Source organism: Cricetulus griseus, chromosome 7, assembly GCF_003668045.3.
Source record: "Cricetulus griseus strain 17A/GY chromosome 7, alternate assembly CriGri-PICRH-1.0, whole genome shotgun sequence".
NCBI classification, from domain to species: domain Eukaryota; kingdom Metazoa; phylum Chordata; class Mammalia; order Rodentia; family Cricetidae; genus Cricetulus; species Cricetulus griseus.
Window position 1 is genome coordinate 96,445,470 of NC_048600.1, and position 284,581 is coordinate 96,730,050.

The 284,581-nt window shown below is 44.1% G+C and overlaps 11 protein-coding genes, 2 long non-coding RNA genes and 2 other non-coding genes across 28 annotated transcripts in view; 9 read left to right on the forward strand and 6 right to left on the reverse strand.

Annotated features, from left to right (window-relative positions):
* Positions 1-5,607: 5,607 nt before the first annotated feature.
* LOC100751393 (schlafen family member 12-like) lies at positions 5,608-11,366 on the reverse strand. The gene is made up of 2 exons (XM_027426469.2): positions 10,311-11,366; positions 5,608-7,084 (listed from the first exon to the last, which is right to left on the reverse strand). The coding sequence occupies exons 1-2, from the start codon at positions 10,358-10,360 to the stop codon at positions 5,980-5,982; spliced, it is 1,155 nt and encodes a 384-aa protein (XP_027282270.1). The 5' UTR covers positions 10,361-11,366; the 3' UTR covers positions 5,608-5,979.
* Positions 11,367-20,329: 8,963 nt separating this feature from the next.
* On the forward strand, positions 20,330-29,158 carry LOC100753152 (schlafen family member 12-like). Of its 2 annotated transcripts, XM_027426470.2 has the most exons (3): positions 20,330-20,396; positions 20,522-20,595; positions 25,168-29,158. In XM_027426470.2, exon 3 carries the CDS (start codon positions 25,192-25,194, stop codon positions 26,302-26,304), a length of 1,113 nt encoding a protein of 370 aa, XP_027282271.1. In that variant the 5' UTR covers positions 20,330-20,396; positions 20,522-20,595; positions 25,168-25,191; the 3' UTR covers positions 26,305-29,158. The 2 variants fall into 2 exon arrangements, with proteins under 2 accessions (XP_027282271.1, XP_035303861.1); XM_035447970.1 differs by lacking the exons at positions 20,330-20,396; positions 20,522-20,595 and adding an exon at positions 24,073-24,206.
* Positions 29,159-45,057: 15,899 nt separating this feature from the next.
* Positions 45,058-51,984, forward strand: LOC100752852 (schlafen family member 12). The gene is made up of 4 exons (XM_035447969.1): positions 45,058-45,225; positions 46,320-47,374; positions 49,041-49,157; positions 49,981-51,984. Exons 1-4 carry the CDS (start codon positions 45,089-45,091, stop codon positions 50,619-50,621), a joined length of 1,950 nt encoding a protein of 649 aa, XP_035303860.1. The 5' UTR covers positions 45,058-45,088; the 3' UTR covers positions 50,622-51,984.
* LOC103164303 lies at positions 46,062-56,734 on the reverse strand. Of its 7 annotated transcripts, none has more exons than XR_004770833.1 (5): positions 56,504-56,734; positions 55,621-55,708; positions 55,063-55,399; positions 48,509-49,742; positions 46,062-46,425 (listed from the first exon to the last, which is right to left on the reverse strand). It is a non-coding gene; the product is annotated as an uncharacterized LOC103164303 (long non-coding RNA). The 7 variants fall into 7 exon arrangements; XR_004770829.1 differs by having other exon boundaries at positions 49,912-55,399; XR_004770831.1 differs by having other exon boundaries at positions 48,509-48,588; positions 49,512-55,399; positions 56,504-56,733.
* Positions 56,735-56,854: 120 nt separating this feature from the next.
* LOC113836853 lies at positions 56,855-57,045 on the forward strand. The gene has a single exon (XR_003487373.1). It is a non-coding gene; the product is annotated as a U2 spliceosomal RNA (small nuclear RNA).
* A 4,506-nt stretch (positions 57,046-61,551) lies between these two features.
* Positions 61,552-69,930, reverse strand: Slfn14 (schlafen family member 14). The gene is made up of 4 exons (XM_035448134.1): positions 68,904-69,930; positions 66,898-67,029; positions 64,603-65,317; positions 61,552-62,371 (listed from the first exon to the last, which is right to left on the reverse strand). Exons 1-4 carry the CDS (start codon positions 69,928-69,930, stop codon positions 61,552-61,554), a joined length of 2,694 nt encoding a protein of 897 aa, XP_035304025.1.
* A 10,404-nt stretch (positions 69,931-80,334) lies between these two features.
* LOC103159477 lies at positions 80,335-83,449 on the forward strand. The gene is made up of 2 exons (XR_003487248.2): positions 80,335-80,709; positions 83,336-83,449. It is a non-coding gene; the product is annotated as an uncharacterized LOC103159477 (long non-coding RNA).
* On the forward strand, positions 83,120-83,216 carry LOC113836833. The gene has a single exon (XR_003487354.1). It is a non-coding gene; the product is annotated as a Z30 small nucleolar RNA (small nucleolar RNA).
* Positions 83,450-83,874: 425 nt separating the features above from the next.
* Positions 83,875-88,485, reverse strand: Pex12 (peroxisomal biogenesis factor 12). The gene is made up of 3 exons (XM_027426465.2): positions 87,792-88,485; positions 86,974-87,527; positions 83,875-85,513 (listed from the first exon to the last, which is right to left on the reverse strand). The coding sequence occupies exons 1-3, from the start codon at positions 87,915-87,917 to the stop codon at positions 85,114-85,116; spliced, it is 1,080 nt and encodes a 359-aa protein (XP_027282266.1). The 5' UTR covers positions 87,918-88,485; the 3' UTR covers positions 83,875-85,113.
* A 3,202-nt stretch (positions 88,486-91,687) lies between these two features.
* Positions 91,688-203,886, forward strand: Ap2b1 (adaptor related protein complex 2 subunit beta 1). 3 transcript variants are annotated; one of them, XM_027426463.2, is made up of 23 exons: positions 91,690-91,825; positions 93,973-94,022; positions 97,846-97,905; positions 105,815-105,920; positions 110,293-110,428; positions 114,077-114,322; positions 123,479-123,669; positions 125,829-126,050; positions 126,808-126,928; positions 127,049-127,144; positions 129,927-130,042; positions 132,462-132,627; positions 133,828-133,926; positions 137,909-138,168; positions 140,855-141,047; positions 154,991-155,032; positions 155,746-155,892; positions 159,065-159,210; positions 161,200-161,329; positions 186,814-186,898; positions 187,776-187,862; positions 195,284-195,438; positions 202,480-203,886. In XM_027426463.2, exons 3-23 carry the CDS (start codon positions 97,869-97,871, stop codon positions 202,552-202,554), a joined length of 2,856 nt encoding a protein of 951 aa, XP_027282264.1. In that variant the 5' UTR covers positions 91,690-91,825; positions 93,973-94,022; positions 97,846-97,868; the 3' UTR covers positions 202,555-203,886. The 3 variants fall into 3 exon arrangements, with proteins under 3 accessions (XP_027282263.1, XP_027282265.1, XP_027282264.1); XM_027426462.2 differs by lacking the exon at positions 93,973-94,022 and having other exon boundaries at positions 91,688-91,825; XM_027426464.2 differs by lacking the exons at positions 93,973-94,022; positions 154,991-155,032 and having other exon boundaries at positions 91,688-91,825.
* Positions 203,887-212,149: 8,263 nt separating this feature from the next.
* Positions 212,150-222,175, forward strand: Rasl10b (RAS like family 10 member B). The gene is made up of 3 exons (XM_035448027.1): positions 212,150-212,697; positions 218,122-218,246; positions 218,766-222,175. The coding sequence occupies exons 1-3, from the start codon at positions 212,482-212,484 to the stop codon at positions 219,034-219,036; spliced, it is 612 nt and encodes a 203-aa protein (XP_035303918.1). The 5' UTR covers positions 212,150-212,481; the 3' UTR covers positions 219,037-222,175.
* Gas2l2 (growth arrest specific 2 like 2) lies at positions 222,063-229,498 on the reverse strand. The gene is made up of 6 exons (XM_027426458.2): positions 229,114-229,498; positions 227,343-227,584; positions 226,426-226,533; positions 225,068-225,164; positions 224,247-224,499; positions 222,063-223,548 (listed from the first exon to the last, which is right to left on the reverse strand). The coding sequence occupies exons 1-6, from the start codon at positions 229,496-229,498 to the stop codon at positions 222,063-222,065; spliced, it is 2,571 nt and encodes an 856-aa protein (XP_027282259.1).
* Positions 229,499-240,660: 11,162 nt separating this feature from the next.
* On the reverse strand, positions 240,661-266,146 carry Mmp28 (matrix metallopeptidase 28). 4 transcript variants are annotated; one of them, XM_027426452.2, is made up of 8 exons: positions 265,829-266,144; positions 253,328-253,407; positions 253,043-253,230; positions 248,547-248,771; positions 245,575-245,820; positions 244,972-245,121; positions 244,498-244,665; positions 240,661-243,651 (listed from the first exon to the last, which is right to left on the reverse strand). In XM_027426452.2, the coding sequence occupies exons 1-8, from the start codon at positions 265,946-265,948 to the stop codon at positions 243,257-243,259; spliced, it is 1,572 nt and encodes a 523-aa protein (XP_027282253.1). In that variant the 5' UTR covers positions 265,949-266,144; the 3' UTR covers positions 240,661-243,256. The 4 variants fall into 4 exon arrangements, with proteins under 4 accessions (XP_027282253.1, XP_027282255.1, XP_035303643.1 ...); XM_035447752.1 differs by lacking the exon at positions 240,661-243,651 and adding an exon at positions 243,694-244,314; XM_027426454.2 differs by lacking the exon at positions 248,547-248,771.
* Positions 240,846-241,724, forward strand: CUNH17orf50 (chromosome unknown C17orf50 homolog). The gene is made up of 2 exons (XM_027426456.2): positions 240,846-241,366; positions 241,446-241,724. Exons 1-2 carry the CDS (start codon positions 240,846-240,848, stop codon positions 241,690-241,692), a joined length of 768 nt encoding a protein of 255 aa, XP_027282257.1. The 3' UTR covers positions 241,693-241,724.
* A 10,046-nt stretch (positions 266,147-276,192) lies between the features above and the next one.
* Positions 276,193-284,581, forward strand: part of Taf15 (TATA-box binding protein associated factor 15) — a 32,219-nt gene continuing 23,830 nt past the window's right edge. For both annotated transcript variants that reach the window (XM_027426451.2, XM_035447398.1), the window contains exons 1-2: positions 276,193-276,340; positions 283,556-283,595. In XM_027426451.2, coding sequence (XP_027282252.1) covers positions 276,334-276,340; positions 283,556-283,595 — 47 coding nt within the window. In that variant the 5' untranslated portion in view covers positions 276,193-276,333. The remainder of the gene's footprint in view (positions 276,341-283,555; positions 283,596-284,581) is intronic.

Below are 284,581 nucleotides of genomic sequence, written 5' to 3' on the forward strand. Positions count from 1 at the left end.
GAAATGGTGCCCAAGGTCTTGAACCTAAACTTGATCTACCAAGGCAAACTTGTGTCCAGGTGCCCATGTGCCCTTGATGGACAGGCTTTCCAAATCTGACAGTGACAGAATTTGTCACTGTCCTGACTCATTGAAATTTCAGCTTTCATCTCACATGTTGCCAAACATTTATTGGGTTCATATATGTTAAATATGTAGTCTATGCATACTCAGACATACATTGTGGAATGTCATTCAGATGTAGAAAAATATAATTATGTCATTTGCAGGATGGAAAACAGAAAGGTCTAGAAAAAAATCATCACGGTGAATAAAATAAGTCAGACCCAGAAATGTAAATATTTCTTATTTCCTCACCTGTGTGGAACTCCACTTCATGTTGAGTGAGGACCATGTCTAAAAGTGGGAGGAAGAGAAGTGAGAGACCATGGAGAGGGCCAAAGAATGATAAGTGTTAGATGTTTTCTCTCATTTGCAGAATCCACTTCCATATAGAGACATATATATGGGCACCACAGGGGACTGTGGGACTAGTAAGGTGACCATCAGGAGAGAGGAGGAGTTAGGAAGGAGGATAATGGGGAGATGAATGTGGGTGATGAACAATGGCATGTAGGTGTGAACACATTGCTTTATATGTTGACTAAAAAATAATTTAAACACAAACAAACATGGCTATCCCAGCTCCTCCAGATCTTCAACAGCAGGAGGCATGTCTGAGGGCTCAAAAGGGTTGCTGGTCACCTTGAAAAACATCTGCCACAGCAGATAACAGCCCCATCCTTAAGGCAGTGGATGTTGACAGAAAGCGTGGGGCTGATTGTCAAACCCCACATGTGTCAGCCAGGTTGATGGCTCCAGTGCCACATAAAGAGTGTTGGCAGCCTGCAGCACCACTATGGTCACTGGCATCTCTGCAGGAACAATGAGCTCCAAAGTCAACATCCAATCACACATGGATTAGAGTCTAACGCACTACCTCATGAGACCTTAGAGATCTGAGCATCCAAGGCCAGACAGGAGCATCCTGGGAGACCCTAAGGAACATTAGCAGAGGGAATATTCCTTAATACTGTGGCCCTTACTGGAGGGTGATCCAGGCCTGAAGGTTAGAAGAAACTCCAAGTGACCTCATGGAACTTTACCACAATGAAACCTTGAGCCTTATGCAGAAATGGGCTGGCATGGAGGAGATGAACTCACATGGATCTTAAGCATGGGTTAAAGCATCCAGGAGACCATGGAGCCAAGTCAGACCTGCACCTCCGGACGGAAAAGCACCAGAAAGTGCCTCTGGAAGGGCTAATGGCACTGCCCTGAGTGTTCCAAGCTAATTCATCAACATTTATTTGGCCTTCCCATCATTTCTCTCATCTCTGTGCTCTTGGTAGCCAGCTGCATGGTACCACTCATGAAGACTCAGAACAGAATGCTCGGTACTCTGTTCCTTGGGGCAATGGGTGCCTTTCTCTCCAAGCCCTTGGTGGCCTGCTTCACCTACATGATATGGTTCTTCTTGTTGTTAATATGATACTGACACAGCAAGTCATTGTCCAAATGTCGCCATGTACTTGCATTGGGAGTTTGTAACATAATTACTTAAGTTTTTTTTTTTTTACTACAGGGCAGCTGAGAGAGTGTTTGCATCTAGAATAATCATGTTTTTTCCAAGACATGCAATAGAAGCAGTATTTTTCAATTTTTTTAAAAACTTTTTTTAAGATTTTTATTTATTCTTTATGTATACAACATTCTGCTTCACACCAGAAGAGGGCACCAGATCTCATTACAGATGGTTGTGAGCCACCATGTGGTTGCTGGGAATCGAACTCAGGACCTCTGGAAGAGCAGTCAGTGCTCCCAACCTTTGAGCCATCTTGCCAGCCCCTTTTTATCTAGAAAGATTTTTAACAAAAATTTCAGATAGGTTTTACTTAGTATGATTTGTTTTGATGTGGACATCTCAAATAGACGCTAACACAAAGCAACAATCTGCAACATACTGAAGAGAAACCAAGACTGGCTTGAAGGAGAACCACATATATACACAATGACAATCCCTTACACACAAATAGATACATTTAATCTAAAAACCTTAAGAGTTTCCTTTTTTTCTTCTTTTTTTTTTAATTAGAAACAAGATTGTTTTACATATCAATCCCAATTCCCTCTCCCTCCCCTCCTCCCCTGCCTCCCAGAACTAAATCTCTACCTATCCCATACCCTTTCTGCTCCCCAGGGAGGGTGAGGCCTTCCACAGGGGGTCTACAGAGTCTGTCATAACCTTTGGAATAGGGCCTAGGCCCACCATTGTGTGTCTAGGCTCAGGGAGTATTTCTCTGTGAGGAATGGGCTACCAAAGTCCATTCTTATGCTATAAGAGGCCCCATAGATTTCTGAGGTCTCCTCATGGACACCCACATTCGTGGGGTCTGGATCAGTCCCATGCTGGTTTCCCAGCTATCAGTCTGGGGACCAAGAGCTCTCCCTTGTTCAAGTCAGTTTTTTCTGTGGATTACACCAGCCTGGTCTTGACCCCTTTGCTCATCACTCCTCGTTCTCTGCAACAGGATTCCAGTTCAGTTCATTGGTTAGCTGTGAGTGTCTGCTTCTACTTCCACCAGCTGCTGGATGAAGGCTACAGGATGGCATATAAGTTAATCATCAATCTCATTATCAGTGGAGGGCATTTAAGGTGGCCTCTCCTCTGTTGCTTAGATTGTTAGTTGGTGACACCTTTGTAGATCTCTAGACATTTTCCTAGTGTCTGATTTCTCTTTAAACCTATAATGGCTCCCTCTATTATGGTATCTCTTATAATGCTCTCCTCTATTCTTCCCCCAACTCAGCCTTCCTGCTCCCTCAAGTCCTCCTCATCCCTCCTCTTCTCCCATTTTTATTCTCCTATCTCCTTCCCCCACCATCCCCCCATGCTCCCAATTTGCTCAGGAGAGGAAATAAACTCAGGGTAGCACATCCCAACATGCTTTTGTCCACTGAGCTACACCTTGAGTCTAGATTGACATAGCAAAGTCAGTCAGTGTGTTTAGTTAGAAGAATAAACATTGCACTGCCTCCTTAGTCTTCTTTGTTGCAGTAGGAGATACCAGAGACTGGGTGTCCTAACAGAAATTCATTTCCCACAGTTCCTGTGGTTAGGGATTCCAGGACCAAGATTAAGCAAAGCAGGGTTCATTCAGAGGCCCCTTAATTAGCTGCCAGTCATCCTGTGCTCTCATGGCCACCTGCACATAAGGACAGGGAAGCAAGCACTCTGGCATGAAACATCACTAGTCCATGTGATGTTTCACCCTCAGGACATTGTTTAAACTTGCTCAATTCCTTAGTAGCAACATGTCCACACAAGGGCTTCAAAATACGAATGTGGTGGGTGAAGATGACACATTCTGTTTATAACACTGGCCCACTTGATTATAAAAGAAAGAGGGAAATTACTGTTCTAGAAGAACTTAAATTCATATGATGGTGACTAATATCCAATGTCAAACTGATTACACTTAGAAGTTTCTAGGATACACAACTCTGCTTTTTTCAGTGAGAAAGTTTCCAGGAAGATGTAGCTAGGAGGGAAGGCCCACCCTGGTATGGGGTGTCTATCCCATGGCCTGGTATCCTGGGATGAATAAACAGGGAAGTGCACCAGGAAACTAGCACTCACTTCTCTGTGACTCCTCAGTTTGCACACAGTATGACCTGTCACCTCATACTCCATCCCTCATAACTAGTGGCCCTCTTGCCACCACTCCTGACATGATGGACTCTGCCCTCAGGATGTTGTCATAGCAACCAGAAATCTAAACAAACTGTTCTTCAGAGTGCAATGAGCAGAACTAAGCTGTAAATGTGTAATAGACATTGATTGGCTTTGGTGGGGCTGGATTGATTCATAGTGATCCAACTTAGGTCATCTTAGTTACACCCTCAGCAAACACTTTTATATTTTATTTAAGACAAGATTTTGAATGTAGCTTACCCTGATTCTTGAACCTTATATAGCCTCTTGTTAAGCTCTTAATTCTGCTGCCTTATCCTCCTAGTGCTGTATTCATGTGTCATCAACCCCTGCTGAACTAGATTAAAATATTTAGATTCATCTGTTTTATATCATGTGTATGAGTGTTCTCTTTGCATGCATGTCTGTGTGTCATGCATGTCTGTGTGCACCGTGCCTGCAGAGACTGGGATCTGACCTCAGTTTTCTATGAGAGCAACAAGTGCTGGTCAGCACTGAACCATCTCCCTACCCCACTAAACTTATTGACTTTTAAGCTCCCCCTTCTGTCACCGCCCCCCCCCCAGGGCTTTTATACACTGTGAGAAACTCTCTCTCAAAAAACAAAGAAAACCTTGCTCCTGTCAGTCTGTCCCATACCCCCACAGCCACAGCCTCACCCACCCCCCATGATACCACCCATCTCACTCCACCACTGAGACCACAGCCTGTGGGCTACAGTATGAATTTCCTCATAGATGTTACACTAAGCATGTGTCTTAGTTAGGGTTTCTATTGCTGCATGGACACACCCTGACCAAAAAGCAAGTTTTGGAGGAAAGGGTTTACTTGGCTTACACTTCCACAGTGTAGTCCGCATTGAAGGAAACCTGGACAAGAACTCAAACCACTCAGGAACATGGAGGGAGAAGCTTATGCAGAGGCTGGGCTCTCCCACACCAATGACTTGTTAAGAAAATGTCCTGTGCAGCTCTCCTGGGCAGCAGAGCCTGAAGGCTAGCCCAGCCCATGACCAGCTGTGGCAGGCACTCAGGTGAGCTGGTCCTGCCACTCACAGGGGCAGTGTGCAGAGCTGGGCCTGGTGGCACAGGTGCAGGAAAGTGGCCTGGCTGAGCAACTCAGCTACCACTCAGGCCCAGATCCACAGAAATAAGTTGGCTCACGCCAGCATCCATCCCATCTGTGAACTTCTGGAACATGTGAAGGGGTTGGTCCTGCATAGTTGCAGGATCTCCATGACACAGGATATCTGACATAGGATATCTGAAAAGGTCCAGGGCAGGATCCAGTATGGACAGTGTAGCAGAAGCCAGAAGCTTGGAACTAGACCAATATCTCATGGAAATAAACATTTGCAAGTAAAGATGTTTGAGAAAACGAGTTTATTGTGTACTATAATGTGACAAACCATAGCTTCCATGGTGAGATTTTTTTCATTGTAAATCTTTATTTAGTTTTTTATTTTTTTCTTTTTCATTAGAGGTTGCAGGGGCAGAGGGCAGTTACGGAGGGATGGGGAGATGACTGGAATTGGGATGCAATCTACAGAGAATCAATACAACAAAGTTAAAAAAAGAAAGAAAAGTCCTGCAGGCTTAGCTGAAGCCTGACCCTTTGTTTTTTTTTTTTTTTTAAGATTTTATTTATTATGTATACAGCATTCTGCCTCCATGTATATCACACCAGAAGAGGGCACCAGGTCTCATAACAGATTGTTGTGAGCCATCATATGGTTGCTGGGAATTGAACTCAGGACCTCTGGAAGAGCAGTCAGTGCTCTTAACCTCTGAGCCGTCTCTCCAGCCCAAGCCTGATCTTTTTTTTTTTTTTTTTCTCTCTTTTTTTTTTTTTTCTGATGCCAATTTCTCTGTGGCTTTGGAGGCTGTCCTGGAACTAGCTCTTGTAGACCAGGCTGGTCTCAAATTCAAAGATCTGCCTGTCTCTACCTCCCGATGGGATTAAAGGGGTATGCTATCATGGCCCGGCTGAAGCCTGATCTTATGGAAAGCATTTCCTTGTCTCAGTTGAGGTCCACAGGAGGGAATGGTTGGTTGGCAGCAGATCTCCACTGGGAAATCCTTTCCAGTTACAGAGACTTGCAGGCTTGGCCCACTTGTGGCCATGAAGTCCTTCAACTGTAACAGGGCAAAAGGATGGCATTGTTGAAGACTCCAGGTGCTCCTTGAGAGCATCAGCTAATACATGTCCAGTGGACATGTGTGAACTCACGCACCAATGCTACCAGAGCCTGGCTTGTCAGCCATCAAGCTGTTGACCCATTCCTCTGTGGTAAACCTCTTCACACAGCTGCCTTCCACGCGCCAAGAATTGGGCTCTGCAGCAAACACAGCACAGCAGAATCTCTCCACTCTGAGCGCACAGACATATGAACACACAGTTCCCTGTCTGTGGACTGGGATGAATTTGCATGTGTACTTTATCTTCTCCTGCTCCTCACAGAAGTGAATGACAGGCAGCTGCCGGATGCACTCCTCTATTTCACTCTCTAGGTGCCCAAGATCACTCTCATCTGCTTCAAAACCAAGTATTTGTTGTTTCTTTCCATCCAAACCAATGAACAAATATCCCCCTTCAGTGTTTGCAAATGCAGAAACTGTTCGAGAGATGAGCTCTTTAGTGTGTTTTTGCAGCTGTTTCCCTGAAAGCAATGTCACTTCAGCATAGGTTGACCTGGTGAAGGGGAAGTCTTCCTGGTACTGAAATTGGGTCTTGTTGAAAACTGCAGCAGCCAGGTCCTCTAGGAGACTTTCTTCTTCTACTCCAGGGCAGGCTCTACCTACAGGAGGCTCTGGTCTGACACAGGATCTCCCTCCATTTTCCTCCAGTTCTTGGAGGAACTCAAGAGCATCAGAGGCAACCACTTCAACTGAGGACGACCAGGTTCTTACGTACAAATTGGTTCTCAGGGTGCCAATCGGCAGCCCAAAGATGTCTGCACTCCAAGATTTCACAAAGATGTAAAAGTATCCTCCCTGCTCCATGAAGTCTAGGTGCCTCCCCACAAATGGCAGACATTTACAAAGAGAGGCTTCCAAATCCAGTCCCAGGCCATCCCTGTTGAAGCTATAATTTTCATTTTCAATTTTAACCTTGATCGCTCCACCTCCAGAGTTGAGGAGAGCACACACAGCTCGAGAAATATTTTCACTCTCCCGTTTTCTGAGGAGAGGGTTCTGCATTTTCTTTCTATTCTTCTCCCCAAGTGTGATGGCTCCTAAATATAGAACCAGCTCAGCATAGTCTGTTTCCAGATCAACAGTGATGGACATTTCCCCAGCAGCCTTTGCATTTTCAAGCTGAATTTCTTTCCTGTAAAACACACAGAGCCTTTAGAATGAGAAAAACCCTGGAGAGAGCAAGTTCTGTACTGTGAAGCTCACAGCATAATCCTTGGCTATGTATGTTCCACAGGACCGGTCACTGTGCAGGTAGAGAAGTGGTTCTTTCCCTCAGCCTTTGCACTCAGTAGCTGAACTTATATGCCTACTGGGTTTTCAGATGTGATGTTACAAGTGTAGTTAAACCCTTCCAATTTTCAATCTTATTTTAATCTTCCCTTATCATTTTCCAGTATTTAATATTGTATTCAGCCTCCTCTAAATAAACCCTCAGTGGAATCTGTGTGGTTTTCATCTTTTATGTATCATGGGCTTTAGTTACACCAGTTTTTAGACTTAGTTACTTTATGTGTACTGGTATTTTGCCTGCATGTATGTCTGGATGTCACATGCATGCAGTAGCCTGGAGGCCAGAAGATATCATCAGATCCTTAGAACTGGAGTTACAGGTGGTTGAAAGCCCCATGCTGGTGTTCTGGAAGAGCAGCCAGTGCCCCTACCATTTCTGAGCCATTTCTTTAGCCCAGCTTTGAAATGATTTATGATTAGCATCCATTTTGTCCATTTTGTAATTAGGCTATTTGTTTACATTTGGCTAAGTGCATTATCCACTGGGATATTAATCAATCCATTATCAGACTGTGTTACAAATCTTTTCTCCCTCTGTAGATTGTCTCTGTTTATTGCTTCCTTTGCTGCGCAGGAACATTCTAGTTTGATAGAATCACAGGTCTACATTGGGATTTTTTTTTTTCTTCCTTGCTTGTGGTTTAGGAAACCTCTGCACTCGTTTCCTCTCTGTTGCTGTGACAAATATCCTGACCATAAGCAACTTTGGGATAAAACATGTTTATTTACAAATGCATCCAGATCACCATCCACCCCTGAGGGATGTCAAAGCAGGAACTTGAAGACAGGCCTGCTGCTATTCCACACAACATTACCTATGAGCAAAGAACTCACTTCACAGCCAAAGAAATATACCAGGGACCCTGGAGGATGTTGCTGGCTGGCTGGCTTTCTTCTGCTGTTTGATTCTCCCTGCCTAGGGTATGGGGCTGCCCAAAGTAGTGTGGGCCTCCTACATCAATTATCAAGACAATCTCATACATGTGGTTACAGGCCAATCAGATATAGGCAATCCTTCAGTTGATGTACTTTTCCCAGATAATTCTAGGTTCTATTACATTGACAGCAAAGCCAATCAAGGCAACATCCAAATGACCTTTGCCAAAGCCAATGTCACAGAACTCCTCTTCTGTGTCTTCTGTTAGCAGCTTTTCTATTTCTTATATTTCTTTCCTGGTCTTACCTTTACATGTTCAATTCATTTTGTAGTTGGCTTGTGTAATGTGGTGTGAGAAAAGTTCTAATTTCATTTTCAACAAGTGGACATCACCTCAAATGCATGAACGACTTTGTCTACTGCCTAGGGTCTTTCTCGGAAGCCCATGTGCTTCCTGCTTTTGTATGGGCCATGATTTGCTGTTATTCATGAGTTTTGGTTGAAAACTGGATGGTTAAGAAAGTCACTCGCTCTGCTAATCTTCCAGAGCTCCTTCATGCCTGTCTTTGCTGATGAGCTGGGCAGGCCCTCAGCCTCAGCATGAAGTCATATTTAAGGTCTGTGTGGCTGGGGAGGTGGCTCTGTAGGAAAAGTGCTTGTTGTGCAAGCATGAGGACAGGAGGTTGGATTCCAGCACCCACATCAAAAGCTGAGAATGACTTCGTGTGTCTAACACCCCCAATGTTGGTAGGCAAAGAGGGGGACCCCTGGGTCTAACTAACCAGGTAGTTCCTTCTTCTCAAATTATAGCCCTGACTCTGGGGAAATTCTCTCAGAAGGGAACTTGGGGTTCAGGGTGTCTATCTTTGGCAGGAAACAGGACGACATTCAGATATCCTTACTCTGCCACAGTAACAGGTTGCTAAGAAGAAGTCACAGAAAGAGGGGACAGGTGTGATCGAGCCACTCAGATGTGGGCCCATTTCCCCTAATGCCCTGCCAGAGATCATCATCTCCACCCAAAGGGCTGCAAAGACCTAGCATGGTGTTGGCCCTGGGAGCCTGTTGTGGGCATTGTGAGCTACATGGCGAATTACAGGACACCCTGGGGTTCACACCAAGACCCTGTATGCCTCCCTCCCCTCTAAAATACTAAAAGAAAACCACAGGAAAAGCAAACTGGATCTAAAGCAGCCTGTACTGCCGAGAAGGGAGAGAAGCGAGCAGCTCCCTTTCAGCCCAGTTAATAGTTAAAGCTGCAGCCCCACCCTGATCTTTGTCCTGCTGAGCAGTTTCAGTTCCTCATTCCTTCCCAGGCCCTCCGGTCCAGCACCCTCCTTATCAGGCCCTGTTCTAAGCCAGCACACCTGGTTCACTGTCCACATGAAAAGGGGACAAAAGTCTCACACCAAAGTGCCAAAGAACAATACTCAAGTCCCCAGGAAATTTGGAACTCAAGGGGGATACAATATAGTCATATTTAAGAGTTGTGTGCTAGCCTGGGACACTGACCATCTCATTCTTAACACCTGTGACTAGGTTAAATTTTCCATGGTTCAAAATTCCCTTCTTTTAAACACGTATCTGGGACACAGTCCTTCAGAAACAAACAGGACAGACATGTGAGCCACAATTCCAGTCATGTAAATTCATTAACCTCACTGAATCTTTAGGTCTGGTTTACAAATGGATTCCCCACCCCCAAACCCACCCCAAAAGTGTGCACTGGGGAAAATTCTCTGAGATTTTGACTTGGGAATTTAAGGAGTCTTGTTAGCTGTCTTCAGAGGGGAAGAACATGGCATTCAGATGCCAGCACTGTTTACTGGCAGGAAAACAGACTGGGACGGAAGCAGGACTCAGGCTCAGACCAAGCAGAAAGAGCTCTCTCCCTGAACTCTTAAGCCCTCCCCCCACCCCAGCAGACAAAGGCATTTGCCCTCACCCACAGCTCACCAGGTCCTCAAGTCCTCCACAGCCTGTACTTTGTCAAAATGAGCTATGAAGACACCAAAAGCCAATGTTCCAAGTAGGAAAATAAACTAACCAAGGTCCCCTGAGAGACAGTGTTTGTACTGACGACCCCCAGATGATCCTAGTGCCACTAGATTGTACCCGGAGACGGAAAAGAGGGACAGAAAGGACAGAAGGGGTTGGGACTTGAGTAGGCTGTAATGAAGTGGTCACTTACCCATGAGCTCTGCTGTTGCCTAGCTGTGCTGTTTGAAGTCCAGGGCTCATACCTGCTCCCAGTCAGACTCTTGGTGAAGTGAGGCAGTCTGGAGTCACCTGAGGAACAACACCCCACTGCTACAAAACCTGTCCGGGGAATGTCTTCCAGGATGGGCTCCGTCTCTTGGCGAGTCCTAGCCACAGCCCAGGTTGTGCCTTAGCCTCTAAGCCTATCCTAGTCCTTTCTTCTTTGCTGCACCTAATCTTTGAGCAGATTGCTCCTGCCTCAGTGCTGGCGTCCGACTGGGAACAAGAGAGCTACGTGCGAGTCTTTAACCACCCCACCCCCAATCCAGGAAGTGAAATCACGAACTGGAAGCCGGGAGGCGCCCAGGGCGTTTTCTCTTGCTCGCAATGAAAAACAGGCTCAGGGTTGAGTAACCTAACCTTTACATCGCCTACTGCAACTGGCGTTCCCTGAGCAACAGGGCTGTCCCTTTGCTCAAAAGGTGCCGGTTAATGCCCCGGGAGTCACTTCAGCACAGGGCTTAATGCTCCAGGGGAAATGCAGATGGGTCAGAGGCCCCTCTCCATGCCCCCAGGATCCTAGAGCCCTCTGTGGGATTCCCAGAGCTATCCTATGGTGACCACCCCACTTGCCACTTGGTTATAGTAATATTTCCAACGTTGTTGCATCGAAACCTGCCCTAAGAAACTGATTCTGGTTTTGAGCACATACGAATTGCGCAATATATTCGGGTTCCTTGTTAGGTTTTCATAACGTGCTTTGATCATGCTCCGCCCACCGTCACCCTCCCTTATTCTCTTTTTCCTAAGAAACAGCAGCCTTGGAAAGGCAAGGACTCCGGAAATGTTCAGCTCACTAGGGCGTCTCTGCAGGGAACTGCTTTGTCTGAGAGCGCCACCAAACCCCACCCCTGACTCTCCACGGCCTGCTGGAAGATGTGCAGCCCAGAATTCCTCTGTCCCTCCACTAGTGGTCCAGAACCAGGGTTCATCCACGTAGGCTGAACTTCGTCTCCTGTCACCACTAGGCCAGATCTGAGGAAATCGCTCCACAGACTTTAACAGTCTTTTCTTTAATCTTTAACGTAAGAAATCACAGGGCGGTGGGAGTTTCCTGGGGTGGCAGGAAGCAATGAAGAAGAAACCACATGCAAATTCAGAGGGAGGATATTTGGATCGGGCAGGGATGGAAATCCCCCTCTGTGTTCAGGGTGTCAGGAGGTCCGGCAGGAAGTCGCTACGGGGAGTGAGTCAGCGAGCCCAGTCCAGTGGGCCACCCTCCCCCTCACACCAAGCGAGAGCCTTGTGGGTACAAAAGCACCCTTCCCCCTTCTTAGGGAAAAACCTAGGATTAGCATGAGGGCCAGGGCAAGCCAATACCCTGGGGCTTTAGAGGATCACTGGGAGGAAGGGAAGAGGGTAAAAAAACTGGCAGAACCGGGGAGGAGCAGCATCTAGAGGCCGCTGAAAAAGCCTTGCCAGTGCCTGTGGTCTGTGTGCCTGCACACTGTCCAACTGAGACTCTCCTGCTCCCCCCTGTTATTCTTTTGCTTAAATTAGAAAGAAGAGCGCCAGGTGAGACATGAGACATATTAACCAGTTTATTATAGGCCTGGGAAAGCTGGTGAGAGAGAAAGAGAAGGACAGAGAGTGAGGAAGAGAGAGCGTGAAGAAGCAAAGAGAGCAAAGCAGGGAAGTTGGAACTTTTAAAGGGAAGACTGCGCATGTGCACTGAGGTTCCACGCATGCCCAGAGTCCTCATGCAGGGCAGGCCGGAATGCAGAATGCATGCGGGTGATGTGGCAATGGCTCGTCCCTGGGACGGGGGTCTGTCTCTTAAAGAGGTAGAGCCGGTCAGCATTAAAGCCTGAACCTTACACACACACACACACACACACACACACACACACACACACACACACACACACACACACACTCCCCCTTCCTCCTAGCTTCTCCTTCAATCATTCCTCAGAGCCCTGGTTCGTACCAAAGCCAGCAAAACTGAATTCAACTACAAAGTTCAGGGTGTGGAAGAGACTTCAGATTAGGACTGCAGCAAACTTTTCAATGTCCTGATGAAGTCCAAAGGACAAAGCCCAGGCTCAAGGAAGAAGCCATCAAGGAGAGCTTTCGGCAGAACAAACTCTGCCCAACATTGTTGCATAAGAGATCAAAAGTGGATGATGGAAGCAGAGGCAGACACCCACAGATATACACTGAACTGAACTCTGGAACCTAGTTGCAGAGAGGGAGGAATGAAGATCAAAGGGGTTGGTACCAAGCTGGTGAAACCCACAGAAACAGCTGGCCTGAACAAGGGGGAGCACATCGACCCCAGACTGCTGTCTGGGAGGCCTTCACGGACCGATCCAGACCCCTGAACATGGATGTCAATGAGGAGGCCTCTGCACTCTAGGGGGCCCCTGGTAGTGGATTAGTATTTTTTCCTGGTGTAAGAAGGGACTTTGAGCCAGGCGTTGGTGGCACATGCCTTTATTCCCAGCACTCGGGAGGCAGAAGCAGGTGGATCTCTGTGAGTTTGAGACAACCCTGGTCTACAAGAGCTAGTGAAGGGACCAGCTTCCCTTTCGGCAGCCAAAACAGCCGAACACGTGCTTGCCACAAACTTGCCTTGGTCACTTAGAGGTCAGATGCCTGCCTTGTGACAAGGAACCAATCAGAAGTTAGTCACTAGAAAGTCAGATGCCTGCCTCTTGACAAGGAAACAATCAAAAGTTAGTCACTAGAAAGTCAGATGCCTGTCTCGTGACAAGGAGCCAATCAGAAGTTAGCTGGCAGCGCTATGCTTATGGCTCTGGGTGTGCTTTACGGACAAGCGCACAGCAATGATGCGCAGAGCATAGCAACCACCCTGGGAGGGCCTATGGGCCATAACAACCAGTTGACCAATCAACACAGGGCAAACCCTCCAAGCCTGGAGGCACACCAATCCTGAGCCTGTGCATACCCCTAGACACTCACCTTATGATGCCCTATAAAGATCTGTATGCAGCGGCTTCGAACTGTCTTTGCTAGCCATCCGCCATGGTGGGTGGGTCAAAGACCCGAGCTAACAAGGGGTTAGCTCGTTAAACTGCAATAAAGCCTCATGCAATTTTCATCAAGCTTTCGCCTCCATTTTGTGATTGGGGTGGTCGAGGTGCTGGGCTAAGATTCTGGAAGCCTCGGCTTTCCGAGGGTCTTACACTAGTTCCAGGACAGCCGCCAAAGCTACAGAGAAGCCCTGTCTCAAAAAACCAAAATGGACTTTGAGAGTCCATCCCATGTCTCACATCTCGGCCTAGACACATGGGAGAGGGCCTAGGCCCGGCCCAGGATGATGTGGTGGACTTTGGGGAGCCCCGTCGAGGGCCCTACCCAGCCTGGGGAGTGGAGGGTGGATGGGGTGGGGGATAGGTGGGAGGTTGGGGGGAAAGAGGTTGGGGGGAGGGGAAGGAGAGTGAGGAGGGATTGACATGTGAAGCAAACTTGTTCCTAATTTGAACTAATAAAAAAAATTACAAAAAAAAAAAGAAAGATCAAAAGTGATTTCCAAGACCTCAGTTGTAGGGCAACAAAGTTTGTCAGCCATGCACAAGTGGGTTCAGGATGTTTAGGGGTTGCCCAGTGTGGTGGTTCACACCTTTATTTCATTTTATTTTTTAGATTTCCTTATTTATTATGTATATAGTGTTCTGTGTGCACATATGCCTGCAGGCCAGAAGAGGGCATCGGATCCTACTAGGGATGGTTGTGAGCCACCATGTGATTTTTGGGAATTGAACTCAGGACCTCTGGAAGAGCAGTCAGTGCTCTTAACCTCTGAGCCATCTCTCCAGCCTGATTCACACCTTTAATCCCAGCACTTGGGAGGCAGAAGCATGTGGGTCTCTGTGAGTTCAAGGCCAGCCTGGTCTATAAAGAGTGAGTTCCAAGACAACCAGAACAGTTACAAAGAGAAACCCTGTTTCGAAAAACAAACAAACAAAAGATATTTAGAGTTTATTTTGAAAACATATTTTCTTTGACACGTTTAATTGCAGTCTTTAAAGGACATCCTTAAAATTTAATATAACACAGTGTGTGTGTGTGTGTGTGTGTGTGTGTGTGTGTGTGTGTGTTGTGTGTGTGTGTGCATGTTGAGGGAAGTGCACAGATGTGTGCACATGCTTGTGGAGACCTGAGGCCAATATCAGGTGTCATCCTTTGAGATAGGATCTTTCTTTGACCTGGAGCTCAGCAATCAGGCTAAGCTGGCCAGTGAGTAGTCTTCCCTTCTCCACTTTCCCAACACTGGAATTACAATCATGGAATTTTATGTGTGTTTTGGGTATCAAGTTCAGGTCTTCCTGTGTGCAGGGCAAGCCTTGGGTGGTCATAATCAACCAGGAGCTGCCCTTCCGCATAGGCCTGCAGTCAGTTGACAGGAATTAGCCATAGAGTGTATGGAGAAGCCAGGAAGATGGATATAGTTGTATCTCATGGAGTGGGGAGGGACTTGGAGTTTTTGCAATCTTTCTTGGTTTAGGATGGCTGGTGATATGCTCTCTTTCTTGCTGGGTCTGCAGCCAAAAGGGAAGGTCAGCAGGTTGTTTCTCAGTCTCTCTGAAGTAGCAGATTTTCACCTCAACATCTGACTCCTAACTCTTTATTGGTAAATATAATGATAGACACTTGGTTATAAACTACATTTGTGGCAGAGCAGAGCTGGTTTGAGTTCTTGTCCAGGCTTCCTTCAATGCGGACTACACTGTGGAAGTGTAAGCCAAGTAAACCCTTTCCTCCAAAACTTGCTTTTTGGTCAGGGTGTGTCCATGGAGCAATAGAAACCGAAACTAAGACACAAGCTTAGTGTAACTCTATGAGGAAATGCTTATTGTAGCCCACTTGCTGTGGGCTCAGTGGTGGAGTGAGGAGGGTGGTATCATGGGGGTGGGTGAAGCCATGGCTGTGGGGGTATGGGACAGACTGACAGGAGCAAGGTTTTCTTTGTTTTTTGAGAGAGAGTTTCTCACAGTGTATAAAAGCCCTGGGGGGGGTGACAGAGGGGGAGCTTAAAAGTCAGTGAGTTTAGTGGGGTAGGGAGATGGTTCAATGGTTACCAGCACCTATTGCTCTTATAGAAAACTGAGGTGAGATCCCAGCCTCTGCAGGCACCATGCACACAGTGACACACAGACATGCATGCAAAGAGAACACTCATACACATGATATAAAACAGATGAATCTAAATATTTTAATTTAGTTCAGCAGGGGTTGATGACACATGAATACAGCACTAGGAGGATAAGGCAGCAGAATTAAGAGCTTAACAAGAGGCTATATAAGGTTCAAGAGTCAGGGTAAGCTACATTCAAAATCTTGTCTTAAACAAAATATAAAAGTGTTTGCTGAGGTTGTAACTAAGATGACCTAAGTTGGATCACTATGAATTAATCCAGCCCCACCAAAGCCAATCAATGTCTATTACACATTTACAGCTTAGTTCTGCTCTTTGCCCTCTGAAGAACAATTTGTTTAGATTTCTGGTTGCTATGACAACATCCTGAGGGCAGAGTCCATCATGTCAGGGATGGAGTGGTGGCAAGAGGGCCACTAGTTATGAAGGATGGAGTATGAGGTGACAGGTCATACTGTGTGCAAACTGAGGAGTCAGAGAGAAGTGAATGCTAGTTTCCTGGTGCACTTCCCTGTTTATTCATCCCAGGATACCAGGCCATGGGATAGACACCCCATACCAGGGTGGGCCTTCCCTCCTAGCTACATCTTCCTGGAAACTTTCTCACTGAAAAAAGCAGAGTTGTGTATCCTAGAAACTTCTAAGTGTAATCAGTTTGACATTGGATATTAGTCACCATCATATGAATTTAAGTTCTTCTAGAACAGTAATTTCCCTCTTTCTTTTATAATCAAGTGGGCCAGTGTTATAAACAGAATGTGTCATCTTCACCCACCACATTCGTATTTTGAAGCCCTTGTGTGGACATGGTGCTACTAAGGAATTGAGCAAGTTTAAACAATGTCCTGAGGGTGAAACATCACATGGACTAGTGTCCTTATGAGGTGGCATGACAGAGTGCTTGCTTCCCTGTCCTTATGTGCAGGTGGCCATGAGAGCACAGGATGACTGGCAGGTAATTAAGGGGCCTCTGAATAAACCCTGCTCTGCTCAATCTTGGTCCTGGAATCCCTAACCACAGGAACTGTGGGAAATGAATTTCTGTTAAGACACCCAGTCTCTGGTATCTTCTACTGCAACAAAGAAGACTAAGGAGGCAGTGCAATGTTTATTCTTCTAACTAAACACACTGACTGACTTTGCTATGTCAAAGCTAGACTCAAGGTGTAGCTCAGTGGACAAAAGCATGTTGGGATGTGCTACCCTGAGTTTATTTAGCCTCTCCTGAGCAAATTGGGAGCATGGGGGGATGGTGGAGGAAGGAGATAGGAGAATAAGAAGGGGTGAAGAGGAGGGATGAGGAGGACGTGAGGGAGCAGGAAGGCTGAGTTGGGGGAAGAATAGAGGAGAGCATTATAAGAGATACCATAATAGAGGGAGCCATTATAGGTTTAAAGAGAAATCAGACACTAGGAAAATGTCTGGAGATCTAAAAGGTGTCACCAACTAACAATCTAAGCAACAGAGGAGAGGCCACCTTAAATGCCCGCCACTGATAATGAGATTGATGATTAACTTATATGCCATCTGTAGCCTTCATCCAGCAGCTGGTGGAAGTAGAAGCAGACACTCACAGCTAACCAATGAACTGAACTGGAATCCTGTTGCAGAGAACGAGGAGTGATGAGCAAAGGGGTCAAGACCAGGCTGGTGTAACCCACAGAAAAAACTGACTTGAACAAGGGAGAGCTCTTGGTCCCCAGACTGATAGCTGGAAAACCAGCATGGGACTGATCCAGACCCCACGAATATGGGTGTCCATGAAGAGACCTCAGAAATCTATGGGGTCTCTTATAGCATAAGAATGGACTTTGGTAGCCCATTCCTCACAGAGAAATACTCCCTGAGCCTAGACACACGATGGTGGGCCTAGGCCCTATTCCAAAGGTTATGACAGACTCTGAAGACCCCCTGTGGAAGGCCTCACCCTCCCTGGGGAGCAGAAAGGGTATGGGATAGGTAGTGTTTCAGTTCGGGGAGGAGGAGAGGAACAGGGAATTGGGATTGATATGTAAAACAACCTTGTTTCTAATTCAAATAAAAATGGAGAAAAAAGGAAACTCTTAAGGTTTTTAGATTAAATGTATCTATTTGTGTGTAAGGGATTGTCATTTTGTATATATGTGGTTCTTCTTCAAGCTAGTCTGGGTTTCTCTTCAGTATGTTGCAGATTGTTGCTTTGTGTTAGCGTCTATTTGAGATGTCCACACCAAAGCAAATCATACTAAGTAAAACCTATCTGAAATTTTTGTGAAAAATCTTTCTAGATAAAAATTGAAAAATACTGCTTCTATTGCATGTCTTGGAAAAAAACATGATTATTCTAGATGCAAACACTCTCTCAGCTGCCTTGTAGTAAAAAAAACTTAAGTAATTATGTTAAAAACTCCCAATGCAAGTACATGGCGACATTTGGACAATGGCTTGCTGTGTCAGTACCATATTAACAACAAGAAGAACCATATCATGTAGGTGAAGCAGGCCACCAAGGGCTTGGAGAGAAAGGCACCCATTGCCCCAAGGAACACAGTACTGAGCATTCTTTTCTGAGTCTTCATGAATGGTACCATGCAGCTGGCTACCAAGAGCACAGAGATGAGAGAAATGATGGGAAGGCCAAATAAATGTTGATGAATTAGCTTGGAACACTCAGGGCAGTGCCATTAGCCCTTCCAGAGGCACTTTCTGGTGCTTTTCCGTCCGGAGGTGCAGGTCTGACTTGGCTCCATGGTCTCCTGGATGCTTCAACCCATGCTTAAGATCCATGTGAGTTCATCTCCTCCATGCCAGCCCATTTCTGCATAAGGCTCAAGGTTTCATTGTGGTAAAGTTCCATGAGGTCACTTGGAGTTTCTTCTAACCTTCAGGCCTGGATCACCCTCCAGTAAGGGCCACAGTATTAAGGAATATTCCCTCTGCTAATGTTCCTTAGGGTCTCCCAGGATGCTCCTGTCTGGCCCTGGATGCTCAGATCTCTTAGGTCTCATGAGGTAGTGCGTTAGACTCTAATCCATGTGTGATTGGATGTTGACTTTGGAGCTCATTGTTCCTGCAGAGATGCCAGTGACCATAGTGGTGCTGCAGGCTGCCAACACTCTTTATGTGGCACTGGAGCCATCAACCTGGCTGACACATGTGGGGTTTGACAATCAGCCCCATGCTTTCTGTCAACATCCACTGCCTTAAGGATGGGGCTGTTATCTGCTGTGGCAGATGTTTTTCAAGGTGACCAGCAACCCTTCTGAGCCCTCAGACATGCCTCCTGCTGTTGAAGATCTGGAGGAGCTGGGATAGCCATGTTTGTTTGTGTTTAAATTATTTTTTAGTCAACATATAAAGCAATGTGTTCACACCTACATGCCATTGTTCATCACCCACATTCATCTCCCCATTATCCTCCTTCCTAACTCCTCCTCTCTCCTGATGGTCACCTTACTAGTCCCACAGTCCCCTGTGGTGCCCATATATATGTCTCTATATGGAAGTGGATTCTGCAAATGAGAGAAAACATCTAACACTTATCATTCTTTGGCCCTCTCCATAGTCTCTCACTTCTCTTCCTCCCACTTTTAGACATGGTCCTCACTCAACATGAAGTGGAGTTCCACACAGGTGAGGAAATAAGAAATATTTACATTTCTGGGTCTGACTTATTTTATTCACCGTGATGATTTTTTTCTAGTCCTGTCTGTTTTCCATCCTGCAAATGACATAATTATATTTTTCTACATCTGAATGACATTCCACAATGTATGTCTGAGTATGCATAGACTACATATTTAACATATATGAACCCAATAAATGTTTGGCAACATGTGAGATGAAAGCTGAAATTTCAATGAGTCAGGACAGTGACAAATTCTGTCACTGTCAGATTTGGAAAGCCTGTCCATCAAGGGCACATGGGCACCTGGACACAAGTTTGCCTTGGTAGATCAAGTTTAGGTTCAAGACCTTGGGCACCATTTCCTCTGAGGATCCAGCAGCACAGGAACATTCCAGTGATGGAAAAGCCAGAAGACAGCAGAATGCATGCAGCATTGTTGCAGTAACTGCAGGTCTGCAACAAATGAGCCAAACCCTGCCATAAGAATTAACATTTATTCTACTTACAGGTTTCATGGTGGGGGAGGAGCACGGGAGAGACTGCAGAAGCCTTGCTCCTGATCCATTAGCCTGCAACTGGGGTGTTTTGAGCACCCACAGGCTCTTTTACCTGCCTGAGGTTGATGGTGGAGAAGCACCCATAGCTGGGGATTCTGGGGACCCTGTCTCCTGCCCTCCTCGCTTTCCCTTTTGCCTAGCCTCTTGCCATCCTCCTCACTTTCTCTATTTTCTTACTTCTCACCCCTCCTCTCAACTCTACAGCCTGACCTGTCTCCTCACACCTTGTTTGTGGAGCTTAAATGCAGTCAAACTTGTGTTACCATAATTATCCTAAGAGAGGGCACAAAGAAAAAGTGGTACCTGAAACTTCTCTGTCTACAGCAGCCCTTGGAGTCTCCCACAGAAACCCATCTTCCCAAAGAGCTAGGAGATGCAGCTTGCACCTTCTGAGTCATCAGCCCAGTCTGCCTCTCCTGGATCATTCTCCCTCTCTATGCTCCTTCCCTGTAAGTTATGACAGGCATTCTTGCCTGTCCCTAGTGTCATCTGCTTTGTCTGAGGGCAGAGACAGCTTTACCCTGTGCATCTGGGTAAAGTTGTGAAGGCTGAATTCCCAGGTCTAGGAGCCCAACTTTTCAATTTGGACAGGCTGAATGACAATCAGTGAAAGGGATCAAAGAGCTCTGGGTGAGTCTTCACACTTCCTGGATTGACGCTGACCAATGAAACTCAGGTTCTCCAGAAACGAAATCAGTACTGAGAGTGGAGTAATCAGTCCACCCCACAGAGGTACATATACAAAGAGGAAAGGGTAGAGTGACCACAAGCACTGTAGCTTTGCCTTCTCAATTCAGTTGCTGAGGATATCTGGTGGGAGTCTGCCCAAGGTTGAACTTTCCTGTTTTGTCCAGCAGGTGTCTACAGCACAGCCAGCCAACTCACAGTAAGCTTCAAGCCCCAGCCTGAGTTTCATTGGAGCAGCTCTTAGGTAAGTGAGCCATACTCCATGGCAGCAACCTCCATCTCAACAACTTTAGCTCTCTTTCTCCATGCCACCCAGAATTTACTCTGCTAGATATGGGATTAGGTGGGGGAGGGTTGGGTGGGAGCTCCCAGTACAACTCAAAGCCTAGAGAGGAACCTGGATGCTTTGTCTCCTTTCTGGGAACCTTGGCTCTTGGTACCACCTTAGCCTCCTCACAGCTGCTAATGGCTTGGAAGCTTCAGGAGCATGGGATGAGAGTGAAATCCCTAGGTCTGCTTGGGTTGGATGCTTGCAGATCCCTAACAGAGGGAGCCTGGGTACTGATGGTCAAGGTGGGGCAAGTGAGGCAGGGAGAAGATTATGCATAGGTCAGGATTGTGTAGGTCTCCAATCCCTTTTGAGGGTGCTCTATCTTCTTGGAGACATAACTCTGTGGGAAGTTAGGAGAAATTTGCCACTGAGGCAGGGAGAAACTGCGTAAACAAACTAAAGAGATCTAAGACCCTGAGAGCCCTGGAGGGTTGAATGAAGGCATTACTCTCCCAAGTGAGAGGCAAAGCATCATCCTTGCAGGGAATGATCCAGGGTTATTTGTTTTCCAAGAGACAGCTGCTTTCACTCCTGTACCCCTTATCTCATCTGTGCCTTTCTGTCATCCTTGCACTGATTGCAGAACTAGGGGTATCTGCCTGTGCCACCCATTTCCTGCTAAAGACAACAACTGACAAAACCCTGAGTTCAGGACTTTTCTCCAGTGAACACTCTAAAGAATTTTAAAAGAGACAACTATTGTTTAAACCAATGCAAATCTTGTGGGAGATCAGCGAGTTTCATTCAGGGGTCAGAATTAGTGGGCTCCAGAGTCCAACTTAGTAGTTAAAGACTGTTTTCCAAATAGATGCCCAAGGGAGATAGTTTAAATCATAGAAAATTTTCATAGTCACAGAGGTTGAAGTGAGATAGCTCTCGTCCCAGATTAGCCCACAGATTCTCAATAAGATGATACTTCTACAATTCCCTCAAGTTCCAAATTTGCCGAGGACATGAGCATTCTCCTTCAGGATTTTGGGATGAGTTGTGGTTCCTGTCTCCTTTAGGTATTGGCAAGGTAACCAGGTGTGCTGGCTTCAGACAGGGGCTGATTCAGGGGGTGCTGAATGGGAGGGCCTGGGAGGAAATGAGGAACAGATACTGCTCAGCAATGCATAGAACTGGGTGGGGCTGTAGCTTCTAACTGGGCAGAAATGAAACTGTATTTCCCGTGGCCTTACTACACTTTCAGTTTTGTTTTTGTCTGGTTTCCCCATCTCCTCCCTTCCTATACCCCCACCCTAATGCCTACCCTGCAAGCAGACTGTGGCAGACAGAATCTTGCTAAAATATAGTACAGGTTGTCTTCAAACTCAGCTTTGCAAGTGCTAAGATGACAGGGGTCCCCCCACCCCCCCTGCTACCCTCCAACCCAGCTCCCTGCTTCCTTTTCTGTGAGGGTAAAGGTATCTTCTGGCAGGCCTTCAGGGAAAATGGTCCCAAGTGTGGGGCAGCCCTCCCATGGAGGAAATAGGAGCCAGGCAACATGAACTTGCTATAATAAGGAGAAGAAAGATCAGCACAACAAAAGCAGAGAGATCATCTCTCGATGCTGTCTTGGCACAGCATTGTCACACTGAAACTATTGTGGAGCTTTGAACTTAACACAGGTGGCTGTGTCTGCCTGGCTCCATTGTTGTTCCTCTGCCAGGAGTCAGGACCTCAGCCTCAGCCTCACTTCCTCTAGAATGTCTTGAGGTCAGGTTCAAAAGCTTTCTCCCCTGAGGGCCTCTTTGAATGAAGATCTGTTAAGAAAGCACCTTCAAGTTCCTAGGCAACCCTGAGGGATGCTGGGCATGATGTGGTTTGTTCTAGGTTTGCAGTCACAGTGTGCTCTCCTAAAGGTATTAGATGGAGCCCTGTAGACTTGCCAAAGATAAAACTGGTAAAGAAGCATTTGCTAGTTAATTTCCAAATCCTCAGCTGTCTCATCACTTGAACCAGTAACCCTGACCTCAGACGCCTCTCTCTCCATGCACACAGATGTATGAGCTCAGATGTTGCTTAGCTAGTTTACATACCTGAGGCAGAAGGCCCACTATGGTCTCATGGTTTAGCCTAAGTCTTCATTTCTAGAAATTCTAACTCCTTCATCACATGATTTTACTCATTCAGGGTTCCATTCCAAACTGGAGTCTGGTTCCATTCATTCTGTCTACCTGTTCTGGCTTCCCACCTCATTCCAGCATATTTTTATAGATGCCTGAACTATACTGAGTAAAGGACTGGGACTCCATGAGGAAACTCTTGAGTTTAGTGAAAATCAGATGTGGATAGCATGCCCAAGCCTTAGTCACACTGGACCATGATACTAGTGTAGTTACGGTAACAGGGCACTCCTTTACTAATGCATGGATACTACATGTGGGATTATGCTGCAAGTTAGAGTCGTTTTAAAAACAGTTAACTATAATTATACAAACTGATTGTGAATAATATGCGATCCCATGGAAAAGCAAGATTTCAAATTTTCCCCTTCAGTTTCTGAGAGGATACCAAACCAAGATGAGTTCATGTTCGTAAAATGTTGAATCCATATAATATTTTACTTTATGTATACATTGGGGATTGACATATGAGGGTGCAGTACATATCAGGCAAGTGTCCTTTCACTGAGTTTCCCCCCCAATCGGCAAGTGCCATTTTATGATGCTGTTTTACATGTGACACAATCATACACACATAACAATAGGGGGAAGAACCTATGGATGCAAACTTTAAAACAAATACCAGAAAATTAACTTTAGTGCTAGCGAACAGAATAATAAGATGTTTCTATGGTCACAGTTATACAGCAGAGTGAGGCAGGACGATTGCTTAGGAATTAGAGCCCACACATGGCAGGAAGAAAGGACAGCCCTCCTGAGTTCTCTTTCTTCCACAGAAACATTAAAAATCCAGAAACCCACTGAATTAAAAGTCAGAGGTTGAGCCGGGAATTGGTGGTGCACGCCTTTAATCCCAGCACTCGGGAGGCAGAGGCAAGCGGATCTCTGTGAGTTCGAGGCCAGCCTGGTTTCCAGAGCAAGTGCCAGGATAGGCTCCAAAGCTACACAGAGAAACCCTGTCTCGAAAAACCAAAAAAAAAAAAAAAAAAAAAAGTCAGAGGTTGATGGCAACAATATGTGTGCCCAGTCAAGAAGCCACATTCCAAACTGGGAGATCTCAGGCTAGAAAGATGGCTCAGTGATTAAGAGCACTGGCTACTCTTGCAAAGGATGGGGGAATCTGTTCCCAGCACCCGCCTGCAGGCTAACATCCTGTCTCAGAAGATCTGAATCTGGCTTCTGGTTTCTGTGAACACCACACACATGGAAAAAGATACACATATATGCAAAACACCCATAAGCAAAAATAGCACCAACAAAACTAGTTGACAAATATCACATCCTTTTAGTTCTCTGTCTGCAGGAAAAATGGACCCTGATGGCTCTTAAAAGGAAAACACCAGCAGATGAGATTCACAAAGACTGAAGCAGCTGCCTGCGTCATTCTGCCTGATATGACAAAGTGACACAGGCTTGGTGGGTTATGGATAATAGACATTTTATTATTGCTGTGTAGAGGGCAGAAGTGCAAAATGAAAATGCCATCATGCTCAGCATCTAGAGACAACCTGTTTTCTTTGAAGACTGCCAGTGTCTCACGGTGACATGATGTAGTGTAGGTGAGCTTAGTTGTCCTCAGTACCTTTTATCAGGACTCTGGGTCCATTAGATGACTCTACCTTCATAACCTATAACCTTCCAGAGGCCTCATCACCACAAGAGTAGGAATTAGAACATGAATTTTGAAAGGAAGGAAGCATTGGAGCCTAGTGATTCTGTGTTAACCGTAAGAACCCCGTCTTACTGGAAATATGTGGATGTCTAATAGGAAGAAAGGACCACAACCCAGTCTGTACTCTTCAAGATCAATGGTCAAAGTTTGTGAATGAAATTTATTCCCAGAAAGAAGAAAGATAATTTCATCTGCCCTATTGTTCTGTCCCTCAATCCCCAGGGGCAATTTTGCTAAGAGACTCTCCATGAAAGTAGACAACTGATGTATGAACATCTGAAATTATTCAAAAAAAAGTATAAGTGGTTTTGTGATAAGTCTCTACTTCAAAAAAAAAACCCATAGGTAAATTGTTCTTGCAGTTTATTGGGGGAAAAAAGACACAGAATTCAAGTTATATTATATTGAATAAAAGGAGATAAATCGCTGATAACATGAGGTTAAAATACAGAAGGATCATAATGATGCACAGCAAAAAGCAAAATATGTAAGAAATATATATATATATATATATATATATATATATATATATATATTATCATGGCCTAAAATTCTGCCCCCAAATAACCTATCTCCCCCGCCCTGCCCTGCACACTGACCAGTTGCATGGAACACATCCAGCAAATAATTTTGCTGTTAGCTTCTCAGTACAGAATTTGCTCTGTCCTCTTCAGCCTTATTCTAATGACTCTGTCGGTCTTACAGGAAGAATTTCAGCTTGGGGACAGAATGGCTGCTGAGAAAATGAACATCACTGTTGATCGTGAAAGCCCTTCTGCTGAGGTGGTTCTAGATGTAGGAGAAGTCACTCTTGGGATAAAAAGTAGGAAGGAAATGCAGGATTCTCAGAGGAAACAACAGAATACAAATATTTTAACAGCTGTGTGTGCTCTGCTGAATTCTAGAGGGGGAGTGGTCAAGGCTCATATTGAAAATCAGGACTATAATTTCAACAAACATGGACTAGGGGAAGATTTGGATACCTCTTTCAAGGCTATTCTGCCACTTGCTCAGAACCACCTAGACTTCAAGCAAGAAGAATACTTCTTTTTCATCTCTGTGAAATCACACAGTCTGGATATCTCTGGTTTGCAGCTTGCCACCATTGCAACCAATTTGTATATGAGAAATGGAGCCTCCTGTGTTCAAATGGACTTGGATACTGCTCTGCAATTCTTCATAGACATAGCCAACCCTGGATTAAGATCTCCAATAAAAACAAGTTTGCTTGACAAAAGGCCTGGTGAAGACATGCAAGATCTCCACGTGCAAGAAGAGCTGCACGTGCGAGAGCTGGCTGCTGCTTTTTTTGACCAAACAGTACTCACAGAAATGGCAGAATTCTCCTTTAGCGAATCCAAAAATGTTGAATATAAATCATTTGAAACAGATAAGTTGGTACAACGAGTTAAAGAGATTCTCCCTCTAATTGTCTCTGCATTTGCCAACACGGACGGAGGATATCTGTTTATTGGTTTGAATGAAAAGAAAAAACAAATAATTGGCTTTAAAGCAGATGAGAGAAAACTTGAGGTGCTAAGGAGTGAAATAGAGAAGTGCATTGGACACCTGCCTGTCACTCACTTCTGTGAGGAGGAGGAGAAGATAAAGTACACATGCAAATTCATCCAAGTCCACAGACAAGGAACTGTGTGTTCATATGTCTGTGCTCTCAGAGTGGAGAGATTTTGCTGTGCTGTGTTTGCTGCCGAGCCCAATTCCTGGCACGTGGAAGGCAGCCGTGTGGAGAGATTTACCTCAGAGAAATGGGTGAAGCTCCAGGTGGCTGGCAGGTTAAGGTCAGGAGGGAAATTAACATCTAGAATACATTTAGCCAGTTAAGTTGGAAGACTTTCTCTGGGTTTTGGAGCAATATCATTAGTCCTGACTTTACTTGGTGATCCACAGTGGAACCCTGAAGTCTCAGCTGCTTCTGCCATCTCCCTGGGGCATGGATCACTCTCATCCTGGATATTACTTCAGGGTGTAGGCTCTGTCCCAGGTAGTAGGCATTTCTTCAGCCATCCTTGCCTCATTTGTTTGCTGTTTCCCTCCCCACCCCTTTCCCGTTGACTTTTCTCCCTGAACCCTCTTCCCTTTCAGTAACATTATTAGACAATAGACAGCCCTAGAGTTCATGATGAGAAATGTGCCTTGCTGGTGTGTCAGGTTTGCAAAAGAAAAGCCTCTAATGAGGCCAGACCAGCACCAGTAACTCCGAGTCTGCGCTGTTCCCAGCAGCTGCTGCCATTTCCTCCCAGCTCACCACTGCTTCACTGGCCTCCCATCTTGTGTTTTCCACAGCTTTTCAATAAATAGATAAACAAATAAAAGCTCACAGTTTTCACTTTAAATGACAAACCCCCTATGGGAAACCATGGCGCTACTAAATCCAACCAAAATGATTTCTCTTAAGTACTAAAAACTTTTCTCTAAAACCTAACATTTACTCAAGTGACTTACATAGCACGAGTTGTTTAGAGAAATGCATTATCTACACTAAGAAATTTAAAAACATAATTGTCACCAAAAATTCTATAGGACCGCTCTACAGAAAGATTAAAAAGTAGAGAACCATGAAAGAAAACCCATTCTTGTTCTGCCTAAGCCAACAGGACAAACAGCAGTTGTTTTTCATTTTACTTGTCTCTATATCCAGATGCATTTGGGCTGAGTTGTCACTCCGCCCGTTGCCCATTTGGGCTGATGTTCCACAGGCCCTGCCCACTCTGCAGTCTCCCAGATGGTAGACAAAGCATCTTCCAGGTCACAGCCTAGGCACAGCAGGTCCTTGGTGCCTATGAGCAGGGAGGGGCTGGCAGTGCAGCATGTCCTCTGTGCCACAGCCTGAGCTCAGGCCTGTGGGAGAGGAAGAGGGTGTGGGTTAACATTTCACTTCATAAAGTCTTAAAGCCCAGGGCCAGGGAGCGTTCCAGCACTTCAGGGGACTTGACCGCAGAGCAAAGCAAGATAGAAATATTCTTCCCTCATTTCCCCCATGGGTCACTGTGAGAAGATGGCATGGGTGACGATTATGTCTTCCATGAAGAGCGAAGTTGCCAGGTGCAGAATCCAGGAGATGTAAGCAGATCCCGGCTTGCCCAATGTTTCTAGACGGTGGTCGCATATGCCACCCCAATGTATGCTGTTTTATTTGAGTTAAATAAAGGCAGCTAAAAAGCTGCAGATGCAAGAGGAACAATCTCATTCTTTCTCCTCCTGCAAACAGGAGAGGAAAACTGCCTCGTGCAAGATGCCCTCCTTGTAGCAAAGAAACATGCTTCCGTGGGAATCTCGGGGAAGAGCATTCTATAGCAATCACCTTTCTTATTTATATTCCCTCTCTCGCCCCATCTTCCCTTTGCCCCTTCCTTCATAGTCTCCCATCCCACGTCCTTTTCTCCCTCCTCTTCTTATTCTCTTTTCCTCCTTTCCCCTCAGTCCCCTCCTTTCTTCCTTCCACATAAATCTGGTTTCTTCATGAGAGAAAATCACCCATATTTCTCATTCCAGGACTGGTTTATTTCTTATTTCTTATTTTTTTTTCTTTTTTGGTTTTTTGAGACAGGGTTTCTCTGTGGCTTTGGAGGCTGTCCTGGAACTAGCTCTTATAGACCAGGCTGGTCTCAAACTCACAGAGATCCACCTGCCTCTGCCTCCCGAGTGTTGGGATTAAAGGCGTGCGCCACCAAGCCGGCTAAGACTGGCTTATTTCACTCAACACGAGGATCTCAAGTTACAGCCTCTCTCTCGGGAAAGACGACATCACTTCATTTTCATGTGGTTAAGTTAACCCTCATTGTAAACAAAGTCACAGTTTCTTCATCTATTCCTCTGTTGATGGGCAAGTGTCCTATTTCCTCATCTGGTCTACTGTGAACAATTCTCCAGGTGACATGGATGTGCCTGTGTCCCTGCCATCTACTGACTTGGATTCCTCCAGGCTTGGACACAGGATTAGTGCAGACTCATCCTGTGGTAGGTATTTTGTTTTGTTTTTCAGTAATCTCCACACAGTTTTGTTTCATGATTGCCCTAATTTACACATACAGTAAACTGTTATTATCCTCCAGGGAATGGATCAGGGCAAGAAAATGAAGAGATGAATATTTCTGTTGTTGTTATTCTAGTATTTGTTAAAAAATAATTTTTATATTTCTTAACAATTTTATACATTGGACAATGTATCTTGAGCATATCAAACTCCAACTGCTCCTGAGATGTGTCCTTCCCATCTTCCCCTCATCATTTTAAAACATAATCCACTAAGACCAGTAACTGTTGCCCACTTAAGCATGGGCAAGCTAGCAGGAGCCACATCTCTGAACAAAAGTGATTGCCCCTTGTGCTGGATAGTTTTATGTCAGCCTGATACCAGCTAGTTATCTGAGAGACGAGAACCTCAATTAAGAAAATGTCTCTTAACATAAGATTGGGCTGTCAGTTTTCCTGTAGGACATTTTCTTAATTTGTGATTGATGGAGGAGGGCCGGCCATCCCTGCACTGGTGGTCCTGGGTTCCATAACAAAGCAGGCTGAGCAGCCATAGGGAGCAAGCCAGGAAGCAGCACTCTGCTATGACTCTGCCTCGGCTCCTGCCTCCAGGTTCCTGCCCTGTTTGAGTTCCTATCCTAATTTCCTTCAATTACGGATTACAATGTGGAAGTGTAAGCCAAATAAACCCTTTCCTCCCCAATTTGCTTTGGTCATGGTGTTTCATCACAGCAATAGAAACCCTAAGACACTGCCTCCAGAAGCCATCAGTTGCCAGTAGCTTCTCTAGGATGGAGGCTCATGGTTCCTTCCCAATCCACACTGGAATTATTCACTGGCTTGACCTTGAGCAGGGGTTAAGGAGATGCTCACAGTTACTCTGGGTTCATGAGTACAGCAGCCCTGTTATGTCTCGAAATGGCATTTCACAGAACTGGGAGGGGGTATTTTAAAACAATTTCAGACTTTGACTCACTGTGTAGGTCAGGCTAGCCTTAAAATCACTTTGTAGCCCAGAATGACCTCCAACAGGCACCAATCCCTGTAGCTCAGCCTCCCAGACTGCTGCTGGGACTGAAGGAGAGAGCCTCCACACTAGGGTGGTTGGGGGAGTTACCTTTTGTGTCCAATAATTCTGAGTGCCTCAAGAAGTGTTTTTTAGTAAGGAAATGGAAAAAGTAAACAAAACAAAGCAAAACTAAGAAGAAAGGACAAAAAGTCAGGTCATCTCCTTGTCTACTTACCCTTTCTAGTAACCTCCATGACCCTGAGAACTGTAGTTGGAGCCCAGCTGAAGTTCTTACTGGACCTCCACTTACAGATATGTCTCTTTTTGTTGTTGTTGTTGTTGTTTTTCTTTTTGTTTTGAATTTTCGAGACAAGGTTTCTCTGTATTGCTTTGGAACCTGTCCTGGAACTCGCTCTGTAGAGCAGGGTGGCCTGAAACTCACAGAGATCCACCTGCCTCTGCCTCCTGAGTGTTGGGATTAAAAGTGTGTACCACCAACTCCTGGCTCCCATGTGGCTCTTAATACTGTGGCATCACTGTGAGTTTCTGCCCCTGGCCACAGTGACTAGCTGCTCCCTCCACAGCCACACTAGTCTCCACTCTTTTGACATCTTTTGGTTTCTGTCTATAAGGATGAAGAGAATTTCTCCAGAACAGATTAGCAAATCAATTTGTAAGGCAGGACAATTTGTGGCATGTCATGGGAGCTGGGTCAGAGCTGCCACGGAGCAGATTAGTCCCCAGCCTCAGGTCCCAGATGGAATCTTTGGCTATTTTACAAAGGAGCAGTTCCCAGGCTACTCTCCAGACACCTGTGACTCCTACTGTGAGATGCTGCTGTGAGATCATCCGAATGTCCCATAGAGGTCACACAAGTGCAGAGCACTAAACCCCTCCCTTCCAATTGTAATTGGTAGAAATGCAGACACAGGGCCTACTCATGAGAGTGTTGGTGTTCATTTTTCTTTATGAATATTTTCTCTTTTAATCTTCTTCCCCATGGTGACATTAAGGCATCCCTTTGCAGCTTGCAAACAATCCCTCCAGTGGCTTGGGATGGGGTTCAGTATTAGAGTGAGCTCTGAACATCGGAGAGGTCTTTGGATTCTTTTCTTTGCCCCTACGTTCCCCAATCCCCCTACTTTAAAAGACCAAAAGTTCACAGGTAAATTTGTTTTAATTGTATCTCAAAATCAGTACTTTTTATTGATTGAAAATGATATTTTTGCCTGCCATGGTGGCTCTCACCTTTAATACTAGTGTTTGGGAGACAGGAGAAGGATCTCTGTGAGTTTGAGACCAGGCTGGTCTACAGTGGTGAATTCTAGGATAGACAGGGCTGCACAGCGAAATCCTGTTTTTTGTTTTTTGTTTTTTGTTTGTTTTTTTTTAAATAAAGATCAAGAACAAAACAAACCCATGAAACAACAAAATTTGTTCCTTTTTAAATAAAAATTTCCAATAATTTATTTATTTTTATTTTTTGTTCATTGATGGTTTTGCCTGCTTGGATGTCTGTGTGAGGGTATCAGACCCCTTGGAACTGGAGTTTCAGACATCTATGAGCTGCCATGTGGCTACTGGGAACTGAACCCTGGTCTTCTGGAAGAGGAGAAAGTGCTCTTCAGGACTCAGTCATCTCTCCAACCCACAAAAAAAGCTCTTAATACTTGGCCACAGATGTGAGAAGCGACCACAAGAGTGTACAAGCTGAGGAAGATGCAGCCCTGACAAGATTCAGAAAGTTCTCTCCCAGAGTTAGTGAATGAGAGCTGAAGCTGTGCCTTGCACTCTGCTTGGTGCTGGAATCCCAGCACTCTGAAACTCGAGGCAGGAGAATTGCTGTGAACTGCAAGCCTATTAGAGCAAAGAATAAGAAGGAACTTTTGTTTTGTTTATGATACAGTGTTTCTCAATGTAGCCTTGCCTGCCCTGTAGACAAGACTGACCTGGAACACACAGAGATCAGCCTGCCTCTGCCTCCTGAGTGCCAGGAAGAGAGAATTTTTAAAGCCCAGGGGTAAGTGGGGGGGACAGAGAGACAGAGAGTCAGACACAGACAGACAGACAGACAGACAGACAGACAGACAGACAGACAGACAGACATTGAGAATTAAGACCACTATCACAAGTTACCAGGATAGGGTGTGTAAAGTCATAATCTTCTAATTCAGTGGTTCTCAGTCTCCGTAACACTGTGACCCTTTAATACAGTTCCTCATGTTGTGGTGACCCCAACCATAAAATTATATTCATTATTACTTCCTATGTGTAGTTTTGCTACTACTGGGCATCACAATGTAAACATCTGTATTTGCTGAGGGTCTTAGGCCACCTCTTTGAAAGGGTCCTCCAACTCCCAAAAGGGTTGAGAGCCATAGCTTGAGAACTGCTGTTGCAAGGAAATGTGAAATTCCTCCATGAGTCACAGACCCACTGGCCTGTGGCACCCTAGGGAAGAAAACATGAGGACAAGAGGTTTATACACATTGCTAGATACTGAAGTGAAGCTGACAAAACCTGTGTGGCCTGGGATGGCTCCTAAAGAGGCACTCACACTAAGAGACATCTTAGTCAATTTTTGTCTTGAAGCCATTTGGAGTCAGCACTTGCTCTCCCTGGCTGCTTGAGACCGAGAGAGAATGTTCTGGGATGTGGCAATATCTTGATTGTGTTCTAACAGATAAAGAATGCATGACGATCAGAGGGTGGAGCTAGCAACTAACTAACCAATGAAGTGACAGGAAGTCATATTGCTGGGTGGAGAGAGGAATGTTGGCGGGAGAAAAAAGGAAGTCGCCCTCTTTTCGGCTTGGACACTGAGGAGTTAAGGTGGGACTGTGATTTGCTCTTTTATCTCTCTGATCTTTCAGCATCTTCCCCTATATCTGACTCCAGGCTCTTCTTATTAAGACCTATTAGAACTCATGCTACACTGGGAATGTAAAACAAAATGAAATATAAGTAATATTCTGTTTGTAACAATATTACAAAAGGGACAGAAAGTAAGCAGAGACTATTCCAGGGGAGGCTGTGAATCACACCCACAAACAAATTCATGAAAGTCATGCGGAAGAACCAGATCTCTCATTCCGTTTCTTGTCTGTCTCTCTGTCTCTCTCTCTCTGTCTCTGTCTGTCTGTCTCTCTGTCTCTCTGTCGCTGTCTCTGTCTGTCTCTGTGTCTCTGTCTCTGTCTCTGTCTCTGTCTCTCTCTCTCTCTCTCTCTCTCTCTCTCTCTCGTGTGTGTGTGTGTGTGTGTGTGTGTGTGTGTGTGTGTGTGTGTGTTTAGAGAACGACACCAGACCTTCATATTGGGCTCCATCCCTAATCAGAGCAGAAAGTTTTTGACAGAGTCCTTGCAGATTCCATTGTAAAATGATGAGTTGAAAAACGGGAAACTGAAATATTTACAAAGTAGTTAATCACGACGGGCAAATGTAGAGATTAAATTAAACTGTGCGTGGAAGCAAAGACAGAAATTACTTGAGAGATGGAGCTGTAAAGTACAGTGATAGGATGTGTGCTTAACATGAAATGTACAAACACACAGAGACACAGATCTCTTTCTCTCTCTCTCTCTCTCTCTCTCTCTCTCTCTCTCTCACACACACACACACACACACAGAGAGAGAGAGAGAGAGAGAGAGAGAGAGAGAGAGAGAGAGAGGAAAAAGAGGGTGAGGCAGAAGAGACTAACAAGAAGGGGGAAAAGAAACCATCACAGCTGTATCATATATGAAAAGCAGATTAACATGTGTCATATGGAGGGAGAAGGAGGTAAATTAGGAAACGAATGGGGGAGGGGACAGACATAAGGGAGGAGAGAGGGCAAGGGACAAAGCTATATACCTATGGAAACTGCAGAAGCATTCCTTCATTTTGAACATTACCATAAAAGGATTAATGATTAAAAAAATGAAAAAAAACTGAGATAAAAATCAGTCAGACCTGGTGGCACATGCTTTTGATCCCAAAACTTGGAACCAGGGTGGAGGTAGGGGGCAGAAGGATCAGAAGTTCCATGTCCTGCCAGGAAACACACAGTCCAAGGACAGCAAGGGCTACATGAGACAAAGAAACTGCTGAACACAGTTGGTGTCCATCCAAACGTTTTTTTTTTTTTCCCTCCGTTACTCTGCCAGGGACTCAGTGAGTGGTTCTTCTGATACAGTTTCTTCAGTCTCAAGCTGGAGTTCATGAACGTCACACTGACTGGAAAGCTGTGACTATTGCCCAACAGGAAGTAGTCTTTGCTTCTTGAGGTTAGAAGGGTGGAGACAGGAGGCCTGAGAACTGTGTTTTCATTTTCTAAGAAACGGAACCTTGGAAAAATGGGGAAGTGGAAAGAAGGCCTTTTGCCTGGACTTGCCTTACCTCGAAGGGACAGAAGGATCTGTGTCCTTCTCAAGCCTTGGGCCTGCATCAGACAGCGACTGACCCTTGATGAATCAGGGCTTCTGGAGACTTCTTCTCTTCCAACAATCCAACACTGTGAACTTTTTTTTAATTCCCCGTGCAAGTTTCTTGCTCAAATGCTCTTGGAGCTGGGAAACATATTGATATATAATTACAAATAATTAATTCATCCAAAAGGAGTTGTTGACATTTTCTCTCTCTGCTATAGCAGTGACTGGAGCATACTCACTCATTTTCTTACCCAGGCAGCCCCTACCTGTTCCTGACAGTCAAAGTCTAGGCTGAACCCCTACCAGCAGGCAGTTGAGGCAGGAGTGAAGCTAGGGTGGTGCTCCACAGACCAAACAATGCACCCCTATAGAGTCTCCAGTGAGCTGGACATTTTGTCCCCTGTGTATCCAAACCCAAGGTCTCTGTTGGCACTGGAAGTGACAGAGCTAAAAGGGATAAGTATGACCAAAGCATGTCATTTGTGTGTAGGAAAATGTCACAGGAAAGCCCAATCTTTGTAAAATGTGTATGCACTAAAATATACCCCACCTCCAACAAAACCCCTAAAAACAAAGAAACAACAACAAAACAAAATAAAACCTTGGGTTTTCCTGAGATTACTCACTGGGGCAAAGAGCTAGAAAACCATGTGTTGATGCATTGCTGCATTTAGTATAAAAAGAGCCCTAAAGAAAACAAAGCAGTAGGAGCCTTGAAACTGCTTAGGGCCACTGGGGCCTTTTCTTGCAGTACCAAGTGTGTGTTGTTGGGCGCCCTCTGCCTGCACTGGTGCCATAGCCCTCTGCATGCCCTTCCTCCCCAGGATGTCACTGCTCTCCTCCTCCCATCCCTCCAGCACCTGCTCTAGAAGCCCTGGGACTTAGGCTGCAGATGGAAGGCTGGACCTCCTGCTAAGACACTACAACCACTTCATTTCTCTTTTAAATTAAATCAAATTTCTTTCATACAGGTATTTACCATATATGGAAAATGTCCCTTAACCTCTACCTGTGTTGGCCCTTCTCCTTCCATCTTTGCCCAAATTTTCACCATGTAGTTTCACGTCTGTTTGGGTATTATTGTTTTTTGAACTTGTTTTCGTCCATTTCAATGAGAATTACACAAAGCACTGAAGCTCCCCATCATAATTCCTGGAGTGGCTAAATGCTCAAAGTCCAAGAGTAACACCGTTTAATTCATAAAACTAGTCCACTTCACATCATCAAGCATTCACATCTTGGCTGTATGTTGGCCAGCTGCTCTCCATTTCCGGACACCCAGATCACACTGCCTGTCTAACTGGATAACTGAACTGGATAACTGGATAACTGGATAACTGGAAGCATTCCAGTATTCTGAGCTTCAAGGAACTCAGCTTCTAGGACACAGAGTAAGTGAAGCCGGTCCCCTGCAGCATCCTCGACTCCACCCCCGTCATCTTTCTCGTTCTTTCCCCACCGAATGTCGGGTCCTGTCTACTCAATGCTTTCGGGTGGATGTGGGGTGGAGGAGTTGACAGCACAACTCATCCCTCTCAGGTAAACCCAACCTGGTTTCCTTGTAGGAATCTTGGCTCCTTGGCATCTTCAGAGTCTCTTCTATCAAAGCACAGGCTGCCGAGGACTTGGAGTCACCGGAGCTGTGGTGAGAGCAAATGGCTTCCTCTCTGTGAGAGAAAAGGAAAGGGAGGGCTTAAGGTTGCAGGAAGAGAACCCATTATGTTTGTTCTGACGGTGGTTTGTGAGGTAAGAAGAGGGGGGTCAGGATGGGGTATGAATGCCAGGCTTGTGTGGATCTACAGAATCCCTTGAGGGTTCCCTATCCTCTTAGAGACCTGACCTTGTTACATGGTAAGAAAACATGGGTCCCTGGAGGGAAGCAGCAGAACACTAGAGCCAGAAAGAAATCAGCCCCTATGGAATTTGTAATCTAGAAGATGAGAACTTTGCTTTGCCAAAGGAAATGTACAGTGCCAACCCAGGAGAGAAAGAGTGGTCTAGCCTTGGGTTGTTTTGCTTTGTTCCACAGACAGTAGGTCCTTCCTCTCCTGGCCCCTCTTTCTGTGCTTTCTTTCCAACCTGCAATTGTGGCAAAGTAACAACATACTCTTGAATGTCATTCTCTTTCCCAGCAAAAAAACAGTTGCTTAGACACCTTGAACCCCCAGTTCCTTTCTGAGAGAATTTCCCCAAAGTCAGTGCTACAATTTGAGAAAAAGGATCTACCTGGTAAATTAGACCCAAGGCTGCAGGAGTTCAGTGAGCTTTACTTCAGTCTTGGAATTTGGTGAGCTCTGGTGTCTACCTTGGTTTTTAAGGACTGTGTCTCAGCTGTGTGACTGAAGGTAGTGAGTATGAACCACAGACAGTTTTGATAGCTGGGGTCTTGATTTGAGATGACCAGTGTCCCAGGCTAGCCAACAGCTCCTCTAAATATGACTGCACTGTAGGACTCTTGAGTTTTAATAATCTCAGGGGCATTGTCCTTTTGCACTTTGGTGTGAGATGAGACTTCTGTCCCCTTTCCATGTGGATACTGATACCGAGTTGCTGTCTTAGGACAGGGCCTGATAAGGAGGGTGTTGGAGAGGAGAGACAGGGAAGGAAGAGGAACAGACAGTTCAGTAGGGTGGGGCTGCAGCCGTAACTATTAACTGGGCAGAAAGGAAACTGCTCTCTCTCCACAGTACAGGCTGTTCAGAATACCGTTTACTTTGGTTGAGGTTTTGCTTGATTATTTTAGAGTGGAGGGCGGAAGAGGGAGGCAGACAGGGTCTTGATGTGTACCCCAGGCTGGCCTGTAATTCACTGTGGATGTTCTGCATGCCTCAAGCTCACAATGACCACAACAGGCTCCCAGGGGCAACTCCACAGGTTGGTCTCCTTGCAGCCTTTTGGTTGGAGATGAAGCTCTCTAGCAGGGCTCATTTCCGGGGCAGACCTCCTGTGTAGAAATATGTAATGACTGGCACTAATGCACATTAATTAGCTCTCCGATGAAGCAGAATGCTCATCAAGGTGGGAACACACATCTTCCTGAGGGTTTCTTGCAGAGTTAATTCGCATTAACACCATGGTTAAGCTTTCAGTTTAAATCAGTGACTACATTTATCTGACTTCATGTTGTTCATCTCCTGGGAGTCCAGACTTCTTCCTGGAGCCTGACTTTCAGCAACGTGTTCACTTGCTTTCCTTTAGCTGTGACCTATTTGAATCCATGGCCAGTCTGAACTTATCTTGGGACAGTGTCTTTCTCCTTGCCCAGCTCTGGGAGCTTGGGAAAAATAAAGGGAAAGTGTTGGTTTATAATAGATATGGACCCCTGGGTCTGAATCCTCTCAGGTGTTGAGTGTGCCTCCACAGACCTGCCCAAGATAAAGTTGCTGAGAAAAAATCCCAATGGTGACTATTACACATATAAGCAATTTTACCACTTGACCTAGTAATTCAGTTTCTGGAAACCTAGCATGTCTATGATTTTGCATTCTTAGACAATATTGCCTTCTTGTAAAATGAGTTATGAATTCAGGCCCACACTCATGTTTTAGTCAGAATTCAATTCCTAGAGTCAAACTTCTTTACCACAGGGTTTTTTTCTTTTCTTTTTTTACTTCAGGATTCTATTTCTTAATTTCTGAGATTTAGTTATATTTTTGTGTATCTTCTCAGGATTCCCACCTCCCATTCTAATATATCTTTATATTCCTGAACCTATCTACTTGTCGACTAGAGGAGCTTTATGAGAGAGCTCTTGGTCCTAATGAAATTCAGTAGCTGGAGCCAAGAGGCTGTCACATGCCTTTAATGCCAGCACTCAGGATGTACACTCAGGCAGATCCCTGTGAGTTAGGGGCCAGCCTGATGCATACATAGTGGGTCAATGCCAGCCAAGGGGACATAGAAATATCCTATCTCAAAAAGCATAAATAGTCGGGCATTGGTGGCACACGCCTTTAATCCCAACACTCTGGAGGCAGAGGCAGGCGAATCTCTGTGAGTTCAAGGCCAGCCTAATCTCCAGAGCGAGTGCTAGGATAGGCTCCAAAGCTACACAGAGAAACCCTGTCTCAAAAAACAAAACAAAACAAAAAGTATAAATAAAAATAGTAAAAATGAAATACAAATAAATAAAAAATCAGTAGCTGTGAATAGTATTCTCAAGACTCAGTTTGAATGACACTCCATACTCATATATATTGCTCTAAGCCTTCAGAAGCCATCTCTAATCTCAGCTGTCATGATATCATGAAGCACTGGTGCATTAAGATGAATATGAAATTAAGTAGCAGTTTGCTGGAACTGGGGAATTGGTGCAGAGGCTCAGAGCACTTGTTGCTCTTGCAGAGGGCCTGGGTTTAGTTCCCAGCATGGTGGTTCACCAACATCCCTAACTACAGTGCCAGGGGACCCCTCTTCAGAACTCCATGGGCACCATGTACATGTGTGGTACACATACATACATGAGGCAAAACACTCATTTAAAGAAGCTGCAGCTTACAGGGTTTTGACTGAAGCTGTTAATCATTATTTTACAAACTAATTATAAATGAGATGTGATGTCAAGGAAAAATAAAATTCCAAACTTTCTACTCTGATTTCTGCCAGGATGGCAGATCATGATGAACTCTGCCACGAGGGAAAGAAAGCTCGTCATGTCTGTGAAATGGTCATTCCTTTAGTTGTACTTTAATGCATGTGCTGCACAGGGGTTGTATCCTCAACTGTCCACACATCAGGGCAGAGCTTTGTCACTCATTTTGTCGCGAGGCTGTAAACTGACACCAGCATCTTTCAACCATGATGCTAGAAGAACATGAGATGCAGAAGCTTAACTCAAACATTAGCAGATTGGATTCTGTCCTAGACTCTGACGTCATACAGACTGATGGGCTGTGCCATATTCATGGCCACTTGGGAGGCTGAGGTGAGAAGAAGATTAGAGACTAGAATTCAGGTAACTCTGGCAAGAGAGAGAAGGAAGACAAAGGAACAAGATTGTTTTATTCCCTCTAGGGAAGCATTAAACAAACAACAGTGACTAAATAAAACCAGAACTCATGAAGGTTAAATATTTATCTAGGAGAAGTCACATTCAGCACTGAAGGAACTCTCATCTTTGCAGGTCTCCTGCTCTGGAGGAGGCTACACAATGTGAAATTCCCTCTCTTGAGTGTATGATTAAGATCTCTTTATTCCAGAAGACACCAAGGTAAAACACAGGCCAGAGCTAGGTTATAGAACCCAGCAAGCGCGGCCAGAACAAAAGGGGCCAGGTCCCCATGTGCAGCCCCTTAAGAAGCTCCCTTATGTCACCCCGGCTTTCCTTCACCACGCCCTTATGGGCGAGTCCTGGGTCCACCTGGTACCTGTCCCAGGACTATTGGGCGGGGCTAGGGTGTCTCCCTACACTTGAGCACAAAGGACTTCAAGCAACTCAGATTCCTGCACAAGGGTGGGTGAGCCAGGTGTATACCAGCATCCTGCAGACCCATTTTCTTTCTCTTTCTGTCCCCATCCCAACAATAGGTCCTGGCTATTGATCTGGGATAAATAGGAGTTGATGGTTCAACCCACTGTCTCATGTAAACCCTGGAGAGTTTCTGTTCCTCCTAGAATCTTTGGCTGCTTGGCATCTTCACAGCCTCTTCTCCCAAAGCACGGGCTGCTGAGGACCTGGATGCTGCAGGAGTTTGGCGAGAGCAAATGCTTTCATTTGTTTGTGGGATGGAGGGAGGTTAAGGGAGCTGAATTATGGTTGGTCAACAACAGAGTTCCTCGGACCTGGCTTTAGCCTTCAGTGCCACAAACAGGAAGTCTTACCTTGGTAGCTCTGTGTACTGCCAAATTAAGCTTGGTCTAAGTCTGGCTGCTGAGGCAGGGGAAGAGGGGTTTGTGTAGACCACCAGAGCCCGTTGAGGATGCCCCATCGTCTTCGAGACCCGACCCTACAGCTGAAACAGACGAAAGATCTCTACACAGAGAAGAATGAAGTTAGATCTCACCCTAAATATACAGGAAACTAAAAACAGACTAAAGAGATAAATTTCAGAACCCACAGCTGGGGTACTGAAAGAGAAGCCCCAGAAGCCCTCATCTCTTCAGGGTCAAAGGCTGGATAGAGGTTAAGGGACACATTCACAGCAGATTCACAAATGCAAGAGAGGCTTTTGACAAAAAATGTTAATGTCCCTAATTATTGAAATGCAAGAAGCACAGTGAAATATGATTTGGTCTTGTCAGAATGACTGATTATTTTATTCCTTTCATCATTATTGTTTTATTATTATTGACGTTTGCCTGCCCCTGTATGTACACCAGGTGTGTGCCTGGAGCTCTGTAGAGATAAAGAGGGTGACAGATTGCCTGAAACTGGAATTACAGAAGGCTGAGAGTCATCATGTGGGTGCTGGAGATTGAACCAGGGTCCTCTGGAGGAGCAGCCAGTGCTCTTCACTGCTGAACTATCCCTTCAGCACCATGACTTTTTAAATTTTACTTTATGTGCATATATGGAACTTGGGTCTTGTGCAATAGCAGCATGTGATCATAACCACTGAGCCTCTCTCTCTGGCTCCTTATCCTGCAATTACTGTTATCAGAAAGATGAAAGATGCCAGGCATTGGGTGGTGCACACCGTTAGTGTCAGCACTCGGGAGGCAGAGGTAGTTGGATCTCTGTGATTTCGAGGCCAGCCTGATCTACAGAGCAAATGCCAGGACAGGCTCCAAAGCAATACAGAGAAACACTGTCTCGAAAAACCAAAAGAAAAAAAAAAGAGAGAAAGATAAAAGATAAATGTTGTGGATGTGGAGTAAAGGGAAACCTGTACGTTGTGCAGTGTTGGGGACAGTATGAATTAGAATGCATTTTTTGGAAAACATAGAGGCACCTCAACAAGTGAGAAGCACTACTAGGTTGGTTCAAGGGGAAATGAAGTCTTTATGCCAGATAGACAGCTGTATGTCCCTGGCCATTGCTGCATTTTTGAAAAAATAAAAATATTAAATCATGGGTGGATGAGAAGCAAAGAATATTTAGTACACACACAGTGGGCTGATATGGAGCCTTAAAAGGAAGGACATATAGTCATTTGTGAATCAGGGAAGAACCTGAATGACAATATGTTATGTAAAATATGCCAGGCACATAAGAGCAAATCCTGTATAAATTCACTTATATAAGGAATTGTTGCAAGTGATCCTGTTCAGACACCCCTTGTGGGAAGGTGTGAGTAGGCCCAACACCAATGACACAGGCCCTGGGAGTCAGTGAGTAGCAGAGCATGCTGCAGAACCTTTATTAAGGAAGTTAGACCTGTCTTTATGCCCCCTCCCAAGGTCCCATTGGCTCAGGCAGCTTGCTCTGCTGCATTGTCCTTTTCTCATTGGTGTCTCGAGGTCAGGTGACTCTTCCTCAGCAGTCTCTGGGCATAGAGGCAGGCTTTGCTCAGGGAGGAAGTGCCTGCCACACATGCTCATGCAGGCTGGCCTAGACACATAGGCAGGGCAATTGCGACTTGGGTAGGCTGGCTGGCAGTTTCTCCTACAAGGAATCTAAAAAAAAAAAACAAACAAACAAGAAACTGATATGATGGGAGTAGACGTTAGAATAGTATGGAATAGGAAGTGAGCAAGCTAGCATGCTAAAAGACTATAAAATGTCTTTAATGTAAAAGGGGCGTTGCGGAACAGGATGCCTACAGCAAACAACAGTGTGTTCTACTTTGAAAGCTACCAAAATTAAAATTCGTATCTTGTGGTACTGAGGGTTGAAGCTTGGGCTGAGGACACACTGGGCAAGTGCTCTTCATTTAAACTCTATCTCCAGCTCACTGGTTACTTTTTATTTGCTAGGTTATTCAGGCTGTCCTTGAATTCACCCTGCATTCCAAGCTTGACTTTGAACTTGTGAACTTTCTGCCTCAGCCTCCTGGGTACTGGCTTATAGGATGCACCACCAGAACTAGCTCTAGAAGCAGGTGTTTAGTGTTCTTCACACAAAAATGACAGCTTTATCATTTTGTATAAAGTTATTCTCATGTCAATTAACTTAATGTAGCCATCCCATAATAGGTGCATATTTCACATGTGTATTCTGCACTCTGAATACACTGAATTTATGTTAGCAAAAAAGGAAAGGAAGAATGGAAAGAAGACAGACAGACAAGCATAGATGGCTTAGTAATTCACAACACTGGCTGCTCTTCTAGAAGTCCTGGATTCCATTCCTAGCACCACAGAGAAGCTCACAACCATTTGTAACTCCAGTTAGTTATTCTAATGTCATCTTCTGGCTGCCAAAGACACCAGGGACACATGTGGTTCACAGACAAAAACACAGGAAAAAAAACAATTCAAATATATTAAACTATAACCATACACAGCATACTTAAACATGTCCAAAGAGTTAAAAATCTACAGGGCAGTTGGGTGGTAGCGGTGCCTGCCTTTAATCCCAGCACTCGGGAGGCAGAGGCAGGCGGATCTCTGTAAGTTTGAGACCAGCCTGGTCTACAAGAGCTAGTTCCAGGACAGCCTCCAAAGCCACGGAGAAACCCTGCCTCGGGAAAAAGAAAAATCTATAAGGCATAAAAGACTCCTGAGCATCCACACTGAGATGGCCACGTCAGCCCCAGTGGCACTCACCAACTCAGTTCCCCCGAATCAAATGAGTTCAGTGGGGTTTACCCCTCAGCAATGGAAGGCATGAAAAGTTGCATTTACTTGATATTGGCCAAGGCACTGAAATGCCCCATCTTAGCCTCCCACATCTCTACAGCTCCTCTTGTATAAGGCTGTGTCTTTGCCATCATTCCGCACGTGAGTGCCCCCTAGTGTCAGGACAGCAAAGTCAGCTGCAGTTCAAAACAACCTCCCACAGAAAATTAGTCTGAGAAAATTGATTTGGTGGTGGTGGTGATGTTTTCCATTCACACGAGCCTCTTTCTTATTTATTGGTATTATTTTACTGAACAAAGGGTTTCACTATGTCACTGTCACCCACAAGATGACCTATGACCCTAGGACCCCTCTTTACTCTCTCTTCTCCCCTTCCCACTCCTGCTCCTCTTCCCACACAGCCTCCCTTGTACTTTAATACCTTTTAGAAGCTTTATTCTGCATGTGAGAGTCAACACACAGTTCTGTCTTTCTGCATCACTTCACTTACTCGCTCTTCGGTTCCATCCATTCTCCTGCAATGGTGCATTTCATTCACCTTTATGGCCAAATAAACCCTCAGGATAGAGTGAGGCTGCAGTACCCTGGACTGTGCATACACGCCATGTGCTCCTCATCCACTCACCTGCTGATAGGCACCTTTGCTTCAGTAACTCCGCTGTTATGAAGAGAAAGGTGACATGCATGAGTGTGTGTGTGTGTGTGTGTGTGTGTGTGTGTGTGTGTGTGTGTGTGACCTTCAGGATGACTTAGAGTCTTTAGGTCGTGTACTCAGGAGGGCAACTTCCGTGGTTTTTATTTTATTATCTTTAGTAGTATATCTTTTGTTTATTCTTGGATAATTTCATATGTGTAACAATGTATCCTAATCATATACACCTCTTCTCCCCTTGTCCACTCCTAGTCCTTTCCTGCCTTTAATTTTCTCTCTTATTAATTAATTAATTAATTGTGACCCACCGAGTCCAGTGAATGTGGCCTGTTGAACACAGAGTGGCCTTGTTGGCTTGATCTTGTGCATGTACTGACTCTACAGTGAGTTCATGGAGACAGTGGCCTTGGCACTGCCACAAGACAACACTTCTCAGTAGTCCTCTCCATCCTCCAGCTTTTGTGTGTGTGTGTGTGTGTGTGTGTGTGTGTGTGTGTGTGTAGGTATACAAGGTGTGTGCTTAGTGCCCTCAGAAGTCAGAAGAAGATTCTATTCTTTGGAATTGGATTTGCAGATGGTAGTGAGCTGCCAGTCAGTGCAGTGAAGCAAACCTTAGTCCTCTGGAAAAACAGCAATGTCTCTTAACCAGGGACCCATTTCTCCAGCTACCAGCTCTCAGTTCTGACAGTTTTCATGTCCTGTCTTCTGCATTGTTCCCTGAGCTTGACAGGAAGAACACTCAGTCACTACTTCTCAACACTTTTGAGCAGTGAAGAGTCTCTGTATCAATTTCTGATCACTGCAGAGAGAAGCTCTTCAGGCCAAGCTTGAGAGTAGCAGTAATCCAAGTATATAACCATCATGGGAACGTTTTAAAATAAGTTTTAACTTATTTATTTTGTATGAATTGCTGTTTTGTCTGCGTGCATGTCTTTGTACCACATGTCTGAGCCACCATTTAGGTACTGGGAATTGAACATGGGTCCTCTGGAGTAGCAGCCAGTGCTCTTTACTGCTAAGCCATCTCTCTAGCCATGTTGGAAACTGCTGACATCAGGACACACTGTCCTAGTGTGGAAGGGTGGCTGCTTTTCCTGTAGTCTGTCATGTCAAATGGGGAACGCAAAGCTCTACTGAAAGTTGGAGTTGCCCTGGCTGGGATTCTGAGGACTAGACTAAGGATAGGTGCAAACCATGATGGTAACTTTGGGCAATAAATTTATTAATTAAACATCATATAAAGGAATCAAACAGAAATTTTAATACTACACTAATTGAATTTTTTAAATATTTGGAAAGGGCCAATACATAGTGAGTAGACAGGGAAAAAAAATCTGTAAACTGAAGAAAGACCAATGAAACCACAAACCCAGGGGGAATTGATAGGATCTGTTGTTTTAAACTAAATCTCAATCATTCGATTTTACCAAGAAAGACTCTGGAGTCAGATACAGGGGTGAGAGCCTGCTTTCTCCTACATTTTCTCAAACTCCTCCAAATGAGTGCTGCCCCTTTATACTTCCTGTGCATCTCTTTCTCTGTCCTCCTGACTCCCTCTTAGTTTCTATGATTTTTCCTGTTAATTGGTTGCTTGATCTATGGTTGACTTTATTTAATCCTGTTTGCAATGTTCAAGCAGAAAGCTCTTGGATTAAAAGTGTGTGCTAGGGCTGAGCCACACTAAAACTATAAAAGGGTTTGCCAATAAATAAAGCAATCTTGGGTTTGACATAGTGATCAAATATCCTGAAACTAGGAACTGAAAAATAAAAAACAAAACAAAGCCCAACATTACATGGATCGCTATCAGAAAGGTTAATGTGGTAATTGCTTTTGTCTCCAGAACCTGAGGTCAGAAAGGAGGTGAGAAGTTATTTGAAGAAATAATGCCTGGAAACTCGCCAGTGTTGGTGGAAGATGTGGATCCACAGACATTCACAGAGCCATCTGGTCAACTGCAGTGTCCAGGGGATATTCTCCAGGGCAGACAGCATGCCAAGCCAGGACCTTTGAAAGAATCAAAGTATGTGAACTAGATGATTGTCATATGGGAAGGAATGAACTAGTAAGCTGCCCAGAAGCAAAGTCAGAAGCACAGAGGGTCCTAGGACAGGAACAAAGTGCTCCTAAACAATGACACAAATAAGACTTCATATGATTAGAAAAGAATGTCCTGAGAAAATGAGGAGAGGAAATCAAGACACCAGAGCATAGAAGCCACACCGTGAGGGCGAGTTAAGAGTGGGGAACACCTACATTAAAGGACCAAAGGGGCTGTGGTGTGTCTCCTGGAGAATGCTCACCTGACAAATGCCAAGCCCTGAGTGTCACCCCAACCACTGTGAGGAATAGAGACCATGGGACATGCTCACACTCAGTGTATCAACCCAGTCTCAGAAAGACTAATCTCAGATATTTCCTCTCAGTTGTTTCCCAGAGTTTATAGATTATACATCCATAAAACCATGTGTGTGTGTGTAAGACATGAAAGAAGTGGTGAAATTGTATAAGGGAACATAGGGGACAGATGGGACGGTGACATCAAAGAAAGGTCAGACAACACATACTTAGTGTGCAGCACACACTTTCTGTAGAGGTTGGAGAGTTGGCTCAGGGCTTAAGAGAAGTTGTAGCCCTTGCAGAGGACCTGGGTCAGATTGCCAGCACTTATGTGGTGGTTCACAACCACCAGCAACTCCAGTCTTGAGGGATCCAACACCCTCTTCTGACCTCCATGACCGCCAAGCATTCCTGTGGTGCACATACATACATGCAGACAAAACACTCATGCACATAAAGTAATAAAACAAATAAGACTACCCAATTTTATATGTCCCTTATATAGCCCAGTGCCATGAATGATGAATATACACAAAGAAGTTTATTTGTTCAAAACTACTAGAAAGGATCAAATATGATTGTGACAATGAATTTAAAAATTTAGCAATTGAGTATTGTATTGTATTTAGAATTGGCCCAACAGCCCCTAAACAAAACATCATGTCTGACAATCACACTTAATCACCCAGAGCAGGTCAGACAATTTTGCTGTGTCTTGTAAAGCAAAGCTGGGTCTCACTGGTTACGTCTTCTGTAACGCCTCTGTCTGTTTTACAGGAAGCCACGTCATCTTGGAAACAGAGCCAGTGCTTGCAAAATGAGCATCAGCCTTGATCAGGAGACAGACTATGCAGAGCTGGTTCTCTCTGTAGGAGAAATCACACTGGGAGAGATGAATAGGAAGTTAATGAAAGATACTCAACTAAGAAAACGACAGGCCAAAATTATCTCACAGGCTGTATGCACTCTTCTGAATTCTGGAGGGGGCGTGGTCAAGGCTCACATTAAGAATTCCAATTACATCTTCACCAGAGATGGAATAGGACTGGAAAATTCTTTTTGTGATATTCTTCCACTTCCTCAGAAATACCTAGACTACATGCAGAACAAAGACTACTTTTTAATTTTTGTGAAACCATGGAACCCAGATATCTCTGGTCTGCGTGTCATCACCTTGAAAACCAATTTCTACCTGAGAAGTTTATCATCGTCACATGAACTTAAAGCTCCTGATGCAGTGAAGTTCCTCAAAGAAAGGAAGGATACTAAAGGGAGATCAAGACAAAGTCGGCCTGGATCATTTGACTCTGATGAATTACAACCAGAAAGTCTTGTCATGTTTTTTAACATGGAAAAGCTTATCTACGAGGAGACATTCTGTTTCACTAAATCCAAACATGCTGAAGTTAAAATGTCCCCTAAAGAAAAGATTAAAGAAAAGATTTTAGAGATTCTCCCTCAGACTGTCTCTGCATTTGCGAACACTGAAGGGGGATATTTGTTCATTGGTTTAGATTTGGAAAAAGAACAAATAATTGGTTTTGAAGCAGATGAGAGTGACCTCGTGGAGCTAAAGAGTGAAATAGAGAAGTGCATCGGACAGCTGCCTGTCACTCACTTCTGTGAGGAGCAGGAGAAGATAAAGTACACATGCAAATTCATCCCAGTCCACAGACAGGGAACTGTGTGTTCATATGTCTGTGCGCTCAGAGTGGAGAGATTCTGCTGTGCTGTGTTCGCTGCAGAGCCTGATTCCTGGCACGTGGAAGGCAGCTGTGTGAAGAGGTTTACCACAGAGGAATGGGTGAAGCTCCAGATGGACACCACACCAGGTTGAAAAGGGGGACTGCAGTCACTTTACATTTGGGACAGGGGGTTGGAAGATTTGTGGGACTGGGGAATGTCGAGACTCCTTATGTCTCAACAGCTAATTTACTGACCTCTGCTAGATACAATCCTGAGTTGACAACCTCCTGTTTCCTTCTGCCCTCCTTAAGAGATTCCCGATAGAAAGTACCTTAGCTGTTTTCAGAAATGCTATGAGCTATTCCCTTCACAATGGCCAACTGTGATACAGCCTGCATTTCTGGTGGCCAGGACTGAAGCAAGAAGAGGAAGGGGCCCCAACTCATAATTCCCCTCGACGGTGTTCTCACCTCTCACAGGGGGTTAAACTGACATCTCTGCCAAGACATAGGCCATGGACAAAATGCAGCCCAAAGTTTTGCCACAGAAAACTGAAAGTGGTCCTTAGTCAGGCCTCCCTGGCGGTTCCATTTCCATCAGAAGGCTGGTCAGCCGAGCCTTTCATGGTCACTGTCCTATCTGCTTCCTGCGCTTCTGCTCATCCCCCCAGAGCTGCCTATAAGTTCTCCTTGCCTCTTTCCAGACTATGTCTAGAGTGTTTGTAAAATTCCCTGCAATGGCTGTTGTAGCCCATCCCCAAGGACCCACTGCACTGATCTCGTTTCTCATTGTCCAATTTCTGTGTCAGTTGTCTTTCACTAACCGTGACAAATGCTTTAGAAAATCAAGTTATGGCCGGGCGTTAATGGCACACACCTTTAATCCCAGGAAGGCGGATCTCTGTGAGTTCGAGGCCAGCCTGGTCTCCAGAGTGAGCACCAAGATAGGCTCCAAAGCTACACAGAGAAACCCTGTTTTGGGAAAAAAAAAAAAAAAGGGAATTCCCTTTGTTTGGGCATTTGCATGTGCTAGCCCACCATGTATTGTCTCCTTTGCTTTGGTGCCTGTGATGACCTGTGTTCATTTCAGAAACCCCACCATCTAATCTGTTGTCCCTTACCTCTTTATTCCTATCTGCCCCTCTGCTGAACACTCCCTCCTTCCTCTCACATTTGTGTACAAAATGGAACTATACATTTTTCTCCGAAGAGAAGGAAATGGTGTCCTTATATCTCCTTTGGAATAGGAAGCCTTAGTTGAATCAAAAACCAGAAACTTACACCATCTGAAAATCAGAGTTTCCTCATCTCTGCCCAAACTCACTTCTTCACCAGGCTTCCTTCCTTCTGGAGTTAACTGCCTTTAAAAGAAAGCAAAGCTGGGGACATTTATGAGATGATAGAGTACTTGCCTACCATCTAGAAGCCCTGGCTTCAATTGCCTTCATTTTGTAAAATCATAAAACAGGGAATAGTGATGCACTGTGGCCCAAGGTCCACATAGTGGGTTTGTGGCCAGCATGGTCTTGAGAATGCCAGTCTCTATTTAAAAATGCAGGAAGTAAAACAGACCCATGTAATTGTTAATACATTTCACTACTATAGTGCACTTTCTGTTCTTATGTTTTCTGTAAGTGTAGTGTGGAGCTCACTATCATCAAAGCTTCATTTTGCAAATTGTATTTGACCTCAAAATCTAACCCCATTTCCTCTTAGGAAGACACAGCTCACCTGAGACTTTTAACACACGTTAAACTAGTTGCTGAACAGTATGACCTGTGGAAAATTTAAAATTGCCTATATGTCTTCTCAGGGTCTTCCAAGGAAAATGATAAACAGACCCTTCAATCAAGCATCCCACCACTCTGGGCCTGTAGCTGTTTTGCTCATGACATCCCGGAAGTTCAGCAACAGAGGGCTCATCTTCCAGGTAGTGTCACTGTGGCTTCCTAGGTTGGTTGCTATGACTATGTTCAAGCCTCCTTGCCCCATCAGGGCTCCATGTTGAAATCTGTCTCTAGGCTTCCTGCACTGGCATTGATACTTGTTTTCAGGTCCCACACCACCCTGCCCATGCCAAGCACACACACAGAATAGCACCTGGCTACATGTCACGTTCTGACATAGAAGGACTGTAGACACAATGTACTTCCTCTCCAATGCTAACTGGCCAGGTAGAAGGTGAGAATGCCATTCAAATCCCTGTACTGGATACAAAGCTTTCAAGAACTATGGGTTTACACTGTGATTGCCAGTCTATGCTTACCAGGGAAGCCTGGTCTACCTTGTGGTGTCCTCTGAGGCATCCTCTCTCCATCCCTGGATCTCTGGGAATGTGTTCTGCTCTCTCCTTTGCTTTATGGAATCTTCCTGTTTCTCTACACTTTCCTCCTGTCTCATCACCTCTTTGATGCTTACTGATGCCTGACATTTCTGTCTTCAGCATCAGGTCTGTCCTTTGCTCCCCTGACTCTTCTCAGTCATGGAGTTGCCCAGAGAAAGCTTCTGATGCACCCTGTTATGGAAAAGGTGGGGGTGTGAGTGTTCATCCACTTCCCAGGCTCCCCCTTGGCAGAGTCTGTGTTTCTAAGACCCCCTTGTAACTGCAGCCCTCCTGTTCTTGAATTATTATTGTTTGGTATCATGTGTGTTCACCTTCTGGTGATGCAAAGTGGGGAACTCACTAGCTGCTTGGTGATGGTTCACTCCTGGCAGTTTTCTTTTTAATTTGATATGTTCATTTATTTTTCTAGTGGTGTTTAGAAAGGTGACATGCTCTCCAGAAGCCCTCTTCATGGAACAGTTCTCAGAATATGAGCGATATGAGCGGTTACTTTGGACAGAGCTGGGCTCACTTCGTCAAGGAATGCTGGTCATCTCTAAGACCTGGACTTTGGATCCTGGCTCACAGGAGAAGCAGGAAGTCATCTTGGATATGCTTCATATTTCCCAGGACAGACTCCTGACCCTGCACAGCTTTGTCCTGGGAGATGGGGAGCTGGAAGACGACAGCACTGTTCTGAGGGAACTAGGTGCTAAGTTAAAGAACTATTGTAAACAAACGGCACTAACTTTAAAGCAGATGCTGGTAAATCATGCTGGTTACACAGGGAAAATAGGCGTTGTGATAAAGATAACGTACTTGGGTCATAGGGCCATGTCTCTATATGATTCAAGCTCAATAATAAGTTACCCTAGTAACTACTATCTGACAACCAAGACAGTAAGGAACTTAAAGAAGGCTCTTGATGAGGTCATACGGACAGTGTGTCGACATAAAACTACAGTGATCAGTTTACCTCTAAAATTTGAACATATAAAATTAGATACCTTAATTTTTGTGGAATGTCGTAGATCATTCTGCGACTCCTTGACATGGGAAAATGGACTATGATGCAATGATAGTTCTGAAGGTGATAATGTTCTCTCATTCCATAAATATATGGAAAATGTATCTTTGAATAACTTCACAGGAATAGAAACGAAATTCTGGGAAAGGGATTAGTTATTGAATAAAGAAATGATAAAACAGGGCTTTAAAAATGTGTCCCTGAGCCGGGGATGTAGCCCATACCTTTAATTCCATCACTTGGAGGAAGGCTGGTCATCTTAGTCTACATAGGGTGTTCCAGGACAGTCAGGGTTGTGAAAAGAGACCATGCCTCGAAATAAATACAGAAGTTAAAAAAAAAAAAAAAAACCTGTCTGACGAAATGCATGCTGCCTTTAATTATGGAAGACACTCTTCTGGAAAAGCCAGCAAAGAAAATGGTGAAGAAGGCACTAACTACATGCAACACTTTTTTACATTGTTGCTGCTCAGCTGCTGCCTGTGTCACTGCTGTTACATCTGCGATTTGTGTGTGACAAGTCCAGCAAGGACTTTCCACATGTCCAATATCACTGAGTCAAGGCCCAGTGTATTCAAAAAGTAAATGCAGACTGCTCACAGCAGCATACAGTCAATACGGATCGTTTCCAAAAAGGTGAAAGACACATAGACAGGAATATAATTGTTTGTTCTAACTTGAAGAAAACAATGTATCCGTTGCTGTAAGACTTCAAAAAGTCAACTTGCCATGCAAGTATTCTCTATGGGGCTATAGCATACGCTCCAGTTCCCATTTGTAACATTGTTCCCTTTTGAAGTCTTGATAGCATGGTTTTATTCGTGCGATATCATTCTTTTATGGTTTGATGTGTATATGTTTTATATTCGAATTCTAGTATTGTTTGTGCTGTAGATTAACACCTGTAAGGGTATTTACAGCATTGAGTTTATATGCGAGTATTGTGCATTAATTTGAAATGTTGGTGGTCCCTTCATAAAGGAAGCAATGTCCTTCTGGTACATCTTCATTTGTGAAGGATAAAATTTCCAACATTTGGACCTTAGGAGTGATGATATATGCAGTGGTACCTGTTGCGACTTTTGATGGAGCTCATCAAAAGCCAGGTTGACCATCAATCATGAGAACTCCTATGACAGGGGCTTTAGGCTGAGGGCTCACAGATGCCAGTCATCCTATGCCATATTCTCTGTTTTCATCAATACAATTTATTTTTAAAATCTACTTGATTTTTCATCTAATTTTTTCTGATATCTGGATCTTTCTGAATACAATTATTTTGTTTGTATCATTCTTTGATGAAGTTTCGTTGTAATATCTGGGAAGGTACAATTACCAAAATTTGAATGCCAACAAAATGTTCTGGCAACTTTTTATGTTTCTAAAATAAATGATCATTTCAAAACATCATCGATGTCTTTTAAATAATTCTCATTGTCTTTCCAGAATAATAGTTCTAGATTTTAGATGTTTTGATTACTTGGGATTGTGGTTTTCAGTATTGTGGCTCAAACTTGTGTAGACCATGGAAGTAAGATGACATGTCAGTATGGCAAAGTGTACCCTGTCCTTGAGATACCTTGTCCAAGCAACAGTCCTAGAGGACACCCTACCACTCTGCACAAGCAGCCCTGAGTCTGAATGAGGTGCATTAGAATCGTTTGGAGATGGAGGCAAGATCTAGTGTGAACTCATGAAAGTAGGTCAGGGAACACCACGATGGTCTGGAAATTGCTGTACTGCCAAGGTTGTGGGAACTTCTGGGAGGTTCATTAACAGAGAATTTGGTAAAAAGCAGCTCTCTATTTAATGACAGCCTCTTTGAGTGACAGGATGGGGGCTGGATTAATCTAGGCAAATGGGAAGCCGGAAACAAAGTAAAGGATGGCTCTAATTGTATGGGGAAGAGAAGTAGACTGGGAAATGACAGTGGAAGTGGTAGTGATGACATGCTTGACTGAAGGGTCAGGTTTTCAGGCAAATTGGAAAAACCTCAACAATTGAATGATATGGCGGGGGAGACAGTGATGGCTCATTGGATCTGCCACCTTGACTGAGGACCTGAGCCTCAATCCAAGGGATCTAGTGCCTGGAAAGAAGATTGACTCCTGTAATTCGTCCTCTGACCTCCACATGGTGCTGTGGTACATGAACACCCATCCCAACATCTACATACAAACAGATACATTTATTCACTGCTAATTTTTTTTTAAAGAGGCCCATTTTAGGGCTTGAAGTGATGTCTCGGCAGTTAAAAGGACTGGCTACTCTTGCAGACAACCTGCACTGTATTCCCAGCACCCACGTGGTGACTCACAATCGTCTGTAATTCCAGCTCCAGGGGATCCATTACACTCTTCTGTCCTGGGGAGAGCCTGAGGCTCTGGGTGTGGGTCAGATACATACATGTAGCACTCATATACCTAGTGTCAAAATAAGTTAACATATTTTTGGTCTTTTTAATATATTTGTATAAATTCTATTTCATTTAGAATTTACCTCTCCAGTCCTGCAATTCTATCTCTTAAAAAGGAAAAAAACAAAAAACAAAAAACAAAAAAACAGTCCATTTCAAGTTGAATATAGGGAAGACCTCCAACTAACTGGTACATAACATATAACATCTCCTTAAATCTGACTGCTTTCCTAAAAGAAGCCAGGCCTTAATTATTGTTGTTAGATTCCTAGGTCTGAAGTAAATTGTAAAATTAACATTTGAGGGTCCTGCAATGTTCTACACTTGAAAGGCAACAGTGAGAATGAACAAACAGCAGTGAGCACATTGATGAAATATTTACATATTAGTCAAGAGTTTGTTGGAAGAGCACTTACAATCAGGATAGAGGAGGTTGGTAAAGGAAACTGGGGAGATGATGGAAGCAGATACAGGCATCTGCAGTCACTGGTTGGATGTTGTTGATTCATAGTTTCCCTGCCTTTAATTCTTTAACTGGCAGAGAAAGGGAACTCCATAACTCCCCTAAACTGTAATATAACTAGAGGTACTCTGGGTGAACTATCGGGGGTGGGGGTGAGGGGGGGGGTGGGGGCTGGAGGGTGAAGGGGTGGGGGTGTGGGGACTGTGCCCCAGGTAGGAGGTGGAAGCAGTTGAGACTTCAAGGCTCTTGGTGCTGTATTAAATGTGTTTTCTTCTGTGAGATGATATCAACTTTTGGGACTTGGGGTAAACTGCTATAGTTTGCATCCTGAGCGTCACTCAAGCTTCCACTTCATAAAAGTCTGGTCCTCCCATGTAGAGGGCCGTAGGGGTATACAGCAGATGACAACTAGTGTTCAGCAAGCTGACCCATCAAATGTACAATTCTCTGATGGGGAGCCCCACCTGGGAAGGTTATAAGGTCATTGTCTGTAGATAACTGTCTGTCTAATTTCTCTTGTGAGCCACTTCATTTCTTCCTTAAGAACAACTTTGGGTATATTCCTACTGCTTGTGTATCTCATGAATATATTCCAGCTATTTGAGCACACATAGCTGAGGATGATCAGGAAGATGATTTCTGCTTAACTGTATAAGTCTGATGAATAGAAATAATACTAAGACATTCTACATTACTCAGAGTGACATAGGATTCTCTGTCACAAAGACAGCCTTTTACACACACAGCTAATTTTAGACTTCAGAACAAATTTAAAGCAGGCTCGTTGCCCTTGGAGACAAATACACAAGGTCATTATCCCAGGTGTGGCTTGTTGCTGATTCAAAGTTGTGATAGAAGCAACCTTAACAGACATAAATCTTCTGCAGTAATTAACTTTTGCACATAGTCCCAGTCTCACTCTCAAGGCTCAGCCAATTGTTTACTGTCTGGGAACCCTCACCCACTTAGAGAGACCTGGGTAGCCAAGCGTTACTTACTGGCCAGTCAATGTGACATCGCTAGCCTAAGAGAAACTATGTGAGTTATCTTGTGTTATGAGAATGGGCTGGGTTCTGAAAATGTGACATAGAAATGCCCTGAATTTGACCAAGACAGAAGCGGTGGTGGAGACAAGGAAACTGTGTAGAGCTATGTAAGTGCTATGCAAAATGGGAGTGAAGTCTCTGTGTGTGTGTGTGTGTGTGTGTGCTGAGTGAGAGAGTGAGTGGTGTTGAAGACTTATATGTGCTGTAACTGTGAACCAGAGTAGAGGAAGGATGGAGAGAGAGAGAGAGAGAGCGAGAGAGAGAGAGAGAGAGAGAGACGTAGAGCTAGTCAGAGAATCTGCTGAGTGGAGCAATAGAAGGGATGTCCACCTAATTAGGAAGCTGTGAAGAGAGATTTTTCATAGAGGATTTTTTTCAAGATGAAGTAAAGAAAAAGTTACCATCAGAAAGCATCTGTGTTTTCTCATTTTTCCCCTTCAGATAGAAAAAGTCTAACCTTTAGATAGATAAGAACTTTTCCTAAGCCTTCGCTGCAGTTTCTTGAAAACCCTGGTGCTGACTTGGGAACTGCACTCCCTCCCCAAGTCAGTCATACTTACAGTGATGCTAATTGGGGTTCGTAGGATCATTAGGGGATGTTCCTAACGACTCTGAGGAAAATCCCATACTAGTATAAACAGCATACAGGAGCTTGTTGTGTGGTCTCACAAGATCTTGAAGGGACTTAGGGGTCTCTGGCTTCCACACCCTCACTGCCCCATGTGCTGCCTCCAAAAGCACAGCGTCCTCTGGTCAGACAGGGACCTTCAAAGCTGCAGGCCTACACAACTGCCCCCCTCTATATTCACGATCTCAGAGACTTGCCACTGTGACAGAGAGCTGAAGATCGCACACAGGCTACTGGGAGGAGTTCACACGCTTCCTGTGTAGCATCATCTGGGTGGGAGAGACAAGAGGTCATGAACTCTTGATGGCATCCACTGGTGATCACTGCCTTACTAAAATCAGGACTGATGATCTTGACCCAAATTCCAAGGTGAAACCCTTCAAACTGATATCAGAAGGGGGCCTATGTGGATGGAAGAAACTGACCAGTGGAAGAGGAAAAATGTACCAGGGGTCCCTGAGAGCAAGAGAAAAGGAAAACAGAAATTTACCATGAGGGCTGGGCAATGTCCTGGAATGATGTGACCTTCACTACATCCTTCTGCATCCCCTCCTGTACTTAGTAACCCTTCCTGGATGCTGTCAGGACAAGAAAAGAAGACCACCATGTGGTTTAGTCTGACCAAATGCTCCTATTAGATCTTGCTATATCCTCTAAGAGACTTTCCCTTCCTCCACACCCAAGCTGTCTTGAAAACTGAATCTCAAAATTTTAAAATAGCCAGGTGGGGTGGTAATAAACACTTTTAATCCCCTGGGCAGACATATCCTTTCACTTTGGAGCTTGGAGCAGCCTGGAACACTGGGTCCTATGGACCAGCCTATGGAGTTGATTACAGGTCTGCACCATAAAGCCCAACCCAAAGTGAGTTTTGGTCTGTTTTTAAAAAGAAAGGAATGGTGTCGGGTGTGGTAGTCCACACTTTTAGGGTGGCAGGGTCAGGCGTATCTCTGAGTTTGAAGCCTGTCTGGTCGACATTGTAAGTTCTGGACTAGCAAGGCTGAGATGGGAAGATCACCGAAATTCCAGGTCAGTCTGGGTTTCATAGGCTGGAGACTGCAAGCAAAAACAAGACTTACAAGGAAATGAATCAACAAAAGGGCGGGGATAGGGGGAGCACCGGAGCAATAGTTACAGCAAAACCGCTGAAATTCCAAGGGCCCATCTTCCAAGGCTCAATCCGCCCCTTCAGAGATCAGAACGTGTCCATATCCGTCCCCTGTCTCCCCGGTAGTCCCCCCCACCCCCCCACCCCCATCCCACTCTGGGAGGGTACTAGCCCCCTCTGCTCAGTCATTGATGTCTCTCAGAGACAGATGCAATGCAAAAGTGGGCTGGTATAAGAGGATGAGTGTGTGGGTGAGGAACGGAACCTTTTTGTGGTGGATGTTGTCAAGTCTGTATCTGGAAATTGTGAAGAAAAACCTGAGACAACCGCTGTAGTTCCTTCAGCCATCTTGAAGCTCTCCTCGTAGCGGAAACCAAAAGCGCTCTAGGCGGGGCATGTAAATGATGACTGGCCCGGTCACCTCTGGGAACGAAAAGTGCAAGGAAAACTTACGCCGTCCTTGGATCTCCCAGACTTTTTTATAGAGTAAACGTCATGACCACGATAAAAAAATAGGTCGGTGTTATGTCGTGTTTGTTTGTACGAGCATGTTTGTAACCGTGAAATTAAAGTGGGTGTGCGTGTTAGTGGAGTTGGAGTGTGGTAACTTAACGGTATCGCTTCTCGGCCTTTTGGCTAAGATCAAGTGTAGTATCTGTTCTTATCAGTTTAATATCTGATACGTCCTCTATCCGAGGACTATATATTAAATGGATTTTTGCAAATAGGAGTTGGAAGAGGAGCTTGCTCCGTCCACTCCACGCATCGACCTGGTATTGCAGTACTTCCAGGAACGGTGCATCCCTATTGGGGAATAACTCTCTTGTTTCAAAAAAAGCTTGTTGCTATGCGTCTAGTTTTGTCTCTCGGTATATATCGCTGAGTCGGTAGGTTAGTGCTCTTATCTGATGGTGTATTATGTTTTCAGCTTAGGGTGTTTATTTTATTGTGTTGCTTTTAGTTCTGTGCAGGTTATAGCTACTTTCTTGGTTTAATACTCCTGACAATTAGATCTTAAAAAGAAACTACAAACTTGAGGTAGTTGGGCATGTATGCTCTTAAGTTCCAGAAGTATCTTGAAAAACTTAAAATTAAAAGGTTTTTAAAAGATGCTAAGTTCCTATGTATGGTAGTAACGCAGAAAGTTATACACAGAGGTCTTGAGCGAAGATCATCTGCCTCCCCAGTGCTGGTATAAAAGGTGTTTGCCACCACGTCCCTGTCGTGAACAGGCACCAGAGGAGTGTGCTTATGAAGACAACTCAGCAAACGCATATCTAACAATGTGCTAGCACTGGAAATGAAAGAGCAGAAATGAAAAACAACTGGGGGTGTTGTGAAAATAAGAATTAGGTTTTGTATTTGTTTTTTGTTTTTGTTCTGTGTGTTCCATTATAATACATCATTTTTATAGAAAATATACTACTTACACATTTCCTAAATCATTTGAACAAAATTTAGAGTAAGCTATGCCTGGTGCCGTAGGCCTGTGATCCTAGCTACTCCCGGAGCTGAGGCAGGAGGATCACAAGTTGAAAGTCAGCCTGGGTAACTTAGTGAGGCCTGGTCTCAAAATTTTTATTTATTTATTTTATTTTAACTAGTCTGGGGCTATAGCTTAATGATTTGAACCCAAGTCTTCTGGAAGAAGAACAATTGTCTTAACCGCTGAACCATCTCTCCAGCTCCTGTAGCTTGGTGTTCCAGCCTTGTCTAGAAGATACAAGGCTTTGACCCTCAGCATGAACACTGCATATACATCATTCCTATCCTCCCTACCCCACTCAAGTTCATGATCATCATCTTTTTTAAAAATTGTTACTGTTATATGTATACACTTATGTGTATGTATACATATGTACATGTGTATATGTAACATATTGAGTCCATTTAGCTTTGCTTGTATGTACATGCATTCAGGCTGACCTTGGGATTCGACACCCTATGTGGGAGCTGGTCTCTGGAAGCAACCAATTCTCTCTGTCTCAGTAGCCGTTGACCTCCTGCAGCTTTTTGTCTAGGGGTGGGACCATGTGGACTTTCCCCTCTCCCCATTAGCAAGTGTGTCCACTGATAATGTCATTATGCTGGTCATATTGAGAGTTTGGGAGTGCAGCTTCCCTGTTGTGTCTAGGAGATTCGATCTAGCAGCAGGGGTCATGGTACTATAGTTCTCACAAACTTTCTTCCCCACTTTTCCATGGTTTTCCCTGAGCCTTAGATTTAGGGGTTGTGTTGCAGATGTATCAGATAGGGTTGGCTCCCCCAGTCATGGATTACCTGCATTTTGATCAGTCATGGGTCTCTGTGACAGTCTCCATCCGTGGTAAAAAGAAGCTTCTCTGATGAGGGGTGAGAGCTCCACTCACCTGTATAAGCATAGTTACTGAGAAAACAAATCTTACTGCTTTAGGGAAGTAGCAGTAGTAAATTCTCCTCTCTGGTTTATGTCCTCTCTAGCCATGGGGAGTTGACTGGGTTTACAGTACTAGACATGAATTCCTCCTGTTGAGCAGAGCTTCCTTCCAATCAGACTGTTGTTGGTAACCAAAAATAAAGGTGCCACTGTTTCACCATTGTGGCTATCTTGCCAGGCCAGTCAGTGTTGTGACTCTTGGGCTGTACAGTGGGGTAGGACTACCAAATGCATCTCTCTCTTGGCAGCTTCCATAGACTCTTCTGGTACTATGAGAGCCAGACATCAGGGAGGAGGCTCCAAGGCCAGTTCCAGATCATGTCCTGGGTCTGAAGTGTGTGACTTCTTTAGCAATAGTGTCTTACCTTCAAATCTGGGAGGCAACCAAGGGCAACAGCAGTAGTCTATATTGTTTTGATTGGGGGTCTCTTGGACTACTCTGACCAACAACTCAAGAGAACTCATGATTCTCATACATGGTACTGGGGGTTTTGCAAGTTCATGGCTCATTCAGGGAGCATTACCACCCGGAATGTGGTAACTTCTTTAAACTACACATCTGAATATATACACACACATGCACGCATATATTACATGTAATTTTAGGTAAGTGTAAAATCATACAGTCTATATGTTTTATGAAACATTCTCAGTGTTATTTATCACCCCTCTGTATTGCTCACCTTTCCCCCTCCCATGTGAAAGCCCCTCTATTTACCCCATTTTCTGCTTCATAGCACTGTGACCTACCATCCCCCAACCTAGAGCTCCCCTGACTTGGTCCCTTTTGACTTGCCTGATTTCTGGGGTTTCTCATGTCTAAAGACTCTGAGCTAAGAACCACAGACAGGAAAGAACATGTGGCATTTGTCTTTCTGGGTCTGGATCACTTCACTCGGTATATAGTCTAGTTCCATCCATTCACCTGCAAAATGCGTGGATTCATTTTTCTTTGCAGTCGAGTAGAATTCCTTTGTATACATGAGCCTTTTCATTATCCCTTCAGTTCTGAAGGTCATTTAGGTTGTTTCCACTTCCTAGCTGTTGTGAATACCATGGCAATGAGCATGGCTGAGCACATTCATTGTGGACTATGACGTCAAATCCTTTGAGAACATGCCCAGGAGTGGTTAGCTGGTAGATTTATTTTTAGCTAGTTGAGAATTCTCCACACTGGTTTCCAGAGTGGAACCGGTTTTCAATATCTAGCTCTACTGTTGGGATATGCAAAGGGTAGACCTAAGGACAGATGTGAAGCGATGGCACTGTGACAATGACACTGTGACAATGACACTGTGACAATGACACTGTGACAATGCTTTGCAAAAAGGTAAATGGAAGAAGCAGCCGTATAGAATGTAAAGTTGACTTCAGAACTTGCAATGTGTGTAAAACATCAAAAGGGAATGAAAATAAGCAAAAATTAAAGAAAATACACTGAGGTCAAGAGATGCTCAGGCGCTTTTTATTTTTCTTTTTCCTTCTCTCAAGCTGACACAATCATATTCTATTGTCCTCTTTTAACAATATTTTAGCAGCTTCACACAACAAGCAACTCTTTATCTCTGTTATTTTATTACACTAATTGCATTATCTATCAGATTAAGGGGGAAAAGAGGAGAGAGAGAGAGAGAGAGAGAGAGAGAGAGAACATAGCTGGCTACTAGGTTCAAGCTGTTCCTCTAGCTATTCTTTTTGTTTGTTTGTTTGTTTGGCTTGGGGGCTGGGTTTTTTTGTTTTTGTTTTTGTTTTTGTTTTTGAGACAGGGTTTCTCTGTAGCTTTGGAGCCTGTCCTGGAACTCTCTCTATAGACCAAGCTGGCCTCCAACTCACAGAGATCCACCTACGTCTGCTTCCCAAGTTCTGGGATCAAAGGCGTGTGCCACTACTTTCCCCGATGCTCTAGCTTTTTTTTTTTTTTTTTTTTTTTTTTTTTTTTTTTTTTTTTTTGGTTTTTCGAGACAGAGTTTCTCTGTGTAGCTTTGGAGCCTATCCTGGCACTCGCTCTGGAGACCAGGCTGGCCTCGAACTCATAGAGATCCACCTACCTCTGCCTCCCAAGTGTTGGGATTAAAGGCGTGCGCCACCAATGCCTGGTGCTCTAGCTATTCTTACTATAAAGCTCTTCTCACATCATTTGGTATCCTGTGCTCTTGATGAATGTACAAATAAGCAAAACACCCTTAGACCACTGGTTAATATAGTTCACACTCTAAACTGAGTGGCATTTTCATTCATGTGCTTTGTCTTCTGTGACCTTGGTTAGCAGAAAGTCAACCCCAAGAGATTAATCTAGACTGTGAAAACAGGAAGTCAAGTTTGGACCTTTGAAGCTTGAGACCTGCAGACAGCCTGAGATGCTAGACTAGGTGTTGCCCTCAAGACACCCAGTCCAAGTAATTGGTCTAACGGCTGTCCCACCATTACTCTCACCATAGCTACAAGCCTGGAGTGCATTAGAAACACTGGGAGATGGAGGCATGATCCAGGATGGAATCAGGAGAGGAAACAAGCACCATAGAAGCCTTGGAAACTCACTCCATCCACAGGCTGCTGGGACTCCTTGGAGCAGAGAATTTCATAAAATCTGCTTTCTATTTTAGGATATTTGGATGACAGAATAAATGATGGATTGAGTTAGGAAAAGTGGAGGCAGAGAACTAATTGTACTTATCTTGTCACTGTCCAGGAAAAAGAAGTGGACTGAGCAAAGGACACAGCCACCACTAGTAGAGTGACCCATCCTCCCCCTCCCCCAAAAAAACCATTGCTGTGGCCCCAGGCCATAACAATGTGCCTTCATGGCTTCACTTGTAATATTAAAGAGGAAGTAGCTACCACCCATCTGGGATGAGAGATTGCTCTTGTTTAGCTTCCTGTGTTATTTACAATAGTCATTAGGAGGCTGTCTTCCTACTATACAGCAAGTAGAGATGTTTAATGGCTCTGGAGGCAAAACAGAGTTTATGAGCCCCCTCTGACTGCATGCATTCAGGACTAAGCCCAAACACAATATTCCTTACCATGCCTGAAAACTGCTGAACGCTGTCTAAAACGATGCCATCACTACAAACATCCGCAGCACTGCTGAATGCAACCTCTGTTGTTCTCTGGACCATTGTTCTGAGCAACACATCCTTATACTGCCTTCTGTCTTCCCTTCTGTACAGAATTGCAATGTCTTTGGGCAGATAACCCTCGTGGAACAGGCTGTGACATTTTTCTGCAACATAGTTGGCTATTTGTTCTAGTGTCAGGTTAGCCTTGATTTCACACACACCAGGCAGAGCCTGGGCACACATTGCTTCCTCATAGGGAGCCTCCTGGAACATTGCCAGAATGTCTGGAGATATGTTGGGGGGTGGACTTTCTTGGATCCTCTTCATTTCTTCTTTCATTACGTTTGCAATTTCCACAGCACAGTGGATCTCGTTGGTGATCACTTTTCGAGGAAACTGAGCAGAAAGGGCAGGAAGGCCACTAACATCTGCATGATGGGTTTGGAAAGGATCCAGAAAAAGCCAGAGGATCCCATGGTGAAGGTTTTCACTTGCAGCCCCCTTCACTTTTGGGTGGGTGATGCTCTTAGCCTTCATGTACCAGTCATCATATCTCCTACAGAAATCCTCAGTCTCATCCATCACGATGTGTTTAATTTTTGGGAACTCTTCTCTCATGAAGGTCCTCTGGGTCACAATTTGGCAGGTGACTTGTTGGCTGTAACCATGAAAGAATAAACAGGGTTTCAGGCATAAAAACAAAAATAGCGGAAGCTTTCCTTACTCTTTGTGTTGGAAACAGAGGCTGATTCCCCTTTGCAGACGGATTCATTAATGGAGGCAGTGCAGTAAAACCACCCCACTTCCAAGGTACCCACAGATAGAATATGAGTTTGGAGATTGTTTGGTTAAATCTCCATGTGAAATTTTACTGTGAAGTAGTTAGACAGTTGGGTGGTTTGTGTCTATAATCCCATCACTTAGGAGGCTGGGGATCCTGAGTCCAGGGCCAGCCTGGACGACATAATGACTAGAGGCCAACCTAGCCTACACAGCAATAATTGGTCTCAAAAAATAGTAACTTAGGAAAGCTGGCTGCTTCTACTGGTCCAGCTGTGATGCTTGGCAGTAGAAGACAAGATCAATACAGTTAAAGAAAATCCTAAAAGTAACTCATGCCTGTTCCTACTCCTTTAACTTGTCCTTTTACTAGGATTAGAGAACAGTCTCCAACAAGCATATCGTAATCTATACATGAAAAGAGATATGTGCTATTTCAAATTTCATCTAAAGCAAGGCATGTTTCTTTACTTGTCTTACAAAAATCAGAAACTCATTTGGGTTTTGGTAAGAAAAACACCACTTTCTGAGTTCCTTCAAGAAGACTTAAACAAAGAAACCCCCCACATGTCTTCCTCTTTCTGGTCCATTTCCCTTTGTGGTACATTGTAGCATGCATATAAACTACACAAACATACTTCACAGATCTGGTTGCTTCTTGTCTCCTCTAAGGATTCAATAGGTTGACCTCACAGACTTTTTGTACACAGTTCCTGGGGCTTACTCTCTGCCTTGACTTGTAACTACACTCATTCTCTTCTAGCTTGGTCTGCGTGGCTCTTGAAGGAAAGCACCAATTTTTAGCTGACCCCATACCTTCCTCACATTAGGGCCTTGATAGGTATTTGGCAATTGGGGTTTTAACTGGGACATTCTAAAATTTTTCCTACAGAGCTCCATAATGTTCCTGGCCCCTAGCAGTTTCCTCCATAATCTAACATCTGTAGACATTCCAGCATCACCGTTTTTTCATAGGTCCACACTCTGGTTGGACTCCAGTTACATCTCGCTCCTCACTGCCTTTGACCTTGCTGTGCCCTATGCCTGGGAGGCCCCCCCCATCTCATTCACTTCTCCTACTGTTTATCCTTTGCTTTTTTTTTTTTTTTTTTGTATTGCTTTTATATAGGGTCGCATTGTGTAGGCCAAGCTGGTCTTCCCAGTGCTGGAATTCCAGGTATGCATTGTCACACCTGACTTCCTAACAATTTAGTACAGTCAAGAGTCTCCTTCCCTGAAGTATATTTGCCAACCAACCTTCAGCCTATGAGGCCGACCTTATAATACTAATGCATTGTTTATTCTGTCAAGTCTGTCAATTTGTTTACTACACTGAAAGCTAGTGGTTTCAATCAGAATTAAATTTACATGTTTTCTAAAATTACTGGTGCAGAATAACTCAAATATGTGAATATGTTTTATAAACAAAGTTAAAGTGTATTTAAATTCCTGTTAGATATAGTGACTAATTGTAATACCCAAAACATTAATTATCCAGCAAAAAGTTATTTAAAGTAAGGCAGGTTCATTTCTTTCTTTCTTGTTTTTTTTTTTTTTTTTTTTTTTTGGTTTTTTGAGACAGGGTTTCTCTGTGTAGCTTTGGAACTTATCCTGGCACTCACTCTGGAAATGAGGCTGATCTCGAACTCACAGAGATCTGCCTTCCTCTGCCTCTCGAGTGCTGGGATTAAAGCCTTGCGCCACCAACACCCAGCTAGGCAGGTTCATTTCTACTTTTCTTAAATCTAAGGACACGGATTTTGGGGAAATGTTTCTGTTATAAATAGAGGCACAGTTGGGCATGGCAGTGTATGTATCTCTATACTCTTAATGCTCAGGAAGCTGATGCAGGAGGATTGAGTTTAAGGAGAAAGACTATCTCAAAAAACAAACAACTGACAAGCATCCTTCGCCTGTTTGGGGTTGAATATAAGTTACCCATTCTAGAGCTCAACCACATTTGGAAATTTGTGTTAACTCAGGCTTTTGCACTTGCAAGTGAAAGAGCATTGTTAAATCTTCAACTCAAATAAATTACTTTTGTGACTGTGCTGAAAGCCTCCTCCCATTCCCGCTCCCCACCCGAAGTTTAGATGGTAAAATTCTCACATCACAAAATCCCTGAGGGAGTCATTTCCACAGACATAGAGGATCTCTTTTGGTTTGCAGTGGAATACATCCTTGATTTTCTCCGTGATCTTTATGGCTAGAGCTGTCTTCCTGGTTCCTGGAAAACAGTGGATGAACAATTCCCGGGTTTCCTGAAGGCTCTGGGAGAGTGAGTTGCATTGCTCTTCTACACGAAGCTTGAAAAACTCACAGCCCAGCTGGTCACTCAGCACTGACCTGGAGCACACTGAGACTCCCACAAGGGCTTGCAGCACACCTTCCACTTCCGTTTTGCTAGACAGTGTGTAGGATCGGGGGTAGCACACAAGGGACTGTTCAGGTCTGGGCCCTCTTCTGGTCAGGTATATCTGCCTTGGAATGACACACACTTTCCCTGAGTAGCCGCCAAGAGTTTGTAGCTGCTGCTTTAACTGAAGGGCGGTGTTGTGTGTATAGTTAGAGCCTCCATTCCAACTTTGGTCTGGTAAGATCGTATAGAGTATCAGAGGGCTGTTGACTGCTACCAGGAGAGCATCACACAGGACCTTCTGCTCTTTCGTTAAACCAATATCACCAGCCCAGCTTCTAGAAACTATCACAATCCCATGAGAACAAGGATGTATCTGTGCCTTCAGTAAGCCCTCCAGTCCGTTGTGATCTGAGAACAGCTTTTTACAGAGGGATTCTGGCTGAAATTGCAGGCTTGCCTGTGTCACTGAAAATTGAAGGAATAGAAGTTAGCAAAACTTAAAGAAAGAAAGAAAGAAAGAAAGAAAGAAAGAAAGAAAGAAAGAAAGAAAGCACAGAGCTGCTCTTGCAACCTGATAGAAAAGGACTACTTTAGCCTCGGAACCATGGTTTTCCTGTTGCAAAGAGAACATCCCGAGGCTGAGATGAGAGGCTCCCCACCTGGCATCCCACGCCCAGCAACTCTAGCAGGGGAGAAGCTGTCAGGAATTTTCCCGGTCCCGGACACACACACACACACACACACACACACACACACACACACACAGCTGCTGGAAAGGCATCCCTTCCTGCTAAGGGCTTTCTGTGGAGCTGGTGCTTTGGGGGAAAGTAAGAGTCCTCTTTAGGCTGCACAGTGGGGGTGCTCGGGAAACAGAGGCAGGCTGGTCTCTGAGTTCAAGGCCAGCCTGGTCTACAGTCAGTTTCATGACAAAGTTACACAGAGAAACGCTGTGTTGGAAAAAAAAGAAAAAGCAGGGGTTGGGGGGTGTCATCTTTTAGGAAAGTAATTTTTTTGTTGTTGGTTTGCTTTTTGAGACAGGGTTTCTCTGTGTAGCACTGGCTGTCCTGAACTCACTCTATAGACCAGGTTGGCCTCGAACTCAGAGATATTCCTGCCTCTGTCTCCCTACTACTGGGATTAAAGGTGTGTACTACCACAGCCAGGCAGAATAGTAACTCTTAACAGAGTTCTGAAGACATTTTATTTTACTATTACATGTGTGTGAGTGTGTGTGTGTGTGAGATGTGTTCAGTATATGTGGAGGTCAGAAGACAACTTCCAGGTTCTCCCACCATTGGGGCCCAGAGATTAAACTCAGGTTCTCAAACCTGGTGGCAGCTGTCTTTTACCCATCAAGCCATCTCACCAGCTGAGACAATGTCTGGGGACTTTTTGATTATCACAACTGGAGGGAGGCTACTGGCATCTAATGAAGCTAGGGATACAACTAAACCTCATATAAGGGACAGAGCACTCCCTCTGTGGTATGACTTAAATGTCAGTAGTGCTAAAGCTGAAGAAATTTTCCTTCAGAAGGCATTTGTGTAGCCGTCTGACCCCCCTCTATATTAAAAATGACATAGTTCTCTTATGATAGAGACCCAAGGAACTCCAGCACTTTCCATTTTGAAGACTAAAAGACACAGGTGGTTGGAATTCAATGCATATAGAAGTTTGATGGAGATTGAGAACTAGGATTTAAGACTCCCCCCTCCTGTGTGTGTGTGTGTGTGTGTGTGTGTGTGTGTGTGTGTGTGTGTAATTGTAGGACCATTATGTCTGCTAATATCTTACATTTGACACTCCCTAAGAAAAAAGATTTGTATTGCTTTCTATTAATTCCCCCCAACTTAATTCTTTTTTCATTGCTGGGTATCACACTCAGGACCTTGTTAGGCAAATTCATTTTACCACTGAGCTATGCTTTATTGTATAAAAACAATCTCCTCAGACGTGATGAAGAGGGAATATACAAACCTGGACTGGGCTGCATAGTGAGATGCTGTCTCAAAAGTCAAACAAAACCAAAACTGAGATGGGTGTACCTGGAAACAAACGGCGCTGCAGAGTTCCCTTATATCCCAGGACTTTTGTGAGATATGCTGGCCTTCTTGGTGCAGGCAAAGCTGGTGAAATCGGATGAGCACTGTAATCAGTGGTGGGCAAGCTGGAAGGATCTAAACAAATATATAGAAAGAGGCTTCGGATAAAACGAAAAATCATACATGGCAGAACTCTGTGACTGTTCTTTCTACAGGAAACAGGAGAGACGTCCTGCACTGCCTCACACAGCTGTGCATGGCAGGAAAGGAGGCTGGGAACTGCTCTGTGGGTCTCCAGTAGGTCACCTCACTGGGTAATTCATTTCAAACAAGTATCATTTCTCCTGTCTCTCAAGAGGTGATGGTCCCTGAGTTACCTTCCACCTCTAAAATCCTGGTGCCAGTTCACCTGTAAGAAGAAAAGGGAGCTACTAGATGTCAGCAAAGAGCATGTTGAAGCACAGTTTTTATTTAAAGCTCTAGGAGAGTGAGAGAAGGCACAATAATGCAAGCAAGCCTTAAACCTTGTCGGCCACCTACAGGAGGGATGGAGTAAAGGAGAAAGCCCTGTTGGCTGTAAGCCAACATACGGCAGCACAGGCTGTAACTGATGGTTACAGTTGCTTTTAGTTTCCATCTAAGGTAAGATGGAATTGGAAGGGAAAGGATTGGGGGTGGGGTGGGGTTAGGGGGTGGAGCATGCCATTAGTCCTAGCACCTGGGAGGTAGAGCAGGCAGATCTCTGTAAATTCAAGGACAGGCTCTAAAGCTAAACAGAGAAACCCTGCCTCGAAAACAAACAAAACAACAACAAAAATAAAAGGGGAGGGGGAATCTCCCTGGGGAAATAGATCAAACAAATTTAGGAAAAGACAAAGGATGATGCCAAGATGTTTGTAATGAATGATATCTGTATCCAGTGTGATCTAAGGTCTTTCATCAAATTGGAGCATCTGATCCTGCAAGTAAGGAATGAGTTTATTTGTAAGTCTTTTATGGGTTGAATAGGAAGCATCAAGGCTGACTGCCAAATAAGATGTAAGGGCTGTACAACCACCAGTGGTCCTCCCTCCGGTGGTCCCCGGAGTATCTGCTCTTGCCTCATTCCCCTCATGTTGTGGTGCCTCGGATAGTTTAAGATATATGCTTCTAGATTTACTGAACTATTTACTGAAATGGTTCAAATTTCTCTCTCTCCCTTTCTGTCTCTCTCTTTCTCACACACACACACACAGAGACAGAGAGAGAGAGAGAGAGAGAGAGAGAGAGAGAGAGAGAGAGAAGGAGGGAGAGAGAATTTTACTCCCAAAACGTAGTGCAGTGTCATTCTTTGTTTCTCTGTGTAGCTTTGGGCACTATCCTTGCACTCGCTCTGGAGACCAGGCTGGCCTCGAACTCACAAAGATCCACCTGCCTCTGCCTCCCAAGTGCTGGGATTAAAGGCATGCGCCACCAACGCCCGGCCTGCAGTGTCATTCTTAAATGGGGTTCTCTGAAGATTGTTTTTCCAGTGAAACTATTCCATGTACACAAAGAAAATCAGCCATTTTTTGTCACCAGGGTTTTACAATGCAGAAAAGAAACTCATAGGCAGGTGGTGGTGGCACACGCCTTTAATCCCAGCCCTCGGGAGGCAGAGGCAGGCAGATCTCTGTGAGTTCGAGGCCAGCCTGGTCTAGAGTGAGTGCCAGGATAGGCTCCAAAGCTACACAGAAACCCTGTCTTGAAAAAAAAAAAAAAAAGGAACTCACTACTTCATGGCTGATGATATATGATAACTTGACCCCAAAAGACTGAAATCCAAATTTCTTTCTTTTTTTTTAATTTCAAAGAGATTCAGAGTCTTCATAACTAAGCCGTTAGAAAAAGAACATTATTGTGGAAGTGCATTTGTAAACAAAAGCACATTTCTGGTTTTTAAAACTAAACTACATGACAGAACACCCTCAAAAGGTGAAGGAGAGGGTTCTTGCGCTTAGCCTCTGCACTGCCTTTCATCTTTTTTTTACCTGGCTGAATATCCAGCATCATGTCCACCCATTGTTGAGCCACCAGCCTTTTGACATTGCTGTCCTTCATGATCCAGGAATCCGGGTCATCTGCAAACACGAGACAACAGAAGGGCTCTACTTGAACCACGCAGACATAACCATATAGGGCCTCTTTTTGGTAAACCTTCATAATTTTGGTTGTGAAATCCACCTTGGGCTTTTCACGACAGAAGTGATACGTTGGCAACTTTTCTATGCAGTTTCTTATTTCTGTTTTTAGTGATTCCGGGTTCACTTTTTCTTTCTTACATCCAAAAACTTCTTTGCTCTCATCATCAACCCCAATAATTATGTATCCCCCCTGAGTGTTGGCAAATGCAGAAATATAATGAGCCAGCGTCTCTTTAATCCGAGGGACAATCTTCTTGGTGGTGAACCTTTTAAACTCCACATGTGTTGACTCTGTGAAGTTCAGCTTTTCCTTATAATTGAGTTTATCTTTTTTAAAAAATTCCGAAGCACACACCTTAATATCTTCTTCTTCCTGGATGGATCTTCTGAGGAGGCATTCCTGAGAGTGCACCCTGGGGACACCTCTTTGGGCTCTTGACTCTTTCTCTTTGAGAAGCTCCAGGGCACTCCTGGCACTCAGGTTGATGGCAGAGGTCACATCTCTCTGGTATAAGTTGGAGCGTAAGCTGCAAATCTTCAGCGGAAGGCTGGAGGCATCCGGGCTCCATGACTTCACAAAAATCAGGAGGTCATGGTTCTGTTGCATACAGTCAAGATACTTTTGTGAACCTGATGGAAGAAGCTTCTGAAAGGAAGTTTCCAAATCCTGCCCCAGCCCGTGGCATTGGTAACTATAGTTTTCATCAACGATCTCTGCTTTGACCACGCCTCCTCCAGAATTCAGCAGTGCACAGACAGCCTGGATGATACTTGAGTTCTCATGTCTTTTCAAGCAACCATTGGTCATCTTCTTCCTGTTTTTTTCTCCCAAAGTCACTTTGCCCAAATGTATGGTGATCTCAGCATAGGGCATTTTTTTTTCACACTCCCAATAATAGCAGAGGGGTGTTCCTACATATAACCAGGACATAAATATTTCTGTATTAGTGAGAAGTTCAGAGATGACAATATTTTCTCTAAGGCTATACATTATTGGAGATACATTTTAACATTGAACATAGTCTTTTAAAAGATCCTTTAGTGGGACTAGGAACTGAATGTCTAGCTTTTCCCATTGTTTTTGAACAATGTTGCCAAGTAGACTTTCCAACAAGAGTAGCCAAAATTAAAAGTGAATACTTAATAGTTTTCCATAATGAAATAAATTAAGTTGCTGAAAACTTCAGCCTATTTCTGCTTAAATTTGGGATGCACCAAATATAAGTCCAAATATAAGGGGAATGGGCTAGTGAAGGAGCTAAGTGAGTTAAAGAATGTGCAGAAATGCCGGGCAGTGGTTGATCTCTGTGAGTTTGAAGCCAGCCTGGTCTATAGAGCAAGTTCCAGGACCGGCTCCAAAAGCTATACAGAGAAATCTTGTCTCAAAAAAACAAAACAAAACAAACAAACAAAGAATGTACATCAATAGAAGCTGAAGTCGGGGCTCTAGTCATAATTCAAAAGGGAAGAAAAGCAGCAGTGAAAAACACAGGTAGTGGAGTTTGTGTATGGTAGGTCTTGCTATGAAAATAAACATCAGTCTGGGCATGGCAGCACTCAGGTGGCTGACACAGGAGGAGCAAGCATTTGAGGCTACGTATGGACACACTACTGTAATCCCAACACAACTGTAATCCTATTGGGAGATGGAGGCAAGAGGGTCAGCTCCAAAGTCATTCCTTGCTATAGTAAGTTAAATACCAGCCTTGACTACATGAGACCCTGTCTCAGACAAGCAAACAAACAAAAAGTAGGGGCTGGAGAGATGACTCAGATGTTAAGAGCACTGACTGTTCTTCCAGAGGTCCTGAGTTCAATTCCCAGCAACTACAGAGTGACTCACAGCCATCTGTAATGAAATCTTGTGCCCTCTCTGGCATGCAGGCATATGTGCACACAGAACACTGTATACATAATCATAAAATAAATCTTTAAAACAACAACAAAAAAAAAACCCAGAAAAAGTACACAACACATAAAATTTGGTATTTCATATGCTATTTTATACGTTTTAAAGACCAAATGCTGAAATTGCTTTAGCTATTCACACATCTTCTAAAGTCACAGACAGTGTGAATTTGTCACAGACAGTGTGATGTGAGGCAGGAATTTGCCTTCCTTTCTAGTTTAATTTTGTACTATGGAGCCTCTAAGATTTGGAAAAGTGCCAAAGCCTTTGAGGCCTGGTTGCTAAACTGTGATCAACAACCTTTTGTTTTAAGACTAGAGAATAGCCATCTCAAGAAATCAGAGCTCCAAAGAAAGCATTCCAGAAAGTTAACTGTAAAGTAGAACATTTACTTTTCAAGTGAAGCAAGTGGTCTTTCTCTGGGCCAGAGTGTCCATATGCTGTCTGCACACAGGACCGGCAGAGGGTGTTCACAGTCCAGAGCAATTCCATTCCAATTTCTGAAGCTCTGTTAGAAATGGCTTCGTTGTTTTCAGGTTGCCTTCCTGATAACTTTCATTGGTGGGGTCTATATGGCAAACCTAAGTGGCTTTGGACTATCACCGTGTGTGGTCTCATAGCTCCCCATCTCATTGACGTTATTTGGATGCTCATAACTACACGAGATGACGGAGTGTTCTGAGGGTCTAGATCCAACTGAGCATCCTCCCCACCAGCTTGAGAATTTCTCCCTCATCGTCCTTACCAAATGTCTCCTTGACTATTATCTATACCCAACCCTTCCTACCCTCAGACCTGAACTATGTCCAACATAATGATGAGATTTAGAAAAGCAATTCTTTACCTGGTGCTCTTGTTTCCTCCTGCTGCTTCAGCTCCTCATCTGGCTCTGGGTGGAATGTTTTGCCTGCTGTTGAGGGCCCTGCTGCCCTGTGATATCTGCCTGGGAGGAACAGGAACTCTGCCAGAATCCCTCAGCCTTCATAACATTGACCCACTGAGGAAGGCTGATAAGGACTCAAGAAGAGCCTATGTCATGGCAGATTAGCAAGCTAAGGTCTGACCTCAGGGAGTGAATCAGGTCCATACAGTGGGGAAACTTGGGGTTTTTCAAGTGAGCAGCCAGAGTTCAGTTTGCATCTTCTAAAAAGGAATAAGCATGGCTTCCACACATAACAAAGCACCTCTTTCCTGGTTGAATCTGTTTGCAAAACTGCATTCATTTTAATTTTTTGAAAAAGGGTCTCACTATGCAGCCCTGGCTGGCCTAGACCTCTATATAGACCAGACTGGCCTCAAACTCACAAAGATCTCCTTGCCTCTGTTTCATGAGTGCTGGAATTAAAGATGTGTGTCACCAGGTCTGGCCAAACTCATTTTAAATTAGGCTACCCTGTACATACATACTCATTGTGAGCAATGTTAACTTATTTCAGCATCTTCTAAATTTCCTGTTGTGTTTTATTTACTTCTATCATTTTCGTATTTTTAAAAAATTATTTATTGGACTGGAGAGATGGCTCAGAGGTTAAGAGCACTGGCTGCCCTTTCGGGGGTCCTGAGTTCAATTCCCAGCAACCACATGGTGGCTTATTACCAGTTATAATGAGATTTGGTGCCCTCTTCTGTCATGAAAGTGTACATGCAGACAGAACACTATATATAATAAATACGTATTTAAAAATTCTTAGTAATCAGCCCGGTGTTGGTGGTGCACACCTTTAATCCCAGCACACGGGAGGCAGAGGCAGGCGGATCTCTGAGTTCAAGGCCAGTCTGGTCTCCAGAGCGAGTGCCAGGATAGGCTCCAAAGCGACACAGAGAAACCCTGTCTCAAAATACCAAAAAAAAAAAAAAAAAAAAAAAATTCTTACTAATCATTAAAAAATTACTTATTTTTAAAGTTCTCATATAAGTATATATTATATGTTGAAATATTCCTTCTATGCCCCCAGTGCCCCTTTCTTGCCCTACAAAGCTTATTTCTGCTTTGATGTCATATACATACCTAACTTTATTTTATTTTAAGTTTATTTATTTGTTATGTATACAGTTATCTGCATGCATGTATCCCTGCAGGCCAGAAGAGGGCAACAGATCTCATTTCAGATGGTTGTGAGCCACCATGTGGTTGCTGGGAATTGAACTCAGGACCTCTGGAAGAGCAGCCAGTGCTTTTAACCTCTGAGCCATCCCTCCAGCCCCATACCTGACTTTATATACTTATGTAGAACCTAGGAACCAGGAATGAGAGAAAACATACATTTGCCTGAGACTGTCTTAACTTGCTTAATACTAGCATCTCCAATTGTATCCATTTTCCTGCAAATGATAAAATGTTTTTATGGACCAAAAAATTCCGCTGTATCTATGTATCACATTTTAAAATTTTATTTTATTTTGAAATTAAAATATAATTACAGCATTATCCCTCTTCCCTCCCACCCTCTAACCTTTGCCATGTTACCTTCCCTTGGTCCCTCTCTCAAATTCCTGATCTTTCTTTGTTGTCTTACACATACACCCTCCTAAATATACAAATACAACCCGCTCGGTCCATATGATGTTATTCATGTAAGTTGATTGCAGCTGTGGCCACGTGGTATTGGATAACTAATTTGTGAGCTATTCCCTGGGACAGACTATTTCTCATGCTCTCAGTATTTCTTAGTTGCCAGTAGTTCCTTGCCTAAGGTTGAAGTCCCATGAGATTTTCTTCTTCCATATTAGCATGTCTATCCAAATTGTCCTTGTTGGGTCAGCATGATGGTGAGACTTCACAGGTGAAGCGTCTCTTATATTCCTGGGACATGAAATCTCACATCAAACTTCCTAGTCCACTGAGTCTTACAATCTTTCTGTTTTCTTCCGCTATGACTCCTGGGCCTTAGGTGCAGGGATTGTGTTTAGATGTGTCAGTTGTGGCTGGACACCATACAGTCACTTGTTCTCTGCAGTTTGATTGGTTGTGGTTTTCTGTGATGATCTCCATCTGTTGCAAGGAGACATTTCTTTGATGGGTGAGACCTATACCTACATGTGAGTATAAGAATAGGTATTTATGCTGCAGTTAAGGATTGTGCAGGCTTAGTAAAGTGGCACTTGTAGGTTCTCCACAATCAGTGACTTCACGAGCCCCAGGTACTTGGCTAGGTTTCTAGTACTGAAGGGAACCAGCTCCCCATTTCGGCAGCCATAACAGCCGAACACGTGCTTGTCTGACCTTGTCTTAGTCACTAGGAGGTTAGATGCCTGCCTCATGGCAAGGAACCAATCAGAAGTTAGCTGGTGGCGCTATGCTTTACAGCTCTGGGTGTGCTTTACGGACAAGTGCACAGCAATGACTTGCAGAGCATAGCAATCACCCTATGGGCCATAAAAACCAGTTGGCCAATCAACACAGGGCAAACCCTCCAAGCCTGGAGCCACACCAATCCTGAGCCTGTGCGTACCCCTAGACACTCCCTTTATGCTGCCCTATAAGACTTCTATGCAGACGCTTCGAGCTGTCTTTCCTAGCCACCTGCCATGGTGGGTGGATGAAAGACCCGAGCTAACATGGGGTTAGCTCGTTAAACTATAATAAAGCCTTGTGCAGTTTGCATCAAGCTTTCAGCTCTGCCTGGTGATTGGGGTGACCGAGGTCCTGAGCTGAGATCCTGGAGGCCTGAGCTTCCGGGGAACTTACAGTACCAGGGATGGTTTCTTCTTTGGTTTCAGCCTGGTGAAACTGATGTCAAACCTCTTGGTGTAAAAAAAGGAAGAGAGGCTGGAGAGATGGCTCAGCAGTTAAAAGTACTGACTGCTCTTCCATAGGACCAGGGTTTAATTCCTAGCACCCACATGGTGGCTCATAACTGTCTATAACTCTGGTTCCAGGGGATCCAATAACCTCACACAGACACACATGCAGGCAAAAACACCAATGCACATAAGATAAAAATAAATCATTAACATATTTTTAAAAAAATGAGTGGGACTAGAGGTGTGATTTAGTAGTTGGGAGTACTTGATTTTTCACATTGAGTTTTTCCCTGTATCCCTGGCCAGCTCCCAAATAATGACATGGAGACTTACATTAATTATGAAACCTCAGCCTTAGCTTAGGCTTAACCCACTAACTCTTATAACTTTAATTAACCCATTTAAATTAATCTGCACTTTGCCTCATGGCTTTTTTGTTTTGTTTTGTTTGTTTTTTTCAAGACAGGGTTTCTCTGTATTGTTTTGGAGCCTGTCCTGGAACTTGCTCTGTAGACCAGGCTGGCCTCGAACTTACAGAGATCTGCCTGCCTCTGCTTCCTGAGTGCTGGGATTATAGGTTTGCGCCACCGACTCCCAGCATGCCTTGTAGCTTTTTACCTTTCATTCTATATGCCCGGCTCCCTCTAGTTCTCATTGGCATCTCCCTGTATCTTGATTATTTCCTCCTCTTTCTTTCTCTTCCCAGAAATCCCACCTATATCTCCTGCCTAACTATTATTAGCCATTCAGCCTTTTATTACACCAACCAGAGTGTACAAATATCCCACAACAGATGATCTTGGTTCAGTTCCCAGTACCCACATGATGGCTCACTAGCATCCAACACCTTTTTCTGACCTCTTCAGAGACCACACATGAACATGGTGCACAGACATACATGCAACCAAAACATCCATACACATAAAATAAAAATAAATCTTTAAAATAAAAATACCCCCACACATCTCTGTCATTTTAAGCCACCGGATTTGTTGTAATTTGTTATGACAGTCATAAGAAAATAAACCCTGTCCCTAAATTAAGTCAGTAAACCAAGGGTGGCGGTGCATGCCTATAATCCCAACGTTTGGGAGGTGGAGTCAGGAGGATCAAAGGTTCAAGACTAGCTATAGCTCTATAGTGGCTTGCATGAGAATGGCCCTGATAGACTCATCTATTTGAGGTGGACTGTTTGGGAAGGATTAGGACATACGTATGACCTTGTTGGAGGAGGTGTCACTGGGGTAGCCTTTGAGGTTTCCAAAGGCTCAGGCCATTCCCACTTAGCTGTCTCTGCCTCGTGTTTGTGGACAGGGATGTAAGCGCTCAGCTATGCTCCAGTACCATGGCTGCCTGCTGCCATGCTTTCCAACTTGATGGTCATAGACTAATCCTCTGGAGATGGAAGCCCTTGATAAATCATTTCTTCTACAAGTTGCCTTGGTGATGCTATTCTATCCAATCTTGTTTTATAATTGCAGCTTCCAACTGATATATAGAGTTGCCAGGGCATCCCCCAGCATTTAGTAAACACATTTCCAGTAAAAAGTGGTCATTTTTCTCTAGAAATAAGAGCAGTTTTTCAGTGGGAAGGTAGAAAAGTAACTAAGACAGGATACATGGTACCATCTCAAAAGCAAAAAATAAAAATTGAACTCAATGAACAATACTGTGTTTCTGTTCTAATTTGCTATGGCAAAACGACATTCTTAAGTAGGTATCTGGACACCCTTACACTTTATCATTGTTGTTTTAGTTTCAGGCTTCCACTCTGAAAACTTCTGATTGCTCACCACACTTTGCCCGTGTTTGGCTGAATGGAGTTTCCAGGAGAGGAGGCAGAAAGAACACCAAGACAGGTGATCATCTCAGCAACATAGTAAGGTCTGCTCTCAGCTCAAACTTGAACTTCTTTTACTTAATTCTCTTCTGAATTCAGTCTTACATTTCTATTTATCAATCTTAATTCTGGGCTTCACCTTCACACTGAAAAACTGCTCTTATTTCTAGAGAAAAATGACCACTTTTTACTGGAAATGTGTTTACTAAATGCTAGGGGATGCCCTGGCAACTCTATATATCAGTTGGAAGTTGCAATTATATAACAAGAAATCTGGGATTGTCTAATTCAAATGATTCAACAAGGACTCTGGGTTCTTTGAGGACTTTAAACATCAGAGAGAGCTCAGTACCTTCTTTTCCTTTCCACTCACCAGGAAGAGCAGAAGAACCATTTGGGCAGAAGTGCTGGGAACTGGGCTGTTGTTCCCTCCTTATTCTTCTGTAATGCACTATTGGCAGCAGGTGTGTGTGTGTGTGTGTGTGTGTGTGTGTGTGTGTGTGTGTGTGTTGTTTCAAATCATTAAAGAGAGAGAGCAAGAAATAATAGAACTCTCCTGGATATAGTTTGTCAGGTCAGGAAGGACCTCACATTTCAACTTTAGTATCTGTAAAGCAAACGTTCTTGATACAAAACAACTTGAAACCAGTAGCTTGAAAAGCATGTTTTCCTAATTGTTGGGAAAGTTACCTGGTATTACTAATAATGATTATCTAAGAACTAGAGTCCCAGTTTATTCGCGATGTATCCCTTCTGCATTTCTGCTTATAAGCAGTGGTAGTTATGGCACAGCCTGAATACTCAGCAAAGTGTCAGAGGACTGGTGAAGAAAAGGGCTGGTCTCTTGAGCCCTCATTGGCTCCACCCCACTCTCAGGTCTTCAGAAATGTCTGTAATGGAAGAAATACTCCAGTTACTGAGATCAATAGTCCTGGACATTACCTATCTCTGGGTGTGTTCCTTTACATTCATTCTTTCAGTCAGAAAGATACTTGGGGGGGTTACCTAGGGTGTTCAAATCCTACCTCTGCCATATTCTAGCCACTCGACTTTGGTGAAGCTTACCCAAGCCTCAAACCCTTGCTGTGTAAATCAGAGATAATATTGCCTTCTCTAGTATATGAAAAACAGTGAGATGATACACATAAAGATTTATCCATTGCATTGGGCATATGACATCAACTTTAACAATAAGCTAATGAGCAATTAATTACTATGGTCCAAATACAACAACCTTTTCAAGCTAAAATAAAAACTGCCATCTAGTGACTGCTTCATTCAGGCCAAATATGCATCTTTTCTTGTCGCCTGCCATCATCCTAAAAACCTAAAAGACATGGATTATTTTCATTGTCCTATAAATGGCAAAACAATTCAACAAGATAAAGTTCACAGTTACCCATCAAAAAGAGTTCACAGCAAAGATCTGGATGGGATTTGAACACTGGCCTATTTAAACCCAAAGCCCATCTACTCTCATTCTACACACCACCTTACTGATAGCTGGGAGAATAGCACATGTATCCTGTTCATAAGCTACAGACAAAAACACTACGTATTAACTCAGGACACCACTGTTTAATATTAGTGAGCACTCAGTGTGGTAGACTTTGTCCTTCATTTATTTTTTAACTGTTCTTCGATTAGACACTATCACTAACTTTTTATTTTCTTTGCCGAAGAGAAACTGAAGGACCAAAAGTTTCTTAGTATCATCTGTAATCTAAAGGTGTGTGTTTGACACATGCACACTAGAGCCACTCTGGAGAGCTAGCTATGTATACACAGTCCTGACAAATGACAACAGTGGTGCTTATGAGACTCCTAAAAGACATGAGGTGTGAGCTAGAACCAAATTGAGAAGGGAGACAGAAAGGGGAAAGACAGACAAGGCACAGAAAACAGCACAGGCAAAGGCACACTCTCTTTGCTGTCTTTTGTCCTTACACTACAAGATTTAAGAATGATGTTAGGGGCCTGGAGAGACGGCTCAGAGGTTAAGAGCACTGACTGCTCTTCCAGAGGTCCTGAGTTCAATTCCCAGCAACCACATGGTGGCTCACAACCATCTGTAAGGTGTGCAAGCATGCATGCAGATAAGTGTATACATAATAAATAATAAAATCTTAAAAAAAAAAGAATCATCTTAGACCAGACTTGAATGGTCTGCTATAGAGGACACATTGTTCCCTTCTACTTTCCCCTTTATTGCAAGCCCTTTTGCACACCCCTATCACTCATCACAATCTTTATTTGCCATTCCTTTGCCATCTGCATTTCTACTGCCACTATCACCTAGGCTCTTCTCAACTCTTAACTTGAGATGGCTTTCAAGGTGTTTACACTGTCACAATCTAATCTAAACAAAAGTGTACACTGTTTCCTTTTTTTTTTTTTTTTGGTTTTTCGAGACAGGGTTTCTCTGTGGCTTTGGAGGCTGTCCTGGAACTAGCTCTTGTAGACCAGGCTGGTCTCGAACTCACAGAGATCCACCTGCCTCTGCCTCCGGAGTGCTGAGATTAAAGGCTTGCGCCACCAACGCCCGGCTTGTACACTGTTTCCTTAACCATTACTCTGATCATTGAATTACATGGCCTCTGAAATATTCAGTCTCCCATGACTCCGAGTATTCTGAAGTCTACATCTAACCAGTTAGTGCTATCAGCAAAATCTCAATGTCTCAATGTTAATCTCCTACCACGTCGCTAATACTGACAGGCGTCCTTAGACTTTGCATCAAATCAGAGTTACTCCTGCAGCGCTTATTGAAAATATTATTCTGTACTCAAACCTGAAGAAACCTATTAGAGAGGTTTTGGGCCCCAAGCATTTTGGGGTTTTTACTGTTTGCCTTTTATGCTGGATGACCATTATATAGACACGTCTCCCTTGGTGTTTCTAAGGCTCACATTATTTTGAGAAGCACTTCAACAACGGTGATTTTAGCTTTGCCAAAATCTGGCAAATTAGAATTCTCGGCTACTTTATGATGAGCTTAAATAATTACTTCTCTTAGAATCTCTTTTTGTTTGTTTGAGACAGGCTCTTTCTATGTAGTCCTGGAACTCCCTATATAAAACATGATGGCCTCAAACCCAGAGAGATGTTCCTGCCTTGGCCTCCAGAGTGCCATGCCCGGCAGAATCTCTTAATTCTCAAGGCTCTTCAAAACCTAGATGAAATGCCTCCTCTCCCAGGAAATCTTCTGTGCTGTTCTTGCCAATTTGATATTTAGCTACGCTTTTCTCGGGGCACTTTTATTTAAAACGTCCAAGGCCAGGGTTTGATTACCCGCGCCGACGTGGCAGCTCACGTTCCAGGGGATCTGACACTCGTTTCTGACCTCTGCGGGCTCTGCACTGACATGGTGCACAGACATACACGCGGGCAAAACACACATACATAATCATAAATAAATCTTTCTAAAACTCTTGTCTTTAAAAATGTTCAAGACAGGGGTCACTCGCCTCCTCCCTCCCCACTCTCTATCGAGGCATGCTTAAAATTACTATGCGTAACAGTCGCCAGGAATCCCATGAACAGAGTATTGTAAGGGAGAAGAAAAACAGCGTCGCTCGCTGTACAGAACACCACAGGCCTAACTCGTAGAAAACAGACCCAGGGGCCTACAACTCCCAAGGAAGCAGCCTCCGTCTTTCCGCCAGCTCCACCCTCTGCCTTTCATCTCGCCCTCTGATTGGCTTCTCTTCATGTCAGCCCCGCCTTACAGCTGCTCACGTAAAGCTCTGGCTGCCGCGGGATTGGTTGTTTGGCGCGCGCGGGGCTGTGGGATGCCGGCCGGCAGAGGCGGAGGGGAGAGGGCGCGGGAATCCTGTGTGGCTCGGACGCAGTGTCCCTGAGCTGGGTTCAGTCATCCCCTGCAGCCGGGAGGTGTTTCCTAACAGTCCTGGTTCACCACTGGGGACTGAGGATTCAAACTCGGACTCCAGCCTCGGTCCTCTTTCCCCACCAACGATGGCTCCTGTCTCCCGACATTGGTGGGGTTGGACTTCATCTCTTTTTTGCTTTGAGGATCTACTGTGTGTAAGCTCTCGCTGGCCTGCAAAGGAGTCTTTGCAGAGGGCCATGTGCTAGAGAATGGTGGAATGAGAGCTTGGAGATGCCTGAGGTGCAGTCCCTATCAGCCTGATAGGTTGGGGGTAAGCTGGCATTATAAATTGTGCTGATGCTTTTCTAATCGAGGGCCATTAGATAGGGCTTAGCGGGGAAGGGTTGGTTACTGAGGTCATTTATTGAACCCCTGTGTTCCAGGCTCCTAACAGTCAGCCTCGGTTCTTTAGATACTCAGTGAGATGGGGCTGATGGGAGAGATGGGGGTGGGGGTGGAGGAACTGGTTAACTGCTGCATAGTTGACTTGTGGTGATTGCTGTGATGGAAGAGAAAGCTGTGAAGGTCAGAGGAAACTAAGGTAGTTCAGGGCTTTTAACAGAAAAGGTAACATTTGAGTAGCTCCGAAAGTATACTCTGCCTTTCTCCCATTGAGACAAGAGCGGGAAGAAGCTTTAGGTGGAGTGTATAGAGGCAGAGAACTAGGAAAACGTACCTGCTGGGCATGGCAGGAGCTTGGGTTCACTTATCATGTCTGTCTGGATCTCTAGGTGGAATTCGTTCCACAAACATTGCTTCCGTAATTCAGAGGAAGGGCAGAGCCTTCCCTTGGGATTAACTGGGATAAAGTTTAATGCAAAAAGTGGCAGTGCGGAGGGTCACAACTGGAGAGGCAAAACTGAACTGAAGGGTTTCTACCGAGGGAAAGGCACAAGTTAAATAGAGTAGATCTGAGAACTTACAAATTGTCTGGGTTGGGTGGTCTGTAAGAGTTGTTAGGGTTCTGCTATTAATTAGATAGAGGATAAATGTGATTTATTTTGGATTTTTTAAAAAAAAATTATTTATTTATTATGTATACAACATTCTGCTTCCATGTATATCTGCACACCAGAAGAGGGCACCAGATCTCATAAGAGATGGTTGTGATGCCACCATGTGGTTGCTGGGAATTGAACTCAGGTCCTCTGGAAGAGCAGTCGGTGCTCTTAACCTCTGAGCCGTCTCTCCAGCCCTTATTTTGGATTTTTAATTTTGTTTTTAAGACAGGATTTGTATTGCTCATGCAGGCCTCCAACTCGGGATTCTTCTGCTTCAGCCTCCCAAAGCAGTAGGATTACGGGTGTATCTACTACTACACCTGCTTGATTTTTGTTCTTGTTTTGGGGGTTGTTTTTTGTTCTGTTGGTGGTTCTGGTTGACCAAGGGCTTCGCTTGTGGTTTTGAAATACCTTGAATGCCAAGCAAAGTGATTTGGATTTTATTCCCTGGGCCATGGGGAGTAATTGGATGCTTGAAGTAGCTGATTCACACTTTTATAGGGTTTTGTTTTGTTTTGTTTTTGTCAGTGTGTATATGTGTTTTTGCCCAGGACCCACTGAATCACAATGTTGTCAAGCTGATGGGTTTAAAGTCAGTTACTGGTCCTTTCTAAGAGCTCCTAGTGCTCTTAACTACTGAGACAACTCCCCAGTGCCAGTAGTTTCTGCTATATTAATAAAGGACAGGAGTTGAGAAGTTAAGAGGTGGAAAGATATAAACCCGGCATTCAAACCTCAGTTCTCTTCTTCATTGTGATATTAATTGCTATAGCGCTTTAGCAGATCCTAACCTCTCAAGAATTTTTGGACTGAAATTAGAAGATTCTGAGAAAAAATTTGTGTTGTATGGTTTTGTTTGTTCACTGTAACTTTTCCTATATTGCCCAGGCCTCTAACTCCTTGGCTCAAGTGACCCTCCTGACTTACCCTGTAGAGTAGCTGGAACTACAAGCATTTGTACTGTATTTTTTATTGGTGGTTGAATTTTATGTTAAATAGTTAATAATTTTGTAAAGAACCCTTTCTATAGCCACTATGTTAAATTAGGCAATTATGTCTCTTCATAGACATCCCTAAGGATTTTTGTTCAAATAAATGGAGGTTGGACTCATTTAGATAACATTTTTGTTGTTGGTGGTGTTGATTTGAGACAGGGTCTTGCTATGTAGCTCTGAGAGCTGTCCAGGAACTCACTGTGTAGACCTCAAACTCACAGAGATTCGAGACAGTCCTCTGCCTCCCATGTGCTGAGATTAATGGCATGCACCACCATGCCTGGCTCTAAAAAAAAATTCGGGTGGTAAGTGTTTCACTACTTTGTGTTGTGAGAACAAAAGAGTCCCCTACCCACATACAAAACTTGTTGTTTAAGTTTTTTTGAGATAGGGTTTCTCTGTGTAGCTTTGGAGCCTGTTCTGGAACTCGCTCTGTAGACCAGGCTGGTCTCGAACTCACAGAGGTCCACCTGCTTCGGCCTCCCGAGAGCTGAGTTTAAAGGCATGCGCCAGCACCACCTGGCTTGTTTAAGTTTTTATTTTTGTATAGCAATTACTTACCACATAGTGGAAAGTACTTATTAAAACATCTAAAAGAAACAGCTTTTATGGTATGTAAACCTAAATGCTTTTTGGATATGAAAATAGGTACTCCTTAGGTAATCCAGGGAGGTGAAGTGAAATGATGCAATGATGAGTGAAGTATAGTCTGACCTGGTATTGCCATTGCTTCGGCACTGGCTTTGACCAGGGCATGATTCCTTAATCTTCTCTCTGAGCTGATTAGCTTGTCTTACCACACAGGTGTATTTGAACCTATGTGGATCCTGACTTGTTATGTGTTAAGAGTCTGTCTTTTGTATCCTTTGAATTACTGATACTTTCATGTTTTCCTTCTTAGGTCCAGGTGAGAGATCAGGCTTGAAAACTTCATGGAGGACTCATCTTTTCTGCCTGAATGGGAAGCAGTTCCTGACTGACTTATTACTGTATTAAAGTGTTGTAATTAACTGTGGTGTTTGTTTGGGTTAGACTTTTGTTTTGATAAGGTTTTACAAGAGCTTGTAAGAGACTATAATCTCTTCTGATATATATAAGCTTTAATAATTTCAAATCCACAGGATGGATTGTCCATTTTAAAACCCATTAAAGTTATATCATCTTTATGGTGCCAGAGAATATGCTCTCCATTGCCAGTGTGAGTCACAGAATTACACCAGGCATTTACAAATTATTTTCATTCATCCTACATTAATGATTTTTCAGATGCCATTTCTTCATCAGCTTGTCCATCCACATCCAAATAAGCAACTGAACTGTTGTGTTTCTAGTAAATGCTATTTCATACAAGGCAGCATTCTTGTTGTTAGAGCAGGATTTTTGTTCTAATGATTGGATTTGTCTTTTTAATAAGCAAAACTTTAATCAATACAGGAATACTTAAAGAAGTCAAAGGTGATCTGAAAATTTATTTTAAACCCCTGGAGTAATCTTTTGAGTTTCCACATAATCGTGCCAGCATGAACAGTTCTTTCCCAGAATCATGTATTGTTAAAATTTACTTAAATGTTTCATAGAAACTTTCATAATACCCTGGGTGATTCATGTCAATTGAGCAAACTGTCAATTGAGAAAACTCATAAGAGCAAGTAGAAAGCTTTTGCTCCTCATTAAATGTTCATTAGATAAGCATTTGGTAAACATTAGATAAGTATTTTCCTACATCTCATCATTGCTTGCTAGCTTTCATTCACATTGAAATTTCCAGACTCATCCCCATTAACAAACCCTATTTTTCTTTAACCTGTTTCCCAAGAGAGACAGGTATGGCTCATGAAGGAATCTCCAAATGCTGACAATTAGCATTTGTTAATTTGATAATCAAATGTTAGTAAGTCTGGTATATGGAAGGGGTTGTTTCTCTAAAATGTCCCTAAATATTTCTAGAAAGAGGAAGTCATTTCATAGTGTATGCCATCTGACAAAGCCTCTACACTTCACAGGTAAAGAAATATTTTTTAAAGAGAAGGCCTATTTCTCAAACCACCTGTTGTATAAGGTCTGACCTGGGTTTTCCTGTGAGCTTTTTATCCCTCTTAATCATAGTCTCTCACTTTCTTTTTACTTTTATCTTTTTACTTTTTTGACAGGCTCCCTATGGTGGCCTAAGCTGTCCTTGAACTCAAAATCCTGCTTCCTGAGTGCAGATATGACACGACCACATTCAGCTGAAAACCCCACTCTTGAGGACAAGCAACACTTAGTGGTCTTCTTTAATCCACCTCCACACTGGCCCTCACACCACCTGCAATCCCAATTCTCCTGCTTAACCAGCTTGCTAGAGAGCAAATCAAAACATTAGGATCAAGTGGCTATATCCTTCTCCCCCTCCCCCAGACAGGGTTTCTCTGTGTAGCTTTGGAGCCTATCCTGGCACTCGCTCTGTAGACCAGACTGGTCTCGAACTCACAGAGATCAGCCTGCCTCTGCCTCCAGGGTGCTGGGATTAAAGACGGGTGCCACCAACGCTCCGAGTGGCTATATACTTTTAAAGGAATCCATAGTTACTGAAAATTACTGTAGTTGTGAATTAGGGAAGTATCAATGTTTGCCATACCACAGCAGTCTTGTGGCCTTACAGTACAGAACTTGAGCTGTGTGATAATAGGCTAATTTCTTTCAGTTCTCTGGAGAGTAGAGTTTAATCAGATGCTGGACTTCTGTCGGATAGCCTGTGATGGGACAGGCTTGATGACTCCTCACATAATTAAACACACAGCGGTAACAAAACACATAGCCAGAGGTGGCAAGAACTGTATCATTCACCCGAGTTTTACGACACAGAGGGCACACTGTCTTCATTTTGGGTAGCAGGGGAGAATCAGAGTTGTAGTCTAGGTGTACAGGTGGCGGTGGGGTAGGCAGAGCAGTCAGTGATTTGATGGTTTCCTGGTTCTCAGAAGAGTACCACCAATCAAGGAACTGCAGGAAGAAGACACCCACAGAAAGGCCGGTGGAGAGGGATAAGGCGATGCCTCCCACAGCTTTCTTCAGAGCTAACTTTATCTTCTCACCAACGCTGTTGGGAAAGAAAACAACTTATTTGGGTGTGGTCACTGTAAGTGCAGTTCCATAGTTGATGGGGGAGTCACTGATTTGGAGATGGAGTGAGTGCACCTGGACTGGAGGGTCTTTTGTAAGCAGTTCACTCATTACTGAATGCTAGGTCTACACCTTAACTCTGGTGTTTCAGGTTTTTTTTTTTTTAAATCTTTTTAAGATTTTATTTATTATGTAGTCTGCCTGCATGCCAGCAGAGGGCACTGGATCTCATTCAAGGTGGTTGTGAGCCACCATGTGGTTGCAGGACCTCTGGAAGAACAGTCAGTGCTCTTAACCCCTGAGCCATCTCTCCAGCCCTGTTTCAGGTTTTTAAAAGATTTATTTATGTTTGTGTTTGCTTGTCTATATGTGCATGCAAGTACCAGGTGGGTCAGAAGATCTGGAGTTACAGGCAGTTGTGAACTGCTTAATATGGGTGCTGGGAATTATCTCTGGTCCTCTGGAAGAGTAAGCAGTATATGCTATTCACATAACCACTGTGCCATCTCTCCAGCCACCACCACCCCAACCTGTTTTTAACAACAAAAGATTAGGCTTTGACCTGAGAAAGGCATTAAAGATTTTTTTTTTTTCCTCAAGACAGGGTTTCTCTGTGTAGCTTTGGAGCCTATCCTAGCACTCACTCTGGAGACCAGGCTGGCCTGGAACTCACAGAGATCTGCCTGCCTCTGCCTCCCAAGTGCTGGGATTAAAAGGCGTGAGCCACCAACACCCAGCTCTAAAGATAAGATTTTATAGAATTTTTAAATAGAAGATAATCCACCAAAGAAATAGTTGACTTAAAAAGTAACCTATCGGGGCTGGAGAGATGGCTCAGGGGTTAAGAGCACTGACTCCTCTTCCAGAGGTCCTGAGTTCAATTCCCAGCAACCACATGGTGGCTCACAACCATCTGTTATGAGATCTGGTGCCCTCTTCTGGTGTGCAGATATACATGGAAGCAGAATGTTGTATACATAATAAATAAAATCTTAAAAAAAAAAGTAACCTAGCAGTGCTGAGATGCTTACATGTTTGAACTTGTGGGAGGTTAAGAACTAGCTAGAGGTAGTGTAGACATGGATAAGAGCATTCTTAGGATTGTATATTGCTCTGAATTGAACCTTGGCTCTGTGTCTTCTATCTGTTGGATCCCCCGACTGTTAAATGAAGCCATTGCATTTAATTCATCAGGTTGTGATGGTGCATAAGATAATGTATACAAAGCAAATACCTCCCATGGGGGTCTTACATACACCAGGCCTGCTGCAGGGTATACTTATGATGATAAGAAAGACTACCAGAATGTCAGACCTTGTTTATGGAGTGAGGAATGACTCTGCTGTGGTTTCATAAATGACTGGGGTAAACCAGATGATTGACATGCAATTATAAACTTTGTTAATGTAAGGGTTTTAGAAAATGTTGAGGTCTTACCTTCTGACAGGGTCCTGCATCACACTGGCTTCAGACAGTCTATGCTCTATAGCTTGTATGTCCTGAGCTGTCAGTCGACCTAGCCGAACTCCAGCCAGTTTCAGCAGGGGAGAGTGATGCTCAGCTTTTCCTAGGATGTATCGAAGTTGTTGTGTAAGAAACCAACCTTCCCAGGCCATGTTAACAAATGGGTAGGCCGCCAGGAAGGCTCTGTAGAATCGTTTCCAGTGAGAGGAAGGGGGGTGAATAGAGTATTCATCCTCTTCTCTCAAGCTGGAAGCCAGCTTCTCCAGCTTTACTTTCAGATAGGGTAGAAGAACAAGGAACATGGTGGATTTCCAGAGGTGCTCCTTGGGAAGACCAGCACTGGCTGGTCTCTGAGGCTGCTGTGAGCTCCCTGCTACAATCCGCTTTAAGCCATAAAAATGTTCAGAAAATGAGGCACTGGTTCTAGAAAGATAATGCTGCTGGAGCAGAAAGTCTAGCAGAGTGAAGATTTCATCAAACCACCTCCAGAAGAAGCCATAGTGTGCAGGATTTGATTCTGCAAGAACCTGCAGCAAAAACAAATCCTTTTAAATACAATCTTCAGTTTGTATTCACATTTACCCTTTTCAGTTTACACACCTGGTTTAAATAACTCGATTTTGGGGTATGGCCTAAGCTTGAGGTTCTAGGAATTGAGTACAGTGCTCTTTGGACGATCACTAAGCCATGGGTATGAATGACATTGCTAACTGCAAACCCTTGGCTACTAGTAAAATGTTTTGAGTTCTATCCAGTAGTCCCTGAAGCCTTTCAAGGAAATAATACCTTACCTTGACCACATGCTGAAGAGCGGGTCTCACTGCTGTCATTAAACTGTCCTGTGCTACCACCTCAAAGATAGATGGCTGGTCGTCCACCACCGAAGCAGTTGTGATATGAGCCCCGTGTTCAGCCATAGTATCCTGTGTGTGCTGGGATTCACTTTTCCAACAGACTAATAAGCATGAACTTGTTTTGAATCAAACGGGTGCTGAGTCTTAATCTTTCTGCACGGCACCCGGAACTCCAAATTTAATTTTACACAAGAGAAAATCAACTATGGTAAGTTAAAAAAAAAAAAAAAAGCCTTATGTATGGAGGCAGAAGGGAGGGAGTCTCAAAGCTAAGGATTGTTAGCTCCGAAGCTGGGAACGTGGCTTGTGGGGGCTGGGGAATGACTTGTCAAATGCTGCACCTCACAGGGCAGAGCGTGACTCGGAGGCAGGTGTGGGCCAAGGAACGTGTGGCTTGAGCTGCAGTCCCCGAGCTGCTGCGAGGCCCGGCTCCGGCTGCAGGCTGGGAGGCGCCTGTCCTTGCTTGCTGACCTCGGGCGCGGCGCAGAGGACCCGTGACGCCACCTGTGAAGGGAGGTCTAGGCTTTGTGACAGAAGCGGCACCCGGAAACATAAGTTTCGAGGACCTCAGCACAGCGGGCGGAAGACAGGCGCTCTAGCGTAGAATGTGGCCCTAAGACGGAGCTAGGGAACTCTATGACCAACTGGGACTTCCGCTTCCGTCCTGCTGACTCTCACGAGGCGACTGGCTAGTGTGGTGGGTGGATTTATTCCTGGCTATTTCTGCGCGGAAGCTTAGGTGGAGGGCCAGCCTCCCTGCAGAGCTGGGGCCGCTGCCTGTCACCCCTACCCACGCACGATCAAGCCAGGGAAAAAAGATGGGCAGGTCCTTTCTGCGCAGATCCCGCGCAGGTGGTGCTTAACTCAAATTCGTCTCCCTTCCCGAGGAGTCGGAGAGACAAGTTTTAGCGTTTATTATCACTGTCAGTTGTTACCAGCATGTTTCACTAAAATGAAAAAAGGTTCTTGTCCTCTAGATTTTAGGACGATTTCTTTTCATACAGGCTGGTCGCTTGTCTCCCGTGTGTAAAATTGTTACAACTGTAGGCACATTCTGCTAGATGAAATTGGTTCCTGCTCTCTGACTCAGTGGATACGTCTTGTTAGGGGTACCAATACACGGACTACAGCAATCCTGATGGTCTAGCACGAACTGAGTTTTGACGTACTAGGTACTTAAAGGTTGTATACAAAAAGTAATCTGTCAAAGGGTTTGCAAAGTCCAGGTTGTATATTTAGAGTTGTGGATAAAGGTAATGGAATTTGGATGAGTTCACCGTCTCTCTGATAAATCCAATTCCTTAGCTAAAAATATGCAAGGTATTATTCACTGCTCTAGGGGATTCTGAGGTGTATAAGTAGATTATTGGTTTGTATGACGAGAACCTTTAAAAGGGCTTGGATTTGTTTTAATTTTAGAAGTTTTCTTTATAGTTCTAAAATATGATTTATACTTTACTAAAATAGCTGTCACTGCAATTGTTGAATTTCTAAAAAGTATTAATTTTTTAAAAAAATGTTTGTTTCAGCTTTAAAACTTTTGCCGTGTAACTATCCTTGGCTGACTTTGTATTCACTATGTAGCCTATGCTCACAAAAATAAGATAGCCCCCAAAGAACAGGACTGTTTAACCATTTTAGAGTTCTGTAGCAGGAGTTAGCAAAATTTCATCCCAGTAACCTTGTTACAATGAATGAGAATGAAGTTGTCATTGTGCCCATGAATCCAATCCTAACTGACAGGTGTGATGTGTTGGCGCACACATGTAATCCCAACACCAGTGGTGGTGCATGCCTTTGATCCCAGCACTTGGGAAGCAGAGGCAGGTGTATCTCTGAGTTCAAGCCAGCCTGGCATACAAGAGCTAGTTCCAGAATAGCTAGGGCTACATAGAAAAACCCTGACTCAAAAAAAAAAAAAAAAAAAAAGAAAAGAAAAGAAAAAGAATAATGTCATGCCTTGGGATATAACTTAGTGGTAGAGTATTTGCCCCACATGTATGAAGACCTAGGATTCATCCCAGTTCTGAAAAAAGTGTCCATTTTTATTTTACTTTGGTAATGTGTCAGTTTTTAGTCACCAAATAATCAATGCATCAAAAACTCCACTCTTAAATGTATTGCTTAATAGAAGACACATAAGTGACTGACTTTGCTATTAGAAGGCATTAAAAGCTAATCCTAACCATCATATTTGGGGATCTTAAATATATAATAAATATGTTACATAGGAAATCATATAATAAATTTTTTAGTAAATAACTGCTGTAGGAATTTATCAGAGTCTCTGTATTGGGGTAGATATCAGAACGCTGATTTTTAGAAGTACTTTGACCTTGAAGAATCCTGTGGAAAACTGTTTTTTTTCTGATTTGTAGAATGTTTTGCTGAAGGGGCCTTGTAGCTTAGCCATCGGATGACTTTGGTCACAAGGCGCCTCAGGTGCATTGGAAACAATACAATTAGATTAGAATTATGAGGGCATGTAATGCTCTCCAGTAAGATATGTAAATTAGACTAGGGAATCTTTGTACCAGGAAGTACTTTGTATAACTTTCAATAAATACACCTTTGTACTGCTGTTTGGGGTTCAGTCTATCAGAGAGGCTGGACCTTCCTGCTCCCACATAGGCCTTAAAATATCATCTTGGAGTACCTTCTTTCTTGAACCACACTTCATCTTCACAGTGCACCCTAACAAACTAACCTGAGAGGCTGGACCTTCCTGCTCCCACATAGGCCTTAAAATATCATCTTGGAGTGCCTTCTTTCTTGAACCACACTTCATCTTCACAGTGCACCCTAACAAACTAACCTGATTGCAATTTTGTAATTGGTTGAAGTTGCCCTCTATTTTTGTTTTTCTTTTTTTCATTTTTTGGTTGAGACAGGCATTTTCTGTGTAGCCCTGGTTGTTCTGGAACTCACTCTGTAGACCAAGCTTGCTTCGAACTCAGAGATCTGCGGGCCTTTTCCTTCCGAGTCTTGCCATGAGGCAGAGGCTGGTGGATCTCTGTGAGTTCCAGGCCAGCCTGCTCCAGGACAACTAGGGTTGTTAGGAAAAAAAAAAGTTGGATCTCTATATCAATTCCTGAGAGATAGTAGCCCCTAATAAATACTTGTTCAATGGTGGAGTGAGAAAAGCCAGAAAGCAGCTGGGCAGAAGAACCTCTAATGTATAGACACAAAAGTTCAAAACAGGTGAGTCCCAGCACGCTAGAGGCACAAGCAAGAGGGGCTCCTGTTGTAGACTAGCCTGAACTTCATCGCCTGATACTTTTTTCTTCTGTTTCTGAAGCTACCTTGTACGACTTAAGCCCCAACAAGATTAAGAGTGTGTGTTAGGTGGCTCGACAAGATTGAGTGTGTGCCGGGTGGCGCGAGATGGGGCACTTATTGATTAAGTCTTCCTAGTCATATCCAATGTAGGGATTCGAACTCAGATCTGAATGCTTCTTAGCCTCATTGAGTCGCTGTCTCCTAGTTCCACTGCTCATGTATGTGGATCAGTCCTGATTTCTATCACCTGTACGGTCTTCTGAATCTGACAGGCAAATTAGCTGAAGTTTGTGTTTCAGAAAATAAGGTATCTCACACAGGTTTTACAAAATTCTTGTTCACGGAAATAAGTCCCGAGAATATCCACTTATTTAACATATCCTTTGGGAAAGCCACTGCGGGTGGGTCCCTTGGTCTATAGGCACTGTCCTGACCCAGAGAAAGGGAAACCTTTCCGTTGCCGAGGCAACAGAGACACAGCCTGGTTGTTTGGGTCTCCCGCGCACCCGGATGACGTCACGCGACGAGATTCTCTCTTACGCCAAAGCTTCCGGCCCACCATCTTTGTCCCTGGCAGATTGGGTTTTGCGCAGTGGCTTAGATCTAGAAAGAATCGTGACGGGCAGGAAACCATTACACCACCACCCGGGCTGTGCTCTCCCGCTACCGCCGCCACCCCGCCCTTGCCTCCGGTGAGTTCAAGGCGGCTGGCTTTGGGGTGTGTCCCTGAGTGACTGGGGGTGGTTGTGAGGGAGGGCAACCCCAAGCCGGGTCTTAGGCGCGGGAGGAAAGGAGATCCGAGGAGCGTGACGGTTGAGGATGGAGGGAGTCCTCGGGTGTGACCGTTGTGAGGGGGAAGCTTGGAAAAAGTGCCTCCTCCGTGGGGGCCGTGGCGGGATAGGGCTGAGCTCGGGTGTAGCAGCGGGTAGTTGGGGGCTTCGGAGCCCAGCGGGTTCCCAAGACCGGCTCGGAAAGGACTGAGGCCAGGGGTGTGGCCGCTAGAGCCTGGAGGCCGAGGGAGAACCACCCAGCTTTCCCGTTTGGCGACTGTTCATTGAGAAGCCTGCACTGGACGTGTCCAGCAAGCAGAGGGAGAAAGGATTCCCCCCCCCGACGGTTTGGCCATTGAGACCTCTCATGTCACCCGTATTTGGGGTTTAAAGTCTTCTCTCCCTGCTTGGTGAAAACTGACCAGATCTCCAGGGTCTTGACCCGGGGGAGTGGGTAAAGAGAAAAGGGGACCAAATGTACTTCGAGGAAGAAAGGAGAAACCTGCAAAATTGACCTCTTGCGTGAGAGGGGGAAGCCAATGAAAGCAAATCTTAGCCCGGGGTTGTTTTTTTCTCCCCCTCTTTCTTCCCTGGGGTTATCAGGAGCAGTGTAGTTTGAGCAAGGCTGTAAATTCTACTAGAAGTGAAAAAAACCTGGAATTTCCTGCTATTTCTTTATTCTTTGAATCCACAGCATGTATTAGCTTTCTGAGCAGCCCTCTGGGGGAAAGCTCTTATAAGGCTCTGGCTATTTGTTTTATTACGAAGCAGCGTGAATGTGTCCTGGATGCTTCGTTGAATTTTTCTTTTTTTTAACTTTCAGAAGGGAGAGTGTTTTTAAATTGCCAAACACTTCTGCAGCCATTGTGGTTTAAAAGACAAAGAACACACAATAAGCTCAGAAAGGCAAGTTGACTGAGAGAGCGCTCTCAGTGAGGACCAGTTTAAATTATTCATTGCTTTCCTAGTGTGGTTCTGCTTAGCCTTAGGGTGCACTTACAAAGTAATAATAGAAAGCAGCCAGTGAAGGAGGTGCAGCAGAGGGTAATGCATCCCAGGGATGACTAAGTGAGATGTGAAATGAGAACTGATCTCAGGTGTCTTACAGGGCAACCCCCCCCCCCCCGAGAAATAAAGGGGAGCGCGTTCTGCAAAAAGTCCCCCTAAAGTTAGATGGTAAACTTAATTAATATAAAGCAAATATTTTGAGGAATTAAGGCTTAAAGAAGTTCCCTTACTTCCTTTCTGTAAAAGATCGTAATTTTCAACTATTATATCTTTTTTTTTTTTTTTTTTTTTTTCGAGGCAGGTTTTCTCTGTGGCTTTGGAGGCTGCCCTGGAACTCCCTCTTGTAGACCAGGCTGGCCTCAAACTCAGAGAGATCCGCCTGCCTCTGCCTCCTGAGTTCTGGGCCACCACCGCCCAGTAACTATTATATCTTAAGGCACATGTTTGACCCAAATTAGACAACGAATATTCGGAGAAGACACCATTCCCCTTTTTCTTTCCTCCTTGGCTTAAGTTTCCTAAAATGCCTTGGCATTTCTTAACAATTGGGTGTGAGATTGTTGGGCTTCTTTCTTTATGTATAATACTATAATAGTGAATTATCTTATAGTTATTGAAAGAAGCTGGGGGTGAATTTGGCTTTTAAATATTTTATTTCTGATAAGGTAACAATCTGAAGCTACTGTTGGCCTTGTGCTATTGAACATTTGACCAGATAGGATCTTTACACCTGTCTCAACCTTGTAAGTGAAGGTTGCTGGAATGACTCTTCTGCTCGAAGTTCGCAGAACTTTGTCTAGTTACTGACTTTATGTGTAAAGAAGGGCATAGTGGCATGTCCGACGATAGTGTTAGTTGCCACTTCCCAGAGAACCATTTGAAATTAAGACCACCTTATTAACTTTTTTCTGACCTTATTCAACTCAGCCTACTAATCTTATTTCAGTGTTGCATTTCTCTTTTGGGGAATTGGGGGAAGGGGAGGAGGGAGGGACTTGGACAACCTATATTTGGCAGAAACTAGGTTATGTTAATCTAGATCTATAACCTTCCTTGTACAGGATGGCCTGTGAAAGACGTGGCATCACACTGTGAGCTAGGACAAATGCAGGTATTATGTGCTTTGCCTGGTGGCTGCTTTGTTCTTTAACAGAGTTCCTAGGCCACCCCATAAATCAGTGACTTTTTAGGTTTGATGTTGTATGAAGTCGGATGAGTTCAAATTCCATTGTGGCTTGCTTATTTCTAGGGATTTCCTGAAAAATAAAAAGTTTATTCTAGTAGGATTTTGAGTTTTGAACTAGGCAAGTTGTATTTTTCTCCAGCTCTATCCTGGCTATTTTTCTGTGGTTTCTAATATAGGCATAGTTTTCACATCATATATTTGGAAAATCTGGCAGTGTCTATCTGGCAAGTGCTGGTGGTGTTTTATTTAAAAATAGGTATATATTGGGAGGTGAAAGTCAGAGTTACATTAAGGTTCTGTCACTGTCACCTCTTCTCATTTTTAATTAAATATTTAATGTTCATATATGCATATAATGTGTTTAGATCTAGTCCAAACCCATTCCTCCTTTTCTGCTCCTTTGCTTTTGTTAAGACTATTTTCATTTTTCCTTGGAGGATTTTTTTGTTTTGTTTTGTTTTTGCTTAAGGCATGGATAGACTTGTACCATGTTTCTTTCCTATATGGTGGGGATTATTTCATCACATTTGTTTACCATGGTGTCAATTAAGTGAGTAATGTATTTACCTGCTTATTTTTCTTTCCTTTTTCCCCCTTTTTTCTTTTGATGGAGAGGTGGTCTTATGCTTGCTAGGTAGGCACTCTACCATTGAGCTACCCTGCTCTAAATTGGCCTTGAGGATTGAGCTCAGGGTTTCCTATTTATTAAGCAAGCCCTCTACCAGAGTCCTTTTTTATTCATTTGTGTGTGTGTGTGTGTGTGTGTGTGTGTGTGTGTGTGTGTGTGTGTGTGTGTGTTGGTACTTCGACTACACATAGGTCTGTATATCACTGTGTATTCAGTGCACTCAGAGGACAGAAGAGGGCATCTGATCCTCTGGAACTGGAGTTACAGTTGGGAGCTGCCAAGTGAGTGCTAGGAACCAAGCAGTGGTCCTCAGAAAGAGCAGCCAGTGCTCTTAATTGCCTTATTTTATTTTTGAGACAAAGTTTCATTATCCAGACCTACCTCAGCCTCTCAAGTATCGAGCTGGTCATATCTCTTTATCTCTTTTTGTTGGAACAGAGATTCTTGGTTTAGGATCTATGTTGTAGCCTTTTGAAAAATGTTTTTTTTTTTTATTTTATGTTTATGGGTGTTATACCCATGTATATATGTCAGTGCACCATGTGTGTGCCTCATGTTCAAGTTGGCCAGAAGAGGGTGTTGAATCCCTTGGAACCCGAGTTAGAGACGGTGATGAGTCTCCACAGAACCCAATGTGTAGGCTGTTTATAAAGACTTGGACTTAAGGTGGCTGATTTACTTTAGAACAGAGTATGTTGAGAATTCCTGTTAGAATTTCATGTCATCTGAATATAGTGGCACATGTAATTGCAGCACTAACAAGGCAAAAACAGGAGGATCACCATGAGTGTGAAGCCAGGTTTCAAGTCTGCCAGGACTTATAGTGAAGACCCATCTCAAAAGAAAAGAAAAAATAATGTGTATGCGAACGTTAAAAAACAGAATGCTTTTGTGTACTTTTCCCAAGTAACTTGGTGAAAAATTTTCAAACAAATTTTGTTTTTAAGTCTTAGGTTTGAAGTTGTGATGATTCCATAGGATTTAAAATGGTGTAACAACATGCTGTACAAATAGTAGTGATTTTGAGTGTTAGCTATAGTGCTCTTGTCGTGCCCTAGTAATTGTTTCTGTATGTTATCCTTTTTTGTGCATGTAAACTCATAGATGAGATTTATATTACAAGTCTTTAAAAAATTGTGTTGTGATTTGAAACAGGGTCTCGATATGCAGCCCTGACTGGCCTGAAATTCATTATGTAGACCAAGCTGCCCTTGAACTCAGGGTCCACTTGCCTGTTTATGTGAAGAATTCCTAGCTAGGTGTGGTGGCACACACCTGTATTCCCAGCACCTGGGAGGTGGAGATAGGAGAATTGGAATCCAAGTCATCTTCAGCTACATAGCATGTTTGAGACTATCTTGGGCTACATGAGAGCTGTCTTTAAAAAACAAAAACAAAAACAAAATGAAAAGAACTGTGTGTGGTGGCACGTTTGTAAACCCAGTGCTCTGGACAGAGGTTGGAGGAGAGGACCTTTGCAAATTCAAGGCCAGTCTCTCTGTGTCTCTTTTTTAATACCATTTTTTATTTAAATTAGAAACTGGCCTACTTCACATGTCAGTCCCAGCTCCCTCTCCCTCTCCCTCACCTCCTTCCCCGCCCCCCCACCAGCCTCCCACCCAATCCCCACTCCACTCCCCAGGGAGGGTGAGGCCCTCCATGGGGGAACCCCCAAAGTCTGTCATATTATCCAGGGCAGGGCAAGGCCAATCTCTTTTACATAGAGAATTCCAGGCCAGGGCTACACAGGGCGATACTGTCTCAAAAAGCATAGGCAGTTCACTGGTCAGCACTTGCTGCTCTTGCAGAGTACCAAGTATCAATTTCCAGCACCCACATCAGGTGGCTCATAGTCTGTAACTTTAGCTTCAGGCTCCAACTCCCTTTCTGGCCTTCTTGGGTATGGGTGCACACACAGGTGTACACATATATACATAAGTAAATAATAAATTTATTTATTTATTTATTTATTTATTTTTGTTTTTTTGAGACAAGGTTTGTCTGTGGCTTTGGAACCTGTCCTGGAACTAGCTCTTGTAGACCAGGCTGGTCTTGAACTCACAGAGATCCACCTGCCTCTGCCTCCGGAGTGCTGGGATTAAAATCGTGTACCACCACTGCCTGTTAATAATAAAATTGTTTAAAAGCAAAGAAAAGTTCCTTATTTTGTCTGCTTTCTATTTAATTTATGCTGTGAATGGATTGATAATAGTGTTCTCTGAATTTTTGCTAGAAAGATGTGACAACATTAATGCAAGTCTCTGTGACAAATATACAAACAATTTCTGTATTCTATGTGGTATTCATGGTTTCTAGCTCTTTCATTTCTTTGCTTTTTGTTTTTGAGATAGGGCTTATGCAGTTCAGGTTCAACTTAAAGTCACTGTGTAGCTATGCTGAAGAGAATGACCTTGAACTCATCTTGCCTCTACCAGGGCTGGGAGCAAGGCAGGCTTCATATTTTTCTGTGACCTTTTTTGCAAGCAGTGTTTAATAGGTTGGCAGAATTGTTTCCACCTTTGAGCTTTGGCTCCTTTGAGTGACCCCATGCTGAGGCAGTGGAGTAACCACATTTTCCTGATTAGAAAGTTATGGAGAGGGGCTGGAGAGATGGTTCAGAGGTTGAGAACATTTGCTGTTCCTCTAGAGGTCCTGAGTTCAATTCCCAGCACCCATATGCTCACAACCATCTATAGTGGAATCTGATGCCCTCTTGTGGCATAAACTCATACATGCAGATAGAGAACTCATACATAAAATAAATAAGTCTTTTAAAAAAAAAGTTATGGAGAAATCTTTGGCATGAAGCCTTTGTCTTAAATGTTTGAGTGATTAACATGTAATTACAAAGGTGTCAAGCTTGTCCTTGGAGGCTCCAGAGCCATAAGGGGTTCAGGTTATTACCCTATTCCATTTGGCCTTCATACTTTGCCCCTGGAAGGTCCTTGAGGCAAGTTGCAGTTTTTAGTTCCTGTGCTGCTTGATCCATGAATGGTGGTGGTATTAGGAAGAAACTATTCATTTTGTTAAAAAGGTCTTAAATATAGATGTTCTAAAAATTAGTTGGATGCCTCGCTGGAGACATAATTTGGCTAATAGCATTCTTTACTCTTACCGTAGGTACACTCTAAAGATCCAGAATCATGACTGACTCCAAGTACTTCACAACCAATAAGAAGGGTAAGTAGAACCTTGTCAGATCTTCAGATTGTTAGTTAAGTTGCTGGGTTACAGTCACCAAGTAGAATGTTCTGAAGGTTTTTTTTTTTTTTTTTTTTTGGTTTGGTTTTTCTTTTTTGCATGTGTTTGCATTGTCTCATTGGGAATCTGTTTCTACAAATAATTATATTTGAATAAGTTATTAAAGGGATTTTATATGCTTGCTTTCCAGTGCTGGTGACCTAATCTAGAGTCTTGCACATGCTAGGCGAGTGCTCTGCCATTGAGCTATACCTCTCTCTCTTCATCACCTTTGTGGTCAGTAATATAATACTGAATTCCAAAGGATTCTTCTTGGGAAAATTTACCTTCCAAAATTGTTTCCAGGTGGCAGATTTTTATAGGTATGGACAGCCCTTCCATCAGAGATAGATAACGTCACTGCCTTCAGCTTACTAAGCATCCAGCTGAGTTCGCTTTGTTCTCGGGGTCAGAATTCTTTGTTTTTGTATTCAGCAAGTCTTAGATTTGTTGAAATATTCTGGGCATGGCACCAACTACTGTGTCATTTATTACTCTTGATTTTCAGTGTCTTGGCCTGCTTCTCAGGTGTGTGTGTGTCCTCCAGTGGATGAAATGAGACTTTTCTGGCATAGACTTTGTCTTTATTTTTCTTAAAGTATTTTCTGGTGTGGTATCCTGACACTTAGCTGGATTTGAGTATGTTCTATGCACATTTGCTTGGTACCTTAACACTAGTGGGGTTACTATTGAGTACCCTCATTTCCACTAAGTCAGAGTAGGTGCCAAGGATATCTAATACTCAATCTTGGTTTCTAAATAACATTTCTTCAGCCACGCAGTGGTGGCTTACACCTTTAATCCTAGCACATGGAGGCAGAGGTAGGTGGATCTCTGAATTTGAGTCCATCCTAGTCCATAGGGTGAGTTCCAGAACAGCCAGGACTACAAGGAGAAACCTTGTCTTAAAAAAACAAAAATAAGGCCAGGCAGTGGTGGTGCACACCTTTAATCCCAGTACTCAGGACGCAGAAGCAGGCGGATCTCTGTGAGTTTGAGACCAGCCTGGTCTACAGAGAGAGCCAAGATAGGCTCCAAAGCAACACAGAGAAACCCTGTCTCAAAAAATCAAAAACAACAACAACCAAAAAACAAAATAAATAACATCTTTCACTGAAAGGAACCAGAACTCTTTGGCCAAATGCTGATTCTGGGCCTGTGTTTAGTTGAAGGTCAATGTCTTCTAAGTAAGGAAATGCTCAGAAATGATGGGACATCAAGGAGCCCCCACACCTTAAAGCGCCTTCCATTGGCCAAATTTTAATGATTTGAACAACAAAAAAGTGATCAGAATAATGGATTATAACCTATTAATATAATCAAGGTCTTGGATTCAATTCATAGCATCCTTATGGTGGCTCACAACCATTTATAGCTCTGGGCCCAGGGAATCTGGCACCCTCTTCTGATCTCTGTGGGTACCAGGCGAAGCATTCATTCGTGTGTGTGTGTGTGTGTGTGTGTGTGTGTGTGTGTGTGTGTGTGTGTGTAAATAAAACATCTGAAAAAGACAAAAAGCACAACAACAAAAACCAAAGTCGATATTAAGAAACTTATATCCATATAGTCAGTTAACATCACCAACAGGTCAAAGTGACACCATTTACCTTTGGATGTGATGTTTTGTGAAGTTAGCTTGCCAAAAATTGATAACCTTATTGCAATGCAGGAAACCCATGGCAAACTAGAGGTGCTTCTCATAATAAGGTTCCTATCTCCCCCCCCCCAAAAAAAAAAAAGGAAGAAAGAAAGAAAAAGAAAAAGTCTTATCATGACCCAGCACTCAGGAGGCAGAGGCAAGTGGATTGCTATGAATTTAGGGCCTGCCTGGTCTTCATAGTTTCAGGCTAGCCAACGCTACACAGTAAGACCCTGTTTTAAAAGCAAAAATATTATGAAAATAAATTGTTCAGATTAATGACTAAAGAGACATGACAATAAATGTAATGCATATTCTTAGGCTAAATGTTCCCTAGGGCTGGGCATGGATGAGAATCAGGTTGCTATAAAGGGCATAGAACAAGGTCTGTTTAGATTAGAGGATAGTGATAGTATATTGGTATTTTATTATTATCTTTCAAAAACAAAAGTTACATATTCAGAGCTAAAGAGGAATGGTGTGTGCAACTTTAAATGATATGAGAAAAAGATCTGTGTATACATAGAGAATTATAAAGCAAGTTTGACAAAGTCATAACTGGTATAAATATAATTTGAAGGATGATTTTTTTAAATAGATTTTTGTTGTTGTTGTTGTGTGTGTATGGTGGTTGGTGTTGGGGGATCATCCTTTAAAATAAAAAAAAAAAGCTTTTTTATTAGTTCAAATTAGGAACAAGCTTGCTTCACATGTCAATCCCTTCTCCCTCTCCCTCCCCTCTCCCTACCCCTCCCCCCTAAAATTTTTCTTTTATTCATTATTATATGTGTATGGGTATTTTACCTGCTGTGTGTCTGTGCACCACATGCATGCCTGGCACCTATGGAGGCCTGAAGAGGACATCAGATTCCTCCCTGAAATTGGAGTTATAGCCAGTTATGAACTGCCATGTCAGTACTGGGATCAAATTTAGGTTCTTTGGAAGAGCAGCCAGTGCTCCTAACCTCTGAGCCATCTCTCTAATTCCCGTTCTGATTTTTGCTATCTAGTCTGTTTTATTTACTATTGAGATAGAATCTTAGCCAGGTGGTGATGGCTGCGGCTCGGGAGGTTGAGGCAGGCAGATCTTTGGAGACCACCCTGGTCTGCAAGAATCTTACCACTAAGTAGCAGAGTTGGCTTAGAACTTGTGATATATATACCCCAGATTAGCCTGGATTTACCGTTTAGACATCCTCTCAAGTGCAGGGATCACAAACACACATGCATCACCATGCTAGGATGGATATTAAGATTTTAAAAACTCTGGGGGAGAAGGAATGGGGGTGAGGGGAGGGAGAGGGAGAGGGGAATTACATGTGAAACAAGCCTGTTCCCTAACTTGAATTAATAATAATAATAATAATAATAATAATAATAATAGTGATAATAATAATAATAAAAAGAGAAAAAATAAAATAAAACACTCAACACCAAAAAAAAATAAATCTCAATAAATTTTCAGTAACAATATAAAGATACACTTCAAAAAAAAAGATTTTAAAAACTCTACAGACTTTTTAAATATGTAGCAGTGATGAGAACCATTTTTAACTGCTAGCAATGCTTGGTAGATTTGACTAGTGGAAGGAATGGGGTTAGATAATAAAGTGTGATTGCAAGATACTCTGGCTCTCCTAGGACCTGTTCTTATAGATCTGTCTGTTTCTTATCTATCTTTATTATTTACACCTTACAAAAATGCATAAGCCTGCTGGTAATGGTGGCATATACCTAGAATCTCTGCACATAGGAGACTGAGGCAGGATGCTTGTGAGACTGGATTGGGCTGCATAGCAAGACCTTGTCTCAAAAGTCAAACAGCCACTGAAATGGCTCATCCAGTAAAGGTGCTTGCTGAGCAAGCATGGCAACCTGAGTTTGTTCTCCAGGGCCCATGTAAGGGTGGAAGGGGAAAACCAACTCCACAGAGTTGTCCCCTGTCCTCCATACACTTGGTATGGCAATCTTGCCCACACATACATCTCACACACACACAGAGTAATAAAACCCACACACATTAAGTGCTTATTCTTTTCAGCTTACTACTTAATCATTTGGATATGTATTGCTTTTTCTGCTGCTAATACTTTATGTGCTTTGGTGACCAACATACTGTCCATAACAACATAGAAGGGTTTTTGTTGTTTGTTTTTTGAGACTCGGTCTCACTGTGTAGCCCTGGCTATCCTGGAACTCAGTTTGTAGATCAGAGATTCACCCACCTCTGCCTCCTGAGTGTACACCACACTTGGCCTTTTTTTCTAACAGGTTTTAAAAACTCATCAGTTCATCATACTGTCCCTTGTAAAGGTGCAGATGACCTTTATAAAAGTTTGAGACTTAGAAATTGAATCATCGATAGATAATACCATGTTTTTAAAAAATGGATAGATCCTGTTCCTTTTGCTTCCTGCACCGCCCACCAGAACCGCCTCTGGAGCAGATCTTTTACATTTGTGCTTGGTTCTGGAATCATTTCAGTTACATTCTGTTTCCATTCTGCAGCTCCTGCTGCGCTCACAATTCAGACTTTCTGAAAACCCGCTGTGTGCCCTTCACTGTTCCAGAAGTAATGATGGGAGCCCTGAGAACTGCATTTGGCAGCACAGGTCTCAGCAAAGAATCAAGCTTTTAAAGGCCTGGCCTTTCTGCCAGTGTTATTTCTGTAGTTGTCAATTAAATGGAATAGTGATTTTTAGAACAAATTGCTTGCCTGCTGAGGATGGATATTAAAAACTAAGGTTTTTTTTTTTTTTTTTTTTTTTTTTTTTTTTTTTTTTTTTGTGCTCCATTTTTGTGTCTTTTGTCGATACACTTCCTGTCAGGGGCTTCAGAGAGATCACACAGTGTGCAGACTGGTGGATGATGTCCAGGTAAAATGGACATTGGGAGGTGGTGGACAAGGAGGCAAGATTGTAGTCAAGTTTGTAGGGGTAGTTGGAAACACACTGGAAGTAGAGGCAGAAGGATTGCCTACGAGTTAAGAGTTCATCTTAGCCTACATTGTGAATTCCAGGCCAGTCAGGGTTACATAGCAAGCCCTGTCGGTGAAGGATATCCATAGGAGGAGGAAATGGGAGTAGGCATGAATGTGATGGTGTGGGGTAGCCTTCCTTCCGTTCACCACCTCTTTCTCTGTCTGATGAGAGCTACTGCCTTTTTCTCATGAAAATGGTGGTGTGGGTTAGCTCTCCTTCCATTCTCTCTCTCCTTTGTTTGATTAGGACCAGTGCCTTTTTATTTTGTCCCCCATGTTCTCAAGGCAGATGAGGCTAGAGATGGTGCCTTAAAATAGTGGTGACAGTCTTTGACATCTCTTGAGTAGTCATTCAAACTTGGCCTTTAGGAATGATCTTAGTTTATATCATTGTAAGCTTCACTCTTCCTCCTCCTCTTTTCTTATCACTGAGACAGGATTTCATGTAGCCCTACCTGGCCTGGAACTTACTACGTACTAGTAACTTACTAAGGCTGATCTTGAACTTGTGGCAGTCTTTCTGCCTTTGCCTCTTAAATGCTGGGATTACAGACATGCCACCATGCTGGGCCACAATGAAGTAATTGAGATTGAGACCTGGTTGTGCTTTTTTTTTTTGGATTTATTTTATATCTAATGTGTTTGTATGTGTGTAGGTGTGTGCATAGCACACATGCAGATCAGATGACAACTTTCAGAAGTTTGTTCTCTCTACCATGTAGGTTCTGAGGCACCTTTAACCATTTAGCCATCTCACCAGTTCATATGTATTTATTGAAATTTTATGCATATATATGAATCTTGTTCATATCAGGTACCCACTTCCCCCTCCAGTTCTCCCCAACATGTCTCCCTCCCAGCTTCATGGTTTTTATTCTCTCTCTCTCTCTCTCTCTCTCTCTCTCTCTCTCTCTCTCTCTCTCCTTCTCTCTCTCCTTTCTCTCTCTTAATCTATTGGATCCAATTGGTGCTGTCCTCATGCCCATGAGTGTGGGGGCCATCTAGTAGAATATGGACAATATCAGTGGCCATATTCCCAAAGAAAAATGTCTGTCTCTCTTTCAGCTGCCAACACCTATCAACAGCCCCAAAGCTTAGGGGTTGAGCCTTGTTTCTCCCCCACTCATGCTTTAACGTTGACTGGCTTCTTACTGTGCACATAACCACAGGTACTGTGGTTAATGAGTGTGATGGCCATCTCACGCACAGAAACAGCATTTCACAACCCTTTTCGCATGTTCCAGCTTATACATTGTTTCCACTACCCCTTATTCTGTGATGTTCTCTGAGCCTTGGGGCAGGAGAGGTGGTTGATACAAGTTTTCCAGTTAGGTCTGAGGACTTGCTCACTTATTCTCAGCACTTTGAATAATTTTGAATGCATTAACCAATGACTATGCAAACAAGCTTTTCTGACCAATGTTGAGAAGAGCACTAACCTCTGAGTATAAATGTAAATGTGTAGAAGATAGTTGGCCAACAGCTGAATAACAGTGATAGATTGCCCACTATGGCCTATGACCTCCCTGGCCTTGGCCTTTGACCAGGTTTCTAGTACTGCATTAGTACTTTTCTGTTGCTATGACAGAATAACATGGCCAGAATAACGTAGAAGGAGGGATTTTTTGGGGGCTTACGGTTCCATCATGACATGCAGTCAGGTGAATGGTGCTGGTGTGCAGCAACTAGGAGTTCACATCCAGGTCCACAAACAGGAAGCAGAGAAGGGACAATGGGAATGGTACCCTTTGAAACCTCAAAGCCCTCCCTGAGTGACACACTTCTGTCACTAAGGCCATACATCCTAATCTTGCCAAAGATTAGGGGACAAAGTATTCAAACATGTAAGACTATGGGGGCATTCTCATGCAAACCAGCACACGTACCAAGCATGACTTCCCTCCTGTGAGTGGACTTTAAGTCCTATTAGAATGTAGAATATCACTCCATACCAGTCATGCAACTAAAGCACTAGACTGATGATTTCTTTTTCTTTTTTTACTTAACTGTGATTGTACATTAGGATCATGTCCGAACTAAGAGCTCTTTACAGTCCAATTCTTTTGGACCAGAGTAGATTCAGAGCATTGATATTTTTGAGCATTTCTTATGGTGAGATAGCTCAGTAGGGAAAAGTGCTTACTATGCAAGCCTGACCATGTGGATTATATCCCTAGAACCCACATAGTAAAGTTGATGGTACCATATGCATCAGTAATCCCATTATTCCTACTTCAGTATGGGAGGCTGAAACAGGAGAATCACCCAAGTACACAGCACAGCAGCAGAAACAAGAAGACTATCTTAACAAGGTGGAAGGAGAGTCAACTCCCCAAAGTTGACCTTTAAAAAGTTACTTGTTTTTATGTGTATCAGTGTTTTTCTGCATGGACATATGTGTGCCTGGTGCCTGTAGAGGCAAGAGGTCATGAGGTTCCTCAGAACTAGAGTTACAGACAGTTATAAGCTACCATCTAAATGCTAAGCACCAAAGCTAGGAAGTAAATGCTGGGGGCTGGAGTCATGGCTCAGCAGTTACAAGCACTTATTCTTGGAGAGGATCCAAGTTTAGTTCCCAGCACCCACATAGTGGCTCACAACTGTCCGTAACACCCTCTTCTAGCCTCTGATGGTACTAGGCACGCATGTAGACATACATGCAGACAGAGAACTTAGACACATAAATAAATAAATCTTGAGAGGGGAGGAAGGATACTAAACCCAGTTTTGTAACTAATAAACTGTGATTTTTGAGCCTAATTTATTTATTCTTAAAATTTTCTCTTTTAGTTTGTAAACACTGATTTCCAAGCCAGCAACCTACCTTACATTTATTTTCTTTTTAAGTCTTTAAATTCTGCTGTGAAATCAACCCTCAGATACTCTGTGTAGCCCTGGCTGTCCTGAAACTCACAAAGATCCACCTGCCTCTGCCTTCCCTGGTGCTGGGATTAAAGATGAGCACCACCACTGCCTGATACTCTTACGCTTTCTAAAGAAAGGTCTGTGTTGCATTTTCAAAGCCCATGATTTAAAAGGCTTTAACAGTTTACTGATGGGGTCTTTGTTGGTGGGTCAGCTAATATTCTAGGGCTTTGAATTGCACATCTCATAATTTTTAAATAATCATTCTTGAGTGGCTGCCTTGCAATCCTGGTGTTATTTCATATTGCAGTATTCTCCCCATCTCTAGTCCTGAGATCATACCTGTTTGTTTTCATCTCTTTTAGGAGAAATCTTTGAATTAAAAGCTGAACTCAACAATGAAAAGAAAGAAAAGAGGAAGGAGGCTGTGAAGAAGGTGATTGCTGCAATGACCGTGGGGAAGGATGTTAGGTAAGGGTGGTGACTTTTACACTGTAGAGAGCTGTACCCCATTTTTGTAGCTCTTACTGCTTTCCTGTAAAATCATAGACCGCTGAGGTACAGTGGTACATGTCTATACTCCAGCTGCCTGAGAAGCTGAGGCTGGAGGATCACTTGAGCCTGAGTTGGGGTGTCCAACTTGGGCAGCATAGCAACTATCTCAAAAACACTAAACACATAAAACCTGTGAAAATGGGGTTGCCCCAGTGGAAATGTCACAAGGAAGTGCTTTTTTTTTTGTTTGTTTGTTTTTTGAGATAGGGTTTCTCTGTATAACAACCCTAGCAGTCCTGGAACTAGCTCTGTTACCAGGCTGGCCTCTGCTTCCTGAGTGCTGGGATTAAAGGTGTGCGCCACCACCACCCAGCATCTGTATGCTTTTATATTAGCTCTGACTTAAGTGTTTTTTTTTTTTTTTTTTTTTTGGTTTTTTGAGACAAGGTTTCTCTATGGCTTTGGAGGCTGTCCTGGAACTAGCTGTTGTAGACCAGGCTGCTCTCGAACTCACAGAGATCTACCTGCCTCTGCCTCCCGAGTGCTGGGATTCAAGGCGTGCACCACCAACACCCAGCCTGACTTAAGTGTTTTACTAGTTTGCTTTTTACATTTTTGTTACATATGGGTTTTGCATAAACTGCCTTTTTTTTTTATAATTTATTTAACTTTATTTTATGTGCAGTGGTATGAAGGTGTCAGATCCCCCGGAACCGTAGATACAGACAGTTACATGCTGCCATGTGGGTGCTGGGAATTGAACCCAGGTCCTCTGGAAGAGCAGCTAGTGCTCTTAACCACTGAGCCATCTCTCCAGCCCCGCATAAACTGTCTTTAGTCCTGGCACAGTTATAAATCTGTTGACTGAGGTGGTTTAAGGAGATGATAAAAATCTACTGAGCTTGAATGCTCTTTAACTGAGTTAAGCCAATGTCCTCTGCTTTGCAGCTCTACGTTCTACTGTCGGATTCCAGGTCAAAAGTAGTACTACTTGTTTCGGTGATTAGTGAGACTAAAATGAGTAAAGGTCATCTGCAGGCCCCACAGCCTTCCAAGGTCCTCTCCTGGGTCTATGAGATCAAAGTATTCTTATAATACTTGGGTGCTCTTTGCCCTGTTACCATTCTGAGCTGATAGGAAGCAGCCTTGGGTGGAATTGCCAGTATCTGACTGCGAGTGCAGACAGTAGTGCTGACCTGCATAGTTATTCTATTTTTCAGTACCAAGGAAAAAAAGGTTCATTTAGGACTGACATTCATGATGCAGTAAAATTGTATTTTATTCAATATTGTTTCAGTGTGTGTGTGTGTGTGTGTGTGTTTGTGGAAGTTAGAGGACAACTCTCTAGAATCTGTTCTCTCCTGACACCTGCGGAGTCCTGGGATTAAATCAGGTTGATAGGTCATCTGGCTCATGTACAAGCACTCTACTTGCTGAGTCATCCTGTTCTCTCTCTCTCTTTCTCTTTCTCTCTCTCTCTGTGTGTTTGTGTGTTGAAGTTGTGTTTTTAATATACTGTGTGTGATTAGAGGGCTGGAGAAATAGCTCAATGGTTTAAGGGTACTTGTTGCTCTTGCAGAGGACCTGCGTTCAGTTCCCAGAACCCAGGACATCCAACACTCTCAAACTCTCAACACCTTCTGACCTCCTTGGTGTCAGTCATACATATGTTCCACATACATACAAAGCACTACTATAAATATATATAAAGAACATTATCCATTTATCTGAAAAGATACTAAACTATTTCTTCATTTTCTGAGTCATTTATATGAAGTTGAATTTTCTTCTTATACTTCAGCTAAAACACACCACCACAGAGGTGATGATGTGAGATCTCTGTTGTCTCTTCTTAGATCATGTGGAGATTGATGAATGTGTAAACAAGGGGCTGATGAGGTGGTTCAATGGGTAAAGTAATTTGCTGCAGAGCCTGATGACCCATTAGTTCCTCAGAACCTAGCAGAGAACCACTTTTGGCGGGTTGTCTCAGATCTCCACATATGTGCTGTGGCATAAGTGCCCACAAACACTCACAAACAGTAAATAAGTAAAATGTAAAGTACTACCATTGTCTTATTAATTAAAATATTCACTTTACAATAATTATGTGATTCGCTTATGATTTATTTTATTTTATTTTATTTTTTTATTTTTATTTTTTTTTGGGTTTTTCGAGACAGGGTTTCTCTGTGTAGCTTTGGAGCCTATCCTGGCACTCGCTCTGGAGACCAGGCTGGCCTCGAACTCACTGAGATCTGCCTGCCTCTGCGTGCGCCACCAACGCCCCGCTGATTTATTTTATTTTTAAGATAAAGTCTATTACATACCTCTGGCTGTCCTGTAAGTCACTATGTGGACCCTTCATCATTAAACTCCTTCCCAGCCCTCTTTCCCCTTTTTATTCAAGAGAGGGTCTCATTACATTGCCGAGGCTGGCTTTGAACTCTCCCTGAAGTACAGACAGGCCTTGAACTTGCAGTCTTCCTGCCTCAGCCTCCCAGGAGGTTACAAGCATGCACCAGTGTGTCCAGCTTCAGTCTTCTTGTGTAGGTTGGTAGAGTTACTTAGAGTTGTAAATATTCAGTTGGATAATGTTTTGCAATTCTTTACTGGTTTTGTAGCCATTTTGCATCAGTTCTGGGCCTAGAGAGATGGCCTGATGACCTGAAATCAATCACCAGGATCCACATAGTTCAAGAAGAGAACTAACACTCAAAGGTTGTCCTCTGACTTCCATACTTGCACATACAGATACACTTAAATATTTTCTTAAATGACACCATGTTTATGACTTAAAAACGTTTCTGTATTCTGCTTTTGTATGTGTACAAGACTTACACTGTGCAAAATAAACTGATGCTTGCTTTGTTTTTTCTGTATTTGTAAGATATGTAGAAATACTTAAAATCTACAAAGTATTTTTAATAAAGCTTTGGGAAGGCTATGTCCTAACTTTCTAGTTAATTTGTATTTTTAAAGTATGGCTTATTTTAGAAGCCAGACTTGGAAGTTCAATCCTTTTCGGCTAATGGTGTTACTTCATGAGTGCAGGTAGATGTTTGTTTCCTTATAGGAGAATGGTAAAGTATGAAATGATGGCTAGTACTTGGGAAATGAATAGATCATTTATATTTGATAATGCCTCTGTGTATTAAATGTATAATGATTTTTAAAAACAAATACATTCATAAATTCTCCCCAAAAGGAATCAGGACAACTTAGAGAAATGATTGATTCCAGCTCTTGATTAGGAACGTCAACCTTGAATATTTGAGAAATCGTAGAAACGGTTGAAAATATAGGGTCACATCACAGGGACGTGGGGGGAGCTACCTAAATTCTTTCTGGTCAAGGCTGCAAGAAAATGAGCAGTAAAAAGTTGGAGGCTTTGACACCACCGTGAACTGATATGGAAAATTGTTATAGGTTTTCTTTCAGTTTGATAAAGCTAATTTTTTTCTTAGAATATGCCTAAATTATTATAGATGAAACATCATAATGCAAGCTGAGTGTGGTGGTACACATCTGAAATCCTAGCACTTGGGAAACTGAGGTAGGAGAATAGTGAGTTCAAGGCCATCTTGGCCTATATAGTAAGTTTCAGGTCAGCTTAAACTATACATAGCCTGACCCTGCTCAGGAGAGCCAAGCACTAGACATGTAGCTCAGTGACTCATTTAAAAATAATCCCAGGGTTTGGAATATAGCTCAGTGACAGAGCACTTCCCTAGCATGTGTGAGACCCTGGGTTTTATCTCCATCACTGAACAAAGTATCTAGAGCAGCTAATCAATAGTGGGAATGAGGTTTGAGGGCATATGTGAACCAAGATGGAGCTGTATCAGCATTTGTAGGTAATGTATATGTTGGTCTCATTTTGTTGCTCTCAAATTTTTCATAATAGTTTTTTTCCCCTCCACAAAAACTTTGAGAGGGCTAAGGATGTAGTTCAGTGGTAAAGCACTTGTTTACAATGCACAAGGCCCTGAGTTCAACCTATGCACTAAAAAGCTAAACAGTTTAGAGACCTGGCAGCCAATAGTACTTTGGAACAGGGTTTCTCTGTGTAACAGTCCTGGCTTTGTAGACCAGACTGGCCTTGAACTCACAGAGCTCCACCTGCCTTTGCCTCTCAAATGCTGAGTGGGACTAAAGGTGTGCACCACCACCACCCAGCTTATTTTTGTGTTTTTAGTTATTCAGTTCCGTGAAAATGAATTATCACTATTGTACCATTGTCTTCTTGTCAAATCGTTGTAGAATCAAGGCTGTCACTTCATTATTTGTGGAACAGCTTAGCCCTCACGCTGCTTCACTCATTTCTCTTCTCCTCGTCTTTCCTCAGCTCTCTCTTCCCAGATGTAGTGAACTGTATGCAGACTGACAACCTGGAACTAAAGAAGCTTGTGTACCTCTATCTGATGAACTATGCCAAGAGTCAGCCAGACATGGCCATCATGGCTGTCAACAGCTTTGTGAAGGTAGTTTTCCCAAGGACTCAGTCATCTCTACCTCATGCAACCCTTCAGAAGTGACTTTTGCTATAGTTTGTGTCTGCACTGCAGATAAGCAACCTGTGTTTCAAGGGACAAAGTCCTGTAGAGAAGTCAATCAGTGAGCAGCAGGGTTCACATTGTGAGCATTCTATGCACCAGCACAGAGCACCCAGGGACATTGAAACCATATGGCAAGCCTTCTGTCAGTGGGGCTTGGCACACCCATCCTTGCCAGATGAATAAGAGAAAGCCAGGTGAACCTCAGTGTTTACCCCCAAGGCTAACAGAGGTTGGGGCTTTCATCATATTAGATACTTGCTGCTGAGGTTGGACATATTGTCATATTGCTACCTGAGGGTTTGTTTATCTTTGTGAAGGTTAGGATTATGACTCAGAAATGCTCCTGTAGGAGATGCTGCTTGTCTTTGACTTAGCACCCTTACAACATTTGATTAAATATTTTTTAAAGATTTATTTTGTTATTTATTTATGTAAGAGTGCAGAGGCCCAAAGAAGATTTTGGATCCTCAGGAGCTGGGGTTACAGTTGGTTGTTAATGCCTGATACGGGTTTTAAGAACTGAACATGGATCCTCTAGAAAAGCAGCAAGTAGTTTTAACTGCTAAGTCTCAATTCAGCCCATGAGTAATTATTTTATTATGTAAATTCAAAAATATTCACATAGAAGAAATAGTAAAATATTCACCTTGTGATTTTTTTTTTTTTTTTTTTTTCCAAGACAGGGTTTCTCTGTGTAGCTTTGGAGCCTGTCCTGGAACTAGCTCTTGTAGACCAGTCTGGTCTCGAACTCTCAGAGATCTGCTTCCTTTGCCTCCTGAGTTCTGGGATTAAAGGCGTGTGCCACCAGTGCCTGGCTATCTTGTGATTTTTTTTTTTTTAAATAATTATTGACTTGTGGCTACTATGGTTGAATTTATATTCCCTGTGAATAAAACACTTTTCTGACCTGACTCCTTTCTCAACATCATTTTCAAGCTTACATTTGTCAGATTAAGAACCATAGGGTCTCAGTTCTGCCCTCCTGTCCTCCCTGGAGGAGGGTGTTACTCTCTAGTCCAGGCTGATCCTGTGCCTCGGTGTCTTCTTACTTTGTTCCACCACCCATGTGCTGAGTTCTAGGCATGTGCTACCACACCTGGCTAAGATCTGTTTTTAAAATCATAAACTCACCACTATTGTCACAAAATGACAAAGCCAAGCTTAGTTTGAAGCCAGCCTAGCAAGAGGAGAGCCTGTCTTAGAAAACCTAAATAAATAAGGACTGACACAGTTTCCTGAATACAACCGAGTGGTCAGTTTTCTCTCATTAGCTGTGATGGCTTGTAGTGGGTCATTCACATTAATACCTCTTCTGTCTGAAATATATTCTGCATTTAGAAAACATCAGACAATCCAAAATTAATTAATAGCTGATAGTCGGGTGGTGGCGGCAGCGCATGCCTTTAGTCCCAGCATTTGGGAGGCAGAGACAGGCAGATCTCTGTGAGTTCAAGGCCAGCCTGGCCTACAAAGTGAGTTCTAAGACAGGCTCCAAAGCCACAGAGAAACCCTGTCTAGAAAAACAAAAAACAAAACAACAACAACAAAAAAAATGGGGGGGGGGAGGAAAAAAAAAAACTGATAAACTGTCTTTTTAGGCTTTTGTCCCCTCATGTTTTTCTACACTTATATAGGCCATACCTTTTTGTTTTGTTTTGGTCAAATGATTCTTAGGTAGGTAGAATATATTATAGGGAAGGTTTTTATTTAAATTTTGAAAGGGTTGGACATAAATGTACATGGCTTAAAGACATTTTTTTTCCTTTCTTTCTTATTTTGAGACAAAGTTTTACTGTTTAGCCCTGGCTATTCTAGAACTTGCAATATCAACCAGGCTGACCTCAAACTCACAGAGATCCTGCTTCTGCTTCCTGGGTGCTAGGATTAAAGCCATATACCACCATGGCCAGCATTAAGAAATTTTAGATATAGGAATTTTAGGAACGTATTCTTGGGCAGGAGGTGGTGGTATATACCTTAATCCCAGCACTCAGGAGGCAGAGGCAGAGGCAGAGGCAGAGGCAGAGGCAGGTGTATCTCTGAGTTCAAGGCCAACGTATTTTGGGAAAGCTAGAGCTACACAGAGAAACCCTGTCTCAAAAATCCAAAAAAGAAAAGGGCTGGAGAGATGGCTCAGAGGTTAAGAGCACTGGCTGCTCTTCCAGAGGTCCTGAGTTCAATTCCCAGCAACTACATGGTGGCTCAGAACCGTCTATAATGAGATCAGGTGCCCTGTTTGGCATGCAGGCATATGTATACACTATATACATAAGTCAATGCATCTTAAGATGAAAAGAAAGTATTCTTTGTTAGTGTTTTGCCAGTGCTGTTGAAAGAACTCTCTTGTAAAGGAGACTGCTTGCTGCTGAGGAGCCCAGAAAGCCCACTTTGCTGCTTAGCTGGAGATGTACTTCTGTCAGGCCCCTGTCAGATCATAGCACACCTTTGTTTTGTTCTGTAGACCTCTAGAAATTGTCTTCTCTTTTTACTTAGTTCTAACAAATTGATAGTGGAGGGAACATAGCCTTTCCAATTCTCTTTTTTTTTTTTTTTTTCCTGAACAAGAATAGAAGAAAAAAAGATTCTTTCTGTTCTTAGAGCAATCCTGCTAATAGTTCTAGGGATGGGCATACCAACTTACCAGGCCTTTGTCTAGCATAAGATTGAGTGCTATTGGACCTTTCCTCATTGTGTGTATGCAGCACTTAACAGATTTCTTCCTGGGGCTGGAGACATGGCTCATAGGTTAAGAGTCTGTGCTGCTCTTCTGGAGGACACAAGTTCTATTCTCAGCACCCACATGGGGTAGCTTATAACTCCTTGTAACTCCAGCTCCAGGGACTCTGACACCCTCTTCTGGGCTCTGTGGGTACCTTTACACAATTAAGCACATGGCACCTGTATACACATAGATAAATCTTTATTTTATTTTATTTTTTTTTAAAGATTTTATTTATTTATTTATTATGTATACAACATTCTGCTTCCATGTATATCCGTACACCAGAAGAGGGCACCAGATCTCATAACGGATGGTTGTGAGCCACCATGTGGTTGCTGGGAATTGAACTCAGGTCCTCTGGAAGAGCAGCCGGTTGCTCTTAACCTCTGAGCCATCTCTCCAGCCCGATAAATCTTTATTTTATTTTATATTTTTTTAATGTGTGTGTTTTGTTTCCATGTATGTCTGTGTACCCCATGTACATGCTTGGTGCCTACAGAGGTCAGAAGAGAGCATCAGATCTTCTGGAACTGGAGTTATGGATGGTTGTGAGCTGCCATGTGGATGCTGGGAATCAAATCTGGGTCCTCTTCAAGAACAAGTGCTCCTAACCTCTGAGCCATCTCTCCAGCCCCGATACATTTCTTAAAGAAAAAAAAATTCCGTCTAAGCTCTTGGGTAGACAACTAAAACCTTTAGGAAAGGAATAGCATGAAAGATTGGATTCTGATGTAGAATATACTAGAAACTTGTGGTTTATGTCAACTAGAGTGTTTACTTCTAATCACTTTGTATTCATGTGGTTAAATTTTTTTTTTTTTTTTTTTATTGTTCTTCTTTTGCCTTGGTAGGATTGTGAAGATCCTAATCCTTTGATTCGAGCCTTGGCAGTTAGAACCATGGGGTGCATCCGGGTGGACAAGATTACAGAATATCTCTGTGAACCCCTTCGCAAGTGTTTGAAGGATGAAGACCCCTATGTTCGGAAAACAGCAGCAGTCTGTGTGGCAAAACTCCATGATATTAATGCCCAGATGGTGGAAGATCAGGGGTTTCTGGATTCTCTACGGGATCTCATAGCAGATTCAAATCCAATGGTAATCCATTGTACTTTTATAAAGAGAGCAGCATTTAAAACGAGCCCTTTAATACATGTTATCTTTGAGACACTGACCCACAGGGTAGTTGTGGAAAATAGTTTTGTGTAATGTATAGATTGTAAACTACATATCCTTAGGTAGTTTTGTTTATTTTTAGGATTAGTTTTTCAGATAGTCACTTCTTATATGAAAATAAAACTGAATCAAAGTGATCTTTATTGACCAACGATTGTACTCAAAGAACTTTAGGATAGAAATTGATTATGTTCTGTGTATTTAGCAGCCAGAATATGACACTTAAATTTTTTTGTTTGTTTGCTTGGTTTTGGCAGTGCTGAGGATTAAACCCAGAACCTTGTGCAAATACCCTACTTCTGAGCTACAGCTCCACCTCAAGTTAGAGTTTATTTCCTTCTTGACATCTTAAATTTTATGTAATGAAAGGAGATCAGGTCCCAAATGATTGATTTTTATTAAATTAAGCTCATTTAAATTGAGTGATTGGTTACTAAGTATTGGTACTGAGAAGATGGAGGATTATTGGTCACTTTCCTTAAAGTACATCCCCCAACATTCTGTTTGTGTGTTGAAATAAGGCTTCATGTAGTTAGGATGGCTTCTAACTTGTTATGTAGCTGGCCTTGAACTTTATACTCTTGCCTCTCAACTGCTGGGATTACAGGTATGTGGCACTACTTTTTATTTTTAAAATTTTTAAGACCAGGTTTCACTGTCTTGTCTGATCATAGGCATGGGTCACCACACCCTGCTCAGTAATTTTTGTTTGGTACAATATTTCTTTGGAGATGAATCACACTAAAAAATAGTTAAATTATTTTTTTGTTGTTAAATTTTTAAGACTGGAAAGAGTTGGAATTTGCCTGAATTAGTTATCATCTTTTCCTGGCAAAAATTCTGCTCCAGTCTGTGCTCTGAGGTTTGCCTTGCTCATCTCTTCTTCTTTTTTTTCTTTTTTTCCGAGACAGGGTTTCTCTGTGTCTTTGGAGGCTGTCCTGGAACTAGCTCTTGTAGACCAGGCTGGTCTCGAACTCACAGAGATCCACCTGCCTCTGCCTCCCGAGTGCTGGGATTAAAGGTGTGCGCCACCACCACTGAGCAGGAAGCTTACACTTTTTAAAGGCACATACTGTGCTGAGTATCAATCCGGGATTGTTCAGCCACTTCCTAGGATTAGGAGTAGATGTGAAAGGGCTTGGACAATGACTTCTAATAAGGTGTCACCACCATTATTAGAAGGTGAACCCCACTTTTTGGTTTACTTTCCCAAGCAGCACCACCTGACACCCTTTTAAAAAGATTCTATAAAGAATTGAGTATGCTGGTACTATTTTTTTTCTCTTTTAATTAGTGTGTGTGTGTGTGTGTGTGTGTGTGTGAGAGAGAGAGAGAGAGAGAGAGAGAGAGAGAGAGAGAGAGAGAGAGAGAGTGTGTGAGTGAGATTGTGTGCTGTGGGTCTCTTCTTCCATCATTGAGTTCTAGGGATCAAACTCAGGTCCTCAGGCTCTTGATTTTAAATGCTATTATGTGGAAAGCCATCTCACCAGTCCTGGCAATACCAGTTTTATGTACCAGTGTGCTTTTCCTATTATTTGTGGTTCACTGTGTCATTCTGAGCAACCATCTTTGGAATCCTCTGTCCAAGGACAGATGAGGTGATAAAGTTCTAAGCACCAACTAGATAGGCAGAATATCTTGTACTCTGTGGAAACCTATTAAATATTCAGTGGAGCTAAGAATGGATTGAGGCAAAAAATAAATTCTAACTCCTACAAGCAATTCTAGGTTGAAGGGGAAAGGCACCTCTACACTCATGTAAATTCTTCCTTATGAAACTTAACTAAATTTTAGGGTGTAAAGACTGGAAAGCACAGCAGTCAGGTGCTTTGTTTAATTGTGAAGAAATGGGATTTGAAATCCAGGTAACCCTGGAAAATCTCTATCAGGTCAGATGAGAACATGCTTCCTCTGCAGAGGAGAGGTTTTTGTGCATAGTACTTTTCACAAATATAATACATAGATTTATTTTCCATCACCAGATTCAATAACTATCAATATATTCTAATTCTACTTGTTTCCTTCATTGTCTAGTTATATGTAACTTAAACAGGCATTGATGGATGATTTCTATTTAAATTATACATATATTATGTCCCCAAGGGTTGTCATTGATGTTTATTTTCATTGTACAGCCCAGAATGTGTTGGAACTCACTACTCAGCCTTGGTCAGACTTGAACTGTCATGTCAGTCGCAGTATTTCAGTCTCTTGAGGACTGGGATTGCCATCACTCCTGACTGTTGATGACACTTTATAACAACAAATTGAGGTGATTTGGAGAGACTCTACAAGTATGTTTGGAGAGACTTATCGAAAACAATTTAAGGTTACTTGGTAGATTTATGAGAACTTACATTCTGGGTGGCCTCTCTTCACCCCCCCCACCTGACTTATTACCGTATCATAACCTTAACTAAATGCTAGAATTAACACCCTGGTTTTCCTTTTATCAGTGGGATCAGATACAAATAACAAATAGACAAAGTACATGAGTGGTCATTAGTATCTGAGGTATGGTGGTGGTGTGTTAGCACACTAGCTCCAACACCTCAGAAGCTCTTCAGGCCATGGTTCTGTGTCACTTGAAAAGAGAAATTTAATTTGTAATGCCTGTGTGCTACACACAATGATGGATGCTTTTATGTAAAATATTCACTTCGTTTTCGCGTCTGTCTGAAGTAAAGTCTTTCCATGTTTCAGATCAAGAAATGTGCACTCAGTGACTGAACTGTCTCAATGTGCTTTGGCTAGTTGTAATGCAGCCAGGACTGTAGCCTCGTTATGAGTCCCAAACCTATTCCTGATCACTATCTTTATGGATATATGTAAAGAAACAAACTTAAGTGTATACTTACTCACAGGCTTAGGTCTGTTGAGAATTTGAATACATCTATATATCTGTATACTGTTATTATGAAGTCATCCGACTTCTTCCTCTAATTATAGGTATGAATCCTTATCCTTTGTTAGAGTCATTTTCTTCCACCTTTTCTCAGGCTGTCCCACATGGTGGCAGCACTGTACCAACCAAGACTAGCTTGTGTTAAAGGACAAGAGACCCCACCTTAGTGTTCTTATAGTTCACAATGGCTTCCTTGAGAGAGAAAAGCTCAGAACATTTGCAGGAAGGACTTCAGAATCTTTTGGTTTGGTGGGGGGTTCGGGGGCTGTTCAAGATAGGGTTTCTCTGTGTAACTGCCCTGGCTGTCCTGGAACTCACTGTTTTTTTTTTTTTTTTTTGCTTTTTTTCTCCTTGGTTTTTTGAGACAGGGTTTCTCTGTAGCTTTGGAGGCTGCCCTGGAACTTGCTCTGTAGATCAGGATGGCCTCGAACTCACAGAGATCCTCCTGCCTCTGCTTCCCGAGTGCTGGGATTAAAGTCGTGTGCCACCACTACCAGGCTGAACTCAACTCTGTTTTTAAAGAAAAGGTCTCTATGTAGCCTTGGTTGGCCAGGAATTCACTATATAGACCATGGTAGCCTCAAACTCACAGAAATCTGCTTGTCTCTGCCTCTCAAATGCTAGGATTAAAGATGTGCATTAACCAGGCCTGGTCTAAGTTGTTATTTTTTATCTTTAATTATGTGTGTGAGTGTGGGGTCCTCAGAGGCAAGAAAAGGGAATAGAAGTCCCTGGAGCTGGAATTATAGGCAGTTAAGTGTAGAAGCCGCTGAACTTGGAGTGCAGCATGCACCCTTAACCATTGAAACCTTTTCTCTAGCCTGTATACTCCCAACTTTCGAAGACTGTAGCTCTCTTTTCCCAGAAGAGGAAACAGGAAAGTTAAGCAGCATTAGCATAAAGCTAGTACTAAACAGTCAAACAGTTTTTACCTCACAGCTAGCCTTTCCTCTGTCAACTAGGACACTGAGAGTCAGCTTTAAATAAAGTAATGAAATAACTACAGGGATATGGAGTATGTCGTAACCCCAAAAATGACAGAAGTAAAAAAAAAAAGCTTTATTACTTATGGCAAGGCACACCAGTGCTAGAACTCAGAGCTGATACAACTCCAAGCATTGTTAGCTCTTGACTCACATTTTATTCTCATATTAAAAGAGTCTGGCTGGAGCCGGGTGTTGGTGGCGCATGTCTTCAATCCCAGCACTCGGGAGGCAGAGGCAGGTGGATCTCTGTGAGTTCGAGACCAGCCTGGTTTACAAGAGCTAGTTCCAGGACAGCCTCCAAAGCCACAGAGAAATCCTGCCTCGAAAAAAAAAAAAAAAGTCTGGCTGGGTGGTGGTGGTTTATACCTTTAATCCCAGCACTTGAGCGGCAGAGGCAGGTAGATCTCTGTTAAAGTCCTCTATTAAAGTACCTGGCATATGGCCAGAAGGTAGCTGCTACTGTAATTATAACGTAGATCAACATTATCCACATTAATTTAATACCCATGCATTTTGATAGTGTAATATCTTGTGATAACATCAGAGTTAAGCATAATTTCAGTTGAGGCTTTTACTAGCCCACTTTGTAAATAATTCTGAAGACACACTGGGAGCTGCAGGAAAACAGCTTCCATGATTTCTTCACAAATACCAGCATTTTAGAAGCATTGTCTGATAAGTATGTTTGTAGGAAGCCAATGCACTTTTGAATGAATTGTTCTCCAGAGTTTTGGTCATGTTAGTCTCTTCCTTGATTAATTTGGTTTTGCTCTCTGACACCTTGGATTTTCTTTCTACAGCTAACATTTATATTGGGACCCGCTGTTTTGAGAGACTCCCTTGGAAGTGGTACCATGTGCTTTGCTCTGTAGTGTTGAGCTCAGTTCTCAGCCCCTCTGGCTTACTACAGACGTGTTGTGGTCTCCATTTTCCAGGCCTTCAATCACTCTCAGCAGCCTCCCATTAAGGGTAAACTAATTAGTAAAGCACATTTCTCCATGGACCCTGGTTTGATCCTTCTTAGCTGTGTGTTCTCCCTAAGCTTCGGTGTCTTTCATCTTCAAAATGAGAAGACAAAGTGCTTACACATAGAGCTGTTGTGATCTTTAGACAAATGCTCTCAAAACATTTAAAGCTGAGCTCAGTGTAGAATAAATCGTAGTAATGATGAACACATTTCTTATTGTGCTGTGATGCTGTTTTTGTAATTCTAGAAAGTTTGCTCTTTTAATGGCAACATTTTCTTTTTAAAGATTTTATTTATTTATTTATTATGTATACAGTCTTCTGCCTGCATGCCAGCAGAGGGCACCAGATCTCATTCAGGGTGGTTGTGAGCCACCATGTGGTTGTTGGGAATTGAACTCAGGACCTCTGGAAGAACAGAGGTCTTAACCGCTGAGCCATCTCTCTAGCCCCCTAATGGCAACATTTTTATTTGAAAATTTTTTGAGACAGTTTTTAAGAGAGAAAACAAAAGGACATGATGGTGAGATAAGAGGCTGGATGGGTAGTGAGTGTGAAAGGAGTGTTTTATAGGACTGGAGACTCAGTGGCTAAGAGTACCTGGATTCCATTCCCAGCATCCCTGTGGTGGCTCACAACCACTGTAACTCTAGTTCCAGGGGAACTCCTCTGACCCTCCTGGGCAATAGGCATGTATGTGGTGCATATACATACATACTAGCAAAACCTTCATATATGTAAAATAAATCTTAAAAAGAAAAATTTAAAAGAATGTATTATAAATATTATGAACTTGTCAAAAGAATAAATTAATTTTTAAAAACTTTTCAAATACAATTTAGACTAAATTTTATCTATATTGCCTTATACTGTTTACTTTTCATATGTATTTGTCATGTATTTTGACCATAGGTGCCCCCTTATCATCTTACCCCTCTCTCATTTATCTCTTTCTTCTTCCCAGTTAGTCATGTGAAGTGTGTGTGTGTGTTTGTGTGTGTGTGTGTGTGTGTGTGTGTGTGTGTGTATGTATGTATATGTACGTAGGCCAGAAAAAGGTATGATTGTGAGCACTCATGTGAGTGCTAGGTATCTAACCCAGGTCCTTTGAAGACCAGCCCATTAACTGCTGAGCCGTCTCTCCAGCCCCACATGCCAGCATTTTAGGAATCGGTTTGCGTGTCCAGAAACATTTATTCTGTTCTTTCCCTTCCTGCTCTGGTGTTTTGAATCAGGGGCTTATGTAATTGAGCCTGGCCCTGAATTCCTAATTCTCCTGCCTCCACATCCTGAGTGCTGGGATTACAAGTGTGTACTGCCATATGTGGCTACGGATGTACTTTCAAAGAAAACTTCCTTTAGAACTGCCCCCCCCCCAAGTGTTCTTAATCTTTCTGAGATTATAGCAGCATTCCTAATGATAATTTCCTAGGGAGGAAATATTAGACTTGTCTTAATAGTTCCAATTCACAGTGATGCTGTGACTGAGCACATCTTTGCTTCACTGTTGGCACACTGAGATGCTTACCGATAACTGAGCTTGCTCTTTGGGGACTTTTTACAATGTCCTTACGTTGATGTATTCTTCTTTGGAGAAGGTTCTTTGGGAAGAAGTAAATTCTAACTTAATCATTCTGTCTTTACATTTTATTTTCAAAACCAGGCAGCATTATACAAAATTTCAAAGAAATACAGATTGTAGAAGCATTGACAAGAAAGAGGCCCGGTGTACACCAGCTACCCACTTGTGGACATGAACTCAGTCTTTTTCTTCATCTGCCTCACATATGGTGTGACTGACTGGTGTCAAGTTCATCACAGTGTGGGGAGCACACTTTACTGACCATGAACGAGAATGTAGCACTCCACCATGAGCTTGCCTTGGGTAATTTCTGGAAACCCAAGAGTCTATATTGATTGGAAGATGACAGTGGAGAGGTAGAAGCAGGCTTGGGGAGTTTTACAGGAACAGGAAGTCTGGTGCAGGGTGGGGGAGCATGTCTTCTGCCCTGTCATTTTGGCAGTGACTTGATCAGAGACCTCTTCCCTCCCACAGGCTTTGTTCAACATGATCTGAATTTCTTTCTGTATAGTTTATTAGGCTGACTCTTCAGCATTTCCTTTCTTGTTTTAATATGACAGTAAGTAGATATTGCCTATTTAAGCATCAGAGTTTACCCTTCATTAGCTGCATTACACACTTGCTTTAATTTCTAATCGTCTGTAATGGTAACGAGGGGATTCTAATTCCTCATTGTGTTTAGTATCCTTCTGTTCTTTCTGGTCTATTTATAGTTCTTCAGTTCTCATCTTTTCATTTCGTTTTCTATTACCAAACCTTCTATTTAACTTTAAACATCATACACACACACACCACACACACACACCACACACACACACACCACACACACAGTGGGCGTGGGGAGATACATCGACAGAAATGGTAATTATTTTAGGAGGTTGGTTTTAAATTGATGACCAAGGTTGAACATGTTGACAGAGCAGTCAAAATAAGCAGTTGACATAAGACAAAGTAATTTTTTTCTAAAATAAGGTCAATGAAGCCTACTATGCATGGGAAATAAATTATTTTCCCTGCATGTGAAGTACCTGGGAATGATTATTGTTTTTGTTTGTTTGGGGGTTGTTTGTATGTTTTCAGACAGGGTCTTATGTACCCCAGGCTAGCCTCAGACTTAACGTAGCAGCAGATGACCTTGAATCACGGATCCTCCTGCATCCACCTCCCGTGCTGGGGTCATAGGCATTGTTTCGTTCTTTATGCATTCTAGTTTTACTAAATCTCATGCACAAGGATGGAGTGAGCAAAAGCACTTGAGAAAAGAAGCTCATGTATGTTATTATAGATGACACATTAGGTCAGGTTTGTTTTGTGGCAATGAAATGTCTAATTATGTTTACTCTGTAAGTCTTTGATTCTTTTCATGTGGGATTTTTTGTTCTGATCACTAATTGTAGCTTAAGAGAATTATGTTTCTGCCATCCTTATCCTCTACATAATGATGGCTATTGCTACACTGTACTGTGTATTAAATCACTGTCTCTTAGATATTTGCTTTCATGATTAGTATAATCACCTTAAATTTGTATTAAGGCTTTATGAAATTTTTGTTTTTTGAGACAAGGTTTCTCTGTGTATCTCTGGCTGTCCTAGAACTTGCCCAATAGACTAGGCTGGCCTCAAACTCAGAGATCCACCTGCCTCTGCCTCCCAAGTGCTGGGATTAAATGTCTAACATGAAAAACAATTTTTTAAATGACTTATTCTTATTTTCTGTGCATTTGTGTTTTGCCTGCATGATGCCTGTGCAAATGTGTCAGATCCCATGGAACTTGAGTAACAGACAATTCTGAGTTGCCATGTAGATGCTGGAAATTTAACTCAGGTCCTCTGGAAGTGCAGCCAGTGCTTCCAACAGCTGAGCCATCCTTCCAGCTCCATAAATATTTCTTAACGTATGACATCATTGGACTTGTCTCCTCAAGCTAAAATTAGTCTATGAGGTAAATGAAATAATCCCTGGTTTCCAGATGAGCAAACCATATAGTACAGAGATTATTTGTTCCCTTAGCATTGTGTGCTAATAAATTCTGGTTTCAAGTCTACTTAGTCTTACTCTAAGGTACGTGATAATACTGAGTAATTGACAGTGTCATCTGTGTCATCTCCCTGTTGTCCACATGCACTTATAATTTTGCAAATATGCAAATGTTTATTAAGATTTTACTTTTTCTTTATCCCCCCCCCCCCAGGTCTCATTCTATAGTCCAGGCTGACCTGGAGCTCACTTTGTAGTTAGCCCGTGATAGTCCCAAACTTGAAAGTATCCTTTTTACCTCAGCCACTCGTGCTGGGATTACTGGTATGGACCAGCACCAATTTAGCTTTGTTTTTTATAGGTATTTATATGTCTTGATTTTAGCAACACTTTTAAGTGTTGCTACAGTGGTTGGTGTTTCAGCAGTGAATCACCTGTTACTCTACTCATATACGAATTACTTTAATTCTAGAGTGCTCAGAAGTTGTATATGCTATCATTGGTGTCTGGATGCATGTTTTGAAAGCAGTTCATCTATTTCTAACTGGGTAAAATGTTTAGGAGTGAATTGAGAGCTATGAAGTGATCTTACCAACGTTGTTTGTGTGTCATAGTTTTGGTTTTCTGAGTATATCAAAGTCATTATCTGTTCCTTTCACAGGTGGTGGCTAATGCTGTTGCGGCATTGTCTGAGATCAGTGAATCTCACCCAAACAGCAACTTACTTGATTTGAACCCTCAGAATATCAATAAGCTGCTCACAGCCCTGAATGAGTGTACTGAATGGGGCCAGATTTTCATCCTGGACTGCCTGTCTAATTACAACCCTAAAGATGACCGGGAAGCTCAGAGGTCAGTCTGTCTTAGTGGACATTAGTGATGGCTTGCATGACTGAATAAGAAGCTATCAGACTGGGGAAGGCAGAGGATTTAGGGGGACACTGCTATCCTCAGCAAATTTTTTTTCACTGGGTTTAGGGACATTGTGAGTGCTAAACCACACCAAAAAGAATTTGTTTCTACATATACTTCTGCTAAAACCTCCTTCTTATTGTTACCCATCTCTGATTCCTGATCATTTGGTAAACAAAAGTTATGTCTGTCCTTGTAATGACACACTGTCTATTCTGTTAGATTCTTCATACTAGTTATTGAGCTGAACAATACCTATACTTTAGTATTAGGTTAAGTATATTAAAATCAGCAACACATTCATGTCTTGCCATTGTATATAGAAGTCACGTTAGACTACATTTGGAGCTTTTGAGAATGTCTTGATTGTTCTGCTCAGCCCTTTACCATGTATATGCTGCAGATTTTAGTTTACAAAGTTGGAGTTACTATCCATTTTTAAATTGAGCATGTTGTATATATAAGCACTAGACTAGGCAAAGTACTTCTGAAGAATTTCTGGCTCTTCATTAAAGTTGACATATTTTAATTATGGTAGATAAAAACCTTCCTTGCCTGGCTGAAGCTGATTCCCAAGCTACTAGAATGTAAGTTTTCTTCACTTATCTGGGAAATGATTCCCTCTGGACTTAACTAATACTTCTGGTAGTTTCTTTCCATCATGCAAAGCACAATTATATTCTGGAGAGAACTTTACCAAGAATTATATTTTTTGTTGGCCATTGACATTACACTCATTAATTCACTCAGCAGAATCTTAAGTCCATGTCATGTGCTAGGTTCTATTCTAGGCTGTGAAGATTCCACAGTGAACAAACAAAAACCATGGTCCTCATGTACCATTCATTCTGAGGAGTGGGGGTGGGAGTTTATACAATATGGATATTCAGTAAAATACATAATAGGTCATATGTCGTGACTGCTAACAGAGGTAATATAAGGACCCAAGAAATGCCAGATGTGTTAGAGTAATAGACTATAAAGAGAATCCCCTCCCCCATCTCCATAGTTTTTGTTTTGAGTTAGGGTCTATGCATATAGCCTGGGCTGGCCACAAACTTGTGATCCTCCTGCCTCAGTATTTGTTTTGTTTATTTGTTCTTTGAGACAGGATCTTGATATGTAGCCCTGGCTGGACTCAAGCTTACCATATAGACCATGGTCTCTTAACTCAGAGATTCATCTGCCAGGGCTTCCCAAGAGCTGGAATTAAAGCTGTGCACACCACGCCCAGCAGGATTTTATTTTTTATTTTACTTTTTGGAATTATACTTTAAAAGAAGAGTAATCAAGAAAGTCTCTGTGAGAGGGTAGACTTTTCTTTAAGGCCTTCAAGAGGTCAGGAGTCAGCCATGTGGACATAGGAAGAAGAGAGTGAGCAGCCACTCGTCTTGTCTCTTTAACATTGTAAATAGCCACTCCTGGTGTTGCCCAAGAGCTTGCAAAGTTAGGTTGATTTCAGAGAACACTGCAAGTGTGAATATCAAGATTCTACAAAGTGTCTAAGCATAGGTAGTAGGGGCTAGAAGAAGAAGGGGAGAACATTGCAATAAATTCTGATATTAAAAACCAAACCCAAACAAAACAAAAGCCTCATCGGTTTCTGAGTTTTTCTTACTAGTAAGCTTGAAAGCAAGAGGCTGTATAGTTTTACCTGCCAACCCACTTCCTCTTTAAGTCACAGGTGGGTGACACCTCTCACTATGAATCAATTTTCAGGATGCTTGATTTGACTTTCCATAGGTTTGAGTAGAGATGAACTGTGAGGCAGGGAGCCCTAACATTATGTGGGGAGACAGAGGACTAAAATCAAGAAGGTAACTGGTGTGAGTGAAAGTGTCTGGGGGATTGCTAGTTCCCTTCCGGTTTGGATATCTCTGTTACTGGCTTCTAAAGTCTTCTGATGTCCCTGCTCTGCCTATAGTCTGTTGGGCATGAAGCTTCTGCGGTGTTGGATCTAAGCATGGAGCTTTGACTTTTCTACCTGAATCTTTGATTTCTTGATACTTGGGCCATGGAACTCTGAAGTGTTACTTTATGGAATGAACTAAGCAAAGGTACTATAATTCAAGATATTCATTTTCCCTTTCTGCCCCCAGCATCTGTGAGCGAGTAACTCCTCGGCTCTCCCATGCCAACTCTGCAGTGGTGCTTTCAGCCGTGAAAGTCCTAATGAAATTCCTAGAATTGTTGCCTAAGGACTCTGACTACTACAATATGCTGCTGAAGAAGCTAGCGCCTCCACTTGTCACTCTGCTGTCTGGGGAGCCAGAAGTGCAGTATGTTGCCCTGAGAAACATCAACCTAATTGTCCAGAAAAGGTGAGGAAATAGTGACTTTAAAATGTTTGTGATCTTGAATTAAGCTTAATATAAATAAATGCTCCATAGACTGATGCTAATCTCTTATTCTTCACCGTGTGGAAGTGAAAATGTTGTATAGTAGCACAACTTGTTCAGAAATAGCAACTTATAGTTATTACCATTCTTTCAGTAGTTGAATATATGTATCTGGTGTTGCAGTTCAGGGTGGTTTCGTTTTTATTTTTATTTTTGAAACAGGCTCTTTGTATATCAGGCTGGCCTCGAACTTACAGCGGTTCACCTGCCTCTGCCTCCCAAATGCTGGGAGTAAAGGAGGGTGCCAGGCGTGTGTGCCACCACTCCCATCCATGTTGCTTCTTTTGGACATGCTACCCATGGAAGAGTTTAGTTGAAAACCAGGTTGTTCTTCCTTAGCAATTCTCTGGGGTAACACATACCCCTTTTCCTTTGAGAGGACACAAATCAGTTGTCAGAAGGAACTGATGGAGAACAGATGGGCTGGGAGTGTAGCTTTGTGGGAGAATACTTGCCTAGCATGTGCCGGGCACAGAGCTTGATTGTGTGCAAGCAAACATGTTATATAGTAGCACTGCTACTATGTGGGGGCTGAGGGAGGGGTAGGCAAAATAGATGCTTATACAGGACCCTTGGGAGGGTTTTCTCCCCCCTGAAATGGGCAGGCAGAAAGGCTGAGTGGGATATGTCAGTAACTGCTTTCTGTCATCTTTCTTTCTTGTGTTTTTGTGTATCACAGGCCTGAGATCCTGAAGCAGGAAATCAAAGTCTTCTTTGTAAAGTACAATGACCCTATCTATGTTAAACTGGAGAAGCTGGACATCATGATCCGTCTTGCATCCCAAGCCAACATCGCTCAGGTCCGACCCTCAGCCATCCCAAATTTATACCGGCTTAGCACTTAAGAGCTGGCATTCAGAAGGCATGAAATTGCTGTTTGAGACTTTTTAAAGATTATCCACTTCTTGGTTATTTGACAGGTCCTGGCAGAGTTGAAGGAATACGCCACCGAGGTTGACGTGGACTTTGTTCGCAAAGCTGTGAGGGCCATTGGACGGTGTGCCATCAAAGTGGAGGTAAGTCTCCAGAGGAGCTGAGATCACAGTATGGGATTCTGATTGCTCATTACTTTAGAATATGTTTTGGAGTTCATCAAAATAATACATATATTTAATGAACTAAATAATTTAATGTTTATGGGTGTTTTGTCTGCATTATGTCTGTGTACCCCCTGTAAGCTAAGTACCTCTGTAAGCCAGAAGAAGGTGTCGGACCCCCTGGAACTAGAGTTACAGACTGTTGGTCATGAGCCAACATGTGGGTGCTGGGAATCTAATCCAGGTTTTCTGGAAGAGTAGCCATTTTTGCTCTTAACCCTGAGTCTTCTCTGCCCCAGATTAAAGAATTTTTAATGAAAAGCCACTGTCCCTGGCTGTCCCCCTTCTCTACCTAGACCCACTTCCCCAAAAGTATCACTTTTTACTCTTCTTTAAATCTTTTTCTATGTCCATATTTATAAATAATTTTATTATTTATTGATTTGTTAGTTACAGATTTTTGTCTTCTCAACACATCTCACTCCTCCACCAAGCATTTTGGGGGGCTTGTTTGTTTTACTTTTTCAGACAGGGTCTTACTGTTAGCCCAGGCTAGCCCCAAACTCACATCCCCTCTCCCGCAATCTCCCAAATGTAGGATTCCAGACATGAACCACTATGCCTGGTTTTAGTTTTGTGTTCTTTCGGTAATATGTGTTCTTAGGTGTTGTATTTTGTTTTGGTTTTTAACTTATTTTGATACTACCTATTTGTTTTTATTATTTTATTTTATTTGTTTTGGTTTTTTGAGACATGGTTTCTCTGTATTGCTTTGGAGCCTGTCCTGGAACTCACTCTGTAGATCAGGCTGGGTTTGAACTCACAGAGATCTGCCTGCCTCTGCCTCCCAAGTGCTGGGATTAAAGGCGTGTGTCACCAATGCCTGGCTCCTATTTATTTTTACATTTATATATTTATTATTTGAGGGGACAGTATGTGCCAGGGTATATATATGGAAGTCAGAGGACTTACAGGAGTTGGTTCCTTCTTTCTGCCATAAGGCTTCTGGGGATCAAACTCAGGTCAGCAGTGCCTTTATCCATCTTGCTGGCCCTAATACCACATATTGATTGCTTATTAGACTTACAGACTTTCCCAGAGACTGGACTGTATCTTAATGGTTCTACTCATACCTCCATCCCCTTTAGATGACTAAATCTGGAGGCTTGGTGATATTCATGAGTTTTAGGTGATTTTATCCTTTTAGTGACCTGTGATAGTACATTGTGATAAATCATAGATTTACCTTGGATTTGGGTATTTTACTTACAATCCTGTCCTTAAAAAATTTTTATGGAAGTATAAATAAATTGATCAGTTTGGAGCCGGGCATTGGTGGCGCACGCCTTTAATCCCAGCACTCGGGAGGCAGAGGCAGGTGGGTCTCTGTGAGTTCGAGACAAGCCTGGTCTACAACAGCTAGTTCCAGGACAGCCTCCAAAGTCACAGAGAAACCCTGTCTCGAAAAACAAAAAACAAAAAAACAAAACAACAACAACAAAAAATTGATCAGTTTGTATTTCATCTTCAACTAGTAAAAGAGTAATAGGTTAAACTCTAGGATATTTTGAGCCATAGATAACTGAAAAGAAAATGAAAGCTATGGACCTTATATTTGTAAAATATTTTGAAAGTCCATATAAAATTTGGTGATTCCTTTTAGGAGGTTTAAAAACAGGAGGTCAGAGAGATGGCACAGTGGTTAAGAGTGTTTGCTGATCTGTCATGAGAGCCAGAGTTCAGATTCCATGACCCACCTCAGGCAGCTCACAGGCTCCTGTAACTCCAGCTTCCAGGGCTCTTCATGAGCACCTAGCATGTGTGCTCAGGCCTGGGGGACAGGGGGCGATCCTGCCCTGTTGCTGCCATCTAAGGTAGCTTTATAACTAAAGGTAGCTTTAACTAAATCTCTATGGTTCTAATAAAACTCAAAGGCTAAGGGTGAAAACCTGTGAGCTCAGAGAGTTAGAGTAGCAACTGCTAACTTTCTCTTTGCTGGTGTCCCCAGAAGCCTCCCTTCTTCCACACCACTTGCACTAAAAAAAACCCACGCCGTGCTCCTCCCTGTTACTTCCAGTAAACTTGTTGCTAACCTCACCTCCCTGAGCCCAGGTTAATTTTATTTAATTAATGTATCTTTACATAGTTAAACAAATACAGCATTAACAGATGTAATACATCTTTGCCTGGCTAAACAAATATTCCACAACACACAAACACACGGGGGTGTGGGGGGTGGGGAAGTGGGGAGGGGCTAAAGAAAGACCACGGAAGAAATCTTTTTAAAAATACCAACAACACCCCATGCAATCTCTGTTCACCTAAGGACCTCCCACTTAGATGTATTTTTTAATTGCCTTTCTCTCTTCATACCCTGGCTAATTTTTTTCTTATTTCTGTTCTTCGAATTATCCAGGTTAATGTTTACTCATTTAACTTAATTATCTGGGAGACAGAGATACAGCTCAGTGGTAGAGCTCTTGACTAGCTTGTGTGAGGCCCTTAGTTTGCTCTAAGCAACACACACAAAACCAAATCCAGAACATTTTTCAATTTGTTTTCTAATGAATAAAAGCTGGTATATTCCTAGGCTTTCTAATGTTGATATACAACAGATGATCTAGCCTCTAGTATAGCTTTAGCAAATTCAGTGCTTGTTAATTTAGTGAATGCTGTATGTTTCCTTTTTTTTTCCTTTTCGTGTTGAGATAGTGTTATTGGATAGATCATCTTACTTATGTTTTCATGTTTCTTTCCCTAGCAATCAGCAGAACGATGTGTAAGCACATTGCTTGATTTAATCCAGACCAAAGTAAATTATGTGGTCCAAGAGGCAATTGTTGTCATCAGGGACATCTTCCGCAAATACCCCAACAAGTATGTCAAAATTCTTATAACCTTCTTTCTCAAATCAGTTAGGAAATGTTACAAGGCACTTTGAAACTGACTAGGTAAGAATTATTATTCTTACTATAACTGGTCGTAATAAATACTTTACAAAAGTCAGAGATACATAGTGGGCAGCTAACAGAGACTAAACTTCTGGTTTAGAGATGGGATGGGGTTTCAAGTTGGCTCCATGTGCTGGGATTGCTGGCATGAGCCATCATACCTAGCTGCCTTATTATTTTTTGTAAAAATGAAGCTCTGCTTGAATGTATATTGTCTGTTGGCAGCTACCATTAGACAGGAGCCCTGTGTTCCCTGTTGTCTGGACATTTTTACTTTGTGCTAGACAGGTGATTAAATACTTTATCCTCTCAGAAGGGTCTAATATACATGGATTGTGTAGCCACTCTTCCACAAAAGTAGGGGAATCATAGCTGTGCTGTTTACTTTGCATGGCGCCTGCTACTTTGTGGGAAGTTGCAGAGTTTATTTCAATGAATCCTACCCCCCCCCCCCCGCCACGCCCTCTGCTGAAGTGTTGTAGCTGCCTCCACACAGTCTGTATTTTCATATCACAAAGTTTTCAGATTGAGGATTCTTAGTTTATAAAACAAAAATAATAAAACAACTAGTTTGATTCTGAAGACAAGTAGCTCAGAATGCATGTTTGTGTGTGTGTTTTGAGAAGTGTTATTTTTAGAAAGAGGGCTACCACCTTTGACTGAACTCCCCCCCAAAAATGGAGGGTTAGGTTTCTAAACTGTTTTGTTATAGGCTAAAAAAAAGTGTGTATCTCAATATGATCAACAGAGAAATGTGTAATACTTGTGTAAATATGGGGTTATGACAGTGTAATTTTAAGAAAAGAGTCAAAAGCCTGGTTTAATAAGTAGGAATAGGGCAGATACTTGATCCTAGTATACTGTTTATCCACATTAATTTATTCTGTCTCTAATGTTTAAAACTACAGTAGCCAGCTAACCTGGTGTCATAGGCCTATAATCTCAGCTACTCAGAGGCTAAGGCAAGACAAGTGCAAGTTCAAGCCACCCTTGGCAACTTTGCAAGGTCCTATTTTAAAAACACAAAGGAAATAGAAGGCTGGGGATAAAGCTCATTGGGAAAGGGTTTGCCTAGCATGTGCCAGAGCCAGGTTCAGTCCTCATTAATAGAATTTTTAAATTTATATTAGTAAAGGTGATAGATTCAATGTGGTGAATGTGAGAGGGCCATAGATCTAGAAGAATAAAAATAAATTATGGAATTTCTTAGTAGAAACAAGTCATTAGAATATGTGCATTAGAACATAAACATCTCTTTTACAAAAAGTAAATGGGGCTGGGGTGCTTGCTGCCAAAACATGAGTACAGCTCTTGCTGCCCAAACATGAGGACTGGAGTTCCAGTCCCTGCCACCTATAGAAAAAGTCAGGCCTGCTTGATGGCTCGCTTGTAAACCTAGTGCCAGGAGACAGGGTATCTGGGCAAGCTGGCTAGCTATTCTAGCTGCATTGAGGAGCTCGGTTTTCAGAAAGAGACCTTGCCTGTATTCAAATAGAACATGCTGTCAAGGAAAATACTTCATATCAAACTCTGGCCTCTGTGCGCGCACACATGTAAAAACATACACATGAAAATAGAATGACAAGTGCAGTAGGGACAGGGCTATGGTTTCCTGTTGTTTTCTAACTCTTTCTAAAAAGAAAGTGAGATTTCTAATTTTTCTACCATGAAGGCAAAATGTATACTAGAAAAATTCTGTTGTACTTAAAGAGAGATTGGTTTTAGACACAAGGTAGTAGAATTTTCTTATACTACAGGTTAATTTATTTTTCTTGTGAAAGTCTGTCTCATGAACTCTTGTAAAAATTTAAAGCTTAGTTATTAAAGCAGAATTAAGCAGGGCATGGTAGATTATGCCTTTAGTACCAGCACTCAGGAGGCAGAGACAGGTGGATTTCTATGAGTTCAAGGACAGTCTCATCTACATAGCAAATTATAAGACAACCAGGGCTATACAGAGAGCCCCTGTCTTAAAAAAAAAAGAGAGAGAAATAATTGAAGAATGGTGGCTCACAGTCACCTGTAATTTCATTCCCATGGGATCCAGTGCCCTCTTCTGACCTCTGGGTACCAGGCCTGCATGTGGTTGTACACACACATACATGTGAGCTAAACACTCATATACACAAAATAAAGGAAATTTAAAAGATTTTTAAAGCATGTTTGAAGAAAAATTTAAGCCATACATTTCTGACTTACTACATTGTGGTGACTACAATGTAGTCACCTTCGTAGTTTGGTGATTTGACTTGGAGTCCCTGGTATATGTCTTTGACTCTAGCTTCCACTGTTAAATACATTTCTTAGTTTTGTCCTTAGTGACCTCAGTCCATTTGTTGTAACAGGTATGAAAGTATCATTGCCACTCTCTGTGAGAATTTGGACTCCCTGGATGAGCCCGATGCTCGAGCAGCCATGATTTGGATTGTAGGAGAATATGCCGAAAGAATCGATAATGCAGATGAGTTACTAGAGAGCTTCCTGGAGGGTTTTCATGATGAAAGCACCCAGGTAGGTTCTCTTCTATCCTGTGTCCTACATCTCTCCAGGGAGATAACTGAGAATGGAAAACAGTGGCTCATATCTTGTGTACATTTATATGTCATGGTTTCTCTTTCTCAGAGGGGATGGTCCTTTTGATCAGTCCTGGTTTCTTGAGTAAGAGAACTGCAGAGCTTAGACTAGTGGTTCATGGACTCTAATGGCCATTGGAACATTTGGGGACTTTTTGAAACACAGGCTACTGGGCCTCAGCCCCCAGAGAGTGAGAAGCACCTATGTAGCCTCATTTCTGACCTTCTGCTGGAACTGTTCCAGAAGTGAGCTTCCCTGCGGTGGCTTAGAGAGGTAGTCAGATTCTTATTTTCTGTCATTTAAGGATGATTACATATTGTGCTTAGCATTTGTTGTTGCTCGTTATAGTACAGCATGGCGAGGTTTTGAAAAGATTCTCTGTGGATGATTAGATTTCTCCCCATCTGTCCCTCTCTCCTATAAAATTAGACTCAAAGGCCCAGAGAAGCAGCCAGATTATTAAGCCCTTTCTCTCTGGCATTTGTGCTCACAGCAAATAGAAGTTTGTATATGTAATCCAATACAGTAATTTTAATAGGCTTAATATTAATAGTAGAGCAGCATGCTCCCTCTAATTGTCTCTAATCTGACATAATTCTGTTTTGGCTCTTATCCCAGTATGACAAGTGATTTCATAAGTCCTTCAAACTTGTAGCTTTGGCCAAAGTAAATAATACACAATTTCATCAAGAGCCAGTTTTATTACTTTATATATGTACTTAAAAAAAAAAAAATACAGTTGAGGGCTGGCTCAGAGGGTAACTGCACAATCCTGGCAATCTGAGTTTGATCCCTGGACCTTATGTAAAGGTGGAAGAAGAGAACTGACTACAAGTTGTCCTTGACCTTCCCCGTGCACTGTGATGCATGTACTCACACACATCATGTGCACACAATAACAATAAATGGTTTATTAAAAAGAAAGAAGAAACAGTTGAAAATCTGGCCCAGAAACAAGCCATTTTTGATACGAAAATGCAACTAGAAAATAAGAGGCTGGTGAATGTTCAGAGGTCACCTTTGGCTGCTGTTCATTCATTGGCTGAACCTTCACCTTTCATTTCTTAACATCAGTAATTCAGAGTTGAGGAAATGAGATGCCATCTCTCATTTACTTTGCTGAATTTTATTTTTTAGGTGCAGCTCACTCTGCTTACTGCCATAGTGAAGCTATTTCTCAAGAAGCCATCAGAAACACAGGAGCTGGTCCAACAGGTCTTGAGCTTGGCCACACAGGTGAGAGAGCATCTGGAGGGATGATTTGTGCTGCTTCAGATGGTGAGAATTGATGACACTTCTTGTCTTATTCAAGGCGGCTTTTGCTGTGCTGAACTTCACAATGAAGAGCATCTTGGGGGAAGAAAGGCTTCATTTGGCTCACATATCCTGAATCACAGTCCACTGAGGAAAGCCCAGGCAGGAACTTAAACCTGGCAGGAATCTGAAGGCAGGAGCTGAACCCATGGAAGGGCTACTGCTTGTAGGCTTGCTTGCTCCTTACGGCTTGCTCAGCCCGCCTTCTTATAAAACCCAGGATCACTGACCCAGGGTTGGCCTCTTCCACAATGGACTGGGCCCTTCCCTACCAATCACTAATTAAGAAAATGCCCTACATGCTTGTTTATAGTCTGATCTTGTGAACCAGACTGGCCTTAAACTCACCAAGATCCACCGGCCTCTGCCCCTGGAGTGCTGAGATTAAAGGTGTGCTCTACCATCCCTGTACATGGAGGCATTTTTTTCACAGAGGACTCAGAGTTTGTGTTAAGTTGAAATAAAACTATTTAGGAAACTTCCGAGAAGACTCATTTGGGGCAGGTTTTAATTCTGAAATTACTAAAATTCTGCCTCTTAACAAATTCTGCTAAATTATATTTGGCTAATGCAACTTTTAGTACAGTTGACTGAGGCTAGAGAAATGGTTCTGCACTTAAGAGCATTTGTTGTTCTCACAGAGAACCTGGTTTTGGTCCCACATGGTAGTTTACAAACAACTGTAACTCCATTTCCATGGATCCCACACCTCTTCTGATCTATGCAGGCTCCTGCACACATGTGGTACTCATAAGTACACTTAGGCACACACATATACACATAAAATAAACTTAAAAATAAAAAATGGATTGACTGACTCGTTTCCATGATAATTTTGAAAATTTAATTTAGACTATATATTGTTGATAAAACGTATGTGAAAATAACATTGAGTCTGCTATCTTCTAGGTGATGTCAGCTTTCATATGAAATGCTGTGTGCTTCTTGTACCTTTTAGAGAGGTGCTTTTCTCTGAAAGATAACTTTAAAGTGCTTATGCTGTTTCCTTAAATGTTTTGATACTCAAATTATAAGATGATTCTCCTGATGGCACTTGCCTTTGTTCCCAGTGTTCAGGAGGCAGAGGCAGGTAGATCTCTGTGAGTTCAAGGCCAGCCTGGTCTACAGAGTGAGTTCCAGGACAGCCACAGCTATACAGAGAAACCCTGCCTCAAACAAACAAAAATACTCTTGACAAGTGATGTAAGGGAGGCTTACAGTTCACATTACAGTCCAACATGAGCAGAAGTCACAGCAACAGCACAGCAACATGGAGGAGCTGGTCACATTGCATCTGCAGTCAGGACTAAGAGCTGTGCATGCATGTGTGCTATTCAGTTCCCTTTCTTCAGCTTTGTCACCAGGATTCCCCCACCCACAATTAAAGAGGGTCTTATTTTTTTGACGGGGGTTTCGAGGCAGGGTTTCTCTGTGGCTTTGGAGGCTGTCCTGGAACTAGCTCATGTAGACCAGACTAGTCTTGAACTCACAGAGATCCGCCTGCCTCTGCCTCCCGAGTGCTGGGATTAAATGTGTGCGCCACCACTGCCCTTCAAAAGGTCTTTTATGTATATCAGTTATCATAATAAAGATACTATACCTCCCGTCCCCAGAGGCCTCAGAGGCCTGTCTCCCAGGGTAACAAGTTCAAGGTCTACCTGGGAAATTTAGTGAGACTCTGTCTCAAAATAAAATTTTAAAAAATTGTTGAAGTGCTGGGGATATAGCCCAGTCATATAACACTTGCCTAACATGCACAGGGCCGTGCATTCAAAGCAGTGGAAAAGAAAATCAGGTTACCAGTTCTGATCCATAGAAATCAAAATAATTTCTTTTTTATAGTGTAGCTAATAAGATGATCACCAGTCCATCAGAGTTAGTAATGTCTTTAATTGAATATGAGAACCAGCTGGCTTTAATACAATTGTCAGTTAAGATGTGTATCTATACAGAATCTGATTCAAATATTAACCATTTTTGTCTTTATCATCTGTTTCTAATGGTATATTTCAAATTTCAATCCCTTCTATATTACTTTGTCAAGTTTTGAGCTGTCATTTTCCTAACACTAATTTTACATCTTAAAAATTCATTTGTAAGTGCTCTTGGAAATATCGAAAATTTTTATTTTAACTTTTATTATGTGTATGAATATGTATGAAAGTAGCTTATGGAGCAGTGTGTATAATATGAAACTGGTTCCCATGCCAAAAGCATGTGTGCTGTGTTGAGATAAACACATATAGCATGTTAGTCATGGTTACTGGAGGTGGACAGTTGAGAGTGGGAAGGGATAGGATAATTGTGAGAGATTTCTGTTGCATTTTATACCCTTGTAAATCTTGGTGTGGCACAATTATAATTTGTTTTTGTTTTTCTTCCCAAGACAGGGTCTCACTATGTAGATCAGGCTGGCCTCGAACTCAGAGAAATTGCCTTCTCTGCCTCCCAGGTGCTGGGATTCAAGGCATGTGCCACTACGCTCAGCAGAGTATAAATTATTTTTAAGACATGAACATGCATAAAATTATTTTAAAACCACAACAAAAAAGAGCACTAAATTAAAGGGTTGCTCCTTTTGAAAGCACATATGTATGTTCTTTATTGGTTTATTGTTGGGTCATATGTAGTCTCTTTTTATTACTATGACTTCTTATGAGATGCATATAGATATTGGAATCCAGAAGGGAATTATGGGGCTGGAGAGTTGGCTCAGCAGTTAAGAACACTTGCTGCTCTTGCAAAGGAACTGGGTTCAATTCCCAGCATCCACATGGTGGCTCACAATGTCTGTAAGTCTAACTCCAGGGAATGTGATAACCACCTGTGGTCTCTGGAGGCTCTGCATACACGTAGTACCTATATAAACAAGTAAACATATAAGTAAAAATTTAAAAATTGAGGAAAAATGGATGTAAGGTAGAATATGTTAGAATTATTCCTGCTAATATTTATGGCCATATTTATTAATTTTTATTAATTAATGTAGAGATGAAGTCTTACTATGTATCCCTAACTGGCCCAGTTCTCAGTACATACCCCAGGCTGCCCTCAAATTCATGCACTCCTCCTGTCTCAGTGTCCTGAGTAATGGAATTAACAGGTGCATGCCTCCACATGCTGCTTATGTAACAGTTTGGTTTTGTTGAAGCTCACACATGAGGGTTAGAGAGGTGACTCAATGGTTAAGAGTACTTATTGCTCTTGTAAAGGACCTGAATTCATTTTCCAGCACCAACATGGCTGCTTACAGCCATTTGTAATTCTTGTTCCAGGGGTTCTGACGCCCTCTTCTGTCCTTTGTGGGTATTGCATGCACAAAGTGCAACAGTGTGCACTTACATATATGCAGGCAGAACACTGGTACAAGTAAAATAAACAAATCTTTTAAAAAGGTTAATGAGAGGGGAGGAGAGGCGGGGCAGGGGGAGGAGAGGCGGGGCGGGGGGAGAGCGCACATGTCACACTATGCTTGTAGAAGTCAGTTGACAACTTATGGGGATTCAGTTCTCTTTCCTCCTACCATATAGGTCTCAGAGGTTGACCTCAGGTCACAAGGCTTAGTAGCATGTGCCTTTACCCACTGGGCTAGCTCACCAGACCTTAATATAACAATTTAAAATACTACTATTATTTCCCAAGGCCATTTATCGGATTAAAGTGGCTTTTTTTCTTCCTAGCTTGCTTTTGTGTTTGAGTCTGAACATTAACTCATCTCAGTATATGTTTAAGTCCTTTGAAACATTAGACATATAGAATTATAACTGTAAACTCCCAAGTAAAGTATCATTTTAATAGCTAATCTGTGTAAGTCACTACACAGTGCCTTGACAGTAAGCCTGGCACTTTGGTGTCTCTGTGGAGACAGATCCATCTAATTGTCCTTGCCTTTGCTTTGCTTTAGGATTCTGATAATCCTGACCTTCGAGATCGGGGTTATATTTATTGGCGCCTTCTTTCAACTGACCCTGTGACAGCCAAAGAAGTAGTATTGTCTGAGAAGCCATTGATCTCTGAGGAGACAGACCTCATTGAGCCTACCCTCCTGGATGAGCTCATCTGCCACATTGGTTCTTTGGCCTCTGTGTACCATAAACCTCCAAATGCTTTTGTGGAAGGGAGTCATGGGATTCATCGCAAACACTTGCCAATTCATCATGGGAGGTAAGCAGGTGAAAGTTATTCTGTGAGAAGTAAGTTGCTGGTTAGGCAGTTTGTCTGTCTTCTGCTCTGTGCCTGGAAGGAGCTTGCTGTGCATTCTGCAGCATAGGAGTACAGTAAAACTATAGGAAATTATGGTGGACACCTTCTGTACTGATAAGGTTTGCAAGTTGCTTAAGTCTGGTCATTTATGGTCATTTATTAGATACTGGGGCTGAGGAGCAAGCTCAGTTGACAGTGAATCTGATCCCCAGAGCCCATGTGAAATAGCTAGGCATGGTAGTGAGTGCTTGTAGTTGAGCACTGGCGAGGTGGGGACAGGAAAGTTCTGGGGCTCATTGGCTAGCCAAACTAATCAGCAAGCTTCCTGGTCTCTTTCGACATGGAACACATGCAACATACACTTAACAAACACAGACAAATGCACATAAATGGAAAGAAAAATAAACAAGGCACCTGAGGAACAACACCTCAAGCTGTCCTCTGTCCTCTATTGGTTGGCAGAAAACAATATTAGATGCTATTTCTCATATGTAAATGACTTATGGTAAACTATAGATAAAATACTTCTGTAGGATTGCAATGTGTAAACAGCTTAGATTCTCTCTCTCTCTCTCTCTATATATATATATATATTATATATATATAATCTTTCAATTATATATGCCTAGTTAGTTTTGTTTCACCAAATTAGTTTAATGAGATCAGTAAGAAAAGTGTGTTTGGAGCAGACCACAGGTTACATGCAGCTCTTGCTTTCTAACTTCTCAATTTTATAATCAGAGAAGAGGAACACTAATAAACTCTTTGCTTTTGTTTCTGTTTTGTTTCTCTATGTAGCCCAGGCTGTCTTGATTTTCAGAGATTTGCCTGCCTCTGCCACAACTGCCTGGCTGGCTTTTTTTTTTTTTTTTAAGGCAGGGTTTATGTACCCAAGGTTGGCCAGAACTCATTGTGCAGCCTAGAAGCTTCTATTTTCCTCCTGCAGCTTCCCATGAAGCTGGGATTGCAGGTCTAGACAACCATATCTGGCTTTATATATAGATCCTTCTCAAAGCCCCCTTAGCTGTTTCTATTTTATTTTGTCTTTAAAGACTGATACAAGAAAAATACCTTTTGGTATAAGTGGGGATAATGACTGGGGAATATAATTCAGTGATAGAGTGCTTGCCCAGCATCTCTGAAGGCCCCTGAATTCCATTCCCATCCAAAACACAAAAAGGGGGGTGCATATATATGTGATGGATTGCTGCAAATGGCATGTCTGTAAGGTCCATCCTTAACACTTGTGACATGAAATAAAGCAACACTTGAAGGCTCCCATGGGATCATTGTCCCATTCTTCATAATTATGGGAAAGCATCCTAGTGATTCGCCCTGTTATTAGGCCTGGTGTAAAGCAGCAGCAGGTCCCCATGTTTTTTTCAGGAGGCTGTGTTGAATGATTTATACTTAAGTGCTGTAGGCGAGGCCATTCAGGATTATGATACTTCACTGCCTCCTTCTCTAAGTTAATTCCCTCCTCAGAGAAGGTATGGGGACAGGACCACACCTATGCATGGCAGTAGGAGTGTGAGACAGCAGTTATTCTTGCAGAAGCAAACAGGAAGCCAGGTGTGCCTCTCAAAAGCCTGCTCTAGTGATACACTTCTGCCAGCCAGACCCTATTCCCTGAATGCCACACAGCCTTCAGAATACTGTGGCAAGCTAGGGACTGCATATTCAAACCAAGAGCCTGTTGGAGACATTTCTGATTCAAGCCTTAACACCTGTTCCCTCTCTTCTTTTATTACTAGTCTTGGTTAATTCAGAGGTCTGTTTGAACCTTTTCTTCCTGGGTTTCTCTTTGTACTCCTTTAGGGAACTTAGGGACCATCCATAGTCACTGCTGGTACTAAAGAGTCTGCTGCACAGCATCATGCTTTTGTTGGGTCCTTGCTTTCATCAACTGGTTTGGGTGGCATTGTTTGCGTTCTCTTGATGAGGAAACTTTGTCATAGAGTTGTCACCTACAGTTGCACTATGTAAAGCCTATGCTTGATCTTAGATGTCTGGGTCTAGATCCCCTGCTCTTACCAACCACCTTCCCCTGATAAGTTACCTGAGATGTGTATATAAATTTCTTTCCAAGTTTATTCTCTAGTTCTGGCTGCCAATCACTTGTCTTTAGTTGACTGCTGGACATCTATAGTTATTTTTCTTAACACATAACAGAATTAAGCATCTTGAAGCTGTGGTTGTAGCTCGGTGGTAGAATGTGTTCTTAGCGAACAAAACCTGAGTGTCTTATTTTTTTTTTTTATCATCCTTCCAGATTCCCCTATTGGCAGCATCACTTATCTTTTCCTTAATGTTTGTTTATTGTCATTCTCCTTACCCCTCCATGTTCAGATCTTGTCAAAAGCTACTTAAGTTTTGTTTTTTTTTTAACATGTATTTATTTGTTGTGTGTACGTGTACATGTCTCACAGAGGACAACCTATGGGAGTCAATTCTCTCCTTCCACTGTGTGGATTTTGGGGATTAAACTTGATGGCAGGAACATTTACCTCCTGAGACATCTCAGCCATGTTTAATTCCTTAATTGCATTCTTAGTGTTTTGTGGTTGTACATGTGACATTTGCTTGCTGCTTTATTGTATAGGGGTGAAGATGGTTTTTCTTATTTCTCCTCTGTGTTTGATTACAGCACTGATGCAGGTGATAGCCCTGTTGGCACCACCACTGCAACCAACCTGGAACAGCCTCAGGTCATCCCCTCTCAAGGTGACCTCTTGGGGGATCTTTTAAATCTTGACCTGGGTCCCCCAGTGAACGTGCCACAAGTGTCCTCCATGCAGATGGGAGCCGTGGATCTTTTAGGAGGAGGACTGGATAGCCTGGTAAGCCTCTGCTTCTCTTTTGGTGTTTTTAGTTCTTGCTGGACTAGAGAACTTTATTTGGCTTTCCTTGGTGAACAGAAATGTCCTTTGTAAAGGACAGAATTATCTATCTTTAGAGACTTCATTACCATTCTGTTCATTATTGGGATGGAATATGTCTACATGTATACAGATTTATTATGTTGATCTGCTTATAAATAGAACTTCTGGTATTTAGTCAACATGTTATTTGGCTATCATAATTAATGATGTCCTTACCAGAGTTCATTATTTTTCCTACTTCTTAACTTCTTGTAAGTTGTCCTTTGGTCATGAGTATCATTAAAGTGGCTTAATAATGGTCACCATCTTTCAGGCCTTTAAACCTCTGCCTTGTTGGGTGTGGTGGTCTATACCTATAATCCCATCACTTGGGAGGAAAGGCAGGAGGATCAGAAGTTCAAGGTTAACCTTGGCTACAAAGTGAATTGGAGGCAAGCCTGAGTTACATGAGGTCCTGCTTCAATATGCACACACTTCCAAAAATAAATAAATAAAATAAATTAAAAAAAATATCTTCTGTCTTTTAAATAGTTATTGGTTTGTGCCTTTTCCAGCTCTGAAATGTTTTAAGGCAGTCATTTGAGCATTTTTGTCTAAAATGCACCTTTATTACAATTGAAAAGAACTGCTTGACTTTTCCCCTTCCTCTTCACTTCTGCCTTTGTCATACTTCCAATTTAATTAGCTTCCAGGATTCTAATAATAAAAGGTTCCAAAGTCCAGACTGTCTGTGGACATGGGCTACCAAGCCCATGTTGTCCAAGATGGAGAAATATCAAATGGCAACAGTCAGTGTCTGGGGAAAAGGCCAGGGAAATGATAGGTCACAAGGCTCCCTGCAAATCAGGTACTTAACCTTGGTGGACTTACAGAATAGGTGTCTGATACTCTGATGACTATCAAGATGCCTGACAAGTTGATGCATTTCCCAGCAACGTTGGAGGGCACACACTGTAGGTCAGAAATTTTCAGAGATGATAGAAACAGAACCACTTGTTCTCTTCTGTATATAATGCCGTTGTCTCTTAAGCTTCACGAAGACTGTGGTATTTGACTATAACATTTGGGCTTGACTGATTGTAGAACAGTATTGAGTCATCATTCTACATTGCTGTATGGTCTTTTAGAATCAAAGTAGACAAATAATTTAAGTATCATGGAGCTGCCCAGGAAATAAAAATAACTCTTGTTGTACTGATGTATCACTTATAGGTTGAATAATACATCCTCAGGTTTATGCTTTAACTTCCTACTGCTTTCCCTGGAGGGTTACTACGTGATGGATTCATTGAACCTATTCATTGACAATGGGTTTAGAGATTGAGGTGGAAAAGAGGCCCTGATTTTGATGTTTGCAGGTTCATAATTCTAATAGGTGGATGTATCCATAATACACAAAGATAAAACTCAGACTAAGTACTGATTCAGATAAAGAGGCTGTGGAAGGAGCTAAGGAGATGGTTAAGTCTTGAAGGGTAAGAACCTGAGTTTGGTTGCCAGCACCCACATATACAAAAACAAACAACAACAACAAAAAACAGGTAATAGTGGCACACATTTTAAGCCCAGTACTCAGAGGCAGAGACAGATGGATCCCTGGGGAATGCTGGCCAGCCATCATAGCCTAATTAGTGAGTGTAAAGGTTCTAAGAACTCACTTGAGGCTAGGCATAGTGGCCTTTAAGCCCAGCACTCAGGAGATAGAAGCAGGTGAGTTTGAGGCCAGCCTGTCTTCATAGGAAATTTCAGACCAGCTAGGGCTATAGTGTAAGACCCTTGTCTTTAAAAAAAAAAAAAAACAAAAAAAAAAAAAACAAAAACAAAATGTACATGGCACTTCTGTTTTCTTAGTTAATTAATTAAATGTATATGGGTGCTTTGTATTTTATGTCTGTGTACCACATGCATGCTTGGTGTCTTAGAGACACAAGAGGGCATCATATTTTTACTTTGGGCCCTTACTTTTACTTTGGATCTGTATGTAATTTAATGTATTCTTTTACAAGAGCATTAGAAGAGAAGCCCACATTTGGCAGTGTGGAAGATGAGCTTCTAAGGCATCAGTGAACTGTGAGACTTTAAAATTCCTGTTCCAGTTACCTAAAGAGGAAAATAATTCCAGTTTTCTTATAATCTGTATAAATAGTGCCATTTCTTAAATGAAACCTTGCCTTATAGTAGCATTTCATAAAACTATATAATGTATATACAAATCTTGTACCAGAGAGATCCTGATTTAGTTAGGCTCTGGTAAAACTTAGTAGTCTGTATTTGGGGTTTTGTTTTGGTTGGTTGTGTTTGTTTCTTTGTGTGTGTGTGTGTGTGTGTGTGTGTGTGTGTGTTGTGTTAGATGACAGCCTTGGGTGTTGGTCCTGGCCTTCCACCTTGTTTTTGAGGCAGGATTTTTTTATTGTTGTTAATTGTTTTTTTGTTGTTGTTGTTGTTATTGTTGACAGGTTCTTCATATGTAGCCTAAGCTAGCCTCAAATTGACAATCCTCCTGCCTCAGTATCCCTAGTGCTGGGATTGTAGGCATGTGCCACAAGACCCAACATTAGTGTTGGGTATTAACTCAACCTTACTCCATGGAGGTCAGTGTTATGCTGCTAATGAGTTTTGCCTGTAGGCTCCTTGCCTTGTTATGATTCTCATTCTAGTTGCATAATTAACTCCACCATATTTCTACTTTAAAATACAAGTACTATTTATATATAGCAATAAGAACAGTTAAATAAAATATCTGCAGAGCAGGATCTTTTTTGAGACAGGGTCTCACTGTGTATCCCTGGCTGGCCTGGAGCTCACTGTGTATAACAGGCTGGCCTTGAACTCAGAAATCTGCATGTTTCTGCCTTCCAAGTGATGGAATTAAAGATGTGTACCACCAAGCCTGGCCCAGATAAGTTGTTCAAGCTATTTTTTTATTTTATTTTATTTTATTTTTGTTTTTCGAGACAGGGTTTCTCTGTGGCTTTGGAGGCTGTCCTGCACTCACTCTTGTAGACCAGCTGGTCTCAAACTCACAGAGATCTGCTGCCTCTGCCTCCCGAATGTTTGGATTAAAGGCATACACCACTATTGCCCAGCTGTATAAGCTATTTTTAACTTTACAGCCAGGATTGAGAACACTGAGCCAAATAAAATTCCAGATGGAATTAGGTAGCTGATCTTGTATGCCAAACAGTGACTTCTTCCCAAAAAAAGGTGTTTTCTGACAATTCTCTTTGATACAGCTTACAAAAACTGACATCTCGGTTTTAAGTAATAAAATAGATAATAAAATTAAATAGTAAATAATAAAATGAGTAAATAAAAGATGAATTTTTTTTAAAGACTAGACATCTCAGTTTACTTTTGTGGTTTTGTTTATTTTTCTTTCCATTGTGATTTTAGGTGATTGTCTGTCTTGGCTACAAGTTAAATTTGACCAGATATACATATGTTGGAGACTGAAAAAATCGAGGGCATCATTTTATATTTGGGATTATTTTCTTTTTTTAGTCAAGATCTCACTGTATCCCCATTTGTCCTCAGCCTTGAATATGCTGGGACCAAAGGTGTGCATCAGCCGCCCAGCTGGATTGGCTCATTTTCTTAAAAGTTTCTGTTCACTGGCAGGTATTTGCAGTCTTCTTTTTTCAGGTTCTTCTTCTGAGAGATTGTGCTATTCTGTGACCTTTTCCTAGAGCTGTCATGTTCAGGAATACTAATTAATTTACTAATCATACCCAAATAAAGTTTTCTCCAATTAGGGATAGTGACTTGGAATCTGAGACTCCTGCCGCAGAATAGGCCGGGGTGCTGCTGGATACAGAGGGGCCACACCATGCTCCTGAGGCCTGCTTGGGTTATGTTTTGTTTTAAGAGAGCAGTCACCTTTGAAAAACAGGAACCCAGGCAGTTTTAGAAATGGAATGCCTTTTTTAGCTCAAACCTTGCATCAAAATGAATCCCTACCTATGCGTGGAGTCTCATTGCCACTTCTCTTTCTGTTGCTCTTTGGCATTCTTCTTCTCTTTTTGCTTGTACTCTACAGATAATTTCTTGATTCTGTTACTGTCAGCCTAATGTGGAGAGTTCAAGTAAAATGTAACTAAGTGGTTTATCTGTTGTACTTGTAAAGCATGATGGCATTCAATTTAGAGGTAGGCTTGCACAAGTGCTTACCTTGACTTTTTCATGGCTTTGTATTAGAAGCCGTGCATATTATTGCCATTGCTGATCAGTCTATATAATTGCCTGTTCTAGGTTAGGTACAATTTTTCTCACAGTGCATAGCCTTCTGGTTTGGTGTGATACAGGAGATGACCTGAGGTCCATGTGTGTAACTCTTGTCTATATGTTATATTATTCTCAAGAGTCTGATACCTGTGGGGACTGTGGAAGTAACCATTGAATCTCAATTATTTGTTGCCTTTACTTTTAATCTGTCAATAGAAGCCTTGACTAAATTGGTCTTTTGTTCATCCAAGATGCTGTGTATTATTCTATTTAAATGGTGTTATTGTGTATCAAAAAATACGAAGAAAATATTATTCCAAGTGCCTTTTATGCTGAGGAAGAACTTCATACTAGAGAAGTTTTCTGTCTCTAGCTGGAGGGAGTACATCATCTAGGAGACACTGCATTTTCCTAACTTGTAGTGTATGCGTTTCAAAGCCTCCCACGCTGTTCCCTGCAGTTCTTTAACTTGTGTTTGTTTGTCATGTGCTACTTTATTAATGGTTTTGAATGCTTATCCCACAGGAAATTCTGCATTTAAGCTCTAATTTTGCATTGTCATTTCTCCTTTGCAGTGATTTAAGAGCTAAGTTTTAAATTTATTGTGTGGAGAGATTGTCTTAGTTAGGGTTTCTATTGCTGTGAAGAGACACCATGCCCACAACAGTTCTTATAAAGGAAAGCATGTAATTGGGGCTGCCTTACAGTTCAGAGGTTTAGTCCATTATCATCATGATGGGGGAAACATGCTGTCATGCAGGCAGACAGTGGTGCTGAAGAAGGAGCTGAGAGTTCTCCATCTTGATCTAGGCAGCAGAAGGAGACTTATGTGCCACACTGGGTGTATCTTGAGCATATGAGACCTCAAAGCTCGCCCCCACAGTGACACACTTCCTCCAACAAGGCCACACCTCCTAATGTGCCACTCCCTGTGTGTCAGACATTCAAACACATGAATCTATGGGGGCCATACCTATTCAAACCACCACAGAGATTTTTGTAAGTTCTTGTCCCATTTACTCATTACATTTTTCAGTGTGGCTTCTGAAACTCCTTTTTGTCAATGCAGCCTTAATTTGCTAGTCACCTTTGTCACTGTAAGCAAAACCCAGGATAATCCATTTATACTGAGAAAGGGTTTATTTTGATTCATAGTTTTGGTGGCTTCAAATCATGAATGTTTAAACCCATGAATGACTAATCATGATTGTCATCTGAATTAACTAAAATCCAAGCTGCTGGGCCTGTCTGTGAAGAGTTTTCTTAATCTGATTATTAGAACCAGGATGATCTACTCTAAATTTGGACCATATCATCTGATGCAGCCCACAAAAGGACATGGAAGAAGGAGACTTTGCTTTTCCGTGTTTGCCCTCACATTTTGTGGCAAGTTGGTATTAAACCCTGCTTCTTCAAGATTCCAATGTAGACTGAAAACCAGCCTCTCTTCAGGAATCCTGTAGGACTCAAGTCCCAGATTGGGATTTCAGAGACAGGACCTATACTGAGATGACACAGTACAGCAAGGGTTCATGGTAACTGACATCACTCACTTCATGGCCACGAAGTAAAGCATGAGGATGGTTACAGGGGCCCGTCCTATCCACAGCCTCTCTCTTTATGACCAACTCCCTTTTCATAAGATTCACCCTTTGAACTTTTGCTGCTTCCCATACCTCCCCAGAGCCTTTTTTTGGACCAGCCTTTAACATATGGACTATTTGGGGACACTTACCCAAACCATAACAGGTAATTTAGAAGAAATTTACCAATTATTTATTGTTAATTCTTATGCTAGGACTTGTATAATTTCTGTTTTGTTTTTGTTTTGTTTTGTTTTTCAAGATAGGGTTTCTCTGTGTGGTTTTGGACCCTGTCCTGGAACTTGCTCTGTAGACCAGGCTGGCCTCGAACTCACAGAGATCTATACCTGTCTCTGCCTCCCGAGTGCTGGGATTAAGGACATGCGCCACTAATGCCTGGCAACTTGTGTAATTTCTAATCCTCAAAATTTATCACCATTTTGTGATTCCTCTGGTTTGTTTGTAATTACCATTTTTCTGGAATAGTGCTTAAACAGTTTCCATTCAAGATTCCCTTTCACCCAAGAAATTTTTATGCAACCTTCAATATATACTTAAATAAAATAGTATATAAGGGGGTGGAGAGGTGGCTCAGCAGTTAAAAGCACTGACTGCTCTTTCAGAGGATTAGAGTTTATTTCCCAGTACCCACTGTCAGCTCACAACTGTCTGTAATTCTAGTTCTAGGAGATGCAACACCCATGGTAAAATACCAAGGCACATAAAATAAATAAATAAATTCAAACAAAAACAAACCCCATGTGGGGGCCGCATATACATTGATAGCTCTAGGGAGGCCAGAAGAGAGCAGTGGATCACCTGGAACTGGAGATAGACATGCTTATAGGCAGACACATAGGTGCTGGATTCCAAACCTGGGTCCTCTGGGAGAGCAACAGTTGTTCCTAACTGCTGACACCTGTCCAGTTCCAATTTCACTGTTTCTTAATGATCAAAGCAAATATGCATACTGATGAGATGAATATTATTTACTTTTACATAAAAATTACTCTTGGTTGAATATTTGATACTTTAGCTTTAACATTTTTCAGAGTTGTTATTTATAGTTGTTAATGCTTAGAATGATGTTTTCTCATAAATAGTAAAAAAATGGCAGAAGTATATTTAGGGCTACTCCATTGTTGGAAATTCTGTCCTAATTCCAAGCCAAAGTTCATTAAATGATTTATTTTTTAAAATGGAACTCAATGCAGCAATTCAAAACAGCAATTTTGAAAATCAAATATTATAACACAATACAGATACACTAATTTGATACCTTTATGGTAAAACAAACAAGTTGGGAAAATGTTAAAACTTTTTGTTTTCCATAATTTATCTGTGATGTTCCAATAGGAGCAGAAAACTTTGTACAATTCATAGCAAACAGTAATTACCTCCAATCTGAGTTGGGTGCTTTGAATAGTATTGTTGGCTGTGAAGGGGCATGACACCATGGCAGTACAAAGTTCAGGTACTGCTTGTTCAGAACCAAAACTAAAGTGAAGTCACATGATACAGCATGGGTGAGAAGTGATTCATTATATATTTGATTTTGAATTAATTTGTGGTCATTGAATATTCAGAAACCTTTACTGTTTCCAAAATTTTCATGACCCTGTATTTTGCTACATGGTTCAGAATTTGTGTTACAGAGTAGAGTTGGTTGCCCCTAACTTTCATAATGTCCTATGGAGTACACGGGACAGTGAGTGTTCCTTTGAAGCTGCAGGATAAACATGTCTGATTTAACATCTTGCAATGTCAATATTGCTCAATGGTGATTCATGAAGGCCCAGAACAAACTGACATGTTAGAACACAGAATGTAAATTACTTGACTCTTTAAGACAAAACATGGGCTGGCTTTTCTCTGTGCTGCCTCTCCTATATCCTGTGTCATGTGCCTTTAGGCTAAAGTGTCATTAGAAGGTGCATGAGCATTGGAGAATTAGAGGACTGTATTCATGTATGAAAAGAGAAACTGGATAAGTTCGTTGACTTATCAGGTGACTGCATAAAATCCCACCTTCTCATCTATTTGGCAGTGATTCATGATAAAATATAGGTGCCTTCCAAACAGTTAAATGACATGAAGGCAATCTTGTACTACCAAAATCACATAGATGATGGGTGTGTAAGCTGAGTGAAACTGATTGAGGTAGGAGGGTCATTGATTTGAGGCTAGCCTGGACTCAACTAGCAAATAAATGGCCATCCTCATCCAAATATCAACATTCTGTCTCAAAACCAAACACAAATAAACAAAACCATGCAGATAGCACCTTTCTAGCAAGGCATTCGACATGAAGAGTTCATTTCCCCAGTTGGTTCTTTTCATATATAGTGACAGTATCGGTGTTGATAGTGTGTTCTGCATCACTAGACAGTTTATTGGCTTCTGTTCTTTGGGTGATTGTTTTCTTCAATAAAATGATGCTGCATTGCAAAGTGACGCCTAAGAACTGTTGCCAGTAGCTGTACTTACCTGGTCACTAGAACTTTGATTAACTTAATAAATACATGTTAAATGCTTATGATATTATCAGGCTCTATTCCAGGTACTGAGATTAGAGTTGTGAGCAAAACCGTTCTTACCAGCCTGTCCTCTAGTGGGGGGAGAAACGGAGTACCGCTGTGCAGAGCAGTGGGGCAGAGTGCAGTTTCTCCTGTGACTTACTGTATTCAGTATACAGCTTCCGCCTGACTTGTAAATCCTGGAGTGGGCTTCGAGGGAACTTTTAAATTCCTTATCAGGAAGTGATCTGATAGAATTCCCTGCTTTCCTCTTTGAGGAAGATGAGTCTGTGTTCTTAGTCATCATTTGTTTCTTGGCTTATTACATGCACATAGAATTGCCTTGTCTATTTCACTGGTTATGTTTTATGATGCTTCTCTGCATAGATTTGAAAGATCTATTTCCTACCCAGCAGCTGAAAACCCTATTTTCACCTCACAGGTTTCTTTGTTTGTGATGGGAATTGATGTGTCTTGTTGTACATCATCATTCTAGACTCCCGAAGAACAGAGCTACTAGTGTATGGGTTGGCACTTTCCTTAGAGTCACTTCCCTTCAGTGATTTCTAGAAAGCATCACATAAGAGAGATGAGAGTCTAGATTGAAGTGTGGAAATGTCTGAGCTTAAAGTCTGCTTCTGTGGCTAAGAAAATACCTTCAGGTACCTAGACAGCACCACAGTTTTAGAAACAGGTAGATGTGCTCTGGACTGGCTAAAAAAGGGGGGCTAACCTGGACCCAGTCACTAATACTGTGTGAATGTTTTTTCCTTTAAATCAGTGGCTGTCCCTTAATATTCTTTCGTCATGCTTTTGTTTTTCCTTAGAGTTGGGCAGATTTGTTCTTCTTCTTCAGTTCTCTGTGTTACTCTTTTATAGTATGTGGGCATTACTGTCTAGAGCTCATTGGGAGCTTACATTTGATCCAGACTTTTGCCTTGCCTGGCTCTGCTGCAGAGCTCATGTAATGTACCTAAATCTGTTCAGCTTGCACCATACAGTGGTCACCATGGAATCACTGCTTTGTGTCCAACTCCTGGATTAGTTCTGCAGTGACCTATTACTGTGTAATCCAATGTTAACTCCAGTCCTCTCATTAAGCATTACTTTAGACATGGTGGAGTGACCACTCTTTGACAGTAGCAAAATGCTAATTCTGTTCTTAGTACCTTGAATAGCAACAAATCCTGTGGTTTAGATTGGGGAATAGGATGAAAGTTTTCAGCATTTGAAATGTTCTTTCATTAGCCATACTTGATGGCTCATGCCTGGGTCCCAGGATGCAGGAGTCTGAGGCAGAGGATTATCAGTTCAAGACTATCCTGGGATATATAGCAAGGCCCTGCTTCAAAAAACAAAACAGAAACCGTTCCCCTTCCCCCTCTGAGGCTGGACACCTCTCCTTCCTTCTTCCTGTGTTCTGATTTAATTGTCCTGTAGTTGACATTATTTTCTTCATGGAGAAAAATCAACCTTGGTAAGGCAGTCCTTGAAATGATAGGATGTGAAATATGGACAATTTGAAGAAACACTTAAAGCACAGAATCTGAACACCTAAGCACAAGAGTACTGGGCAGTGGTGGCGAATGCCTTTAGTCCCAACACGAGGGAGGCAGAGGCAGGCTGATCTGTGAGTTCAAGACCAGCCTGGTCTAGAAAGAGAATTCCAAAACAGCCAGGACTACACAAAGAAACCTTGTCTAGAAAAACAAACAACAACAACAACAACAAAACAACAACAAAAAAAACAAATGACAGTGTCTGGACACCTAAGGTTGGGACACCAGTTCCTTCTCACTCCTGGCTTTCGTAGCTCACTGGATAACAGCAAGAAATCTGAATTTGATAGGTCTTGGTATGATTGATGTAGTGTAGGACCCTGATGAGTGTGAGCTCTCAGAGTATGCCCTACTAGATGAACCTCATACCAGCAGCTGAACTGAGATAATTAATGTCTCATTATAATAACTCTTCTAGATATTTTTCTTGCTTATCTGCTTCATTCCATTTGTCATTGTGGTGGATAGATAAGACCACATTTTGAGCTACTTCCATCCTTGCTGATCTCTCTCTATTAGTCACTGCCTCTCACCGCTAACATTTTGCTCCCACTTTGCCATATTTTCAAAGAGGAGAATAACTTCCCTTGGACTCTTTTTGTAGTCAAGAGGAAGATTCCAAATAAAGCCTGAATAAGCTACAATCTAGTTTTACTAGCTGGGAAACATTGAGGTTTGTGCTTTTCCTTTACTCTGGGTATAGCACTGTGTGTCTCATATCTTTTGGGCCTTATGTTTGTCAGATTCTAGATGAATTATGTGTTTTTGATTCTAGGTGGATTGTAGTATAAAAAAGGATCATCAAGGTTGTTTTTCCTTTTCTCTTAAAATATATTTATTTTTATGTGTGTGGGTATTTTGCCTGCATGTATGTCTGTGCACTACATGCGTGCCTGGAATAGGGTTTCAGATCCCCTAGGACTGGAATTACAACTGTGAGCCACCATGTGGGTGCTTCAGATTGAGTCCGTGTTTTCTGAAGAACAGCCAGTGCCCACTGAACCATCTTTGCAACCCCCAGGGTTGTTTCTTCTGTGGTTTCAAATAAAATTGGTCAGTAGCATGGGGAAAGACTGTATTTAGATCTTTTCAGCTAATATTCTCATAATATTCAAAGATGAGGATAAAAATCTTAAGGAAAAAAATTAAAATGGGCTAGACATGATGGTACACACCTTTAATTTCAGCTCTTGAGAGGCAGAGACAGGTAGATGGCAATAATTCAAGGTCAGTGTGGTCTACATAAGGAGTTCCAGGCCACCAAGGTGAGACCCTGTCTCAAAACAAAAACTACAGATGGGTTTTGTGTTAGCTACTTCTCTCATCACTGGGATTATATAAAATCCCCTTTTAGTCCTTCATGGCCAGGAAAGCACAGAGTTCATGGCAGTTGGAGTACGTGGTAGAGTTCATCCATCTTGACAGATCAGGAAGCAGAACTGGAAATAACTGGTGTAACCCTCAAGGCCTTCTTCTAGTGTGAGGGACATTTCAGATCCAAGCCATAGCAGGCTTTATTATTTTTAGTCTAAATGTCACTAATAGCCTCCTCTTTGTGCTTTTTATTGAATACTTGGTGAAACTATTACTTCTTTTTAAGTATGGTTTTCCTTCTCAGCATATACCAACCAGTTTGATAAAGAATTCTGTCTTTCAAGCTTGTGTTGCAAACCTGGACAGAGGAGGGAGTGGTTTGGGGAAGGGAAGGTTAGCCTATTACGAAGTCATAAACCACATCTGCATTAGGACAAATGAGTTGCTTTGTAGAGCCCTTTCCATGGGTTTTGTATTCAGCTTTCCTTTCCTCCCTTAGAAAGGGTTTCTCTTTCTGCTCCCATTCTGACCTCTCATTTTATATAGAAGTCAGCTCTAAAGTCATTTTTTAACATTTTGTCTGACTCCTAATTATTCTCTACTGTGGTATTTTCAACCCTGGCTGAATGTACATTAGAATTAACTAGAAGAACTATTTCAAATGCCCAGTTGCCACCTCAGATAAGTAAATCGTCGTCTCTGAGGATAAGACTGACAGTACCAGCTTTTAAAGCTTATGTGCACACACAGATGGTTGATTTGTTTTGTGTGTAAGGTTGAAAGTAGTCATGGTTACTGGCATATAACTAAAGTAGTTATTAATACTATTTAAAAGTTTGAATGTTAGTCTCAGAAAAAAATTGTTAACAGGAAAATTAAAAGATGTTTGCCTTTACAAGCTTTTTTTTGGTCCAACTTTTAACAACAAAGCATATATCTGCCCTGTGTTCTCAGTCTTTGTGGATGCTTTTTGTGTTTTGAAAATTCTGCTTTACTATGCCTTTGAATCTTCACTTCATTATCCCCTCGGCAGAAGGAGATCATTCCTCCAAAATTCCCTTTTTGCTTAGTTATCTGTACAGGTTTGCATTGTGTTTTCTATCTCCTGCCAGTGTAAAGCATGCCCTGATTAGTCTGTGGTCCCTTCATAGCTTGGCATCTTTTTATGCCTTGCATTTAGCAATGTTATATATTTGTCTGTCTGAATAAAGAGAATGCCGTGCTTTTCAGGCATCTATTACAGATATGTATCATTCTAGAACCAGGGAGAAGAGATGTGCAATGTCTTTTCTTTTGGCTTTGGCACCATTTCAGTTACTCAAGTGGTTGGCTGCAATGACCTTTTTATTTGGTTAAGTGTCTGGCATCGTCCAATGACACCATTAAGTGACCTGTGAGAACCACATTCTAGAGATGTTGGCTTGACTAAAGCACCTGCTAGGATTATTTTCTATCTTAAATGAAGCAATTTTGTCATGGGCCTCACTATTTTTGAGTATAGATTGAATTTTGGGTTTTGACAATGTCATTTTATATACTACAGTTCATAAGTCATCATTCCCAGATAATAAAGATGCAGTCTAATTTTGTCTTTACTACGACCACAACACAATGATTTCTAAATTATTACTACTAAACAAGAAATATTGCAGTACTTTTAGACTTTTAGTCTGTTTTTAGGACAAACCATTTGGTGATTCACAGAGGGTTGTAGATATCATGAGAGCTAGGAAGGAAGCAAATACAGGACTGTAAACATCACTCCACAAAGAAGTTTTAGCTTTATAAATAGGGGAGAGAGAGACAGAGAGACAGAGATGGAGAGAGAGAGAAGAGAAAGAGAGAGAGGAGAGGAGAGAGAAAGGGAGACAGAGTGTCCAGCTAAACAGCTCTGTTTTTTTTGTTTTGTTTTGTTTTGTTTTGTTTCTTTTTTATTGGTCTTGTCATAGAAGACAAGACTGCCTTCAGGGTGAATTTGTATGTTATAGAGCCCTGAGGGGAAAGCAGCCAGACTAAGAACCTGTGGAATTGTTTTCCTGTCAGCTAACCAATTAGTCTAATTCTCTACTTTGCCTCCTTAAAATGATGGACTCCATATAAATCACAGCATCTCTCCTTAGAGGTACCGACTGTGGGAGGTTTGGGGTGATGCACGCCTATCTTTCTGTACTAGCTGTTTTTCCCCCCAAGGAGCATTCTCAACTGAAAACCTTTTATGTTCCACTGGTAATTTTTGAAGCTTGAAATTGCAACTCAGTACTGGTTTGGTTCCTATCATCTCAGTAAGGCAGCAGGTTTTGTAGGTTAAAGCATTTTTAGTCTTTCTTTGCTTTCCTTCCCCCACCTTACATTTCTTTGTAAAGGAAAAATAATGCTGCTTGGACTTAGAGCTCTTTAGAGTATGCCAACACTAAATCTTGTTTGGATTCGTGCCAGTGAATTGGGGTAGAAAATTGGATCTGAAACATCCCTATGATGTCCCAGCTCCATTTTCCAAGTTTTTGCTAAATGCTCACACCCTTTTCATTACTTGGTTCCGCTAGAACATGTTTCTTGGCAATCTAGAATTCCTTAGGCTTTGGGAGACAAGTCAAATGGCATGTATTTCCAATGGCTTGGTAGAGCAATTTACAGAATCTATATGGGCATCTAGTACTTAGCTAAATGAACTCTACCTCTCTCTCCTCTCTCTCCTTTCTCTCTTTCAGCTTGGCAGTGACCTTGGCGGGGGCATTGGAGGAAGTCCGGCAGTAAGTGCCATCTGTTTTTTTCACCATGGGAAGCTCTGCCCTGTTCGCTTTCCTTGACACACGCTATCGGAGCAGCCACCACTGCTCTCTAGCACTGCACACCACAAACTCGGTAGCAGTGTACGAGGGTAGAGAGAGTGCAGGGTTACTTGGGGTCACATACTACATGTGGTCTAGGGATTTCCTTAGGGATTGATGCTGTGGTACCTGTAGAGATCTTTGTGTTTCTGACATTGAAGAGCTGAAGGAAATGGAACCTCCCATCTTGACTGCAGAATGCTTCTAGGCCCTGGTGTCCAGAAGGAACTTGAGCGAGTTTTCTGGATTCACAGAGGCATTTTCCTCATAGATGTGTTCCTATGGGGTGTGAATATCATCTCCTGCAGGAGAGCTTCCTGCTAGATATTAACACCCAAATGGGTACCTGTAGGCCTTTTGCACAGAATCGTGGAAGCTAAAATTGGAAACAAACAAGACAAAATCTTGGATCACTGTGTTCTTGCATCCTACCTAGTACTGTGCCTTGACAAAGCTTCTAAAGCATGTGTATATTTATCATTGGTTAAAAAAAAGTAATTGAAACAGTATGCTGATTAGATTCTTACAAATATTGTAACTGCAGTGATTTCTAATTGATTTTGCTGTTAAAATAAGTAGCATTTTAAGGACAATTAATCTATTCTTTCTCATCTCTCTCCCTTTTTTCCCCAAAGGTAGGACAGTCCTTCATCCCGTCATCAGTGCCTGCAACCTTCGCTCCTTCACCTACTCCTGCCGTGGTCAGCAGCGGTCTGAATGACCTGTTTGAGCTTTCCACGGGTATAGGCATGGCGCCTGGCGGATACGTGGCTCCTAAGGCCGTAAGTAGTTAGAATGAGCAACACTTTCTCAGGGGACAAACCCTAGATTACTTCTAACAAGTATTACTTCCACTAACACAGGGGTGTAGCTCTTGTGCTGGAGGATCTGTGAGGAACTTAACTATAGGAAACACCGCTAGACTTAAAATTGGAAATATTAAATACTACTTGAGTTTGGGCCTCATGTTTAGAGATATCTAATTTGTCAGTATTAAGGTGTATCTGGTACAAAATCTGGCATATCACTTTACAGATATATACACAATAGAGCAAGTGGCTTTTTTTTTTTTTTTTCCTTTCCCTCCCTCATTGGTACCTCATATGGATTCTAGGGTACAATTTCTCAAATTTTATTTTCATAGGTTTTAGTATATCTCTTTTCTTTTGTATCCCAAGCTCAAACTCCTGGCCTTTTGCATCAGCCTCCTAGGTGCTAGAACTATAGGGGTGTTCTATATAGAGAATGATATATGATAGCCATGCTTGTGGTTTCCAATGAGTTACTGTATTATGTAGCAGGCAGGAGTGGAAGAACAGATAGATAGACAGCAGAGCATCATCACATCAGGCACTTACAGGCCTCTGTGGAAACAACTGGGGAACCTAGTTGGGAGAACCAGCAAAAGAAATCATCAAGCCAGGTGCTCACAACCGCAGAATTGACTGAAATAGTGAGGCTGGAGTTCCAGACTGAGATCTCCAGGCAAAGCAGAGAGTTTTCTCTAGATGAGTTTCTAGCTTCTGGTTCCCAAAGCAGGTACTTTTAGTCCATGGGAGAGACAGTAGTAACATCTGTTGGAAGTAGTTTGTCTTCTTCTGTCCATTCTCAAAGACGCAGTGTTTTAAATATCCTGAGCTGTTTGCTGTTGTTCTTCTGTTAGAGAGGCAGAAGGCCAAACTGACGTAGGAACAAAGAGTTTTGGGGGACACTTGATGGAAATGCTTGAATCTGAGACAAGGCTGCCCTTACTGCCAGAGTCCACTTTTTACAAACACAATGCATGCCAATGTAGTAGTGTAATTCTGTTACAGCCACTGTGTTCAGCTTCGGTGTTCTTCTTTAGCATTCTTATTTAGCTATGTGTTTTCAGATTTCTGAGTCTCAGTCTTGCTTGATGTCACTCAGACATAAATTTAAGATGGGAAACTCTGTAAATTAAGTTTCATTTAGACTCTTGAGAAGAGGTACTAGCCAGTCAATCTGAGTATAGCCTTGTCTAAGGACCAGCATCCCTGATTTCTTCCTTTCCCCATCAAATTCTCCACAAGGAATCCTGCTGTAGCAGTGTACACTAGTTGTCTTTGGAGAGTCATTACTTGTCTATACAGCCATGTGTAGCACAACCAAAAGTAGACTCAGAACTGAGCAGTACTGTTTTGATGAAGCTTTGTAGGTTTGTTGTGAGGTCTACCATATTGGATATAATTCCTCACAGACTTTTCACTTTAAACAGTATCTAAGGGGCTGGAGAGTTGGCTCAATGATTAAGAGTACTTGTTGCTCTCATAGAAGACCTGGGTTTGATTCCCAACAACCATGTAGTGGCTCACAAGTCCTGGGAGATCCAACACCATCTTCTGACCTTGAGGGCACCAGACACATACATGGTGCACAGCCATACATGTAGGCAAAATACATACATATAAAATAATAAAGTTAATAAACTTCAAAAAGCAACATTTTTTTTTTTTTTAAAGTTACGCTTGCCAGGCAATGGTGGTGTGTCTTTAATCTCAGCATTTGGGAGGCAGAGGCAGGTGAATCTTTTGAATTCCAGGGCTACACAGAAAAACCCTATCTTTAAAAGAAAGGAAGAAAGAAAGAAAAAAAGAAGAAAGAAAAGAGATTAGTTGATGATTAAAAAGTTATTTAATGTACTCAGTTATCAGTGTAAAAACTATACCCACAAATAGCCAATTGAAATAATTTACAAGTATAACACAGAATATTAAGCCTTTTCTTATCCTCATTTCCCGTTATATAGTCACTGTTAACTTTCTTTGTCTGCTTTCAAAACATAAAGGAAAAACTATGCCTTTCCTATATATTGTATCCTTTGAAAATGCTAGCACTGGGATTTGCTACTTAACACAGTTTTGTAATTATCACATTCTGTTGAATGGCTGTATGCACTAATATGATTAAATTAGTTTATTAATTATTCTCCTGTTAATGAGCATTTATGTTACTGCCTGGTGCTTCCTTCATTCTTTGTTGTGATGTTGCAGAGAACATCCTTGTATATTCTGGTATGTTTTTGTAAGAGTGTCTATAGAGCAACTTTGCAATTGGCTTCATTATGTCACATTTTAAAATAGACATTACCAATCTGCCCTCTAAAAAGGTGGTTGTCAGATTACTGCCAACAAATCATAAAGAGTACCAAGTCTCCCAAATTCTACCTTACTCCAGAAATCAACTGGGTGTTTGTTTTTTGACTTTTTTTTTAACCTTCTCATAAATGAAATTATCTTAAGTTTATATTTTCTCTTTTCAGTGTGGCTGGATAAATTATGATTATTCATTGCTCATAAACTCTTTAGCTAGGGGTCATAACAGCTCATAAACTTTCTGACTTTATAAAGTAGCATGAATCAGAAATATTACAGATTCTGGGGCCAAGGATACATAACCAATTATATATAGAAAAAGCATTTAAGTAACATCTGAGGTGTTAACTGTTTGTCAGAAACGGGAATAGATTTAAATATAACGTAACATATGGTCCTTGCCCCTAATGGGGTGCTGGTGATGTTGGAAATGCTTGAAAGATTACAGTCATGCTATTTTCATTAGTAGATCCAATTTCTTCCCTTTATGTCTTTTTTCAAGCCTAACAGAAACGTGCTACTCATCAGAATGCTTTTTACTTGTATAAGCATTTGGCAGCAGTACTTAAAACAGTAAAATGACCAAGTTGAACAGAAGATTAAAAAAAAAAAAATACCAATTGCTCATAGACTTTTAATTTAAATTGGCTCTTAAATAATTGAGCATGATCTCAAAATTCAAAAAATACTACTTTATTCAGAGCCTTTCACACGTACTTAGAATTTGCTGTCTAAAAATAGCCATAATTTCCCAAGGGGGGTGGATCTCTTTTCATAGGTTGGGAAAGAAGCAGCATGGAGGTAAATCTTCCTTTCTGGGCTTTGTGCTGTGTTTTGTCAGGTCTGGCTACCTGCAGTAAAGGCTAAAGGCTTAGAGATCTCGGGCACATTCACTCACCGCCAAGGGCACATCTATATGGAAATGAACTTCACCAACAAAGCTCTGCAGCATATGACGGACTTTGCCATCCAGTTCAACAAGAATAGGTAAGAAGCAGCACACATCCTGGGTTTGCTGTTGAGTAGTCGTGTGCCTTATACTGAGTAAGAGGCTCTATTCTGCAGGGGGTAAAAGCTCCAACTGGCAAACCCTGAATGGAGAGGAAGTTTGGCTCTGTAAGTCTGTTCAATTGTCAGCTTCAACTCTGGAGAACACCTAGCATTCACAAAGCCCTGAGCCTGATTTCTAGCAACACAACATATGTATACACACACATGCACACATACAGGGGCAGGAGTGGGGAGAAGCAAAATGATTTTTGCTTTGAATATTTTGAATTTTTTTGAGATAGGATTTCCCTGTGTAACCCTGGCTGTCCTGGAACTTACTCTATAGTCCAGACTGGCCTCAAACTCAGAGACCCACCTACCACTGCTCCTGAGTGCTGGAATTAAAGGCATGTGCCATCACATCAGCCAAAATGGTTTGTGAAAATAAATCTTGCAGTCAAATCAGGACATAACTATGATCCCAATACTCAGAAGGCAGAGAGGCAGAAGAATCAGGAGTTCAAGTTCATCCTTGACTATGTAGCGAGTTCAAAGCCAGTCTGGCTAATGTGAAACCTTGTCTCACAAAACCAAACCAAACAAACAAAAAACCCTAATCAATAAATGGGCTACTGAACATATAGTTCTCCAAAGAAGAAACATAGTGGGAAAAAAAAAATATGGTAATGTAAAACTGTTCAATGTCCTTAACCTTTGGGGAAAAGTAGATTAAAACCACTTTGAGAGTCTATCTCATCCAATCAGAATGGCTGTCAGAAAAATAAATACTGGCAAAGAAAAGGTACCCTTCATCAGTGCTACTGGTAGTAGAAACTCATCCATCTGGAACAAAAAAAGCAGAGTATGCCATTATCCTCTGTACTGACCAGGCAGGGTATCTAATTTTTTATTTTGATTTACAAAGTGAATATTCCTTGTGATCCTCCTGTCCTAGCCTCCCAAGTGCTAGGATTACTCACAAAGGAGAATCTTGAATCTTTTTCTGAAAGATTATATATGGAAAATCTATAGAGAGATGCTTTTCAAGGCTGTGCCTCCAGGAGAACATGGCCCACTGAATCAACTAAGCAGTGCTTGCTCATATGGGCTCACAGGGACTGAAGTAGCAAACATGGGACCTGCATGGGTCTGAACCAGGTCCTCTGGGTATACGTTAATGGCTGTTAGCTTGGTGTTTTTGTGGGACTCATAATCGTAGGAGTGGATCTGTCTCTGACTCTCTTTGCCTGCTCTTGGGACTCTTTTCCTCCTATTGGGTTGCCTTGTCCAACCTCAGTATAAGGGCTTTTGCCTTGTCTTACTGTATCTTATTTTGTTGAGTTTGGCTGTTGTCTCTTAGAGGCCTGTTCTTTTCTGAAGGGAAATGGGGGTGAGGGATGAATCTAGGGGAGAGGGAAAGTGTTGGGGAGTTGGAAGGAACAGAGAAGAAGGGAAACTCTGGTGTCGGCATGTATTATATGAGAGAAGAGTCTATTTCAATTTTAAAAAAATCATGTCCCTCCAGCAACATGATACACAAAAGAATCTTTCAGAATCACAGTGTCAGCAGTAGTTCCTGCCATGAACATTGTCTCACTTTTCAAGTTCATGTGATGGAAACAGAAATCACAGCATATCCAGTGTTGGAGCAGGCCAGCTGAGCAGTTTCCTGCTATTCCTTCTATTTAGTTGTCTTAAAAGTTATTTTGGGGGCTGGAGAGATGGCTCAGAGGTTAAGAGCACTGGCTGCTCTTCCTGAGGTCATGAGTTCAATTCCCAGCAACCACATGGTAGCTCACAACCATCTATAATGAAATCTGGTGCCCTCTTCCCTCTTCTGACGTGCAGGGAAATGTGCAAGAAGAACATTGTATACATAATAAATAAAATCTTTAAAAAAAAGTTATTTCATTGTGGTAAAGCCATGGAAAACCTACAAATCCTGCCTCTTGACTAATGTCTTGGTGTTCTTCCTCCTCTTTCTAGCTTTGGTGTCATCCCGAGCACTCCCTTGGCCATCCACACTCCACTGATGCCAAACCAGAGCATTGATGTCTCTCTGCCTCTCAACACCTTGGGCCCAGTCATGAAGATGGAACCTCTGAATAACTTGCAGGTCAGAGTTTTTCTTCACTTGCAGAGTATTTTTAATATCTTGTTGTTTTCCCTTTATGTGTAAAGTGATCCATCTGTAGTCACTCATTCTCCAGTGCTGTAACAAAATACCCATGTACATGTAGATACTTATTTAGCTTACAGTTTGGCAGGTATAAGAGCTTGGTGTCAGCATTTAATCAGTCTGGTGAGAGTACTTTGGCTTCCTTTTATCATGCACAGAATCGTGGTAGATGACATGTGACAGGGAAAAGTCACAGTGGCAATAATAGAAGCAGAGGAGAAGCAGAGGCAGTGATTTTTTAAAATAAAAACTTAACTCTCCCAAAACCTAGACAGGTTCTCACAGGAACTACTGTGATGTCTTGAAGGGGCCAGTGTTCCCAGTGACCTCACCACTTCCCACTAGGCCATTCCCAGTCTCAACTCCAGCATGCAAAAGACCCATTCTCCCAATATGGAACCTCTAAGGAAAATGTGTTTCCTTATGATAAAGTTGATAACAAAATAGTTTGAAGTAACTATATGGTGAAGAATTTTTATTTTGTTTTAATAAACAAAAGTAAGCTATATAATAACTTAGAGAGTTACTTACTCAATAAACATTTTAAAGTTTGTTTTTTGAGAGTCTTGATTATCCTAATTTGTGTCAGAATAATTTTGGACTTGGTCCTCCACGCTCTACCTCCTCTAAGTACAGAATTGTAGGCATGCAGCACCATGCCTGGTTTAAGATTTGCAGCTGAGGAAACTGGAGACACGACTCAGAAGTTAAAAGCACTGGCTGCTGTGGTGATATAATATTTATGATTTATTAAAGCTTGCCTGAGGATTCAGAAAGCAAAGTCAGCCACAAGCTATAGAAGTCAGGCACACACCTTTAATCCCAGCAGCCAGAAGCTAGGAGGTGGTGGTACACACCTTTAATCCTAGGACTCAGGATTAAGAGGTAGATGGATTTCTGTGAGTCCAAGGCCACCCAGATCTACACAAGATTGATCCAGTCCTAAAGAGAAACAGCTCATACAAAGATGATCTCAGCACCTGGAATCATATGCCTTAATCCCAGCACTATAGGGTTATAAAAGATAGGAGCAGGGTCTTCAGTAGTATCAGTCATTCATTCTCCAGCCACATTGAGGATAGGAAGACATTCAGTCTCAGGATTCTCCAGCCACACTGAGGAGAGGCAGCAGGATCAGCCCATTCAGCCCGAGGTAGTGGTAAGAGCTGGTGGCCTGCTACTTTGCTTTTCTAATCTTCAGCTTAAAGTTTGAACCCCAATATCAAACTCTAGGTCTTTTATTTTTCGTGCTACAGGCTGCATTTAACAGAAGACCAGGTTCAGTTCCCAGAACCCAAATGCAACTCAAAACCATCTGTAACTACAGTTCCAGGAGATCTGATACCCTCTTCTGGCCTCTGGGAACTGCACACACTTGGTTCACAATCATGAATACAGACAAATACTCATAAACATAAAAGTAATAAATGTATTTTTTTTTAAAAAAAAAGAAGACTCCTGGGGGCAGAAGAGATGGCTCAGTGGTTAAGAGCACTGACTGCCCTTCAGAGTACCCAGGTTCAATTCCCAGAACCCGCATAACAGCTAACAACTGTCTGTAACCTCAAGATCTGACACCCTCACACATTCATGCAGACAAAACACCAATGCAAATCAAATAAAAATAAATCATTAGGAAAACCAAAAAGGCTCCCACCTGAGAAGAAAATATGTTGATAGTGAGCTCACACTTGATCAAAAATGAAAAGGAGAAAAGGAAGAAGATACACTGTGGCAGATGTAAGACTTAGTGGAGGATTGTTATCCCTGCCTAGAAATTGAAACAATAGAATAATTTGAAGGAGACTGAAATATATTTAACATGATGAAAGAAAAATATTAGCTATGCACTTTCCAGTCCAGATAGATGGATCACATTGCTCAGTTTTCTAGAAATACTGATGTGAGATGTGACTACTGTTGATAAAACAACAAGCTATTATGTTGAACTCAAACTAAATATTCTTCAGCACAATTGTCTGCCGGTTCACTGACTACCTTGTTGCCACAGTGGCTAATTGTTGCTTTTCTTAGCTCTGAGTAAGAATTTCTTAGAGTAGACAAGTGAGTCAGAATATAACTTGGCTGAGACTAGAAGGAAACTAGGGTTACTCTGTAGATAGAATTGGCTGTTACTATGAGGAAAGTAATGTGCTAAGGGCATTTCCAGCTCACAGTCTTCAAGTAACTAACCCAGATATGCATCTGCTCTCTTTCTTGGAGGCAACCTCCCATTGGCCCATTAAGCCCCAAGCATGATGTCTAGGACACTCCGCATGCATGCATGAATGCATTTCTTCAGGAGTAGGAAGGATATTTGGGTCACAGAAACTAGGGCAAGCATTCAGAGCCTAAAAGAAAACAAAGGAATGTTAGTTCTCTTTCCTATTTGCATTTCTAATTTACTGAATCCCAGATAGGAACCCTCCTAAAGAAAGTGGATCTTAAATCTAAAGCCCTCCCTTGAAGGTACTGATACAATATTGGAATTTGTAAGTTATTTTTCACCTACCTGCTATTGTAAAAAACAGTCTATAAAAGACTGTGTCTAAAGATTGGGCCTGTTACTTCCCTAGCAAGCACAATTTGCACCATCCCCAATTCCATCTCTAGTCAACTACTGCTTCTTGAAGTTTTCCTTGTAGGCTCTTTTCTCTCAGGAATAGCATAATTGTGACTCTCTTATTAATTGGCACTTTTCAGTAGTAAAGATAAACAAAACATTGAAAAGAGAAAAGCTTTCATCTCCTCTGAAAACTGTATTACTGTCTGCTGGGAGAAGGAAGCAAAGAAATAGCTGATGGGAGTGAGGAGCTGCAAAATTTAGCTTCCATTCTGCTCTTGTCCTCATGTGAACAAGTAGAGTTAAAATTTAGCTTAAGATTAGACCATTTAGGCCTTTAATCCCAACACTTGGGAGGCAGAGACAGGCAGATCTCTGTGAGTCGAGACCAGCCTGGTCTACAAGAGCTAGTTCCAGGACAGCATCCAAAGCCACAGAGAAACCCTGTCTCAAAAAACCAAAAAAAGAAAAAAAGAGAGAGAAAAAAAAGATTAGGCCAGATAGCCCAAACTTACTATAATATTGTTAGAAGAGTATTTCATTAAAATGCTCATTAAGCTACCGTCTGTTACAGTATAAAATAGTATAAGTTAAGAAGATACCATTTCTTCACATGTATTTGTGCATGATGAGTCCACATATGCATACATGTGTGCATGTGGATATGGATGCCAGTGTTTAGGATCTACCTTGTGTTTTGTGATTCAGCTGGCCTGGCTGTCTGATGTCCAGGTGTCTACCTTTGCTTTCAGAGTGCTGGATTTACAGATACATGCCACCATAAATGGTCAGACTTAGACACCAGAAGCTTTACCAACTGATCCATCTCCCATGTCTGCTTTTCTTCTGTGTGTGTGTGTATAGACCCATGGTCAACCCCTGGTGTCCTTTTCGTCAGGAGACCTCCTCATTTTAGGACATAGTCTCTTGTTGGCCCAGAGCTCACCAAGCAGGCTAAGCTAGATGACCAGTGAACCCTAGGGATCAGCCTGCCTTTGCCTGTCTACCACTGCTGACATTAAAAGTATTTGACACCATGGATGTTTTTGTTTTAATGGCTTCTGCTCATCAAAACCAGGTCCTCAGCCAGGTGTTGGTGGCGCACGCCTTTAATCCCAGCACTCGGGAGGCAGAGGCAGGTGGATCAATGAGTTTGAGGCCAGCCTGGTCTCCAGAGTGATTGCCAGGACAGGCTACAAAGCTACACAGAGAAAACCTGTCTTGAAAAACAAACAAACAAACAAAAAAACCAGGTCCTCATGCTTGCAAAGGAAGTGGTTTACTTCCCAGCCCCAATTACTTCTTAAAGTACAAAGTCAGTTATTATGCCACAGATACAGAGTGAAATCTCCAGTAGAGATTTGAACCTAGGATGATTTTACTGCCATTCCAGGTTTGATTAGAAAGGCTTTTGTGAGGGTGAGGATATAGTTCAGTGGCAGAGTTCTTGCCTACTATGTGTGAAACTGTAGGTTTGATCCACAGCACACACACACACACACACACACACACACACACACACACACACACACACACACACACACACCCTCTAAATCCAGCTTATAAACAGCATATTGAGTAAAATTTGCCCCACTGTGGAATTCATTTGAGTTTATTTGTATCCAATAATTATATCCTAAAAAAGAAAAGATTATTCCCCCTATTTAAATAAAACAAAAACCTTAACAAGTATCTAAATAATTTTTCTCTAAATGTGTTTAATTGACTCCAGTGTCATTGTTTTTCATTCCACATGTTTTAGTTGCTTAGAAACATTTTCTCAATATACTCAATGGCAAGTAACTGCTTCTTCAAGTCAGAGCCTGCACAGAGGCAATGAAGTTATGACATGCTTTGGAGTTCCCATGGCTGCATGCTTCCTTTTTCACTGTGCTATAGTTGGAAATATTGATAGTGTCATTCTTTCAGGATACTTTTTAGCAGGGCTATGTAAGTATAGCTTGAAGAATCATCTGGGTTAGACATGATGTCTCTAACCTCAGCACCATTAAGGCTTAGGCAAGGGTATTGCAGCAAGTATAAATAAGTCTAGCCTGGGCTACAAATGAGCTAAATAAATGATTGGGCTAAAGTGTGAGAATATGTCTCTAAAAAACAAAAGCTAATTCTACAGGAAAAACTCAGACCCCAGCCTTCTCCCAGTGTCGGCCCCCATGCTCTACAAAAGCAACCTCTTTTGCCTCTTTGAGTTGATCCTTTGGCTATTTGCCTCTATAAATAAAGCATTCTCTATTGCAACTTCTGGGTTTTAGGAGTTCCTCTCTCACTTGCTGTCATCATCTACATATTTACCTCCCACATCCCTATTTTCCTGGTAAAGTCCCATTGAAATTTGCTTAAGTCAGTGGTTATTGTTATTGTAATGCCTAGTCATGTTGAGACAATTTAATGGCTTCTGTTATGTTCTTAGGCACAGTTCAGTTCAAAGTGTTACGGGTGGAGTCCATATTCTCCACCATGGTCTTGTTAGCTCACCTTTCTTGAAGTCTCTTCTCAAGTTTTTAAACCCTGTCCCTGTGCAGACTGCCAGCTGTCATCCTGTAGCGTCACCCTCATCTTGTTTATGTGCTTCACATTTTTAGTTTCGTTTTCTTGGTGTATTCTTTCATTTTGATGAAATTGATCTTCCTGAGACTAGGGAAATAAATTTTAGGAGACACCATCTCTCTCTCTTTTTAAATGTGTATGGGTGTTTTGCCTGTGTGTATATCTGTGTGCCTTGTGTGCAGTGCCTATGAAGGCCAGAAGAGGATGTTGGATGTACTGGAATTTCAGACAGTTCTAAGTCACTATATGGGAGCTGGAAATTGAACCCAGGTCCTCTGGAAGGGCAGCCAGTGCTCTTTACCCCAGAGCAATCTCTCCAGCACCTTACCTGTTTCTTTACGTATCATCTCCTTTATTGTCTTCACGCTTGTTTAACACTTTTTGTATTAATTCTAGGTTAAGAATCATTTATACTTCATCATGTTCTATGCTCTGTACTTTACCAATGAAAGCTTATAGAATCCTTATCCTTTCCACAGACTGCTCCATTATGCTAAAGCAATCCCAGACATTGCTATCACTTCATCCATGTGTATTTTGTCATATATCTTCAAAAAGATTCTTTAAAGGAAAAGAACCACAGTAGGGTAATAAGGCTAGGAAAATGGCCACTGGGGAAAGTGCTTGCTGTACAAGCATGAGGACCTGGGTATGGCAACAAGTGCCAATAATTCCAGTGACGGGAAGGTCCCAGTAGCATGCTGGCAATCCAGTCTAGCCAATCAATGAAATCCTGTCTTTTTTGTTGTTGTTTTGTTTTTTGGTTTTTGAGATAGGGTTTCTCTGTGTAGCCTTGGAGCCTATCCTGGCACTCGCTTTGTAGACCAGGCTGGCCTTGAACTCACAGATATCCAACTGCCTCTGCCTCCCGAGTGCTGGGATTAAAGGTCTGCGCCATTACCACCCGGCCTAGAGATCCTGTCTTAAAAGACCAGGCATAGTGGTGTAATCCTTTAATCAAAGCACTTAGGAAGCAGAGGCAGGTGGAGTTCAGGGCTAGCCTGGTCTTCATAAGAGAGTTACAGGGCAGTTAGGACTATATAGTGAGACACCATCTCACAGTGGCTTACAGTTTCTGCAGGATATAGTCCATGATTTCTGGAAGGACATGGCAGAAGGCAGGGAAAAGCAGGAAGCTGGCTGGTCACCTTACATGAGAAGCAGAGTGACCAGAAAGTGAGGGAGGGTCATACACACAGCCTCAGGGTCCAGCCCTAATAACCTACTTCCTGCAAGACTCCACAGATTTCCCCAGCTGCACCTGCAGCTGGGAATATTTAATATTCAAACCACAACAGACAATAATTAAGGAGGACACCCAACATCAATGTCTGGCTCTCTCTCTCTCTCTCTCTCTCTCTCTCTCTCTCTCTCTCTCTCAACTAAAAATATTACCAAGAATTTCTTGGCAACCAATTATCCATTTAATGTTCAAATTTCTAATTTTTCTTAGTATCTTAACTGTTTTGTTTTCTGGTTCTGGGGATCAGATGCAGAGCCTCATGTATACGAGGTGACCATTCTGCTATTGAGCTACATCCATAACCCCTCGGTTTGGTTTTACTGTTACTATTTATTTAAATTGGCAAAATGCACATATTGTGAAGGATAGTTGCTATTTTCTTGCACCCTGCCATGTTTGTTGTTGTGTTTGGGAAGTGGCAGTGTTGGTAACCAAACTGAGGAACTTGTGGCATGCTATGTCAGGATGACGGAGGACGATGGAGCTACATCCCAAACCCTCTTTGGTTATACTGTTTAATACACTAGCCATTAGCCTACATTCGGTTATATAAATTGATATATATTTGATATAATATTGATATATATTAAATTAGGTAAAGATCTCAATTCCTCTACTACATATAAAAACAGGTGTGATTAGTAGTTGCTAGATAGAATAGTACAGAGAGCTCTGTTGGGCAGCACTTCTATGCAGCCTCCCTGCCCTTCCTCTTATAGTTACCTGACTTGGAGCTTGTGTAGTTTCTGGAATCTGTGAGTTGAACAATTTTCTCAAATTTGGGTTTGGTTCTTAATCTTTACTTTCCCCCCCTGCCCTATTACGTTTCCTCTCTCCTAAATCCCTAATCACACCTTTGAAATCATCTGTTAGGTCATTGTGGCTGTTGTGGTGGGGAGGGCTTGGTTTTGTTTTTCTATTCTTAAAATCGGATGATTTCTATGGTCTTTTATTTTATTTTTAAACCATGTCCTTTTTCTTGAACTGCCTTGATTCTTTTTTAAAAGTCTCTAAATATCCTGAATGTGCTGTAATGAGTCTGCCAGGCTTTTGGAAAAGACTATGGAATCTTAGCATCCGGTCTGTAAGGTCACTTAATCTAACAACCCTCAATGGTTTATCCTCACTGAAGGAATTAATCTTACCATTTTACATAGAGCTGGGGCTCCAGGAAATCTAGATCTGTTGATGGCATCATACTCTTTTCTTCCTTCCTTCTTTCCTCCCTCCCTCCCTCCCTTCCTTCCTTCTTCCTTTCTTTCTTTTTCTTTTTAAGTTTTTCATGATAGGTTTTCTCTGTGGCCTTGGCTGTCCTGGAACTCGTTCCATAGAGATCTGCCTGCCTGACCTCTATTTTTCTTTTCCTTTCTTTCTTTCTTTCTTTCTTTCTTTCTTTCTTTCTTTCTTTCTTTCTTTCTCTTTCTTTCTTTTTTTGTTTTTGTTTTGTTTTGTTTTTTTGAGACAGGGTTTCTCTGTGTAGCTTTGGAGCCTATCCTGGCACTCATTCTGGAAATCAGGCTGGCCTCGAACTCACAGAGATCCACCTGCCTCTGCCTCCCCAGTGCTGGGATTAAAGGTGTGTGCCACCAACGCCCGGCTATTTTTCTTTCTTTCTTTTTTTTTTTTTAAATAGAGCTTTGGTGTGGGTTGAACTCAGGACCTTAAGCTTGCTAGGCAGACTTCATTCCCATCCCCAATCTTCTCTTTTAAATGGCCCTACCCTACCATATAAATCCTGAGTGCTAAAAGTCATAACCATTAAAGGATTCTGTGGTATTATTGCCAATCTGTGTGTTTTCTATTAAGATGTTATTGCTCTTATGTTTCCCCTTCCCTTATGGATTCATGATTGTAAAATGTTTTATTCTCTTTTAGTTATAGTAGAATTCATATATTTCAGGTCAGCTTCTAAACCTAACTAAAGATGTTTATGTCGTGCTGGGAATTGAACCCAAAGTTTTATGAATTCAAAGCAAGCATTCTGCCAACTTTACTGCATCCTCAGCCTTAAATGTGATTTATATTTCTGTCTTTGCTTAGAAGACTGATTATACCTTCTTAAAAATTCTCTTTTGAAGCCAGGCGGTGGTGACTCACACCTTTAATCCTAGTACTCAGGCAGCAGAGGCAGGTGGATCTCTCTGAGTTTGAGGTCAGCCTGGTCTACAGTGTGAGTTTCAGGACAGCCAAGGCTATACAGAGAAACTCTGTCTCAAAAAAGTTCTTTTTTGAGCCAGCAAGATGGTTCAGGTTTTTGAAGCCTCAAGACAAACCTAAGTTGGTCCCTAGAGGCCACATAATGGAAGGAGAGAACAAACTCTTGCAAGTGTCCTCTGACCTCCACATATACACTGTGGCACACGTGCATAAATAAACACATACATGTGAGGACAAATAAGCAAATGTAATTTTTTAAAGTTCTTTTTTCCCCCTTCTATATAGAATTCACCTTCAAGATGAGTCTGTCTTTTTATCTGTTGTGTCTTAATCTCAAATTAACTGTTGGATAAGAGGCTGCAGTATTGATTAGGGAAAGGAAATATGTGATTTTTGTCTTTGCATGTCTGTTAAAAAAAGACAGCATTCGTTAGTTCTGATGAGGGAAGAAAGTGTTGAAGACAGTGGCTATGAAAGACACCTTCTAATCCTGTTTTAGTCTTGTCAGCCAGAAGGGGTTTTGGACTATATAGCCCTAAGGAATTTCTGTCCCTTGTCACTGCATTGTAGTCTCAGCTTATGAGACTATCAGTTGTGGATGGTGCCTGGCCTGGTATATCTTGTCTCCCATATGTCCATTCGCACCCAGGAAGTCCACAGCTGTAGCTATTGTACCAGAAAAACTGGTGAGTACTTCAAAATGGAAGACCTTTGCAGCAGCTTCCCTTAGATGAAGTAGGCCTGCCTGGCATCTGCGGACTTGACTGATACACATTGCAAACAAGTTCAGGATTAAAGCTGCTTTGGCTTTTCAGGATCCATAGTTGAGGACTCCATGTGGCCTTTATGGTTGCTGCTTGTTCTGTGTACTCAGTTCTTGGAGATGCCTAGCACAGGCACAATGCATACATCCAAGTCAGATAAGTGGATCCAATGTCCTGTACACTCAACAGTCCTAAAATACACCAGAAGCATCATGTAAGGAAATGTGGTCTTAATTATGAAAAATTAAAAATGTTTTGCTAACCAAAAATGATTTCTGTGATTGGCTGTTTCGATATGTTTTTCTTGCCACTGCAAGACTACAAATGTTCTTCAGTTCAAAGAAATTTGGTATCTTGAATTTTAGATACTCGTTTTGTACTCGATTGTGCTTGATGGTACAACTTTTTTTGTCAGGATAGCTGATAGTCAGGTTGAAGGTGGAACTCAGTGCTAGAATGCTTGCTTAATGTACACAAGACTTTGGGCTTGATTCCTAGCTCCCTCACTAACTTCCCTCAGAAGATAAGACTCTCCTGAGTAGTACCTTCTGTTTTCTATAACTGATACCCCACTTCATAAAAGCATGTCTATACTTAGGGTTTCCATTGTTGCTCTAAAACACCATGATGAAAAGCAACTTGGGGAGGAAAGGATTTATTTCAGCCTAAGGTCCCACAGCACAGTCCATCACTTGGAACCTGGAGGCAGGAGCTGATGCAGACACTATGGAGGAGTGCTGCTTACTAGCTTGCTCCTTATGGCTTGCTTAGCCTGTTTTCTTACAGCCCCCAGGGCAGCCATTGTAGAGGTGGCACTGTCCATAGTGAACTAGAACCTCCTGTATTAATTATTAATCAAGAAAATGTACCTACCACAGGCTTTGCCCATAGGCCAGTCGGGTAGGAGCATTTTCTCAACTGAGTTTCCTTTTTCCAAAATGACTCTAGCGATGTCAAGTTGACATAAAACTAACCAGCACAGAGAAGAAAGGATTTATTTTAGCTTGCAGTTCCACATTACAGTGTGTCATTGAAAAAAGTCAAGGCAGAACCTGGAGGTAGGGACTAAAGCAGGAGCCATGGACCATGGAGGAAGACTGGTTACTGGCTTGCTTCCTACTGCTTGCTCAGCCTGTTTTCTTTTTCTTTTTCCTCCTCTTCCTCTTCCTCCTCCTCCTCCTTTCCTTCCCTCCCCTCCCCTCCCCTTCCTCCCCTTCTCTCCCTCTCCCTCCTCTCCTCTCCCCCTCCTCTCTCCTCCCTCCCTCCCTCTTCCTCTTCCTTCCTTCCTTCCTTCCTTCCTTCCTTCCTTCCTTCCTTCCTTCCTTTCTTTCTTTCTTTCTTTCTTTTTCTTTCTTTTTTCTTTCACTGTGTAACCCTGGTTATCCTGGTGAACCCCCTAGCAGACCAAACAGCCTCGAATTTATAGAGATCCTCTTGCACTCTGCCTCCCAAGTGCTGGGATTAAAGGTGTACATGTTTGGCTTATTAGCCTGATTTCTTATATACCCCAAGACTACCTGCCCAGGGATGGCACCACCCAAAAGGAGCTGGGCCTTCCCACTTTAATCTCTAATTAAGAAAATGCTCCATGGGCCTGCCTACTGGCCAGTCTTACAGAGGCATTTTCTTAACTGTGGCTCTCTCTTCTCAGGCATGCCTAGGTTCCTGTCAAATTGACAAGAGCCAAACAGCACATCTGTTCACAGCAGCTGCCCCACCTGAATGACTACTTGTAAGCAATAGGCAGTAACACTGTATTCTCTTGAGCCCAAGAGCTCTGTGCAGTTAGAAATCTGCTGGCAGTGTCAGAAGACAGTTGTTACTGAACACAGAGCTTAGTTCTCAGTCCACCCAAGCTAGTGCCATAGGAAAGGGCCCTGTGAGGGCCAGCCATTCAAGGAAACAGGTCCATGCTAAGACCTTGAGCAAAGAATTATGAATTTTTTTAAATATATAATAGTAATAAAAAGTGACCTGTAGACTTTTCTTTTTTCTTTTTATTTTATGTATATTGGTGTTTTGCCTCCTTGTATGTCTATGTGAGATTGTTAAATCACTTGGAGCTGGATCATTTGTGAGCTGCCATGTGGGTGCTGGAAATTGAATCTGGGTCCTCTGGAAGAGCAGCCAGTGCTTTTAACCACTGAGCCATCTCTCCAGCCTCAGACTTCTGTTGATTAAAACCATATCCAATCTTCTACCATAATTATACATTATAAGTGGGTGATGAAAAATGAAATCTGAGACTTCTAGTTTGTTGCATGGTTGGAAACAACTTTAACTGTATGATCTTTATGCGTCTAGAGAATGTTGAATTTTCAGTAGGAAACAGGTAAGCTCTTCCTAGTCCTTCTGTCTCATTATCCTGAAAAATCTTTACACAAAGCTTTACTGTACATTATAGGTTCAAGTTTAAGAGAACTCTGGGATTTTCCTGAGCTGGACTGAAGCCTATTTTAGAGTCACATTCACATTTACTTATACTAATCTCTTATGTTTTTCTCTAGTGCTGTGCTTTATAAGATGTGAATTTTTTTACTTTTTAGAAATGTATGGAGTTATTCAGGCTTCATAATAGGAAAATAAATACATATTGAAATAAATCTTGAGAACAAAAACGTGCACATAGAACAAATAGAAAAGAGGCTTAGAAAAGCCCCATGACCATGCATGTGTAAAGACTACAGTCTTGGGGCTCAGGCTGTATTCCAGTGTCAGAGCTCTTGTCTAACATGTATAAGACCCTAGGTTCCATTCACAGCAAGAACAGAAAAGCCTACTGTTAGGAGGATAGCTTTTACTCTTTCTCTATTTCAAAGCCTGTCTTTCTACTAGAATTCATACTGCACTGGCAGTGGTTGGGGTTTGAGTATTTGCAGGAATACTATCAGTATTTATTATCCTGAAATTCTCAGATCTGTCTTTGTAAAATTCCATTAAAAAAAAAGATAATTACTTGAAATGAAATAGGCCTTCCTTTAGTGTCTCTGTAGGCACCAACTGTGGAATTTACAAGAATAAGTTTCTTTCAAATCAAGGTACACAGAGTGAAAATCTGTCGTGGAGCATGTAATGAAAATGCCCTGAGTCTGAACTATTTTCCCTTTTATTTATGTTTTTGTATTGTTTTGAGCTAAATTTTGCCTATGTTGCCCCAGTCTAGCCTTGAACTCTCAGTTCTACCATAGCATCCTGAGTAGCTGGAGTTACAGGTGCATACCACACCTGGCTTTGCTTTCCTTTGTATTCTATTTTAGGAAAGCCTGGTTTAAGAGAAAGCATTGATAGAATTATCAGTCTAAACCCAGTTAGAAGTGGGGTTGCTGACGAATATCATTAGAATCTATTATAGTTAAAAACTAAGAAAAACATTGACCAGTCATTTTTGAAAGGTGTTTGCATGAACAGCTGTCCTTGGCTTAGTAATAGCTTTTGTTTGTTTTCAGGAACCATGGAAAGAATTGGGAGGGTAAATACTCAGAATCTGTTGTTTTGCTGACAGTGTCTACCCCTTCTGTATATGGCCTGTTTCCCTGGTGGACTGCCTAGAGATAGCATCTGTGCTCAGTGACCTGTCCTCTCTTGCATCTCAACAGCCACATGTCTTCCTTGTCCACATAAGGTTAGATAACATACAGGCAGTACAAAGGTACAGCTGTGACTCTGGTTCATTTCCAATTTGCAGCTAATGAAGTTTTTATGTTGTTAGTAGGACTTCTATAGCATATTGGTCTAGGATTTGGGGTGTTATTTTAACTGATACAGTTCTGCCTTCGTTATCTTAGAACATGGCACAGTTTATATTAACTGTGTTTGAAAGGGTCTTTTTACATTATTTATTTAGTGTGTACATGTGTGGTGTGGGAGTCTCTGTGACCTTCACAGTAAACAGAGTAACAAATATGCAGGAGTCAAGAAGGCAGTTCGTTTCAACATGACTCAGTAGCCAGTGTTGGTTCAAACTTTGGGAGTGTAACCTGAGTAGTTTTATTTAAGACATATTTGAGCACAGCACAATTTGGTGAAAACTTTGCTGGTGTTAATTAATTCAATCCTGTGTGTAAAATAAAGTATGCATAATCCCTGAGGAACAACGTAAGCTAAATAAAGATCTGACAGGGGTGTGACACTTTCCATAAAGATAAGTTCCATAGATTGATCAAGAACAAAAAGCTCATGATAAGTTTTGTGGGTTGGTCAGTGTAGTATCACAGGTTAGTCATATTTTGGCAGAAGGGGGTCACATATACACTGTAAGTTCCTGGTTTACTTTTCTGCTGTAAGACAGTTTTTTAAAATGAGGACAGTGGGGCTGGGTGTATAGCTCAGTAGTGGAGCCCAAGACCCTGGGTTTAATCTTCAGCACCACAAGGATGTGGAGGGTTGCTACCTGGAACAAGAGCAAAGCCTTGTATCTTGACCCTGAAGTTCTTTGTAAAGCATGCAGCTCATAGGAATGAGCCTGGTATGGTGAATGCTGCTTGGCTGTTGTTGAACCAAAAACCCTTTTCCTTTAAGCTCACATTCCCAGACAGAAAGACCGTGCATTTATAATTATCTATGCTGAGAAGCTGAAGTACTGACAGTAGGCTACAGGACCTCGTGTGTTCTAACCATGCCCTTCATTGACTCCATCTGTTCCTCCACCCCTTTCTCTGCTGTAGGGCTGGCAGCAGGTCCACTGCTACCTTGAAGCCTTCAAATTGGCCATTTTCTTGTTTGGAGTGTGCCCCCCCCCCAATTCTACCTGCATGGCTTATTTACATCTTTCACGCCTCTGTGTAGCAAGCTTTCTTGTCAGACTGAAAATAATGACCCAGAGACTTATTGATTATGAAAGCTTGGCCTTAGCTTAAGCTTGTTCCCAACTAGCTCTTATAACTTAATTAACCCATTTTTTTTTAAAAAAAAAAAAATCTGTTCTGCCACTCTCCGTTACCTCTTCTTAGTACGGCATGTTGGATTTAGCTACAAGTGTGCTGGCAAAATCCTGTACCGCTGGTCTTCCCAGGTCTCTCTTTCTCCCAGGAAATCCAGCCTATTTTCTCCTGCCTACCTATTGGCCATTCAGCTGTTTATTAAACCAGTCACAGTGACACATCTTCACATAGTGTACACAAATATTCTGCAACAACTCTGCTAAAATACTATTTTTTAAGGTCTCACTCTGCTCCTTCCCCAGTCTGTCTTAACCCTTTTTTTCTTCCTGTACTATTTACCACATTTTAAATACATTTTCCACCTTTCCTTCCTTCCTTCCTTCCTTCCTTCCTTCCTTCCTTCCTTCCTTCCTTCCTTCCTTCCTTCCTTCCTGACTCTAACTAGAGCAAATTGTTGAAAAGCGGTAGTTACTGCCCCCCCCCACGTTCCTAATATCTCAGTGCCTAGAACAGTGCCAAACCACACAGTAAGTAGATAGTAAATATTTGTTATTGGATAAGCCTTTTTTTCCATTTAGAAACATCAGATTCCTCTAGTTCTTAAACAATACCCAGGACGACCAGCTCGACCAGCTCTTCATCTTAGCAGGGTATCCTTATTAGAGCCTCCACCTGCTGTTGCTCGGGGGGTCTGAGCCTTTTCCTAGGTGGGGGTGATCCCAAGCCTAAATTTAGTCTCAGATCAACAATCACAGATTCATTTCCATGGGAGGGAACACAAAAGGAACTGTTGCTTTAGGGCATGTTAATGCATCCCAAGATTGGAGCTGAGGAGACAAAATAGGACATCTTCTAACATTTGGAGAATTTTTATGTCATTAACCTATGCCTATACTTCTTGAGAATAAAACCAAACTTCCAGCCTTAAATTATTCGACTGTGCCTTATGAGTTCAAGACTACTTTTATTAGTATTTCTAGAGTAAATTTGGAAGCTCAAGCTCAGAGTAAATGAAAAAGTTCAAGGATGCTCTCAGAGTGCCTTGGGGAAACCAAAATCATTTAGATACCTGACAGGAAATACAGTTGAACAAGACATTTTCACTAAGAGACCAGAAGGCAGCTTGCTTGCCTTTTCATAACCCGGATAAATGCAAAGATGTATGTGAGAGAGACATAAACGGAGAGGTGGGGAACGTGAATAGAACAGGTAAACTGGGTGTGGTCACTCATGCCTATATCCCTAGCACTCAGAAAGCTGAAGCAAGAGGACCATTGAGAGGCTAGACTGGACTACTAACTCAGACCTCAGCTTTGAAATTAAATAAAAGTAAAAGGACATGGTTTTTCATCTTATCTGGTCATACATTTATTTACTTTAGGGATTTGATTGGCTTTTAAAGACTTCAAAGCTGGGCATGGAGGTGCATGCTTTTAATCCCAGCATTCAGGAGGCAGAGGCAGGTGGATCACCATGAGTTTGAAGTCAGTCCGGTCTACAGTTCCAGGTTAGTTAGGGCTCAAAAGAAAAGTTTTTCAGATAACTATCAAACAGTCTGGCATTTGCATTTAAAAGAAAAATTCTGATCCAAGTTTTCTTTGCATGCAGTCCAAAAGTTTACATTGATAGAAATAGATATGATTATAAATTAAGAGATAAGAGGTACGGAATTTGGAATTACTAAGATGAACTTGACTTTGGGAAAGTGTTGTCCCCTGTGTGTTTGCCCCATTCCCTGCAGTTCAGAGAGCTTCCGTGATGACTGGAGGTCAGCAGTAAGAGTGGCAGATAGCTCAGTGATTAAGTGCTTGTTCTGCTCCTTCAGAGAGCCAGAGTTCAGTTCCCAGCACCCTCCGCCAGGCCCTACCAGCACCTGTATTCATGTATATATACACATCAGTAAAAATTTAAGATCAGTAGTCCTAATGACTGCTGTGCTTTGGGCTTCTTTCATAGATGGCCTTGAATTCATTCTTGTGTGTTTTTGCCCAAATCAGAATTCTGACAGTTAAGTCTCGTTTTGAAACCTGTGTCTATCTATCTACTTTACAACCTTAATCTACTCTTTGGTATTTTGGAATTTAATCTCTATATATTCTCTAAATGACTTGAGAGTGTTTTTGAGAATAGATTAAGTAGCTCTCATGGCAGAATGAGGACTACATGAATCACGGTTCTGTTTTACCTTCTCTTAAAACAGGACCTACAAAAGTGATTGGCTTCTAGGAATTTGTTGTATTTTTAAATATCAGTAGTAATTTGTCCTACTTGAGGATTTTGAGTTTTTAGGAGTCATGGGGGGTGGTTCTGTTCAAGCTTCCATTTCTGTCAGAACTGCAAGTGCTAAAGTGCATGCTGTTGCCTACGGGGGCTTTCCCCTAGGGACCTAGAGCACTGTGCCTATCAGGAGAGGAAGCTGACATACTTTGCCTACAAAGGGTTCCCATTCTCCATCCTCTTGACAGTGAATAATACCCAGCATCTCCCAAGAATCAGCAAGTGTAGCCTTTAGCTAGGCTACCCAGCAAATTGGTACCGGCTGAACGCTGACTACTCAGCTGACATGAATCCTGACCTAGTAGATGGTCAAAGAAAATACAGGAAGAGGCTTATTTGCAACTCATCATTGCATTAAAGATTAGTTAGCATGTGACAGAAAATACATTGACCTTTTCTGTGAGAATCATGAGTATTTCTGCTACATTTTGATCAGATACTGTCAGCTATTGTAGATAGCTCTGCTTTTTCAGGATTCTCTGAGGATTCCCCCGTAATTAATTGATCAACAGGCTTTGAAATGGAAGACAACATTTGAACTTAAGGTACAAGACAGTTTCGGCATTGACTAGGGAGAAGAAAGTTATGGGTCAGTTGAACTTGTGCAGCTAACCAAAAAGGCCATTTTTGCTTGAGTCTCAGATGACAGATGTCACACTTAGAAATCTGTGCCATTAAAACACTGTCACTCAGAGCCATTCCCCTAGGATCTGTTGAATAGGTTGTGTGGTACTTTGAAAACACGTCTGAATCATCATTCCTCAGAGAACTGGAGATGGTTGGCGTCACTGCTTGGTCCTAACTTGGACCAGTCTGCAAATAATCTTTCCAAAAGCTAAATGGAGAAAAGGAATAAAAAGAAAAAATATTCTTCAGAGACTTGGAAAGGTCACATGTGACGTCATGAAGAGTAAATGAGAGAATCTCAAAGGTGAGCCGTGTACATCTCCACTGGTTTCTGTTGTGGTGGTGCCTCCTTGGCTACCTGTGGTGAGAGGTGTCGTAAAAGGCCTTGTTTGCCAGAGTTCAGGCTGAGTTCATGTCAGACCTTTTTATAGTACTTTTAAATGCACTGGAACACAGTTAGAATATTAATTTAGGCTGCTCAAAGTCTCCAGCTGTGCCACCATAAAGAGCTGCAGCTACTGCCGCAGGCCTCCACACTATGGAAAGAACGTAATTGCTGGGTGCAGGCTGAAGCTGACAGGCTACTCTTTCCCCAGCAGCCCCTGAAAGTACCTTTAAAAAACATTATTATGGTTATTAGGCATTTTTAGCTCACTTTTGTGTTCCAGTGTGCCTTATAATAATCATTTCTATTTGTTTTTCCTGTTGATGTCCCTGAGAAGGGAGTAGGTTCATACTGTTATGGTCACATGTTACATATTTGTATATATGTCAGAGGAAGGCAAACCTCTCCTTATACCATCTGTGGCCTGCTTTGGGCAGTCTTGAAGCAATAGCTGAAATGGGCATTCTGTTCTTTTGCTCACTGAGCCATTTTTTTTTGGGGGGGGAACATGAATATTATGAGTTTTATGTTCCTTTTAACTGCAGTTTATAGTAAGAAATATATTTTATATCATGTGCATTTACACAGGTGAAATGGAGATTAAATATTACTGTTTATGTGCTGCACAGTGTTATTCTCTGTTTTGCTTCTTTGTGTGTGTGTGTGTGTGTGTGTGTGTGTGTGTGTGTGTGTGTGTGTGTGTGTGTGTTTAAGGCATGGCCTTGCTATGTAGCCCAAACTGGCCTGCCTGTGATCATCCTGCTCCCACCCCTTGGGGACTGCGATTACAGGCATGCTCCATGCCTGACTGATATATGTTTGTTTTTCAAGACAGAGTTTCTCTGTGTAACAGTCCTGGAACTTGCTGTATAGACCAGGGTAACCTCACTCACAGAGATCTACCTGCTTCTCCCTCCTAAGTGCTGGGATTAAAGGCATGTCCCAGCATTGCTTGGTCTTATAATTATTCTTATTTAGCACCTATGCTCATGTGTGTACTGAGAGCCCCATAGTAAACAAAAGACAAAAATTCCTTCATATAATTCATGTTTTACTTTGAAGGGTACAATCGAGCCAACAAATAAATGTTGAAAAAGTGAAAGGCATGAGGGATAGGAAAGCAGACAATGAAAAAATAGGCCAAAACAAGGATCTAGGTGTGGCTTTTGGGATTGGAGGGGGATGATATGCTATCATCATAATACAGGGTCCACCTACCTGAGCAGATCAACTGTGATTAACACAGAGCCCTGTGGAAGCAGTAAACCATGCAGATGTCAGGGGGAAGAATATTCCACAGAAGAAACAGCAAGTGCAAAAGCACAAAGTTGGAAGATGTGAGCTGTGTGCAAAGAACAGGCTGTGTATCTGGAATTGCAAGAGAGAGCCTCACAGGGTAAATCACAGGACCAGATTACAGGCAGTAGCATTCTGAATGAGATGGAAAGCCATTGAAAGTTTGAGCAAAGAAGTGCTTGCCAGCCGACCTACATTTTAAAATTCTCTGGCTACCATATTGAGAATAAACTGGGGGGGGGGCGCTAAATGTTGTGAAGGGGAGTTGCAGGCAGATGAGTGGAGACAAGTGCAGAAATAGGAAGATGCTAAAAGTTCTCTCTGTTCCATTTATTGAGTTTGAAATAGCCGGAGCTGGAGAGAACTCAGTGGTGAGGAGTGCAGTCTGCTCTTCCAGAAGACCCAAGTTTGATTCCCAGCCCACGTCAGGTGGCTCCCTCCTGTAACTCCAGTTCTAGGGAATCAATGCTTCTGGCCACCATGAGCACCCACACAAATGAGCACAAAACCACACACAGACACACTTATGTAATAGTTTAAATTATCCTTAAAAACAATGATAGCAGGAAGGTGGGCTTAATAGTGATCCCAGCACTTGGGAAGCAGAGGTGAGAGGACAGAGGAAGCTCCAGCCTAACCTGGGCTACATAATTAGAACCATTATCTTATAAAAACGTTTTTGTTTTTCTAGTTGTAATGGTTTCTGCCTGTCTCTCCAGGAGGCAGAGGTAGGGGGATCAGGAGTTCCGGCCTAGCCTGAGCCACACAGCAAGATTCTGTCTTTAAAACAATGAAGGCCCGGTCAGTAGCTCAGTCTTAGAACACTTGCCTAGCATTTTGAAGGCCCTAGATTCAACATCTAGCTTCCTAAAGAAAAGGAAGTGGGAGATGGAAAAAACGAGAAGATAGGTTCTGGGAGAAGGCTCATCAGTTAAGAGTATTTGTTGCTTTTGGAAAGGACCCGGGGTCTAGTTTCCAGCACCCACATGGTGACTCACAGCCATTTGTAACTCAAGTTACAGGCAGTCCAACTCCCTCTTCTGACTTCTGCAGGCATGCAGGTGAAACACCCATACACATGGGATTATATCCAAGAGGGGGACAGGTTCTTTTCCTACTCAGGATGGTTGGCATATCCATGGAGCATCCAGCTTGCTTTTTTGTTTGTTTGGTTTTGTTTTTTGTTTTTTGGTGTTTTGTTTTGTTTTGTTTTGTTTTTCAGACAGGGGCTCACTGTATGTACTTGGCTGGCTTGGAATTCACTCTGTAGACCAGGCTGATCTCAGATTCACAGAGATCTTTCTGCCTTTGCCTCCTAGGTGCTTTAATCCTAGGGATTAAAGATGTGTACCAGCATGCCTGGCTAGTATCTTGCATTCTCTTTCTGGTTTTTTGAGGCAGGCTTTCTCTGTGTAACAGCCCTGGCTGTCCTGTAGACCAGGCTGGCCTTGGACTCACAGAGATCTGCCTTCCTCTTCCTCCCAAGTGCTGGGACTAAAGGTGTGTGCCACCACCTCCTGGAGTATCTAGCATTCTTTAGGGTACAGTCTACTACCTAAAAGTGCTAGATAATATTTAGGCTCTGATTTCAAACTGAAAGAGCCACCACCATCATCTCATCCCCAACCCTGAACCTCATTGAGAGTCTGTGTTCTGAGATTTTACTGGTGTTTTTGTTACATATATACATGAATTGTAAAGGAGGGAAACAAGTGAACAAAACAGTGTGTCGGTCCATTTGAGTAATGACCTTCCTTTAACTGCACCCAACAAATATTGATTGAGCCAGGCAGTATGAGTGAGATGCCCCTGCACTGTCAGCTAAATGTGACAGTGGCCCTATGTAAATAAGCATGTTCTGCACTGTAATAGTAGTGTGTACACTGGACACTGTGAGGGGGCTTAGAACTTCTGAAAGTTTAAGACTGAACTGAGATAAGTTAGACAAAACTTGAGGAACAAAATGTATCAGGCAGAAAGAACAGCATGTGGAAAATGCAGAGCTGTGAGTTTCCATATTGGGGAACAAGAAGTAATTTGGATATGGTTGAAGTGAAGGAAATAGCCCAGAAAGGTGGACAAGAGGTGAATCTATGGGAGCATTGGTTCCTGAAATGTGGGCAGTTCAACCCAGTGGTAAAAGTTTGAAAACTGCAAAATACAGATTTTTGAAAGCTAACATGAAAGAGATTAAAAATGTTTTCCCAGCAAGTAACCTGTACAGTTGCTCCTAAAAGATTGTTTCTCACCAAGCCACAGTAGAATCTTAGTTAGCTTAAGCAAACAGTTTGCCAGTACGTTTTTTGAAACTCTGATCCCTATGTAGCATAGTAGTAATAATAAAATCTTGGATAATCCAATATGGTTGTCCTTAATTATAAAAAAAAAACTCAATAAAAAAATCAAACCAGGAGATAGAGATAATGAAGGTGGTTTTTATTGCCATGCATTCACCATCGTACTTGAGCTAGACAGCGTTCTGTGTGCTTAACAAATATGAGCTCATTTATGACAGCCCTGTGAATATATATATGCTTCTGATCTTCTTGTGGACAGGAAATTAATTTGAATACTATTTGCCCAAAGTCACACAGCAAGCAGAATTTAAATCTGTTGTTCTGAATCCCCAGACCCCGCCAGCATTTGTCTGCTGCCTTTGATTAGAGTATCTGCCTTACAGAATTAGTCTAGAGCAGACGTTTGGGGCAGTCTTCGGGAAGATGAGAACCTTGTGATGTGTGTCAGAGGGGCAGAGGGCTGCTGGCTTCCATGTGCTTATGAGGTCCAGACAGTAAGCAATTGGTTTAGCCTACTGACCTTCGAGGAACATCCATGGTCTTGCATTGCTGTCAGGCTGTGATTGGAATAGCAATCTCAGGACAGACATTTGTGAACTCACTCAGCCTTCTTAGAGAGCGCTGCTGTAAATTAGTGGTCTTTCTAGATGCCATTTCCAGAGGCAGAGGTAGTCATTCTCATATAGAGTGGACCCCTAGTGTCCATTGTAAAAAACCTGTCAAGATGGTTCTGATAGAAGCCTTTGGTGAATAACCCCTATCCCCTGGGGAGATAAGTGTTATATTTTCTCTATTTTTAGTGTTATCACAAGTGCTTGGAGTATAGTGAGCACCCATAAATCTTTAAACTGGCACATTGTGAGATCTGACTACTTTATATTCAAGGATGATTGTAATAATAGTCATTAGTATTCATGGAACCCGCGTGTGACCAGCCGGCTCCACTTCCCCAGTTTCACTTGCAAATGCCCTTTACAGAGCCAGGCACTGTCTTGAGATCTTCTTGAGGCCCTAATTTTTTTTTTTCAGATTTTTTTTTATTTGAATTAGAAACAAGATTGTTTTACATGACAATCCCAGTTCCCTTCTCCCTCCCATCTTTTCCTACCACTCCCCCAACTAAAACCCTACCTATCACATATCCTTTCTTCTATTCTTTCCCTGACTCAACCTTTCTGCTCCCTCATGTCCTCTGCATCCTTCCTCTTCTTCCCTTCTCATTCTCATAGCTCCCTCACCCCTCTTCCTGTGCTCTCAATTTACTCAGGGGATCTTGACCCTTTTCCCTTCTCCAGGGGACCAAGTATGTCTCTCTTAGGGTCTTCCTTGTTTACTAGCTTCTCTGGTAGTATGGATTGTAGGCTGGTAATCCTTTACTCTATGTCTAAAATCCATATATGAGTAAGTACATATCATGTTTGTCTTTTTGTGATTGGGTTATTGAGGCCCTAATTTGAGGGAAGAGTTTCCTTTTCTGTAATTGTTTTGCTGAGAATCAGGTGAACTTGAACATAGCCCTCTCCCAGAGGCCCACAACTGTAAATCTCTGAAGGTAGTGCTTCAGTGCACCACAGAGACCCCACATCTCTTTGCTGACATTAATTACCCTGCTTACCCTACCAGGCTCAGTCTCTGAGAATTGGGATGGGTGGTGTAGGTCAGGAGCTTCTATGCTTGGGAATTGGAAAGTTAGAAGCACAGCTTACTAAGAAAGCAATTGAAGAAATTCTGAGAGATCAGAGAGATCTGTCTAGGAGGCAGACCCAGGTAATGATGGAGGAGGAAGCCACGGAGCTAGTTAAGTTCAGAACGATGAGTTGGTAAGAAATGGTAATGACTACAGTTTCAGAAAGGACTTTCTTCAGTCACATACTTAGTCCGGGTTTTGGTGACGACACGGCTGTGTAGTTCAGGTAGAAAAGGGGGAGGGTGGATGGGTCACTGCCTCAGTCAGCCCACATCAGAGAAGCTTCTTGAAATAGATGGGAATTACCACAGAGACCCACAACTAGACAATGTGCAGAGAGAAAGACTGCAGAACACTCAGTCTTAAATGGGATGTCTCCATCACCACCACTCCTCCACCCCCCACCCCCCCACCCCCCCCCCACCCCCCCCGCCCCAAGGACTAGGGATCCAAGCCGGGCTTTAATCCCAGCACTCAGGAGGCAGAGGCAGGTGGATCTCTGTGAGCTCGAGGCCAGCCTGATCTACAGAACGAGTTCCAGGACAGGCTCCAAAGCTGCACAGAGAGATCCTGTCTCGAAAACAACAATAAAATAATAATAATAATAATAATAATAATAATAATAATAATAATAAAGGATCAGGGATCCGAAGGTAATGGATGAGTCCAAGGAAACAGTAAACAGTGTTTTCCAAACACAGTAGGACTGATGTACGTAAGAACTCACAGAGACTGTAATATAATGAACAAGACCTGCACAGATTCAAGCCAAATAGGGTCCTACCACTCGGGAGAAAGTGGGTGCGGAGTTCCATTCTAACTACAATGTATCTACAAAGGGAAAAATCAGTTTTCTTCAATTGTGTATCATTGGATATGTCAGCCACACTGTAGGGCAGACCGAAGCACAGGAGTACTCAGAGGGCATATAAACAAGTCTGATGTTTTTTGTGGGCTTTTTGTTTCATTTTGCTTTGTTTTGGCTTGTTTTGTTTTCTGGGGATTTTTTATTTTTTGTCTTATTAGTCTTTTGCCTGTTTCATTTTGATTTTTGTTTTGGGGGGGTTGTGTATATTTGATTTTGTTTGTTTTTTTTTTTTAAGACAGGGTCTTTGTAACATAGGCTGGCTTGAACTTATAGCAGTCCTTCTGCATCAGCCTCCTGGGTGTAGGGATTATAAGTGTGAGCTACTACCACCAATTTCTTTTACTTTTTAAGAGCAAAGTGAGAAAGAAACAGGCTTGGTTAGTGATCATATAACTTACCCAGAGGAAAATTTTCTACAGTGCTGGGAGCACAGGGAGGAAGTCACTGGTGGCAACAAGCCATGGGAGATGGTGTCTTGGAGCAGCTCCTGTCTCTCCCCACCTCACAAATGCTCCAGAACCTGCTGCAGGCAGGAGTCAGCCTGTACCCTGTGCACACACTAGTGGTGGGCCCCAAATAAAAGTGCCTGCAGTAGCTTATTTAAAACAGCATGCGCACACCAGGGGTAAGACCATAGTCCAGAAGTTTGTAAGAAGAAACTCACTTCTTTGCTTAAAAGCTTTTCCTTCTAACCGTCAAACTACCAGTGCTTGAACATAATATTCTTTCTTTACCAAAGAACCTGAGAAATAGGTCTTATCAAACCCATCTCTTGGAAAAGTTAAGAGGCACTGTGGCATCTAGTTTTTGTGGAGGAAAAAACAAGACTGAATTGAAAATCAGACAAGTTTGAGTTTGAATTCTGGTACGGTCTTTATGACCGGACTAGAGTTGTCCCTTTTCCTTTCTTTAGTTTCCTTATCTATAAAACAAGAAAGAAACAATACCTACTTTGTTTAGAATAGTTATAAAGAAGAATAGAAATATCACTGGGGAAAGAGGGCTGGAGGATGGTTTAGGAGGAGGACTGAATTCCCATCCTCAGAACCTATATAGACACTCAAGGTGTTGTACTTTGAAAGGCAAAGGCAGAGACAGGAGGATCCCCGGGGGGTTCATTGACAGGCCAGCCTGGCCTAATTGGTGAGCTCTTGGCCAATGGAAGACTCTGTGTCAAAGGAGGTAGTGTTTTTGAGTATTGGTACCCAGAAGTTGCCCTCTGACCTCTGCACATTCATCATAGTATCCATGTACACATAGAAGCACTCAGAATTTTAAAGTAATTTTTTTAAGTTGAAAAGACAAAATTTCAGAGATTATTTTTTGTCTAGAATGGTTCTCAACCTCCCTAATGCTGTGACCCTTCACCTCAATTCTTCACGTTGTAGTGAGCCCCAACCATAAAATTACTTCATTGCTACTTCAAAACTGTAATTTTGGTACTGCTGTGAGTTATAATGTAAATATCTGATACACAGGATATCTGATATGCAGTCCCTGTGAAAAGGTCGTTTGATCCTCAGAGGGGTTGTGCCCCATAGCTTGAGATCCACTGGTCTAGAGGGTCCTCCATAAACAGTCAGTCCTCCTGAAGAAAAATTGCTTACAGCAGGTGGTCACAGTTAGGTGTCAGTGAGTGAGGACAGATGTGCTTCGCATCGCAGCGATGGCCTGGTGTGTGTTGATCGGGCGGCCTGCACTGACTGAAATAGGAAGTAGATTTCTAGACACACACACACACACCTGTTCTCCTCCTACTACCTGGCTCCTTATTGATATCCCAATTTTTCCATTTTGCTTTCCTGCCAGGTGGCTGTTAAAAACAATATTGATGTCTTCTACTTCAGCTGCCTCATCCCACTCAATGTGCTTTTTGTAGAAGATGGCAAAATGGGTAAGTGTGTCCTCCTGTCCTGCTAAATATACCTTTGGCCATCGTCTGAATGGTAGGCATAACATAGCCCTAGAAGTACAACCATTTTGAAATTTTAAAATGGGTTTAGGATATTCTAAGGCCCCAATAAATAATTGGTCATTGGTCATCTGTCAGTCACTGTTTTTACTCTGCCATCCCAAATCCCAGAGCCACTTACTTGCCTGACCCAGCCACCCCACACACAGGTGAGAGGGTTGGGGGACAGCTGTGAACTCGGTCTTTGCCAGTTATTATCTGTGTGATTGTGGGCAAGATGTTTGGTCTCTCTGTTTTGTTTTCTACCTTTGCAAAATGGAAGTCTTTTTTTTTTTTTTAATGAATTAGTGAGATAGTATGTAAATTTAGCACTACTGGACAGAGTTCATACTAAGGTAAGAATTCAGTAATTTGTAATAAACCGATTAGTCTTCTTTCTTACCCCAAGGTAGCTATTGGCTTTTCCCTTTCCTTACTTAAGAAACCACTACTCCCAACCAGGTGTAGTGTAGTGAGGTACCCTGTTAATCCCAGCACTCAGATACAGAGGCAGGTGGATCTCGGAGTTCCAGGACAGCCAGGGCTGCACACAGAAATCCTGTCTGGAAAAAAAGAAAGGTCACGAGATGTGCCCAAAGTCACCCAAGTAGGAATACAAAGAGCCCAAACTAAACTCTTAAATGCCAATTTTTTTCCAGTGTCTATTAGTTCAGTCAGTAAGGGCCTAGTGTACAGCACCATTGCAAATCAATAACTTCACTCCGATCCTAGCCTGCTCCTAGAATGCCAAAGGAAAGCTGGTGGAAACATCAAGAAACAGAATACTGACATACCCACTCTTCTCCCCTTCGCCATACAGAGCGCCAGGTCTTCCTTGCGACATGGAAGGATATTCCCAATGAAAATGAACTTCAGTTTCAGATTAAGGAGTGTCATTTAAATGCTGGTAAGTAATAATTCTTGATTCATTTTCATATTATTAAGTCAAATTAAATGTTTAAAACTTTTCTTTCTTGTCCTCACTTCTTTCCAAATTTAACATAATTCTAGTGGATTACATGTTAAATACATTACTTTGCAAATCACTCTTGAATACTTGGCATGTTACTCAGACATGGTGGCACACATCTGTAATCCAGAAACTCAGGAGGCCGAGGCAAGAGGATTACAAATTCCAGGCCAGTTTGGTCTAGCTAATGAGCCCATCTCTTTTTAAAAAACACACTCACAGCACATACACACAAGCAATATGCCCAGGCATGGTGGTGCATGTTTTTAATTCCAGCACCACTTAAGTCAGTGGCTGGCAGATCTCAGGAATTCAAAGCCAGCCTGGATGTGTACATAGTGAGTCCCAAGCCAGCCAGTGAGATCTTCTCTCTCTCTTTCAAAAAAGAAAGAAAGAAAGAAAGAAAGAAAGAAAGAAAGAAAGAAAGAAAGAAAGAAAGAAAGAAAGAAAGAAAAGAAAAGAACAACAACAAAACTGGATATTATGAATTCCAAGATTTAAGACACTAAGTTACCTACAAGCTACAAGATTTAAAAGATAGAACCTAGCCCTAACATTTGCAAGACCCCAGATTTGTTCTCAGCACTGCAAAATGTTGAAAAATATGAAAGAAACAAACCATGAACCATATAACTATCCCATGTACTATACTAGTCCTTCAGTAGCAGAAGTAAATGTCAATCATGTTACTTAAATATCCTCAGCATCCAGTAATTAAAGTGGTACTTGACGATAGCCACCCTCTTCTGGATTGAAAGACTATGTCATCTCTCAGATCAGTGTTTGGCATTGGAGGAAAGGATCTGAGAGCCTGCATTTGGAATTCTATTTATAAATAAAGCTTGTATCACCAGTTGATTAAAGCCTAGCTGGTAACCTTTACTGTTCTCCCTTTTGTCAACTTTCATATAACAATAATAACCTTTTAAGCCACCATTAATCCCTAAACCCTTTCGTAGTTAATTTTGTTGCTGTAGTAAAATACAAAAGGAGAGACAGCAGCGGCTGTCCATCCCTAGGGCTTTGTTTCACTGGAATGTTTGCTTTCAGAATGCTGGCTTTTGTAGCAGCCTTTCTTCCCCTCCTTCCCCTCACCACCTTCCTCATTTACCCTCGCATCCTCCTCTGTTCAGTGGTGGTCCTCCTTAACGATTTTCAGCTTACTGCCATTCTCCCTTGCAGTTGGAGCAAAGTGCTGAGAACAGAGACAATATGCAGTACAGAAGGACAAAAAAGCTCCCACTGCTTCGTCATTCCAACTTTCTGTTTTTAATTTTAAGTTTTTGGGTCTCTGCATTGTATTTTTCTTCTGTGTTCAGACAGATCTTTATATGTAGGGCTTTTGAAATCCAAATATTATCAGCATCTTCCTATGCTGGATCTCAAAAGGGCTGATCCAGTTGGGCCGCCAAGACATTCTGGAGGCTAAATGCCTGCTTGAAGCTTCAGACATAAAAGACTGCCTGGCACCCTTTGAACGTAGACACTTCAGACAGAGCTGGCCGTGTAAAGGGTTGGTTACCTCACATTTCCTCTGCTCCAGGAGAGTGTGTGAGGAAAGACTGTCACCGTTTCCTTTTGTGGGTTTTTAAGTGGCTGGCTGAAGTTCACGGGTCAGTTACAGTGAACCATATTTGGTGAGCACAGCTCTCCACAGAAGGAACTGTTTCTCAGGAAGTAGGAAGCCTTGGCTGTAGAATCCATGGTGCTGCTGGCAAAATCCAGAGTGTGCCCCTTGAGAACCAGCCTCTGCACTCCATACAACAGAGACTTGGCTGTGGGTTAACCACCATCCTATGGCAGCTGGTCCAACAGTGTATACCTGGGAACACCTGTTCCTTAATAAAAGGTGGGGAAGTTTTCCTGTAGTGATTAAAGTTAGGAAATGCAACATATGGCATGCCTGTGTATTCACACACTGAAAGCTCTGATAAGTCCTACATTAGAACAACCTATCTGACCCAGTGGTAAGCAAATGTATTTGCTTGTAGAACTACAGATCACAAGTGCTTGCTGCTAACATCTGATGGAACGCCACTGTTCCTTCCCTATAGAGAGTAGGAAATAACTAGCGTAATTGGGAAGCAGTTTTGGTTTTAGGGGTCTTGTGTGAAAAACATGTACTTGCATGGAAAAATAGTCCGTCCTGCCAAAATACTAGAAAGAAAAGAATACATACTGCACCAAAGCCAAGTGACCCTTTTCTCAGGGAGGCCATTTCCTCTGATGTAGTCCTCACTGCAGACTGTTTTGAAAACCACCATGGCCTCACGCCAGTTCCTCCTGTGTATGTGTTCCAAATGCTGTGGCATACATTGTGGCAGTGGGGGCACATGGAGCATAAAGAAAAACAGCCAGTTTGTCTTCAGCTGTCCAAGGCCATTTCCCATGCTGAATCACTGCTAATCTTGCAAGACCACTTTCTTCAGCTAATCCCTCCTGAGGTATGGAATGCCTTGGCCTTTACATTTCCTCCCAGTCGTGAGGACTCTATTAACAGGAGCCTTTGCAGGTTTGGTGCTTTCTGATTCAACACCCTGTGTCTAGCTGAGAGCTAAAAATACCATCCTTTCCAGCTGATCTTCCCTAATCACAATAGCACCAACACTTAAAATAGACCTTCTGTGCTGGCGAAGACATTTGACAGATGGAAAGAACACTCTGGGCTACAGGAAGTCACAGCCTTGAAGGACTCACCAACTTAGCAGTGAGCTTTGCTGTTCCTGATCCATTTCCAGAGAAGAAAGAAACCCTCTGCAAGTCTTAATCAGACCTTAATAAAGATGTCTGTGGTGTGGGTGGTGATGGTATTGCTATTTGTTGTAAATACTAGAAAATTTTAGGTTAAAAAGGCACCAACGGACAAGCCCCCTATTTCCCAACAGCAAACATTTCTACAGGTGTCTTATTTTCCTTTTTCTCTTTCTTTTCTTTCTTTCTTTTTTATTTTAAAACAGAATCTCACTGTCTATAGATCAGGCTGGCCCCAAACTCAGAGATCCACCTGCCTCTGCCTCCTGAGTGCTGGGATTAAAGGCGTGTGCCCCCACTGCCCAGTCATATTTTACCTTTTACCTACCTTTGGGGTTGTTACATATCTTGAAACATTACCTTAAGTATACAAGAGGTAGATGCATTTCCCTCCGTATCTAAAAAGGGGTACTTGTGGCAAGCAGTTTTGCAAGCCTGTTGTTTGTTTACTATACTCAAGAAAGCTCAAACACCTGGTATGTATCTTCACTTGTCTGGCACTGTGTAGAAAGAGCTATTTCTTTAGGCATGGGCACTAAGTGAGAATGAGTTAGATTTCTGTTTTATTGTGGCTTTCCCATGCTTTGCAACATTTCAAAAACAGAAACTTTCCTAGTTGGCACTTTACTGGAGTTTTTTTTTTCTCCCAAATGATTTTTTTCCAGTCATTTTCAGCAGTCTTTTTCTGCAATGTCCTTTTCAGATGAGCAGTTTTGAACTTGTTAATGAATGCCTCAAAAGGTCCCAAATGCAGATTTCTACCATCCATTTTGTATTCCTTCTTTACTATTATTGTTGACAAAATTGTGACTTTAACTAAAGAGAGCTGAGAGAAGGAAGACAACACCCACATTTTTCAAGAGCCCAAACACCCAGTTCCACAAAGAAAATGGATGAGAAGAAATGACATCTTAAAGCAAGTACAATCATATTTGACCATTATCCTACTTGGGGACAGATCTCAGTATCTTGTGCCTGAGCTAGCATCATTTGTAGACACTGAAGCAGTTGACATTACACTGTCATTCTCACAATCTCACAACGTCCAGATTCTGTTCTTTATGCCCGTAGTTCATGTATAGAAAACAAACTGTGATATTTTAAGAAGTCTGTTCCAGTGTGGCTGGAAGCTGCCTAACATCTGGCTCTCACTCCATCTTTTCCTGCCTCAGCCTCCTAGGTAGCGTTTGCCACTTCTGATTGGTAAACTTAGCAGAGTAAGTATCCTTCAGTCCTTAAATCCTCAAACTCAAACCTAAAACTTCAGTGGTAGCTCCTTGTCTGATACATGTAAGGCCCTGGGTTCAGTGTGTCACACTGCAAAAATTAAACTTAAAACTAGGTGAATGTGGTGACTTGTATCTATAATCCCAGCACTAGGGAGGCGGGGACAGATCAATCACTGCAAGCTGGAAGCCAGCCTGGTTTAAACAGCCCAGGGTATATAATGAATGCCCCCCCCAAAAAAAAACCCAAACACACACACACACACACACTTTAAATATTAATAATAAGGTTTAATTATTGAACAGATAAAAATGTAAAAGTTGACGCATAAGTACTTTATTATATATAGAACCCTCCTTCCATTCAGCCTTCTGATAGAAGTCACAGTGTAGTCATCCATTCAGCATGAGCAGAGGCCCGTTCCTTCTCTGTCATCTGTTACACACATGGTGAGATCACAAGAAGTCTGGGCCTCGATACATGGATAAAAAGAATGTAGACCTATGCAACAAGACTATTCAACAAAACACCTGCCTTTCTGGAAAATAGGCAGGCACCTTGAAAGTTAGGAAAAGCTTTTGCAACTTAAAGCAAGTCCCTGTGTTTTAAAGACAGTCCTTTCAAAAAGCATTATCCAAACTCCAGCTGGAAATGTTGCTTAGCAACCCATCAAGTTGCAAGAGCACTTCACCCTAGGAACCAGAGTGACAGCAAGAGCTGTCTCACCGACTATGAGATGATTGCAGAGTTTATTGAGGCTCCCTCCTCCAGCCGTGCTACATAGAACTGCCCTGAGATAGACTTTTGTCTGGGATAAAGTCCCTCCCTCCCTTCCTCCCTCCTTCCCTCCCTTTCTTTCTTTCTTTCTTTCTTTCTTTTTCTTTCTTTTTCTTTCTTTCTTTCTTTCTTTCTTTCTTTCTTTCTTTCTTTCTTTCTTTCTTTCTTTCTTTCTTTCTTTCTTTTCTTTCTCATGTGTATGGGTGTTTTGCCTGCATGTGTGTCTGTGCACCACATGCATGCCTGGTACCTCAGAGGCCAGAAGAGAGCATCAGATTCCCTAGACCAGCAGTTACATGTGGGTCACCACCCCTTTGGGAGTCAAATGACCCTTTTCTGGGTGGCATATCATATATCCTGCATATCAGATATTTATATTAAAATTCATAACAGTATCAAAATTATGATGTAGCAACAAAATAAATAGTGGGATGGTGGTGGCACACGCCTTTAATCCCAGCACTTGGGAGGCAGAGACAGGTGGATCTCTGTGAGTTCGAGACCAGCCTGGTCTACAGAGCTGGTTCAGGAGGACAGCTGGTACTACACAGAGAAACCCTGTCTCAAAAAACTGAGAGAGGAAAAGGGAGGCAGGAGAGAGAGAGAGAGAGAGAGGGAGGGAGGGAGGGAGGGAGGGAGAGGGGGGGAATTTTATGGTAGGGGGTCACCACAACTTGAGCTATATTAAAAGGTTGCAACATTACGAAGGTTGAAAACTACTGTCCTAGACAGTTGTGACCTGGAGATGAATCCAGGTCATCTGGCAGAACAGCCAGTGTTCTTTCCTACTGAGCCTTCTTTCCAGCCTCTAAAACCATTTCTTAAGTTGTTACTACCTTTCTTTGATATTACTGAAAACTTTATAAATAAAAGGCAAAGAGTTAAGTAATAACTGATAAAAATATCTAATGAATGAGGCCTTGGTGCTACCTGACATCACCGTGAGAAGCTCCTCTAGAAGCAGCTTCCACCTAAGCAGATGCTTTAACCCTGTAGCATCTCTACCACCTGATCAATACAAAATCCAAATACACATTTACAGGTACTGGTAATGGGTACTTGTTGTGTCCAGATGCTTGAGAAAAGCCCATGAGGTCGCCTATACTGAGATCTTCTCATTCGATGGGGTAGAAGGTCACCATGCTTCCTCTTCCCAGAGACACCACAGGAATATAGCAGACCTTTTTGTGAGTTTAGTTCCTGAACCAGACTGAGTAATTTGAGTTCTCATCTGAAGCTAACATAATAAGCAGCTGACAAAGAAGCCATGTTTATCTCCTTCCTCCCTTCCTCTCTCCCTCCCTCCCCAAGGTTTCCCTGTGCAGCCCTGACTGTCCTGGAACTCACTCTGTAGACCAGCCTGGCCTCCAACTCTGAGATCCTCCTGCCTCTGCCTCTCCAGTGCTGACATTATAAAGGCATGAGCTACCACACCTGGCATGTCTGCTCTTAAAAGTTTATCTATCTCTGACTACAATATCTCACATGGAGAAATGACCTTTATTTCTAGAGCATTGTGTCTCTCTGATGCTGTAGTTACAAGAACAAACACCAACCTGTTGTTGCCCTGAGCTGGTGAGTGCAGAGGCATGGCCCTTGTGGCACCTGGCATTTGAGGACCTAACAGCAGTCATTTTACACAGCTTTAGTCCTCCTCGGTGTCTTTTACTAAATCACTTTGTTTCCTTGTTTCTTTGAACCCATGATTTTCTCTAGCATCTACAGAATTAATTTGCCTGCTTAAAATAAAAGTATCCGGTTTAATAAATCTGTCTTGAAAAGAGAAACGGAGGCCCAAGAGGCTCAGGGTGACTTGGGAAGTGTACATCTGATCGTCAGTGTAACCCCACTAGTTGGGGTGCAGTAACACCCACATAACAGTGTCTGTGAGGACTCCCACACACCCAGAGCATTGTACCCATCTACCATTGTGATTCTTGCTGTTGTCGATTTGCTGGGATCTAGCCTCACCTAGGAGGCAAGCCTCCAGATACACCTGTGAGCAATTGTTTAATTAGGTTAGCCTCTGGGCTTGCCTGTAGGAGATTATCTGGATTGATTAATTAACGTGGGAAGATCTACGGTAACTCCGTGGCACCATTCCTTGGGATTGAGTCCTGGACTGAATGAAAGGGGAAAGCAAGAGAACACTAGCATTCATCCATCTTTTGCTAAGGGAGGCTGCAGTGTTGGTTAGCTGCCCAGGCTCCTGCTGCTCTGACTCCCCACCATGATGAACTGGGAGCCTAAACAAACCCTTCCTTTCTTATGTCGCTTTGGCCAGGGAGTGTTGTCACAGCCATGAGAAGAGAAATTGCTATGAGTACTTAGTTTGTCTTAGTAAACCCTGAGGCCTATCTGTTGTGCACTCTCGCTAGGTAAGTCTTAAGCCAATGTTAATGCACCTTATTCTGTTTTCTGTCTGATATGACGGACAGGCCCTTCATTTTGCCTGCCTGTATTAGAGGAGCCCCCTCAAATGTGTGCATGATAGAATTCATCAGGGAAAGCAGGCATATGTGATGGCGCACAGTATCAGAGAAGGAAATACATCTGTCTGAGCTCTTAACAGAAGTCTCTAAGTTTTGGATCTCTATTTCTAGACACAGTTTCCAGCAAGCTGCAGAACAACAATGTTTACACTATTGCCAAGAGGAATGTGGAAGGGCAAGACATGCTGTACCAGTCCCTGAAACTCACTAATGGTATTTGGATTTTGGCCGAGCTACGGATCCAACCAGGAAACCCCAATTATACGGTAAGGCCTTTCCCAGAATGTGTTGAATAGATTAGAGTAAGAAGGTAAGAACATTTATTTCTTAGTGCCCTACGGAGATCTGGAGGAAGTACCTCTGACCTGAGATACCCAGAACAAGCATTCAGTAAAGGAGTCCCTAGTTGGCTCTTCTGACATTCAGAAGATATGGTGCTGGGGTGGATCATTTGCATCTGACAAAAAGTAGTTCTGCAAAACCATCACTTCCCTGACACAAAGCAAGGCTTCCTCTTCAGCATCATTTTGGTGCTATAATAAACTGTTAAGGGAAGTGTTTCTAGCTGTGCATCATGGAACACACCTTTAATCCCACCACTTGGTAATCAGAGGCCGGCAGATTGCTGTGCGTTTGAGGCCAGCCAGAGCTTCATAGGTGAGACCCTGTCTCAGAAAGAAAAGAAAATGAATGTTTCTGGAGCTAAGATGTGGCTCAGTGGGTAAGGGTGCTGGCTGGGTAAACATGAGGACCTGGGTTCAGATCCCCAGTACCCACATAAAAGCTGGACCTAACCACACATGCTATAAACCCAGCATTGCAGGAAAGGGAGTCAAAAGGATCGCCGGAGCTTGCTTACTAGCCAGCCCCATGTGCGCTCACACACACACACACACACACACACACACACACACACACACACACACACACACACACACACACACACACACACACACACACACACACACACACACACACACACACACACACACACACACACAGTGGTGAGCTCCGGTTTCAAGGAGAGGCCTGTGATGGAAAGGATAGAACAGGATGCCCAACACACTCCTCTGACTTCTGCACATGGGGACACATGCACACATGCTTGTGCACGCACACACGCACGCAGAATATTTCCTAGCTGGCTTAAACTGAACCTTTCCTTCTTTTGGAGTTCTTGGCCTTGAGAATGTCCACATCTAGACACTACTACCTCAAAGCCATGAGTTGAACAAGTCACAAGTTAATCATTCTTTTTTGGGGGTTGGAGGCTTGAGACAGTGTTTCTCTGTGTATCTTTGTAGACCAGGCTGGCCTCAAGCTCAAAGAGATCCACCTGCCTCTGCCTCCCAAGTGCTGGGATTAAAGGCCTGCACTACCACTGCCTGCACTGCCTGGCCTAATTAATCATTCTTAACCATAGTTTCCTTAGCCTGAAGGGAACTCTCCAGTCTGTAGGTTTCCCCTTTATCTTGAGGAACCTCTTCCAGTATTCCACTGACCTAAAGTAGAAGTTCTGGGGTGGCTTAGTACAGCAGAAACCATTGCTTTGCTAAAGAGCAGAGACTGGTCCCCGAAGCCCTGAGCTCTCTCTGGTGCTGATGTAAAATACCATCTCCAGGTGGGGGCTGCTTGTGATCTGCATTGGGAAGGTAACTTGAGATGGGGAAATACCTTATTCTCGTGTGAGACTGTTTTGAAAGGTGTGATGGGAAGAAGATTCAATATTGACTAGTTCTGAGAAAGGTGAAAAGTCAGACTTGGGAGCCTGCTATTCTTCTGACACCATTCCTTCATTTTGACAGCTGTTGTTTATACTAGCACACATCAAAGGAATAGTACCACCTCAAGCAGACATTTGTAGTGTTTTCCCTGGTATAAGCTGGAATGCCATGTGTGTGCCTACTGCTGAGTCCTGTCATCCTGGGCTTTCACAGTGAGCACATGTGAGCTTTCCCATGAGGTGGACACGCCTCCCTACCATCCCTGCTACTGTCTCTTATCTTTTTTGTTTTGTTTTGTTGTTTGTTTTAGGTTTTTCTGAGACAGGTCTCATAATGTAGCTCTGGCTATCCTAGAATACATTATATAGGCCAGGCTAGCCTCAAACTCAAAAAAATCCATCTGCCTCTGCCTCCCAAGTACTGAAATTAAAGGGAGTTCTGGGATTAAACGCATGTGCCACCAAGCCAGGCTCATGTCTTACTTTTTTCAGAGAGTGATAATCTTACCCTGTCATTTACATTAAGTCCCCGGGACAAGAAGACCCTCTGTTCTCCTCCTACAACAGGTCTTTATTTACTTTTCTTATTTGCTCAAAGTCTGTGTGTATGTTTCTTTTTAACTCACCATTCATTAGTGTATACTTTGTTCCATTTGGGCTAAGTTAAAGAAGCATGTTAATCCCAGAAACCATAGTCAAGAATGATTGGAGAGGAGCAGGTGAGATGACTCAGTAAGTAAAGTCACTTGTCACCGAGCCTGATAACCTACCTGTTCAATTCCCAGACCTACATTGTAAAAGGAGAGAACTGGCCCCCACCAATTGTCCTCTAACCACCATAAGTGAGACTAGACCCTGGTGGCACAGACCTGTGATCCCAGCTATGTGAGAGCTCAGACAGGAAGATCACAAATTCAAGGCCAGACTGGGTAACCTCAGAGACTGTATCAAAGAAAAATCATATTCAAAATCATGTGATCTTTTTTTAAGTAGACAAGTGATGTGTAGAGTTCATGTGTTTGTTAATGGTTCCTAAAGCTCATTGTTTGAGAAGGGCTGTTCACTCTCTTAGATATAATTAACACTTTACAACATACTTCATTTGGAAATAATTGAGAACTCACACGGTTCAGTGGGACTTTTTGCCTTAACCCAGTTTTTGTACTGGTAATGGTATCTTACACATAGTATACTTTCAAAACTAGAAAATAACTGACATTAAAAGAATGACTTGTTTTTTCTGTGTGGGTGGAGTTGTTTGTGTTTTGTTTTTGTTTGTTTTTGAGACAAGGTTTTATTTTGTAGCCTTAGCTGGCCTGGAATTCACTATATAAACCAGGCTGGCCTCAAACTCAGAGATTCAGCTGCCTCTACCTCTGAGGTACTGGAATGTAACCTTAGCCCTGGAAAACACTCATTGGTTCTCCTACAATGATTGTGCCATTTTGAAAATATTATAGAAAATAAATCATACATCAGATAGCCTATCTTTTATTTGTGTCTATTGGTTTGTGCGTGTGTAGTCATGTGTGTCAGTGCATGTGTGTCTTAGTGTTCTGTTGCTGTGAAGAGATACCATGACCACAGCAACTCTTACAAAGGAAAACATTTAATTGGGGCTGGCTTACAGTTCAGAAGTTTAGTCCATTATTGTCATGGTGGAAAACATGGCAACCCAAAGGCAGACATGGTGCTGGAGAAGAAGCTGAGAGTTCTATATCCAAATAGACAGCCAGCAGAGAGATAGAGAACATTTGAAACCCCAAAGCCCAGCCCCCAATGACACGCTTTGTCCAACAGGACCACAACTGCTCTAACAAGGTCATACCTCTCCATGATTGGCTTCGTGTGGTTGCATCTGACTTATGAACTTTGTTACTTCCAGATTAGTCAAGATGAAGATGGATCAGAGTCTGAGGACTAGTTGACCTTAGTATTATGCTTAAGAAAATAACTAAAATTGGCCTTTGTTAGCAAATAAAAATCATTGTACTCTGAAAAAAAAAAAAGAATAAATAAAGAGTCTGGGTCTTGGCCTAGTGGCACACCTCTGATCCTTTACAACACTCAGAAGGCAGAGGCAGGCAGATCTCTGCATTTGAGGCTACCCTGGTCTACATAGAAAGTTCCAGAGTAGTCAGGGCAATATAGTGAGACCTTGTCTTTGTGGAACCCTTTTTAAGCTATACCCATCTTCCATAATACTCTTTTTGTTGTTTCAGAGGGGTTTTGCTATTGTTCTAGAGTCTTGGGGGGTGGTGCTTTTACTTTTTCTGAGGAAACAGGCCCTCTGTATCCTAGTCTGGCTTTGAACTACTGATCATCTTGTGTCCACCACTTTAATGCAGGAATTACAAGCCTGAGCTATAATTCCCAGATTTCTTTTAGGCAGTGTCTCAGTCTTGTAGCCTAAGTCGGCCCCAAGCATATTACATAGCCCAGGTTGTCCTGGGACTCATAGTACTCCTTCTGCCTCAGCCTCCCAGGTGCTGGGATAAAATGAAAGAGCTCCCTTTGTAGTTTTAAATGATAAATGTAGTTCTTTCCACGCACCCTTTCCTAACCTCGATTCTCCTCGTGACTAAGTTTCCTATGTCTACAGTACCATTTCAGTCACCAGAAGCACTTGGCATGGGTCTAATCCATTCTCTAAAGTGGCACTCCAGACTTGAGAATCTCTCAGATCCATTCCCTGCCCTTCATCCTGTACACCCATTGTACTATTGTTAGGGTCTCAACTCAACATTAAGGAAGAAAAGTATCTGGTTGAGCCAGTACTAGTACATGGAAGCCTCAGAGACCCTTAGTCTCATAAGAGTAGTTGATAAAGTACTTCCCCCAGGCTGATCATTACATTCCATAAAACGGTATTTAGGCCATGTGGGAGGTACACTCCTGTGATCTCAGTGCTTGAGAGGCAGAGGCAGGAGGTTTGTTGCAAGTATCAGTCTTGATACTCAGAAAAGGAAGGAGAGGGAGGAAAACTGTTTATATCCTATAAAGGTAAGGCCACATCCCTACACAAGTGAGTCTCTCTGACTTGAGTAGGACAAGTGACTCTTTTTGGTAGATCTGGGTGTTTGTTCCTGGCTGGTATAGAAGGCATATCACATAAGCATGATAGTAGTTCAAAAACTAAAACCTGGGAAAGGTTTCTTTTCTCCTAGTCACCATACAAAAATGAAACCTAGGGTTCTGGCTACATTGAACAGACTTCCACCTTTGCTAAGGGAAGGGGTGGGACAAAGAGCACCATATTGGCAGAAAGGCACTAACTCTCTTTAACCTGCGGGCTAACGCCCCTTAGCTGTGTCTCTTTGCTTCTCTCTCACTCTCTTGAAGCATATATTCTCCCAGTAGAATTTTCCACATTGGCAGTGGAGAGGTTATAGGGGAAAAGTTACAAGAATTGTCTATACTATGAGAAATTTAAAAGTTGGGAAATGTGGGTGGGGAGATGACAGTCACATGGTGTTTTACAGTCATCTGTAACTCCAGTTCCAGGGGCCCTGACACTCTTCTTGCCTCTGGTGGAACTAGGCACACACATGGTCAGTACTTACATGCAAGCAAAACACTCATACACATAAAATTTTCAAAAGTAAATAAAACCTTTTTTAACTTCAAAAAAAAAAAAAAAAAAAAAAAAAGGTTGGGTACGGCAGCAAACATTGATCCCAGTGCTGAGGAGGCAGAGACAGGAGGTCCAGCCAGTCCAGACAAATGGGTGAGCTCCAGGATCAGGGAAGAGACCTTGTCTCAAAAATAAAGTGGAAACTGATGAGGATAACTAGTGTCAGTCCCTGGCCCCAACTGTATCCACACCTGCACACACTAACATGAACAACAGCACACAACCAAAAACAAAAAAGGCAATAAGGGTTGTAGACAAGATTCTCAGATAAATTTGAGGGTGGCGGGGAGGGCAGATCTAAAGCTGCAACTTGTACCCTATCTATATTTTTACATTAGTTGTAGGTTGCTTTGTTTTATTTACATTTGTCAGAATTCCCTTCATGACTGATAATAGACTAGCAATTTTGCAAATGTCCTGGAGACTGTAAAAGACCAGTGAGGTAGCTCTGCAGGGATGCACTCGTGGTCCTGCTAATCCAATCCTAACTGGGTCCCAATCCCTGAGACCCATGTGGTGAAAGAGTAAATCAACTCCCCACAAGTTGCCTCCTAACCTCCAAACATAGGTGCACACATACAAATAAATAAAAATGGCTTTAAATAAGTATCCCACAGCATTCTTTTATGTGTATGTATACACATTTGTGTGTGTATGTGTGTGCATTTGTTAGCCAGAGGTTGAAAGCAGTGTCTTCTTCAATCACTTTCCACCTTATTTTTAGACATTGTTTCTCTCTGAGCTCACCATTTGGCTAGAGTGGCTGACCACCACACCATGGGGATCCTGGTGTTTCCACCTTCCCTCAGCACTGGGATCACAGACATCTGTCACTGTGTCCAGCTTTTTACATCGGTTCTAGGGATCATGTGTTCGTGCTTATATGACAACCGCTTTACCTACTGAGCCCTCTCCGCAGCTCTGTTTTGTTTTTTATGAGATAGTGACTCACTCTAGCCCAGGCTGGCCTGGAACTCGCTGTGTAGCTGAGGCTGGCTTCAAACCCACAGCAGTCCTCCCACCTCAGCCTCCCAAGTGCTGGTATTTAAGTTTTTAGGCTGTTAGTGTTTCAGGAAATTCAGAATTGGCCAGAATGTTTTTACCTTTTTTTTTTTCCCAAAGTATTTCCATGTTGGGTATTATGGTAAATCATCCACGTTCTCTCTACAAAGAGAGTAAAGAGGTAAAATAATGTAAAATCTCACGGCAATACACTGTGGAGGATAACTTATTTTATGATAGAATATATTTTGCATGCTTTGCTGGTATTATTAATATTTTGCTTAACCCTAATACAATTAAAGAGTTCAAATTTGGGCTTAATTCTTGTTCTTTATCATGAGAATCTTAATGTTGATGTTAATTTGATAATTGTTGAACTAAAAGAAGAGACAGTGGTGGAGGAATAAAGTGTTATCAGAAATGTCTGATCCCCCTGTCTAAAGAGGGAGAAAATGCCTTGAAGCAGCTGGCATGAGCTGCTGTCCAGTTATATGTGTCTTTTGTGCCCTGGCTTCCTCTATTAGTGTCTATACGTTCCTCGGTGGTACAGAAAGAACCAGCCCCGTGGACCTTTACTTAACATGACTCTGTCCTCCTGAAATTGGGACTGACATCCATATCAGACAGAGGAACTGAGATCAGCAGCTCAAAGGACTGTCACCAAGTTAAGGGGTTTCTTTGGTACTGGCCTCTGCACCCTTGGCAGAGCCTCAGAGCAGTGGCCCCATGGGATCATGTGGGCTGTAGGGAGACACACAGCACAGCTTGATTACCAACAAAGTTGAAGTTCTGAAATCCATGGTTTGTATTAATGTGAGTTCTCTGTTTGGCTGTTCCAGTCGTAGAGTGTCTCAGGATGTCAGAAACTGTCTGCTTGACCTGAATGCTTGAATGCATTTAGAACCAGTACCATCTCCATGCTAATCTACTTTCTCCTCCTTTTCACAGCTGTCGCTGAAGTGTAGAGCCCCTGAAGTCTCTCAGTACATCTATCAGGTCTACGACAGCATTTTGAAAAACTAATAAATGGGTCCTGTACCCTCCGGCCACCCTGTAATCGGTGCAAGCCAAGAACTCTTAACTGAAAGATGTCGTACTGCTGTGTAGAGCCTGAACCCAAACACTGCGCCACCTACCCTGGTAGTGACAGTCACCCTGTGCTGACATTAGCATTCACCCTGTTGGATAGGCTAGCTTCCTGTGACACGTGTATCCGCCGCTTGCTTCCGTCATTCCCCACCTCTGCCACCTGCTGCTGCTCTCAGTCCTTCCTTGTGAGCTTCTCCATGCTGTGCCAATGGCTAGTTTTTTCTATACCCTCTTCTGAGTGTAGTTTGATATTTTGTAATCAAAAGCTCATTTCACAGGCAGAAAAAGGTAACAAATTAATTAAAGCAAGGAAAAGTGTCACTGAAACATAAACTGCACCTTATTGTTTTATATTTTTGTACAGATGAGAAATTGAGGTAGAATAATGAGTAGAAAGGGTTAACTGACCATCATCAGGCAGTCTTAGAAAAGATACAGGTACAGCCCCTAGCCCCTTCTTGGGAGGTGGGGGAGGGTCCTCTTGTCTGTGGCAGCCTTGCTCCTGGTCATCTGCATTTTCACTTTTCCCTCTCTTTCCAAATCCGTTCCTTGGCCAAGCCTTCAAGCTCCCATATGTCCCATGCTCTCTCATTTGGTTACTCCATGCTTGGCAGTGGTGGTCTTCATAGATGTTTCAGAAGTGCAGGGACACTGGGCCTGTAGGCACAAAGCTGAGAGATGGTAGAACTCTAATCATCCTGACTGAGGAAGCTGAGGAGAGAGGAGTGAGAAAGAATCACATCACTCCCCCTGCTCCCTCCCCCCTCCTTCTCTCTGGTCCTCAGGGCCAAGTCACATCAAAAGTCAGGGTTTTAGAGTTAGAATAGACCTTAATGGCTTATCCAACCTTGTTTTTCTACAAAGAAAGGTAACAGGCAAAAAGTTTACTACTGCCGGGGCCTGGCTCTTGAGTAGCAGAGCTAAGGCTGGTTCCCTGAAGCTTCATCGGCTTCCCGGTATGGCTGGCTCATGGTTGTTCTTTTCCTCAAAGTCCTCTGCCTTTCCTGTACTGCCTGTGGCTCTTTCCATACTCCATGCTGAGTTTGGTGCTCCACCATTCACTGGTGTCAGGTGGCAGCTGACATCTTCTCAGTTACCTGAATGTACATCCAGGTAACAAGAGTGAAATGGAGCTAACATTTGCCAGGCTCTCCTAGAGCCACAGCTCTGGAGGCCAGCCAGTGAGTGTAGAGATACTGCCAGCTCTTGTTGTCCCTCAGCTCTCTGATCTGTTCTTCATCCATGGTACTCAAGCTCTGAAGCAAAGCAAGATCATCTCAGAAGGCCATGTAGTTCTTGTCATCTCTCAGAGGGCTGGGGATATGCTCAAAGAATGCCTCTTACCCACTACCTTGCTCAGTCCTGTTCACAATGTTTGAGATGTGGCACAGCCTGGCACCTGGTATTGTGGGTCGATTCAGAGTTCCCCTCTCAAGTCAGCAGCATGCCAGGATCCAAAGACCTCATGCTGGACTCAGCCCTAACCCACTGGACCCAGAGGAGAGGTTGTGGAAAATCAGAGTAGAGACCACCTTCCTTCAGCCGCATTTCCTCCCAGTTGCAAAGCTTCTCTCAAGTTTTATAGGCCTTGAGAATCTTTAAGAGGACTGCTGGCTGGTGGAAAGGAAATGCATCCCTCCCTCACCATGTGGGGAATAGGAAATACTGCAGGGTTGTGTGGGAGGCAGGTAGGTTGGTGATATGTTGGGTAGAAAAGCAAGTTGACAACATTCCCTTGTTGAGACTCATTCATGGAGTCAGTTGAAATGAGTGGTATAAGGGGTTCACACTCCAAACACAGTTTTCTCATCTCAAAGCAAGCTGTAATTCCCAAAAGAAGAGTATGTGTCAGGGCACGCAGGGAGAACAATTTTGTGCCAGGATGAGTTTACCCCTGAAATTGAGGCCCCTCGGCCTTTCCACCAGTGGCAGATAACAATGCTGTTCTCTGCTGGCCTAACTGAGCCAATCGGTGATGTCTGACCTGTGGGGAAGCCATCTCTGTCTTCACCCCAGGCCGAGTTAGGGAGGGACACTCCTTCACATGAAAGGGCCTCTCCTGAAGAGGCAGTGTGTTGCCTCTGCCACGGCTTCCCTTCAGGCCCCTTTCAAGCTTGACCAGATTGGGAGAGCTAGGGTCAAGTTCCCCTGTCTCCATTCTCCTTGGCCTAAGCATGTGTCTGATGGGAACTTGAGTACTGAGGCCAGAGCTCTTTCGGGTCAGATTCCCCCAGTGTCTGTCCTCAGCCAAGCCTGGTCCATGTGTCTGTGTTGTGAAGCTTGGGATGCTGGAGTCAGGTGTGTAAGGGTAAAGGTTGCCCTAAGAATGCTTATTCTTCTGTTTTGTTGGGATTTGTTCTTTGGGGGGGGAGGGGGGAACTTGACCTTGTGTATTCATCAATAAACTCATTTACACAAAATAAAGTTTGTGGTGTATACTGTGTTCTCTGGACTGACACGCCCAGACAAAACATAGCTGGCCAGAGAAGAGACATTAATAACCTGTTTTGTTGTCATTGTTTTTAATGGCCCCAGTCCTCCCAGATGAAATCAGGATTGAGAAAAAGCCTTTATCTCAGGAAGTCACCTGTTGTTCAAGTGTCAAGTCACCACAACTTGAGGAAGGTGTGTGCAGGGCAACCAGTCTCTGGCAGGTGTTCCCAGGACACTGGGTAGAATGGCAGTAGCCTTTGTCCCCCTGGGTTGTCAGTATCTGCCAGCAGAGCCAAGGGCAGAAACATATCAGAGCCGATGCCCAGCACCTATTACCCAGGATGTCTCTCAGTACTTGGGTGCAAAAGCCATTTGAACCCGGTGTCCACATGTTCCCAAGCAAATGGCATAGCCACTGCTTTAAAAAAAAAAAAAATCAGCCCAAGAAGTCCAGAACTGTTTTTGTATTGTCCCTGGGCAAGTCCTTGCATATCTCACAAGTTTAGTCAGTTTGGAGTTTTCATCACTTAGTCACCCAGAGTAGTTGCTTTTGGTGTTGGTGTCGAGACAGTGCACTGACTATGGCAACTAGGGCCCTCTGCTGGGCTTCCAAGCTCTAGGGGATCTCTGGGAAAGAACAGGTCCCTAAATTGAAGTTCAGGTCATGCTACTGAAGAGCAGTCTTTTTTTTTTTTTTAAGATTTATTTATTTATCATGTACAGTGTTCTGCCTCCATGTATGCCTGCAGGCCAGAAGAAGGCACCAGATCTCATTACAGATGGTTGTGAGCCACCATGCGATTGCTGGGAATTGAACTCAGGACCTCTGGAAGAGCAGCCAGTGCTCTTAACCTCTGAGCCATCATTCCAGCCCTGAAAAACAATCTTAAGATCTATCAGGATAAGATCATGCAAAGCCCCCAGAGGGACTCAGCTCAGGTGCAGGTGATCTGCAGAGCTTTCAATGAGGGAGTCAAGGTGAGGGCGAGATGGCCCAGTGGTAACTGAGTCACATCCCTGGAACCCACATGGCGGGAGGAGAGAACCAATGCCCAAAAGTTTCTCTCTGAGCTACACACACACACACACTATAGCATGCCTACAAAGACACACATACAAAGACACAATAAATAAATTACTTTTAAAAAATTGAATACCTAAGGTTAATATTAAACCAGTCAGAACTCACTGTCAGAGTACCTGTTCATCTATGCTCATCTACAGTAGTACTTGGGTTGCTGTGGTAGATAAAGCTCTCGGTGCCCATAGTACTTGCTTATCCTGTTCCCCTGCCCTGCTGAATTCAGCGTCACCTGCTTTTCAGGGGAGATGCGGCACCACATATGACTGCATGGCAGTCTCCTCTTTCACTCCATAAAGGTCCTCCCTCCTACTCGCTATATCCATCCAGCTTTGCTGAGCCCTAAGGATGACCATATGCTCAGTGCAGCTGACCACCCCCAGCCCCGCCCCCCCATCCAATTTCAACCCCAGATTACACTGTTCTCTGCCCCTGGGATGGGCATTGGGTCTGTTGTTTCTGTCAATTCTCTGGCCTGGGCCTTCCTTCCTCCTCCCACTGCATGAATTAGTACTTCCGGTCTTGCTTGGACCCTGATTTTTCCCTGCCACCCTCAGCTCTTAGAAGCAAGAGCCGGTGTATTTTAATAGCTGGTATGGCACTTGGGAAAGATCACACCTCCCCCGTTGTTACCCATTTCTATCTCCTGAACACTAATCCTAGAATCCCAGCCAGCCCCCAGACATGGTATTAGCAGCAAGGATGTTTCTTGAAAAGTTTCACGTTGGCTTTGAACTTGCCTTTTCAATTTCCCGTTTAGCTTTTGCCCTGCCATGCTTGATGGCTGCCAACCAGGGGAAGATGCGGTTGGGGTTGGTCAGACCAGAGATTCTTGGTTGGAGAAGTGGCTTGGGAGCATTTGTTTGGGGACAACACTGCCATCTCAAGGATCTCAGGCCGAATCCCAGCACCTTAACTGAGAAAGTGCCTGTTGGTAAGGAGGATGGAAGGGTGAATTTCAGTATTAGCTGGCTCTCCTTCCATTCACACTCACAGCGGGCTGGCCTCTGACATTTCAGTGGGAGTCCTCAGCTCTGATGGGATAGGAGTGGGTATGACCTTTGTCTCCTTCCATGCTCTGGCTTCAGATGCTACAGAGGGCACTTACTCACCTAGAACCTGAATTTGTGGGGTTGCCCCTCAGCCACCAGGTATCCTCAGCTGAACCAGAGCTTTGTGAACAAGAGCCACAAAGCCAAACCCATCCAAGGACCAAACCCCGTAAGCTTTCCCAGCAAAGTAATCCTTGTGACATAGAAGAGCAAACAGGCCCAAATTGACTCTCAGCAAAGTGAAATGAATTAGCTTCAATTCAGGGAAAATACACTATTTTACAAAGATCTAACTATTACTGTTTCTTTCTCAAATAAAAAATAAGCAATGCTTTAAATGACATTCCACTGAGGGATAGTATGAGGTCCCGTAATCTGTAGGGGAGACCTTTGCTGGATTTCTTATTTCTAGTCCCCCCTCAAGCTGAAATGGACCTGTGTCCTGGGGGAGTAACAGAAAGCTTCAATCATCAGGCAAGATGGGGATGAAAGATTTTTGAGATACAGTGGGAAAGTGTCCTGGATGATTTAATCAAGCTAAGAGGATATCAGTGACTCTACTGGAATCCCTTGGGGTCAGTCACATCTGATTCCCACGCAGCCCCAAAGTACTGCTCTAAGAGAAGGGGCCCTGACCTTCCCAGTCCTAATCTTGTTCCAAGCTTTGGAGGAGGATGCAATCCTGATGGGGAAAACCCTTGGCAGATGAGTACAAACCAGTTTCTCCTCGAAACCCTAGAGGTATTTAATGCCCAACTGTGATGCCCTGCTCTCCAGTACAGGACTGAGTAGAAGACCTCCTGGTGGTTTGGATTAGTGATAGTTAATTTTCATTGTCAACGTCACTGGATTTGCAATGACCGAGGAAACACATCTCAGAAGTTTAACTGAAGCGGGGGAAACCCACCTGAATGTAGGTGGCACCATCCCGTGTACTAAATAAGAAGGCAAAGGGGAAAAATTGAGCTTCACCTATCATTCACCTCTGCTTCCTGGTTGCCCACATAGTGCCAGCCACCTCTCATTCCCACCACTTTGCCTTCTGGCCACAATAGACCGTCCCCATAAGCCATAGCCAAAATAAGCCCTATCTCCCTGAAATCACTTTTGTCATGTATTTGCTTCACTAAGAAAAGAACTAGAACAGGGTCTTTGAGACTCTTGGCGGGGGTGGGGAGTGGAGGGGGGCAGGAAGCAGTCAAGAAGGCTCATAAACCACAGCATGAGGTCAGAGGATGTGTGGGAGTTCTCCCCTTCCAATCCCAGGGACCAAACCCAGGTCCTCAAGCTGCTAGCAGTAGGCGCTTGCACAGGCTGACATCTTGCAGCCAGAGACCTTGTCTTAACCTCTCTCGATATCTTCTGACTCCTTTCTTCCAGCCTGTGGGGGTCTGTCATGTCTCTGGACTCTCTCCTCAAGCCCCTACAATTGCTCCGCTGACCTCTCTAAAGTGCTGGCCTGCTCTGCCCTCCCAGACACCTTCCTTGACTTAGAACACAGAGCGATTTATCTTTGGCTTCCCCACTGGACTGTGAGCCCTCTGCTGAGCTTTTCCGTAGTTGCCTAGATAGTGACTCAGCCTTTGCATTCCACATTTTGCATTGAAGTACCAGGAGTTACTTATCTTTTCTCAACCTCAGTAATCTCATCTGTAAAATGGGGAAAACAGAACCTACTTCATGGAATGTTCTGGGGGTGTTTAACTTCAGGATTTAGGCAAAGCTCTTACCACACTGGGATGTTACCTACTAATAAAAACATGTTGGTGAGGATTGTTTGAGGATAAATACAAGAGAAACTGCGCCCTCGAGCCTGCAAATGCTAGGATCTCACAGAGGAGAGGGACTGCAGTTTTAGAAGAGTGGAGGTCATGCTTTGGCAGGGGACCAGCTTTGCTTGGCGCTAGCCTGGCCTGCTGTTCCCTGCCGCAGTGAAGGGCGAGAGTGACCACCCTCCACTCTGTCCTCCAGGGGTGGAGGCGCAAGAACCTGGATATCAGCACCCAGGGCAGGACACACGCTGGGCACCTGCCAGTCACTGACTGACTAGACCGGTAAGGGTCAGAAGGACACAACGTGGGGAGGAGGGGACCAACAGCCCAGCCGGGGGGGGGGGCGGTGTCAGGGTAAGTGGCTTTGAGGATAGAGAATCGCAATGAAAACACAAGCTCGGGGGCCTTTCCGGTCCCCGCCTCCAACTCCTTCAGGTTCGAGTCACATTTTCCCGGGGGAAGAGTCGGGAGGGAGATGAAGGTCGAGGTTAGGGACTGGGGAGCTGGTCCCGCGGCGCCCGAGTGAATCCGTCGGGCTCGGGGACCCAGCGGAACCCCCCGCGCCCGCCTCCCCCTCCGCTGGTGCGAGTGGGGCGGTGCGCTCCGCAGGGCGAGCAGCTGAGCGACCCTCAGTGCTGCGGCCCCCCGCGCCCCAGCCCGCCGCGCCCGGGCCGCGGGCGGCGCCCCTCACTCTCCCCCGGGCGGGGGAGCCCAAGGCAGCGCCGGAGCCCGGGGGGAGCGCGGCCCCCGCCAGCCAGGGCAGGGGCAGGCAGCGGGACGGCCCGGGTAAGCGGGAGGAGGAGGAGCGGGCCGTGGGGTGAGGGCGGCCTGGGGGGTGGGTGGCGGGAAGCTGCCGCGGGAGTGGAGCTGGGGCCGGAAGCCAGAGGGGTTCCTGCAGCCCCCACACCTGCCACCGATCGGGTCATCGGGAGCCCGACATCCGCCGGTGCCCCCACCCCCACGGGAACGTGGTGGGGACACACCGAGCGAGGACGTACGACCTGGCCGTTAGGATCCCCAGAAGCCCCTGACCTCCCCTGTGTGAGGTAGAGACCCAAGTCTAGGCCGGGAAAGGGACTGGAAAGAGGCTGTGGCCCGAGTATGTGACCCCTAGCTCTTGCGGGGAGCCGGCTGCAGAATCACTGCAGAATGCAGGCTCTGGGGAAGCTTAGGGGGCCTGGGCCCTGCTTCCTAGGACAGACCTTTCACCCCCATATAACTATGCATGTGGGTTTAGTAAAACGCTTGGACCCAGAATCTGTGCCTGGAAGAAGGAGGGGGTATCTTTCCCCTTTGAGTTGGGGACAGGGCCACACTTAGGCCTGGTAGTTCCAGAGTCTGGCCCATGCCTAGGGGGCTGTTCTTGCACCTACTCCTTGGCTTCCAGACTGTGCCTGGTTTTTGTTTCTGCTACTACTAAGAATGAGTTGGTTTTGGGGCTTGAGAATCTGCAGGTAGTATACATCCTGAAACCTCCAAGCTGCCACACCCAGAGTGACTCCTGACTGCTTCCTTGTTCTTTGCCCTCTCTTAATTGCCCAGGACTCCCCCATCCCCACCTGCCTGTGCTGTTATGTAATTAACCCAGCTGAGTCTCTTTGCCAAGCTGGCAGCATCCAGGGATGCCCCAGAGGCCTAAGGACCTGAAGGGATGCATGTGGTGGGAGGGTTGGTCCTGTCTCAGCTCAGCAGATGAGCACCTGTTGGGGAAGGAACATGCATGAGGCACATAGGAGGTTAGAGTCTTAGACTTAGCTTCCCTGAGGCTCTGGGGTCTTGTTTTGGTGGTGGTGGTTTATTTCTTTAATAAAATGAAAGGCGTCATATGCATGCACATGGTTGCCCAGGCACATACACTACAAGTATGTGAGTCCACGCAACAGTAAATAGTGACCCCTTCCAAGATTGCCAGGAGGTCCAGATGAGCGTCTGCAAAAACCTTAGATGACCAGTAGCCACTGTTCCTTTCTATGCCAGGCACTGGGCTTTCCACAAATAACCTTACAATACCTACAAAGTTTCTTGGACAAGGTCATACTTTAGGTGAAAGGCAGAGCTGGGAATCAAACCTTAATGGTTCTTACTCCAAGCCCTGTCTTTTATTTACCATCATGCACACATACATACCTATAGGCTGAATGCTTTGGACCAGGACAACCTAGGGGACATTCAGCTATGAATCATGCATATATGAAAAGAGCATGCACCTAGAAACACACACACACACACACACACACACACACACACACACACACACACACACACGGGGGGGGTGCTGAAAATCATGGCACTATCAGAACCTAGTCAACCTAACTCCCTGCACCCATTTACTAACTGTGGTTATCATTCAACCCAGTAGGAAGACTGACTCCTTCCAGTTAAGAGATTTATTTATTTTGTCTTGAAAGTGGGGGCTGTTGGTGCCACTTTACCTATGTGTAGAGCATGGCTCCAAAAGGTGTTTTATCCACAGACCTACAGCTAAAAAACAATCATCAAAGCTGGGGTTTATGTCCAAGCTCTAAAAGTCACAGGCACTGAGCAAGCAGAAAGCTAATGAATTCATCTCAAAGTCCAGCCCCTTCCTGGGCAGCAGCTGTGTGCTGCCAGGCTCTCTGAGCTCCAAGGGATGTCAAAGACTCAAACCCTGCTTTTAACCTGTCACTGTTTAGAATCACTAAGCTTAAACATGATAAGCCCTGCAACCTGTAGAAAGTAGCTGTGTGGTTTGGGGCACACGGAGCTTCTTCTCAGAAGTGCAAATAGGAATACTTTTCCCTTAGGGGTGTTGTATTGACCCAGGATAACCATGTGGGCGGGCTAGCAACCAGTGCTCAACTGTGTTGTTCTCCAGAGTCAATGCAATCATCTAGTTCAGTGGGACTTTGGGAAACACTAGGGGCATTTTGGGTCATCGTGGAACCTTGGAGGCTCCTGCGGGCAGTTATCTCCTGAGAGCCATAAAATTAAGATGTCTGGAATATGAGTCCTGCACAAAAAAAGAGCTACCTCCCCTGAGGATGCCAAGAGGGCCTGCACTGAAATGCACTTGTTCTTCAGAATGTGACTGAAACCAAGAGGAGTTGCCATATATCCCAGGCTTGGGGCTGGGCTGGGCTGGGGCTGGGGCTGGGGCTGGGGCTGGGGCTGGGGCTGGAATTTGAATCCAAGTCTAGTGCTGTCTCCACTGGGCATTGCAGTATGCTTTGGTTGAGGGGAATCAGGCCACAGTGTACAGCTTGGGGACAGATTGAGATAGGGGCTCTGGAAAAGGAAGGCTTTCCAAGTGGCAAATACAGCTTCAGCATAGATGCAGAGGTGAAAATTAACAGCACAGGTCTAGGGATGAGCCAGAGCACTGAGTCCACCTCTTGTCCCCCAGTCTAGGTGGTGGCAGAAGAGTGCCAGAGGCAAGCAGAGGGAGCAATGGTTGGTCCTGACGGTGGCTGAGCCCCCAGCCCCTGGAATATGCAGCCCGGAGGAGCCCCAGGCAAGGACGCGGTGGCGGAGTGGGGCGGGAGGCATGGTCTCCACCTACCGGGTGGCCGTGCTGGGGGCGCGAGGTGTGGGCAAGAGTGCCATAGTGCGCCAATTCTTATACAACGAGTTCAGCGAGGTCTGTGTGCCCACCACCGCCCGCCGCCTCTACCTGCCTGCTGTGGTCATGAACGGCCATGTGCACGACCTCCAGATCCTGGACTTTCCACCCATCAGCGCCTTCCCTGTCAACACACTGCAGGTAAGCTGCCCATGTAGGCTGTCAGGCAACAGGACCGAGGAGGCTCCAACCCTCTCTAGCTCTCCAGCTGTGGCTCCACTTCCAGGAGCTCTACACTACACCCTGGGCCTCCCTCCTTAAAACCATCCCAAGAAGCTGCTCGTTTGTGTGCTAGTGAATTTCGAAGATGTTTGATGATTGTTTAATGTGTGCCAGGCCTTGCACTGGGCACCAGGACTGAATGGTCAGCAAAAATCAGATATGGAATTTGCTTTCAAGGAACTCCTAGTCTGGTGAGAAAAGACTAGCACACAGTTGTTATACAATGTAATGAATACTGTGATTGAAGGAGATGAGAGAGCTGGAGCTGCCCTGGCTGGAAGGGTCTCACATACTCAGGCGTATGGGGTCATGGAAGGTGATGTCGCAACAAAATAGAGACAGTGGAAGATGAGCAAATAACACTGTTTATACATTGAGCCTGTTTATACACTGAGCTCTCCTGCCATGGCTTTACACCATCATTTTCAACTGTAGAGGGTCAGCAGGACAGACCGAGACCTGAGAAGGGGTGTTCTCAGTGACTCTGGAGACCCCAATCAGATCTTTGGCCCAAGGCCTTTTCTCTCAGGTACCCTATTCCCCAGCCTCAGGACTACCTCTGGGCCCCTTGCAGAATTAGATTTCACTATCTCCATTACCTGCATTCCTCAGGCACCTTCCCCAGCTTTTAGAACAAGGGCCTCTACACCTCTCTCCCCCTCTGGCTTGAGAGGAAGTTGGCTGCAGGGGAAGCTGAGCTCCCAGATGTATTTGCTCACTGTAGATTTCTCTGGCCAGAGAAGCTTATGGGCACATCATAGAGACAAGGACGAGCCATCTCTGGGGGGCCTGATTGAGTTCAGCAGTGTCTCAGCTATCCCAACAGGCGGACCTTTGACTCAGCACCTGAGAGAAACCTGACCAAGGCATGTGGTCCAAGGTATGCCTGAGAGGTCAGGGCAGTGAGTCCCAGGCCAGCATCTTCTGCTTCTCACTTGGAAACATTGATGGAATCTGGCTCCAAGCCCAAGTTTCTCCTTTCACTTTCAGCTGTATATTCATCTTTACTAATTTTAGAATGGGTCAGATGCAGTTTAAATACCTGAACTGTGGCCTAGAGCAATCTGTGTCCTGCCTCTGTCCCTTCACCCAATGGTTTCTCTCCCTAGCCTATCTCACTGATGGGTCATTGGCACTCCAGTTAGAAACCATATTTTCTTTTTTTTACAATTTATCTTTTAAATTTTATTTGCATTGGTGTTTTGTCTGCGTGTATGTCTGTGTGAGGGTGTCAGATCTTGGAGTTACAGTCAGTTGTTAGCTGCCATGTGGGTGCTGGGAATTGAACCCAGGTCCTTTGGAAGAGCAGTCTGTTCTCTTAACTGCTGAGCCATCTCTCCAGCCTCAAGAAACCATTCCGTTTCCCCATTTCCATAAAAATAAACTCCATGTCCTGTGCCTTGTTTGGGGTTGTGGTTGTTGTTTGATACTTAGGATAGAACCCAGAGTCCAAGTTAGCACTCAACTGCCAAGCTACACCCCCAGATTTCTACCTTGTTCTGTTCTTATTAAGAGACAGACAGAGGCACTATGTTGTCCAGGCTGGCCTTGAATTTGAGTAGCTGGGATTAGCGACATGCACCTCCAAGCAGGGCCTGTGCTTCTTCAACTTACCATTTCGGTTTTTGTTTGTTTTGTTTTTGTATTTGTGGGGGGATTGTTGTTTTGTTTATGAAACATGGTCTTTCTTTTTTCTTTTCTTTCTTTCTTTCTTTCTTTCTTTCTTTCTTTCTTTCTTTCTTTTTTTTTTTTCAAGACAGGGTTTCTCTGTGTAGCTTTGGAGCCTATCCTGGCACTCGCTCTGGAGACCAGGCTGGCCTCGAACTCACAGAGATCCACCTGTCTCTGCCTCCCGAGTGCTGGGATTAAAGGCGTGTGCCACCAACACCCAGCTGAGACACGGTCTTTCTATGTAGCCCTGACAGTCCTGGAACTCATTATATAGACCAGGCTCAAAGAGATCCATCTGCCTCTGCTTTCCAATCATGGGATTAAAGGTGTTCGCCACCACCTTAATATTACAGCTGAAGCTACTGTTTCCTGTCCCTGTCTGAAGGACATCCTCATTCTTCTCTCATGACTACTCCACTATGAAATTTCACAAATTCCCCTCTTATTGGACAAATGGGTGGTTTTCACTCTTATACCATTTGGGTCAATGCCAAAATGAATAAACAGCCTCATGTATAAGTCAGTTTGCACGAAGGTCACTATATTTGCAGGATCAGTTATTGGAAATGGCATTGCCGGTTCAAAATATAAATAGATAAGGAATTTGGAAGGTGTCTCCAAAGTCCCTTCTCTGAAAGTTGTATGTGTATCCTATGAAATTCTGGGATTTTTGACACTCTAGAACAGTGGTTCTCAACCACTGAGAATATGGTAGTGTATTAGCTATCCTGCATAACAGACATTTATATTATGATTCATAGATAAATTATAGTTATGAAATAGCAACAAAATAATGTTGTGGGGTCACCACAACATGAGGACTGTTTTAAGAGGGTCACAGCATTAGGAAAGTTGAGAACCACTGGTCTAGAAGATGAGAGAAGATATTCTTGGTGTGGTCTGTATTGTGAGTGAAGTTGTGCATTTTTTTATATAATTAAGGCTTTTATGATTCTGGCTTTGTTTTTTTTCCCTGAGAACTATGTCATGTATCTGTTTGGGGTTTGTATTATTGGGGATTCGTTTTTGTTTTTGAGACAGGGTCTTGCATAGCTCAAACTGATCTGGAACTTTTTCTATAGCCAAGGATGACCTTGAACTCCTAAACCTCCAGCCTCTACTTCCCAAGGGCTAGGATGAAAGGCATGCAGCACCATGCTTGTGTGATCCTCCTCCTCCTCCTGGTTTTGAGACAGGGTCTCTCTCTACATTCATAGCCCTGGATATCCTGGAGCTCAATATATAGACCAGGCTGGCCTCCAACTCTCAAGTGCTGGGCTTAAAGGCATTCGCCACCACACCTGGTGACCTTTTCTTCTTGATTGACCCTTGTATTAGATGCTAAAATCTCAAAGATTCCACTCCTGGAGCACAGTTACGGGGCTTGGAGTATAGAAGTCCCAAGAAGGTACCTTGAAAGCTCTGTGATCAAATATCAACCTTAAGAATCTTGATGGCCACTTTCTAGGAATAAAATAAAGTAATACTTCCCTGAGTCTGAGCCTGTTACCTTCCACGGTCCCTTCTTCTTCAGAGAAGGAAGCTGAAGTTAGAGGGCATGTACAGACTGCCAAAGGAGATGCCCGAAAACACATGGCTAAGACCAGGTGACTGAGCCCCTCAAGCTATCTCCCTGGAGCTAGATTCAATAGCCATTTCTCTTCCTCTGTCTCAGTCTTTGTCAGCTATGGGCTGGGCCTGGGGCTTTGTGTGTGATAAACAATTCCTTACCACTGGGCTGTGTGTTCAGTCCATCCCTTGACTCCATACAGCCCAGAGATGGCCTCTGGGGGAATAAATTAGAACGCTACAGGAATACACTAGCAGGAAAGCTGAGCTTTCTCCATTCCTCCCTTCAGTCAAGGAGTGGAGGGACAGCCCAGCCAATCTGGAGCTTTCTGCTGTTCCCTTTTAGAAGCCTCCTGAGAGAAGTGAGTGGGAGGCATCCTGGGGTCTCCTTGAGGAGGAGGAGGGGTGGGGCTGTCACCCTCAGAGTCTGGCAGGCTGTCTCCAGCAGCCCAGCAGAAGGCTTACAGAATGGAACCTATCCTCCCTCCCTCTTCCTAGGGGTCTCCAGTCCTCATGTGAGATGAAAGAGGAGTTGCATAGGCATGCAGACCCCTGACCCCCCCCCAAGGTAATGGTGTCCCACCAAACCCAGTGTTCCCTGGTCTGGGAGGAAGCAGGTTTATGATTTTCTACATTCTTAGATCTGTCCTCTGCATCCTGCCTCTGCACCAAAAATTAAAACCTCAGCACAAAAATGCCACATCATCTCCCCAGGGAAACCCACTGCAGCATCTCCCAAGTCTTTGAGCTGGAAGTGCTGTTCTGAAGTCAGACTTCACAGTCCACAGCTGACACCCAAGTCTGCCCCCTTCTACTTCAGCTGAAACTTTTACCTCGACCACATGCAAGCTATGCCTGGAGCTATGCCTCCCCATCCTTCTGGCCTTCCTTTTTGTGTGTACTGGAAATGGAGCTCAGGGCCCCACACATGCCAGGCTGTACCTTGCGACTGCACTGAGCCCCTTTCCTCCCCTTCTTTTCTGGGGGCCCTCATGAGAAGAGACCCTGGATTCCTTTGCCCCCACAGGCCTCCCTGAGGCTTCGGGGACCTCATTTCTGCACACTGTCTTCCTGAACAACCTTTTGCAACTACATCTGTTGGCAGATTAACTGTCTAATTAATCCTTAGGGAACCTTCTCGTTAGCACATTTAGCCTTTCCAAGGGCCTATTCATCTTGAGCTGAAGCCCCTCCATGATTTTAAAGATATTCAGATAGCTAAGCTAGGCATGGTGATGCATGCTTGTAATCCCAGCATTTGAGAGGCAGAGGTGGGAAGATTAAGAGTTCAGGGTTAGTTTGGGTTTCATAGGAAGATTTAGTCTTTAAAACAAAACAAAAATAGCAAAACAAAGCAATCCCGGCTTCCTGGAACTCCTTAGGCCTCTGTTATGTCTCTGTCTCTGCCTTTTCCATTCAGGCTGCAACCCAAGGGCTGTTAAATTAGGGACAGGATTTACCTTGCTCCTGGTTGCGCGTGCTGTGGGGTTCAGCACCACGGAGAGAGCTAAAACAGCAGGATTACTGCAGTTAAGAAGCTAAAACCCCATTAAACAAGGGACAGAAGGAGTGAGTGTGTAAAAAGAAAACCAAAAAAAAAAACCAGGGTCCTGGCCCTCTTGGGTGCTCACTGCAGTTGTGAAGAAACAGAAATAGGATAGCTGTAACCAGGGTATAATCCAGGATCTCGGGCACAGGAGATGATGGGCACAGTCCTCCGCTTGCAGGAAGGGTGGCAAACCATCTGAGCCTTAGAAAGATATTATTACAGTCGGTACAACCACTAGGTCAGGGCTGTGCTCTTAGAGGAATTCATAAATGCACTTTGAACAAAGGACTGGATGGATGGATCACTCGGACGTAATCTCCAGATCCTCACAAGATAGTGTGGTGGGCCAGGAAGTCAGCCAGCCTATGACTTACTTGCTCTCTCCTAGCTGGGAGGGCAAGTTACAACCCTGAGCACCTGTGTTCGTGGGGATCCTAGCCTTCTACAGGGGAGGGTGTGGTGGTAGGTGAGAGCACTGTATGTTTGGCAGGGTGGCTGGGGGCTGGGAGGCCTGGTGGCTGCTCTGACTGTGGTACTGGCCGGGGGTGTTGCAGGAGTGGGCAGATGCCTGCTGCAGGGGACTCCGGAGCGTCCACGCCTACATCCTGGTCTATGACATCTGCTGCTTTGACAGCTTTGAGTACGTCAAGACTATCCGACAGCAGATCCTGGAGACAAGGTGAGGAGCTGTGACAGTCTATTGCTGCCTCGACAGATGCCCTAAAGCTAGCCTGTCTCCAAAAAAGGGGGACACAGGCAAGGCGGGGGTGGGGGACTGGGTCACAGGTGAAATGTATGCGTTTTCTGGTTCCTTTTTTTTTTTTTTTTTCTTTTTGGAAAGGGTTTCACTATGTAGCCAGGCTGGTTTTAAACTCAAATTCCCTCTGCCTCCAGCCTCCTAGTGCTGTAATTACAGGTGTGGGTCACATACCCTACTCATTTTGGGACCTCTACCAATGAAGTGACTACACTAATGATGAAGAGCAGGGGCTGGGGGTACATGGCCTCGAATCAGTTGACATGTATGCCTCAGTTTCCTTGTCTGTAAAATAGACTTTTTTGGATCCAAGGACGTACTCTTTAGAGATGTAACCTTCCCCAAGGGACTGGGGCTGCACTTGGAACCGAGTACACGCTAGCGCGGAGTCCAGTGGTTTCGACACTGGCACCATCTTCAGATTTCTGCTTCGACCCGCAGGGTGATCGGCACCTCGGAGACGCCCATCATCATCGTAGGCAACAAGCGTGACCTGCAACGCGGACGCGTGATTCCGCGCTGGAACGTGTCGCACTTGGTGCGAAAGACCTGGAAGTGCGGCTACGTGGAGTGCTCGGCCAAGTACAACTGGCACATCCTGCTGCTCTTCAGCGAGCTGCTCAAGAGTGTGGGCTGCGCCCGCTGCAAACACGTGCACGCCGCCCTGCGTTTCCAGGGCGCGCTGCGCCGCAATCGCTGCGCCATCATGTGACGCCGCGTGCGCCCAGCTGCAGCACTGTCCCAGTGGAGGGGAGGGCAGGGCGGGGCCAGCCTTCCTCGGGGACACCTGGGCTAGAGCGGGGATCCCCTCCCCCCCGAGGAGAACTCTAGGCTCCCGGCCTGAAGCACTCCGGCAGCCACACACCTCCCCACGAGAATCAGAGGGCGAGAGGGAGCCTCCCTGCTACTCCCCAGTCCTTCCCCCACACCTGGGTCTCCCTGGACAGCTACCTTCAGTGCTGTAGTGTAGTGCTCGGCCCCAGGGGGCGCCACAATCTGTGGGCTGAGGGGTAAGCGGATGAAATGGTGGGTGGGGTGAGGAGGTGCTGTCTTGGCCGGGCCCCTGCTCATCTTCCCCAGAGTGTGTCTGTCTTTGCCCCGTGTCCCCTTTTCCAATGTCTGTCCTCTCAAGTGTCTGTCCATCCTCATTTTTCCTGTCTTCCCTCCAGTGTCCCTCCCTGTCACCCAGCTCCGCTCACAGGGCTCTCATTTCGTTCATCCCCTTGTCGCAGGTCCTGGCAACTTTGTGATGCCAGGCCTTCTCACCGGCAGCGCCACCGGCACAGGGCAGAGAGATGCAAGTGGCCCAAGGACCGAAGCCAAGGGGTCCAAGGGCTGAGGTTCCACAGCCGTCAGGGAGAGAAGGCAGAGCTCTCCCTCATCTAGGGAGACCTCGCTGCCCAGCAGCCCCCAGAGACGCAACCACCTACCTTCCAGCCTTAACTCAATGGTCCCTGCCGGGTGCCCCTCACCCTTCCTGACCCCAAAGCCAGATGGCCCCCCGGGCTAAAATTCCTTTTGTTGTGTTTGACTGTGGAGAGGAAATTTTCCCAAAGGATAATTTTCTCTCCGTGATGCTAGGTCCTATTTCTCTGTTACCTCCTGCACTGGGATGGTCTGCTATGCTGTGGGATGTTGAGTTGTGGGGGACTGGTGGTGGAGGGCAAGGTGGTACCCAGGTCGGGTTATGCCGGTGGTAATTCTGTGTTCCAGTCCCGCCTCAGTCCAACTGCCTAAGACTCTGCCTCCATCAGGTCTCAGATTGTCTTGATCAGTCTGTGTAGGGGCAGAGCCAAGAAAGAATAAGGTAGCTTTTTGTGCCTGGGGGAGCTAGGCATGCATCCCCACCCTTAGGTGGAGGCCCTCAGGATTGGACCCCTTGTTCCAACACCAGGTTGGCCCTATGCCCTAACTCACCCACCCCATTTTCCCCGGCTGCCTGGCCGGGTTTCTACCTCTCGTCACCGGAGCTGATCACTGTCAGTTTTGTACCGATTTAGAAATAATAATCACGGAGATTCTAGGAATGGCCTGAGGGATTCATGGGGGACTTGGAGGGAGAGAGGAAGGAAGAAGTGGTGCCACGTCCCCTGCCCTGGCCCAAGAGAGTTCTTGAGGCTGAACCCTCAGCCTCATCCCTGGTCCAGTTGGGAGGATAATAAGGACCCTTTGTTAAGAGGGGTACATAGGATGCCCAGCATTTTCCAGGGCTGCAGTACACAGACCAGGAAATCAGGTACCCAGAGAGGTGATGGGGAGGAATCTGGGGGCGGGGGCGGGGGTGGGGAATTTATGGTGTTCCCGTGTGGGAGGGAATCCATGATTCTCTTATGCTTCCCCTACTGAATCTCACTCCCTCCACCCAGCGCGGGCACTGCAGTACAACAGCAGCAGCCCTGACGTGGGCAACCCAGCGTTCTGGGTTCTAGTCCTTGCTGTCCTGCACAATTTTGGGCTAGTGACTTGCCCTCTCTGAGCCTCCCTCTGAAGCAGAGGTGGTGGCTCCCCTTCCCCACACTTCGGAGTGGCTGGGAGGGTAAGGAGGAGAGATGCCCACTTTCCTCTCCTGCAACTCCACCCCCTGGTTCCGCAGGGCGTGGGGTAAAGATGGCAGCATCTCATGTGCCCGATCACCCCCCAACTCTGAGGCACTTGAGGTGAGGGTGGGGGATCCAGGCCTCTGGCTGCCCTCCCCACTGGGGGAGCCATTGGAATGTAGCCGCCCTCACCCTTTCCTCTTCATCCCAGGTCTTGGATTTCAGGTCCCTCCACCCCCATTCTGAGTCTCTGTCCTCCCCCTCCCCAACCAGGGTTTCCCACACAGGGTCTGGAAGTGTGTGTGACACCCATTGAGCTGTTATTGGAAGTCAGATTAAAAATCAGGGAATGTTTTCCCTTGTTTCTCTACCTCAGTGTCAGCTCTGTTGCTCATGGAGGGAGGATTGGGTCCCTGCAATGCACATGTGCTGTGTGGAAAGAGTGGGGCTCCCCACCCCAAAGTCCAGGCCAACCCAGGGATCAAAGGGAAATGGTACTGGACATAACTGTTTTCCCTCTAGCTAATCACCAACACACAGAAGGCACCATCACCTGCCTTCACAGCTGCCTGGATGTCTTGTTCCTAACTGCTTCTGCCCTCTTCCTCCCAGGCAGGGGTTAAATTCAGGGCTTTCAAACATAGCTTCTTAAACACAGAAATATGATGGATGAAGTCAACCTACTCTCTTCACCCAGAGTTATCCCTGTTCTCAGGACCAGATGCAAATCCACATCAAGGGTGGCCTTCAGAAGCCTGCTTGGAGCCACCGTCGTTGTCGCTGTCCATGGTCCTGACCACCAGGACCTGGTAGGAAGCCTCCCTTGCTGACAGCTCCCTCCACCTGGTCCCCATGACCTCCAGCAGGGACAATGTTTGAAGGTGCACCTCTCTACACTTCTACCTACAGCCGTAGGGAAAGGACCCCAAAAAAGCTGAGGCTCCAGGACAGACCCATGTTTGTTTAATAACTTACAGCTGTGGAAATGTCCAGAGGCTGAGGAGCTACTCATGGGGGCAACAATAAGATATGGTCTCTCCCCACCGCCGCTGGCTTGCAGTGGACAGTGTGAGCTACCCTTTTGCTCAGCTGAAAAGATGGGATTTTCAGACCCACTCCTGGCCAAGGCCCTGTGCTGAGTGAGGGGCCATCCTTCCTCACCTCATACGTTTTGCAGTGGTTCTTCCCATCTTCAGACTCTTTAGACCCAAGACTCCTCCTCAGGTGGAAGTGGGGTTCCATCAGGCTGCTGAGTCTCCTGGCTCTCTGAAGCTTGGGAGCTGTTCTTCAATGAGATTCTGACGTCTTTCTTTTTCTCTTCCTCCTTTTCACCTGCTTGATCCACCTGGCAGGTGTGCCCTTCCTTGCCACCCAATGTAGCTTTCAATAGCCTGCTTCCAGGAGTTGTCCTGGCTGGACGTAGGCAGAGGTAGGTCAATGGCTTGGGAATTCTGGAAGGTCTTTTCTCAGGCCTGTGGTCTCTGCGGGGCCGGATCCTGGGTCTTAGCTTCAGCTTGTAAATGGATGGGATCTTCTGGGGCTTCCGGAGAGTTCTCTTGCCTTTGCCCAGACATACCCTGGCTTTGTCAGAACTGGGTTCTAAGCATGAACTTGTGGGAGCCTCCACGGTGGCAGGCACAGTTAGGGTAGATGACACAGTTCTTACTGGAGTTCCCTTGGCAATCAGGCTTGCCTTTGTCCTTGGCCCACTCTCTCTGGATCCTAGCTTCTCTTTAGGGCTTTTTGGGTTCACAGCTGGCTTAGGGGGAGCTTCAGAGCCTACATTCCAGGCTTTCAGATCCACTTTAAGGAGAGGTGGGGGCCCCTGAACCAGTTCTTGGATGACTTTATCATAAGGACCCCCAGACTCTGGCCACCTCCCACCTAGGCTGGGAACATAGACTCCACTTCGAGGGATAACTTGAGACCTTGTACCCTGATTACAGGCAGCCCCCACCTCCAGCAGTTTCATGTTGGCCACAATCTCCTCTTCAAGGCTATGGTAGAGGGCTTCCTCTCTAGTCCTGTCCAGGGGCAGAGGGGTTTGCCTCCCCTTCCACTTTTGTGTGTCCAGGCTCCCGGGATCCTCAGTCTCTGAAGTGATCTGGATGTCCACCTGGTGGTCCTCATGGCTTTCTTCCATAGAGTGATGCCCATGTTTGGATCTATCCAAGTTCCCTGTGATTACCCTTGATGGGATGGGTCCTCTCTCTATGGAACCTCCACTTTCAGCACCCAAAACACTTCTTCCTGGAGTTGGGGGTTGGGCAGGGGACAGCCGGATGGGGATCTTGGTAAACCCTTTGCTGGGGGGTGGGGACTGAATAGACACGGGTTCACTGAGCTGTGGAGAAGCTCCCCGATGATGCAGGATCCAGAATCTGTGAGGATTGGCTAGGCTGGAGGAACGAAGTGGGGGAGATGGTCCTCTTGCTGATGCCCCTTTACTGGTGGCCTCAGGGATTTGGAGCCTCTGAGGGGTGAGAGCCATGGTATGTGTTCCTCGGCTGTCTGTTTCCTTGTGAACCCAAGATGTGGGAGTCCTTCCTCTGGGCAGTTCACCTGGGCATCTATTCTCTCTCTTTCCTGACAGGGTACTTCGTAGGACTGGGCTCCTACAGGTAGATGAGAATTGGGGACTGGGTGACAACGTCCTCTGAGATGGGGTCATTGGCCTCTCTTGGGACCTGCAAAGGAGAAAAACAGTCTAGAAAGAGAGACTCCGGACCATCAGAGGCATTTCCCGTGGGAATACCACGGGGTACTAGAGAACCAGTGTTCTTCCGTAGGACAGACCAAGAAGTTCCTATGCAGCCTTTCTTCCTGCCTGTTCTCCCTTGTTCCCCGTGTAGCAGATAGAAGGTGATTTCAGAGGAAGATTCCAGCCCTTAAGACTGATGATCAGAGGCTATCCATATTTGGGACTGGTCTCAGTCTTACTCATGAAATGGAAGGACAGTGAATATGGACATTCCTTTTCTGGGCCTCAGTTTCCTTGGCTACAAAATGGATAGCTATTTGGAGCAACTAGATGATCCTTAAGCCCTGGGTACTGTTTTGATCGTAAACACCTGAAGCTTTGTTGTGTTCTGTGGCCCTGGGCTGTGGAGTTCAGGGCCTTGTGCATACTAGGGGAGCATTGTCCCATTGAGCTATATAACCCTTGTCTTTTAAATTTGGTTTGTGATGTGGCCTCCCAAAGTAGCCCAGGAAAGACCTAAATTCACAGTCCTCCTGTCTTGGCTGCATGAATGCTAGAACTATAGGCAAATGCCACCACACCTGGCATATGTGAGGATTTGTTGGGGTAGGACATTGTTCCCTTTATATTGGTGAATGAGCCACTGAGACTATGGAGGAGACATTACATGTCCCTGTCTTGTACCTTAGTAATGGGGCCATTTCTCTGAGGGTCCTGCTCCCTCCTCCCCGTTCACCATGGGGTAGGGGAGAAGAGGGAGTGAGAGGCCTCAGCTTTCGGCTAGAAGAGGTGTATGTCTTCCAGTCCACTGGAGGCAGTGGGCTCTGGGAGCGGCTGATGGTCATTGTAGGCTGGGGCTGTGAGGGCCCATCCTGCACCTTCACTTCATGCTGCACCGGTGGCCCTGGGGGCTTCAGGAAGCTGCCTGGTTTGTGGGCTACCAACAAAGGCCCCCAGAGAAAGCAGAAGAAAGGTTCAATTCCTGTTTATGAAACTCATTGTCCTTCCTCCCCATGCTGTCCAGTTCTTCTTATTCCTCCTTATAGGCCCCAGAACCTATAGTGGCAGTCCCAGTGTCTACAAAGGAGCTCGGGGGACACAATCTGGTCAGAAAGCCCAATATCGGGATTTGCTGAAAGCTATGTTGTATTGCGGATCTCAAACTTTTATTCAAATTGTATACTTATTCGGGGTTACTTGACGTACTGAAGAGGATGGGGGAAGGACTGAAAACCTTCCAAGTCAGATTTCAGGCCTCCAGGGTAGATTCCAGGCCAGACCTGAGCTCTACTGAACTTGGCCTCCGCTGTCTCTGCGTGCCTTGCGTGCCACCTTGTGGTTATTTGTACTATTGCGCCACGTCCTCCTCGCTGTCTTTACCCGCAGTTTCCGCACAGCTGGAGCCTCTGGCGATCAGGCCTATTCGCCCTCTCACATATGGCCTCCCAACCAGGGGCTATCTCTCTCTAACCAGCCCCACAGGTAAAAACCCTTGGGGAACTCACAGAGGGACGTACACCGGCAGGGGTCATGTTTGTCCAGATAATGGCCCAGCGTGTCCCAGCCGCCCCCAACACGCACCATCACGTGACTCCGGAGGATCTGAGAGGGCAAAGGTGAGAGTAAGAGCTGAGTGGAGGGCTGGAGAGATGGCTCAGAGGTTAAGAGCACTGGCTGTTCTTCCAGAGGTCCTGAGTTGAAGTTCCAGCAACCACATGGTGGCTCACAACCATCTACAATGAGATCTGATTCCCTCTTCTGGCATGCAGGTAGAATACTGTATACACAATAAATAAATCAATCTTAAAAAAAAATTTCTGAGAGAGAGAGAGAGAGAGAGAGAGAGAGAGAGAGAGAGAGAGAGAGAGAGAGAGAGAGAGAGCTGAGTGGAGGGCATCCCCTATTCCTGTATACTCCTTTAAACACGTTTGTGATTGGGAGACAGTATATTTTTCTGTTTAATCTTACCCATGACTGCATCCAACAACACTTGTCAAGGGTGGGAGCCAAACTGGCAAACAAGAAGTTGTGTGGGGACACTCTCTTTGCTATACAAGGATTTGCACTTGTCTCTGCTTGCAATTGATATGGGACCCTCTTGCCTCTGTGGTGTGTGATAGAGATGGTGGGAGTTCTGCCCAACTCTGCAATGAAACAGGTCCCATAGTCTTTCCAGACTTTAATTTCTACAGTTCAAAAGCGGGAACACAAATCTCTGGCCCATACCCACATCACAAGACTATTGTCTCAGGATCTGGGGGGGGGGTGGCTCAGGTTGCTAGCTCTGCTCCCAGGTATGCTCTATGCCCAAGGAAAGGCCTTGGTCATGCCCAACTGCTGACCACATCCCTGAGCACAGATCATCTCTGGGGAGGTGAAGCCAAGCGTGGGGAAAGAGTTAGTGGGAAGCCCGTCTCAGCCCTGTACTGCTTACTCTACGGAATGGACAGGTCCAGGGTCTGAGTTTTGTGCTTTGGGATCCACATGGCTGGGGCCACACACTGAACGCAAACCCAGGTTTTTAGGTCCCTCACTCTGTCCTATCCTGTGGAATGGGAAAGTTAGGGCACCTTTTTTTTTATACACCCTACTTCTGCCTGGGGACATCCTGTAGACTCAGCTCTGATGGAGGTGTTGGAGAGTGGTGGTTCCAGGTACATTGATGGGAGGATGGGATAAGCTTGTCAACTTTGTCTGGAATCTCCTGGAAAATTCCACGGTAAGGGAGAGCCCCCAAGGTCTGGTGACTTGGGATGCATGGTAACTGGCTTCCTGTCCTTGCCCTGGGACTTAGTCAAGGTTCTATTGAAGGAAACCCTATTTCACTGACACCGGATGTCCTTCCACCTTAGGTCTGACTTACCCTGATGAAGATGAGAGTGTTGGAGTCCCCTACTCGGTACTTCCCCTCAGATATCTTGACCATGGAGAATTGCACTGGGCACGTGCAATGACTCACAAGGTTCTGCACCTGTGGGCAATGGCAGAGACTTAGCCCTCTTCTCTACCTGAGTACCCAAGTCCGCTCACATCCTGGATCATTCTAAACCGGGTGCCTTTCTGCCTCTAGACCAGCCCCCTTCCTGGAGGCTGGTGCTGAAGTCAGGGCTGGGGGCTGAGAGGCAAGTAGGAAGAGGAGAGTTAAAGAACCCATAAGAACAACGCCTGGAGCAACCCCCTTGGGTCCTTTTCTTCTTCTGAAGGTGGGATACAGCGGACTATGCTGTTTGACCAGCATGGGGCAGAGTCCTGTGGGAAGGCTAAGAAACCTTCCCAAAGGACTGGTTGGGCTCATGAGTTTGAGACCAAGAGAAGGAAAAGAAAAGAGCAAAACAGAATGGGAGACGAGGCTAAGGGGAGGAGAGAAACAGGGATGGGGCTAGCCTCAGGGAAGTGCCTTCTCCTAAGATGGGACTTTGCTCTGGAAACTGCTCCACGCTTCTCATGTTGATTCACTTAATTCTCACAGCAGTCACAGAAAATGGCTACTGTGCCTCAGTACACTCCAAGCCATGAATGGAAGACCAGAAAGGTTAAATGATTTGCCCAAAGTCACACAGCGGGTGTCAGCTGGTAACTAGGATGCCATGCCCTTAGCACCTAGCCTACAGGGCTAAATGAGGGGTGTCCAGTGAAGGGCTTGTGCAAAGGGGCACAAGTGGCAATAGCCACTGTCACATGTGGTAAGGGTAGGGGTCTGGAGTGGAGCAGGGCATTGAGGACTGGGGAAGAAGAGGGCAGGACACAGGCTGGGCCCGAGGGCATGACTGGGTGCCTCACCATCTGGTCCAGGTTGTGGAAGTGGCAAGGCCTGCGAACAGGGGGTGCGGGTGGTGGCGGATCCGGCGAGGGCAGAGCCAGCTCACACCGCAGCTCCTCATCAATCTCCTCTTCCAGATGTACCAGAGCCGGCGCCGCCACACCGAAGCGCCAGGCGCGGCGACCCAGCTCCAGCAGACACAACAGCACGCTCTTTACGTTCTTGCGCAGCACAAGGTCCTCTGTCTCGAACATCAGCACCTCTGGTGTGAGACAAAGGAGAGAAGGGGACTTCGGTGGCTTAAGTACCCCTCTCCCTGCTAGAGACTATCCCAAGATAGACACAGGAGGGTGGCTCGGGTTTCAGCATCTCGGATTGAGGAGGCGCTTGGTTAAGGGGTCCACACAAGGCAGCCAGGCTAACCGCAAAAGCTGGTGAGTGAGCAAAAGTATTTGGAGCCTGGCTGATGCTAGGGTGGGGAAGAGGACTTCCTCTACCATCTCTCCTCCGATCCACTAAACTACCAAGAAGATCCCAGGAGCAGGAAGCAGTTTCTTCCTCTTCCTACCCATCCTCAGCTCTAGAGAACCAGGCCGACTTGTCTATCGGCTCTGGGTACCTCACCCTAGAAGGCTCAGTCCCAGAATCTCCCAGTGGCTATGTGACCTTCAGCTAGCTCCATTGTCCCAGGTTTTATCTTCTGAAAATTGGGGTGAAGCCTATCTCAACTGGAAGCAGCAGTTGTTTGGGGGTTTTGGTGCTGGAAATGGTACATAGGCTAGGCTACATCTCCAGCCAGATCATTAGCTTGAATAACCTCTGACCCGTCCCCTCGCCTCCTCGCCACCAGCCAGGAGTCCAAACCTGACCTTTTCCCTGTCCTATCCCAATTACCTTTGGTCTGGAGGATTGTGCAATCATGCCTAATCCCATTCCTGGGTTCAAGACAAACAACCGTCACTCCCTGAGCCCTACAAATCCCTGCAGGACTGTGTTCCTCCCTATAGAGTTATTCCCCCACCCCTAACTCTCTTCCTAGCCTTTAGTCCAGCGGTTCTCAGCCTGTGGGTCACAGCCCCACTGGAATTGCACATCAGATATTTATGTTACTATTCATAACTGTAACAAAATTACAGTCATGAAGTAGCCACAAAATAATTTTATGGTTGGGGGTCACCACAACATGAGGAACTGTATTAAAGAGTCACAGCATGAGGAAGGTTGAGAACCGCTGCTTTAGTCCGTTGTGCTCACTGGCCAGCTTCTCCCAGTTATCTGTCTGTCTTGTGCTTTGCCACTGCTCCCCACTGCCTGGTTGATTCCCTTCCCCAAACTTCTTTCCTTAGCCCAAATCTCCTCCCTCTTGATGCCCTTACTGGTGCCCACTACTCTATCATCAAGCACTGGTTCCCATTCCGGATCCTATGTGATACTCTTGACTTTGAAGCACACATGCCCTGAATGTATCCATCGGTCTGCCTTCCTAGGCCATGCATTCCTGGGCATTGGACCCTATTTGTCTCGGCCCCTGGTACCCAGCATGCACTGGAAACAGAAAAGGTGATTCATCTGTCTTCATGGATTGAATCATTAATAGGTATTTATTGATCATCAGTGTGTGTTTATAAAGAGGCTTTGCTCTGAGGTGAGGAGACCAATGCACCAGAATTGGAGCTACCTCGTGGAAAATCTAGAAGAAAACCTCAACTCCTGACCCCCAGATCTAGCTTAGCTTGAGCCCCCAAGTGATGCATGCCACTACAAGACAAGGGTGTGAGATAGGTGTGTTACCTTGGATGCCCATCTCCTTGCGACACCACTGGATGAAGTTGGAGATGTTGTCCCTGGCCTGGAAGGTGCCTGGCTGAGCAGTCCCATTGCAGAAAACCCCAGCCTGGGGCATGTGAATCTTTTGAGCTCGGTCAGGTGCCTCAGCCAGGAAGGCCAGAGCAGCCTCTGTGACAGTGTTGGCATGCCGGCACAGCACCAGACCAGTCTCCAGCACCTGCAGGAAGTTGGCTGCATCAATATCCAGCCCGTACAGATCCCGAAGCCACTCAGCCAGGTCTTCCTTCACCGCCTCCAGGTACTGCTCACTGGACTTGAAGGACCGAATGCTGCGCACAGGAGGCCCTGGGGTCCTGGGCCTCCTTCTGTGTCCCCTGTGCTGAGACATGGCTGGAACTGAAGTACAGGAGGAAGTGAGAGCCTCCTGTCCTCTACTGCTGTCTCTCTACTCCTGTTGCCTGATAAGTCAAGGTCCTGGCCCACTTCTCCTTGGCTCAATGGGTCCCCTTCTATCCTGTGAGAGCCCAGGGCTTCTGGCTCTGCAGGATGTCAGGCCCAGCCCCCACTGCCCACATTCCTCAGTCCCTGCCTGAGCTTTCTGTTTGGCCCTGCAAGCGACCTCACTCTCAGCACGCAGGGTCCACTCAGTTCAGCACGCCCCCCCCCCACCCCACACTGGTGGAAGTGAGAGCACTCCTCTCTCCCCAGGGTCATCTGATGCCTCCCACCCTGCCTGCCATTGTCACCGGCCAGAGAGCCCGGAAAAGCATCTGAGGCTGTGGCCTCTCAGCTCTGCTTCCTCTCCTTGGAGACAGCAGCTGCTACAAACACTCCTTGTTAACTCTTCCTTCCAGCAGCCAAGGGCCTTTGTCCTGCCCTGATGTCTGAGCAGAGGGAGCAGGGCAGAAAGGGTGGAACAGGGTTCTTTCACCCACTGATTCCTTTGGGGGGGGGCGGGATGGGGGTTGAGGGAGGTGAGGGAGAAGTGAGGAGGTAAGAGCTTTGAGATCCATGAGCACCGGAAAATAAATGAGCACGAGAGACACCGCAATCAAGACAGAAGATAGGAGTTTTGCCCTAAATCCTTTCCGGGGTGGCACACACTCTCCATTCTCCCTGTACCTTAGTTTCTCAACTGTCAAATGAGAAAGACAATTATCTACCCTTCTGGGGTGTTGTGGGGAACAAAGAGTAATATGAGTGAAAACACGAGACCCTCAGAACACACAGGCACAGCCTGGGTGAGCCCCAGCTCTCACCCAGCAGCCCTGTCTACACACTGAGGAATCTGCTGGAGCCCTGCTCCAGTCATGTGATTCTTCTAGAACAGTCTCATCTCCTAGTCACAGCAGTATATTCATTCAACAAAGATTTCTTTTGTTGTTGTTGTTTCTATTGTTTCATTTTTCAAGACAAGATTTCTTTGTATAGATTTGGCTGTCCTGGAACTCACTCTGTAGACCAGGCTGACCTCGAACTCACAGAGATCCGTCTGTTTCTGTATGCCGAATTCGGGGATTAAAGGTATAAACCACCACTGCCTGGCTCAACAAAGGATTCTAAAGCCTCTAAAACATATCTAAAGATATGTACCAGGCACTATCATGGGACTGAGAATATAGCAATAAACGGAAACATCACTGCCTGAACTCTAGAAGCTATTTATACGTTACTGGGTGATGGGTGGTAGATGAGCAAATAAGTCTGGTTAGGGGTGCTGGCACACACTGTAATTTCAGCAGCTGGGAAGCTGAAGCAGGAGGGTTGAGAGTTCAAGGCCAGCCTACATAGCAAACTCAGGTCCAGATCGGAATACATGATAAGACCCTGTCTCAAAAATCAAAAGACGAAACTAATGACAGCAAAACAAATGCATAGTCAGTCAGGTAGTGATAAATATTGGGGGGAATAATACAGGAGAGAGTGGGTGACTTTATAGGAGGGGATATCTTCCATAAAGGCAGGGCCTTGATGCCAAGGTATCATCTGGGCAGAGACCTGAGAGAAATGAGGGCCCACATGAGCCCACATGAGGAATAAGAGCAGCCAGAGCTTGGAGGCAGGAGCATGCTTGGTATGTTCTGAGAATAGCAATACTAAAAAAGAAAGAATAGCAAAAAGAAGGGGCTGGAGAGATGGTTCAGCAGCTCTACCAGAGGACCTGGGTTTGGTCCCCAGCAGCCACATAACAACCATCTGTAACTCCTGCTCTTGGGGATCTGATGCCTTCTTCTGGCTTCCATGGATCTCTGCACACACATGGCATACAGACACAAATATGCATAAGTTTAAAAAACTGTGTGAAGAAAGTGAAGCAGGCTCGAGAGACAGCTCAGCAGTTAAGAGCACTGGCTGCTCCTGCAGAGGACTTGAGTTTGGTTCCCAGCACCCATGCAACAGCTGATGGCTACTGGTAATTCCAGTTCCAGGGGGTCAGACACCCTCTTCTGGCCTCTGCTGGCACCAGCATGCACATGGTATGTACACATATGTAGGCAAACACTCATACACATAAAAATAAAAATAAATAAATCTTCTTTAAAAAAAAAAAAGGACTGGAGAGATGGCTCAGAGATTAAGAGCACTGGCTGCTCTTCCAGAGGATCTGGGTTTGATTCCCACGTGGCAGCTCAGAACTGTCTGTAGCTCCAGCTACAGGTGATCTGATATCCTCCTCTTCTGACCTTCGTGGACACCAGGCCAGGAATCCACGTGGTATATAGGCATACATGCAGGTACGTAAAACAAATGAACAAGTAAAATAAAAATTTTGGAAAGAATACTAAAAAAGAGGATGGACATGTAGTTGAGAAGAAATGAGGCCCCGAGTCAGACAGGACCTGGCAGATGAGTGCCAGGACGATTTTTTTTCCTGAGTGAAATGGCAAATGCACTAAAGTTCCCAGCAAAAGATGAACATGCCCTAATTTGGGCAGCTGTGTGGAGAAACTCCCAGACACACATGTGTAACTGGACAGTATTTGAAGTCCTGGCTGCACCCAAGGAGGAACAGTGGTAGCTTAGACCAGAAGATGACAAGTAGCCACATTCCATGTAGCTCCTGGAGAGTTCATAGGATTGGTCTAAAACAAGTGTTCAACCTTGGCACTCTGAGACTCTGTTAGCTAGTTCTTTGTCATAGAGGGCTGTCCTGAGCACTGCAGGACATTTGTCATAATGCCTGGCCTCTAACCACCAAATGCCCATAGTATATATCCCAGCCTATTACAACATCTAAGGACATCTCCAGCTGTTGCCACATGACTTCTGAATGGCAAAAATCTTGCCCCTTCTCCTTGGGAGCTTCTGCTCTAGGTAAGCATGTGAATTATCCACACAGAGCCCTATCTGTGATTAAAAATAAATCTTGTAAAAAGATTTTCATTTATTTATTATGTATACAACATTCTGCTTCCATGTATATCTGCACACAAGAAGAGGGCACCAGATCTCATAACGGATGGTTATGAGCCACCATGTGGTTGCTGGGAATTGAACTCAGGACCTCTAGAAGAGCAGCCAGTGCTCTTAACCTCTGAGCCATCTCTCCAGCCCCTAAAAATAAACTTTTAAAATTTATTTTTATCTGTTTAATGTGTGTTTTGCCTACATGTATATATGTGCATACCTGGTGCACATATGTGCATACCTGGTGCCCTTTAGGCTGAAGAGGGTATCAAATCCCCTTGGGCTGTAGTTACAGAGGGTGTGGGTCACCATATGAGTGTTAGAAATTGAACTCAAGTCCCCTAGAAAAGTATCTAATGTTCTTAACTGCTGAGACATCTCCCTGTCCCCTTTCTCTGTGGTTTCTGAATTGGAACTACAAGGACAAGTTCTTTTCCCAAGTGGATGTTAGGGTTTTAGGGATGCAGATGTGAAGCCAAAAGAGATCCCTTTTGCAATAGGGGGAAGGAATCTGGCACACAAACACAGAGGGACAGAGGGACAGAAGACCTTAGGGTACTGGAGTTCTTGTTTTTGTTATCCAATGGCCAACCACTTGTCTACCTATCAGTCAGCCTATCTGCCTGTCAGTCAGCAGGCCAGACAGAAAACAAAAAGACCACCTAAAGAAGTGGCTCATACAGTAGGAAAGACACCCTCCCCAGAGCTTGGCAAATGGTTCTAGGTAGATGAATGGCTCTGTCCATGACATTGTCCAAAGATCTTTCTAGCTTGTGGCTCCTTTCAGCTATTGTCAACACTTACAGAATCAATCCTGGCTTCCCAGTACTTTGTCTTCTCCAAATTTGTAGGAAGAAGATGCAGAGATGATGTGAGCTCTGACAGCTTCCTTTCTAAGGATGTGAAGTGTAAGTTAAACATGTAACTTTTCTTTTTCTCATGCGATTTAGGCCAAGGTTTAGGCACTTGGCTGCAAGGGAGGCTGAAACTGTAGACAGTGGTCATATGTCCTGTCAATATTCTGTAATGGTTCTTTATTAAAAGGAAGAATGGGAGAATGGAGATAGAAGACAATTTATAGTCCCAACCATACAATAGTCCCACAAACAAAGTCTTTATGAGTCTTGGCCAGATAGTTTGTGTAAAAAGCCAGATAGTAAATCTTTCAGCTTTAGATGCCATATACTGTCTGTATTGCATATTATCCTTTGTTTTCATTTTATTTTTTACAACTCATTGAATATGTAGTGCAATATTCATAAAAAATCAGACTGTGTATAGATATAGGATACAACCCTTAAATTATATGAACTCATTTTTTAAAAAACTGTAGTCTTTTTCAGTTCAACGCAATTTCTACCTTAATACCATGTTGGATAGAACATGATTTATTATGAAGATTGAATTCAGGGTCTTATACATGCCAGGCAAATGTCTGACCACCAACCTGTACTCCCTAACTCCAGAATTTATTTATTTATTTATTTATTTATTTATTTATTTATTTATTTGTGTGTGTATGTGTGTGTACATGCACGTGCATAGACACACACACACACACACACACACACACGTGTGTGTGTGTGTGTGTGTGTGCATGTGCACGCGCATACAAACCACAGTGTGCATGCAGAAGTCAGAGGGCAACTTTCAAGGGTCAGTTCTATTCCTCTACCATGTGGGTCCTAAGGATCCAACTCAGGTCCCTAGGCTTGGCCACAAGTTCTCTTATCCCCTGCACCATGAGCCGTCTTGCTGGACTGAGCTCAGAGGTTTAAACCTACACACAAAACAGCAGAGAATTGTAGTAGACATTTAGTTAAGTATGAGAGGCAATTGAGTAGACTTGTCTTCCAATTGGAAGAGTTAAGGATGCAAATAAAATGTGAGCTGAGTTTTAAGAGAGAAATAAGAGGATTGGAGAGGTAGCTCTGTAATGAGAGGTTCTTTGTCCTGGCTGGGTTCAGTCACTGCTTCAGCCCCAAATGAACACATGGACGCTATATTAGTTATAAAACTAATGGCTGATGGCTTGGGCTTCTTATTGGCTATCTCTGTCTTAATTATTAACCCATTTCTATTAATCTATGTATTTCCATGTGGTCTTGGCTTACTGGAGAAGGGTCTGGACCTGCTACTCCTTTGGTGGGCTATATGGCGACTGTGTCTGCCTATGTTTCCCAGAATTCTTCTCATCTCCTAGTCCTGCTTATCTCCCTGCCTCTATTGGCCACAGTGTTTTATTCATCAACCAATAAGAGAAACATATATACAGAAGGACAACCCCCATCATAGCTCAGTACTTAAGAGCACTTGTCACTCTTGTAGAGGACCTGGGTTTGGTTCCTAGCACCCACATGTTGGCTCACAACCATTCATAACTCCAGTGCCAGAGGATCCAAACACCCTCTTTTGGCCTCCATTGGCACAAGGGATGCATATGGTGTACACATACACAAGTAGGCAAAGCACTCATACATATAAAAGAAAAATTAATAAATCTAGCCAGGCGTTGGTGGCACACGCCTTTAATCCCAGCACTCAGGAGGTAGAGGCAGAAGGATCTCTGTGAATTTGAGACCAGCCTGATCTACAGAGCAAGTTTCAGGACAGCCAGGACTACACAAGGAAACTCTTGTCTTGAGAAACCAAAACAAACAAACAAACAAATCTTGTATTTAAAAAAGAAAGAAATGAGAAATTCTGTGCTTATACTTTCCTTAGGTCAGAGGACATGTTGATGCATAGAAATGGGGATTAAGACACAGGCTTCCATCTGTGACAGGGTACACTCATATTACGAGAGCTCCCGTAGACCGTAAGGTTAAGATATCTTTATTCAGATAAACACCAGTCAAACACAAGCCAGAGCGTGCCAGGGCAGCAAGGCAGCCAGGCTAGAGAGAAGGGCTCCCATGTGCTTTGCCGCCCCTTAAGAACCCATCATCCTGACCTCACCTTGACCAGGCCCTGACAGGCGTGGGCAGGCACACCAGTAGCCAGCTTCTAACAGGTGTGGCTTACTGTTCCCTACACACTCACCCTTTTATCTTAAGTTAGTGTAAACTGGTCTGCTGTCACTTACAGCCAAAACTATTTTGGAAGCCACAAGTCCACTTGTGGACAAAGTAATGTTCTTCCTGCCTATGCACAGGCACCTGGGAAGAACCATGAATCTCACAGCCTGGATCAGGAGGCTGCACATTTCTGTGGTGTGTTCCCTACCCAGAAGGCACCTGGTTTCATCTTTGGGAGTTTGACAGGCTCCAGTCTCTTTAGGGTGGCTCATGAGCATGTGACCCCAGTTGGAATCAATCATACTAATGAAATGGGGCCAGTGGTACCCAGAAGCAGTGAAGAACTCATTCCTAGGGCAGTTGTGATGGCACACTACACCTGAATTGTGGAGCCCTGGGTGCAATGCTTCACAATTTGTGTTTTGTGGTAGAAACTCAGTTGTGTTGTCAGGCCCCCAAATTTCCTTCATCCCAAGTGATTGGTAGGTCTATGGACTCTCCCATAACCTCTCTTGACTTTCCCATAACCAGAAAAATCCTTTTCCTGCTTGCTTTAGCCAGGCCTGTTTTCTGTTGCTGACGGCTAAAACCCCTACTGACACACACAGACATCCTTCAATCCCAGGAGACTGGCCTTGTCCTGAATCCCTTTCCTGATCTCCCTCTAGAAGCCATATGTTCCTCTCCCCAGTACTTCCAGCTCACCTACCCTCAGGGCCAGCTAGCAGGTGATTTTAGTGCAGCTCCACATTAAGAACAGGGACAGCTGGCTGTGCTAAAATCACAGGCCGTTTGAACCATTTATAGGGAGCATGTGCTTGTTTCCTAGGGCCACTTGTGTCTGGGAGGATGGAGAGATGGTGTCTCAGATCTTGCTCAGTGGGTCTTCCTAGAAAGCAGACTTATGACAGGAACCCTAGCAGGTTCCTAGGGATTGTGGAAGGAACAGGTGATCCCCAGAATTCAGTGTAATCTGTATCTAAGGAAGTGCCTGGATTGGGCCACAGGAGAGGCCAGTGACTGGCCAGCCAAGCGGGAGAGAAGGCAAGGGACAGGAGAAAGAGGAGGGAGTCTCCAGCACCCACACCAGCCCATGGCAGAAGAAGGAGCTTCTGCTTCAGTGATAGAAGGTTTTCTATTTTCAGAGAGTTCTCAGCACAAGCCATAGAATCTGATGATGCTTGTGGCCATTAACAACAACATTAGAACACTGAAGCAGTCCTTCATCCCCGTATCTGGCTTATTAGGTGATTAAGTGGTATGAAATTGGAGCCATATTAATCTTTGACCAGCCAGATACATTTTAGCTGACGTATGTGCAACCTTCCAAAGTCCCACTCCCTTTCTCTACACAAGCTAGGTTGTTCCAGAAGGTTCCAACAGAAGCAACTATGACCCTATTGGATAATTTCAAGTTATCTGTATTGCCCAGAAAGATAATTTCAGAACCCATATCAGGGTCTCATATATAGCCCAGGCTGGCCTCAAACTCACACTCACTGTCTCAGATTCCTGCATGCTGAATTACAGTATGCATCACCTTTTGGTATCCAGCCTCACTTTGCTCTTTGGGCATAAGTTCTGAACAGTGAGAAGTAGTGCTTGTGCTTGCCAATAAGTGCAGCTCATTCTTTTCCCTCTCTTTGGATGGAGATCAGCCCATTCCAAGTTTTCACACATTCCCAATGGAGGTCTCCTCTGCAGAGTGTCACTTAGGTGTAGGAGGCATATAACCCATATTCTGGTAAAATTGCTTGCTCACCTGTTTTCGCTGAAGACCATTTTTATTCTGTGACTGTTTTTATTCTGAGAACAAGTCCTGGTGTGATTTTATGCTAGTGTTATTTTTATGACACTCTATTTTTTTTTAAAGATTTATTTTTATCTTATGTGTATGAGCTTTGCCTGTACAATGTATGTGTGTGCACCATGTGCATGCCTGGTGCCTGCAGAGGCCAGAAGGGAGTGCCAGATCCCCTAGAACTGAGTTGTAGATGGGTGTGAGCCACCATGTGGGTACTGAGAACCAAACAGGGTTCTCTGCAAGAACAACAAATGCTCTTAAAGGCTGAGCCATCTCTTCAGCTCCCCCATAAATAAATAAATAAATAAATAAATAAATAAATAAATAAATAAAATTCCATAAACCCCAGAATTACCCTGAGAAAAGTGAAGGACAAAGGGATATTGAGTAGATTGGGCTTGGGGAAGGTAGGTGGGATGAACAACTAGGCCTTGGGACATTTGTATCTTAGTAGAATGTTTCCTAAGCCACAGGCTGGGTTTTGTTGGTTCAGGTATGCCTGCCAAGGGATATTGGGCCTTAGGGAATGACTCATGGAGATGATTCCTGGGGCCCACATCCAGGTGTGGCCCCACCCAGCAATGGCCTAACTGAGCTGTTTCTGTAAAATGGTTTTTACTGAAGGTCTGACAGGTTTTATATTTATGTGGTAGAGCTGGGATTTGAACTCAGGCTATCTGGGGCCAAAGCTATTTTCTATTCTCCATTAGAATCCTCCTTGCAGCAAGGTAGGGGAGGGCTTTGAGTCTGAAAATTCTGGAAAAGGCATCAGTCTCTAAGCAGAGCCCCATGTTCAGCTGAGATTCTAGCCCCACCCCCACCCCCTGTGATCCAACAGAGGTCCTGGAAAACATTTGGAATTCTAAACACATAGGCCATCCCTTACATCCCAGTCCCTGACCAGAGGGAACAGACAGTACAACGTTAGGAAGAATGGATAAGCATGGTGAGTGGGCTTGAAAGGGAGCAAACCAAGATAGGACCACTTGACCCATCTTGGACCAACCATCCCATCACCATGGTGACATCAGAAAAACTGAACCTTTTCTCAGTTACTCATCCATATTGCTATAAGCTCACTACTTTTCCTTCTTAAATATTCTTGTCATCCACCATTAATTCTTTTACCTTCCCTTGTTTCTGTTCAGACCTTTCTGTGTCTTCTCTGGCCTGGGTGTAAGTGTAAGCATGGCAGCTGGGATAGCAAGGTATCCTGGCAGTCAGGAGCCAAGGAATACCATGAAGCCACTGTAAGTGTAGCAGCTTACAGTTCTGTTCCAGGGAAAAGTTTTCCAGTGTAAGTGTAACAACTCTACTCTAGCCAGGGAGGGTTTCCTCCTCGAAGTTGTTACAACTCTGTTTAAGTTTGGTAAAGTGTTTCAGTTCTGCTCCACTCCACTCTGCTCCAGAGAAAGTTGTTACATCTGGGCCTACTCCCTGGAAAATATCAATCATATCGTGGAACAAACCGCACTCAAGAGATTTATTGGGAAGGAAGAATCCAGGAGGGTGGCTGCCTCTAGGGTGAGAAGCAGCAGCAAACGGGAACTGGGTACAGAGAGATTATATAGGGTTTCTTAGAGGGTTGGGGGTGGAGCTTTCCAGGGTGGCTTGAGATTGGTGGGGTTTTGTGGTCTGATTCTGGGGCAAGCTCAAGGCCAGGTGGCACGTGTGTTTGACCCCAGCACGCAGGAGGTAGAGGCAGGTAGATCTCTGTGAGTTTGAGGTCAGTCTGGTCTACATAATGAGTTTCAGAACAGCCAGAGCTACATAATGAGATACTGTCTCAAAAATAAATAAGGATATTAAAAAAAACTAAAAAGACCCAAACCAAAAGAAAAAATTAGAGTGCAGGGGGTGGAGTCAGGGACTCAGATTGTAGCCCAGGCTGTCCTGGGACCCATTACATAGCACAGGCTGTTGGCCTGAATTCTCAGCAATCCCCCTGCTGCAGCCTCTCTAGTGCTCATTATCAGCATGAGGCACCACCTCGACTGTAATGATCCTTAAAGTCCCCTGTCCTGTTGGAGGGAACATCCTACAGTACAGCTCTGGGAAGGTTGCTCTATCAGAACACTCATGACAAACAGCTCCAAGCCTCCCTTTCCAATCCCATTCCCTAGCCCCGCCCCCACCCTTTCCCAGCACCTCCTTCTGTCTGTGTTAGGCCTTTCACTACCAGAGTCCTCATCTGTTTCCATGGGTCTTCACCTGTGGCAAGCCCAAGAATGGGCACTTTACGATAGTGTCTGTCACATTTACAGACCCCCTCCACGGTCCACCACGTTGCCCACGTTACAGGCGCCCAGATGACGAAGCACAGTGAAGCGCTGAACATGTGGGCTGCAGGTACACGGTGCCTAGCACTCATTTGCCTTTCTTCTTGACAACACGCCCGACACAAGCAAGCAGCTTAAGGAAGGAAAGGGTTGTTCCGACTGCCAGTTCGAGGGTGCAGTCCCTTGTAATGGGGAAATTGTGGTGGCAGAAGCATGAGATCACATTGCATTTGCACCCAGGAAACAGTTTACCTTGCTTTCTCCTTTGTATTTAGTTCCAGACTAGCCCATGGGACGGCGTCACTCATACTCATGGTGGGTGTTCACATATCAATTAAACCAACCTAGAAACCCCTTCACACAAACTCTGTGTTTGATCCTGTCAATTTAACAGGTAAGATCAACCAGCACAGTACCCAACACACACACACACACACACACACACACACACACACACACACACACACACACCGTCTTGCCTGTTACTATCAGTCTATTCAGTTCCTAACTTGAGGAACAGATGGCCAGTGATCTATAGAAATTGTCCTTGATCTTTCCAGGGCAAACCCCAACTGCCACCCCTTTAAATCTAGCTGTCTCGAGTCTGCCTACATGCTAGGTGAATATTTGCTAATGGAATGGATCCCTCCCGGAGAAGACTTGCTTAATTTCAGCCGAGGAACCTGCTTTAGGCCCTGATCTATTACTTGCAGTTTTGATGTCTGGGAGCTGAAAAAAGTGTCAGTCAGCTTGAGAGGGGGCAGTGTGGCTGAAATCCACTTGCAGTTGGTCAAGCCGGAGACCAGTTTCTGGTTTGGTCAGCTACGCCTGTCCATCTGGCCTCCAGTGACACTGGGCTTCCTACCACAAAGGAAAATCAAAATTAGAAACAAACATACTCAAGAGGCAGAGGCAGGCAGGTATCTGTGTGTTCCAGGCCGGCCTGGTTTATATAGTGAGTTTTCCTCCTCAGAGCTATACAGTGAGACTGTATCTCAATAATAATAATGATAATTTAAGAAACAATCCATAAGCGACCACCTATTGAAATGACAATTGGTGTTTATTAACGTTGGGCAACCCTCCTTCTTCCGTGTTGGCAATATATGTTCGTTGATTGCTTGCACAACGGCAAGCAGGAAACTGTTTTACTCAGACACTATCTAGAGTCAGCCTCACAACCACTCTTGAGGTAGGTGCCACTTTTCCCGCTTCAGAGACGGAAAAATGGAGCTTGGTGGAAGCGAGGTGACTTGCTTGGAATCCTTAGCAAGGAAGCTCAGGAGGGCGGGAACTCCGCAGCAGTCCGGGAATCTGGGACTCCGAAGCCCTTTGGCAGGCAGCATCTGGCCGGCGGCATCTCCCCCACGCATGCTGGATTCAGGCTCCTGCAGCAAGCTGCCAGGTCAACGGGCTGCGCTAACCCCCTCCCCGCCTGTAGGCGTGAAGACCCCTCTGTGGAAAAAGGAGGTGGAGGAGCCCGAGGCCAGGGAGGAGGAGCTGGAGGACGAGTCGTCGTCGTCGTCGTCATCGTCGGAGGTGGAGAGGCCGGACCCCGAGAGCGCGGCGGAGGTCGAGGAGGACGCCCGTGATGCGGAGGAGCGAGAGGCCCGCTCGGTGTCCTACTGCCCTCTGCGCCAGGAGTCAAGCAGCCAGCAGGTGGCGCTGCTGCGACGCTCGGACAGCAGCTTCTGGGGCTGGCTAAGCCCTTTCGCGCTACTGGGTGGCCTAGCGGGCCCTGCGGACAGGTGAGACGCAAGCACCCCGGGCCGAGCTTTAGGGAGGAGGGCCTCAGGGCCACTGAGCACTGACGTCCCTGGCCCGTAGGAAGCGGGGTGCCCCGGAAGAACCGTGTGTGTTGGAGACGCGGCGGCGACCACCGCGCCGAGGGGGCTGTGCGCGCTGCGAGATCCTTTTCTGCAAGAAATGCAAGAGCCTGCATAGCCACCCGACCTACATAGAGCACTGTATTCTGGAGCACCCTGACCCGGGTAGTGCGGAGGCCGCTGGGAGTTCTGAGCTCATCCACTCCCAGCCTCTGCGCCCGCAATGCTCCAAACTCTTCTATCTCTAGTGTGTTCCACAGAACTGTCCTTTTAAGCCGCCGTCCTTAGCGCCTCCTTCCGGTAAGAAGGCCCACTGTTGTTTCACGGTTCCACCTGTTGTCTCTCCGAACTACAGCAGAACCTACGCACTACTCCCCAGACAATACCCAATACCTACAGCCCTCCTGACCCACGCCTCCAGCGCAGCCTCATCTGCATCTTTTTCAGGTCCGTCTGGCCAGGCGAACAGAGGCATCGCCTGGAGAAAAATAGCCTCGGAGTTCCCTCAGCCCACTAAGAAATCGCCTCTTTCCCCCAAACCCCTCAATAAAGTCTCTAATCAGTCTCCCGAGATGGAGTGGAGTGATAAAGATGGGACTTCTCTCTCCTGGGTACAATCCACAAAGCAGCGGGCTAGCAGGGAGGTTCCTCCATGGTCTCCTCGGGACAGGGCAGTACAAAGCAACTGGCAGTCAAAGGCCATTCTGTCCACTGCACAGAGAAGAAAGGAGGGCACAGGGCCAGTGATGCTTCTGGGGAACTGCAGGCTCCTCCCATGCCAAATCATTCTCTCCTCCCTGAGAGCAGGCTCGCGGTGGCCACTGTGTGTGTGCAGAGGCTTTGGTAGGTGGAGGAGGAGGCAGAATAGGATGCAGATCCAGATGCTAAAATTAATACAGAGACTGGCTCAGACAAAAGGGGAAAAGCTGGGGAGCTGGTTCCTTCTCCAGGAATCCCAGCTATTCTTGGCTAGACAGCATGAGCTTCGGAATGCTGCTGCGTGTGTGGCCTGGAGAATGGGGCCATTGAGAGTAAATAGGCCTCACCCAACCTGCAGAGCACTGTGGGGACTGCATTCCCAGTGCCTGTGATAGGCAGACCCCGAAGGGCCCTCTGCCATCTTCCTGCTGCACAAGACGTCCGTCTGGAAGGCAAACTGGGTGAAGACTGTCTGCTTTTTGAAGAGAGGTCTACCCCCTCTCTCCATGACAACCAAACATACCCGCTGTCCCTTAGTTGGATGTAAGAGCATGGTCCTCGTGCCTCAAGCACCCTGTACCTGCTTCTATTGAGAAGGGTGGAAGAGTCTGCCTAAGGAAGGCCAGCTGAGGGTGCTTCTTCATCACCCCAGACAAAAAGTCAGGCCGAGGAGGGTCACATTCTGGTCTGCTCAGGGCCTCAGAGTGGAGAGAGGAGCCTTCACCACACCCAAACTTGCTGGGGGTGGGAGGTAGGGTGAAGTCTCTGATGGTATAACTCGTGATTTCCCAAGAGCTGAGCCTGAAAGGCATAGAAGGGGAGGGGTCTGCAGAGTAGTCCTCACCCCCAGTTGATATTTGCATCCTCTCTGGGACTCAGAACTATGGGTGTGGGATTGCACCTTCATCAGAACAGAAAGCCCTCAGGAGTGGGAAGGAAAGAGGTCCATGAGGGGAAAGGCCTAATTTTGTTTCTCCTTCGACCACGGAAATAAATGCAGATTTCCTGCTGGAGCCAGTGCTACAGGGAAGTTCCTGCGAGGTTCAAGGGCTTCCTAGACAGGCCCCGCCCCTCAGGCGGGGGCAACCACTGTTCATTCAGTATGGGGAGCCTTCAGAACAGGGCACCTCCTGAGTTGGCATTCCAACAGCCCATCCAGGACAGCTCTGTGGCCCAGCGGCCAGAGCTGGTCACCCGCAGTTTGGCTTGATCCAGTTGCCAGTAGTGGTCATCTCTGAAGAAGACGACGGAGCCATCCGGTCTTGGCAGGGCACCACTGACCTCCTCAGGGACCCCGGCCCAGTCCCTCAGGCTGCGGGGATAGTAAGGCTCCACTTGCTTACCCCCTCGAGCCAGCACGTAGTAGCGGGAGCCCTTGAAGAGGACAAGGCGGCGCAGAGGCGGGAAGAAGAGAGCTGCGTCCGGGTGTCTGGGCAGACGTCCACCCCGGCACAGCTGTGAGTGCCCCCACACAGACTTCGTGCCCTGGAACCTCCAACATCGACTCCCTGTGGGGGCATTGAGACAGCCAGGGTGAGCTGGAGGCGATCACTCATCGGCCTTCCATCCCATCTCTGTCCCCTTGGTTCCTATTTTCTCTTAAAGCCCAAGACAATTAGTTACCCCTGGAGCCTGTCAAAGTGTGGCTAAGAACTATAAGTACACCGTAGAGGGGAACCTGCTATGGCCTAGACTTCCAGCAGGTGCCAGCAGAGAGCAGACGACACTGAACGAACCCATCTATCCCAGGCTGGGGAGGGTAGAAGAGTGTTGGGAAAGAGGGTGGGGGGTGCAGGCAGGATTCCCTGACTCGGAGTGGAACGGAAGATTGAGAAGGCTTGAATTTTTCATCATTCCCCGACTACTAATGATTCCCAGAGGGCAACAGTGTTTTGTCGACCACTGTGTCTCCAGTCCATCCCTCTCCCTGTGCCTAGGACACGAGGTTCTCAGCGCTGGTTGGAGGAGTGCTATTCAATACAGTATTACCACACGTCCAGTCACGTGCTGTCCACTCTTCAGTCACTGCCTTTTATCCGGCTTCCCCATCACACCTGAGTATTACTCTCACTATCCAAGAAATGCAAGTTCCCGAAGCTAAGTGGCACGCCATCCTCACACTGCCAGGATGCCAGGGCAGACGCCTCCAGATTTTTCTGCTGACCTGCAGACTGGAGAGCAGTCTGTAGAGACGCTACACGTCTCTACACGGGACAACCTGGACACTTGCCACTTCCAACTCCATCCCTGAAAGGAGTCTTTCCTGGGCCACAGGCTCAACAGTGAGTTTCACCAGGGACTCATTGTTGGGGACACCCTCCCCCATCTCAATCTCAGCTGACTCGGGCTGATACCTTTGAAGAAGTAGAAGTCTCCATCTTCCAGTGACACTGCAGCAGCCTCAATATCGGGGGGCAACCCAGGCCACCTTTTCTGTAGTGGACGGGGCTCTGAAACATTGCCGTCAGCTGTGACTTCCCAGAAGTAGCTCCCTTTGAAGATGTACAGTCGCCATTGCCTATCTGTCCCAAGACAAGAGATGTGAAGAAAGGCCATTGGCCTCCTGCTGACTTTGGGGGTGTGTGTGTGCTGATCTACACCGGGTTTTCTAGACAAGGCTAAGGTGGGACGCACAAGGAGGGCCGAGGGAAGCATGAGTTCGGCGCTGGGCCTGAACTTGACCCCGCCCCTCACCCCAGGAAAGCAAGTGATTCCCGATATCGATATTCAAGATACCTCCTTTCTTCACACCTTGTAATTCAGTTCTGGGGGCCCTAGAGATGTAGAAGAGGGAAAAACAACACCAGGCATGGTTAGGATCATCTTACCTACAGTGATGGCATCAAAGGAAGAGTGGCAGTATTTAGGACCTCTGGTTTCGGGGCGTATCCTCCGGGAGTTGTGAGGGTCCCAGGCCTCAAAGTCAGTGAATAGCTTTCCGGGGAGTTGGGTGGCCACTGAGCGTCCCAGAGGCTTCCCTTAAGATTCAAGAAGAGAGATAGCAGACATGGGTGGGCATGTGTGGAGGGCTCAAGACCCTCCTTCCCTCTGCTCTGCGCATAATCTGAGACCCAAGGAAGGGGAAAGGGCAAGTGCAGCCCTGACTGTTGGTTTTCACCAAGAGCGCACTAACCCAGCAATCTCCTCTCCCACCCAACATCCAAAGATAGCATGAGATTAGGAGCGCAAACAAGAGTTCTGAGCTAAGGGCAGAGGTTTGCACTCATGAATAGCTTGGAACTGATGGAGAAAAGGGGGAAAGCAGAGCCTGCATATATTCAGATTTCAGGGGCGCCTGGGGCTTTAGGAAAGAGAAGAAGCGATCGGAACAAGGAAGTGACGGGGGAATCCCATTTGAGGAGCCAGAGTCCGAGAACTGAAGATCCTAAAGGACAAGGTTAGAGAGAACCAGTAGCGGGCTGGGGGCTCACCATACAGGCTCTGTACCGCTAGCACATCGTCCCAGCTGAGCAAGGCGTCGCGGCCCAACTTCTTATAGTAGGGCGCCATGAGCGCGCGCGGTGCTGGCGAGTGCGCGAGGCCGAGCGTGTGGCCGATCTCATGCGCCAGCACCACGAACAGGTTGCGCCCACGGCGACGGCTCAGGGACCAGCGCTCATCTCTGTCGAAATGTGCTTCGCCCCTGCGGGGCAGGAAGGCGTGCGCCAGAGCGCCCCCTGCGGGCGTGACACGGAGGGCTGGGATGAGCAAGGACTAGGGTCTCCCTCCCGCAGGCACTGTACTCCCACGTGGGGGGTGTGGCTGTCATCTACTACCTTTTCTAGAATGATAGGTGCAGGAGTGCTGGCAGGTGAGCAGATGACTAAACAGTGAACTCTTACCAGAAATGCACTGTAGACTCACCGAGTGGCCAAACTGCCTGGGCTCCAATACTAGATTTACCATTTACTAACTGTGTGGTCTTGGGCAGACAGCTTAATCTCTCTGTGTTAAGCTTCCTGATCTGAAAATGGACATGGTGATGAAGAGCTTCTTCCTCACAGGAGCAAGCGCGTGGGTCACACTGGAGAATTAAAACAGTGCCTAGCCTAGGCACTATTAATATTGGTTACACCTAGAAGAGGAATGGTAAGGCTCTGTACTGTTTCCTGACCTGTGCTTGGTGTGTTATGTTCAGGAGTCGGCAAACTGAACACAGTGTGCTTCTATGTGAATGCACATTTTTTTTCTTTCTTTTTTTTTTTTTTTAAAAGTGGTTTATGAGCTGGGCAGTGGTGGCCCATGCCTTTAATACCAGCACTTGGGGGGCAGAGACAGCGAGTCTTTGTAAGTTCAAGGCCACCAGGGCGACCAGGACTACACAGAGAAACCCTGTCTCAAAAAAACAAAGTTTTTTTTGTTTTTTTTTTTTGTTTTTTTGTATGGCTGGACATGGTGATGCATGCCTCTAATCTCCGACACTCAGGAGGCAAAGGCAGATGATCTCTTCAAGTTACAGGCCAGTCTGGTCTACAAAGGGAATCAAGGCCAGCCCTGGTTACATAATGAGACCCTGTTCTGTTTTTGTTTGTTTTTTTTAAGTGTGTGTGTCAAGTGTGTCATGCAGAAGACAACTTGAGAGACTCTGTTCTTACATTCTGCCACGTGCGTTCTAGGGATCAAGCAGTTTGCATGCAGGCTGGAGAGTGAGGGCAAGCACCTTTACCCACTGAGCCATCTCACTCCCACCCCACTTCTTTTGGACAGGGTCTTATGCTGGCCTGGTGTAGGTGTGCTCACTTGTGCAGGCCAGAGGTTGATGGTTGTTGTTGGGATGTCTTTCCTCAGTCACTTTTCTACCTTTAAAACATTAAATTAATTTTTTGATCGAGTGTCTCTATGTAGCCCTGCCTGTCCTGGAACTCATTACATAGATCAGGCTGGGCTCTGTCTGCCTCTGCCTCCCAAATGCTGGAATTAAAGGTGAGCATCATCACACTCAACTAAATTATTATTTTATTATGTTTATACGTATTTTACCTGCATATATGTCTATGTAACACATGTGTGCCTGGTACTCTCAGATGTCAGAAGAGGGCGTCAGATCCCCTGGAACTGAAGTTACAAAGTGAGCCACCATGAGATGATGAGAACTAAACTCAGTTTCTTTAGAAGAGCAGCCATTGCTCTGAACCATTGAGCCATCTCTCTAGCCTCTTCCACCTCTTTCTTTCTTTCTTTCTTTCTTTCTTTCTTTCTTTCTTTCTTTTTCTTTTTCTTTTTTTTTTTTTTTTTTGAGACAGGGCCTCTCACTGAACCCAAAGCTTGCTATCCTGGCTAGATTGGCTGGCCAGTGAGCCCCCCAAGATTTTCCTGTCTCCACACCCCAGTGCCGAGAATCTGAACTCAGGCCCTTGTGCAGTGCTGAGCCATCCCTCCAATTTCATGGCCACCAGCGTGCTGGGATTACAGGTGTGTGCCACCACACCTGGCTAGTATATATGGCTTTTTATAAACATATATATCCTTGTGTTCCTGTCTTCTGCCAGTGCTTCTCTCTGTGGGCCTCTCTCCCTGCTGTCATAGGAGTGAGCAGAAGTTAAGTGCCTCAGTGATTCTCACAGGTGTATATCCGTCCCCAGAGAAATAACTAGATATGTAGCTCCCAGGTCTTAACCATTGAGTCATCTCTCCAGTCTCTCCCCTTGTACACACCTACACTAAGGCAGGTGACCCTGATAGAGGCTAGCAAACAGCTCTGTGATAATGTTAGCCTAGAAGGCTCATCGTGAGTCCTTCAGCTTTTCCTTCTAGGAGCCCAGGTTGGAAAAGACTGACAAAGGTGGAGGCAGAGCCTGTCAAATGCAGGAGGAATTTGTGTTTCCTGAATGTGCTTCGGCCGGCCGTCTCCAGCACTATCCACTTTGCCCATATTCAGATTCTGAAGACCAGTGCTGAGCACAATGGAAGAACAGCTTACACTAGAGAGAAAGCCTGCAGGCTGGGGACAAATGGAAGCAGCTGTGGCTGGGATCTACGAAGCACTTCTGTGAATGCCAGGGTAAAGGCCTCTTGCACTGGCTGTCTGGGGCAGGGGAGGGAAGGACTGATGGTGGCCTCTGGATATCTTAGGAGGGTCTACTCTAGAGAACAAAGCAGTACAGGTCTGTCTAGAAGCAGGAGTAGACAATCTCAGAATGTTCTCCAAGAATCCAGCACACTCTAGCATTACCAAGGTGCTTTTCACACCAAACCTTCTCTAGCTGTCCTTTCAGCCATGTGGTACATTTTGGGCAGAGCTTTTTGTCCTCAGTTTATAGATGAGTAGATGGAGGGTCCTTTGGAGGAGAACCTGGCTTGGCCTTGGTTTCAAGGAGAATAGAAACTCTACTGCCACCCCAGGGGCTGCCTCTCCTAGCCAGGTGCCCCTCCTGCTGTGTGGAAAGAGGCTTTGTGGCAGCACCTGGACCATCAAAGGCGTTGGCCAACCCATCATTGTGGTCCCCTTGGAAGAAGGTGAGGCGGATGTCAGCAGGGCCTGTGGCTGGGGCCTCCCAGAACTCCAGCGCTGACACGTTGCTCCACAACTGGAAGGCAGCTCTTACGGCCCCTCGAACAGCTGGCTCAGGCAAGCGCTCAGGCCAGTTCACCAGGCGGTAGGAGAGATGCTGCTTGTACCATTTGTTACCTGTCACCCAGAAAGGTGGTGTGAGCCGTACATACCAGCTGCTGAGGCTAGTTCCCACAGGCCCAATAGAATGGGCTGGCCCAGCCCCAGGGAGTCCCTGATCTGGTAGGGAACACTGAGTCCCTGCCTTGAGCAGCCTCCTATTTGATGGGAGGGAAGATATGTCCCTGCTGAAGGGAGCTCCCACTCTGGGCAGACTACCCTTCTCCTGGAGAGTCTCCAATCTAGTGGCCTGAGAGGCACCATCTGATGATAGAGACCATAGCTTCTGCACAGAAAAGTCCCCCTTCAGGGATCAGTCTGCACCCCTGGTCTTGGGTCTTATTCTTTCCTACAGCCCAGGCTGGGCCTGAGAAAGCTACATGCCACTTGCTGATAATCACTCTGAGGCCCATCCTCAATGTGTCCAGATGGAGAGTCAGTGGGGCCACTAAGGTCACAGCTGTACCTGCCCCAGGCACTCCCTCCACCCTTATGGTCTCCTATTACCTCCCAGAGACCGAACTCTGCACTTTCCAGAACCTAGGGCCTGTGGCTGGCCAACAACCATAAAAAACCATATATGTGAGGTCTTCCCCTGTCCCCTTGACCTCGTCCCCACTTCCTTGGGGGACTCTGGGGACCTCTGAGTTGAAGACAAATAAGAACAAAGGGTGTGTTTTGTCACAGGCCCAGGAAAAGTTTTCCATTTCTTCTTACTTAAGCTTCTTTCCCTTTGCCCCAACCTCCGTTCCTCCCTGAGGGCCAGGACTCTGGCCTCTGCCAGAGCCCCGGGTCACTCATTACATTGGACCCATCTGCAGTTTGCTGTGCAGACAAGGACAGAGTAGCCAGAAAGTCTGGCTTTAAGTTTGTCAGGGATGGCCTCTGAGCCCTGTTACCCAGAGATTAAAATCCCAAATGGAAGCCTCATAGCTTGCAGGCAAGATTCCCCAGGACCAGATGACTATAACCCAGGGGAAGGTGCCTGCCCACAGCTGCAGAGTGTGAGAGGAGCTGAGTTGGGGCCTGACCCCTGGCCCAGTGCTCCTTCTACAGTCCATACAGAGAAGCAGTCCTCCCTGCAGAGACGCCAGGCCTGTAAATCTGCCTAAACATTAGGGTCAAAGCTTAGCAAGGGCTGAGATTCCCCAGATGGGAGGGAGGTTCATTCTGGCCCTCTCCACCCATGGAAGTGGGGGTGGGGTGTGCCCCGCTCCATTCAAGGCAATGCATCTCCTTGGGCTTGTTTGGCTGGGCAACCACCCAACCACTGCCTCTGGGCCAGTGACCAGTCCTCGAGGAGTGAAGAGGGAGTTATTTTGAGGAAGGGAGGGAGACAGGGATGTTGGAGGCAAGAGCCAGTGGCCAGTCCTTAGAGAGCTGAAGAGGGAACTATTTTAGGGAGGGGAGGGAGACAAAGAAGGTGGAGGCAAGGCTGGGGATCCAGAGGTGTCCACCCAGGATGGTTTATTCTTTACCAAGAACACTCTGCTGCTTGCTGTAAGTCTTCCCAGGGCACAGGGCAGCATGCATGCGTGCGTGCATTGGGTTCTTCTATATCCTGTTGTGAGTGGCCAAATCTCAGACTCTTCCCAACCACCATCACTAGCAAGTGGTATGGGGTGGCTCCCTCTGCAGTTATGGGTTGTCATTTCCCCACATCCACCAGGCAGGAAAGAAGGAGGTGGTCGTCATTTTAGTAGCCAGCGAAGGTGATAGGTCTCAAGGAAAAATCCTCTGTGGAGTGGGGTGAGGTGGGGTGGGGGGAGGGTAGGGAGAATGAATAGGAACAGGAATTGAGAAGAAAGAGGAAAAGAAAGAGAAAAAGCAAAAGAGTGCTTTCCTTGGGAGGGACCAGGAAGGAAGGAACTGCTTGTGTGCGGTAGGGACAGCACTAGCCCTGTCCCCTATCCTCTTCTACCTTGGCCCCCAGGAGAGGCTGGCTGTTTCAGGCCCTAATCTCAAGTCCAACCTGGGCAGGGCTGCTTTTCATAGTAACTGCAAGCCCCCAGCATGTGGTATTGCCCTCTGCCCTCCCTCCAGGGTCCCAAAGGGAAGAGGGAAGGGAAGGAGCTAAGGAGGGCAGGGACAGGAAAGCTGTAAGTATGGGCTAGAAGGACTGTGGAGCCCTGACTCCTATCAGGGAACTGATGATAGGAACGGGGTATAGGCTGAAACTATAGTCCTGTAAGTGCAAGCTCTCAGGAATTGTGGAATCTCTCCAAGCCTCAGTTTCCCCCTCTGTACAATGGGGTTGATTAGGCTTACCTTTTGGAATAGCGTTGTGAAGCTGCCTGAAATGTGGTGGAGGCTTAGAAATGCACATTTGCTTTGATTTCCTTTTTCGACTCAGATACATACCTTGCTCCCCAACCCACCAACTCTGTGAAGAGACGGGGGTCCAGAAATCAGCCCTGTAGGCACAGAGGGGAGCAGGTACCTGGCCTGAGGTTGGGAGATGCAGCACGTATGAATCCAGGATGCCCAGTAAAATTTGAATAAGAAACACAAATGCGATTGCTTATTCGTTTATCTAAAGTTTAAATTTAACTAAGGTAGTCTGGCAATCAAGTACTCAAACGGCCAGCTACGAATGCACTCGGTTAGATTCCACCTTTGGGCTGGAGAAGATGAGCTGCAGTCAGAAGGAAGCATCCCAGAGCTCGGGCTCAAGTGTTTCTGGGCCTGCATATTTCCCACCGCATTCTCACAGGCCCCTTGCACTCAGTAGCCCTGGATGGCCCTCCTTTAAACCTAATAAGGTCTGACTCTTGCGTGAGGGAGGGTGACTGATCAGAACCAAGTGGCATGACTTGGTCACGATAGCTGATACTTGAACTCAGTGCCGGGAGCTCCAGAGTAGTGTTGTGTGTAACTCTCCTTTCTTACTTCACTCTTCCTCTCTGCTGCCCAGAAACACAATGGGATGTACAGCATGCTGACACCAGGGACATCTTGACCCCAGTGCCAGGACCCTAGAGCTGACGGTGGATGAATACGGTCTTTCAGAACAGGGCAGCCATGGTGGATGGCCATGTAAATGCAGCAGAAATGGACTAGCATGTGCTTGGGAACTGCAGCTGCCCACAATCTCCTTGCCCATTAACTAAGAAATGAAAACAAGTTCTGTGCGTTCAATCCCGTGTATAATGAGCGAGGTCGGTTAAAGAGGCACAGTTAAAAGTGGCCACAATCGAGTGAAATTAATTATACTTGAAAATCTGTCAGAAAAACATCATCTTGTGAACAACCTTGGAGGCTGCAAAAGCTGATCAAAGAAAAAATGACTTAGTCAAAGCAACCATGATACCATAAATTCCACACAGCAAAACTTATTACTTGTGGAAAATTAACAGAATAAATCCAATCTTATAGACTGTAGAAGAGTAGCAATGACCCTGAAATATTTGGCGGGGTAGGAGAAGAAGGAAGAAGAGGAAGAGGGAGATAGGGAGAAGGGAGAGGAGAACATTTTCAATGTAGATCAGTGGCATCATTCATGGCCCTGGGTTCCTCCAATTCCAGCACTAGAAAGAAAGAAGCAGGAAGGGAGAAGAGGGGAGGGAAAGAGAAGACAAGGAAAAATCCCAACAGGAGAAACTGCAGCGTATACAATGGGCTGTGATGAAATGTTCAATACAGGCGGATCCCTTGAGACAAATTAGTGGTTGCCAGGGCTGGCAGCAGGGCACAATGGGGAGTTAACTGATACTAGGCATGGGGTTTCTTCAGAGGATAATGAAAATGTTCTGGAAGGAGGAATTAGCTTGTGGTAATGGCTGCACAATTCTACTACTATACTAAACCCCTCTAATTGGATACTTTCAATGACAAATTGCATGGCATGTGAATTCCATCTAAATAAAACGTTATTTTTTTTTTAAAAAAAAAGGTGCTATGAACAAAATAAAACTCATCAACAGATCACATCTTGGTTGAATAAGAGTTATGAAAAGAATAGATTCTTATGGAAATAACTTCAATAAAATATAAACAAAAACTATTGACAACAGCCCTGCATAGAAAACTGACCAGAGAATTAAGTGGGCTTGATGGGGTTTAATCTAGAGAATACATGTGCAATGAAAATTCATCAATGCAGATAGAATTTAGAGCTAAATATCTATATTCATGATCATGGTCCTTGAGTCAAAAGATCTGCCCCTTTTCTGCCAGAGGCAAGAGAGGCTTCTCCTGGAGTCCCTGCTTAGCTCAGCCTCTTTTATTTTTGGCCATGGGCTCTTCTGGGCCCCGGGGAATCCCAGCCTAATTGGATTCAATGCACTTACCTGGCCTTGCAAAGCGTTTCTTACGTCTCATTTTGGCCCCGGGTCCAGCAAACAGGGCACTGATCCTCTTTGCCCAAGCGGCATGACTGTCAGTATCTGCAACCCCACATCTCGGAAGTGTCATCTGACGCAGTGTGGCCTGGTCCAGCACACCACTGATGGGCAGCTGGGACACCCACTGGAATTCTCTGCGAGGAGGAATTGAGAGAAAGGAATACAGAGGGATGGGGAGGGGGCGGACATAGTTGGAGCTATGTATCTTGCCTTCACATCCCTCCATCATACCTGATGGCATTCCTGAACTGAGTGGAGGCTGGAGCTTTGGAGCCCTGCTCACTGAAGTATCCGTACTTCTCCAGGAATGCCTGGGGGGAGAGAGGACCATGCAGCATCCTAAGACTGTTGGTAAACTACAGCAGAAAAAAAGTATTACAGCCAAAAGGCCACCGTGACTAGCTGGAGGGTTGCAGGCAAGCTCCTCAATATATCTGAACATCCAGCTTTCTTATAATCTTCTGGCATTGTCAGAAATCCAACAGGGTGTGCTGGACAGTGATGGGCTCTGAAGGCAGGCTGCTCTAGATTTGAATTCCAGCTCTCAAGTTACTTCTTGCCTGCATAGGGAGTTCAAGGCCAGCCTGGAATGAGTGAGACCCAAGAAGGAAGAAAATGAGAGAGTGAGGAGGGAAGGAGGGATTTGTTTTTCATATCCAAAGTGTTTATCATCCTACATACTGAACCTCCTCCCTTGCCCTTCAGCTGCTGGACTTAAGCTCCGTATTTCTCAGCTACAGAGTAGTTATTATTAAGAACTTACTCTTTTATGAGGGCTAGTCACAAAAGCACTTAAAATGTGCCTGACACACAGGAGGGACCCCCCACACAAGCAGCTAGGATATGTGCTATGCATGCATACGCCATACAAACTCATTACATTTGCTTTGAAACATCTAAGTGCTCCAGGAGCTGATAAACTAACTGCTGGTTCTGCCCTGCTTGGTCTTGAATAAAATTATTCCTCTGATTTTAGCTTCTTTTTAATTCTCCTCTCCCAAAGGCAGAGCCCCTTTGATACCAAGTGTACTTACCACCAACTTTTTACCTGATATAAAAATATGACTTTCTAGAGATGTATACTTTGAATTAGAAATCTGTTCTTGCCTCTGGGGAAATGAACACAATTAGATAATGCTCTGTAGTCCCCCAGCCTTTCATTGCCTGCATGCCCTTGAATACACAGAAGACAGTCTCCCAGTGACCAAGTTCTTGGTGCTAGTTGAGAGAAGAGGGTGACTCATTATCCTTATTCATCAGTAGTTCTACCCTTTGGGGAGCTGGTACACTTGGCTTCCTGCTTGCCCAGAGCATTGGTTAGAGCCCCATAAACCACACCTTGGATATGAAAAAAAAAAGTCCTTCCTTCCTCTCTCATTTTCTTCTTTCTTGGGTCTCATTTATCCCAGGATGGCCTTGAACTTCCCATGTCAGCAAGAATGACCTCGAATGAAGATAAATGACCTCATCTTCTGGCCTTTACCTCCTGAGTGCAGGGATTACAGACATGCTCCACCATGGCTGGTCTGTGTGGTGCTGAGGATTGAATACGGGTCGTTGTTCATACTAGGCAAGCATCCCCAGCCCTCTAGCTGCTTGACTCCAACATACAGTGTCTTAAACTTTTGTTTGTTTTGAGGCAGGGTCTTACTATGAAGCTCTGGCTCACCTAGAACTTACTACGTAGACCAGGTTGGTCTTGAGTTTACACAGATCTGGCTGTCTCTGCCTCTTGGGTGCTAGGATTAAAGGGGTGTGCCACCACAACCAGCCCCAATGTCTTCTTTGTTGGCTTATCTATACAGAAATAATTTTCTGATTTCCTTGTTCTGTTGTCCCCACCTTTCTTTGCTGTATTTACTAACTCAAAGTAATTCCAGTCATAGCTGCTGTCTCAAGTCAAACACACAGCTGGAAGAGACCAGGCTCTGGAAGGTCTGACAAGCTTCCTCAATAGATTTCACCTACATTCATTTTCCATTTTCCATGTTAGTGCACCCTTGTGATCCCAGCACTTGGGAAACAAGGGAAGGATCAGAAGATCAGGGCTGGCCTCAGCTACATAGCAAGTTTGAGGTCAACATGGGCTGTATGAGACTCTGTCCCAGAAAACAAAGCAGGAGCTGGAGAGATGGCTCGGTGGTTAAGAGAACTTATTGTTCTTGCAGGGGGCTCAGGGCTCAGGTTCTGCTCCCAGTGCCCATATGGTGGTCCATACCACCTGTAACTCCAGAGGACCTGATGCCCTTTTCTGACCTCTGTGGGCTTCTGCATGTGTGTGGTGAACAGCCACGTGTATATACATAAAAGAAATAAGTATTTAGAAAAAACCAAACAAGCCTTTAAGAAGGCAGAGACTGTCAGAGTTCTCTGAGTTCGAGGCCAGCCTGGTCTACAGAGTGAATGTCAGGGCAACCAGGGCTAAACCCTGTCTCAAAGACAAAAGCAAAGATAAATAAATAAAAATAAGGTAAAAAAATTAAAAACCAACAAAACACTAGGTGGTGGTGGCATATACCTTTAATCCCAGCACTCAGGAGACAGAAGCAGGCAGATCTCTGTGAGTTCGAGGCCAACCTGGTCTACAGAGTGAGTTCCAGGACAGCCAGGGCTACACAGAGAAACCCTGCCTTGAAAAAAAAAACATAAAAAACAAACAAACAAAACAAAACAAGCAAACAAAACATTTGCATCTATCTTTGGCAACCTCCATTGTAAGACTTAAACAGACACTCTCTGTAAGGAGCCCTTGTTCTGGATGGCAGACCACTTCCCAGACCAGCCTTGCTGTGTCTCTGCTGGTTTAGTAGCATCTAGGCACTCTTGCTTTCTTCTTTGTCTTTGTTCAGACACTTATGGGATTAAAGTGTCTCGGTCAAGAAAGCCTTGTACCGCTCACAGGACTTGAGGTAGAAAATGCTTCTAACCCTGACCCTACTAGGTGACAGGATATAGGGCATCTTTGAGCCTCACCCCCCACCCCACCCCCATCCCACACTCGCCTTGTGAAAATAAGAGGAACCTCACAGGATCCTCAGGATTACAGACAAATTCGTTCAGAGTGCGACAGTACATGTCTGTGGTCCCAGCACTCAGGAGGATGAAGCTGGAGAGTCTTTGGCTCAAGGCCAGTGTGGGATTGTGGGTTCAAGGCCACCTAGAGCTACATTGTAAGACACTATCTCAAACATAAATAATAAATAGAGCAATGCACATCTATCTGGCTCGGTGCCAGGCACACTGTAAATGGCCAGCAAGTACTGATTTCATTGGTTAGCAGGGAAAATTAACCACAGGCTTTTGGCATGCAGCCCACCTGTTCTCTTTGTCTGGTCAGGGGCTGCTACCTGGCATTTGCCTCACAGCAGCCAAGCTCAGGTTCTCTTCCTTGCAGCTTCCCTTTCCTTTGGTGAGGCTGGAAAGAGGACTGTAGAAGGAAGCCCTAACTGGACCAATGACTTTCAAGAGACCAGGTCACAGGTCAGCCAGGCTGGCACTCCCTTGTTTCTCTCCCCACAAAGCCGCCCAGACTTTATCAGGGAGTTGGCTGAGGTTCTGGGACAGGGGGGAGGAGGGGAAGTTGTGTGGTGGGGCCCCTGTTTCCTGGCAGGGCTGCACTGCCTGGTACTCTGGCAACAAGTTGAGGCAGAGACAGGTTCAGGGGTCGTCAGAGGGGAAGTGCTGGCCTCTGCAGTGGCTTAGCAGATCTGAATTCCCAGGGAGCAGAAAGAATGCCCCGCCCAGGCCACCAGCACCAGAGAATGAGAGAACGGCACTTTAAGAATTTGACATTTTATATTTCCATAACAACACTCAAATATCATGATGCGAATCATCTAGATTTACTGACTTTCACACTTATGCATAATAATGCATACTTAGACATTTAAAATGGCATACAGGAGGGGTCCCCTTGCTGCTGTTAGCACTCTAAAGTTCTGGGCAGTAGAAGAGTGAGGAGGTAACCAGGTTAGACTCCTGCCTCTGGAACTGTCCTTAACCCATTGCTATTTTTCTGTGCCCCAGTCTATCTGCCAAGGTGAGAGAAATGCCCCACCTAGCATGCGGAAAAAGAGGAGTGGGGTGGGTAGGTAACTGCTTGACAGTGGGGAGCAGAGGAATCTTACAAGACTCAGACTAGTGGCAGAGCACCAGACCTCCTCCTCACCCACCACCTGCCCCTTTTCGGGAGACATTTCTCCCACTGGCTTCCATTTTCCGAGGCTTGGCTTGCCTGCCTTAGGGACTCTGAGCTCTATCCAGAGTCATTCCTTTCCTGCTTTACTGAAGGTGGTGCCAGGCAATTCCTCCCTACCTTTAAGTTCAAACCAATGTCTATCTCTCTTTCCTGGTCTCTACCTGCCTGTTCTCTCTCCTGGGGAGCCCAAGGCTACGTCTAAAGGGAGAGGAAGCTGAGGACTTTGCCCTTTAGGTGATTCATCCTTCTCTGGCCTAAAAACCTGTGCCAACATGCCTGGCCCATCCTGAGTAAGGATGGGGCCGCTTTCCTGGGGAGTCATCTCTGAAAGTCCCAGGGAGTGGCTGTGGTGCCTGAGTAAAATGAGCATGCTCACAGGCTAAGCTGGGTGGGACCACTGCTCTACAGGATCTCATTCAGCATGGGTCCCTACTTGTTATGAGAGGGTGTGTGTCTAGCTCAGTCTGTTTCGTGCTGCAGGGAAGGGAAAATTCTGGCTATTTCTGAGCAGGTAACTGGGCAGAGTGAAGAACTGAGTCACAGGACTTCAGAATGGGTAAATTCCTGGCGCTTCAGTTCCTATGTCCTCAGGCCTGCTATTCTCTGGGTCTTTGGTTCCTGTTCTATAAAATGAGGGACTGGATTAAATCGCTAGGTATACCCCAGACCTTTTGTCATTGTAGATAAATTACCAGTGTGTACACTCTGACAGAACTACCTGACATCGGGCAGAAGGCCATTCACGGTCTGACCTCACCACTGCATCCCCAGATTCAGTAAGATGCCCTAGGAAAGCTTCAGGGGGAAACATCCTGATAAGAATGTTACTTTCACTTCTGCAGTCACAGGGCTTTATTGCCAGAAGGGCCCTTTGCCAGGTGACTCTATTAGCCAGTCTCTTAAACACTCTCTGCATCAATTTCAGAAGCAAAAATAAAGCAAAGAGGTTGGCAAGGTGGCTCAGCAGGTAAAGGCACTTGCCACCAAATTGGAAGCCTGGGTTTGATTGCCAGGACCTACATGGTAGAAGGAAAGAACTGACTCCTACAGATTGTCCTTTGACTTTCACAAGTGCATAGTGGCACATAGTGGCATGAACACACACACACACACACACACACACACACGCACGCACGCACGCACGCACGCACGCACGCACGCATGCACCACCACCACCACCACCACCACCAATAACAGTAATATAGCATTTAGAAATTGCAAAATGACAAACTCATGCAGAATCCATGTTGTTTTACCCATGCTGTAGGCCGTCTATTTTTCTCCCTTTTGTCATTTTCTTCCTTTCTTCCTTCCCTCTTTTCTTCCTATCCCCCCTTTTTCGAGATGCTGCTTGCCATGAAACTTGCAGCAATCTTCCTGCCTCTGTCTCCTGAGGGCTTGAACCACAGATGTGTACCACTACACTGGGCTCCATGCCATGTTTTATTTCATGGTTTCTGTCTCCACATAGGCACACTGTGGGTTCCACTTATTTCTCAACTATACCTCTAGCTATTAACCGAGTTAAGATGTAAGGGACAGCAGCTGGCATCCTGTTTTGACCTGCTCTCTGTATAAAGAGATTTCTCTGGTGACCAGGAGCACAAGCAGTCCTTCAAATAAGTGGGGCTTTCTAGACATATGCCTCTTTTGAACCTTACAACTACCTTGCAGGAAGACAGCCAGAGCAGGTGAGCTTATTCTCATGGTAAGACAGTCAGTGCCCGGGGAGCACAGTGTCCTGTTGAAGTGGCCCAGTGAGGGTAGAACCAGTGATGGAATCCAGACCCCCTGACAACTAGTCCAGGTGTTTTATTAACATCTGCATTAGCGATTGTGCAGCTTTCATTCAGGGGGATCGGGGATGGGGGCGGGTCTCTCAGCTATACCAGGGATGAAGCTGGAGTTTTCCTCTGCAGAATGTGGGGGCAGGGCAGAGAGGAGAAGCTGCTTGCTCAGTGCACTTCTTGGTTATCAGATGGAGACCAGGATGGCCCTTCTCTTCACACCCTAGCAGACCAGCTGACAAGCCAGAGGTTCCCAACTGCATAGACCATGTTCCTTCAAAAAGGCCCACATCTGCTTCCAGAATGTTCTACTTCTCTGGCTTGGGGGGGGGGGAACTAGGCAAAGCCTTGGGGTTGGGATCAGTCCAGCCCTTCTCCTGTGGATTGGACCTTGGCTTCCCCTTCCCATCTGTCTGACTCCTTTCTCCTTGCCACAGTCCTGCCATTCACAAGGTTCTCTCTCTCTCTCTCTCTCTCTCTCTCTCTCTCTCTCTCTCTCTCTCTCTCTCTCTGTGTGTGTGTGTAGCCTAGATAACACCTGAAGCAATTTCTCTCTTTCTTCTTTCTTTCTTCTTCTTCCTTCCTTCCTTCCTTCCTTCCTTCCTTCCTTCCTTCCTTCCTTCCTTCCTTTCTCTTTGTTCTTAGGCAAGATGGAAACCATTGGCTGGCTAATCTCCATCAATATTCCATTTTTCCATCCCTTTCTTTAGGGACAAAGTCTTACTCTGTAGCTAGGTGGGCCTTGAACTATAGATCCTCTTGCCTAATCCCCCAAAGTGTTGGGATTACACTCTTTCTAATGCAGAATTACCTTTTGTGTGAACATGATCCTTACTAGGATTCTAGAACTAAATTTAGGGTGCCAGATTAGGGTGCTAGACCATGGCCATGACTGAGTTTAAAGGAGAAATCCAACAGCTTCTCCTCATTGGTGTCATGCTCCCATTACACAGATTTTTACTAGATTTCTTTGTTCTCAAACTTGGTTGATAAATGCTTTTTCACCAATTTGTGGTCCTCTGTGACCCTTGGGACCTCTCCTTATATTTCTCTTCACCCTCTACTCATGAGTCACTATACTGAGTTCCTGGGAATAGCTTCCACGCCCAGGCTTCTGGTTTCTGACTCACAAAAAGGCAGAGGAATAGCCCTGGGGTATGAGAAAGAGACACTATATCTTGGCGTGGATCCTCCACAGAAGCCCAAGAGAGTCTCTGGAGAAATAAACAGTGCAGCTTCTTGTACTGCATACACTGGGGGAGGCTGTGCAGATATGGGTAGGTCACTGAGTGGAAGGCGGGTCCTGGAACCACTTAGTAGTCTGGCTGTTGTAAAAAGACCCAAACAAAGCTAACAGTAAATAAGAGTAAACTGTCCCTTGGGACAGTTTGTCGCCCAACATAGGACAGAACCTGGCTGGGAATGGGGGCCAGGGTGATGATGTCATTCATTAACCCCATCTTGGAACTCAGTGCTGGGGGTTCTTCCTACTTAGCAGTATTGTTGAGTGGCTCTGGTTTTCCTAAATGGACAACAATGAACTTGTTCATAACGATTTGGAAGCTGTAAATCTCTTTCCAGGCAAAACCCACCCTGGAAAGCCCTCGATGTTATCACTCCACACACAAAGGAAACATAGACCCAGGCACACTGGATACAGGAACAAATGTGACAATTTGAGAATACAGACACAAAGAGATGGACATGACCTACAATCCCAGCACTGGGAATGCTAATGCAGAAAGATCACAACCTTGAGGCCAGCCTGGGCTACAAAGCAAGACTCTGTCTCAACAAAAAAACAAAACAAAACTCCAAACAAAGCTATAGACACAGATATGAACATACAGGCAGATGCTTGTACACACACACAGACAAACACCAAAGTCAAACAACATTTTGGCAGGGAAAATCTCAGAAGTCTTTCAAATATTTTATCTCCTGATTTTACTGCAGCCCAGAGAACTGAAGGAATTAGCCAATGATCACATAGTTTATGTTATTTTTATTTTTTGTTCTTCAAGATAGGGTTTCTCTGTGTAGCTTTGGAGTCTGCCCTGGAACTCACTCTGTAGACCAGGTTGGCCTCAAACTCACAGAGATCCATCTGCCTCTGCCTCCTAAGTGCTGGGATTAAAGGTATATGCCACCACTGCCCGCCTCTTTTATCCTTTCTTTCCTCCTACCCTCTTGTTCTTTTCCTACCTTCTCTAGTCTGTAAGTCTAGATCACTGATTTAAACCCTTCTTCTTAGACTGGGCAGGAAATGTATGCCTGGCTATCCTGACGAGGTCCAGGATAGCCAGGGCTACATTGAAAGGCCCAGTTTCAACACCCCCCACCCCCAAAGAATGTTTTCTTGTACTCTGTAGACATTTAAAGTTTTAAATTTTACTAAGTGAATATTGCTTTGGGAGTATCCCTAAATATTGCTGTGCATTGTTTTCCAATTTTTCTTGTGATTCCATTGACTTGTGGGTAACTCAGAAGCATGTTGTCTAATTTTTAACTATTTAGAGCTTTGTTGGATATCTTGTTACCAATTCCTAATTTAGTTCTGTTTTAGTCAGGAGGCATAACCTGCAATACTCCTGCTTGGAAATCCACTTGGACTTACTTTATGTCCCAGTGTATGGGCCATCTTGGTGAATAAATTCACATGAACTTGAAAAAAATTTGTATTCTGGGTTTTTCAGGGGGTGTTTTTCCAATAGAATCAGTTAGGTCAACACAGTTGACACTGTTGCTCAAGCCTTCTATATCTTCAATCATTTCCTTGTCTTTTTAATTTATTATTTGTGTGTGTGTGTGTGTGTGTGTGTGTGTGTGTGTGTGTGTGTGTGCGCACATCCATTGGCATGCATGAGTGGAAGTCAGAGAACAACTTTCTAAAGTTGTTTCCTTCCGCTTTGGGTTTTGGGGATTGAACTGAGGCAGTCAGGCTGTCCGTCTTGCTCAGCAAGTGCATTTACCTATTGAGCCATCTCAACATTCTGCTATATAATCAAAACCAGGACCCATGCTATGCCAGCACTTTACTACCACTTCAAATGTCCAGCTGTTTTTATTTTGATTTACTTATTTAATTTTTTGGAAACCTATTTTATATTTTAGGGTCTCTTGTAGACTTGGCTGTCCTAGAACTCTCTATGTAGTCTCAAAATCACAGAGATACACATGCCTATACCTCCCTAGTCCTGGGAATAAAGGTGTGTGCCACCAGGAGGCCATTGGTTCTTTGTTTGTTTTAAAAGTGTATTTATTCTGCTCTTTGTTTTGTTTTGGTTTTTTGAGGCAGGATTTCTCTGTGTAATCCAGGCTGTCCTGGAACTTGCTCTGTAGACCAGGCTGGCCTTAAACTCAGAAATTTGCCTGCCTCTGCCTCTGAGTGCTAGGATTAAATGTGTGCACCACCATTCCTGGCTTTGTTCTGTGCTCTTTATTGGGTTAGGGATGTTCAAATTCTCCAACTGTCCACAAAATACCACATTTTAGGCAGTGGATACTGGCTTATGCCTGTAATCTCAGTCTTGGGGGGAGATAAAGACAGATGGGTCACCACAAATCTGAAGCTTGGCTGAACTACATAGTGAATCTGAAGACAGCCTGGAGCTACACAGTGAGACTTTGTCTTAAAAAGCAAAGCAAAAATTTAAAAAGCCCCCAGCTCCTCCCTTCAAAAGAAAAAAATCCCACCACATTTTATATGATTGCATTTATTCAGAATGTCTAGAATATGCAAATATGCAGAGGCAGATCTTTGCAAGGCTTGGCTTTGTTCTGTGGGTGTGTGGGTGGGGGCATATGCATGACTTCCTTAACCTATCTCAGTACATTCTTAGCCTATTTTAGTCTACTTACATTTACTATTACACCAATATAGCACTTCCCACTTGACACATCCCATTTTCTGCTTCACACCAGATACTTCCAATTCACAAATCTATTAATCCAGGACAGCACAGTTTCATTTTCCTACCCACTCATTTCTTGTGCAATTGTCAAACATCTTGAATGTGTTACATAGCCCAACATATAGGGTTATTTTTCTTTAGTCAGTTGTCTTTTACAGAAATTCCAGAAAGGGACAACACATTCTGTGTTCTCATTAGACCATGTTTAACACTAAAACATGGCATCACGGTAGCCTCTTGTGGAAACTTGGGATATTCAATTTTTGTCCATTAGATTTTTGTCTGGGCCAGACCACGCACATCTTCCAGACCTACTCAATTTCCAGAATTTTCTTTTCTGTTCCTACTCATATAGCTGTTGTCCTCTAGTAAGCCCATATTATCTCAACTTGCACGTGCCAGGGAAGTCTTCAGGCCAAAGTTTGCAGTGAATCCACATACAGACTGTGGCATACTCTTAAGCCTGGTTCCCTTGTCAGCGGTACAGTGCTCCAAATCATTCAAGCTGCTTCAACAGCCCTAAACTCTGGATTTTGCCACATCGGCTCAGCAGGACTCTGTGCTCTGCTTTTGATCCACTTCCCTGCGTTGCCGTCATGGAACTGTGTCCAAGTCAAGAACCAGGGAAGTGGTGGGCTCACCCTCAGAGCTCCCATTCTGTGATGACTGTATTTCCCTCAGTGACCCAATGCTCTGGTTGAGCGCCAGGGTCCACTGCCAGCTATGTGAGAGAACTGCCCTAGACATTGTGGAGTGGGGAGAAGCTACCCTGATGTGCCTTACCTGAAATTTTCATCCACAGTATCTGTGAACTTAATGAAGTATTGTTTTATTCACCAAATCTTGGATGGTAGGTTTTTTTTCTCGGCTGGGGGGTGGTGGTGATGGTAGTGGTGGTGGTGGTGGTTGTTTTTTGTTTTGTTTTGTTTGCTCGTTTTTGCTTGCTTGCTTGTTTGGTTTGGTTTTGACTTTTTGATACAGGGTCTCATGTGTCCCAGGCTGACCTCAAATTCACTATGTTGTCAAAGATGACCCGAACTTCTGATCCTCCTGTTTAGACTTCCCAAGTGCTGGGATTACAGGTTCATGCCAGAGTGCTTGATTTTATGAGACATAACTTGTCATAGCCATAGTCACTGCCACACAGTTAGGAGCTGCAGTCCTCTGCTGCCTGTTGGAAATGCTGGAAATAACTGCTTTACATGCTTTGTTCTGTGCTATTGTTGGTGAGCTAGACTCCTGGCCAGGAGCTCTAAATCTGAAGCTCAGTGCTCCAAGATAATGATACAGATAATTCTAACATCAACATTAGACCAACTTCTCTGTACAGACTGCTTTCTATGTACTAGGTACCAGGCTGAGCATTTTAGATACACATTTTCAGTGAAACCATCCAACCATCTTGTGAAACAGGTATTATGAGTGCCTACTGATTAAACGATTTGCCCTGGTGTTTGTGCAGGTCTGGAAGCCCATGTAAGCAATGGACATACATTGCAACCATGCACAGAAACACAGATAGACTCTCACACACAACTGTATATACTCACATGTGCTCTTGCATAGACACAGAGAGATGTACACCCAACTACACATTTCCTGAGCATTTTTGCTTTTAAAACATTTTTAATGCCCAGAATTTAAAATCCCCTCCCCCCAATTTATGTTAAACAGATTGGAAGGGACTCAATCTGCTGGATATTAAGTTTCCCAAGCATACCCCAAGATGAAATTCTCTCCATCTGGGGCCACCACAAGCATGGGCAGCAGAGATACTGTCACTGTTCCTCTGCCAGGGATTGCCTAGGGGGAGGTGGGGTGGGACTCTTAGCAAAGACTTGGCTTTGTGGGCAGAAGCCTTCTCCTGGGACCTCACGACTGCACTTGATGCTGTCCAGAGAGTCAAGCAAATCCAGAGTAAATCCAGAGAGTCAAGCAAACCCTTATATGCAAAATCGGAGAATGCCTCCTCTATTGTAAAGGGAAGAAGGGCTGAGTTTGGCCGACTGCCTGTTAAGGCAAGGTCATTTCCGGATATCCCCAAACTGTGGTGGGAACCAGAGAATGGAAGGACACAGGACAGGGGCCCAAGTACCGGCACAGAACCTGGACTCAAATGTGAAAGCTTATTCCCACCTCTTCTTACAATAGCGGAGATCTACGTCCTCCTCTTGAGAGGTGAAAAGAAGAGATTATTTTGGTGTGTGTGTGTGTGTGTGTGTGTGTGTGTGTGTGTGTGTGTGTGTGTGTGTGATTAGTGTTAGTACAATCAAAGTCGAAAACAAACCACACCGATTCCCATTCCACCTCACAAAGGTTGAGAAAAGTGAAATGAGAAATCCTTCGAGGTTTATGTCTGCCTCCTTTTCTCACCTTCGGCCCTAAAGCACTATTTAAAACTCCCTAATAGGAGCCTCTACAGATTGTCCCCGTTTGACAGATTACACTAGTTTTGAACGGTTTAAAAGGCTTGCTTTTGTTAGGCATGGCAGCTCAAGCCAGGAGGCTGCGGTTGCTCTGACCAGTCAGCAGTACCCTCTGCACGACACCCAAGGTACAGGACATTTAGATTAGTGTCTTAGTCTCCCCGAAGCGGTCACTAAGGTAGGGTTCTCTCTAGGCTCTAGCCTGCCTGCCTGTCGAGTCTGGTCACTGACTCTTGACCCTGATAATCAATGCGGGATCGTAAGCCTGTGTGGTCCCACACAGCTCTGGCACAGGGAGAAATCCTGTCCTGTCTCTTTGTGTACAAGTTATCAGAGCGAGGGCACTCAGCTGGTCGCTCGGAGGGGACCGCTGTTGGTGTCCCCTCTCGGCCAGGCACACACCGTACCTCCGCCTCCTGGCGCAGCTCCGGGTGTCCTAGTCGGGCGGGCTGTGCATCCCGGCAGCCCCACAGCAGCAGCAGCAGCAGCAGCAGGGCGCGCAGCAGGAGGCTCACGCCAGGCACCATCGCGGCGAGCTGTGGGGCACTGGTGGTCAGCTGCGCCCGACTCCCGCGAATGCCAGTTTGTCGTGGTCCACGAGAGGACCTGTCAGCTCCCGGGGCTCTTTAGAGACCTGCTCCGCCGCCGCCCAAGGTCGTCCCGCACCCGCGATGCCGGCCGGCCCTTCGGCCAGCCGAGGACCGAGGGGGCGGAGAGGGAAGGGAGTGCCGGGCGCCGCCCCACCCACCAGCCTAGCAGCTAGCTGGAGCCTCTTCCGCCCGCGAGGCAGCCTAGCTCGGCGCCCGCTGCCACTCTTCTCTTTGGTCCCTGTCTCTCCAGGAAGGGCAGGGGCGGATAGGTGTTCTAGTCCTTCAGTTACCTAGGACTTTGGAAAAGAGGAGTCCTGGCCTAGGCGAGGCTTGTGGTTTCAGTCAGGTGCCAGGCCAGGTTCTTGACTGAGAGAGAAGGCAGGGTTGGGGTCAGGGAGCTGGGGGCTGGAGTTTGAGATAGGCTCCTTTGGAAATGCTCTGAGTTCCTGCCCCAGCCACAGTAGACTGTGTAGACTTTGGCTACCCACTCTTTCTGAAGCTTTTATCATGGGGAAATAGGGATAGGAATGCATAGATCCTGGGGTCTGGGGGAAGATTCGGTGATAATGCCTGTACTAAGTCAGCATGGCGCCTGGTACCACGCAGAACATAATAAATGGCGGGGTACAGTGGTGCCACCTTTGGCAAAGGATCATCTATTTCAAGTGCCTGCCGCTTTCTTCATCAGTAAATGACATTTAGTTCCCAGAATAGCATGAAAATGAAGGGCATACATGGCAAAAGATTCCATATAGCCTACTGTACAGTGTATAAGAACGGAATGGAACGATTTCTCTGACACATACTGGGCAAAAGGGAACTCCTTCGTGTCTACCTTTGAGAATGAATGCAGGTTGCTTTGTCAGTCCACCCATCTGGAAAAAGTAAAATGGGACCAGGACTTTGTCCTTCTGGGATTAGGTGTGGGTTGTAAAAATAATCTGGAATCTATTTAATGCTAAACAAAAGTAACACAGTGTTCTAAATCCCGAGGCTCAGGGCCTCAATTGCCCTGGAAATTTTGTGCTGTTAGAAAAAGACACTATTGGGGTAGAGGAATTGGAAAAAGTTCTTTGAATACACATCCCCATCTTATAAACAGGCATTCCTTGTGTGGCACTAATTGGAAACAGCACCCTCTTCCACCATACCTTCCAACCAGCCAATGAAAAGGGGGCATCTCTAGGGAGATCAATTAGAAACAAGCAATCCTCTGGGAAGACAGACAAGAAAAATCCACCCTTCCCTGGGGTAGACAATCCCTGTGCCAGGGAGCAGCTGGGGGCAGAGTTGGAGATGGGTTTCTTTGCTTAACTATCCTACAGGGGATTCTCCTCGGAAGTGCTGCCTGGGGAGCCTTGTTCTCTGAGAGCTTCCAGCCTACCTATATGGCCTACAGTGTAAATTCTCAGTTAAGAACAAAACACATGGTGGACAAGCTTTGGTGGCCCCCAGGAGAGGGTCTGAAAGGGAATGGGATAGAGTTGCTAAAGACAGAAAAAACAACAACAACAAAACCCCACAGCCCTCAGTTAAACTTCAATATCACAAGGATAGTTGTCTAATATAGGTGGGTGTCATCTGGAACAGGCATACTAAAAATGATTAGACAAAGTCCAACTGGGCATCTTATAATTTAACTGGTAACTGTAGGATATATGCATGAATTTTGGGTATGACAATGGCACACGGTAGCCTTGACTAATGGGTGGGTTCTAACAGGCCTGAAAGCACTTCTCTGGATCAGGGAGCTTTAGGAAGTATCAGTAAGGGACACCTATCTAAGAGGTCTGAGCTGGCCAATTCTTCTCCATTTAGAGTCTCTCCATTCTCTCTTCTAGCACATACCAGAGTCCATTTCAGCTGCACTATTGAGAAAGGGGAAGAGGGAGCTGTGGGTCTCTAGATAACCAAGCATCTGGAAGAACACAGGCTTGGTTGCACAGATAGCTGATTCTACCTTTCTATGAATGCCAGGTCGATCCCATCCATGGACCTTTCACACTAGTACCTCTGCTGAGTCTGGAAGCTCCCTTGTTCTACTTGACCTTGTCTCCTTGGTTGTGCTATTAGGAGAACAAACAACAGCAACAAACAACCCCCCCACACACACACACACAAAGCCACACACACATCAGGGGCTAGAGTAATGGCTCAGTGGTTAAGAGCACTTGCTGCTCTTGCAAAAGACAGTAGTTTAACTTCCAGCACCCACATCGGGTAGCGCTCACAACTGCCTATAAGTGAAGCTCCAGGGAATGTGATGTCTTCTTCTGACCTTTGAGGGCATTAGCATCCATGTGCATACACCACCTCCCACACACAATTAAAAATTAAATGTTTTACTTTTATTTTATTTTTTAAAGAATTATTTATTTATTTATTTATTTATTTATTATGTATACAGTGTTCAGCCTGCACCCCAGAAGAGGGCACCAGATCTCATTATAGATGGTTCTGAGCCCCCATGTGGTTGCTGGGAATTGAACTCAGGACCTCTGGAAGAGCAGCCAGTGTTCTTAACCTCTGAGCCATCTCTCCAGCCCCCAAATTAAATATTTTAAAGTATGGATATTTTGCTTGTATGTGCACCACATGTGTTCAATGTCTTTGGAGGGCAGAAGAGGGCATCAGATTGAGTATAACTGGAGTTACAAACAGTTGTCAGCTGCCCTGTAGGTGCTGGAAATGAAACCCAGTCCTCTGCAAGAGAAACCAGTGCTTTTAACTGTGGAGCCATTTCTCCAGTCCCTAAAATAAATCTTTTCTGGTGGGGAGCCAGGCAGTGATGACACATGTTTTAATCCTAGCACTTGGGAGGCTGAGGCAGGTGGATATCTGTGAGTTCAAGACCAGGCTGGTCCATCGAGCCAGTTCCAGGACAGCTGGGGCTACAAAGAAAGACCCTGTGACTTCTTTATGAGAAAACTACTATTCTATGCATTCTTATTTTAAAGGATGAGGAAAATGAGTCTCCTACATTCCATCATTTGTTCCAGTTCTAGTAATGGAGGCAGGATTTAAACCTGAATGGTGTGACTCTAGAACACGGCACTATCGTTCATCCAGTGAAATGCAAAAAATGTGATTCTCAGGCCCCTCACAGAAACACTCCCTAAAAATTCTGATTCCTCGGCTGAGCTATAGCTCAGAGGTCAAGTACTTGCTCAGCAAGCACAAGGCCCTGGGTTCATTCTCAGAACACAGCCTCCCTCCCCCCTTCCAGAAACATTCAGATTCCTGAGGCTTACTACAGGCTTAAAGAATCACTAAACACTAAATACCAGTGTCCAAGAGGAAATCAGCTCTGAGTTTTCCAATGGTCTTGTTTCTGTTTTCTTTCCTACCCTGTCTTTGCTGGGTGGTTTCTGATTCTGGGCCAGCAGTGCTGGTAGCGTTCACCACGTGTCCTCTTCAAAGAGAGCTGCCTCCCCTCCCTTCCTCCTGTAGAACTCAGGGTTTGGCTCAGCTCCTTAGATCCTCCCAATCCTCCCAGAGTGGACAGCCTGGACATGCTTGTGCCAAGGGGAGTAGCTGTCAGTGGCCATTCCTCCTGTTCTGGCAGAAGGTCACAGCAGGTCTCTTGAATCAGGCAAGATGTATAAACCTCGACACGGAGCCTTTATGCCTCAGTTTCCCTCTGCATTATTACAGGAACAGGGGGCTGGAGAGATGGCTCGGAGGTTAAGAGCACCGACTCCTCTTCCAAAGGTCCTGAGTTCAATTCCCAGCAACCACATGGTGGCTCACAACCATCCATTATGAGATCTGGTGCCCTCTTCCGATTTGCAGATATACATGGAAGCAGAATGTTGTGTACTAAATAAATAAATAAAATCTTTAAAAAATAATTACAGGAACAATCAGCGTTTTCTTTGTCCTTTCCTCCTTCCCAGGAAGGGTGCAGACCACAAAGGAGGATTCTATCAGAGGGATTCTGGGCTCCCAAGTAAAGCATTCATTCATAGGAGGGCCAGCCTCAAGGAATCCTGAGAATAGGAAAATCTGGGGATTAATGAGGACAGGAGGAGCTGGAGTGAGCTGGAGAGGCTTACCCTGGGAGGTGAGGGCTTTGGTGGAGGAAAGACTTATCACTGGCAGGGGCCTCTGAGTTTTTAGTGATGCAATTCCCCTGCTTTCCAGCAATCACCTCTACCTGCAACAGAGGGAGGTCCCCCCTCTTCAGCACAGAAGGACATAATCTTCTCAGTCTGGGACACCCTTCACAAGTGCACCTGCCTATATACTTTTGGATCTCTTGCTCCTCTTTCCCCTTACCCCTCCTCTCTGATTTGGGAAAAGCAAGACATCTGGAAAGAGACAGACCTGGCTCTGAATCTTGGCTTTTTCACATTATGTGATCTTTGTAAATTAACTAACAACTTTGAGTTTCCGCTGCTTCTCAAGTAGGACAAAGAGAATTCTTGCCTTTTTTTCCGTGCCCCTGACAAGCAATGAGGAGTGAGCAAGATGATTTGTAACCTGAATCCTGTCAAGTACTGGCGATGGGTTGCACAGACACAAGTGTTCACCCCTGGACTGTGAAGTTTCCACACCTGGGCTCACTCATATTCCAGAGGACACATTGCAGAGCAATCACAGAGCTTATTCCCTAAGTCGTGCTCCAGTTTGGAGGAGCCCACTGCCCCATCCCTCATCACAGCTTAGCAAAAGCATCAGCCTCCTCTTGATGTGTTTTTTACTCACACCAGGACCCTAGGGACATGTGAGGAACACAATAAAAGCTGGGCCAATCTGGCACTGTGCCTCACTTCCCTTCCACATAAAGGCTGTCTGCTCGCCAGGCATCTGGCCGGCAAGACTGGGCTGTGTGACTTGCTCAGCATCTGCAGCTTTGCTTAAGAGACCTGCTAACAGGAAAGTGTCTGGTTCCTTTCCACCCTAAACAGGAAGCGCCTGCCATGGTGGGAGAACTGGGTAGCCTGGTCATTTATAAGGAATCTCCTGTTGCGGCTGGAAGGCCTGCTCTCGAGGAAGGCTGGAGGAACTGGGTCCCAGGGACACCACCCTTGCAAGGGTGGAGTGCTGACAATGGCTACACACTGCTTGTGGCACTTGGCACAGAGCAGCCGTCATTCTTTCAGCAAACACTCATGAGACACTCACTTGTGCCTGCTGGGAGACATAGGACAATTCTAGAAAAGCTCTTCAAGTTCAAGGAGTCAATACACAAGCCAGAAAGGCAAGTCATTTTTGTGTGGTGCATTCATTGTACACAGGATATCCCCCTGACTTCCTTTTTAAAAAATGCATGCTGTTGGAGCTGGAGAAATGGATGGGTTTAGTTGTTAAGAGTACTTGTTGCTCTTCCAAAGGACCCTGATTCAGTTCTCGGCACCCACGTGATAACTCACAATCATCTATAACTCCCCAGTTCTAGGGGATCCAATTCTCTCTTCTGACTTCTTCAGGCACAGGCATACACGTGGTGCACATGAATGCATTTGGGCAAAACACTCAATACACATAAAATCAAAATAAATAAGCTTAAAATTTTATGTCTACTGTTTTAGGTATTGTGGTGGGGTGCTGTAGGTTGGAGAGAAATATGCCACATATCACAGAACAAACTAAAAAACATTGGAAAGCCTCTGTGACTGCCACAGGATCTCACTGTGGCCTGGGTTTGACTCTGTTTTGAGCAATTATTTTACTTAGCTTCTCCTTGTTTTGTGTCCTGTAGTCTACTGTGTTTTCAAAAAAGCAACCAGAGAAATCCTAGTCAAAGAGGTCACACTTCTGCTCAAATAGCTTCCTCTGACAGCTTCTCCTCTTACCTTACTTAAATCTACACCCCTAAAAATGTCCTTGCAAGCTTGCATCAATGGTGGAAGAGTTGGGGAGCTAACCTGGCAGTGGAGGCAACTCTGAAATTATCAGTGTTAATAGGACTATAGGAGCCATGAACTAGAAGGACAAAGGCAGGGTAGGGGGGTGGGGAGGTGGGGATTGGGTTTTTTGAGTCAGGGATCAGAACTCTCAACATTCCCCTCCTCCAGTGGAACCTGGAACTCTGCTAACTCCCTGTGGAGTGACCTCCATTTCTCTTTGTTCCTATCAGTTTCTCATTGGCAAATTCTATGGTGTGTGTGGTATGTGTATTAAGTGTGTGTATACAGGTGTACATGCATACGGAGAGGTATTATGTGACAAACTTTTCTTGGGAAGACAAACACACATCTATTCACCCTAGAAAGGAAGAAAGTAAGTACAGAGCAATGTATGAATACACCAAAGTCCAAGTTGGTAAGCCAGTGAGTTCCATTGGTGTTATTTACAGGAATATGGGGGTGGGGTTATGACTTACAGGAACAGAAATGACTTGAAGACAGCAACATCACCAAAATCCAACCCACTCTAGCATGGGTGACAGCTGACAAAAACTGGAAAACTGGAGTATACTGCACAGACTGCAGGAAGCTCAACAGGCTGGAATGTGTCTTTTCCTAGTGGCTCGGTTAGTCTGAGCCTCTTCCAGAAAGCTTAGCTTGTGTGAGAGCAGCTCTCAGGAGTCACTTATATAGTCTTAGGGAAAAAAGGCCTGGTGAATCTCATCAGTTTCTGGGACTTCCTGACGTTGTTCAGAATTACTTTCTGTCTTAAGAAGTGTCTCAACAGGTAGACTGATTCAATCCCTCGGAAAATTGCTATATAAGGAGGCCAGTGGTTAAAGTCCAATGTCTTCTTCCGTTGCTCTCCATTTTATTTACTGAAACTGGGTCTCTCTCAGAACCCAGAGCTCACTTGATTTGACTAGTTTAGCTAGCCAGCTTGCCCTGGGCATCCTCTGCCTCCAAGTGCTGGGATTCCAGGCAGAACACCATGAGTGCCCAACATTTGCGTGGGTGCTGGTGATCTTAACTCCAATCCTCGTGCTTTTCTCCCCAGCCCCTTACTTACCAATTCCAGTGGGAACAATCACACAATTGTTTTGTTTTTCAAGACAGGGTTTCTCTGTGGCTTTGGAGGCTGTCCTGTAGATCAGGCTGGCCTCGAACTCACAGAGATCTGCCTGCCTCTGCCTCCCGAGTGCTGGGATTAAAGATGTACGCCACCAACGCCCAGGTACAATCACACAATTTTTAATTTAATATATTTTTGCATGGCTGAGGATTAAACCTAGGGCCTATCGCTTGATGGGCATACAGCCAACTCAACACCCACCTCCATGGTGGTTGCAGAAGATAGTACCTCCTGTGAGGTCATGGGGAATGGATCAGGGGCGAATAGGCCTAGAAACAAGGCTTCCCCAGAAACATTCTGCCAGAGCTGTTGGGTGAAATGTTCCTGGTCTCTTGTCTCAATGTGTAGACTGAGGCCAGGTGAGTGGACATCACTAGAGCAGGAGCAGTCACCATGAAGCCTTATGTGGGTGAAAGCGTGGCCCACTGGATTCATCTATGAGGCAAATGCCTGGAAGGCAGAAGGGCACAGGGCTCTATCTGTGGTGGAGAAGGACCTGGAACAGTGTAGACATGGGAGGAGTTTCAAGTGTGGAGAGCAGGGACACTGTGCACAGATCACTGACCTTAGTTCAAAGGCTGGTAGGAGCTCTGCTTCTATCCCTAACCGGCCATGTGAACTTGATCAAAGTGATCACCTCTCTGAGTTTTAGGGTTATCATCCACAAAATACAGATCCCAATTCACAAGCCTGTCCTGAAAATTAGAGGCAATGGATATAGAAGACTATTTGTCACTCCTAAATTAGCCTCCTCAGAAGCTCCCACTTTTCTTCTTTAATTAACTAATTAATGCATGCAGAGGTCAGAGGATAACATGCCAGAGTCAGTTCTCTCCTTCTACGGTGCAGGTCCCAAGGATGGAACTTATTTTTATTTTTTTATTTATTTATTATTTATTTTTACCATTTTTTTATTTGAATTACAAACAAGATTGAATTACATGACAATTCCAGTTCCCTTCTCCCTCCATTCCTCCCCTACCACCCTCCAACTAAAACCCTACCTATCACATATCCTTTCTTCTAATCTATACCTGACTCAACCTTTCTGCTCCCTCATGACCTCTGCATCCTTCCTCTTCTTCCCTTCTCATTCTCCTAGCTCCCTCCCCCCTCTTCCCGTGCTCTCAATTTGCTCAGGGGATTGTGACCCTTTCCCCTTCTCCAGGGGACAAAGTTTGTCTCTTTTAGGGTCCTCCTTGTTTACTAGGTTCTCTGGCAGTGTGGATTGTAGACTGGTAATCCATTACTCTATGTCTAAAATCCACAGATGAGTGAGTAAATATCATGTTTGTCTTTTTGTGATTGGGTTACCTCGCTCAGAAAGATTTCTTCTAGTTCCATCCATTTTTCCTGCAAATTTCAAGATTCCATTGTTTTTTGTTTTTTTTTTTTTCTGCTGAGTAGTACTCCATTGTATAAATGTACCACATTTTCTCTATCCATTCTTCGGCTGAGGGGCATCTAGGCTGCTTCTAGTTTCTGGCTATTACAAATAGTGCTGTTATGAACATCGTTGAACAGATGTCTTTGTTGTATGAATGTGCTTTTTTTTGGGTATATTCCTAGGAGTGGAATTGCTGGATCTTGTGGTAGACTGATTCCCATTTTCTTGAGGAGTAGCCATACTGATTTCCAAAGTGGCTGTACAAGTTGGCACTCCCATCAGCAGTGGAGAAGTGTTCCCCTTTCTCCACACCCTCTCCAGCATGAACTGTCATTGGTGTTTTTGATTTTGGTGTGCCTGTGGTTTTTGCACTTACCTCCACAGCTACTTTGAGTCCAGTGCACTATGATTACTCACTATAATCATTGCATTGGTCAATCACGTGATCTCTCTGCTTAAAATATTTGTTTTGAGGCAACGTCTCTTTTTGTAGCCCTGTGTGTCTTGGAACTCACTATGTATACCAGGTTGGCCTGGAATTCAGAGGTCTGCCTAATTTTGTCCCATGAGTGCTGGGATTAATAGGTGTGTGCCAGCTTGATTGGCTGAAAAAAAAATTACCTGTGCTAGGAATTGAACCCAGCAACTTAAGCATGCTAGGCCAGGATTTAATCACTGAGCAATATTCTCAGCTCCCCCTTCTCCCCTCCCAACAAACAATAGGCATCTCTCCTCTCCAACCTGTTCTTCATTCTGCAGCTGGAAAATACCTATCTGATCTCACCCTTCTGAAGTTCTTTTGTGGGTGGATCCACCGCCTTCAGGATAAAGTTCAAACTACAAGACCTCAGCTATTTAGCCTCCTACCTTTCTGGCATGTTCTAGTATTCTCCCCCGGAGGCTATGCTCCCAACGTATCAAGTTACTTGTTCTACAAGTAGCTTGGACAGATCTTTTGCCCCCTTCTTCAACTTAACTCATCACGCAGGCTTTGGTTCAGGTGTCACTCACTGCGGGAAAATGTCCTCGCTGATTCTATTTTAAGTTTTCCAAGCCCTTTCTCTAAGTGAGTTTACTGTACAGCTTTACGGTAACCCACCCTCAACTGAGGGTGGGTTACTAGACTTCCAAATTCCACCTTACCCCTTTATTAGCCACACGACTTTATCCGCAACCAGGGGGAAATATTTCATCAGTCTGTAGTGGGAATGATGTAAGATGCCGACAATTAGCTGGTTATTATTAGGGTTGAGAAAGCTCGACTCCTGCACAACCTTATTCCCGGAGTCAGGTTTGCGCGTGATTTAGACTGAACTCACATTTTTGTCCTCGTCTCACCTTGATTTTTACTGGACAAGGCAGTTTTAGCAAGCCTGGAGGTGATCGGGTACCGAGCTCGTCACGACTTTCGTCCCGCGCGCTCCTCAGGCTCGGAACGCCCCCAAGTGGTTCAAGCTCAGCAGCAAGAGCCGGAGCGAAGCCGGCCACACCATTCTCTATTTTAAAGGAAGAAACTAGTTTTCCAGGCCAATGGTTCCTACTTATGAAAGGGGAGCCTCCTCTCTCGCTTTTATAGCTTCAAATTCTACCTGACCCAATAAAATTAGAACTGGGGTTGTAAATGGGGCGGAGCGAGCCGGCCCGGCTTCCTCCCCTAGTCCCTCGAGGGCATTGGTACTTTCCTTTCTCAATTCCCTCTCAATAATGGTACCGTCGCGGAGGGGGGAACGGGGAGGGACTCCGCAGTCGGCGGACTGGAGAGGAGTAGAACCACCCCTCCGGCTTTGGCACGGTGGTATCGTCCGCCGTGAGCTGATTGGCTGCCGAGGTCCCGCAGTCGGTCTCAGCCTGCCGCGCCGCCCTCAGAACTGCTCCGGCAGCCGCGCCGCCTGGCTTTTCGTTTTCCTTGTTCTCCGCGGGCCGTGGGGGCTCCGCGCCGCGGCTGTTAGTCATGTCGGGTAGGTGACTCCTCCAGCGAGCAGCGGCAGCGGCGAGAAGGGGTCCGGCGTGTTCGGGCCGTCTTCCCGCGCACCGGAGGGCGGCGAGGGAAAGCCTCCGGCCTGAGGGAGGCTCGGGTGGGGGGGGGGCGGCCGCGTCGCCGCCATGTTGGACTGGAGGCACGCACGCTCCCAACGCTCTCTGGCTACAAATCACGGCGGGAGCGCTCTGGAGCCCTGTCTTTTGACCCTGCCCTTGGAACCCGAGGAGATGTGCAGCTCTCGGGGGAGGGGGTGTGTGAGTTGGGGGGCGGAGGCCCGTCTACACCATCGTAGGGGCGGGGGGAGCCGAGATCTGAGCATCAGCCTGAGGACTGGGGCTTCTGGTCCTCCGCTCCGCCTCAGATCTCTCAGCGAGGCCTCTTGCCGGTCGTCTCGCCGCCTCGTTCCTCAGTTCCCCCATCCGAGAAGTGGAGCTGGGCCTTCCTGACTTACCTATTCATCAGGTGGGGGTCTTGAGCTCTGGGAGCCCCACGTTGCCTTACGCGTAATCGCACTTACAGGTCATTTTCTCTGCTGTAAACCGCCGGGATTGATTGGGGTTGGGGGTGTTTGTGTATTCGGCTTCACCTTTGTACTCCCTCCTGTGCTTGTTAATCTCCTGAACTTAAAAGTGAGCCTTGACAGTGACTAATGAGCACTTTTAGGTCTTCGTGACATTTTCCTTAAACAGAGAGACCAAAGGAAAGACAGCGCCTTCCTCAAAGTGATATTGATAGAGGCATTTATCTATCTCTCCACAACAGCAAGTTTGGAGCCTGTTAAACTAGAAAAAGTCCTCTTGATTCTAACAGTTCCAGTTGATCACGCAGGTCCTTTATTTTTGGACTACATTTACAGGTGGCAAAGACAGACCCAGATATGCCCTTGATTTTAGAAGCCAGCGTAGTTTGTACTCTCCTTCCGAGGGAAACGCCTTTTGGTACAAAGTTTTACAGTGTCTCATTATGTATCCTTGGCTGAACTGGAGCTCGATGTGTAACCCAGGCTGGCTTTGAACTCACAGATCCGCCTGCCTCTGCCTCCCAAGTGCTGGGATTAAAGGTGTGAACTACTATACCCGCCAGTTTTACACCTTTATTAATAGGCAAACCTTTTAAAAAAGTATCCCCAGTCCACCAAGAGTGTGTGTGTGTGTGTGTGTGTGTGTGTGTGTGTGTGTGTGTGTGTGTGTGTGAGAAGAATATGTACAAATGCTTCCTTAGGGTATATGTAGGTTAACCATGACTTTAAAAAATTAAAATTCTACCCTCATGTAGAAATTACCAAAATATATTGCAAGCTGTGCTCAGTAAAAACTCGTGGGATTATTTGGACAGGGTTTGAATCATCATCTTTAAGTAGCCTCTTGAGTGGGATTACGGGCTTGCTGCACCTTGCCCAAATTGTTCGTTTTTTTAATGTAGTTGTTCCTATAAGACAATGACATTTTTATAGGACTGTAGTTTCAATGGAAAATTTAAATTTAGAGGCATAAGTTAAAATCTTTCAAGTTCTTTTTAGTGTTATATACAGTGTAACATGTTTTTCGATGTGTGTATAAATTACGTTGACTTTTGTATAAAAGTAATGCTTTTGACTTGTTTTTTAATGCATGTTTAAATTAATAAACTTAACAGAATAAATTCCTTCCCAAGCAACTAGTATCATTAATAAGTTACATTCTTTAAACAGTTAGAAATTTAATTGAATCTACTTGCCATGTCAGACATACAGACATATTAAAATATAAGCATTTGGGCTGGAATTAATGCTTAGCATGCACAAAACTTAAGGATTTGATCCCCTGCATCAGAGGAAAGAGATACATACATAGGATTTTGTCAATAAGTCAAAATTATTGTCAGTCTGACATTAAAGAATTATTTGCAAAAGTGAATTATCAGAGCTTTTGAATTAAAATCACGAGTAAAATATTAGTTACATATAAAATAAAGTCAAGCTATTTCTCATTTAGGACAGATCAAGGTATCTTCTGCGTTCACCTCAAAAAAAAAATAGGCAAACATTTGGGAAAGCTTATGGTAAAAATGAAGTAGAAGCCAGTATGATATGCATAGATCTTTTTTGGCTATTACCTTGCAGAAAGTATAGGTCTTGTGTAGAGTGGTTTTATTATCTAAGGATGGGTGATGAAACCTTAAACTGTTAGCCAGATAATGGAAACTGAAACCCTTATAAATCTTGGGCTTACAGATTATAAATTTGAAGGACTGTGTCCTTCAGTGAAGAAATAAACAGAGGAAAAAAATCCTATTGTAAGCCGACAAGGAAGTTCAGACACAGTAGAATCTTAGAATTTGTAACCTGGAACCTCTTACTTCCTTTTAGGTACTCATTTAGCCTTTAGGAAATCTTAAAATGATTTAACATAAAAATAAAAAAATATGGGCTGATTAACATCTTTGGGCTTCTGGTTTAAAAAACAATTTAAAAACATGAAAAACTGGAGGAATTTTCACAACATAGATCACAAAGAATCTGAGGAAATCCAGACCTTTCGGAGGTGAGTTCATGGTAAAAATTGAACACCAGAAACAGGTGTCAAAATGAGTCAAATGACAAACTGGATTAGAACAAATGTTTTTATGTTGAGGGTTAAAAACCTAAAAGAATGAGTCAACTTTTAAGACCAACATTATGTGGAAAGGCCACATAGATTTGAAAAAGGAACAAAATAATCTAAAAATTACATTTATGTGTGGGTGAGTGCCCTGGAGTACCTGTGAAAGTCAGGACAAAGGCGTTCTTGCCTTTCACCATGTAGGTACAAGATATTGGGTTGTCAAGCTTATGTTAGTCATCTTTACCTACTGAGTCATGTCACTCCTACCCTCCCCTCCCCCTAATATAATTTTCAAAAGTAGGAAAAGTGAAATAGCAAACCTAGCAAAATTATAGATGAAGTTATAGTCTGTCTTTCAGAACTCAATTTAGAAGGATAGAGGTGAAAATGAAAGTTGGTGGGTATGGTGGTATATACCTGTCATCATCACTCAGGAAGTGCTGAATTGGGAAGATCTCTAGTTTTAAACCCAGCATGAGCAACATAGGACATTCTTGCCTTAAAAAAAATCTAGGAAAGTTGAATTGATTTTTGCTGTTATTTTTTTTTTTTTTTTTGAGACTAGGCCTCGTCAGCTCTAGCTGACACAGAATCCACCTGCCTCATGAGTGTTGGGATTTATGGTGGACAATCCCAAAGAGTTGAAATGCTTAATCAAGCATTAGTTTCAAACAAATGCCTAAAAATAATTTCAAGTAATTATCTATAGAAGTACAGTTATAAAATAATAACCCATAAACAGTTTTAGAAGGGTCCTGGAGCTGTGTCTACTGCTCTTGGCACAGCATTGGTTACCAGTACCCGCATCTAGAAGCTCACAATTACCAGGTGTCTCCAGCTTTAGAGCATCTTATACCCTCTTCTGTCTTGCATGCATGTGCACATACTCTTTCACACATGTACACAGAAACAAAGGTTTTCTTTTAAGAAAGTCTTAAAATTTAAAATTAAATGTTTAGAAGGAAAATAACCAATGTCTTTGAGTTTTCTACCAAATAAACTGGCATATACTGCTAAAAGAATTAATGCATAGAAAGGAAGAGGGGCTGGGCAGTGGTGGCGCATGCCTTTAATCCCAGCATCTGGGAGGCGGATCTCTGTGAGTTTGAGACCAGCCTGGTCTACAAGAGCTAGTTCCAGGACAGCCTCCAAAGCCACAGAGAAACCCTGTCTTGAAAAACCAAAAACCAAACCAAACCAAACAAACAAAAAAACAAAAAAGGAAAAGGAATAAAAATTGCAAGGAAAATAAAGATGAAGATTGTGATTGACATAGGATAGTAAGGTCTGAATGTTTTAGTGGAGGTTGATAATTTTGTCAGAAAAATTATGCAAAAATTTAGTTATAACATCATGGAAATCAAATGTAAATAAAACAATAGTAAAAATGTGGCTAAAGAAAATGTCATAGAAAGTAGAAAAGGGCTTAAAAGGGAAAGAAAAACTGTTGTATAGAAAATTCTAAGATGTCAGAAATGTAAAAATTAACAGATAAAGCAGCCCACTTAAAGTACAAAGATGTTCACAGTGCTAAGAAATTACCTAGATAAATTCTGTCCAGAAATAATACATGTTAAACACATTGGTGGTAAGATGGAGAGTAATTAGGCAAACATCAGCTGAAATGTGTTACGTGCTTGAAGCTAGTGTATGATGTTAAACATCATAGGAAATTCATAAGTTAGGATTTTTGAATCATGGCTATAATTCCAGCATTTGGGCCACAGGTTGAACATACCTGTTTGCCTTAGAGTTACTGTTAGTGTGGTGAAACACTGTGACCAAAGCAGCTTGAGGAGGAAAGGGTTTGTTTGGCTTACACTTCCTTATCTGTTTATCATCACAGAAGTCAGAACAGAAACTCAAGCAAGACAGGACCCTTGAGGCAGAAGCTGATTCAGAGGCCATGAAAGGGTGCTGCTTACTGTTAGCTTTCTTTTCTTTTCTTTTTTTTTTGTTTTTTGTTTATTTGTTTTTTTCCAGACAGGGTTTCTCTGTGTAGCTTTGGAGCCTATCCTGGCACTCGTTCTGGAGACCAGACTAGCCTCGAACTCACAGAGATCTGCCTGCCTCCGCCTCCCAAGTGCTGGAATTAAAGGCCACCAACGCCTGGCCGATCAGTCTGCTTTCTTATAGAACCTAGGACCAGCAGCCCAGGGATGGCATCCTCTACAATGGACTGGGCCCTCCCCCATCAATTGATATTTAAAAACAAACAAACAAAAACCATCCTGCAGCTGTATCTTAGGGAGGTCTTTTTTCAGTTGAGGTTCCTTTCAGATGACTCCAGCTGTGTCAAGTTGACATAAAACTATCTAGGACAAATGACCCCTTGTCAGTTTGACAAACATCACTGTTTAGCTACAGCCTTTCCTTTCTTGTTCATTCCCAAGATTACGAATTAGCATCAACACCACACAATAAAACATTTTGTAAACTTTAAAAATCCCACAGTTCTTTGCAAATTCAAACACTTTAAAAATCCGTATCTTTAAAAGTTTAAAGTCTCTTTTAAAACCTGAAATCTATTTAAAAAGTTAGTTTCTTAATTGTGGGCTTCTGTAAAATAAAAAATATACTTCAAGAGGGAAGAACCAAGGCACAGTTAAAGTTTGAACACAGCAAAACCAAACTTCAACTGTAAATAACTCAGTATCCAACATCTGGAATTCACTCATCTTCTGGACCCCTCCAAAGGACTTGGGTCACTTCTCTGGCTCTGCCCTCTTAGTACACACAGCTTGTCCTCTCGGCTCTAGCTGACTGTTCCGCTGCTGCTGCTGTTCTTGGTGGTCATCCCATGGTACTGGCATCTCTAAAATACTGAGGCCTCTTACTGCAGCCGGGCTGCACTATCACCACCTGGTGCCAAGCCTCAACTTCTCTTCATGACCCCTTCAGTCCTGGGGCTCCAACTGCTAGTGAGGCTGCACCTTAACAAATGGCCTCTCCTTGCCTCTCACAGTAACTCTGACCTCTTTATGCCTTCAAAACCTGTACCACTTGGGAGACTCTAAACAGTACCAAATACGGCTGCCAACACAAGGCATGACCTAGCCCACCTCTAGAGCACAGCTTATGTGTGTTAACTTGAGAACCATTTTCTAGTTGGTCATTTAATCACCACAAATTTCTTAGCTGACCAGCATCAACTATCCCATTAAAGGAAAGGTTTTATTTCAGTGGTTCGGTCTCTCATTAATCACAGCTGACTGACTGTTCAGCCCTAGCTGACCTGAACCACAGATTATTCACACAAAAGGCTCAGCAGAGTCTTTGCTTTTCCTAGAAACTTCCCAAGCCAGGCCTCCATCGTCAGAATTGCCCTCAATATAATTATCTTCCAAGCTCCATAAGAACAGCTCACTGAGCTCTCTTAACACTCAACGGCTTTTCTAGTTCAAAGTTCCAAAGTCCTTCCACAATCCTCCCCAAAACACATGGTCAGGTCTGTCACAGCAATACCCCACTGTCCTAAGTACCACTTTGTTGTTACTCTGGTTGTGATGATGGCCAAAGCAACTTGGGGGGGGGTTATTTGACTTACTCTAAATGTGTTCATCATTGAAGAAGTCAGGACAGGAACTCAAACAGAGCAGGCAGCTCCTGGAGCTGATGCAGAGGCCATGGAAGGGTGCTGCCTACTGGTTTGCTCCTTACCGCTTGCTCAGCCTGCTTTCTTAGAGAAACCAGGACCACCACCCACAATGGGCTGGGCCTTCCTCCATTAATCATCAATAAGAAAATGCCTTATAGCTTTTCTTAGGGAGGCATTTTCTCAATTGAAGTTCCCTCCTTTCAGATGATTCTAGTTTGTATCAAGTTGACATAAAATAGCCAGTACACTGGTACACTTTAGTAATTTAGAAGCACTTCTAAATAATGAACAAGTCCAGACACAAGACTGAAGTATCAGATTATCTTAACAAGGACTTATTTGAGTTGCCCTAAGTGGCATTTATAGATTGATTTTTTAAAAAAGAAAACTGAAAATAATGTATTTTTATTACTGAAATACACATTTTCTGGAGACTGTGCTTTTTTGTGTATCTTGAAGTTTTAGTTCAGCTGAAGATTTATAGTTTCAGAGGACTAATTACTTAGGCTGAAGTAAAGACATAAATACTAGATTTTGTTTTTAAATTATGGATTTTCTCTGATTTCATATTTGTTCTCTTCTGACCACCAGCAATTGTGAACAGTGGCTTAACAATGTTGTTACTTAAAAAATAAGTAGTTATTGCTTAAAAAAATATACTTTGTAGACCTCACCATGTAGAGATTTAATTTCTATTGGGTGTGTGGTTTTTGTTTGTTTGCTTGTTTTCTTTCTTTTTTTTTTTTTTTTTTTGAGGCAGGGCCTCATTGCAGCCCTGGTTGGCCTGGAACTCACTATGTAAACTAGGCTGGCCTTGAACTCATAGAAATCCACCTGCCTTTGCTTTCTGAGTGCTGGAATTAAAGGTGTATGCCACCATGCCTGGCTTGTAGTTTTTCTTAAAGTAATTTTTGATAGTTTCTAGCAGTATTTTCATTTGTATAAACTAAAGTTAGTCTTAGGGGAAAGCATAATTTTAAATATGATTTAAAATTCTTTTTATGTGTTTTAGATTCTGGAAGTTACAGTCAGTCTGGGGGTGAGCAGCAAAGGTAAAGTATACATATGTTTTCATAATATCATGAGGCTGAAACTGAGAAAAATAATATAATTTTCTCTCTGAAATTTGCTATCTGGATGTCTTAAGATAATAAGGCTAGCCAGACTGGAGAAACCCACAGGGACAGCTGACCTGAACAAGGGGTTGCTCTTGGACCCCAGACTGATAGCTGCATAGGAAACCAGCATAGGATTGTTCCAGACCCCCCAGAGCGAGGATGTCAGTTTGGAGGTCTAAGCAATCTATGGGGCCTCTTGTAGTGGATCAGTATTTAGCCCTAATATACTAATGGACTTTGGGAGTCCCCTCCACATAGAGGGATACTTTCTCAGCCTAGACACATGGGGAGCAGACAGGGGTTGGGATGGGAGTGGGTGGGGAGCAGGGGAGGAGGGGAGGGAGAGGGAACTGGGATTGACATGTAAAAGAAGCTTGTTTCTAATAATAATAATAATAATAATAATAATAATAAGGCTAGATGTGGTAGTTCATGTTTGTAATCCCAGCATTCAGGAGCTTGAGTTAGGAGGACTCGCACAAATTTGAGGCCATCTTGGGCTACATAGAAAGACCCTAGCTCTTAAGAAAAGTGTGTGTAAGGGGGTTGTAACTAAATAATTAAAACTTGTTAACAAGGAAAAAGCTTGCCTTTATAAATAGGTGTCATGCAACATTTCTTCCTTTTTTAAGTAGTCTGTTTGATTAATAAATACATGCCTTGAAGATTAAGACAAATCCTAGGTATTATAAGGATTTTTTTCTTTAGAAATTAAGAGAATTTTTAAAAAGTTATTGTTTTTAATTATATGTATGCTCGCATGTGACTATATGCACATTGAGTACTGGTGCCTCTGGAGGTCAGAGGTGTCAGATCCCCTGGAACTGGTTACAGACACTTGTGATCTACCTGATGTGTGGGTGCTGGGAGTTGAACTGGAAGAGCCGGCAATGCTCCTAACTTCTGAGCCATCACTCTGC

Excerpts from the sequence above, each read along its gene's own strand:
- LOC100751393 (XM_027426469.2), bottom strand. The coding sequence starts at position 10,360 with ATGAGCCCTGGACTTCAAACAGCACAGCTAGGCAACAGCAGAGCTCAT. Across the intron at positions 7,085-10,310 it reads GGCAACAGCAGAGCTCATGG|GAAAGAAATTCAGCTTGAAA; the intron begins GTAAGTGACCAC and ends TGTGTTTTACAG.
- LOC100753152 (XM_027426470.2), top strand. The coding sequence starts at position 25,192 with ATGGCTGCTGAGAAAATGAACATCACTGTTGATCGTGAAAGCCCTTCT.
- LOC100752852 (XM_035447969.1), top strand. The coding sequence starts at position 45,089 with ATGCCTGGAAACTCGCCAGTGTTGGTGGAAGATGTGGATCCACAGACA. Across the intron at positions 45,226-46,319 it reads GGACCTTTGAAAGAATCAAA|GAAGCCACGTCATCTTGGAA; the intron begins GTATGTGAACTA and ends TCTGTTTTACAG. Across the intron at positions 49,158-49,980 it reads ACAGAGGGCTCATCTTCCAG|TGGTGTTTAGAAAGGTGACA; the intron begins GTAGTGTCACTG and ends TTATTTTTCTAG.
- Slfn14 (XM_035448134.1), bottom strand. The coding sequence starts at position 69,930 with ATGCCCTATGCTGAGATCACCATACATTTGGGCAAAGTGACTTTGGGA. Across the intron at positions 67,030-68,903 it reads GATGCTGGATATTCAGCCAG|ATCCTTCCAGCTTGCCCACC; the intron begins GTAAAAAAAAGA and ends ATATTTGTTTAG. Across the intron at positions 65,318-66,897 it reads GCAGCGCCGTTTGTTTCCAG|TGACACAGGCAAGCCTGCAA; the intron begins GTACACCCATCT and ends TTCAATTTTCAG.
- Pex12 (XM_027426465.2), bottom strand. The coding sequence starts at position 87,917 with ATGGCTGAACACGGGGCTCATATCACAACTGCTTCGGTGGTGGACGAC. Across the intron at positions 87,528-87,791 it reads CTCTTCAGCATGTGGTCAAG|GTTCTTGCAGAATCAAATCC; the intron begins GTAAGGTATTAT and ends TTTTTGCTGCAG. Across the intron at positions 85,514-86,973 it reads ATGCAGGACCCTGTCAGAAG|CGTTGGTGAGAAGATAAAGT; the intron begins GTAAGACCTCAA and ends CTTTCCCAACAG.
- Ap2b1 (XM_027426462.2), top strand. The coding sequence starts at position 97,869 with ATGACTGACTCCAAGTACTTCACAACCAATAAGAAGG. Across the intron at positions 114,323-123,478 it reads TAGCAGATTCAAATCCAATG|GTGGTGGCTAATGCTGTTGC; the intron begins GTAATCCATTGT and ends TTCCTTTCACAG. Across the intron at positions 155,893-159,064 it reads GATACGTGGCTCCTAAGGCC|GTCTGGCTACCTGCAGTAAA; the intron begins GTAAGTAGTTAG and ends GTGTTTTGTCAG.
- Rasl10b (XM_035448027.1), top strand. The coding sequence starts at position 212,482 with ATGGTCTCCACCTACCGGGTGGCCGTGCTGGGGGCGCGAGGTGTGGGC. Across the intron at positions 212,698-218,121 it reads TCCCTGTCAACACACTGCAG|GAGTGGGCAGATGCCTGCTG; the intron begins GTAAGCTGCCCA and ends GGGGTGTTGCAG. Across the intron at positions 218,247-218,765 it reads CAGCAGATCCTGGAGACAAG|GGTGATCGGCACCTCGGAGA; the intron begins GTGAGGAGCTGT and ends TTCGACCCGCAG.
- Gas2l2 (XM_027426458.2), bottom strand. The coding sequence starts at position 229,498 with ATGTCTCAGCACAGGGGACACAGAAGGAGGCCCAGGACCCCAGGGCCT. Across the intron at positions 225,165-226,425 it reads ACACTCTCATCTTCATCAGG|ATCCTCCGGAGTCACGTGAT; the intron begins GTAAGTCAGACC and ends TTGCCCTCTCAG. Across the intron at positions 224,500-225,067 it reads CTGCCGGTGTACGTCCCTCT|CCCACAAACCAGGCAGCTTC; the intron begins GTGAGTTCCCCA and ends CTTTGTTGGTAG.
- CUNH17orf50 (XM_027426456.2), top strand. The coding sequence starts at position 240,846 with ATGGAGCTTGGTGGAAGCGAGGTGACTTGCTTGGAATCCTTAGCAAGG. Across the intron at positions 241,367-241,445 it reads CTAGCGGGCCCTGCGGACAG|GAAGCGGGGTGCCCCGGAAG; the intron begins GTGAGACGCAAG and ends CCTGGCCCGTAG.
- Mmp28 (XM_027426452.2), bottom strand. The coding sequence starts at position 265,948 with ATGGTGCCTGGCGTGAGCCTCCTGCTGCGCGCCCTGCTGCTGCTGCTG. Across the intron at positions 245,821-248,546 it reads CAACGCCTTTGATGGTCCAG|GGGGCGCTCTGGCGCACGCC; the intron begins GTGCTGCCACAA and ends TCACGCCCGCAG. Across the intron at positions 243,652-244,497 it reads AGACTTCTACTTCTTCAAAG|GGAGTCGATGTTGGAGGTTC; the intron begins GTATCAGCCCGA and ends ATGCCCCCACAG.